Genomic DNA, 285906 nt, shown 5'->3' on the forward strand with positions numbered 1-285906 from the left:
TGGAGTTTACATTCTCTACAGATAAAATTTAATGTCTCAGAAGAGTCAGGAAACACACACAGGGCTCAAAAAAGTACAAAACAACTACTAGTTAATAAAGATCATAAAAACTGACAAATTTCAAATGTACTTTAAATAGTTCAAACTATCTCAAATTTCAGTTAAGAGTATAGGAGAGTGAAAAACTTCTGGTTGGCAGCAAGCCAAAGAACGATGAACCAATTGAGAATTCAGAAGCATCTTGGGATCCTGCAGTATTTCATCCATGTAAATCTCACCTGCAGTTTACACATTACTTGAAGTCAGGCACCTACCTAATAATCAGGAAATACTTCATTTCGTATTATATTAGCTCGAAGTATTATTCCTGAAGTAAAAATAGATTTTCTCATCACAGGAGTTTCCTTCAGAACTTACTTTCCGTCATACCTCATAAATGAACTAACTGGATCATCACCCAGAGCAAGGCAGCATCTGACCATGGTGGCAACCTTATTTTACAGCCTCAAGCCATCCCACCACAGACAATATAGTCTTCACTAAGTCACAGAAGTATTTCAGTCTGTTTGGCTAAATCTAACATTAATAAAACAAAAAACAGAGGTTTCTTCTCATATGAGCAAGCTGCCTTCCCTATGATCCATGTCAGAATGCCTCTAGTATCAGTAAGTCACCACAGAAACGTGTCACTGACCATCAGACAAACTAAGAAACCATTAATAGGTCTCTATAAATCCTTCCCGCCTACTTGCAAGAACAAAACAAACCTCAAACCATAATCTTCAGAGTTAAAAGCCATTACAATTCAAGAGTATCACTCTGTAAACTATAAACTAGTCTTACCCCTTCGTTTTAGAGAAGGGGAAACTGATGCCCAAAGTAGTTATGTGACTAGTCCAAGATAACACATTAAAATGGAAAAGCCAGGGCTTCCCTGGTGGCGCAGTGGTTGAGAGTCCGCCTGCCAATGCAGGGGACACGTGTTCGTGCCCCGGTCCGGGAAGATCCCACATGCCACGCAGCGGCTGGGCCCATGAGCCATGGCCGTTGAGCTCGCACGTCCCGAGCCTGTGCTCCACAACGGGAAAGGCCACAACAGTGAGAGGCCCACGTACCGCAAAAAAAAAAAAAAATGGAAAAGCCAAACTTGAATCCAGATTTTTTTTTTTACTCCAAATCAGGTGGACTTCTCAATATACCAAGTAAAATCTATATTTTAAGGCCAGCAGGTACTGCTTCCCAGCCAAAGTCTAATACCAGAAGGGCAGGGGGGTATTATGGGATGAGTGTGAAGCAGACCAGGAAAGAACCAACCACAGAGATCAGATCTGTTACATATCTTCTCATACTCTAATTCCTCATATTATGATGCAGAAGATATTTTGAATCTACAGCAATAGTGTTTTGATTACCATGTTCTCTGGTACCTCCTTCTAGCTTCTCTGCTCCTGCTAAAAACCTGAAACATGCCTGGAATCCATTTAGTACTAAAATTCTATGCAGCAGCAACAGCAAAGGAATTGTGAAAAGTCAGCAGGCAGAAGGTGAAAGCTCTGGGGAAACCTTGGGTAATTCCTACTCATCCTTCTAATTTAGCTCAGATTTCTTCTAGGAAGCCCTAATTCCTCCTTCCCCCAGGCTAGGCTCTTATAGCAGAGTTACTGTACTTGCCTCATGGTATTCTGTCCGTTTACCTGTCTGGACCAAGCTCTTTGAGGGCAAAGATTTCAACCCCAGACCTAGCACTGAGTATGGCACACAGTAGGTGCTGGATAAATGAACAATTTTAAAACTTGCCACTTAGATTAAAGCTCCAATACAAATAGCAACGCTATTATGATTTAAAACATGGGTTTCAAACATTTTTTAGCAGACGTTTTGTAAAAATCTTATCAGAAACCCCAATGTGGAAAAGCACCATATCAGTCCTTAGGTAATTTAAATTCTCAATTTGACAGAAAATACCCATAAGCCTAGGACAGGGAGTAGCAGCAGGATGTGACTGATGTGAGCTGATATGCCTCAGGCATCTAACTTTCTTCCTTCTTTATCTCCATCTTGCATTGGTCTCCCTCTCTCCCTTGCTAGAAGAGGATGATGAGGATCTGCTCTCCCAAAGCACAGATCCATCTTTGTTGATGGTGGGGCTTAGGAGTAAACAGACTGCTGGCCACTGCGTAAGCTACCGAGTTCTAGTTGCTAGTTATAAAGGTATTTTGCTGGAGGCCTTGCTAACATCTGAACAAGCAGAAACATGCACTGAATCAAATGTGGCAGGCCTATTCCTATGCTTTAAGACTCAATGAGGTAAAGATAACCTACTTGTCTAGCAGTGTGTGGCTATGAGCTAATTAAAACAAGGTGCAGCATCAGTGCATTCTAGATTACTCCAAAGAGCTCCTTTACTTTATACAGACTTCCCCTAGCTATCAAATATGGGAGGGTATCCTTCCTTCCACTTCCACATGCAGACTTGGTAAGAAGTAGCACAGCATACTACAAAGGACATTCATAAGCTTTGGAGCCATGGTCTGAACTGCAGTCCATTACTTACTAGACTGTGGGAATGTTACTTAACTTCTCTGAACTTTAGTTTCCTCATCTGTAAAATACAGATAGTATTTTACAGATGAGGAATATATACAGACTCATTACAGTCCTTGTGAGAATTAAATAAAATCATGTATGTATGGCTCCTAGAATAGTAGGCACTCAGTAAATGAACACTATTGTTATTATTCAGATTTAGCTTTGGTAGAGGCAAAAAAGAAGAAAGCAAATATTAGCTTCAGCCTACAAAACTGAAAATCAACACAGAGCTCAAAAAAAAGGAAAACTGTAATACCAAAAAAAAAAAGGGAATATTTGCTTTTAATATATGTCATATCTAAGACAAAATAGCTGAGGACACAAGTCATTTTTGGGTCACCACAGGCCTTTACCAAATTTAGTTCCTTTAAAGAACCCACTGCTCTGATTTCTTAACCAAACCAACTCCCCCCAAACAGTAACTAGACTCCCCAGAAGTGTCAGCAGCCCTGAGAGAAATTACACCCTGAAGTCTTTCCATATAAATAGAACACTGTGTATTCATAACAGACTGCAAAATTGTTCTGTTTAAGTCAGAACTACTTGGGGACCTAAATTCAAACTCATTTATCTTTAATTATCTCAAGGGTGAGCAATTTCCATCTGAAGAATTAGGCTTTTAATGGGGACCCAAGAACTCCCTGAAAATGTAAGCAAGATTTTCTATGCATGTACAATTTTCTGTGGAGAGGATCTACAAGCTTTCATCAAAATGTCAAAGTTGTTTGTTACCCAGAAAAGGTTAAGAATCACTATTGAGATTCTTGGAACCTCATACTGGGAAGCTGAGGTGAGCAAATCTCAAGGCAAGTATCCTAAAGTGCCAATTTCATAAACTATTCATACTGGATTATGTTATAAAACTCTAAGCATATTTCTCCCTTGCCATTAGCACTTTTTATATCAGGGTTTATCTTCTTCTTTCATCCCCACCATTCCTGCCCACCCTCTGCCATGCCCCATCCCTTGCCTCTCAGCAGTCAAAGGCGTCTTTCCATGAAATGGCCTTATGAGCCTGCCACGCCATACCAATGTTTACTTAAGCAGGTTCCGTTTAAATTCAAATTCACTATCACTTCTGATTTGTCACTTGAACCCTAAGTACAAATGAAGGACATCTTGTTACATGAATCTCTAATATTTTTACAAATTTAAAATACGATCTGAACTTATTAATTTAATTCAAACACAACTGCACCCGTATATTTTGAGGAAATGGAGAGTTAATCAAGCCACAGAAAGAGCAACTCCAAATCTGCACTCCAGTCTCAATGCTTCAATGTGTATCAACTTATATACAATGGTTTGTGGTTTGGAAAGTGGTTTCATCAAACAAATACAAATTCCCACACTCAGTCACACTCAGTGTACAAAAGCAGAATTGCTCTATTTCAATCCATTTTTAACCAATTCCCCATTACCATTGATAACATTTCACCATTGGTATGTTCTAATGAAATCTGTAATCTACACTTCATTTACTATACAAGCTTTTAGATTTTAGCAGTTTGTAACCTTTCAATGTGTAAAGCAAAGAGAAGATAATAGAATTGTGAAATACATCAAGAAGAAAATTTAATCTTACTTCGATGACATGAGGCAAAGTAAAACTTAAAGCCACATAAAACCAAGTATCCTATATTACTACGTATAGGTATGAAAGTTATTTCCACTAGAAATTACATCTTAAATCCCGTTTAACAACTGTTGCAGTAGTACTAACTACTTTTATGTTGCAACCAACTCACAGCTTTTATAAGTCCTTCCTTTGTGAAATGCGCTGAGAAAAAGTACACTTGAAACACTCAAGTCACAGCTCTTTGTGTCCAAGTAACAACACCACCAAATTCACCAAGCACTGTCATATTCAGTACTCAAGTCCTTACTTAACACTCTGTAGTCAAGAACACATAACTATGGACCTCCTTTCATTTAATTTCCAAAACAGCTCCAAGATGCAGGTAAGGAATAATTTACTTGGTGGCACAGTATAGAAACTTAGAGCCCTAACCAAATATGGGCAATCAAGACCAGAAAAAAAAAAACTGAAATTAAAAAGGAATTTAAACTCACAAAGCATTAAGTCAAGATATGTTTAAGAGATCCAGCAGTGAATTCCACCTTGAAGTAGACATATCAGCCAAACTTCTTCCCCCAGAGTAAAGCAACTAGGGATACTGATCAAAACTAACCAGGTTTTCGAGGCGCAACAAACACTTAGGAATCCCTAACCATTCTCATTGGTGAACAATTCTTAATTGAACAGAATCTTGCAGTTCAACCTTATGAAATCAGTACACACATGACACTGGAATGGAATTTATCTTACTCTGCGCCACCACTGCTTGGATTGAAAAAATGTGGACTAACAATATTCAAAGAACAGAGAAAATGGCACTTGACAGAAACCAAAACGATGACCTGGAATGACTCTAGAAGGGAGATACCTTCCCCTTCTCAAAGCAATGGACACAGACAAGAATCAAACTACAGACTGTGAAATAATCTGTGGACCTCACAGCAGTTAGCTTCTCACTTGCTCAAATACCCTACTCTCTCTAAAAGTCAAACACACGATGACACAAGTACAAAAACACATCTAACATCCAATGATTATTTATTGATTTACACAAATACAACGGATTGGGGGGAGGGATGGATGATGAAATGTTATTCTAAGGTAGCTAATAACGCCTAAGTCTCCGTGAAATTCATGAACTCAATGTTTTACCTTCACCGGCTGGTTTTTAACTAAAATAACTCGTCACCAAGTCTTTTTAATCAAAGCTGTCCAAAAATTCTACAATCAAGCAAATAACATGAAATTAGACACATTCAATACTAGACTTTCCTCCAGGGTCCCTGGTACCCTCTAGACATCAGGCCTATGAAGAGTAACTGAAAGCCCTTTAAAAATATTCAGCATAACACAAGCCTTCCAAGAAGTGAGACTTTTGGGGGTGATGGGTAATGTCTGTTAATTTCCTCTTCCTTTAAAAAGGTCAAACGCAGGGAAGCGTCCGGTTTAACATTTCCTCCCTAGATCGCGTTCCACCACAAACCACAACTCCCCCAATCGCTAAAAAACACTAACCAGAGGGAGTGCTTTCTGCAAAATTTCACCGTAGATTTAAAATCCAACTTACCTCAGGAACGAGCTGAGTTTAGTTTCACACAGGAAATTTACCAATAGAGTTTATTATGTATTAATAATAATAATTAGAGAAGCCCACCATGCCCCGCTGCAGGGGGAGCTGAAGGGAGATGAGGAGGGTGTAGTCCTCACAACAATCAGAGAAAAGCCTTCCCTGCGGGGCTGGTCACAGGCACCAGCAAATTCGGCCTAATAAGGGGGGGGAGGTAGGGTTTAGGGGAGGAGAGGCGAGCGGGGGAAGGGTCCCCCAGCTCCAAAAGGGAAGGGCTGCAGAAGCAAGGCCGATGGAGCTACTTTTCGCAGTAGTGCAGAGGGTCCCGGGGTGCCCCGTAGTGCTGCTGCCGGGGCACCCCAAAAGCTCCGGCCAAGCCGGGTGCGTGGCCTGGAGGAGCAGCCCCTTCCCTGTGGGCAGTAGCTGCCGGCAGGAGAGTCCCCGGAGGGGCCACAGCCCCCCTGGTCTGCAGCGAAGAGAGCCGAAGGGCCGGCAGGAAGGTGAAAAGGATACTGTTGGGGCGCCTGGGTCTGGAGGGCCCTGATGTTCGGGTGAGGAGGGGCCGCTGCCGCCGCTGCCGCTGCCGCCGCCGCCGCCGCCGCCGCCGGGTGAGGAGGCGGTACCGCTGCTGCTGCCGCCGCCGCCGCCGCCGCCGCCGCCGCCGCTCCGGTGCCGGGTCCGGTTCCTGCTGCAGCCGCTGAGCCTGATTTCAGAGCCGGTTTCTGCGGTAAACTCATGGCAAAGCGAAGCCACCAACCCCCCCAGAGCGGGACCGGGCGCGCCGGGGTGCAGGGGCCGGGGGCAGCGGGGAGGCGGGATGGGGGCAGACCCGGGGAGGCGGCGGGAGCGGGGGGCCGGGGGGAGGCTGGGAGGAGGAGGAGGAGGGAGCCGGGGCCGGTCACACACGCCCGCCGCCGCCGCCGCCGCCGCCGCCGCCGCCGCCGCCGCCGCCGGCAGCAGCAGCCGCCCCGCGGGCCAGCACCACCGGCTGCCGGTCTCCGTGACAACGCGACCCCAGGGGGGGGGCCGGACCCGGCGGGGGCAGGAGGCGGAGAGACCGGACCTTTCACGGCAATATCCTCATGGGCCGGCGGCAGGGGGTCTTTATCCCCCTCCCCGGGGGAAGCGGCGCCCTTCTCGGTAGCGGGGCTCAGGCGATGCCGGCGGATTTTCTTCACTCAACAAGCAGAGCATCCAACATGGCGCTGCGGCCGCCTCCAGCAGTCCGGCAGGACGGCCGCTCGGAAAACTTCGGGCCTTTTCGGAGTAGTTCGGGAGGCCGAGGGTGAGAAGCTCCTTCGGCTCTTTCCGGAGACTGCGAGAGGTCGGGGTTCTTCGGAAACACTCGGGGGCGCCTTCGGCCGCCGTTCGGCAGTTCTCCGGGGAGGACTCGCTTGCTCGGGAAAGATCGGCTAGAGGGGCTTCCAGGCTCGCTGCGGCTGGGGTGCGGGGCGGAAGGAGAGACCAAAGGCGAGGTCTGGTCTGCGAGATCCCTCCTCTGCCGCCCAGCCTCGAAGAACAATGGTAACGGCCCTGGAGCCTGCGGTCCGCAGAGCCCTGTCCGTAGGGGCGGGAGGCAGTGAGGCGAGAAACCTCGGTTACGGTGGGAGGAACTGCTTAACCGGAGTGAAACCGCTGGATAGGAGCCCACCGGGTGGACCTATTAGCATAACAAATAGCACTCGCCGACCCTTAACGCAGTTCCCGTCCATTGTGTCTACATTTCGCCCTTGTCCACCCAGAGGTGAGCGGGATGAGGAGCTCCATTTCCAGAGCACGCTGAGTCTGAGAGAGGGAAAGTGACCGGCCCAAGGTCATCCAGCCAGGAAAGGACAGGGACAAACCTGCATCTGAAATCCAGGTTCATTCGTCCGAATAAACCTTGCCGCTTCCCAAGTTGCCTGGGGACCTGATCCGACCCTCCTTATCTAATCAGCAGCCTTAACTTGGGGATCTGTGGACGGATTCTTCCAAGGCCTGCCCGGAGACTGGAGCGCCTTTTGACCAGCAGCCAGTGGTCGGCTTCCCGGTGTCCTATGCGGGCGTAACACTTGGTGATAAGCTCCTTTTCTCCCCAGCAGGACCAGCCAACACCCCCCCACCCCCTGCCCACACACTCCACCCCCAGTTGGGGTCTTGTCCAAGCACAGGATCATTGAGGGGAAAAGAATTGCAGAGATCAGGGAGCAAGCCAGGTAATAACTGTAACCAGGCACTGAGCAGTTCATTATCTCACACAGTCCTGTGAAAGAGGTGGTAATCATTTCACAGTTGTAGAGACTGAGGCACAGGGAGGCTCAATACCATCACACACAGAAGAAGCTGAAAAAATTGAGGCTCGAAACGGGCAAGAGACTTTGCCAAGGTCACATGGAGAGTGTAGTTGGCAGAGACAAAATTAGAGCTGGGTTCTGCCTCCTGCTATACTGCCTCACACTGCCTTTTTTTTTTTTCAATTCACATAAAGCTCTACACATCGTGGTTGCTTAATTCTTGACAGTCCCTGGGACCTCCAAAAGCTCCCTCTGGGAAGAAGCATCTGGAGGGTGATACCACAACTGCATCTTTCCGGAGAGGGTTTCACAGCTCCTGGTGTAGAAAAGGAAGCATAATCCCCCATCTCCAGACTGGAAGGCAGGAGCCACTTCATACTCTGGAATCCTAAGCCATTTGGATTTGTAACACCTGTTTACCTGGGATTGGATTTTTCTGCTCTTCTCTAGACGTGACTGGCTCCAGGAAAAATTCCCAAGTGGTCCTGCAGTTCCCCAGATTCTCCTTCTATGTTCCATATCTCAGACTTCCTTATCCCAAGGGAAACCTGCTCCCAGGAAAGAATTTGGCTTCCCATGTATACTAGGGTGATAACAGACTGATCATTGCTTAACTGTTATTCTTTTCTGAGCTAGTTTCATTTCCTAACTTAATAGCTACAAGCATCGGGTGATTACTGTGTGTCTGGTCTTTGCTAAGCACTTTATGAGCATTATCTCTCTTGAAACAGATAGACCTTGGGCAAAATAATGTAAAAGTCCCTGATAAGATTCTGGCCCCAGGCAATCAATGCGGAAGGCTTATAGGGAGCAAAGTCAGAAAGGTAGAGCGCTCTCCTTTCATCCCAATCATAGCCCTGCTCAACACCTCCCGTCTGGCACAGAGAAGCTAATATTTATTGAACACCCCCTGGGTGCCAGGGTACAGCTCTGCTAAACATTCTGCTTAGATTCACTCTTACTCACCTCAACAACTCTGCAAGGTATTATTATATCCCATTCACAAATAAACTGAGGCTTAAAGATATGAAGAAGCAACTTGTATAACTTTCAAGTGGAAATGCTGGCATTCAAACCCAGGCATCTGACTCCAGTTCTGATTTGCCACCATTGCCTTCCACAGACGAACCTCCCCACGCTGGCCAGAGGCACTGTCAACAAGCGAAGCTGATTTTGTGAACTTGCCTGCTGAGAGCCTCCATGGCTCCCCCATTGCCTTCAGGATCCAGTCTAAATTCAAGGCCCTTCAGGATCTGGACTCCGCTTCCATCCTGCCACTCTCCACCTCAGATCCAGAACTGCAGCCACTTTGCTCCACTGCAGACAAAGCCATTCTCTTCCTCTCCCTGGTGTCTGTATGTGGACTACGACCCCAAACCATCCTCTCCCTTCTCAGCCCGTTGGCTTATGCCTGCTCCTGCCTCAAGGCTTGGCTTAGGCCTCGCCTCCTCTGGGCACCCTTTCCTCGCTCCCCAGGCTGAGCTAGGCTCCCCTTCTCTAGGCTCCCAAGTAGATGCTTAAAGCTCAGTGTTGAGCAATAAAGAGTACAGCTGTTGGAATCAGATTACCTGAATTTGATTCTCAGCCCTGCCATTGATTAATTGTATGACCTTGGAGAAATCACATAACCTCTCAAGCCTCAGTTTTCTCATCTGTAAAATGGAGACTCCACCTCTTATCATGAGAAATAAGACAACAAAGTCCAGTCCCTTGCTCATTGTCATAGTTGGATACATTTTAGCTACTATTATTCATTTACATAGGAACATTACCTAGTCATTTAAAATATCGTTGATATCTAGCACTCAATAAAAAGGATGTGAGCTTGCTAAAGGACAGAATAATTGTGAACGGCCAGAGGATTTTCAGGTTACCCTGGAGAAGCCCTGGCTACTGCAGAGCCTAGGCTGGGCCTCACTGCACAGGGAGCGAAAAGGGTGAGAACTTCCTGGAGCAGGCAGTGCTGGCTCACAGGAGGAGTCTTGAATTTTTGACCAGCCAGCCACTGTTCCCAGAGCCCACCACGCTACCCCCAACAGAGACCTGCATTTCCTCCCGGAATCAAAATACCTCTCCATCCTCATTCAGAGAGCCAGCAGACAGGTGAAGACTTGGTTTACGCATCTCCTCGTGGCTGGGTGACGGAGCTTTGCTTATTTGTTATCATGTGGGGTCACTGTGCTGTTTCTCTGAGTGAACTGAAGATTGGGCTCAGGGGGACCCCTTAATTTCTTAATTGAAAACTTTTGAAAATACTGTCGCAAGCTGGAGTTCTCTGGCCCTTTCATTTTTTTTTTTCTCCTGGAGGGGACTGGCCTTTTAGCACAACAGAAGCCATCTTCAGTAGCCACAGAAGGTTTGTATGTTATTAGGTGCTCCGCTCTGAGACATGCAAACCTCCACCAAGGCCTGACAAGATAGAGCTGGGCATGGAACTTGCTGACCCAAGATCTAGACCCTAGGCAGTTAAGACATAGAGATGGGAGGCCAAGAACTTTTAAAAAAGAAGAAGGAGGAGGAGGAGGAAGAAAGACCAAAGAAAGAGCAACTACCTGGCACCCATTTGAAATGGACATGAATGGAAGGAGGGAAAGCCCAATGGGAACAGTAAAGAAATATTTTCTCCCATTCCTTATACTGCAGGCCCGTTCATAATTGGCCACATATGTTCTTCAGTAAAGAGCTGTGCCAGCAGGCCCTGCCCAGCGTCCCAGGGCCCAGTGGTAGGATGCCGTGTAAGGGTGGTAGTTTCTTTCAAAGGTTGTAAACTTTCAGATAGATCTGGACTCTAACCTTACAGACTAGCCAATCAACCCTAAGCAAGTTTCCTAACTTCTCTGGGCCATTTGCAAAATAAAAACAGGAGGTCTGCCTCTAAAGGATTAAAGCAAGACCTAAAGGAGCTGGTCTGTAGAGAGCATCGCCAGGGCCTAGGGCATGGTAGGTACCTCAACAAAGCTTCATGCCTTCCCCTCTTGCCTCCAAGGCAAAGTTTGCTGCCACTCCCACTCCCACTTCTGGGGCCAAGTCGTCCTACCTCTTTGCCCACGGTGTGTGTAACGGTCTTCATTTCTCAGCTGTTCCTGGAGGGGACCACAGCCCCCGCCAGCACTGCGGCAGCAGATGCTTCAGCTTCACCAGGATGCAAGAGGGAACAAAGAATATTATCATAGAATGGTGAAGACAGTAAATTTTATGTTATTTGTATTTACCACATTTTTTTTGAAGTGTTGTAATAGAGTCTAGTCAGGACTGAAGGTGCCTTAGGGGATCACCTTACCCAGTGTCCTGGTTTTAGGGGTAGAGCCCAGATATAAGAAAGGCTTTTTCTCAAGGTCAAACAGCAAGTAAGCAGCACAACCTGGACTGAAACTCATGACCTCTTTTCACTGCTGGACCAAGGTGTTTCTCAAATCTGATACCATCCTCTCATTTAGAAGTTGGATCCCCCTATCCCCCCACCCCCAGTCTTTTCCCACTTCAAGTGTCGGTCATTCCTCCCCATGTGCCTCTGGAATCACAACCAGTCTTCAGGACTTATTAAACAAGCATTTACTGAGTGACAGCTATGTACCAGGCACTCTTCTGGGCCCCTAGCAAGGACTGGAAGAGAGATAGGTAACTGGGCCTACAAGTTAAATAATCCCCATAATTATTTACATGAAAAAATTAAGGACTTCCCTGGTTGTGCAGTGGTTAAGGATCCGCCTGCCAATGCAGGGGACACAGGTTCGATCCCTGGCCCGGGAATATCCCACATGCCACGGAGTAACTAAGCCCATGCGCCACAACTGCTGAGCCTGCGCTCTAGAGCCCTCAAGCCACAACTACTCAGCCCGTGTGCCACAACTACTGAAGCCTGCGCGCCTAGAGCCTGTGCTCCGCACCAAAAGAAGCCACCGCAATGAGAAGCCCACACACCGCAACGAAGAGTAGCCCCTGCTCGCCGCAACTAGAGAAAGCCCGCGTGCAACAGTGAAGATACAACGCAGCCAAAAATAAATTAAATCTTAAAAAGAAAAGAAAAGAAAAGTTGAGGTCATGTCACGTTCTCTGCTCAGAGCCCTCCACTGTCCTCACTTCTGAGTTGGAATAAAAACCAAAATCTGTTCAATGACCTACGAGGCCCTACGTGATCTCCATCTCCCACCCCCACCTTTACATCTCAGAGCTTCTCTGCTACTCTCCTCTTCTAGTGCACTGGCCTTTACAATGTTCCTTTTTATATACTCCCTGCCTCAGGGCCTTTGCACTTTCTGTTTCCTGTCCTTGAGATATCTGCACTGCTCATTCCCTCACTTCCTTCACGTCCCTGCTCAAATGTCACCTTATCAGAGAGGCCTTCCCTGATCATCCCTTATAAGTTAGCAACCCACCCCCAGCCCCAGGCTACCCTAACCTACTTTAATTTCCTTCATTACACTCATCACCATCTAACCAGTGACATATTTACATATTCATGAGTTTACTATCTATCCCTCCCCATTAGAATGTTAGCCCTACCGGAGTAGGGATTCTGTCTGTTTTGTTCATTGCTGTATCTCCAGGCCCTAGAATGGTGCCTGACATGTATTGTGTGCTTGTGATATTGTGATTTATAATAAGAAATATATATTTGATCTTCATCCCAATCCTGGTGTAGAGCTCCTAAAACCCTTAGAATTGCCTAAGCAAAGAAAGCAATCAGGTGTCACTTGTTATGTTAATGAAGTGACTTTTGGAAAGCCCTAGGTCACCTAAGTAGGAGGGGCTGGTTGCCAGGGGAAACAACATTGTGATTCGAGGGTTGGAAATCTCAATCCCACCCCCTGACCTCTGGGAAGGGGAGAGGGCTGGAGACTGAGTTCAATCACCAGTGGCCAATGATTTAATCAGTTAAGCCTCTGTGGTGAGGCCTCCGTAAAGACGCAAAAGGACAAGGTTCCGAGGGCTTCCACGTTGATGAACGCATGGAGGTGCTGAGAGAGGCCATGGAAGCTTCACACTCCTTTCCCCATTCTTTGCCCTATGCTGTTCCTGAGTTATATCCTTTTATAATAAACCGGTGATCCAGTAAGTAAAATGTTTGTCTTAGTTCTGTGCTCTGCCCTAGCAAATTAATTGAACCCAAGGAGGGGGGTCATGGGAACCTCCAATCTCTAGCCAGTGGATCAGAAGCACAGGTAACAGCCTGGGCTTGCGACTGTCATGTGAAGCAGGGGGGTGGGGTGGGGCACCCCTGTAGGACTGAGCCCTTAACCTCACCTTATCAGAGAGGCCTTCCCAGACCATCCCTTATAAATGAGCCGTGGGATTTGAAGCTCTCTCCAGGTAGATGGTGTCAGAGTTGAGTTAAATTGTAGGACACTCAGCTCGTGGCTGAGAGCTGTCTCGTGGTGTACTGGAGGGCCCAGTAGATATCTGTGGACTGACTGACACAAAATGACGGCCGCTGTGCGGGCGCGGGTGGTGGAGGTGGGAGGAGAACGAGAGGACGGCGCACGGGTACCACCTCTGACTCTTCAGCCTTCTGCTCTCTGACCTGGCTCGTACAGAATTCAGAATTAGCCGGTCCTTCAAGTTGAACATCACTTGCAAATGCCTTGAACTAATTCCGATTGGGTGTGCCCATCATCCTCAAGACACTGCTTTTCTCTCTACCAGTCAGTTTTGAACAAAACTGGAGTGCATTTTCCTAGAAAGGAGAAAGTGGGCCCAGGGAACCATCCCAAGGAGCCTGGGGGACAAAGAGACCTGGTCCTGATCCCAATTCTGCCACTTATCTTTCTTTCAACTCTTTATTATTATTATTATTATTATTATTATTGTAAGATACAACATAAAATTCTTTTTAAGTGTACAATTCAGGGCAATCACACTGTTGTGCAGTCATTACATTGTGCATCTCCAGAACTTTTTTGACATCCCAAACTAAAACTCTGTACCCATTGAACAATAACTCCCCATTCTCCCCTCCCTCCAGCCCCTAGCAACCACCATTCTACTTTTTGTCTCTATGAATTTGACTACTCTCGGTACCACATATAAATGGAATCATACAATACTTATGTGTCTAGCTACTTAATATTTTTAAGGTTCACCTTGTGTAGCATGTGTCAAAAATGTAATTCCTTTTCAAGGCTGAATAATAACCCATTGAATGGATATACCACATTTTGTTTATCCATTCATGTATCAGTGGACATTTGAGTTGTTTCCACCTTTTGGCTATTGTGACTAATGGTGCTGTGAACAGCGGTGTACAAGTATCTGTTCACAAGTACCAGCTTTCAATTCTTTGGAGTACATGCTTAGAAGTGGAATTGCTGGATCATATGGTAATTCTATGTTTAATTTTTTGCAGAACCATCATACTGTTTATCCACAATGGCTGCACCACTTTATATCCCACCAGCAATGCACAAGGGTTCCAATTTCCCCACATTCTCACCAACAATTGTTTTCTTTTTTCTTTCTTTTTTTTATAATAACCCACCTAATAGGTGTGACGTGGAATTGCATTGTGGTTTTGATTTGTATTTCCCTAGTGAGCATCTTTTCAGGTGCTTACTGACCATTTGATACCTTCTTCAGAGAAATGTCTATTCAAGTCCTTTGCCCATGTTTGAATTGGGCGGGGGGGTTATTGTTGTTGAGTTGTAGAGGTTCCCTCCAGCTCTGCCACTTTTCACTATGTGTCCTTGAGTGAGTTACATAACCCCCCATTGTACCTCAGTTTTCTCAACTGTAAAAAGCAAACTTTTTTTTAACCTATTAATTCCTACTTCCTAGAGCTGTTTTGAGGATTAAGTAAGGTAGCAAGTGGAAAAAAACCATTAGTGTGTCTAGAAGATAAAAACAGTAACAGCTAACATTTACTGAACACTCACTATGTGTCAGGCATTGGGCAAAGCTCTTTACATGTATTAACTCATTTAATTCTCATTACACCCCAGTGGAGATCTGGGTACCAATACTACCCGCACATAGGAAGTGAATCATAACAGGGCCTTCTCTCCTCCCTTGTCTGGCTGTCACCCAACATGGTCAGGAGGTGGCTGCTCGGCCGGGGGCAAGGCAGCGCATGATCTTACTGCTTCCACATCTTATTAGCAGAACCCCCTACATACCAGATCTGCTGAGCTGCCCTGTTCCTGAGATCAACCTGCATGGCCACTGGGTCTGGCCCAGGGAAAGGTCTCTAATACCTGCCCAGCAGGCCTCCAGCACTCTCTAAACCAAGGGACTTCGCACAGTCACCCACATATCCCATCTTGAATCTGGAAACCACATCCTTCTGGCCACCTGGGTGGTCCACCTGGGTGGTCCAGCCTTGCCCTGGCCCTTGTCAAGCCTAATGCCATTTAATCATCCTGCCAAGTTTACTGCCTTGGGAAAATCCTGGATTCCAATTTCCCCCCATCTAATGACTAGAAGAGGAAGCTGGATTTCCAGATGCCCACAGCTGGCTCCCAGCATCAGGCTGGCTCCAGTGATCTCCGTGGGAGCCGGCCTGCCAGCCTGGCCTGGCCTGGCCTGCCAGCACTCCAGACACCTGGAAAAAGGCTGAGGCGCGTTGCTATGCTCTGCCTTTCCCACCAGCATGAGTATGAAAATAGCAGCGATTTAGAATTAATTCTGCAGATGAACATTTTTCAGCTTCCCAAATTTGGCAATCATGCTTTTTCCCCTCCACCCTTGTCACACGCCTTTTCTTCCACTTGAACAGAGAAGTTGAAGAAGGTTTTTGGATTTCACCCTCATGCAGGGAAAGTGGGGATTAGATAGAGGCCAGGTTCCTCAGCCAGGTGCCTAAGGCCCTTTTGCATCTGGCTCTTAGCAATCTCTGCACCCTCAGTTCCCACCACATGCCCCCTGAATGGCCATACACTTTCATGTCTCCCAATCTTTCCAGATGCTGTTTCCTCCACCTGAAGTGTCTCCTGCTCCTGGATTGCCTAGCGAGCTCCTATTTATCCTTCAAAACCCAGCTCAAGTATCATCTTATGGGACAAATTTTCCTTGATTCTCCCTCCTTCCCAGACAAATTTAATCCATCCCCACCTTCTGCTACTTTTGTGCTGGGATATTTTCTTGTGATTCTATCACACTGTGTGCATAAGGGACTTCAATGTAGCCTAGTACCTGGCACATTATAAATACTCAACAGACGTTAGCTTATTTATCTTTTCTATGAAGCTGGAAATGGCCTGAGGATAAGTATCACAACCTGATTTCTGAACATGAAGAAAATAGAAGCCTCTTTCATTTCATGCTGCAGTGTGGCCGGCTTTTGGCTTTGGCCAAAAGCACTAAGTGATATCTTTTTTTTTTTTTTTTGCGGTATGCGGGCCTCTCACTGATGTGGCCTCTCCCGTTGCGGAGGACAGGCTCCGGACGCGCAGGCTCAGCGGCCATGGCTCACGGGCCTAGCCGCTCCGCAGCATGTGGGATCTTCCCGGACCGGGGCACGAACCCATGTCCCCTGCATCGGCAGGAGGACTCTCAACCACTGCACCACCAGGGAAGCCCTAAGTGATATCTTTGACCTTCTCAAGCCAAAGTGTTGGGAAGGTACCCCTTAAATAAACATAAAACACCCACATCAGTTATCAACCCAGGTCCAGTAGTCTCTTATTCACACCCACAGCTCCCTGCACTTCTCACACAGGTACTTAACTTGTATCATGGCTGTTCCCTGCTAGAAAGTAAGCTCCCAATGGCAGGGACTATGACGCGCTTTCATTGCTACATGCCCAGAGCCTGGCACTAGACGGCGCTCCGTAAGTAGTTGTGGGATGTATGCTGGTTGAGTTACTGAGTGTAACCCTACTCTGGCAGATTTGGGGGAGCACCTCGATTTGGGCAGGTCAGGGTCCTCTGCCGTACAAGGGTTTCTAGAGGGGCCTTCCCTGCTCTCAGGAGAACACCTGAACACCTCTTTGGCACCATAGCTGAGAAACGTGGGAGAAAGGCCCAGGGCAGTGCTGTTTGACTTCTGCAGCGTAGGGCTTGGGTTTTGGAAAATGCAGGTCTTCGCTCGAATCCCAGTTCTAAAACCTTAGCCCATCACTTCACCTTGCTGGACCTTTATTCCTCTCATCTGTATGAAGGGGATTATAGTAGTTCTAATGTTCCAGCAAAGTTGTGAGGTAGAAAGGCCTAGCTCAGTACTGGACACATAGGAGATCATCAATAAAAGAGTATCCTCTTCCCTCTCCCTTTAACGCTTCTTTTTTTTTTTTTTTTTTTTTGCGGTACGCGGGCCTTTCATTGTTGTGGCCTCTCCCGTTGCAGAGCACAGGCTCCGCGGCCATGGCTCACGGGCCCAGCCGCTCCGCGGCATGTGGGATCTTCCCAGACCAGGGCACGAACCCGCATCCCCTGCATCGGCAGGCGGATTGTCAACCAGTGCGCCACCAGCGAAGCCCTTAACTCTTATCTCTCAAATAGCGGAAGCTCTTTGGGGAGGGGAGCGTCCACATGGCTCCGTTAGAACTGCACACACACAGAACTCTAACTCATGGACCAGAAAGGCACAGCAGTTAAGAGCTCAGGCGCGGGAACCAGGTTGCCTGGGATCAAATCTCAGCTCATTAGCTGTGTGATCTTGGGCAAGACATTTAACCTCTCTGTACCTCACTCTCTTTATCTGTAATAGAGTAATGACGAGATAGCATCGGTCTCAGACTAATAATAAAGACGTGAAACAATGCCTGGTACACGGGAAGCTCTCACGACACCAAAACACAAGCCAGCTCCTGTATTTAGAGTGAAGGTAATACGTGCATAAGATTTGATTCGTTCATCTCATGGCGGCCCATGATTGGATCTGCTGCTGTGACTTGGCGTTTGTGAGGATTTGAATCTCTGGGCTGCCATTTCTGGCTGCCCCTCCCCCCAGTTCCTGGCCCGGAAGTGAGGGGAACCTGGCTGCAGAGTGGTCCAGCGGCCCAAGTAGTGGGTAGAACCCTGGCACTGGAGTTAGCCTGCAGCCTGAGTTTGAATCTCGCACCTTTGCCACTTCCTGGCTAGGCCCCTTTTCCTCTCCATCCCAGTTTCCTGCTAAGAACCACCGTGTCTATCTCACAGGCTGGATTCGAGGATTACAGGAGATAACGTATGCCAAGCACCCAGGATGGGGCCAGGCTGCGTGGTGAATAGTGAGTCCCTTCTCTCCCTCTTGCTGGCACTCCGCCCCTCCCGGCTCTGGCACTGCCTACCAAGTTCAAAAGCGGCTGCTGCAGCTGTCGTTTCTGAAAATACATTCCCTGGCTGCTTTTGCCTTTTCATCCGAGTCTTCCCCGAAGCCTTAAACATTCCCAAATCAAGGGTTTAAAAAGACAAAAAGCCCAAGCTGACCTATCCACGCCACTCATTGTCAGATGTCCGGGGAGGATCTTGCTCTGCCAGTCACTGAACTTGACATTCAACTCCCCCAGTCAATTTCACTCACATCCGACAAGATCAATGAGAAAAGTAGGCAGCAATGATCAAAAGGGCCGGCAAAGGCTCTTGGGGAACTCTCCCAGCAGGAATTCTCGCCACACAAAAGTGCATGCAGGGGGTGCTCCATAAAAGCTCCTCCACTCACAGGCAGCCCTCATGCCCAGAGACACCAAAAAACGGTTACCATGACAACGCTGCTGCAAATGTTATATATAAATGTGTGTGTGTACACAGCCACACAGGGATGCACAGAAATAAACTCTTGGCACAATTTTTTCCTGTTCTAAACATGAAATAACCTGCAAGATTGATTGCTGGAAGAGAGGACAAAGAAGGTTTAGAACAAACATGCTTCCAACAGACTAGCTCTCAGTGATGGACACCTGCTTTGATGTCGGTCTGTTTTGTTTCCTGCATCTGGAATATAGTAGATACTCAATAAATAATTGTTGAATGAATGAATAAATGATGGATAGATGGAAGAAAGGAAGGAAGCAGGGAGAGGTAGGAGGGAGAGAAAGAGAAACAGCCTGGAGTGTCAGGGCTGGAATGGCTCCTACTGAGAATCCACTCTGATCTAACCCTCTGTTTTTCTGTTGGAGAAACTGAGGCTCAGAAAAAGGAAGGAATCTTGCCAAAAGCCACAAAAAGAATTACTAGTAAAACCCCAGTCCTGGATACTAACTAAGCACTTAATGAATGTGAGTCACATTTCCATCTGAATAATAAACATATATTGAGCAATTATTATGTGCCAGCCACTGCGCTAAGTACTTACAGACATTATCTCATAATTTGCAACAGTGCAAGGGATGTGTCAGGATTCCCACTTAACAGAGATGGAAACTGGGGCTTTGACAGGTGAAGTCACTTGACCAAGGTTATTTAGCTAGTTTGTGGTTGGAATGGGGATTAAACCCAGGTGGCTCAAACACCAGGCTCTGAACCCCTACATTTCTCTCTGAAATGAGGGCCGGGGACCTGGGCCAAATGAGGGGGCAGAAGGGAAAACAGGGGCAAGTTGCCCAAGTCGGGGAGCTGTAGGGAAGGACTGAACTCACATTTTCAGGCTCCCAGTCCAGGATTCCTTCAGTTTGTTCACTGCTTTCTAACAAAGGAACTGGAGGCTGGCTCCTGTGGGCCCTAGAGTCAGCCATCTAACTGGGCGAGGGGAGGGCACGCCCTCAGGCTGCCTTTGAATCCCAGGACTCAGCCTGGGGAGGTGGATCAGGGCCGATCCCGAGTCTCTTTAGTGTTTTTGCGCCCTCTGGTGGTCATATCTTAAAACTAGCAAGAATCAGCTCGCTTGCACTTCTAGCAAACTCCCTCTCTAGAACCAGGTTTTTGTCTTGGTGCTCTGGAAGGAAAAGGAAATGGTACACAAGGTCCAAGTGCAGACTCCCTGCTGCCTTAGATGTGTCATGCCCCCCTTTTTCTCTGCTTCCTGACTGGTCTCCTTGCTTCGACTCCAACTCTCCTCCAATCTATTCTCGGCACAGCTGGCAGAACCGCTTTTAAAAACTCAAAGCTGGCCTTCCCTGGTGGCACAGTGGTTGAGAGTCCGCCTGCCGATGCAGGGGACATGGGTTCGTGCCCCGGTCTGGGAAGATCCCACATGCCGCGGAGCGGCTAGGTCCGTGAGCCATGGCCGCTGAGCCTGCGCGTCCGGAGCCTGTGCTCCGCAACGGAAGAGGCCACAACAGTGAGAGGCCCGCGTACCGCAAAAAACAAAACAAAACAAAACAAAACCCCAAAGCTGGTCGTGTCACTCCCCTGCTTATACTCTCCAATAGCTTCCCATTGATCTTAAGATAAAGCCCAATCCTGAGGACGAGGCCAATGGGCATTCCCTCCCCCCGCCCCCTCCGAGCTCCAGCCTCACTGGCTTTCTTCCAGGTGCTTGAGTCTTCCTAATTCAGTCTTTACACCTGCTGTTTGCTTTGCCTGTCACACTCTTCCCTGCCCCCCCCCCCTTTTTTCTGACCATACCATACGGCTTTCGGGATCTTAGTTCCCCGACCAGGGATCAAACCTGGGCCCCAGCAGTGAAAGCCAGGTGTCCTAACCACCACCAGGGAATTCCCACTCTTCCCTGCCCTTTATCTAGCAAATTCCTGCTTGTTCTTCAAGCCTCAGCTCAAAGGTTACCTCCTTGGAGATACACTTTTATATTTACCAGCGCTTTCTTTTTTTTTTAAATTTTCTTTATTTTATTATTATTATATTTTTGGCTGCGTCAGGTCTTAGTCGCGGCAGGCGGGGTCTTCGTTGAGGCACGCAGGATCTTTCGTTGCAGTGCGGGCTCTTCGTTTTGGCACGCAGGCTTCTCTCTAGTTGTGGCGTGCAGGTTTTTCTCTCTCTAGTTGTGTCGCCGGGGTTCCAGAGCGCGTGGGCTCTGTAGTTTGCAGCACGCGGGCTCTCTAGTTGAGGCGCGTGAGCTCAGTAGTAGTGGCACGTGGGCTTAGTTGCCCTGCGGCATGTGGGATCTTAGTTCCCCAACCAGGGATCGAACCCCCATCCCCTGCATTGGAAGGAGGATTCTTTACCACCGGACCACCAGGGAAGTCCCTCCCCAGCACTTTCAAGTTTAGAAAGCTCTTTGCAATGGAGATTTCTTGTCCGGTGACTGCTTTTCTTGATAGCTAACAACAAGAACCCTATCTCATTCAATGCTGTATTTTCAGCACCTAGCACAATGCCTAGCACATAGTAGGTTCTAAGTATTTGTTGAATGGATGAGTGAATTAATAAAACAAAACAAAAACCCTTGATATTTATTAAGTACTTTATGCCAGGCACTATTCTAAACTCCTGACAAGTATTAATTAATTGAATTACCACAAAAAAATCTCAAAACCCGTATAACAGATGAGGCAGCTGAGCCCCAAAGTGGTTATTCAACTTGCCCCAGGTGACACAGGGATTTACTGTGGGAGCCAGAATTTAAATCACACAGTCTGAACTGGAGCTTACCTTTTAGTTTGCATCCTCTTTTCCCACAAGTATCCTTACCACACCCACCACCCACACCCTCCTCACGTTCCGTCCAGGTCTCACAGCACTTCTCAGCCTTCACTGCCTCCAAGCCTTTACACAGCTAAGCAAGCAGAGACCCCAGGATCAATCATCCTGTCTATGTGCTTGCTACTCTCCGCTTAAAAGCCCTTTCATAACCATTACCTCATATGAACTCTATGTGAGGTGGGCCTTCTCAGTCCCATTTTTTTTTTTGTATCAGCCCCATTTTATAAGTGCAGAAACAGACTCAGAAAAGTTCAATGATTTCCTCTGAATATACAATAAGTATGCATTGTGCATTTACTAAGTGCCAAGCATGTAAAGGATTCAGGAAAATGCGTAACAAGTTGCTACAGGCCATCTATGGACCCCCAGAAATCTCAGACACAACATGAGTTTGTACCCTCTTGCAGGTTTCTCTCCACAGACCTCCATCAGGTCTGGAGGAGGGAAGTGGCTGCAGCTGCAGGGAAGGTGGGAAGTCTCAACCTCATCAGGACCCTTCCCCTTTGTAGAATGAAGCTGCTGGGGACAGGCAGCAAACCCTCCCATGCAGGGCACAAACGACAACCTATTATAGCTGAGGAAAGTGGGAGGGGCAGGAAACCATCCTGTAGCAGGATCCTATGCCAATACCATTACAAGGCTCCTATCACTGGGGAGGGGCAGGAAACTCTCCCATATGGATCTGCCAAAGATAACAAGGCAGAGTTTTGCTGCCGTGGGGAGGAGGAGCAGGATCACTGAGGAAGCCCCGTCCCCAAGCCCAGGGATACAGTTTGCCAAAGACTGAGGCTGGACCAGGATAAGATACACACCACACCCCCCTCCACCAGGCTAGCAAGCACCAAGTAACAAGCAACAGCAGCCCAACCAAGGGATGGAAAGTTGAGGGGTGGACCAGGAGCACTGATTAAAAACCCTCCAGCAGCCCAATCCCCATCTGTTTGAGATGATGCTAGACAAAGTGGAAGCCAGTAGTGCAATGAAGGTAACCATAGCAACAGCAAAGTCCAAACCAGCTCCTGACTACACTGACTTAAGCTCTTACACTAATTGTCTAGCAGAAGATACATACCCATTTCCAGGAATTAATACCATTTCATTTAGTCTCTACCATTCTACACACAATGTCAAGAATTTGGTCAAAAATTATAAAACACTAAAAGGCAAGAAAACCATTGTCAAGAGACAAAGAGTCAACCAAACCAGACTCAGAAATGATGCAGTTGTTGAAACTATTAGACAGGGACTTTTAAACAATCATGATTTATATGTTAGAAACACTAGTAGAAAAGAGGGACCACGTGCATAAACAGATGGGGAATTTCAGCAGAGGTGGAAGTTATGGGTCAAATAGAAAATCTAGAAATAAAAAAAAAAACCACGGTAGCAGAAATGAAGAATGCCTTCTATGGACTCATCACCAGACTCAACAAAACTGAGGAAAGAATTGGTAAACTTGAAGACAGTTCAATAGAAATTATCCAAACTGAAACACAAAGAGAAAAATAAGTGAAAAAACAAAGAAACAGAACAGAGCATCCAAGAGCTGTGGAACAAAATCAGATTATCGAATATATGTGTAACTGGAATCCCAGAAGGAAGAAAGAGAGAAAATGGGCAGGAGAAACACTTGAAGAGATAGTGGATGAGACTTTTCCAAAAATGATGAAAGACATCAAACCATAGATGTAAGAATCACAGAGAACACCAAGTGGGATAAATAATGCCCCCGCCAATAAGAACACAAAAGAAAAAAACACCTAGAAACATCATAGACAAATTGCTGAAAATCAAAGATAAAGAGAAAATCCTGAAGGCAGACAGAGGGAAAAAAAGATACATTAATACACGCAAAGGAACAAAGATAAGAATTACAGCAGATGTCTTATCAGAAACTACGTTGGAGGACAGAGGGAGCAAAAAGTGCTCACTGAACTGAAAAGGTATCTTGAGATTGAAAAATGAGGGAAGCAGCTTCATGTAATCAATGGATCAGTTTGTTAAAGGATAACTTACAGGGCGGGCAGCGACACATAAGCACTCACAGCTGCACTGCGTACCACCGAGGGGCCATTGGGGCAATTTTATAGTTAACCTAGGGTACGGGGCTATGTGCTTGGAAACACAGAATGCATTCCTAAGTCAAGATTTATGAATAGGTAGCTAGTCTTCTGGGTGCTGGGAATACGTCAGCAAACGTCTTCATCATTGTTTGGGAACTAACAGACCATAGAAGCCACCTGGACCTAACGATCATTAAACATTATCTATTAACTACAAAGCCCTTGATGACAGAGAGGAGAGTTACTACCCAGTACAGCCCAACGTAGGGTCAGTGGAAGGACGGGAGGAACTGAACGGGCCCAAGATGGAGTCAGTGATGCTAACAGCCATACAAGCTATACAAGCAAGACAATGAACTGACATCTTTAAAGTGCTGAAGAAACATCAACCCAGAATTCTATTTGCAGCAAGAATATCTTTCAAAGATGAAGGTGCTAGTAACATGAATCCCCACATGGCATAAAATTGCATATGGCTACACACACACACACAGATAAATGAGTGCATATAAAAACTGGTGAAATGTAAATAAGGTGTTAATAAGTCTGATTAACAGTATTGTATTAATGTCAGTTTCTTGAATTGACAATGTTAAGTTTTGATGTTGTACAATAGTTATGTAAGATGTTAACACTGAGGAAATCTAGGTGAAGGGTACACAGGACTTTCTATGCTATTGTTTGCAACTTCCTATGAGTCTATAATTATTTCAAAATAAAAAGCTTTTTTTTTCTTTTTTAATGAAAGCACAACTATTCTATATCATTTGTAGTGGTTAGAGAATCCTATACTTATCTCAAAACTCATAGAACTGTATGCAAAAAAGTCAGTTTTACGGTATATAATTTTTAAAAAATGAGGTGAGGTAAAGACTTCTTCAGATAAACAAAAGCTGAGAGATTTCATCACCAGCAGACCTATACTATAAGAAATCATAAAGGAGTTCTTCATGTGGAAGACTATGATACCAGAATAGGCATTTGGACCTACACAAAGAGATGAAGATCTCCAGAAATGGTTAAAATAAAAGTAAATATAGGGCTTCCCTGGTGGCACAGTGATTGAGAGTCCGCCTGCCGATGCAGCGGACACGGATTCGTGCCCCGGTCCGGGAGGATCCCACATGCTGCAGAGCGGCTGGACCCGTAAGCCATGGCCGCTGAGCCTGTGCGTCCGGAGCCTGTGCTCCGCAACAGGAGAGACCACAACCGTGAGAGGCCCGCGTACCGCAAAAAAAAAAAAAAAGTAAATATAAAAGGCATGTTTAGACTCTTTTAATCACCTAGAAAGATAATTGAGTATCTAAAGCAAAAATAATAGCGATGTGGATTTATAGCATATACAAAAATAAAATAGATGACAATAATATACAAAAGATGGGAGGGAGGAATTGTGAGTAGACTGTTATAAGTTTCTTTCCCTCTATGTGAAGTAGCATAATATTATTTGAAATCAGATGGAGATTAATTAAAGATGTATATTCTAAATCACCAAGGCAAGGATTGGCAAACTGTGTCTATGGGCCAAATCCACTCCTCTGCTGTTTTTGTACAACTTGCAAGCTAAGAATTTTTTTTTTTGGCCGCACTGCGTGGCACGTGGGATCTTAGTTCCCCGACCAGGGATCGAACCCGCCCAGACCCTGGCAGTGAAAGCGCTGAGTCCTAACCACTGGACCACCAGGGAATTCCCTGCTGCCAAAAGGGACCTATGGCTGTTTACCAGAGTGACCGTGCACTGGGGAAAAGGAAATAATCACATTTTCCAGGGATTACTGGATGCTAGCTCTGAACTGATCCAAAACACCACTGTGGTAGGGGCTCATGGAGGTGAGGAGATCAATGGAGTTTTAGCTCAGGTCCAACTCATAGTTTTCCCAGTGGTGGCTGAAATCCAACCTGGGGCTGTTTCTGCAGTTCTGGAATGCATAATTGGAATAGACATACTCAGCTACTGGCAGGATCCCCACATTGTTTCCTGACCTGTGGAGTGAGGGCTACTATGGTAGGAAAGGCCAAATGGAAGCCACTAGCACCATCTGTATCTGCAAAATTAGTAAACCAAGAGCAATTCCACTTTCCCAGAGGGACTGCAGGCATTACTGCCACCATGAAGGACTTGAAAAGTGCTGGAAGAGTGATTCTCGCCACATCTTCATTCAACTTGCCCGTTTGTCCTGTGCAGAAAATAGTTGGATCTTGGAGAGTGACAGTGGATTATCATAAACTTATTCAGATGCTGACTCCATTGCTGCTGCTGTTCCAGATATGGTCTCATTGCTTGAGACCTCCCCTGTGTCTTAGTCTAGTCAGGCTGCTATAACAAAAATACCGCAGCCTGGGTAGCTTAAACAACAAACACTTATTTCTCATAGTTATGGAGGCTGAAAAGTCCAAGATCAAGCAGATTCAGCATCTGGCGAGAGCCCACTTCCTTGTTCGTGGGTGGGTCATCTTCTTGCTCTGTCCTCACATGGGTCTCTCTCTCTCTCTCTCTCTTTTTTTTTTTTGGCCACGCTGCACGGCATGTGGGATCTTAGTTCCCTGACCAGGGATCGAACCTGTGCCTCCTGCAGTGGAAGTGCGGAGTCCTAACTGCTGGACCGCCAGTGAGTTCCCACATGGGTCTCTTTATTATTTTTCAAATGTTTTTTTTAATGTTTATTTATTTATTTGACTTCACCAGGTCTTAGTTGCAGTAGGTTCTAGTTCCCTGAACCTAGCAGGGATCTAGTTCCCTGACCAGGGATCAAACCCAGGCCCCCTGCATTGGGAGCACACAGTCTTAGCCACTGGACCACCAGGGAAGTCCCATGGGTCTCTTTAATAAGGGCATTAATCCCATTCATGAGGGCTCCACACTCATGACCTAAAGTACCCTCTTCCTAATACCATCACATTGGGGGTTAGAATTTCAACACATGAATTTGAGAGGGACACAAGCATTCAGCCCATAACATCCTGGAACCTAGTGTGCAACTATCAGCCAGGAAAATGCTTTTCTTTCAATACATCTTAGTAAAGACCTCAAGAAGTGGTATCCTTTCAGCTGGACAGGCAAGCAATATACCTGATCATCCCTCCTCAGGTGCGTATCAACTCTCCAGCCCTATGTCATAATTTAGTCCCCGAGATCCTTGATGGCCTTTTCCTTCCACAAGACATCATGCAGGTCCATTATGGATGTTGTACTGATTGGACTTGGTGAACAGAAAGTAACAAATACTCTAGGGACTTCCCTGGTGGTCCAGTGGTTAAGAATCTGCCTTCTAATGCAGGGGACGCGGGTTGGGTCCCTGGTCAGGGAACTAAGATCCCACATGCCATGGGGCAATTAAGCCCCCGGGCCGCAACTACTGAGCCTGCATGCCACAGCTAGAGAGCCTTCGTGCTCTGGAGCCCACACACCACAAGTAGAGAGAAGCCCACGTGCCACAACAAAGAATAAATAAATAAATAAATAAAAGAAAGTAGCGAATACTCTAGACATTGATAAGACAATTGTGTGTCAGAGGGTAGGAAATAAACCCCACAAAAATTCAGCAGTCTCCCACCTTAGTGACATCTCCAGGTGTCCAGTGGTGTGGGACATGTCAAGGCATGTCTTCTACGGTAAAGGACGAATTGTTGCTTTTGTCACCTCCTACAACCAAAAGAGAGGCACAATGTCTAGTGAGTCTTTTTGGATTTTGGAGGCAACATATTCCTCAGTTAGGTATGCTACTAGGGCCCACTTAGCAATTAACCTTCAAAGCTGCTAGTTTGAGTAGGACCAGAACAAGAGAAGGCTCTGCAACAGGTCCAGGCTGCTGCGTACGCTGCTCTGCCAGTTGGGCTACATGATGCAGCAGATCCAACGGCACTTGGAGTGTCACTGGTGGCTGGAGATGATCGGAGCCGTTGGCAGGTTCCCACAGGTGAATCATAGAACAGACCCTTAGGATTTTGTGGGTGATTACTCTTTTTGGGAAACAGCGTTTGGCTTGCTGCTGGCCACTTGACCATAGGCTACCCCATTACCATGTGATCTGAGCTGCCCTTCATGAACTAGGTACTGTCTGACCTACCAAGCCATAAGAGCGGGCAGTACCACAGTGCTCATTATGAAATGGAGGTGGTATCGTCGAGACTGTACTTGAAGAGGCCCAGTGGGCACAGGTAAATTTCATGAGGAACTGGTCCAAATGCTCATGACTCCTATTCCCGCTACATTACCTTCTCTCCCCCATCCCACACTCACGGCCTCCTGCAGAGCTCCTGGCAACCAGCTGACTGAGGAAGAGAAAACTCAGGCTTGGTTTACACATGGTTCTGGACCAAGTAAACATCCACAGCAGTACAGACTCTTTCTAGGACATCCCTGAAGGACAGTGATGAAAGGGAATCCTTCCAGTGAGCAGAATTTCAAGCAGTGCACCTGATTATTCATCTTGCTTAGAAGATGAAATGGCCAGAGGTATGAGTCTATATTGATTCACAGGCTATGCTCAGTGGTTAGCTGGGTCATAAGGGACTCAGAAAGAACACGATGGGAAAATTGATGGCGAGGAGGTCCCTGAACACAGTCCTTCTGCCAAATTTACCATCCGTGGACTTATAGTATTGCTTCTGATCAAGGAACTCACTTCACGGCAAACGAAATCTGGCAATCGGCCTATGCTCATGGAATTCACTGGTTTTATCATGTTCCCCATTATCCTGGAGCAGCTGGCTTTATAGAATGGTGTACTGGCCTTTTTTTAAAATAAATTTATTTATTTATTTTTGGCTGCGTCGGGTCTTTGTTGCTGCGCGCAGGCTTTCTCTAGTTGCAGCAAGCGGGGACTACTCTTCGTTGCGGTGCGAGGGCTTCTCACTGCGGTGGCTTCTCTTGTGGATCACGGGCTCTAGGCGCGCGGGCTTCAGTAGTTGTTGCACACGGGCTTAGCTGCTCTGCGGTATGTGGGATCTTCTCGGACCAGGGCTCGAAGCTGTGTCCCCTGCATTGGCAGGCGGATTCTTAACCACTGCGCCACCAGGGAAGTCCCTGTACTGGCCTTTTGAAGACTCAATTACAGGGCCCTCTAGGTGGCAATACCTTGCAGGGCTGTAGCAATGTCCTCCACGCTGTATATGCTCTAAATCAGCGTCCAACGGATGGTGCTGCTTTTCTCGTAGCCAGCGTTCACAGGGCCAGGAATCAAAGGGTGGAAATAAGAGTGGGTCCTCTCCCTATTATGCCTAGTGATCTACTAGCAACATTTTCGCTCCCTGTCCCCTGTGACCTTAGGCTCTGCTGATCTACAGGTCTTAGTTCTAAAGGGAGGAATGAATGATTCCACTAGGCAATGTGGCAATGAGTATATTGAATTGCCACCCAGCCACCTTGGGCTCCCCATGACTCAGAATTAACAGGCAAATAAGGAGGTTTCTCTAGTGGCTGGGGCAATTGATCCTGACTACCAAGGGCAAGTTGGATTGCTACTCTACAATGGTAACAAGGAAGAGTATGTCTGGAATACAGGAGCTGCCTTATGGCATCTCTACCATGTCCTGTGAATAAAGCCAAAGAAAAACTACAACAACTCAACATAAGCAGGACTGTTAATGGCTTAGACCTTTCAAGAATGAAGGTTTGGTTCACTCCAGAAGGCAAAGAGTCATGACCAACTAAGAGGCTTGTTGAGGGCAAAGGAAATAAGGAATGAGTAATGGAAGAAGGGAGTTTTAAAGACCAGCTCTGACCACATTGCAGAAACGAGGATTCAAATAGTTATGAGTATCTCTTCCTTATTTTGTTATGAATATGTTTGTATGTATGTTATCCAAATTGTTTTGTTTTCTTCCCTCTCCTATTCACTTATCATCTAATGGAAGACCTATCAATAAGAGCTAAGCTTATTTTCAGGATTTAGGTTACAGAATATCAAAGGAGAAAAGCAAACATCGCCCAAAGACTCAGCGTCCTCTCTTTGAGAAGGGCTGGTGTGTTTTGGTTGTAGGCAGGATAGTTGTATCATGTTTAGATGGAAGTATGATTTCATCATTGTCTTTATTTGAAAACTAAGTGTGATTTAAATGACCTAAACAGGGGGAAATTAAAACTGTTCCGTGACCTTAAAAATTTTTTTGTCAAAACATTAACAACTCCTTTTAGCCTCAGTCTAGTCTTCCAACTAGATAAGATGTATTAAGCTACCATTCATACATGGAAAACAGTCTGGAGGATCCTCACAAAACTAAAAATAGAGTTGCCATATGATCCAGCCATCCCACTCCTGGGCATATACCCAGAGAAAACTACAATTCTAAAAGTGCTTGCTTCGGCAGCACATACACTAAAACTGGAACGATACAGAGAAGATTAGCACGGCCCCTGCGTGGTGCTTTGTGACCACCTAGAGGGGTGGCATAGAGAGGGTGGGAGGGAGATGCAAGAGGGAGGAGATATGGGGATATATGTATATGTATAGCTGATTCACTTTGTTATAAAGCAGAAACTAACACACCATTGTAAAGCAATTATACTCCAGTAAAGATGTTAAGAAAAAAAAAAGATACATGCACCGCTATGTTCATAGCAGCACTATTCACAATAGCCAAGACATGGATGCAACCTAAATGTCCATTGACGGATGAATGGATAAAGAAGATGTGGTACATGTATACAATGGAATATTACTCAGCCATAAAAAAGAATGAAATAATGCCACTTGCAGCAACATGGATGGACCTAGAGATTATCATACTAAGTGAAGTTAAGTCAGAAAGAGAAAGACAAATACCATATGATATCACTTACATGTGGAATCTAAAATACAACACAAATAAACATCTACAAAACAGAAACAGACTCACAGAAATAGAGAACAGACTTGTGGTTGCCAAGGGGGAGGAGTGGTGGGGGAGGGATGGATTGGGAGTTTGGGATTAGCGGATGCAAACTATTATACATAGAATGGATAAACAACAAGGTCCTACTGTATAGCACAGAGAACTGTATTCAATATCCTGTGATAAACCATAATGGAAAAGAGTAGGAAAAAGAATATACATGTATAACTGAATCACTTTATTGTACAGCAGAAATTAATACATTGTAAATTAAATATACTTCAATAAAATTAAAAAAGATACCATTTATAGAAGTACTTTCATTTTCTGACAGCATCCAAACTAAAGCCCCACTTCATTAAACCCTCCTCAAGATCACCTACCACAAGACCAAATTCTATAATAAGTATTTTCCAACACCCACTTACTGAGATACCCTATGATTCCCATAGTGTGCGTGCTCTCTGATGCAAGAAGCAATAATCCCAATTTGTCCAACCACCAGTGTGTTCCTGGGGGTCTTTGCCTAAAGGGCACTGACACTTGTTTATTCTAAGCATCTTATTTTCTGTTGCTGCTACTGTAAATGAGTTTTCCTCATCCATCATATCTTCTAATTGGTAAGTATTTGTGTGTAAGAGTGCTATTTATTATTACATGTTAATTTTATAACCTGCTTTTTTTTTTTTGTGATACCCGGGCCTCTCACTGTTGTGGCCTCTCCCGTTGCGGAGCACAGGCTCCAGATGCGCAGGCTCAGCGGCCATGGCTCACAGGCCCAGCCGCTCCGCGGCACGTGGGATCCTCCCGGACCGGGGCACGAACCCGTGTCCCCTGCATCGGCAGGCGGACTCTCAACCACTGCGCCACCAGGGAAGCCCTAACTTGCTTCTTTGATGAATTCTTTTTTTTTTTTAACATCTTTATTGGAGTATAATTGCTTTACAATGGTGTATTGGTTTCTGCTTTACAACAAAATGAATCAGTTTTATATATATATACATATGTTCTCATATCTCTTCCCTCTTGCGTCTCCCTCCCTCCCACCCTCCCTATCCCACCCCTCCAGGTGGTCACAAAGCACCGAGCTGATCTCCCTGTGCTATGCGGCTGCTTCCCACTAGCTATCTACCTTACGTTTGGTAGTGTATATATGTCCATGCCTCTCTCTCGCTTTGTCACAGCTTACCTTTCCCCCTCCCCATATCCTCAAGTCCATTCTCTAGTAGGTCTGGGTCTTTATTCCTGTCTTACCCCTAGGCTCTTCATGACATTTTTTCCCCTTAAATTCCATATATATGTGTTAGCATACGGTATTTATCTCTCTCTTTCTGACTTACTTCACTCTGTATGACAGACTCTAGGTCTATCCACCTCATTACAAATAGCTCAATTTCGTTTCTTTTTATGGCTGAGTAATATTCCATTGTATATATGTGCCACATCTTCTTTATCCATTCATCCGATGATGGACACTTAGGTTGTTTCCATGTCTTGGCTATTGTAAATAGAGCTGCAATGAACATTTTGGTACATGACTCTTTTTGAATTATGGTTTTCTCAGGGTATATGCCCAGTAGTGGGATTGCTGGGTCATATGGTAGTTCTATTTGTAGTTTTTTAAGGAACCTCCATACTGTTCTCCACAGTGGCTGTATCAATTTATATTCCCACCAACAGTGCAAGAGGGTTCCCTTTTCTCCACACCCTCTCCAGCATTTATTGTTTCTAGATTTTTTGATGATGGCCATTCTGACTGGTGTGAGATGATATCTCATTGTAGTTTTGATTTGCATTTCTCTAATGATTAGTGATGTTGAGCATTCTTTCATGTGTTTGTTGGCAGTCCGTATATCTTCTTTAGAGAAATGTCTATTTAGGTCTTCTGCCCATTTTTGGATTGGGTTGTTTGTTTTTTTGTTATTAAGCTGCATGAGCTGCTTATAAATTTTGGAGATTAATCCTTTGTCAGTTGCTTCATTTGCAAATATTTTCTCCCATTCTGAGGGTTGTCTTTTGGTCTTGTTTATGGTTTCCTTTGCTGTGCAAAAGCTTTGAAGTTTCATTAGGTCCCATTTGTTTATTTTTGTTTTTATTTCCATTTCTCTAGGAGGTGGGTCAAAAAGGATCTTGCTGTGATTTATGTCATAGAGTGTCCTGCCTATGTTTTCCTCTAAGAGTTTGATAGTTTCTGGCCTTACATTTAGGTCTTTAATCCATTTTGAGCTTATTTTTGTGTATGGTGTTAGGGAGTGATCTAATCTCATACTTTTACATGTACCTGTCCAGTTTTCCCAGCACCACTTATTGAAGAGGCTGTCCTTTCTCCACTGTACATTCCTGCCGCCTTTATCAAAGATAAGGTGACCATATGTGTGTGGGTTTATCTCTGGGCTTTCTATCCTGTTCCATTGATCTATCTTTCTGTTTTTGTCCCAGTACCACAATGTCTTGATTACTGTAGCTTTGTAGTATAGTCTGAAGTCAGGTAGCCTGATTCCTCCAGCTCCGTTTTTCATTCTCAAGATTGCTTTGGCTATTCGGGGTCTTTTGTGTTTCCATACAAATTGTGAATTTTTTTGTTCTAGTTCTGTGAAAAATGCCATGGTAGTTTGATAGGGATTGCATTGAATCTGTAGATTACTTTGGGTAATAGAGTCATTTTCACAATGTTGATTCTTCCAATCCAAGAACATGGTACATCTCTCCATCTATTTGTATCGTCTTTAATTTCTTTCATCAGTGTCTTATAATTTTCTGCGTACAGGTCTTTTGTCTCCTTAGGTAGGTTTATTCCTAGATATTTTATTCTTTTTGTTGCAATGGTAAATGGGAGTGTTTTCTTGATTTCACTTTCAGATTTTTCATCATTAGTGTATAGGAATGCCAGAGATTTCTGTGCATTAATTTTGTATCCTGCTACTTTACCAAATTCATTGATTAGCTCTAGCAGTTTTCTGGTAGCATCTTTAGGATTCTCTATGTATAGTATCATGTCATCTGCAAACAGTGACAGCTTTACTTCTTCTTTTCCAATTTGGATTCCTTTTATTTCCTTTTCGTCTCTGATTGCTGTGGCTAAAACTTCCAAAACTATGTTGATTAAGAGTGGTGAGAGTGGGCAACCTTGTCTTCTTCCTGATCTTAGTGGAAATGCTTTCACTTTTTCACCACTGAGGACGATGTTGGCTGTGGGTTTGTCATATATGGCCTTTATTATGTTGAGGAAAGTTCCCTCTATGCCTACTTTCTACAGGGTTTTTATCATAAATGGGTGTTGAATTTTGTCGAAAGCTCTCTCTGCATCTATTGAGATGATCATATGGTTTTTCTCCTTCAGTTTGTTAATATGGTGTATCACGTTGATTGATTTGCGTATATTGAAGAATCCTTGCATTCCTGGAATAAATCCCACTTGATCATGGTGTATGATCCGTTTAATGTGCTGTTGGATTCTGTTTGCTAGTATTTTGTTGAGGATTTTTGCATCTATGTTCATCAGGGATATTGGCCTATAGTTTTCTGTCTTTGTGACATCCTTGTCTGGTTTTGGTATCATGGTGATGGTGGCCTCGTAGAATGAGTTTGGGAGTGTTCCTCCCTCTGTTATATTTTGGAAGAGTTTGAGAAGGATAGGTGTTAGCTCTTCTCTAAATGTTTGATAGAATTCGCCTGTGAAGTCATCTGGTCCTGGGCTTTTGTTTGTTGGAAGATTTTTAATTACAGTTTCAATTTCAGTGCTTGTGATTGGTCTGTTCATATTTTCTATTTCTTCCTGATTCAATCTTGCCAGGTTGTGCATTTCTAAGAATTTGTCCATTTCTTCCAGGCTGTCCATTTTATTGGCATAGAGTTGCTTGTAATAATCTCTCACGATCTTTTGTATTTCTGCAGTGTCAGTTGTTACTTCTCCTTTTTCATTTCTAATCCTATTGATTTGAGTCTTCTCCCTTTTTTTATTGATAAGTCTGGCTAATGGTTTATCAATTTTGTTTATCTTCTCAAAGAACCAGCTTTTAGTTTTATTGATCTTTGCTATCGTTTCCTTCATTTCTTTTTCATTTATTTCTGATCTGATTTTTATGATTTCTTTCCTTCTGCTAACTTTGGGGTTTTTTTGTTCTTCTTCCTCTAATTGCTTTAGGTGCAAGGTTAGATTGTTTATTCTAGATGTTTCCTGTTTCTTAAGGTAGGCTTGTATTGCTATAAACTTCCCTCTTAGAACTGCTTTTGCTGCATCCCATAGGTTTTGGGTCGTCGTGTCTCCATTGTCATTTGTTTCTAGGTATTTTTTAATTTCCTCTTTGATTTCTTCAGTGATCACTTCGTTATTAAGTAGTGTATTGTTTAGCCTCCATGTGTTTGTATTTTTTACAGATCTTTTCCTGTAATTGATATCTAGTCTCATAGCGTTGTGGTCAGAAAAGATACTTGATACAGCTTTGATTTTCTTAAATTTACCACGGCTTGATTTGTGACCCAAGATACGATCTATCCTGGAGAATGTTCCATGAGCACTAGAGAAAAATGTGTATTCTGTTGGTTTTGGATGGAATGTCCTATAAATATCAATTAAGTCCATCTTGTTTAATGTATCATTTAAACCTTGTGTTCCCTTATTTATTTTCATTTTGGATGATCTGTCCATTGGTGACAGTGGGGTGTTAAAGTCCCCTACTATGAATGTGTTACTGTCGATTACCCCTTTTATGGCTGTTAGTATTTGCCTTATGTATTGAGGTGCTCCTATGTTGGGTGCATAAATATTTACAATTGTTATATCTTCTTCTTGGATTGATTCCTTGATCATTATGTAGTGTCCTTCTTTGTTTCTTCTAATAGTCTTTATTTTAAAGTCTATTTTGTCTGATATGAGAATTGCTACTCCAGCTTTCTTTTGGTTTCCATTTGCATGAAATATCTTTTTCCATCCCCTTACTTTCAGTCTGTATGTGTCTCTAGGTCTGAAGTGGGTCTCTTGTAGACAGCAAATATATGGGTCTTGTTTTTGTATCCATTCAGCCAATCTGTGTCTTTTGGTGGGAGCATTTAGTCCATTTACATTTAAGGTAATTATCGATATGTATGTTCCTATTCCCATTTTCTTAATTGTTTTGGGTTCGTTATTGTAGGTCTTTTCCTTCTCTTGTGTTTCTTGCCTAGAGAAGTTCCTTTAGCAGTTGTTATAGAGCTCGTTTGGTGGTGCTGAACTCTCTCAGCTTTTGCTTGTCTGTAAAGGTTTTAATTTCTCCATCAAATCTGAATGAGATCCTTGCTGGGTAGAGTAATCTTGGTTGCAGATTTTTCTCCTTCATCACTTTAAATATGTCCTGCCAGTCCCTTCTGGCTTGCAGAGTTTCTGCTGAAAGATCAGCTGTTAACCTTATGGGGATTCCCTTGTGTGTTATTTGTTGTTTTTCCCTTGCTGCTTTTAATATGTTTTTGTTGTATTTAATTTTTGACAGTTTGATTAATATGTGTCTTGGTGTATTTCTCCTTGGATTTATCCTGTATGGGACTCTCTGTGCTTCCTGGACTTGATTAACTATTTCCTTTCCCATATTAGGAAAGTTTTCAACTATAATCTCTTCAAATATTTTCTCAGTCCCTTTCTTTTTCTCTTCTTCTTCTGGAACCCCTATAATTCGAATGTTGGTACGTTTAATGTTGTCCCAGAGGTCTCTGAGACTGTCCTCAGTTCTTTTCATTCTTTTTTCTTTATTCTGCTCTGCCGTAGTTATTTCCACTATTTTATCTTCCAGGTCACTTATCCGTTCTTCTGCCTCAGTTATTCTGCTATTGATCACATCTAGAGTATTTTTCATTTCATTTATTGTGTTGTTCATCATTGTTTGTTTCATCTTTAGTTCTTCTAGGTTCTTGTTAAATGTTTCTTGCATTTTGTCTATTCTATTTCCAAGATTTTGGATCATCTTTACTATCATTATTCTGAATTCTTTTTCAGGTAGACTGCCTATTTCCTCTTCATTTGTTAGGTCTGGTGGGTTTTTATCTTGCTCCTTCATCTGCTGTGTGTTTTTCTCTCTTGTAGTTTTGCTTATCTTACTGTGTTTGGTGTCTCCTTTTTGCAGGCTGCAGGTTCGTAGTTCCCTTTGTTTTTGGTGTCTGTCCCCAGTGGCTAAGGTTGGTTCAGTGGGCTGTGTAGTCTTTCTGGTGGAGGGGACTAGTGACTGTGTTCTCGTGGATGAGGCTGGATCTTGTCTTTCTGGTGGGCAGGTCCACGTCTGGTGGTGTGTTTTGGGGTGTCTATGGACTTATGATTTTAGGCAGCCTCTCTGCTAATGGGTGGGGTTGTGTTCCTGTCTTGCTAGTTGTTTGGCATAGGATGTTCAGCACTGTAGCTTGCTGGTTGTTGAGTGAAGCTGGGTGATAGTGTTGAGATGGAGATCTCTGGGAGATTTTCGCTGTTTGATATTATGTGGAGCTGGGAGGTCTCTTGTAGACCAGTGTCCTGAAGTTGGCTCTCCCACCTCAGAGGCACAGCACTGACTCCTGGTTGCAGCACCAAGAGCCTTTCATCCGCACGGCTCAGAATAAAAGGGAGAAAAAGTAGAAAGAAAGAATTAGTAGAAGTAGAAAGGAAGAAAGAAAGGAGGGAGGGAAGGAGGGAGGGAGGAAGGAAGGAAGGAGGGAAGGAAGGAAAAAAAGAAAGAAAGAAGATAAAGTAAAATAAAATAAAGTAAGATAAAATATAATGAAGTTATTAAAATAAAAAAATAATTATTAAGAGAAAAAAAAAAAAAAAGGACGGATAGAGCCCTAGGACAAATGGTGGAAGCAAAACTATACAGACAAAATCTCACACAGAAGCATACACATACACACAAAAAAAGGAAAAGGGGAAAAAATCATAAATCTTGCTCTCAAAGTCCACCTCCTTAATTTGGGATGATTCGTTGTCTATTCATGTATTCCAAAGATGCAGGGTACATCAAATTGATTGTGGAGATTTAATCCGCTGTTTCTGAGGATGCTGGGAGAGATTTCCCTTCCTCTTCTTTGTTCTCACAGCTCCTGGGGCTCAGCTTTGGATTTGGCCCTGCCTCTGCGTGTAGGTCGCCAGAGGGCGTCTGTTCTTCGCTCAGACAGGATGGGGTCAAAGAAGCAGCTGATTCGGGGGCTCCGGCTCACCCAGGCCGGGGGGAGGGAGGGGCACGGGGTGCGGAGCGAGCCCGCGGCGGCACAGGCCGGCGTGACGTTGCACCAGCCTGAGGCGCGCTCTGCGTTTTCCCGGGGGAGTTGTCCCTGGTTCCCAGGACCCAGGCAGTGGCGGGGTGCACAGGCTCTCCGGAAGGGGGGTGTGGACAGTGACCTGTGCTCGCACACAGGCTTCCTGGTGGTGGCAGCAGCAGCCCTAGCATCTCATGCCCGTCTCTGGGGTCCGCGCTTTTAGCCGCGGCTCGCGCCAGTCTCTGGAGCTCCTCCAAGCAGCGTTCTTAATCCCCTCTCCTCGCGCACCAGGAAACAAAGAGGGAAGAAAAAGCCTCTTGCCTCTTCGGCAGCTCCAGACTTTTTCCCGGACTCCCTCCCGGCTAGCCGTGGCGCACTAACCCGCTGCAGGCTCTGTTCACGCCGCCAGCCCCAGTCCTCTCCCTGCGCTCCGACCGAAGCCTGAGCCTCAGCTCCCAGCCCCGCCCGCCCCGGCAGAGGAGCAGACAAGCCTCTCGGGCTGGTGAGTGCTGGTCGGCACCGATCCTCTGTGCGGGAATCTCTCTGCGTTGTCCTCTGCACCCCTGTGGCTGCGCTCTCCTCCGCGGCTCCGAAGCTTTCCCCCTCCGCCACCCGCAGTCTCCGCCCGCGAAGGGGCTTCCTAGTGTTTGGAAACCTTTCCTCCTTCACAGCTCCCTCCCACTGGTGCAAGTCCCGTCCCTATCCTTTTGTCTCTGTTTATTCTTTTTTCTTTTGCCCTACCCAGTTACGTGGGGGGTTTCTTGCCTTTTGGGAGGTCTGAGATCTTCTGCCAGTGTTCAGTAGGTGTTCTGTAGCAGTTGTGCCACGTGTAGGTGTATTTCTGGTGTACCTGTGGGGAGAAAGGTGATCTCCGCGTCTTACTCTTCCGCCATCTTCCCGGAAGCTCTGATGAATTATTTTATTAAGTTAATTTTACCATTTATTCTCTAGAGTTTTTCAGGTACACAATCATGTCATCTGCAAGTAGAGATCACTTTATTTTTGCTTTTCCGATTCCTAGCTAATTACATTGGCTAATCCATCTGGAACCAGGGTAAATAGTGGGGGAGATACTGGGAGACTGTCTTTTCCTGACCATATATTCCGTATTTGGGCTACTGTAAATAATGCCACAATGAACATTGGAGTGCATATGTCTTTTCAAATTAGAGTTTTTGTTGTCTTCTAAAAAATACCCAGAACTGGAATTACTGGATCATATGGTAGTTCAATGTTTTATTTCTTTTTTTTAAGATTTATTTATTTATTTATTTACTTGTTGTCTGTGTTGCGTCTTGTTGCTGTGCGCAGGCTTTCTCTAGTTGCGGCGAGCGGGAGCTACTCTTTGTTGCGGTGCGCAGGCTTCTCATTGCGGTGGCTTCTCTCGTTGCGGAGCATGGGCTCTAGGCTTGCGGGCTTCAGTAGCTGCAGCACGTAGGCTTCAGTAGTTGTGGCTCACGGGCTCTAGAGCACAGGCTCAGTAGTTGTGGTGCATGGGCTTAGTTCTCTGCAGCATGTGGGATCTTCCCAGACCAGGGCTCAAACCTGTGTCCCCTGCATTGTCAGGCAGATTCTTAACCTCTGCACCACCAGGAAAGCCCTCAATTTTTAATTTTTTGAGGAACCTCCATAGGGTTTTCCATAGGCTGTACCAATTTACATTCCCACCAACAGTGCACGAGGGCTCCCTTTCCTCCACATCCTTGCCAAGACTTGTTGTTTATTGTCTTTTTGATAATAGTCATTCTGACAGGTGCGAGGTGGTATCTCATTGTGGTTTTAGTTTGCATTTCCCTGATGATTAATGATGTGGAGCATCTTTTCATGTGTCTGTTAGCCTGTATATCTTTTTTTGGAAAAATGTCTATTCAGATTTTCTGCCCAATTTTTTATTTTTATTATAAAAAATTTTTTTTTGTGGTACACGGGCCTCTCACTGTTGTGGCCTCTCCCGTTGTGGAGCACAGACTCCGGACGTGCAGGCTCCGTGGCCATGGCTCACGGGCCCAGCCGCTCCGCGGCATGTGGGATCTTCCCAGACCGGGGCACAAACCCGTGTCCCCTGCATCAGCAGGCGGACTCTCAACCACTGTGCCACCGGGGAAGCCCTGCCCATTTTTTTCAATTGGGTTTTTTTTTTTGATGTTGAGTTGTATGAATTCCTTGTATATTTGGATATTAACCCCTTATCAGATATATCTTCCCCCATTTGCAAATAGCTTCCCCCATTCAATAGGCTGCCTTTTCATTTGTTGTTAGTTCCCTTCGCTGGGCAGATGTTTTTCTGTAGTTTTGCTATTTGTCGAATCCGAATGAGATCCTTGCTGGGTAGAGTAATCTTGGTTGTAGGTTTTTCCCTTTCATCACTTTAAATGTGTCCTGCCACTCCCTTCTGGCTTTCAGAGTTTCTGCTGAAAGATCAGCTGTTAACCTTATGGGGATTCCCTTGTATGTTATTTGTTGTTTTGTAGTTTTGCTATTTGAAGGACAGTTGGGTTCAATGTAACATCCTTGGATTGCTTCCATAAGTTTCTTGAGAATGCTGCTCCACTATTGCTTTGCTTTGCATCTTATTTATTTGTTATTGCGTCAAAATATATATAAATATGTATAACATTTGTCACTTTAACCATTCATAAGTGTACAATTCAGTGGCATTAAATACATTTACAATGTTGTGTAACCACCACCACTATCTATACCTAAAACTTTTTCATCATCTCCAGTAAAAACTCTGTACCTATTGAACTATAACTTCCCCTTCCCTCGTTCCCTCCAGCCTCTGGTAATCTCTATTCTATTTTCTGTCTCTATGAATTTGTCTATTCTAGGTACTTCATATAATGTATGTTATTTTTTAAAAAGTCTGCCTAAGTTATTTCATAGTTTTGCCTGGAGGCTCTGCTTTCTATCTTTAAAGTCCAATAGCTTTACAAGGATCTATCTTAGAGTTGATTGCTCCATGTCAATTTACATAGTACCCAGTGAACGCTTTTGATGTGTAGACCCAGGTATTTTATTTCTAGAAAGTCTTCCTGGATTACAGTTTTAAATGTTAACTCTTTGCCTGTCTTTCATTTCCACCATTTTCTCTCTGACCGTTTTTACTTCTTTATCTAATTTTCATTCTCTTGGTTGTCTTCCTGCTTTTCTTCAATGTCCTTTAGTAAGTTTTCATTTGAATCTATCATCCTTGGACACCTTTTAGTTTAATCTTCGTTTATGATATGATTTTGTTATTTTCTTCTCCAAGATCAATATCAATTCTCATTTCATTTCTTCCCCTTTTTTTGGCCTATTTCTGCTGTCAGATTTTGTATTTCTGATTTGAGGTATTTTTCCGTATCCCTAAATGCTTATTTGAGGATATTTAATTCAGTTTGGAGTGTCATGTTAGTTTTCTTCTGCTGAGATGCTCTGATTTGCATTTATTTTCTCTCTCTTTTTTTTTTAACAGTAGTTTTGAATGTATGTGATCTGCCTTTTTATAGTCCTAGTCATTCATGGACAGGAGTTCTTATTCAAGCTTGCCCTCTGCTGTACGTCCTGCAGCCCCTGTTCAACATCCTTTATAAACAGTGTGGAGGAGGAGGAGGTGGTGTGGTGGGGAATTGGCTTTTCTTAGGTCTCACTTTTTTAAATTCAAGTATAATTGACTTACACTATCATATTAGCTTTCTTGTTTGTTTTTTAGGATTCTTACTTTTCCCTTTTTAATCCCTTCTTTCCTTCACTATCACATCTACAAGGGGACCAGCCCTACTCTATATATCTGCTTCTCTCCAGGAAGCAATGCTTCTACAAGGCTACCCTTTCTATTCTTTCCAGATTCCTCCCGGGTGCTGGTGCTGCTGGTGTCTATTATGCCCCAACTGTGTTCAGTGTCTTGACATTTGGTGTTGGACATCCTGAGAGTGGTTTTGTCTGTGGGTCATCTAACACTGCCACGCCCCTCTACTGTTTTTCACAATGTCTCTGAAACCTTCTCTCCATCACTCTTGGCACCCACAGGCTTGCAGCTGTATGTGGTGGGATTTCTGTTGGAATTTGGATTATTTCTCTACTTCAAGTAACTCAAGGTTCCTGTGTGGTTTTATTTCCTTTCTTTGTTGATTTACCTTCCTTTGGGGGGAGGGTGAGTGGGTACACTTGAAATTAGGGTGCTACCTTTGTCCTCCAAGCCTGGAAGTCCTGGTACATGCACTTGACATTTAATAAACACTGTCAAATTGGCCCTCACAGTGGGTGGCAGTACCCAGTTCCCTACGTCCTCACCAATGCTTAATATCAAATATCATCACTTTTGTTGAACTGATGGGTGAAAAATGTTACCTCATCGTAATTTTAAATGCATTTCTCATATTATTAATGGAATTATCGTTTCAAAAATTATTTTTCTTTTTGTATTTTTTTTCTTCTCTGAATGATCTCTTTAAATCTTTTGCTCTCTTTTTCACCTGATTGGGTTTTTTAATTTTTATGAGTTGTTTATATATATTCTGGATCATTAGCTATGCATGTTGCAAATTTTTTCTTCCAATCTGTCACTTAAAAAAAAAATTATTTATTTGGCTGCATCAAGTCTTTGTTGCAGCGTGCAGGCTCTTCGTTGTGGCACGCGCGCTTCTCTCTAGTTGTGACGTGCGGGTTTTCTCTTCTCTAGTTGTGGCGCGGGTTCCAGAGCTAGTGGGCTCTGTAGTTTGCAGCACGCAGGCTCTCTAGTTGAGGCGCACGAGCTCAGCGTTTGTGGTGTGTGGGTTTATTTGTCCCGCGGCATGTGGGTTCTTAGTTCCCTGACCAAGGATCTAACCCGTGTCCCCTGCATAGGAACGCAGATTCTTTACCACTGGACCTGTCACTTGTCTTTTAATTCAAAAAATTTTAAATTGAAGTATAGTTGATTTACAATGTTGTGTTAGTTTCAGGTGTACAGCAAAGTGATGCAGTTTTTATATATATGTATGTATATATATATTTTTTCAGATTCTTTTCCATTATAGGTTATTACAAGATATTGAATATAGTTCCCTGTGCTATATAGTAGATCCGTGTTGTTTATCTAATCTTTTAATTTTATTTATTGTATCTTGTTTATAAATGAATTGTCTTCATGTTGCCAAATGTATTAGTCTTTTCCTTTTATGTTTTTTTTTCTTTATTCACTTGTACCTTTGTGTATGTGTCTTTAAAGGGCTTTTTAAAAAATTTATTTATTTTTGGCTGCGTTGGGTCTTTGTTGCTGCCTGCGGGCTTTCTCTAGTTGCGGTGAGCGGGGGCTACTCTTCATTGCAGGGCTCAGGCCTCTCATTGCGGTGGCCTCTCTTGTTGTGGAGAACAGGCGCCAGGTGTGCAGGCTTCAGTAGTTGTGGCACGTGGGCTCAGTAGTTATGGCGCACGGGCTTAGTTGCTCTGCAGCGTGTGGGATCTTTCTGGACCAGGGCTTGAGCCCGTGTCCTCTGCATTGGCAGGCGGATTCTTAACTGCGCCACCAGGGAAGTCCAAGTGTGTGTGTGTGTGTGTGTGTGTGTGTGTGTGTGTGTGTGTGTGTGTGTGTGTGTCTTTGGATGATAGGATTATGGTAGATTTTCATTTCTTTAGAGTTTTTTTTTTTTTTATATTTCACTTGCACTATAGTCTTTTTTTTTTTTAACATCTTTATTGGGGTATAATTGCTTTACAATGGTGTGTTAGTTTCTGCTTTATAACAAAGTGAATCAGTTATACCTATACATATGTTCCCATATCTCTTCCCTAGAGTTTTTTAAAAAATATTTTTAGAAATTCTACAATTACCTTCATATTCGTGAATAGTGTCTTTTCAAAGATGACTTTGCCTACCCAAAGTCATGAACATCTTCTGTAATATTTCATCTAATACTTTTATAGTTACTGCATGTTTAGGTCTCCATATGTGTAGCATTTATCACTGTGATCACTGTGTGTGAGAACTGTGTGAGACAGGCAAGATCTAGATTCATTTTTTCCCAAGTGGATATCCTAACACGATTTATTAAATGGTTCATCATTTCCCAACTGATTTAAAGGGCTTCCTTTATCCTATACTAGTTCCCACGTATACATAGAATTGTCTCCCTAATCTATCCATGTTGTTTCATTTCTCTAATCCTACACCAACACGACATCATACTACTCACTAAAGCTTTATAACATATTTTGAGAGAACCAGCTCCCTCATTATTCTTTTTCAAAATTGTCTTGGCCGTGGTGCATTTTCTATTCCATGTGAATCCGCTTATCAAATTCCATGAAAATTATCTTGGAAGTTTGGTTGAAAGTACATGGACAGTATAGATTAACGTGGGGGAGAACTGACATCTTTTATTATGTTGAACTTTTCCATTCATGATAAGGGTATTCATCTGCATTTATTCAGGTCTTCTTTTATGGTCTTCTGGAAAGTTTTAGTTTTCTTTGTAAAGGTCTCACCCATTTTTCATTGTTTTATTATTGTAGTAGATTCTTTAAAGTTTAGAATATTGTCTCATCCCTCCCTCTGCAGTTCCTCAACACTTATGGAGAGTCTCTGCTGAATCCTGTTGCTTTCACAATTAATTGTTATTATAGGTTGTATACATTTTCTAGTTGTTCTCAATCGCATCTTGCATGTGTTTCTATCTCCTTAACTGTAGGATAAACTCCTAGAGGGTCGAGCTGGGGTTTTAATTCCTGCTTGGGGAGGGGGGCATGCTTTGGAAGCGGAGGATCTGCTGCTAACAAAAAAGGGAGGCAGTTTGGGAAGGGAGAAGCAGGGGCCCCAGGGCTCAGAGTGGGGAAGAGAAAGGAGTCTGTTCACTCGGTCATTGGGAAAGGGAGAGTGTCAGTAAGATGGGCCTCTGCAGGACAAAATGTCTCCCTTCTGCACCTTCAGCCTGTGTGTGTGTGTGTGTGTGTGTGTGTGTGCGCGCGTGCGCGCGCGCGCTTCCCGAGGCGGTACTGTTTTTAGCAGCCTCTCATATTTTCATGTGAGATGCAGACAGACTGGAGTGATGCTTCTACAAGTAGGCAGCACTAGAGACTGCCAGCAAATCACCAGAAACCAGGCTTCTAGCCTAGATTCTCCCTCACATTCCTCAGCAGGAATCAACTCTGCCGACACCTCAGTCCCAGACTTCTAGCCTCCAGAACTGTGAGACAATAAATTTCGGTTGTATTAGCCACCACGTTGTCATAGTTTGTTATGGCAGCCCTGGCACTAAGACACTCTGGTAGGAGAGGGAAGCCTGTGTGAGCCACCTGATCGGGACTGGAGGTCAGCAATGGCTTCCTAGAGGTGATGCTGAGCTGGGCATTGAAGGATGGGTAGGAGTTTATCAGCCAAAAGAAGTCAGCGAAGAGTATTCCAGGCAGAGGGAAGAATACATGCAAAACCCAGGAGGAGGCATGAGTGTATGTCAGAGACTCTTCCTTGAACTTCTTCGAATGCCCCTTCTCCTGCCTGGCCCTGCCCAAGCACCTGAGGCCTGGAAACCCACTGTTGACATCCTTTGCTCCAAGATAATGGAAAAATTATTTTTACCAGGAGGTTCCTTGAGCCCATGTGGTGACATGCATCATTCTCACCAGCAGGGGGCCCTTACACGGTCATGTGGATGAAGTGTGGCCAGGTGGGCATAGGCACTGCGTAACCTTCTGGCATTTGTCAGGGTCCAAGGCCTCTGCTCTGGAGAGGAGGTGCAGTAGGCCCTGGGGGTGCTAGCAGCTCTGTGCTGGCCGGGCGCCCTCCCTCAGCTGCACAGGACACACACTTGGACCAACATGGCCCTCGGTACAAGTACTTTATTTCAGTTACAACAGTGCCACACCCCAACTACAGTAGCACAAAACATGATAATACAAAAAACAGATTCCCAGCTCCAAACCCCACGTCCATGTGCCCACGGAGAAGCCGCCCCGATGGCGCCCCAGGCCTAGGAGGAAGGGGCCTCTCAGAGCGCAGCTGCCCAAGGCTCTGCGGGGGAGGCAGTGGGAGTGCTTCCTTTGCTTCCATCCCCACTGGTCCCGAGTCCTCCTCGGCCTGCCCCCTCCCACTCCCTGAAGCAATGAGGGCAGAGGACGTTCCCTCCGGCTGGACCCTCAGCCCTAGGACCCCTGCTTCTGGCTGGCAGGTCCCAGTCCATGGTGCCGGGACTGCGACCCTCCTCGGGGAAGGCCGGAGGGCAGGAGGGTGAGGGAGGGGAGGGCGCCAGGCCCAGGAGAGCCGGTCCCTCCGTGGTGAGGTGCGCATGGCGGGCTCCCGACTCCAGCTCCTTCTCTGGCTCCTGTCCTCCCTTTCCTCTGAAGAGACAGCAGGCCTGCCTCTGGTGGGGGCCAGGGGCCTCACCTGGAGCCCACTGCCAACACCCCTGCCCCAGCTCCAGGGCCGACCTGAAGGTGGGCGAGGCAGTGGCTGAGCCTCTGCTCATCTTGGGCGAGGAGAACTCTGGCTCCCTGTGGGAGCGGGGCTGGCCCGGTGGCCTGGCTACCAGGCAGGAGGGCTGAGGCAGCTCCTGCCTTGGTCAGGGGTTGCCTGCTTCCTCAGGGCCAGCCTGGGGCTACATGAGCTCCACCAGGTGGGGGAGTCCAGAGAAAATGAGGCCACAGGGAGGGGACGACATTCCTGGTCCCCTAACACCTCAGGCCAGACCAACCAGGTTGGGGGAGCCTTCCCCTCGCAGCCTCCCGTGGCTAAGAGCATCCCCCAAGAAGAGCAGTGGATCTTGCTACAAGTATGGTCTTGATTCAGCCCAAGGGGCTGAGGGTGGGCTGGAGCCCAGGGCAAGTTCAGGGGCTCTTCAGATTCCTGACCTCAGTGCCGTAGACCTGTAGGTCAGAGCCTCTGGGTGGCTATGAGGGGCAGCTGTGTGGCACTGGAGTAGGGGGTATGGCCTTGTGTTCCAGTCAGGACACTTGGGGGGCTTCACTGAGGAGGCCAAGGGGCCCCTGGGGGCGGAGGGCTGTCTCCTTGTGGGGAGCCCAGGCGCAGCCTTGGATAAGGCACTAGAGAAGGGAGGGCGGGCCTGGCTGCGGTCCTGGGAGCCCGGCCCGGGCTAGTGGTAGAGGACGGAGCTCGAAGGGAGGATTTGGGCCCTTGGGCAATGAGAGCTGCTTTCCCTTTCCTTCTTCTCTGGGAGAAGAGGGTGTGCAAGGCAGAGACCCCAAAGTGGCTGGGATGGCAGGATGCTGCAGAGAGACAACAGGCCCCAGGACTGACAGGGGGCAGTCAGAAGGCGGCGGATGGAAAGAGGACATCTAGGGCACGGCAGAGTACACCTGATGGGGATGTCTCAGCCTCGCAGGGCTCCTGTGACCCTGATCCAGGGTGCTCGGGCACCTCCAGACAGGGTTTGAGGGCCCTGACCTGGCCTCATGCAGCCATCAGTCCTCTGCTGTGACTTCGGGGTCAGATCTTCCTTGCTGGGGTTCCCACTGTTGGACTCTGGGGACAGAGGCAGGCACACTGAGGGGGTGGTACCAACGAGCTGGCCCCTCCCTCTGCCGGGCCTGTATGCCTCTCCTCTCTGCACCAGGGGACCAAGAACCAGGGGAGGAGGCTGAAACCGCATACCCCAGGGACTGAGGCAGCTCTCCACTGGGGGACCTGCTCAGTGGCTGGGGATCCTGCTTCAGCCCAACCTTGCAGCAAGTGAGGAAGCGAGGGGGGGTAAATCAGTGGGGCTTGTCCACAGGTTATTTAGAAAAACAGAACATAATAAATATACCAATCCTTTCCTTAAAAAAAAAAAGTGTTTCAAATGCGTTATTTCCCTGAAGATTTCCAGTGTATTCCACAATGTTTAAAAAATAGTTTCCCCAAAAATACATCTTTAAAGCACTGACACAGTGGTGTTTGTGGTGTATCTGGCGCTGGATGTGGGCAGGAGGCTGTGTCCCGCTGCCCGTGTCGGCGTGGGGCCCAGGCCTGGTGAGCAACCGGCCTGACACCCAAATGCCCATCAGAGTTGACACACGTGTGCCTGGGATGACCGGGTCTTCACAGGGGAGCAAATCTCGGATTAATGTGAGAACCCACATCACAGACTTGGTTCGGGCTGAAAACCCTCCAGCGAGAGGAAGGGGGCCCGAGGTGGCCAGGCGCCGCCCTGGGCGCCGGAAGGAGCGGGCAGCCTTGTTGGCCCCGCCCCGGGGGCGGTCCTCAGCCCCTGCCCTGCTTCCTCCTTGGCTCTTGATGCTCCACCCCTCTCACCACACCTCACACTTGTGACGAGGGTTCATGGGTGAGCCGGGCGGGCAGTGGAAGTGTTCCGAGAACTCCCTGGAGTTGGAGATGGAGCCGATGACCCGGAAGCGGGACGGGCTATGAGGATCGGTGATGAGACCTTCGTGCGAGCTCTCGGGCGTGCGGACGGAGCACCAGACCTTCGGGGGAGAGACATGGGAGAGGCCGGGGTCACCACTGGCCCCATCACCACAGCAGGGAAATAAGGGCCCCGCCTGGTTCTGAGACCCCGGGGGGCCAGGAGAGCCTGTCAAGTGGGTTAGGAAGAGACAGGGGCTGGTGGGACCCCATCCCAGCTTCCTCTGCTGCAACCAGAGCAGCTCTCTGTCTGTTCCGGGCATCTTTGTGACATTTCACCTGAACGAAGGATTCTGCCCCCAAACCACATTGAGTCCAGATCAAACTGTCTAATGGCCTGGTGGCTCCGGGCACCAACAGAAGGCTACATGCTGAATGCCAGCTCAAGGAACAGCCCGGGACGTCTTGAGTTTTCAAGACATTGCTAGAACCCCAGAAGCAGAAGGGCCCTTAGCAGTCACCTCGTCCTCTCACCTACCTGATGCAGGAATTCCTCTAACAGCATTCTTGGCCCTTCCTTGAATTTCGCTAATGATGAAGCTCACCTCCTTACAGGGTAACTGCCCTGCGGACGGACCAGTGAGCTAGGGCTTCCCAATTTGAGGAAACTTGCCTTTTGATTTTCAGAGCTCCTGGAACTCAAGACGGCAGACTGTGTCTGAGTTTGGCTTTTCTCTAATGAACTCACCTGTGCAAACCCCAGGAAGAAGAGCTGGTTATTGGTGAGACCCAGGGTGGGCAACGTCTGCTCAGCCCCGTACTTCTTCACCCAGTTCTGGTAGGCCTGGGGGGAGAGAACAGAGCTCAGGGTCCCCATGACACAGGAGCGAGTGGGGTGGGGTGGGGACTACCATGGGAGATCGGGGAAGGTCTACCCAGCTGGGACAGGGACTAGCTTCTGGTGGTGGCCTCAGCTTAGCCTAGAGGAGCCGTCCTCTTTACCTGCACTCATTCTGAGGGGAGCTCATTCAACACTATGGCTTTGAATACCATCTACATCTAAATACCGACGGCTCTCAAATGCACACCCTTCTAGCTCCAGCCTCTTCTTGGGTATATTCAACTGCCCCAGCTGGATATCCAAGATGCATCCCAAACTTAACACACACACACACACACACACACACACACACACACACACACACACACACACACACACACACACACACATATCACTTTCCCATCACAGTAAGTGACATCACCAACCACCCAGTTACTCAGGCCCAAACCCCAGGACTCTCCCTTGATTCTTCTCTTTCAATCAACCGAACAACCCAAATCTAACCACTTCTCACCTTTCCCATTGCTCTATCCTGTCTCTTGCCTGGACAACCTCACAGCAGCTTTCTAACTAGTCTCCGTGACTCAAACTGGTCCAATTCCAATCCCCTCCCAACTTAGCAACTCAAGTCATCCTCGTAAAGCAGGCGTTGGCAAAATTTTCTGTAAAGGGCCGGAGAGTAAATATTTTCAGCTTTGGAAGCCAAACACTCTTTTCTACAGCAACTCAGGGGTGCCACTGTGTGAAAGCAGACACAGGCACCATGGAGACGAATGGGCATGGCTGTGTCCCCCCCCGTTTTTATTTGTTTTTATTGATTTATCCAGCCGAGGGCCGGATGTGGCCCAGGGACTGTAGGTCTGCTGACCCTGTCGTACAGGATAACTTAGATCATTTCATTCCTCTACTTAAAACCCCTGCAGCGGCTCTCATTGTCGCCAGAATAAAACCCAAGCTCCTTGCTCAGCCGGCAGAGGCCGGCAGCCTGGCCCAGCCCCTCCTCCGGCCTCCCCCCTGCCCTGGGCCCTGCCCTGCCTCCACGCTGCCCCGTCCTCCTTCCTGTCCTTGACCATGCCAGGCCTGGGTCCATCTCATGGCCTCCGTACTTACTCTCCTTTCCCAGCTTTCCCTGCCTCTTCCTCATCATTTAGGTCTCAATTCAAATGTCATCCCCTCCAGAAGGCCTCCCCTGGCCATCCTTCCCCCATTTTCCTTTATTTCTTTGGCCTAGTTTATATTCTTCTTTTCCTTATCAATACCTGAAGTTGCCTCATTTATTTGTGTAGGTATGTATTGCCTTTCTCCCCCTCGCCACCCCATTAAAATTGCGAGCTTTAGGACAGCAGGATCCCTGTCTGTTTTGTCACAGAATCTCCAGCGCCAACAACAGTACACGGTGGGTAGAAAGTTCGCGATTCCCTTTCTGACTGAGGGACGTCAGGCAAGTTGCTGAATGTTTCTGACTAAGGGGCGTCAGGCAAGTTGCTGAATGTTTCTGGGTTGGTTTCCTCACCTGCAAAACGGGCTTGTGATTCCTAACTGTAAAGCTGTCGGGGGCGCTGAGCACAGTGCCTGGCGCACAGTAAGGCCTCAATACCGGGCACCTCGCAGGATTTCTGCTCTCACTACAACGGGGAGCTGGAGGCTCTGCACTGGCCTCTGGTATCTCCCTTCCAACTCAGCTAACATCTCCGAGTGCCACTCCGGAACAGGCCCTGAGCCCAAGTAGTCACATGCTATCTTTCTAACACCCAGCGATGCAGGGACTAGGTAGCCACAGCCATGTATCCTGAGGCTCAAGGAGGCTGACTGACTTACTCCAGAACCAGGACGTGAGCCGGAAGTGCTCTAAGACCACTGACCCCTCCCTCCTTTCCCGGGCCCACTGCTGCCTGAGTCAGTGGCGGCTTCCCCTGTAAAGGGAAGAACAGGCAGGTCTTCAGGTGGGTCTAGCCCAAGCCCTTTCTGGTGACCTTCAGTCGGGCTGGACTCAGAGTAGACAGCCTTCTATGTGCCACTTCCGTGCTAGGTGCTTCATAGACCCTTTCAATCAGTCCTCACTGCCACCCATTCCACAGATGTGGCAACTGAGGCTCGCAGGGCTGCTGCGCTTGCCCCAGCTTGTCTACAGCCACCCTTAACTGAGAAGCAGCTGGACAGTCCCAACCTTGGCCTGGGGTGTGTGAGGAGGGGGCCTCTTACCCGATAGGCCGCCTTGAGGCCCCCATTATCAGCGATGTTCTCCCCGAGGGTATGCCGGCCGTTCACCGGCTCCCCGTTCACACTGTAGTTGCCGTACTGCTCCACCATGCACTCGGTCTGCTGCTTGAAAGCCTCCACGGATGAGTTTTTCCACCAGGGCCGAAGGTTCCCGTCCTTGTCATACTCCCGTCCTGCGGGGTCGACAAAAGTGTCAGGTCAGGGGGAGAAGAGGCAGAGCCGGGACCCGTGCTGCTGGTTGTGCCTCTCCTCCCAGGGAGAAATGATCCACCCATCTACCACCCAGCACCGGGGAGATGAGGCCGGTCTGGGTGCTAAAGGAGCTGCATGAATCAGCTGCTGGGGTGGGGGTGGGGGTTAGAGGAACCTGATCTCGGCAAAGGACCAGCATGTTCAAAGCTTCGGTGGAGCTGGATTCACTGTCAAGGCTGGTGAAGGGCCTCTGACCCTGAGCCAGGAGAAGGTGAATGCAGCCAGCAGTGCTAGGGTCATGGGACAGGGCCTGGCCTCCAAGGCCTTGCCTCCTCCTTCTTGGCCTTGGAGTCCCCAAGGCAGGAGGCAATGAGGAGGATTCTGGACATTAGCTGGTGAGGTGCTAACTCTTCTGACTGTGGTTGGACCAGAGAAATCTCTGGAGTGGTGGAGAAATGTTCTCTCCCCGCTGACTACTGGTACCCACCCCTGGCACTGCACACCGTCCTGAAGCAGGGTGCTCCCCTTTGAGTCTGCCCTGTCCTCACAACCACCACACAAGCATCATGCCCATTTTACAGAGCAGAAAACAGAGGCCTGCAGAACTGATGGGACTTGCTAAGGTCCACACAATTGGCAGGTGGCCAGGCCAGGATATGAACCCAGATCCTTCTGTCTCTAAGGCTAAGACCCTTAGACGTGAAGGGAGCAAAAGCAGAAGCAGTGGGGCCAGGAAGCTGGTGGGGGAATCATCTGAAGGGGACCCCAAGGAACCTGTACCTTGATCGTCAAAAGCATGAGTCAGCTCGTGGCCCACAACGACACCGATGCCACCAAAGTTTAAGGCGCTGAAGGGGAGGACACGAAGGTGAGAGTGATGCCATGTGGGGAGGGACCACTGCTTTCCCAGCCTGGAGACACGGCAGAGTCCCGCAGGGCTCCAGTCAGGCCCCCGAGCCAGTCAGAGCCTGGTGAGTCTGCTGTGCCCTGCCTGTGCCCGCTGGATGCCAAGCACTGTGCCAGGTGCTCTGTGGCACCGCACGGTCCTCTTTGGTCATCCCAAGGAGTTAGGCCTTGGTAACTAACTCTATAAATGAGCAGACAGAGGCGTGGAATGGTTCAGGCATTTTGCCCAAGGGCCACACAATCAGCAGAGAGCAGGCCTGGGATTCGGACCCAGGCCTGTGTGGATTTCATTTCTGAGACAGTGCCCTCACTCTTCCCACCTTCCCAGCTGAGACTGTTCTAGAACGCTGTTAGAGGGGAATTTCCCTATATGTGGCTCCAACCCCCAAGTTCCCACCGTGCAGAGGCTTCCCCGGTCCCTGCGACCCCGGAGGGAGGCACAGGGAGTAAGGCTGTTGTTTCCATGGCAACATCTCCTGGCCGGTGGGACGAGGAGCTCTCAGCGAGGTGGGTGTGCACGTGGCGTCAGCTGTGGGCCACAGGGCTGGGCTGGGCCGGGGGATCCACTGAGGGGTGGGGGGAGGAGACGGGGCGGGAGCAACAGAAGCATCGCGTACTTGGGTGAAGAGCGGGTGTAGAATGGTGCCTGCAGGATTCCAGCCGGAAACACTATCTCATTCTTGGTGGGCGAGTAGTAAGCGTTCACCATGGGTGGCGTCATGCTCCACCTGCAAGCGAGACACAGGGGCAAGCTCAGAGCCTGCTGGGGGAGCACAGGTGGGGACGGCCCATCTGGAGAGTGTCCAGAGCCCTAAGAGTGTGGATTCCCCTTGACCCCAGGCCCCAGGCCACACAAGCACACAACAGTCCCAGAAACTATTAACTTTAGCCACGTTAGCAAGCGTACCGTGAAATCTTGCTTTATGTTTAATTTCATTTCACTGACTATTAAAAATGCTGAGCATCTCAGGACTTCCCTGGTGGTCCAGTGGTTAAGACTGCGCTCCCACCGCAGGGGGCACGGGTTCAATCCCTGGTCGGGGTACTAAGATCCCCCATGCCATGCTGCGTGGTCAAATACAAAATTAAAAAAATGTTGAGCATAAAAAAAAAAAAAAGAACAAAACAGATCATTACATACTAAAAAGTCGTTACAATCCAGGCTCAAAATGTATTGGTCAGCAGTTTTCAAAGTGTGCTCTGTGGACACCTGGCGGGATGGGAATCCCTCAGTTCCCTTTCAGGGGTTCTGTGAGGTCAAACTATTTTCATAATAATGTTAAGATGTTATTCGCCTTTCCCATCGTGTTGACGTTACACTGATGGTGTAAAAGCAACGCTGGGTAAAACTGCTGGAGTCCTAGAGCTGAGTCAAGCTGGTGGTACCGGCTGTTCAATTGGTCACCGTGTTCTTCACCAGAAAAAAAAAAGTCATTTTCACTTAAGAACATCCTTGATGACGCAGCATAACTATTAACTTCATTAAATCTAGACCCTTGAGTACAAGTCTCTGAATATTATGCGTGACCAGATGGGAACCACTCATAAGCATTTCTGTTTTTTTCATGGAACACCATTTGTACTTGAGAGGATGACGGGTGTTTGACAGACATATCCTTGAAAATGAATAGCGTGAACTCATCACCTCAAGGAAAACAACCGACACCATTTGTTGCCAATGATAAAAATGCAAGGTTTCCAAAAACCTGAAGTTTCAAGCAAAATTTTGAAAAACTGGTATCGGCCACCACAAACTTGATAGCTGCCCAACATTTAAAGACTTCTCTCTGGAGGTCAGCAGTGATATTAACAAAGGTGGATTTTTTTTTGATATTCTAAAATGAAGAAGTTACTGTTTGGAAGATATGTGAAGTTCAGTGAAGCACTGTTTTCCCAATGACCAATGCACGGTGTTACAAAATCATATCGCGGTAAAAGATTCATTCAAAGCGCAAGACAGACCGACGGATTTTAGTGTAACAGAATATGAAAAGTTTATGAATATGGTTTCGGAGGGCGGTGCAACTAACCTTTAAGAAAGTTACACCTGTCGCGTTTTGGTATAGTATCAACGAAGGATGTGCACATGTATCAAAAAGCCTGTTCAAAGGTTCCTCCCTTTTCTAACTACATGTCTGTGTGAGGCTAGAATTTCTTTATTCCTATCTTTTCTTTTTTTTTTTCGGCCACACCACATGTGGAACATCCCCAACCAGGAACTGAACCTGTGTCCCCTGTACTGGAAGTGTGGAGTCTTAACCACTGGACCACTGGGGAAGTCCTAGGGTTTCTTTATATATTTCAAAAACAATATATTGTAACAGAATGAAGGCAGAAGCAGATGTGAGAATCTGGCTGTCTTCTATTAAGCCAAACATTAAAGAAATTTGCAAAAAGTAAAACAATACCTCTCTTCTCAATAAATTTAAAAAAAATTGTTCTTTTTCATAAAATTTTCAGAGAAATCAATATAACTCCCATAGGGCTTCCCTGGTGGCACAGTGGTTAAGAATCTGTCTGCCAATGCAGGGGACACAGGTTCGAGCCCTGGTCTGGGAAGATCCCACATGCCACAGAGCAACTAAGCTCGTGCGCCACAACTACTGAGCCTGTGCTCTAGAGCCCGCAAGCCACAACTACTGAGCCCATGTGCCACAACAACTGAAGCCTGCGTGCCTAGAGCCCGTGCTCTGCAACAAGAGAAGCCACTGCAATGAGAAGCCTGCATACTGCAACGAAGAGTAGCCCCCGTTCGTCACAGCTAGAGAAAGCCCGCGTGCAGCAACGAAGACCCAACGCAGCCAAAAATAAATAAATAAAATAAATTTGTTAAAAAAAAAATATATATATATATAACTCCCATAAACAAAAAAGCTTTTGGGGGTTCAATAATTTTAAGAGTGTAGAAGGGGCCCTGATGGTAGATAGTAATGAAACACTTGGCTTCCAAATGGTTTTTCTGGTGGGAAGGGCCAGTGGGGAGTGGAGTGAGACAGAAAGGATATTTTCTCCAAGAGCCTCGACAGTCACTATGTCTCCTCCAGTAAGCCCCACAGAGATGTATTAAGGGGTGGGTATATTAATGAGTAGGAGACTAACTTTAGATGGAAAATTTTAAGCTCAATTAAAAGACTTCAAATAAATTCACAGCACTGGGGCAGTGCCTGTGCCTTATTCTGGAGATCAAAAACCACCTTCTTGTACGTTTATGGGGAGCCCTGGTTGAAGACAACTCAAACCCCTGTTGTCCACAAGAGGGAGCCAGAGGCAAAGAAGTTGCCTTCTCTTTTCTCTAAGATTTACCCTGCAAAATGTTTTAGGCATGGAGGGAGTTTAGTCTGAGAACTAGTACTAGGCTGATTACATCTGAGTTTTCTAGGAGGCTATTAAGCTCCCCCCATCCTATCTACAGATAATGAAGGAAAGGCTCCGAACGCTGAAGTGGTGGAGCTGGGCGGTGATGCCAGGCCCGCTCAACTCCAGGGACGAAGCTCCGTCTGGCAACAGGCTGGGCTCTAAGGGCACACAGACTCGGGCTGATCTCAGCTCCCGGCTTCTGAGCGGGGTAACAGCCGCCCGCGCTCCTCAGAGGGCCCTCGTGACAGTCACATCCCGCACCCTACTCGTGCTGAAGGAGAGCTGGGCCCCCATACCTGCCTGCAGGAGCCCGTGCCCTCCCAGCGAGGCCCGAGGACTCACTGATCTCTGTTGGGCGCTTTCCGGAGCTGGTCGGCAGTGACCCTCCATGAGAAGTTGAAAAACCGCATGGCGTTCTCGAAGTAGAGGTCTGGAACCGCGGTGTACTGGACAGGCGGGAGCAAGCCACAGGGTCAGAGCCCACTTAGGTCCCTGAACGCAAACCGTGTCTTCTAAAACCGAGGAAACTGAGACCCCATGCAGTCAGGGGGCTGGTCCGCAGGGCAGAGACTAGAACGGAGGGCTCAGAGCTGCAGGCTTGGGCTCTTCCCTTGGCCCTCACCCTGCTGGGGCCTGCCCCCCCCCACACTCCAAGGACACACCAAGAGCTTCACCCAGGGCCGCCCAGCACCCAACAGTGTCTCAAGGCACCAGGAAGCCCCTGCAGCCGTGCCAGGGCCTTAGGTGGGAAATATGTCCAGTGGGGTCCAGAACTTTCTGCGATGATGGACATGTTCTACGCCTATGTTGTCGGATACGGTCGACAGCAGCCACATGTGGCTTCTGAGCATTTCAAATGTGGCTAGTGCAACCTTTTAACTTAATTATTTAATTCATTTTGATTTTAATTAATTAGCCATCTGTGGCTAGTAGCTACCACGCTGGCCAGCACAGACCTCATAAATCCAGCTGGGATCTGTGAAGCCTCAGGGGACAGGCGTTACTGCACACCTTCCTCACCACTCAGCCCGGCCTTTCAGCTCTTGCCAGGGGCAAGGTTCTCCCTTAGATCTGCTCTAGGACTTTTTGGCTTTACATCAGGGCTCTGGTAAAATGCTAGGCCCTTGGGGTCATGACTCCAATCCTGTGGGGTCTGCCTGGGCTGTCTCTAGGAGCCCCTCGTCTTATATCATGATACCCTGGAGTGTCTAAAATTACTCTCAAGGAAAAAGGCTGCAGAATGAGTCCCATATTCTCAGAAGTAGTTTTAATATTCTTTGGTTTTAAATATAACCATGATGAGCGGTTATTACAATTTCTAAAATGCCTGAATTCACAAATTTCAATTATAAGGTATAAAACTTTATCTTTCGGGGCAGAAGCACAATCCGTTTAAAGGAGTGATTTGCCCAAAGGTCTAACCACCAGGGATGTGTCAACTATGCTTGTTGCCTAAATTAAGCTTAAATGTGCACTTGGGATTTATTCTTCCTCTTTCCCATTAGCATTTCCAAGTCCGAATGAGAGGTCCAGGTTTCTCTGGGGAGGTTGGGGAGAAGCCTGGGGATAGGAGGCAACTCGGGGGTCTGGGAAGTGTATGAGGGGTTCCACTCTGTACTCCGCCCCCTGATGCTTTAGGGACACCGATTCTCTCTACACCTTCTAGGATCTGTTTTCCCCCGTTATTTCCCACTCATTCAGTAGAGCTGACTGTGCTGTGCTGGTCATTGACTGCTAGCGGCTCTGGGGAGGTGGGGGTCACCGGCTGGCCCAGGAGAGGAAGGAGCAGATAACGGCTCCTTAGTTCGCGGTCCATGCCCAAACCCCACAGCACATCAACTCCAGATGTCTTGACAGTCATGGTGCCTCCAGTGGCCCACCCAGACCCAGCCTCTGCCCTTTCCCAAGCGGGGTCCCCATGGGTATTCAGGAATGCAAGGGGGCAGGGTGGGAGCCACTCACATCACTGAACACTTTGTCCAGCTCCTTGGGGTCCATGATAAAGTTGGGGTAGCCTATCATGTTGTAGATCGCATCCGCCTGGGCAGGAGAGACACAGAGGACAGTGAACGCCCAGCAGTGCTCTGTGGGTGCCGGGCTCAGGGTCTGGGCCAAGGGGAAACGGCCCAGCTCCTCCCATCTCAGAGCTTTCACGTCCCTTCCTCTTGTCTAACTTCCACTTATCCTTGGGGTCTCTGCCTAAATGTCATGTCCCGAGGGAAGCCTTCCCTGGTCACCACCCCCTGCTGGGCCGCATCTCACCCATGGTCACACCTCCCTTGCGCACGTAGCACAGTTTGTTTTCATACAGTCGTTAATCCGATCATGTGTTCAAGGCTGTCCCTCCATCGTGCTGGACTTTCCACCTCCTGAACGCAGGACAGCAACCGTGCTGCGCTCATTGGATAAAACTAGTCCCTCCTTCATCCACCCTCGTCTCTCTGAGGCTGCTGCCCTCTGTGCGGGACCCCTCCCAGCACCCGTCCAGCCTCACCTTTTCCTTGGCTGATTTCCGAGTGTCTTCATCCATCCACTTCAGGGTGCTCAGGCTCTCTTCAAACGCCTTCTTGATCTCCAGGATTATCTCGCTGGCCTGAGGAGACAGCAGCTGAACCAGTCAGGTCTGGGCACTGGACTTGCCTAAAGGCAGTGGGCATCCCAGGGAGAAGGATGACGCCAGGCCAGAGACTCAACTCAGATCCTGGCTCGAGGCCTTGTCCTCCAAGGTGCTGGGCTAAGGAGGGGGGCCACAGCCATGTTCCCCCAAACTCGTTCCTCTGAACACTAACATCCTGTGAGATGAGACTGGACTTCTGTAAACAGGGCTCCCTGGTCAAATACACTCAGGGCAAGCTTTGGAAAAGTCTCTTTGCTGTGGGACTTTTCAGAGCCTTTACTGGGTACCAGGCGCTGCAACTCTTTTTAGAGATGCCGGAATATGTAGCTGGTCTCAGATGTACTGGACCACAGAATTCCTTTCTGATGGACTGGGCTTTAAAATCTAGAGAGGTCGAGTTCTGAGGAGCGGTTTCAGAAATGCTCTGCTTGGGCTGGAGATGAATGGCTGCTTTTGAGGGTGATAACGTCGAGAGCAGACCCGGAGACTGAAGGCTCTAGGGCAGGGGAAGGTGGAGTCGGGCAGCAGAAAGAGCAGAGGGACTGATGGCATCAGCCACTAACAGGTAGGTCATGGTCAGTCACGTAATAGATTTGAGTCTCAGTTTGCTAACCTCTGACTGCAAATAATATCTATGCAGTTAAACTTAGAAATAAAAGTGGTACCAAGGACGTAACAGCTACCATTTATTGAGCCCTTCTTCTGTGCCAGGTGCCCTCTTGTGTGCACTATGTCATTTAGTCTCCACTGGCAGGATGGACACTCCCACTTCCATGTTCACGGAGTGAGATTATCCCAAGTCACTCAGCCAGGAAGAGGTAAAGCCAGGATCTGAGCTGGGGCCTGGCTGTCTCCTGGTGCTCAGCCATGAGGTTCCTCTGTCCGTCACCCCTCGAGGTCAGGGTGCTCTGTCAACATTACCTCTCTGGGTCCTGCCTGCCCCTTGGAGGTGGAGATGGCTGGAATAACCTGGCCGGGCTGCGGTGAGGGTTACATGAGCTACTACAGATAAAGTGCCTGGTACCCGATCATAGCAGCTATTGTGCATAACTCAGATTATTCAAGGCTTTAGAAAACAGGACCTTGGAGTTAAAGCTGGAGCCCTGGCCTGGGGCAGGGAAGGTCCAGAGCAGACCAGCGCGTGGGCTGTCAGGCTCGTGAGGGGCCATCGCAGGAGTGATGTCACAGCCTGTGTGCACAGGGAGACACTTACTATGTTCTTGCTGTCCTCGGCGAAGGTCGCTTTGACGAACATGGGGCCCAGGGCGAAGCCCAAGGTGTTCTCTGTGTCACTCACGCAAAACTTCCAGCGAGGAAGACAGGTCTGGAAAACACAAGTCAGAGGGGTTACTTGGCCCCCATCCTTCTTCCCAACCCCTGTCTGTCGGGGAGGTAGCACCAGCTAGGCCCGTGCTCCTGTCCAGAACTTGAGGGAGACCTTTTCTGACCCAGTGGAAGTTATTTTAGGCACTGGACCAAGAGGCCACGGGATAGCCCTAATCACCGGCATCTACTACTTCCTGCAGAGCACTTCACAGATGCTGATGGTATCCTCTGGAGCCATCAAAATGAACCTGGGAGCCTGATGAGGAAACAGATACTCAGCCAGGGGAAACCGCTGGTCCAGAGGCCCCCAGCCACCGGAACTCTCACGTGCCTGATTCCACATCCCACGCCCCTCCTGGAAGAGGATGAGGATCCTGGTGGCAGAGAGCCTTGGGCAGTTAACTTTCTACCCCCCAGTGAGGCGCTAGCTTCAGCCCCACTTGCTCCCCTGCCCTGGCAGCCTTTGTGGACAGTCCGTATGACCACAAGTGGTGGCCCTGCTCACATAAACCCCTGTGCTGCAGAGGAAGCCCAGTCTTCTTAACCCTGAAGAGCAGGTGGTAAAAACCACCCAGGCTCAGGGTAGCCTGCTTCATAACAGCCATCAACTGGAAACAACACAAATGCCCATCGACAGGCAGATGGATAAACAAAACGTGGTATTTTTATACAACAGCACACGACTTGGAAACAAAAGGGAAGGAACAACTGATGTACACAACATGGATGAATTTCACAGCTGTTTTGCTGAGCAAAAGAAGCCCGCACAGCTGTGTGATCCCATCTACGCCCACCTCTGGGGATGCTGGGTCGGGGAGACTGATGGGAATGGCGGGCAAGGGACCCTCCTGTGCAGAGCACGCTGGACAAACGGCTGATGGAAATGTTCTCTGTCTTGATTGGGTTGGTGGTTACAGGAGTGATTTCATTTGTCAAAACTCACTAACCTGTATACTTAGTGTATACATTTTATTGTGTGTAAATTACACCTTCTAAAAATTTTTCTTAAAGGCAAGAAGGAAAAAAGGAAGGAAGAAAAAGGCACTCCAGCCTTCGCTAAGTTCTTTTTTTTTTTTTTTTTTTGCGGTACGTGGGCCTCTCACTGTTGTGGCCTCTCCCCTTGCGGAGCACAGGCTCGGGACGTGCAGGCTCAGCGGCCATGGCTCACGGGCCCAGCCGCCCCGCGGCACGTGGGATCTTCCCAGACCAGGGCACGAACCCGTGTCCCCTGCATCGGCAGGCGGACTCCCAACCACTGCGCCACCAGGGAAGCCCCTCTAAGTTCTTTTAAACTCTCCCAGCCGTGTGTCCACTTGGCCGCCCCTCTCCTCCCCCCAACCCACCCACTGCTCTTCCTCAGCTTCAAAGTCTACAGCTGGACACGGGCTGTACCCGGACCTGGCGGAGCCTGACCCCACAGGAGGTTGGGCCCAGGGGGATTCTAACTCCTGGGCTCTGTGGGGGCTCCAGGCTGGGACGGCTGAATCACAGACTGATTCTTATTGTCTTCTCAGGGGGTTCTTCGCGTAAACCCGTTCATTCACGCACGCGTTCATTAACTCACACAGCCAGTGTTCTCTGAGCAGTTCTGCTGTGCCCTGACTGTGCTAGGTCTTGCCCTCTGGGCTCAGCTGAAATGCCCAGAACATTCGGGGGAGAGACAGGTGCATAAAAAGCGTAACAGCATCAGCAATAGTAGTAAATGTTTAGTAAGTGTTTACTGGGTGCGGGGCCCCACCCTGCAGAATCCTCGCTGTTAACCCGACGAGGCAGGTACCCTCTGTGCTCCTTTCTGCAGATGAAGAACACGGTGTGCAGTATGGTAGCCTTCACAGCAGACTTTGCAGGGATTCCCTCATGTAACCCCAGACAACCCTCTGGTAAATAGGGCAGTGATGAGTTACCCCTTTTTACAGATGGGAAGACTGAGCTCCCTGATCCAATGAAGTGATTTGCCCAAGGCTGTATGGTTAGAGGAAGCACTGCAAACTCAGAACTTCTGACCCAGAGCTCTGTGCTATTACCTCCCTACGAGGATGGGCACCTGGATGCTCTATAAGGCTTTACAAATTAAAAGTGTTTTCCCAAATGGAGGCCATTCCCAAGGGTCCTGTGAGATGAGGTCAGGGATGATCCCAAACAACAGATGAGAAAACTGAGGCTCAGAGAGCCTGGGAGACCACGTGTTCAGGGGACAGAGTCCCTGCCTTGTCGCGTCTGTGACCCAGGCGCTCACCCAGGACTGGTCCAAGATAGCAGCAGGTGGGGCAGGAAGGAGACTACCCAAGGTCACACAGCGGGGCTGTGCTTTGAGTTGTGCAGGACGCAAGCTGGACAGATCTGGCCTGGACCCAGAAGCAGCCATGGTGGGGAGTGGGGAGGGCCAGAGAATGAGAAACAGATGAGCAGTGTCTTCCCCCCTCAGCCCCGGGGCATCTAGTGAGCCCCAGCTCAGAGCCTCCCACGTCCAGGGTCTCCCAGCTGCCCTTGCTTCTGCCAAGGCCTTCCTGTGTCCCACCAGCTCTCAGCACCTCGTTAGTCAGCGCAGCAGCTGCACGTTGAGCCTGGTCCGGGGAACTCTAAGCATACAGTCCAGTAGTGTTATATCTACTGGCTGTGCAACCAATCTCCAGAACTTTTCATCTTGCAAATCTGAAACTCTCCACCCATTCAACAACTCCCCACTCTCCTCTCCCCACCTGCTGCCCCTGGCAACCACCAGGAAGCCCAATTTTAACTTTTGGTTCCTGCAGAGTAGAGGCTGAGTGGTGCAGAGCTCAGGGGTACGGGCTGTGGAATCCGATGTGCTGGGTTTCAGAGCCACTCCACTTACAAGCTGCGTGACTGAACAAGTCCCTTCCCCTCACTGAGCCTCAGTTGCCTCATCTGTAAAATGAGATAACAGGTTCCAAGACACAGAACTGTTGTAGGAGCTTGGTGAGATAATGCCTATAAAAAGTAAACATCCAGTGATGATATAGTTTATTCATTATCACTAATAGTGAGTAGCCAAAAGTGCCAAACGTTGTAGTCATCCAGACCTGGGTGTGAATTTGAGCTTGGCTGCTTCCTTGCTGGGTGACTAGGGAAACCCCTTACCTCGCTGAGCCTCTGTCTCCTCATCTGTAACCCGGGGTGGGGATAAAGTGATGATGGAGGCGTGTGCCCCCGACACAGAGCCGTCTCTGTAACTACCATCCCAGGTCCTGGTCAGGCCCTTCCCGTATAAAGTCTCCTGGGAGACCACGTATTCAGGGGACAGAGTCCCTGCCTTGTCGTGTCTGTGACCCAGGCACTCACCCAGGGCTGGTCCAAGATAGCAGCAGGTGGGGCAGGAAGGAGGGCAGGGCAGCCAGCTCTTCCCCTGGCCCTTCTCTGCGGGCCCAGGGTGGCCTTCGTGGCTGAGCAAGCCCCTCTTGTCAGGAACAGGGATTGTTCCCAGCCTCCCTCTCCCTCTGTCCCCTTCCTGCCAGAGGTGGGTGTACAAGGGGAGGGAGAGACAGAACTTTCCCCAGGATCAACTCTGGGGCCCACATGCTGCCATTCTCTGCCAGTCCTCATCTGGCTCTGCCCACTGCCCTGGACTCTGGGAGGGGCTGCAGGAGCAGAGTCCACCTGGCGCCAGCTCTGCTCGCCCCCTGGGGTCTTGCTAGCTGTGGTCCTGGGCGTGGGCAGGGTGTGCCGGTGTAGGGGGGCTTAGCACTCCAGCCTCCACTGCTCTGTGGCTGGGGCACCTCCTAGCTGCCTGCAGGGGTCCCGGCTTGGTGTATCCCCTCAGCACGTGAGGACTGATCGGTTTCTCTCAGCCCCCTCAGCAGACGTGGGGGCCTGGGGCACAGACCCCAACTCAGTGTCTCCGTACTGGGCTCAGAGTCTGGCACATGGTGGCAGGGCGTCAGTGAACACGCACTAGCTGGCCGTGTGAACGACACAATGACCTCCACTTCCTTGGGGAGGTGGAAGTAGCTGGAGGGCAGGGGTCACAGTGGGGCAGTTAAAGCTGGTGAAGGGACTTCCCTGGTGGTCCAGTGGCTAAGACTCCGGGCTCCCAGTGCAGGGGGCCCGGGTTTGATCCCTGGTCGGGGAACTAGATCCCACATGCGTGCTGCAACTAAGGAGCCCACATGCCGCAACTAAAAAAAAGATCCCGTGTGCCTCAACTAAGATCCCGCGGGCCTCAACTAAGATCCCGCGGGCCTCAACTAAGATCCCGCGGGCCTCAACTAAGATCCCGCGGGCCTCAACTAAGATCCCGTGTGCCTCAACTAAGATCCCGCGGGCCTCAACTAAGACTTGGCACAGCCAAATAAAGATAAATAAATAAGTACTAAAAGATAAAATAAAATAAAATAAAGCTGGTGGAAACCACCTGGTCTGGGGCTTGGGAGGATAATGGTATCAGTGGACACTCGTGTCGTACTTACCGTGAGTCAGGGGCTGCTCCAGGGGTTTTAAATTTATGGTGAAGAAGTAGTATTATTGGGGGGGGTCCCTGTGTGAGAGGGGGCTGATGATCATACCCACCTTGCAGGGATGTGACAGTCACATGAGTTACACAAGGAAAGCCTCATCACCATCACCATTGAGAAGGAGTCGGAAGGGAAACCCAGAAGCCACCTTTTGCTCTAAATTAGCTAAATCACTGAGTGTCCTCTTCACACTTGAAGACGGTGTAATCACCTCTTCCTGGAAACTTCTGCCCACCCCTGGCTGGCTTAGATCCCCTCCTGTGCGCCCAGGGACACCATGGGGGATCCCTTCAGTGGCCCTCTTCATCCTCTGCCTGTCATCTACCTCCCTCGCGAGTTCTAGGGCCTGGCGCACAGCAGGTGCTCACCTTCTTAGTCCCGTACATGACTTCCATGAACTTCTCGTCGGCGTCCTGAAAGCGCTGATCGAGGAAGGAGCTTGTTTTCCGCACCAGGTTCCAGATCATGTAGTTGTTCAGCAGGCTGGGGCAAGAAGATGACAGACAGGCTCAGAAGTGCCCCAGGTTGGATGCACAGCAGCATTCCCCCCACTGGCCTCTAGGGGGCGCTCACGGAGATGCACCCTGGTTGCTGTGTGGTACTGGGCTGAAGAAGGGAAGGAGTGGCCATTTCCAATGCTTGGGGAAGACCCAGCCAGAAGGCCAAAGATGGGAAAGCGGGCCTAAGAATCGGAGGGGAAGGAAGGAGGCTCTGGCCAGCCAGGCGAAGTTCTATATGAATGAGAGCTCTCACTGCCCCCATCCCCAGGGCGCAGAGAACCATCTGTGGCTGGTGTCACCTTTGCAAATAAGTCACCTTCACACATAGATATAGTGTTCACTATGGTGAACATCCAGCCTCAAACTGGAACCAACCTGAAAGTCTGACAAGTGGGGAACAGTGAGTAAATAATCATATTTATACTTGATGGAATATTATGTAGCCATGAAAAATGAGACCTGCAGAGGGTCTGGGACGACATGGGGAAGGTGCTTATGGTAAAGGTCAAGGGAAAAGCAGACTATACACGTGGTCACGATGATGGCGAAAAAAGGAACCATGTATTAGAAAATCCACCTCTTGCTCTCTCTCTCACATACCTGCTTCTCTCTAAAAACACACATACACATCCCATAAGATCAACATGAGTGTTTTGGGTAATCTGAATTTTTTTCTGTAGTTAAAAACATTTCTGCAACAAATCTTTACAATTAAAAAATCATAGGACTTCCCTGGTGGTCCAGTGGTTAAGAATCTGCCTTCCAATGCAGGGGACGCAGGTTCAATCGCTGATCGGGGAACTGAGATTCCACATGCCGGGGGGCAACTAAGCCTGCGCGCTCTAGAGCCTGCATGCCACAACTAGAGAGCCCGTGTGCCGCAACTAAGACCTGACGCAGCCAAATAAATAAATAATTAAAAATTATTTATTATTTTTGGCTGCGTTGGGTCTTCATTGCTGTGTGTGGGCTGTCTCTAGTTGCGGCGAGCGGGGGCTACTCTTCATTGTGGGGCACGGGCTTCTCATTGTGGTGGCTTGTTTTGTTGCGGAGCACGGGCTCTAGGTGTGCGGGCTTCAAGAGTTGTGGCACACGGGCTCAGTAGTTGTGGCTCGCGGGCTCTAGAGCACAGGCTCAGTAGTTGTGGCACACAGGCCTAGTTGCTCTGCGGCATGTGGTATCTTCCCGGACCAGGGCTCAAACCCGCGTCCCCCTCCACTGGCAGGTGGACTCCTAACCACTGCACCCCCAAGGAAGCCCACTAAATAAATATTTTTTAAAAATCATAAATATTAACTAAATTATTAGTTAACATTTACTGAGTCCCATTCAGTGTCAGGCACTGTGTTAAAATACTTCACACAGATTATTTCACTCAGTTCTCTGTATTTGTATCCCCATTTTATGGATGAGGAAAATGAACCCGAAAAAGGGAAAGAAACGTGCCCAAGGCTACCAAGCTGGCGGGCGGAGGAGCCTGGGTACCCTGCAGCCTCTCACAGAAGCCAGCCCAGGGCCCATGTTCCTAGTCAGTGTGGCCCCCGTCCCGGCCGGGTGCCCTTACCATTTGTCTGTGATGTTGATGAGGGTGGAGACCTGGCTTAGGTACTCTTTGTCATAGACGACTATAGGCTCGGATTCGTTGATCTCCACGGGGTAGAAGATGGTGTTGAGGAAGGGCAGCCAGTTGATGGCGGGCGCCAAGGCCTGGAAGGGAAGCAGACAGCGTGACTCTGGCTGGGCTGCTTCTCCTCAGAGCCCAGGACTCTAGGTCATTCTTCTGAAGAAGGCGCCATTGAGCCCTCACCGCAGACAAAGCAAAGAGCTGGGCGCTGGCTGACGGTGCACTGGGCAGATGCGATGTCAAACCCAGGCTGGCTGGCTGTTGTCAGGGACGCTGTACGTATAGAACCGTAAGGCACCAAACACCAAACTGTAACTCGAAATGGAATAAGAGGAGACACAGTGACAGCAGCGGCAGCCACTGCTGGTCAAGCCCCTCCAGGGCCAGGGGCCACCATCAGTGACACACATCTTCTCTCAGTTGGACCTCACGACAAGCCTAGGCAGTAGGTACCATTATCCCCATTTTACTGATGAGGAAACTGAGCCTCAGAGGGATCTGCAATGGATGTGTGTAGAATCGGGAGCCAACTGCCTGGGTTCATACGCTTACCAGCTGTGTGACCTGGAGTAAGTGGATGAACCCCTCTGTGCCTCGGGATCTCATCTGAAAAGTGAGGCTCATCATCATCATAAAACCCACCCCACAGGGTTAGTGTGAGAATTAAACAAGGAATCCTGTCGGTTCTACTCAACATGTGGTCCTGTAACATCAACTAGGTTCTATATGATCAGTCTTCTGTATGATTGGTAACTACAAGAATAACAGCAGTGGAGTGCATAGAATTCTCTGGTCCACAGGAGGTCTTTCTCAGGCATGGGATCTGGAAAAGCAAGCATAGGATGATAACCCCAGCAAGAGAGGAAAAGCCCTCAGCTCAGCCCATGCCCACACAGGAAGCCAGTCAGCTCTATTTTAAGATAATATAAAAGGAGCACCTGCACACAACCCTCCCCACAGAGGCACATGCCACTTTGCATAACTCCCAGCTCCCAGAGGGCTGCACTTGCCCTTGGCCCGCCTAACGGCAGCCCCACTGCACAGAGCTCCCATCTGTCTATCTTCGGGGTCTCCGTGTCCACAGCCAGGAGTTCCATTTCCCACCAGGCAGCCTCCAGCCATGCGAGCTATTTCTCAAGGTTCCAATTACTGTCTTGTGAGTGTTTTGATGACCAAGTGGCACAACTTTAAAAAAAAATTGTGGTAACATAAAATTTACCACCTTAGCCATGTTTCAGTGTACAGTTCAGTGGCATTAAGTATAATATATTCATGTTCTGTAACCATCACCACCATCCATCCACAGAGTTCATCTTGCAAAACTGAAACTCTGAATCTATTAAAAATAACTCCCCCATCCCCCTCCCTCAGCCCTAGACAACCACCATTCTACTTTCTGTCTGTGAACCTGACTACTCTATGTACCTCATCTAAGTGGAACCATGCAGTCTATTTGTCCTTGGGACTGGCTTATTTAACTTAGCATAATGTCCTCAAGTTACACAACTTTTGAATGGACTGCTCTAGTCCTATTTTCCCCATATGTTCTGTTGTTTTTAGTTCTTTTCAGTCCTGTAGTTTTACAGGATGCAAGGTTTTTCAGGACTGCATATACTGTGTTACAGCAAAAATGCCTGTAACGTCCATGGTATCTGGCATTTAGCAAGCAATCAGTGTTAGCTATTATAATCATTGATGAGCTATTGTAATCACTGCTCAAAGTCTCCCAAGAGTGGTCCTGGGACTGATTCCAAATTCTGACCTTTGTTTCCTTGAAAACGGGCAAAATGTGAGACAAATAAAGGAAGCGAGAGATGCCTTATAAGTGGCCTTCACACAGGAAGATCAATTAAGAACGTAAAATCAGTGACATCGATGAATCTATAACCTGCTGGTAAATACTTATAATGTCCTCAGTGACAGAGGCAGCCATAAAAACCTCCCACTTGACAGTCTCTCTGGTTTTAAAGGGCAGCTCAGCTGCTGGGGAACAAGGACCTAAAAGGACTGAGGAGGGCAGGTCCCGTGGGCAGTGGTGTGCTGGTAAACATTTAACAACTGGCTCTCAGTGATGCCGGATAATTTGCATTCCCACCATGACCTACTGCAAACTACCCACAGAGTTGGGAAGAGCTGTGCTCAGTTGCCCCAATACATCCCCATCTGCCTGGCACCAAGGTGAGCTGGAAGAGCCCTGTTTTGGAGAAGACCTAGATTGGGGTCCCCACCATGAACCAGCTCTGGACCTCAAGTCACTTTGCAGCCTTTCTCTCAAATGGAGACAAAAATCCCTACCAAGGGGCTTCCCAGGTGGCGCAGTGGTTGAGAGTCCGCCTGCCAATGCAGGGGACACGGGTTCGAGCCCTGGTCTGGGAGGATCCCACATGCCGCGGAGCAACTGGGCCCGTGAGCCACAACTCCTGAGCCTGCGCGTCTGGAGCCTGTGCTCCGCAACAAGAGGCCACGACAGTGAGAGGCCCGCGCACCGCGATAAAGAGTGGCTCCCGCTCGCCACAACTGGAGAAAGCCTTCGCACAGAAACGAAGACCCAACGCAGCCAAAAATAATAAATAAATTAATTAATTAAAAAAAAAAAGCTGACGCAGCCACAGATAAAATAAAAATAAAAATAAATTAAAAAAAAAAATCCCTGCCAAGGGTGGGCTACTCTGTGCCTCTCGGGACAGCTTATACAATAAATCGAGCTTCTTTTTTCCCGTAGCTTGTCCATTCCTCCCTCTCTTCCTGGCAAGAGCTCCTTAAGCAGGTGACCTCTGGGGCTCCCCATCAAATTTCTGTGGCTGCAAAACTTGAAGGTGTCCAGGTGAGATGGTCAAACAGGGCTCAACACTTAGAGCTACCTGACAGTGTGACCTGCTGGCAAAGCCCCCCGGGAAAATCGCCAAGTTTACAAAATGTCGCTGTTTATACAATTAACAAGAGCTTCCTAAACTGCAGGTGATTGGAACTCTCTGATCAGGGTACAGATACAGGTGATGATAAATCCCCGTATACTTAACACAAGCCTGTTCCTTTCGGGAGAGCAGGTGTTCTGTGCAGGTAAATTCCCGCAACTCTGAAACAGAGTGCGTGTTGAATACCAGGATTTTCACATTTTCAATCTTTACTGATTTAGTGAACACTTCACTTAAACCCGAGTGCCTGGGTCCATCTCCATGGAGACGGCTGTTTTAACCAACCAGGACATTCCACTTGTGACTCAAAGCCTTTGGGGCACACAGATGAGCTCTATTTTCCACACTTGCAGCCAAAGAGCACTGCTGGTCACCAAGCACCCAGCTCAAGTAGGCTTGCAACGTGGGAGAGGAACGAGGACGCTCCCAGGCTCTATCTCAGCTGAAGAATTTAGAGCAGAGGATGGGGCTCATTCCCAATCAATTTTTGGTGTGGAAGGTCCTAGAAAGGAACAGGAAGGTCCTCAAGCCCCTAGAGAAGCAACACAAGGATGTTGGATTCATGGGTCTGAATTCAGACTCTGCTGCTGGGGGCTTGCCTGGAACCGCCGTGTGTTCCTAGAACCACACTGTGAAAGGCTGGGGCGTCTTTCCCTGAGCCTCCTGGAGTCTGGGAAGAACACCAAATTTCCAGATACCAGGGAACAAAAAGACATTCTCTGTCCAAGGGTGGAATGAATCAAACTGGTTTAGGGCTGGAGACGTGGGCTGTCATCACCGATGACACAGGAATAATACTAAGATCGATTACTGTAATATGTTCGAATTGCATGTCAGTTTACAAGATGAGATCCCATCCTTTGCCTTATCTCACCGTCATGCAACCCCATGGGCAGGGCAGGCCAATTCTCATCCAGGACACCAGGCTTCAGGGGTCCAGGACTTCTTTAAACACTAGATATAATATTTTTATACGTAACCATGTCCATTTCTCCTGAGAGACGCGCCACAGTTTTCAACCTGTCCTCAAAGAATTCTGTGACTTAAAGTTAAGAACCACTGCCCCTTATGAGGGCAGGGGCTGTCCCTCATTTGTCTCTGTGTTCTGCAATGGAGCAGGTGTAAATGAGCAAGCAAAGCCCATTTTACAAGGAAGGAAACCGAGGCTCAAAGAGGGGGTTATGTGACTTGCCCAAGGCTCACGGTGGGGCTGGGCCAGAGCAGTCTTCTGACTCCAAGCCCAGGACTCACACAACTCCAGGCTGCTGCCTCTGCTAAAATCCTCCCCACCTTGGGAGCTCTGTAGCTGGGAGGGAGGAAAAGCCTCTCCTTGCTTGCTTGGAAGAACAGAGCGAAAGCAATGGTGAAAAGACATCTAGGGGCAGAGCCTGGAAGCCACGCTGGGGCAGATGTGCCCAGGGCTGCTGTGTTTTCTCGGCCACTCTCGGGCTGTCAGTTGCCTTCGTGGCCACTGCAGGGGGGAGAGGGACTGCTGGAGCCCTTCTGGGCTGAGAACTGGGCAGCTGGAGCAAACCAAACCATGTTGCACAAACAGCATCTCCCTCGACTTCCTGGCCTCGGAGCGGAAAAACAGTGCCAGATGGTGCCCAGCACAGGCTGCTGATCTCCATAACAATCCACTCAGCACCGCTCCCCCCGATGCCAGCTTCTCTGGGGACCTAAAGGGCAGCTGGCACCCAGAAGGAGGCCAGGCTCTCTTGCCCTCATCCCCAGCCTTTGTGTGGGCTGCACCTCCGCCTGGGACACTCAGTCAGCCTGGCCCCTGCTCACTTATTCATTAGACTCACCCTCCCTGACTTAGCTCTGCCCCTGGCCCCAGTGCCCTGCTTCTTTTGTCCAAAGCACTCGGCAATGAGATTGAGCTTGTTTCCTCGCTGGTGTCCCTTACTCTCCTGGAAGCACGTCAAGAGCAAGGCCCCAAGGTAGCCCCATAGACACCTGTTGGAGGGAGGGATGGAGAGAGAAAAAGGGGTAGGGACCTAGGTGTTCTTCCCTAAAGCAGCAGAGATGAGCCAAACTCTAATGGATGGGGAGGACTCGGCTGGGCAGAGGAAGAGTGAAGCCTCAACACAGGTGGCCAGGACATCCTTCCGAGCAGGGAAGCACGGCCTAGCCGAGCATTCCTGGGCTATGGCAGGAAACAGGAAGATTGACTAAGGCCATTCTGCTGATTCCTCGGCGACCCCAGAGCCTGGGGGAAGGCTGGACACCAACATGCCACGAACTGGAAAGAAGGAACTGGCAGGCAATCAACTCACTACCTGCAAGTCCCAAGCAGCCACCAGGGGGCAGGCTTTGATAGAGGCTGACCTACAGACGAGACATCGACTTCTCAGATGGGTACACCCAGTGCAGAGGGCGACTGACCCCAACCCTGTTACAGCTCCAGGAGGTCACCAGGGTCGTGGTCAAAAGCAGAGCTCCAGTGAGCCTAGCCTGAGTCCAGGTCCCAGCTCCCCTGCCACTTAGGAGCCTAGAGGCCTTGAGCACATCACCTAACCTCCCGGCTTGGAAAAGGGAGGTGACATCAGAACCCAACCTTCACGTTTATTGTGCACCAGGCTTGATGTACTTGAGCTTGAGAGACTGGAAATGCCCAGTCAGTGTGAGCCAATATTATCACGACCACAGAGTCTCCCCAGGTAGCTGCGGTTGCAGAAAAGCAGCCTGGCGTAGGGCAAGAGACTGGCTTTGGCTGGTCTCCGGCTGTGTGGCCTTCCGCAGGCAACTCTAATTCCCTAAGCCTCAGTTCCGTCTGTGAACTGGGGACAACAACCACCCCTGCTTCACGGGGTTGTTCTGAGGGTCTGGTGAAGGGGGTGTCAACACCCCAGTTTAGTGCCCTCCATCCTGAATGCTGTGCTGCCTCCGCCTCCGCGTCAGCAGAGCTCAGCTACCTGCAGTTCGGCTGCTGTCACTTTGTGGTAGAGGAGCTCCTCGTCCCGGCGCTTCTCCTGGGGGATGGTGATGTTGGCCAGTGCTGTCTCAAAGTCCAGGATCTGCTGCATCTGGGGCCGGATGGTGTCCTCGTCCCCTCCGCCCAGCAGCTTTCCCAGCTGGACCATGTAGTTCAGGTATCCCGTCAGCACCTGTGGGACCCAGCACCCCCCATCCGTCAGTGGCTGCTACCCACTGCCCACTGGACAAGGGGGGCAGGGTGAGGCAGGCCAGCTGCAGCCCTGCGCAGGGAGCCAGGGGGCTGGGGGGTTTCATCCAGGATACCCGCCGGAAACTAGCTTCAAGAATGGTTTTGGCAGTGCACTCCTTCACTGGTTCCCCATGGCCCTCAGGATAAAGCCCACAAAGGTCCCGAAGTGGGCTGGTCCCTGCTGTCCCAGCCCACACTCCCTCCTGGACGCCCATCACATGGAAGCCACCAATTGGGCCATCGCTCAATTATTGGAACGCACTTCTGATCCACCCTGCTCTACCAGGCCCCCAGATTTGAATTAGGTCTCCAGGTTACTTTCTCAGCTCACCCTTCCCTTCTCACAATTTATCATCATGCCTCTAATCGGGTGGTTAGTTACTTAACGTCTGCCTCCCCTCCTAGACTCGAAGCCCCATGGGGCAGGGACCAAGCTGGTCTTGTTCACCACTATCTCCCTAGCATCAGGCACTTGGTAGCCACTTGCTCAATACAGTGGGTGGAATCATGAATGGACAGTCAATGAACCTCAGGCCAGGTCTCCCTGGGACATCACAGGAGGCAGCCAGGGGGAGGGAAAGGTGTGGACTTTGGAGTTAGCGGATCTGGATGAGAATCTCAGCCTCACCACTGACGACTAGCTGTGTGACCTTGATAAGGTCACTTAGCATCTCTGAGCCTTATTTCCTCCTCTGTAACAGGCCAGGTAAAAATAATGTCCATGTGACACATAAGGCGAATGAAGTTCAGAGATGTTCAGTACCTGCAGGGTGACTGGGAAGGCCAGAGGTGATGTGTATATAAGGTGGGCATTATCACTGCCTCGCTCTAGAACGGGGACAAATGACACCTGTCCCCTGTGCCCATGGTGCCTGAATATGGAAGAGCCTTACTCTAGAATGGGGACAAATGATACCCCTCCCCTGCCAGGGACTGCCAGGTAAGGGACACCTCTATGCTCCTCTAGCTTCAAAGACCTGCAGAGGTGTGTACACTGAGGGAACACCGAGGGGGACGAACCATGGAGAGAGGTGGTCTGGGCGGGAGCCACTCTCTGAAGAGGCACACCTACCTTCTCATTCTCGGTTTTGTTCAGGTAATAATCCCTCGAGGGTAAGCCCAGGCCAGACTGGTCCACCTGAAGAGAAAGGTGGGGGTGAGAGGGGATCTCCCGTTGCGCTCGCACACCTGCGCACGCACACCTGCGCACGCACACCTGCACGCAGTCTCTGTTCGCTCCAGGGACGGCAGGCACGTGGCAACGGAGGAGCAGCTCAGACCCCAGCAGGAGCACAAGCTGGTAGCCGAGGCCACCCCTGGGATGGGCCCCCCAGCGAGGGGACAGACACATGTCGGGCTACATTCCTTCCCACACATGTGGTCAGCCGTGGGGATTTGGGGCCCTTCTGAAGGTCAGACGGAACCACCCTCCTCTTTAAACTCCTTCTAGGCTCGGCAGAGCACTTCTGCTTCATTGAACACTTCCCAAGGTGGTGAGCAGTCCAGAGCCACTCACAGCTGTGTCACCTTGGTCAAGTTGCCGAACCTTTCTGATCCTCAGGTTCTTGACCTGGAAAATAGGGGAACTATCTGACCCGCAGAGCTGGAATGAGGATTCAAGGAAAGAGTGCCAGTGAGGGCCTTGTTGGGTGCTGGGCAGGTAGGGAGGGCCAATCCCTGATAGCTCCTATCAGAGCCTTGGGCCGCACCTTGACATACCTAGAGTAGGTATTGCTGTAGTTCATTTGACTGACAAGGAAATTGCATCTCAGAGAGGCCGAGGCACTTGCCCATGGTCACGCAGTGAGTGAGTGGCAGAGGTGGGTGGGAACTTAGCCTTCAGGAGGCCCAACCCGGTTTCTCGCTTCTGCCTCTGAGGGTGGGCAGAGCAGGGCTGGGGTCCCCTGGGTGTGCTGGTACTCAGTCTGGGGCAGGCTCTGGCAGGAAGAGGTGGACTCAAAGCTATTCCGAGCAGAGCCACAAAGGCCAGAGACTGAGCTGGGGTGACTGGGAGGTGACTCCAGCTGTGCCCAGGACTTGACATCACTCCTGGGACCCACAGTAACCAGTCAGAACCCCAAAGATTCACCTGTGCTGCAGTGACCCCCACCTACCCAAGGAAGGCAAGCCTGCCCTTTCACAACTTTCCTGCAAAAATCTCACAGTTGGGAGCCTCCAGAGATAACCAAGCTCAGAAACCAGAAGCCTGTCGCCCAAGGGCAGGTCTGCCCTCACGGGCTGCTTGGTAAACTCAAAACAGGCCCTGGGGTCAGGCCGGGCCCCTCACCTGGATCACGTTGCTGCTGGAGTTCTTAGAGTCTGCGCTGACGTAGACAGAGAAGAAGGGCGAGGTGCGGTAGTGGGACGTCACCACCTGCAGCGTGCCCTGGAAGTTGTCCTTGTCCCAGGGCCCCGTGATGTTCCAGCCCCCGAGCTGTGGGGAGGGAGGGGGGCCGGGGAGGGGATGAGGCGGGGTCGGGGGAGACCGGGTGTGGATTCTGACTCTGCTGCTGACTTGCTCTGTGACCCTCTGCAGTCCTCTGACCTCTCTGAGCCTCAGGAGTAAATGAAAGGGCTGGTCTGTCTTCCTTCTTTTTTTCTTTCTCTCTCTCTTCCTCCCTCCCCCTCCCTTCCTTCCTTCCTCCCTCTCTGTCTCTCTCTCTCTCTTCCTCCCTCCCTGTCTCCCCCTCCCTCCCTTCCTCCTTCCCTCCCTCCCTTCCTCCTTCCCTCCCCCCGCCCCCTCCCCTCCCCCTCCCTCCCTTCCCTCCCCCTCCCCCTCCCTTCCTTCCTTCCTCCCTCTCTCTCTGTCTGTCTCTCTCTCTTCCTCCCTCCCTCCCTCCCCCTCCCTCCCTTCCTCCTTCCCTCCCCCCTCCCCCTCCCCTCCCCTCCCTCCCTTCCCCCTCCCTTCCTTCCTTCCTCCCTCTCTCTGTCTCTCTCTCTCTTCCTCCCTCCCTCCCTCCTTTCCCTCCTTCCTCCCTCTCTCTTTTTCTCCTGGCCGTGCCATGTTGCGCAGCTTGTGGGATCTTAGTTCTCCGACCAGGGATTGAACCCACGCCCCCTGCAGTGGAAGCGCAGAGTCCTAACCACTGGACCGCCAGGGAAGCCCCTGGTGTGTCTTCATTAGGGGTTTCTGACCAGTCATGAAAACATATGGCGGCTACTCCCTAGGCAGCTGGGGATGGGGATGGGAAGGAGAATTTTCCTGTGCTCTGTTCACTTTTGCGTACTCCATCACATGAATGTAATTCCTATTAAAGCAGAAATTCAGTTGTGCCTATAAAAAAAGGGTCCTTATTCTTTAACAGGTTGGTGAGTTAAGGTCTATCAGAGTTTCTCTCCGAGTTGGGATGCTTTTCATCTCCTCAGTCTTCCCTGGTTGGGCACGTGCTGGCACGTGAGGCCTGTGCCAGCGGGGAGGGGCTGTCCCGTCCCCGATGCCCACAGCTCCCCACCCGGCTGCAGTGCCTCCCCTGAGCCCACCTAGGAGGCGGGCCTCCGGGGAGCAGCAGTTCCCCCGAAAACACCCACGGCCACCCTTCTGTGTGCACTGGGCAGTGCGGCCAGCCTTGGGCGCCCCCCCGACCCCCAAGTCCATCCAAGGCTGACTGGAAGGTGCCCAGGAAGAAGAAGACTCATTCTGCTCAGGGTGACGGGGGGCCCGGGTCAGCGTGGCCCTCCTCACAGGGAGGGCTCTGCTTCTGATCCCAGACTTTCTGTTGGTCCTTCCAGAACACACCCCTCCTCACACACAAACATGCCCCCTGAGGAAATGGAAGTAGCAACGTAGAGAAACATCTTCCCTGTAAATAGGGCCCTTGTCCCACTCACAGACGCCCAGAGACATATACATGTGACAGACAGCCCCACATAAATACATAGACATTCCCACCTACACAGAGATGCGCACGCACACACACACACACACACTCACTCAGACAATCTGACACATGTCAGCAGACAGACAGACTCCATGATCCAGCTGGTCAAGGTGGCTGGAGGTGTGAGGTGGCTGGGCCCTGGTGGCAGCTGAGAGCTGGGGCAGAAGCCAGGGGCATAGGCTAGTGGCAGGGGCGGGAGGAGATGGGGGGTACGGGGCAGGGACAGGAGGAGATGGGGGCAGGTGGCAGGGGCAGGAGGAGATGGGGGTAGGGGGCAGGGGCAGGAGGAGATGGGGACAGGGGACAGGGGCAGGAGGAGATGAGGGCAGGGGGCAGGGGCAGGAGGAGATGGGGGGCAGGGGGCATGGGCAGGAGGAGATGGGGGCAGGGGCAGGAGGAGATGGGGGCAGGGGACAGGGGTAGGAGATGGGGGTAGGGGACAGGGGTAGGAGATGGGGGGCAGGGGGCAGGGGTAGGAGATGGAAGGCGGGGGCAGGGGTAGGAGATGGGGGGCAGGGGGCAGGGGTAGGAGATGGGGGCAGGGGCAAGAGACGGGGGGCAGGGGCAGGAGGAGATGGGGGAAGGGGGCAGGGGCAGGAGGAGATGGGGCGTAGGGGCTCACCTTCTCGATCAGCTCCATCAGGGGTTTGGCCTTGAGCTCCTCAATCCTGCTTTCGTTCATACATGCACGGTAGTATACCTGGGCCTTCCTTTCTGCCTCACTTACACTGGCCGTGGAGTTTTCTGGAACGACAAGGGAGAGCAGTTTGCACACTGGGTGGCCCTGGGCGAGTCCCTCTTGGAGTCTCGGTGTTCTCAGCTGTGACAAGAGCTGGGACTTGGGCCTGTCAGTGCAGGTGAGGAACCGCCACGGTGGGCATCTGACTGCCGTGGGCAGACTGGAGGGCTCTTCATTCACTGAGCATAGGTAAGGAGAGGAGACTGTGCTTCTCCCTGTCTGTTGGATGGGTTCTCAGACGTGTCCCTGGCCTGGCAGCACGGGCCACCCAACGGGAGGACAGTCTGCTTTCCCTGCCGGCTAGCGTGTGACCCAGATACCCCCACCCGGTGTGTGGGACAGAGACCTGTCTATTTTTTTTTTCAGATCCCAGAGAACCTTTCTTGTGGTAAAGACAGGGCTTGGACGGAAGCTTTAAGGCCTCGTTCATTACAAACTGACTCTCCGCTTCTTCCTCAGAGGGGCCGGGCATGTTCATCAGACCGAGAGCTGACTCAGAGGCCCTTTGCCATGTCCCTTCCCGTCCCCCACAAGCAGCAACTCAGTTCCTGACACCAGGACACCCGGGAGCCTCTGTCCCTTCTCCTTGTCCTTGGTGCCCTGGCTGGGATGCCACCCGCTGAGGCCACGCTCCTGCACGGGCACAAGTGGGGGCAGTGTCCCATCTGCAGCCAGGGCACAGAGGATCCGCCTTTCTCGCAGAGCCCTGCTCCAGACCCCCACCCCGCCGGGCCCCCGGTTCCCTCCGCTCCCGCCCCGCCTTGGGGAACTCCTCACTGCTCTGGCCGCTTTTCCTCATTTCATTCTCATCCCTCCTGGACCCCGAAACCCCTTCCTTTGCTTTCCTTTTCCGGCAGAGCTTTATCCATTCATTCACTAAGTGGGTACTAGCTGCTCACTCTGTGTTAGGCTCTGTGCCAGCTTTGGGGACACAAAAGACAACGTCCCTGTCTCCATGGAGCTTCCTTTCCAGTGTGAGGACACAAGTAACAAACAAGTAAACACATGAAGAAAGAGCTCCCCTTGGCCTTCTGCATAGGATACTGTCAAACCCTACTCCGCCTTCAAGGCCTCTCAGAGGCCATCTTGCCTATGAAGCTTCTCCTGAGAGGTTCATTCACGAAGGGCCTCAACACTGAGCACTTATGGGTGCCAGGCACTGGGCTGGCCACTAGGTTTTATGGACACAAGTAAGACCCGCTCTTGCCTCCAGGGAGCGCATGGTCAAATGGTGACACATACATGCAAAGACATGACCCCAAGACAAGACAGTGCTTTGACTAACGCAAATGGTTCTGGAACCCAGAGAAAAGTCACACCCTTTGGTGGAGTGGGGAGGGCAGGGGGCGGCGTTTCTCCAGAGGATGTTCTACGATTTGAGCTGGTTCTGAAAGATGAAAAGTTACCCACCAGGTAGAAATGAGGGGAAAGGGTACTGGGTTTGGGGGGAGTGGACAGTATGAGGAAAAGCAAGGAAGCATAAAAGGGCATGGGAGAAAAGAAATGTTTGGTGTAGCCTGTTTCAAAAGGGCTGGAGTCATTTCCTGACGAGCCTAATTAGCTTTCCCAGCCCCTCTCCCGAGAGTTCCTCTGCCCCCCAGTTCTTACCACGAACAGCATCACTGGTGTCAATGGTCAGAGAGCATCAGCCCCCCGTCTTGCTGCAGTCAGGGTGACAGCCCTCAACAGGGCATGGGACAAGCCTGGGGCTAGTTGAAGGGAGATACAGAGACAGAGGTCCAGGGGCCTGCGTGCTGAGGGTCTGTGGAGGGCACACACAGCCCTGGAGCCCACAGGCAACCACTGCTGCGCCCCGGAAACACCCGAGTGTGCCCCAGGCCCTACTGGAGCATGAGAAGAGCCTTCCGGAGGGGGAGCGCAGACGTGGGGAGAGTTGAACTTCGCCCTGCTTCTCAGACTAACGGAGCACAACATGAGGGAAGCAAAACCCCTCCCAGGGGCCTTGTTTCTGTGACAACACCCGCCCCCAGCAGCTAGGCTTCATTTATTTATTTGTTTATTTTCCACATCTTTATTGGAGTATAATCGCTTTACGATGGTGTGTTAGTTTCTGCTGTATAACAAAGTGAATCAGCTATATCACCTAGGCTTTTGAAGAATCATCACTGCTCACCAGACTCCAGAAGCAGCATCTGACTCTGGCCATAACCCTGAAATGCCAGGCCAGTGTCGGGGGAGGCGCGTCCTGTGTGCTCTGGCCCACGAAAGGGCCTGGCATCTCCCTCCTCCATGGCCCCAAGGCCACCAAGATAAGAGGCCCAAAGAAAGACTCCCAAGGAACAGCCCGGCTGTGTTGATTACAGCGAGTTCCAGGCGGAACCCCTGTTCCCCGACACCTGAACACGAGCCCCATATGATCGCTGAGAGGAGGGGGAATGCATCGCCTCCCTCTCTCCTTCACTGTCAAGGTCAAACTTCCTTCCTCTCAGCTCCACACCCTGGCTGTTACCTCCGCTTGTTTTCCCACAAATGTTTAGTAAGTTCTGAAGGTTTGGAGGCTGCCGGGCTGGGTGTGGGGAGGCAGCAGGCAACACGGCCACGGGCACGGGGCCAGCCTGGCGGGTCAGGCGGACAGCAGTACGAGCATCGCAAGGCATCTGATTATACGTGGGGCGACTGCTATAAGGAGAAAGTCCAGGGGGGCTGGAGAGGATGGCAGGGGGAGGCCTGGGAACTCCCTGCCGGAGCCCTGGGGATGAAGGATGAGTTGCCTGTGGAGCGGCAGCGGGGGCTGTGCTGGGGCTGCCTCGCCCACTAGTCCATATCCTAGTCGCCCCTGTTCCCCCAGCACCGGCGGGCACACGGTGGCCCTCAGCGACGCTTGATGAAAGAACAGAGCTCAGGATCTGCTTCTGATGAGGACGGATGCCCTATCTGGGGGATGAGAGGGTGATGAGCCCGGTACCGCTGGAGGCTTGCACGGGGAGGAAATGAGGCAGGTGGGGCAGGAAGGGACAGGAGTGTGAGCCCCACCAGGGGTTAGCACATGTCCTCCCCCTCCCTCCCCCTGGCTTCCCACGCTGATGCTGGCTGGGGCAGGAGCCCCAGGAGCAGGTGAAGCTCCTCCACTGCCCCACAGCCGCCCCCTGGCTCCTGTGCCCATCAGGACAACCCATGGCACATTCTCCACCTCCTCTCCTTCCTCCTCACTCACAGGGCACCTACTACCTGGCAGGCTCCTTGGGGGACAGGAATCGAAGCGAGATGGCCAGGTAAGAGGCCGCTGCAACAGACCAGGTGAGCGATGGAGTGATGGTGGGGGCTTGGGCCAGGGTGACAGCACAGAAGGGGTGAGAAGCAGGGGGAACGCGAGAGAAACAGGAGTCAAGATGCTGCCAGGCTTCCTTGGCCTGAGCAAGGGGGTGCTAAGATGCAGAAACTGGGGATGGAGGGTAGGCTCGGGGACTGGAATAAGCAATTCGGTTTTAGATGTTTTAAGTTTGAGATGTCTATTAAACATCCAAGTGGAACCCTGGGGGAAGTTTATAGAGCTGTTGTCTTGAATACTTTCAGTTCAAATAGGCACCGGAGTATACACATTCCTTACAATGGCCTAGAAGGCCCTACAGCATGCATTCTCAACTGGGACAAAATTGCTCCTAAAGGCGGGGAGAGAATTAGTTCTTGGATGACAGAAACATCTTACTCTGTTTTTTTTTTGTTTTTTTTTTTTGCCACACCGCACCGCATGCAGGATCTTAGTTCCCCAACCAGGGATTGAACCCATGCCCTCTGCAGTGGAAGTGTGGGGTCTTAACCACTGGACCGCCAGGGAAGTCCCCCAGAAACATCTTATTCTTTTTATGCATACATACAGTACAGAAACAAGCATACAGTATATCCGTGGTATTAAAATTTTAGGCAGGAAGCAGTCATTAAAAAAGGTTGAGAGACACAGTCCTGGATGATTTGGGCCCTGCCACCTCCTGGCTGCCAGCTCTAGCCTGTCTTCTGTTCCTCCCCTCTCGATTCCATGCTCCTACCCCAGGGCCACCGTGCTCACTGTTCCTCCTGCCGGCCACACTCTGCCCCTCACATCCTTGTGGTCTCTTCTCTGCCTCAATTCAAGCTTCTGCTCAAATGTCCCCTTCTCTGCAGGCCCATCCTTCCTGATCACCGTGGCTACCATGACCTCTCCCTTCTCTGGCCCTGCATCCTACTTGATTTTCTTCAAGGCCCTAACTGTTCACAACCATGTTATCTATTAACTCATTTATTTGTTTATTGTCTGTCTCCCCTGTGAGAATGTAAGTTCCACACACAGAAAAGACTGTTGTTCCTCACAGGATCCTAGGCACCTAGGGATGCCGGCACACAGTTAGTGGACAGTATGCAACTGTTGAGAGAGTGAATGAAGGCGTGTCTGGGAGCGCCACAGAGAAAGGCATCCATCACTTCAGCCTGAGGGAGGAGGCTGGGTTTCAGAGTGAAGTCAGGCCCAGTTAATTTTCTCCTGAGGAAAAGCTTGGTTTCCTTTAAGACACCCCCCGGCCTGTTTACTTCTCAGAAGTAGGGAGCCGCCTGGAGGGATGGACAGGGCAGCGCCCAGGGCCCAGCAGGGGCCACGTGTTTGAGATGGTAGCGCTCCCAGGGCCCCAGTGGTCTGGAAACAATCTGGCAGCCCAGGACCAGATAATAGGACTCCCAACTGCCTGGGTACTTCCTTTTAGGGACCCCAAATTCCAGAAACTTCCTCAGTCACTTCCCCAAAGTCCCAGAGAGGAAAGACAGCATACCATTTAATCGGCCCGCTTCTTCCTCTGGGAGTTTTTATTGGAACTCCAGTTCCCACATCACCCCTGGGGAGGAAACAAATGCTCCAGCAGCCGGGAGGCTACAGAGATGGGGGTTCCTGGGATTCTGTGGCACTGCCACCGCCCCCCCCTCTGTGCTGCGGCCAGACCGGCTGGCCAGGAGCCTGTGGGGCCCCGACTCCACATCAGGGCAGGACCAGCGTTTGTTTTAGATAAAACCACAGACACAATTCAGACAGTCACAGGCCTCAGGAGCCCCATCCGGTGAGGGTAAGAGGGGGAGCTGATAAGGCAGTGCCTTTTTCTGTAGAAGAACAAAAATCATGATAAGACCATTCCCGTTTACTGGTGACTACCGCTCGTTAGGCCGTGTGCTGGGATCTTTTCATCACCACACTGACACCCTGAGGTGGACACGGCCACCCCGTTTCATACAGAAGGAAAATGAGGTCCAGGGAGACGAAGGAACTCGCCTATGGAGGCAGAGCTAATGGGCGGCAGGCCGGAATTTGAACCCACGCACTTCTAAGCCTCCCGGAGAAAACGAGCTACTTCCTCTGTGTGTGGGCATGGCTGCATGTGTGTATCTTGTCACAGCCGTTTCCACCAGCGTGTGCCAATTTATAGGCAAGAAGCTGGGTAACTGGTCCAATGTCACACCAGCGAGCAGAGGCCTAAGCTCTCTCTGCTTCCCTTTCCTCTTCTGCAGGTTGGCTTGGAAAACCGGAGGTAGATCTGAAGCAGTCCAGCCACCCCTAAGAAGCCCTGGATACCCACTCCCATCCTTGGATCAATTTATCCATCAGTCCATCTCACCACTCCCCAAGCATGAAAGAAAAAGCAAGGCCTGCTGCTGCAGGCGTGATATTGGATAGAAAGCATTTCAGATGCAGAGCTTGTCTGTAGAATTTCCCATGTGTACAGGAAGATGAAACTACATTAGACAGTAAATATTGGAAAAAGATCAAAATGAAAATAGAAGAGATGTCACAGCGTGACATGATTAACTGCCAAGTCACTGACAGTCACATGGACAAATTTAATGCTACTGGAATGATTCTGTGTGTATTTCTCAGGGAGACTGGTGTCAGGAGTAGAAGAAAGGGAAACCACTAACTTTTTCTTTACGGAATCTGTGTTACTTGAATTGTTACAACAAGCAGGCATCGATTTTTTTTTTCGTGATTAATCTTAGAATATAAAATGTAGTAAATATGACAAGTACACAAAATATAACTGTAGCTCAAGCCGGAGAGGCCCTTGGGTATCCACAGAAGGCATAACGGGAGAAGCAGGTTTGACCAAAGTCTTGAAGGACTGGGAGGTGTTCCAGATGGCAGAAGAGTCTGTGCTAAAAGCCCTAAGGCAAGGCCCAGCCTAAGGGGTGATGGGTCCAGCTGTACCTTTCCTGTGATGAAGTGAGGACACTCTTGTCTCCCCAGAGCCTACGAGGACAGCCCAAGCTGGCAGCTTGGGTGGATGGCAGAGTGTCTTTTGGGAGAGGCGTCTGTGTCTCGTGCAGCTGAGGTCACCCCCCTCCAGCCAGCAGGCAGCCAGAACATGCCACGGTGGCACCTGGCCCAGTTCAACCCACGTGCTACAGGTCTGCCTGGATTTCCTCTGAGGGCGCCGGAGTCAACTCACCGTTCACAGAAAGAAGTGGCTTGCCCAAGGTCACACAGCAAGTTGATGGTAATAGCTGTCCTGCCTGGCCAGCTGACACAATCCTTACGCCTCTGAATTGTCCTTCTTCTCCTAGAGAAGCTGCTCCCCAAGCCAGCCTGGACAGCAGGGCACCCCTGTGTGCTCCAATCCCCACCAGCTCCAGCTCCCTCCTGAGGCCTGCTGGCTGACCCCTTTGTCTTGGGGGAGCTGAAACCAGCCTGGCCTTAAGCCCAAGAATGCACTGGCCCACACTCCTGCATATTTTGGTCACCCACTCACCTACTTCCTGCCTCTTCGGGAGTCTCCAGGTATCAAAGTCCCAGGTATCAAGGCCCATAAGTGAGGCGCCGTATCCAGACTGGTTTCCAGGAGTGAGCCCGGGGAGAGGGGATGCCAGGATATGCCTTGTGGGGAAGCTCTCGGTCACTACGACATGAGGTGACCCCAACTACTGTGTTCATCAGGCCTCGGCCAGGTCTCCCCTGGCCTGGAGAACAATATCAAGCGGCCTTGGGGGAAAGGAGGTTGGCAAACCATACTTGTGGGCTGCCCTGTGACCGCTATGTGCACAGCAGAATCAGTAAAGAAAGAATACAGGCCTGAGGCCTCACAGGTCTGGGGCTGAATTCCAGCTCCACCATTTCCTAGGTGTGAGTCTCATCTGTAAAATGGGCGTATACTCCATGGCGTGAATAAAACAATACAAGTAAACAACCCAGCATAGTCATGGATACACCCTATCCCTCCTTTCCTGATGAGAAGCTCTATCAGTGCTTCTATAAGAAATAAAATAAGCAATAATTACTCTTTCTTCAACCACCCAATTAATCCTTAGAACACACCTGCCAATGCTCGGAGTTAGTTCCCACTGCATAGGTGAAGGGCTGAGGCGGGCTGAGCAGGCTCTCTGTAGTCACATAGTTTGTAGGGAGATGTCTGGGCTGGAGCTCATCCACCACCGAGAAGGGCAGTCCTACTCTGCCGAGCACTACTAGGTGCTGGACTCTGTGCTAAGCACTCTGACCCATCACCGTGAGACAATACCCAGAGTAACCCTGAGTGCTAGGTGGCACCGTTATTCCCATTTCACAGAGAGTGAATCTAAGTTGTAGAGAAGCCGGGTCACTCGTCCAAGGCCACACGTGATAAGCTAGCATGCTAGGGCTCACTCCTGATACCACTGGGCCCCGGCCCCGGGGTCAGGGTTCTGGCTGCTCCGTGCCCGGCTCAGTGCACTCCCCCACCCCTACCTTGACCCTCAGGGACAGCGGGGATGTAAGGCCAGAGCCCAGGACTGCTGCCTGCGGGGTAGGGGAGGGGGATGAGCTCGGTCCTGGCCTAGACCCAAGGTCTTCCTGATAGGACCCAAGATCCTCCTAGAACCAGCAGGATCAGGACCCATGGGGGTCCTACACAAGGGGCAGTTCTGGACCTGACTGGGGAGTTAGAGGGCCCGTCCGCCTTTCTCCCCCATCCCCTCTGGGTGCTAACTGCTTCCCCTGGCTGGAGACCCTCTTCATCCTGGACTGGCAGGGTGTCCTTGGCAAGCTTAACTTTTCTCAGGTTCCTCACCCATAAAATGGGAACCACAGTTCCTAAGTCCCAGGGTAGCTGTGAGGATTAAGGAGGCAGTGGATATGATGAGCCTGGTACAGAGCACGGCACATAGCAGACACTCAGCAAATGCCAGCCTCTTTCCTTCTTTCCTTCAGACTCTCAGAGCTCCGTGCTTCCTGCAGGCTCTCCCCAGCAAGATGGGCAGGGAGCCGTACTGCCCCTGGCACCTGCTGGAGGTGGTGTGGGACACGGAAAGGACACGTGACCAGGAGTCAGGCAGTCCCAGCTCTGCCACCTGCTAGCCTGTCTTGAGGAGCTTTCTGGACTTCAGTTTCCTCATCTACCAAGCGGGGTGAGCAACAGTTTCCTAGCTCCTACCCTACAGGGTCACATAGGGTGATATCTACAAAAGAGCTCTGTAAACTGAAAAGTACTGGGCAAAGGTCAAGGGTAAATAATAATGGTAAAACCAGCACAGACAGCAGCCACCACAATACACCTGGCCCAGGTAAAGCGCTTTAAAGACATCTTCCCATTTAATTTTCCAAACCTGGAGGAGGCATGGTTCCCATTGTACTGATGAGACAAGAGCCCAGAGAGGTTATGTAACTGACCCAAGATCACACAGTAAGTGGCAGAACCAGGACTTGAACCCAGGTCCCGGTGACTGAAGCAGAGGCACTAGCCCATCTCGTTATCCTATCTGGACTGTTCCCCTGCTTTGGTTGATGGTCCCTGCACAGTCCCTGGCTGTGTCTTTAGGTGCTGGGGAAGGGACATCCCTGAGTTCCAGTCTGGCTACCACAGACATATTTGCCTTTAGTTCTGAAATAAAAGGCTGGGTCCCCTTGCAAAGGCACTCGGGTAGCACAAAGCGCACAGGGGGCTTTGCTGCTCCTGACATATGGGGTTCCCTCAGCCCCGCCTTCACACACCACCCGGCTCTGTCCCTCAGGGAGACAAGCAGGGGGCTGCCAGGGGGCCCTGCCCAGCAGCTGCTGGGGGCCAAGAAGTGGTGGGTGGGTTTCACCCGCAGCAGCCACGCCCCCTGGGGCTGAGGTGGGGGAAAACAAGCAAAGGTCTCCTTAACCTAGTTTGCTTATTTCCACTTTTGTCTTAAAGACACAGTTGCCTGAAATTCATAATCATCAAATTAGACTCTTTTCCTATCTCATGAGAAGGTTTCTGTCCCTTTGGGAAGATCTGCCCCCTTTTAGGTATCTTCTTCAATTTACCTACTTTTGAGTATCAAGATGCTTTTTTTTTTTTTAAACTGAGTAAGTATTTGTCAAATCTAAGTTCTGTCATTGATGGATTAATTGACTGGCTTTTCATGACCTAGCCTCTCCCAGCATTTAGGGTCCCAGGATGGGGCAGGGGTCAGCAGGAGACAGGTATGGTGAAGGTCTCAGCCCTGAAGTGTTTAAGTCAGGACCTCTATAAGTTACAGCATAGGGTGTTTTGATTCCACATGGAGGAGCACCCAACAGGCAGATGTTAATTCAACAGACATTAACTAAAGATACAACTTCAAACAAGACCAACATGGGATTCTAACCTGAGGATGAAACAACCAACTACAAGGTCAACTAGAGGTGCTGAAGGCCTAACAAGGTATAAAGAGAAGAACTTCGGTTAGATGGCTTATCACGCAAGCTCGATTACCATGAGGCCAAGGAAGACTTCTGCCTACAATGAATAACTCTCAGATAAAACCGCTGTTAGAACTCTGATCAGCTCACAACCTTAAAATCTGATCTAGTGTGCTCAGCGTTCATTCCTTTTGCTCGTAACTTGCAAAACTCACGGTCAGTACTAGTCAAAACCTAAGGGAGAGCTTAAAGCCAGAAGAGCAATGACCACAGCTACCAGTTCTTGTGCACCTACTACATGCCACACATGCCACGTCAATGCTTCACACATGTGCTCACTCGTTCTCGAACCTCTGCAGTTTGGGTATTATTAATCCTGTTCTCATAGATGAAGAAAGTAAGGCTCAGAGATAAGTGGCTTGCTCGGGATCACGCAATGAATGATGGGGCACATTTAACTCAGTCTCACCTACTCCACAGCCCTCCGTCTCCCCATCCTGCCAAGCTCTTCCTTCAACCGGGCCTGGCCAGGTAGGTCTAGCGGACAGCCGTCCTCTGCAGCCCGTCCACTGGCCCCGCTGCCGGGTGCTTACCGAGGAGGTGCTTGATGATGGCTTGGTTGTGTTCCCAGAGGTTGCTGAAGGTCCCCCAGCGTGAGTGGCCGTCAGGCACGGGGTTGGCTTTGATCCAGCCGCCACAGGCATAGGTGAAGAAGTCCTGGCAGGGGTCCACCGTAGGGTCCATGGAGCTCAAGATGGAGCTGGTCACCGAGATGCAGGCGTCACTCAGGCACACCGAGGGGGTTCCTGGCAGGGGTCAAGGACAAGAGGCCAGTGAAGGGAAGGCAGGGAAGAGGCTACGGCAACATAGCGCAGGTGGCCTGGGGCTCTGGGTGCCATGCCCCACCCCAGCCCTGACCAAACAGATTTGGAACTGGACAGTCACTAGACCACTACGGAGGAAAGATTTCAGGAGATTTACGATCTCCTGATGTGTAAAATTAGACTTCTGTCTAGCTGCCTAAAATCCTTTCTATGGCTTTAAAAATTATCCTGAACCAAGGTGCTTCTTTTAATCAGTCCTTCCTTCCACAAATATTCATTGATTTTTTTATTATTCCCTGATGGTCAACAAATTTATTTGCTCATTCATGCATTCATTTATTCAACAAAATAATTACTGAGTGTCTTCCAGGTTCTTTACAGAATGTGTGTCTGTGTGTGTGTGTGGTATGTATGGTGTGTGGTGTGTGTGTGTGGTGTGTGTGTGGTGTGTGTGCATGGTGTGTGTGGTGTGTGTGTGTGTGGTGTGTGTGTGGTGTGTGTGTGGTATGTGTGGTGTGTGTGTGTGGTGTGTGTGTGGCGTGTGTGTGTGTGGTGTGTGTGTGGTATGTGTGGTGTGTGTGTATGGTGTGTGTGTGGTGTGTGTGTATGGTGTGTGTGTCTGGTATATGTGGTGTGTGTGTATGGTGTGTGTGTGGTGTGTGTGTGTGTGTATGTGGTGTGTGTGTGTGTGGTATGTGTGGTGTGTGTGTGGTGTGTGTGGCGTGTGTGTGTGTATGGTGTGTGTGTCGTGTGTGGTATGTGTGGTGTGTGTGTGTATGGTGTGTGTGTGGTGTGTGGGGGGTGTGTGTGTGTATATGTGGTGTGTGTGTGTGTGGTATGTGTGGTGTGTGTGTGGTGTGTGTGTGGTGTGTGTGTATGGTGTGTGTGTCATGTGTGTGTGTGTGTGTGGTATGTGTGGTGTGTGTGTGTATGGTGTGTGTGTGGTATGTGTGGTGTGTGTGTGTGGTATGTGTGGTGTGTGTGTGGTGTGTGTGGCGTGTGTGTGTGTGGTGTGTGTGTATGGTGTGTGTGTGTGGTGTGTGTGTGGTGTGTGTGTATGGTGTGTGTGTCGTGTGTGGTATGTGTGGTGTGTGTGTGTGTGGTGTGTGTGGGGTGTGTGTGGGGTGTGTGTGGTGTGTGTGTGGGGTGTGTGTGTGTATATGTGGTGTGTGTGTGTGTGTGGTATGTGTGGTGTGTGTGTGGTGTGTGTGTGGTGTGTGTGTATGGTGTGTGTGTGTGGTGTGTGTGTGGTGTGTGTGTATGGTGTGTGTGTCGTGTGTGGTATGTGTGCTGTGTGTGTGTGGGGTGTGTGTGGGGTGTGTGTGGGGTGTGTGTGGGGTGTGTCTGTGTATATGTGGTGTGTGTGTGTGTGTGGTATGTGTGGTGTGTGTGTGGTGTGTGTGTGGTGTGTGTGTATGGTGTGTGTGTCATGTGTGTGTGTGTGTGTGGTGGGGATATAAAAGGCATAGTCCTTTCCTCCAAGAGTTAATAATTTAGCTGGGGATACACACATTATACAAGAAAAGTAAAAAGACGACAGTAGGAGAAATGTCTGTCATTTATTCTACCAACATAGACCGAGGATATTTAGTCCATGCCAAATGGGTGATGCAGACAATACGGTGCCAGGACTCAGGAAGAAAGAGAGAGTCTTAGGAATAGAAGGAACTATGAAACATCATTCCCCCTGAGTACAAGGCAGCAGAGTTATCTCATTGAATCTTCTAAAAAACAAAAATGAAACAACCCTAAGAGATCACTTTAAGGCCATCTTTACATATAAGGAAACTGGGGCACAGAGAGACTAAGTACCCTGCTCAGTGGCCACTGGGGTTTGAACCCCAGCCTCTCTCTGCTATGCCTGCTATGGGCCTGGAAGGGAGCCCTCCCGGTGATGACTGGCCCAGGAGGCAGGGCAGCCCCATCTGTCAGGTGCTGCCACGAGGAGGGATGGGAGCTGGCGCAGGTGGGCAGCGTGGAGGGCTGCCGAATCCTCCAAGTGCCCCCAAAACCCAGGGCACAGAGGAACCAGCTTCCTTTGAGCCGGTTCTCACAGGACATGGGGCAGAGGCAAGAGGAGGGGGCCGGACTCCCGAGGCGAGGTTGGTCGGTGGGCTCAAGCAAAGGAAGCACACGGCGGGCAGCCTTAGCCGTGGCCCAGCCCCAGGTGACGAGATGAAGCTGACTGCAGGAGATGGAGGCTGTGACTAAGCACACAGGCCCAGCCGCACCGCCTGTTGACCCAAGCTGACTGGCAACAAGAGGGACCGTTTCCTGATACGGGGGCGACACCCCCGTTGGAGGATGAGGACGCCAAGGCTCTGAGCAAGTGAACGGAACAAGGTCGCTCTGTGGTGTGGGAGCGCCCAGGCTGACCCCACTCCAGGCTGCTTCGGCAATGCCAAGGCCGGGGTTTTCCCTCACCACCCCTTGACCAGTCGTGCCAGGGGCTGCTGCAGCCCTTCTGGCGCGTTCAGTTCCCCACTGCACAGGGAGGAAGGCAGCAGGGCAGGCGTCAGGGGCTGTTTCTTAGACCTGGGTTCAAATCCCAGCTTTCTGCTTCTGGCCTCGCGCAAGTGGCCTCGTCTCTCTGAGGGTCGGTTTCTCCATCTGGAGATGAGGAAGGACGGTAGAACCAGTTTCACGGTGATGATGATCTCATGGCTGGGCGGGGGGCTCAGCTCCCTGGAGTCTTAGGGTCCATTGTTCCCAGGCCAATCCTCAGAGAGCAGAAGAGAATGCATGGGCTGGCAGGGTGGTCTTCCTCTCACTCGGAGACACAATGCCAGCTGGGGCTGGGCAGCCTGTGTGCTTATTAACATCTGATGACAAACCCAAAGTCCTGAAGGCTGACAAAGGGCTCAGAACAGTCGCACAACAGCACAAAAATCAGGGCGACTCTATGTCGAGGTAATTCCTTGTTTTGAGATGACCGTACAACAATTAAAGATTATTGAGCCCTTAGGCATGAAAATAGAGAAAGGAAATGGTAGGGGACACGGCACCATTTAAAATATCTCTAAATGAGAACTTGGAGTCGCATGCCCCACTTCCCGACTAAGGGAACGTACCAGAATCTTTATGGGGGCAGGGGATGGGGGGAAAGAATTTCTGTGTAGTTTGAAAAAGCCTATTCACTATTATGATAAAACTTCATATCTGGAAAAGGAAAAGAATACCTATTGTTTTTATACAACAAACTGCAGGAAGTAAAGCTTGACAAATACTTGGCTGGGGGGAAAACCCAGAAGCCAGCTGTTAAGAGGGTGATTCTCAGGGAGCAAGACACCTCAGAATGTGTGTGTGTGTGTGTGTGTGTGTGTGTGCGCGCGCGCGCGCGGTGTGTGTGTGTGTGGTGTGTGTGGGCGTGTGCGTGTATGTGTGTGTATGTGCGTGTGTGTGAGAGACAGTCAGAGAGAGAGGTATTTGTAGTTATCATAGGGGGACTTGGTTTTAAACCAAAATAAGAAGCCAGCCCCCAGGAATCAGTCTGAGAGGCTTGAGTTCTCCGCTAAGCACCTAATCTGCTAGGCACACTGCAAGGTACCCAGGTGGTACTTAAGCAACAGTCACTTGATTATTTAACTATTACTGGTTTGTAGATGCTTTACCAACTATCCTTGGCCTAACAGGTGCTTAATGTACATGTGATTAATTAATACACGGTTTCCAGGCCCCCTAATCTCCTGTCAACACGTTCAAAACTCAGCTCAGGCTCCCTCTGCTCAGGGAAAACTTCCCAGACCCTCATCCTTCTCTGTGCCCCTTGGCTGCCTGGGTGTCCGCTATCTGAGCACAGACCATGCTATGTCATGGCCGTCTCCTTGTCTACATCCCCCATTAGAATGTGAGCCTGAGGGTAGAGCCAGCATCTTACTTGCATTTATAGTTCCTTTGCCCAGCATTGAACTTGGCACCTAGCAGCTATCCAATACATGGGTTTTTTTGTTTTGTTTTGTTTTTTGCAGTACGCGGGCCTCTCACTGTTGTGGCCTCTTCCACTGCGGAGCACAGGCTCCGGATGCACAGGCTCAGCAGCCATGGCTCACGGGCCCAGCTGCTCCGCGGCATGTGGGATCTTCCCGGATCGGGGCACGAACCCATGTCCCCTGCATCCACAGGCGGACTCCCAACCACTGCATCACTAGGGAAGCCCCCCAGTACATGTTTGTTGAATGAATGAATGGCTGAGTGCATAAAAGAGCTTTGTCCAGGCCTTGGTCACCACCGGTGGATGCAGAAGATATTTCTTCCCTTTAGGACGTGAATGATCCGTCGAGCAGGTCCCAGATCCAGCTCACAGACTCGTCCGGATGGTGCCTGGCCTCGACACTAAGTAAGACACTTCAGAGTATTTTCCAGAGAATTTATCGTTTGTTTTGCTGTCACTGCTTGCAAAGCATCTGTAAGTTTCTGGAAAGGATGGTGCAGCAGGAAGGTGGATAAATATGTATTTAAGTGCCCAGACATAACTTAAAGGTGAGTCTTTCAGAATCACCAGAATTTGCGTTGACTGATGTTTGCACAGATGTGGCTGATGCCAGCCAGCACCTGCTGCTGGGTAATGAGGTTATTGTCAGTATCTGGGGAGGCCTCTGCTTTCCCAGGCCCAGGCAGCTGATGAAGACACATGAATTGGCTCAAAGGTCACCGGATCCCCGGCCCAGCTCCACCCTGGGGGAAGAATTCCCCTCACCCAGGTCCAGCCTGGGGAAAACCCTTCTGCAGCCCCGAGGTGGAAGGGACAGACAGAAGCAGGATTCCTCCCTGCGGGCCCCACCTGGCAATGAAAGAAGTGTTTGGGGCCCAACCACTAGAAGCCAGGCCTTGGGGGCTCCCTTCTGGTTTCTGATGGAGAAACAGCCTGGGAACTCCTAGGGGCAATCTCAGGGCAATACTGCCTGCTGGAGTCTAGCCTGCTCCCCATTCACAGGGCCAAGAGCTGGGCAGACGAGGCTGGCTAGGGCCTATACTTCCAGGCAGGGTGTTCTGAACTAAACCTGATTTAGCATGAAGCAAGATGGCGGCTGCAGCAGGACTTCCCTGGTGGTCCAGTGGTTAAGGCTCCGCGCTTCCAATGCAGTGGGCGCGTGTTCGATCCCTCGTAGGGGAACTAAGATCCCACATGCCTTGTGGTGTGGCAAAAAAAAAAAAGAAAGGCTGTTCCCACTTAATCCTCCTTCTTGCTCTTCGTTCATTCAATTGTTTACTTATTCATTTTGCAAAGTATTTGCACATCTATGGCATGCAGGCACTATGCTAAGCACATATGGCTAAGAAACCATTAATTAATTAATCAGATATGCATTAATCACCTGCTGTGCTAGGCGCATTTGGTAAAAATCTACAAATCATTAAATAGTCAGTTAAACAATTAAGCGATTATTTCTTAGGTACCACTTAGGCACCTGACATAGATTAAGTTCTCATTAAATGTTTGTGGAAGGAAGAATGAATGAATGAATGAGTGCTTGATCCAGGAGCGATGTAAGGATGACTCAGATGAAGTCTTGCCCTCCCTCCAGGCCCCCAAATTCCTTCCTCATTTCAGTGCAGCATGGCCACCCACACAGGCCAGGAAATTCACAGTGGAGAAGGCTCAACAAAACCTGCAGTTGACGTTCCCCAATCCTGTGAAGGTTCACGATGGCTCTGATGGGATGAGTACCAGGTGACCAAGTTGTTGGGGTTAAACTCTTGGCAGAGGCCCAGAGGCTACTCAACCAGGTGGCCTACTGTCATGAGAAAGCTGGATCTTGGGGCCCAGGGGAGAGATCCTGGAACTGACTGAACTCCCATCCTTATTTTTAACTTGGATCTGCCCTTTCCAGGTCCATAAGAGTTCACGAATCATTGATTCTGTGTAAGACACTTGCTACATACACTCAGCCAGACACAGAGAACCAGCCTCGGGCCGCGGACAGTGGGATTGAAGTGGGGTCTGATCATATACAAGGCAGGACAGAGAAATGAGATGACAGAGGTACACAAAGGTCCCTGGCTCACAGAAGGACAGATTTTCTGGGAGTACTAACCCACGCTGGAGTGCACCACGAATTACAAAGCCTGAGCTCTGGGGTCCGCCAGCCCATGGTTGAACTCCAGCTGCCCCACTCCTTCTCGCACTAGCCACGTGATCTTGGGCAAGTTACTTAGTGCCACTGCCTCAGTTTCCTTGTGCGGAAAACAGGGCCAGAAGCAACCACACCTCACAGGGCTGCTGTGAGGAGGCAATGAGATTACATCCGTAAAGGAGAGGGCTGGTATTTGGTACATGGAAAGTATTCAGCAAACGGAAGCCATTATTGCTATTTTGTTGGAACTAAGGATGGAGGACAGGGCCAGCCCGTGTGTTGTGTCGAACCAGCCCACATCCTAACAATAATAGTACCTGGAGCTAAGGCTAGAGAAGGCCTATTGGGCACCAGGTATGTGATAGACATCATCTCGAATCCTCAGAGACAACCCCAAACTGAGCACTATTTTCTCCATTTAAAGTAGAGAAGACAGAGGCTCTGAGAGATCGAGTGACTTGTCCAAGGTCACATGGACAATAAGTTGCCCGGCCAGGATTTGAACTCATGTCCTTCTGACCCCAAAACCTTAACATCACCCATCTGCCCAGCTCCCAGGTCTTGGTCTGTTGCAGCAACCCCAGCCTCCAGACCCAGCTCTCTCCTTGGCCTCAGAGGCCAGTCCTGGCTTGAGCAGGGAAGCCCCCTTCTACAAGTGGACACAGCCTGGGGCGGGAGTGAGTGAAGCCCATCATGCAACACGGGTGCACCTACTTGTCCGGTACTGGATGCCTAGCGCTGCCAAGCAGGCCACCATTCCTGCCGCCAGAAGTGCTACCAGCATCACCAGCCGCTTCTCCAGCTGGGTCCGTGCGGCCCAGCACCTCCGGCCACTCCGGGGGCTTCGGAAGTTCACCTGTAGGGAAGGAGACAGGCGGGGCGAGGAGAACGTGAGCCCAGGGCCCCCAGTACCCAGGAGGAGGGGGCTCCACGGCAGAACCCAGCCCTGGGGAGACACCAGGGCTGCCTGATGTCCCCTCCTGCCTCAGGGGTGGTCTGGTTCCCATGGAATCGGTCCTAATCCAGGAAAGGAACCAGCACCCTGCTCGGCAGCTCAGATTCGCTGCTAAACATCCGAGTTAAGCAGTCAACCCAGCTGGGCTTGTGTTTTTTGTGTCACCTGATACGGGTAGAAGAAAAAAAAAAAGATCAGCTTTTCCCTGTTTCTCCAGTAAGGAGTTCAAAAAAAAACCAGGATGTTTGGACTCGCAGGCATCCAGCAGACATCCAGCTGGGCTCTCTCCAGAGCCCCAGCTTCAACAGGCCGTGGGTGACACAACCCCCATGATAACACAACCACAGTGCATACTTCCCGGGGCACAGACAGCCTTAGCGGTCGAAACCGGCATCATCCCACGAGGGCTGTGTTCTTAGTTTCTTTTTACAAATGAGGAAACCGAAGTCCGGAGAGGTGAGACCCTTGCCTCTCATCACACAGCTAAGTGGGTAGAGCTCGGATTTGAGCCCAAGTGTATTGATTCTAGAGCCCGCCTGTGGGTCAGAGATTAGAGTCTTGGGAGATGTCAGGGGAGATGCAATGGAGAAATAGCTCCATTGGAGCAGGTCCTCAAAGGGAGGAAAAAATGTCCTCAGCCTAACAGCAGCTAAACAGGAAAGGAGGCACAATGGGAGGAAGTGGAGGGCGTGACAGGGCCTTCCAGGCTGAGGAGGAACCCACCAGTCTATAGCACTCAGAGTCCTCGGCCCGGCCCTCAGACCCAAGGCCAGCTGGGGGCTCCCCTCTGTACTACGAGGCGCTTCCTGCAAAAGCCAGGGCCGCGGGACAGGAAGGGTCCCCTGAAGGTGGGGTTCAGTTTAGTGACATTGTGGCCAACAGTCGAGCACCAACCTAGGGCCACGTTGGAAAGACCGAGGGGGAAGATAGACTCCCTTGCTTTCAGCTGCTCACTGCCCAGCAGAGAGGCAGATAAAGAAACAGACTGGGGTGGGCAGAGGTTCAGTCTGGGAAGGCTTCCTAGAGGTGGGGATGCCTGGGCTGGGTCTTAAAGAATAACTAGAAGCTGGCCAGGTGAATGGGGAGGGGAAGGGAAAAGGGGGGCCTGGATCCTAAGGGGTGCTGTAAGCCAGGTGAAAGACTGGGGACTTCCTCCTGAGGGCTGGAGTGATACGATTAGATTTACCCTTTGGAAAAGCCAAGGTGGAAGGAGCAAGGCTTGGAGGGGAGCAGGCATGCAGGCAGGGAGACCCACAGCCTGCCAGGAGGTGAAGGGGGTGATGTCAGGGGAGATGAGGAGACCCAGTGCCCTCTGACCTGCGAGTGCCCCCCAACAGCTGAGGGGATGGCGGCCCCTAGGAGCAGGTCACAGCCTTCAGGGAGCCTCACACTGGCGCCTGGGGAATCTGAGGCTGGTCACCTTAGGGAAGGGCATTGAACAGCCTCACGGTCATCACTGGCTATTTTGTGAACAGAAAATGACTGGGGGGGCTTCCCTGGTGGCGCAGTGGTTGAGAGTCCGCCTGCCGATGCAGGGGACGCGGGTTTGTGCCCCGGTCCGGGAGGATCCCACACACGGCGGAGCGGCTGGGCCCGTGAGCCATGGCCGCTGAGCCTGCGTGTCCGGAGCCTGTGCTCCGCAACGGAGAGGCCATAGCAGTGAGAGGCCCGCGTACCGCAAAAAAAAAAAGAAAAGAAAGAAAATGACTGGGGGTTACTGCTCTAGAGAAAGAGGAAGACAAGAACTTTTTGTGGAAAAAAAAAAAGGTGGGTCCTACAAGCGAGAAAAGGAACTTGAGGCTTGGTGACAATGCTGTGGAGGTCCGGGAGGCTCCGACACAGAAGCAGCTGTGTCAGGCGGGGGTCGGGGCAGGTCGCCTCCTGGAATCCCATAAGAACCTTTTTAAAAGCGTGAGACATGCAGATTCTGACCACGCTACTGGTGCAGACACAGCCTGGGACGAGCTGACACGCTCACAGCAATCGACGTCTATAAAGTGCTTTTTCAGAGGCATCAATTCTCTCACGCAGTTTACCCTGGGCACCGGCATCTCAGAGGGCCCCCAAAGGACTTGCCCTGTCTGGGGATGCTGACATTTACTTTTCCTGGGCCCCTGAGCTGGTCTCACCTTCTGCCTCCCACTCTGGGCCTCTCAGTGCCCCCATTACCAAGGCTCAGCTCGTGGGGGGAGAGGGGTGAAAAGCTAAGAGATGGAGCGATCTTGGTGTAACAGGTATCCCGTCCCCTCGGAGGCCAAGGATCACAGCCGTCAGGGCTGGGGAAGCAGAAAACCCTCTCTTATGTGGACAGAGCAATACCGAGGTGCAGGGAAGCTGAGGAGGTGAAAGGGAGAGAAAGAAGAAATAAAAGGGAGAGGATGAAAGACAAAGGGAGGGAAGGAAAAAAAAGAGTAATCATGGCAGGTATTGTTTGAGGGCTTTCTGTGCTTCTGGCATCACGTTCATTCTGTTTTGTTGCTAGATGATGCTATTCTCTCTTCACAACATCCCTAAGAGTAGGTATGAGTACTAGCTCCAGAAGAAACACAGGAAGTGGGGCGAGGAGACAGCGTGAGAAAACCCACGTCCCTCCCGAACCCACAGCCTCGGCCGAGTGGCCACGCTGCCCCCCAGGAGCCGCGAGCCGAGCTGAGCCTCATTGTTTAATGTCAAACAAACAGATGGCGTTCCCTGCAAAACTTAAACAGAATTAAGTCAGAATTAAATTAAAAATTCCTATTTCTAGGCAGAACTGGCAAACGGAATTTGAAAATCGGGTTTTTAGCCTCTGTGCTGTTCTCTGCTCGACTTGAACGACCAGGTTGACGGGCCTCGTGGTTTCTGCACAAGCCTCACGTCTGAGGGCAGAAATCCAGAGGCATCCTCCCGTGGCAGGAGAAGTCACCGGGAGACTGCGCCGGGATCAAGGGGCCTCTCCAGGAGAGCCTGTCCGGCTCCTGGGTGCAACGGACGGGGCTGGGGCTGTGGGTCTGAGCTGCTGTCTGGCTCCGTGCTGTCTCCTCCCTGAGCCCCTCTTGTCCCCACCTTGCCTCCTTCAGAGCCGGCCTTTTGGAAATGAGGGCGTGCTGATCATGAGAGAAGGGTCTGCAGGGACGTGGAGGGTCGGGAGGTTAGTGACAGGCAGCCCTCTTGGTCTCTGGAGAGGTAACAGGGAAGGGGCATCAGCTAAGGCGCAGAGCTGACGTCTGGAAGATGGGGTAAGGATGACCGTGAACGCTCAGCTCACTGGCAGGCTTAACATCCTAGCGACTGTCGTGTGAGGCAGAGAGAGAATGAAACAGAGAGGAAAGGATGCGCTGGCAAGACAGGTGGAGAGGGAGACCGAGAAGGAAACAGAGCTGGAGAACGAGAAAGAGGGAGGAACTGTCTAGCTGTCCAGCCCAGGAGTTCCCAGGGTTTTCAGAGCCAAGGGAACAAAGCCCTGATGAGGGACAGATATTCGGTTACAGAAGTGAGGGCCTGGTGCGGCAAGGTTCTGCAAGAACGAGTTCTGCAGGCGAGGATGGGACACCACGCCCGGGGCCCAGGAGACAAGCCAGCAGAAGGCGCGGGGAGCCTGGCTTTCAGAGGAAACGGGGGCTCCAGAGGGAAGGCAGAGTCTTTTCCTGAGTCACCGCCTGGCCCCCCAGCGACCTGGCTGAGTGGAGCAGCGCACAGGAGTCAGTCTGGCCAAAGGATTGGCAGGGAGCGCACCCGCTGCAGCCCGAAGGCCAGACCACTCCGTGGGGGCTGGCAGGGAGGTCTGGCTGCCTGCCTTGAAGTCAGCCTTTCGGAGCAGACAGACCAGGACAGCCTGGCCCTGCGTGATATCCTGCCTCCGTCAGGGTGTCAGGTTGGGGAAGTTTCTTCTAGCACAGTTTCTATATGGTGAGCTTCTGGCTGAGGCCACTGGGGCCAGGCCAGAGTGAAACTAGAATGCCCTCCCGTCCTCCCCATTTCCCTCCTGAGCCCTACCTGCCCCTCTGCCCCTGTGCCTGACTCTCTTCCAATGACTGAGAACAGCTTATAGTATAGTACCTGTTGGGAGGGAGGGGACTCCTTATATATAAACAGGATCAAAGTCTAGTATTTAAAAGAAGCACTTTCCAGCTCTCTTTGCTTCCCAGAGAAACACCCAGCTGCTGATGACACGACGGCACTGGAGAAAGGGCACCAATCCGAGAAGTCAAAGGTCACCCTTGACTTTTTCAAGATCCCTCATGCGTCCCTGGGTGGCCTCTGGACCTCAGTCACCTATTTTTAAAATGAGGAAGTTGGATGAGGTGCCAGGTCTGACCAGCTCAGATCCCAGAACAACTCGAAGGCCAGAAGCATAAAGATCTAACAGGCAGGTAGAGCTGAAAGGGTCTCCTGGTAAGCAAAGAGGTCTCTGTAACTCTGTAAAGCACTCAGTGGGCCTGTCTCTGAAATCACCTGCTAAAGACAGCTCCGTGCATGGCGGGGGGCGGGGGTAGAAAAATGAGAAAACCACCACTAAGAATTCAATATCTCAGCTTTCCTTTTTCTTGAAAAAATTGATTTTTAGGATTAACTGGATGAGTTTCAAAGGTTTTGGTAAACAGTTGGGGCCCTCTGCTCCCCAGTTTAGGCTGCAAGTGTATCTTTAGCTATTTCTCTTTGGGCCACTGGGGTGTGGGGAGACCAGGCAGCCAGTTTGAGCAGAGCAGAGGCAAAGGTATTATATTTAGGGCATCCCTGAGATACCATGCCTGGTGAGTTTTGATAATGATCCCGGTAACAACCAAATGCATTTTCTGTTGCATTACACATGGTGCTTTCACTTATATTGTCTCATTTCAATCTTTGCAACAGCTCTGAGAGGTGGATTAATATTAACCCCATCTTGCCAAAAAAAGCGGTTTAAGTGAGTAGTTTTCAGGTCTCAGAGCCCACGAGAGGCGAAGCTGGGGCTCCGTGTTAGAGATGGGGCTTTCAATTCTGTACTCAGTCCACAGTGACTAATTTTAGTTGACTGTAATTAACTTGTACCTCAAATATGAGATCAAGGGAAAGAAAAATCCTTTCTTTCAGGTGAGGTACAGGTAGAAATTTGCTCCAGCTAAATACAGCACTTTGTCAGCATGTTCAGGCAAAAAGGTGGCAAGTTTGGCTGAAAGATGCAAGTTTTCATTTACTAGTGTTGGTATCGATGACTTTGAAGTTCCGAGAACCAATGGGCTTCCAAACCTTAAAAAATCAAGCAGCTGATTTTTATAGCTGCCCGTCAAGAGAGGGAGATTTGGGGGGACTGGGTCCATTTTAAAAAGCCTAAAATTGAGGGAGCAGTTGCGTTTCTAGCAATCACTCACAGGAAATTATTCGGAAGTCTAGAAAATGGTCACCCACAGTGTTAGAGATATTGGGCCTACTGTCCAACTGTAGCAGATTGAGTAAATATACTTTTATACATTGGTACCGTAAAGTATTATGATTTTTATTGGTAGCATGTTTTGGAAGTATTTTTTTATTGTATTTTATTTTTTTGGTCCCACCACATGGCTTGCGGGATGTTAGCTCCCCAACCAGGGATCAAACTTGGGCACTCGGCAGTGAAAGCACCGAGTCCTAACCACTGGACCGCCAGGGAATTCCCTGGAAGTACTTTTAAAATTGAGGTACAGTTGATGTTTTCGAAGTTCTTAACAACATAGAAAAATGCTTATGAAGTGGCACTAAATGAAAAAAGCAGGACAAAATACTGTGTACTTAGAGTGAGCTCAACTATATTCTAAAATATATATAAGCAAATGTGAAAAACTAGAAGCGGTTATCTCTGAGTGGTGGGGTTACTGTTTCTTTGTAAATCTTTTTTTATACTTGACTCTTTTTTTTTTTCCCACAAATGAGCATGCAAAGTTTTTATATTGGGAAAAAAATCCCTATGATTAAAAACATAAAATTAATAGAAAACTCTGCTTTGTAAGATGAGATAAATAGGTTCTTGACTCTTAGAAGAACGATTGTTAGCTAGTTCATGTTTGCTTTAGGGAAGTCGGGGAGTCTCAAGGAAAGCCAGGCTGGGTACCCACAGAAATGCCTCCAAATCCTTGAGGCAAGCTTTTTGGCTTTTCCTGTAGTAAAAATGGGCGATTTACCCAGTTTGGCAGTTTGGTGTACTGCCAACCAGTGGCAGTTTGCACTCCAACCACATGATAGCTGTGTGACCACAGGAATGTCCCCAACCTCTCTGAGAGTCAGCTTTGTCATGTGTAGCATAGCCACAGGGGCCCTTACCTCATGACCAGAAGGAAAAACAAGAATCCTAGCAGGCCCAGAAATATGTATTACATCCATTTTCTCTAACTCCATTTTAAAGATGAGGGAATTGCAACTTAAAGAGATTAAGCTGCTCACCCAAGATCACAAGTGGTGTCAAATTCAAAGGTGGGCCCCCGGCTTCAGAGACTGGGCTGCCTCCACTCTGCCAGGCAGCCTCAGGCGGATGAATGTACTTTGTGACCTGAAAAAAGGCTATACCCACGTGGGCTGCTGTTGTGATGATGACAACACAGCATATTATTTTGTTGTGAATTCCAAAATGCTTCTGTGCTGATATATTTAGAACCTTCTGTGAAAGATGAGACTGAAAAAGATTGCTGATTAGACTCTGTTTTGATTTGGGAAGGGAAAAGCGCTGCCACAGAAATCTAATTTCCTGCTGGATTTAGCCTCTTAAGAAGGGTCTACGGGGAAGAGGGTCTAGACAGACTGCGTTTGATTTCTCACTCCCAGATTTCTAGCTCTGTGACCTAAGGCAAATTGTCTCCCCTGCTGGAGCCTCAGTTTCCTCATCTGTAAGTGGGAACAGTAATCCCTATAGCTCATGGGGGTGGTCCTGAAATTAAGTGGGATGATGTAGGTAGAGGTGCTCTGTTCCAGTGGGCAGACCACGTGGGATCATGAGTTTGGATCTCCCTGGGCCTATTTAACCAGTCTGGAGGAGGGACTCAATCAACACTGTTTCCCTTTACTAATATTATGATCCCAGCTTCTAAGAGCCTGAGTAGGGCTGGGCCTGGCAGCCTAAGTTTCCACACACCCTAAGTTTGCCCTTCAGAGGAGTTGTGATTTGTTGTCAGTTCACTGGGCAGCCCCAATACTCTCCTCAATGCCCCCCTTGGTCAACCTGGCAGAAGTCCTCCTGGACTGAGCTGCTCTAGCCTCTCTTTAAGCCGGTTTTTCGGAAGTCAGGTCACAGGGCCCCCTTGGGCATCCTTCGTATTTCCAACTCGCTCCCATCCACCTGCCTGAGTCCAAACCCAACCAGGGCTGAGGTCCTGGTCAGGACTGTCCCAACTCAGCCCCACAGGGGAAGAAGAGCAAAAGAAGCGACACTCACTGGTCTGCTACCAGGCAGGGAGGCAGTGGGCATATTGGAATCCCACAGGGGCAGACCCTGGGTGGGGGAGGAATTGGGCTTCCTGAGTAGGCTGAAAGGGGCAGGGAAAGGGGGAGCAGAGGATGGGCTCCAACCCCCAGCAAACTCAGGGACTGGGGGAAAAGAGGAAGAATGGGGTAATGCCCACCAGACAGGGTGACCAACCACCCCAGCTGGCCGAGGACTGACGGGATTCCAGGGCTTTCCATGCTACAACTGGGACAGTTTTAGACTCTGCCAGTAACGGGCTGTGTGACCCTGGGCAGGTCTCTCAGTACTCAGGGACGGCCTCTTCTGTGAAAAGAGAACTGGACCAGCTCACCTCTACAGGATGCTTCAACTCTGCCACCTGGCCTGTAGCCCCAGTAGCAGGTGGTCGTCAGGAGGGTTTGGGGAGGTGCAGGGCTGGGGAGGGGAGGCCGGTGGGGGGAGTCCAGAGCCTCAGGGGCACTCCTAATCCAGAAAGACTTTTTCGACAAGGAGCCCAGAGCTGCCGGTCTGGCACTGGCCCCCTGCCTCCCCACTGGCAGGATTGGGGCGGGGGCGGCAACAGCGCGACTGCCTGGTGGGCCTGGGCTGGGGGCTCACAGAGGGCCCGGGTTCCTACCTGCAGGTGGTTTGGGTACACGTCACCCTCGGAGAGCGAGTCCACCAGGTCCTCCTCGTCCAGCGTAGCCCGCTTGTAGGTTGACATCTGCAAGGCCAAGTGCAGCACGGACTCTCTTAGCGCCTCCATGGCTCTCACGCCCGAATGGGGAAGCGGCAACCCGCCGTCTCCGCTGCCGCGCCCCGCCCCGGCCGGGACACCGAGACCGGCCCACGGACCGGCCCGCGGCGGGGGAGGGGGGTTCCCGCCTCCCTCCGCCACCCCCTTCCCCGCTTATGCAACACCGCGCCTCACCCCCAGCGCCGACAGCGCGGCTGCCACCGGCCACGGCGGCCACAGGCTCCGCATGGTGCCCCCCGCGACGCCCGGATCCCCGCCGCCGCCGCCGCCGCCGCCGCCGCCGCCGCCGCCGAGCGCCCTCGGGTCTGGCCCGGGCGGGCCCGTATGTGAGGCTGGGCCGGGCTTCGCACCACCTTCGCGGGCGGGGCCTGATCGGCGCGGCTCCGGTTCCCTCCCTGGCCGCGCGGGGGAGACCACCCCAGGGCCGGAGTCCCCGGGGAGATGGAGGCTGCTCCCTTTCCCAGAGATGGGGTGGAGGGGCCTTACCCCAGCAGGCAGGAAGGGGGCTCGCAGCAGCCCCTCCTTCGAAGAAACATTAAATTCCCCTTCAAATAAACCTCTATGGCAGATACCAAAAGTCAGGTATTAGGAAAGTGCCCCTAATTTGGCCTACAACAGTCAAGAAAGAGGTTCCTCACCACTGTCCCTTAGGGGCCCCAAGAGCGGTCTTGCCCATTGGAGCTAGAAAGATTAGGGGGGAAAAAGAGGTGGTATAAAAAAAGGCATGTGTCTCCCCTCTCATTTCCGCCATCCTCTAGCTCAGGGGTCTTTAAGTCAGAGTTCATGATGATCTCAGAAAATTCCAGAGAACTCTCCTGACCTAGAATGAAAAATGTTACGTGTGTGCGCTTGGGTGGCTGGAGGGGAATCCCATGCTTGTCTCCAGGCTCACAGGTGTGACCTTACCCTCAAAACATTAACAGCTTGGGGCCTAGTTGAAAATCAGGAAGGTGACCCTTCCCTCAGATGTGGGGTGCTCAGGCACTCTCCCTCCCACCCGAGACCCCAGACAACCCTACCCAGCAGTTTCCCAAAGGACCCTCCGTATCCAGTGAGACCTGGGATCCCCCGCATTTATACATTTTTTTCAGCTTTCCAAAGTGCGCCTCTGTTCATTCCCATATTTGACTCTCACAGTCACACGTGTGTGAAGGAACAGGCACAGAGGGCTGAGGTGACATCCAGGGCCACAGACACAGTAACAGCTCCTGAGGTCTCCTGGCTTCGCCTTCTGCCTTCTTATAGCCCTCTCTGCAGCCGGAGCGAGCCTTTAAGAGGAAATTCTGACCTTGTTACCCTTGCTTCAAACTCTGCAGGGACAGTCCCTTTACCAGTCCCCCATGGCCCCTGCTCACCCTGACCCTCATCTTGTGCTGCTCCCACCTCACTCACTCAGGCCCCAAATTCTCCGGCCCTTCCTCTGTTCCTCAGATTCTTTAAGTTTCTCCTTCTCTCAAGACCTTTATAGCGCTGTTGCCTCTATCTGGAACATTCTTTCCTCATCTCTACTCCTCCCACGGCCGGCTCCTGCTTCAGATGTCAGTTTAAATGTCGCCTCCTCAAATATCCCAACCATCCCAAGTAGACACCCAAATTCTCGATCATGGCACCCCATTTTCCCCTTCATAGTATTTACTGCACTCTGTTATTTATTTATTTATGTTGGTTTTTAGGTCTATCTCCTTTCCCCTCCCCAGAACTGTGAGTTTTATCAGGGCTGGGACCTTGTCTGGCACAGAGAATCCCGATCACCTGGCATACCACAGGTGCTCAATAAACTTAAAATGAATGGTAGAACAATTAGAGGGGAAGTGAACATTACTCTGGGGAAGTGCCTTTGAATCCCTGTGCATCTAGTTTTGCACTGCCCAAAGACAAAGGACACATGTCTAAGCACCCTGGGAGAGGCAGGGTGCGTGGGAAGAATTTGAATTCTGGGGTCTTCTGCTCCACTCCCACTGGGTGCAGGACTTCCCATTACCCACCCGAGAGAGAGAAAGGGCTCCCAGGCTGCTTCATTTCATGCTGGGCTACAGCTGGGCTTTTTCCGAAATCAGGACTCTCCGCTACACTAAGCCACAGGTGTTACCTGCCCCAGGAAAAGACCCTTGAAAAAGAAATTCAAGTCACCAAACATCTCTACTGCCTGGTACAGCAGCTACTATTTCCTAGGCACCTAGGGGTATGAGGTGTTTGTCAGTTCTTCTACATCCGTCATCTCATTTAAGCTCTTGGCTCTGAAGCAGGTATTCCTGGCCCCTTTTACAGAACCTGAAACTGAGGCTCAGGGAAGTAACTTGCCCAGGGGTAGTGAAGCAACGGCTCCTCCTTCCATCTCAGCTCAGAGGTCAGCCCTTCCGGAAAGCTCTCCTGACCGTTCTTCTCTGATCCCAAGCAGCATCTGGCCTCCTGTTCTGTATCCTCCGCCTCCCCAAGCCCCCCATCCCATGCTTCCTTCTGCTGAAAGCGCACAGCACCTTAAGTAGGAGAACCTTGAAGGCAGGGGTTGGGTCTCGTCAGGCCTTACATCCCCAAAGGCCTAGTCGGGGGCTGGAGCCTCCACAGGCATCTGAGCGAAGGTGAGAAGCAAAGGAGGAGGCTGGCAGCCCATCCCAGGGGCCGAGGCCAGCCTGTCCGTGCAGGGGTGACGAGGGAAGCTCACATACCTCCCGAGCAGAAATCCAGAAATCCGCGGAGATGAAGAGCTGTTTATTTTTCAGCGCACAAACGATGAGGGGCCCTTCCTGAAATGCTGCCGGCCCGGGGCTGGGGAGTGAAACCGAACCCACCTCAGACGTGGGAATGGCTTAGCTGGCTCTGCCCCATGGGGAGCACAGTGGGCCCCAGTCAGCAAGTGACATTCCAACGACAGGGCAGCCCTATCTCTTACCTGCCAGGTTCTGGGCGGGGCCTTCCACACAATGTCTTGCTGGATCCCCACACCCACCAAGAGCCCCAACCTCAGCAGGTATCACTTCCCTTTTAGAAGGGGGAGGGGACTAGGCAGGGAGAGGGGCTGGGCAGACCAGACACCTAGAATGAGCCACTGGGCCCAGTGTCTCTCTCCCGACCCCGTGAAGCCCTGTGAGGTGGCGATCACCACCTCCACTTTACAGAGGAGAAGACTGAGGACTGGGGAGGTGGCGGCACACACCGTCCCCCGCCCCTACTGCCCCCCGCCCCTGCCCCAAGTCACCTGGCTAGAGAGTGAGATGCCGGGATGTGACCTCACCACGCTGCCTCCAGAGAACCCCAGGAACTCAGCTAGTGAGGGGCAGCGCTGGGCCTGAAACCTGGGTCCTGGCCCCCTGGTCCCGTGCTCTTTGTGGAGGGGGAGCTGCTCCTTCAGGTGGGACCTCGTGGAGTCCAGAGGCGCTGAGTGGCAGGGCAGCCAGCGCCGTTCTCCCTAATTCCCTCATTTGCGGTTGTGGGGATGCCCGCAGCCAGGGAGCTTCAGGGAAGGGGAAGAACCTCTGCTGCTCTGGGGGGAGTCTCTGCCTTGATCTGCTCGCTCCTCTCCCAGCTCCGCTGAGCCCCTGGATGTGAAATGTGGGCCTGGTGTTCGCGTGAGAAGGGCTTGGCAGAGACCAAGAATGGAGGAGTGGGAACCATGGTCCCCAGTCCTCCCGCTACACAGAGAAGGTGAGGAAAGCCCAGCTCTGGAAACCCCACCCTGTGCAAATCAAAGGCCTGGGGTGAACAGAAATGAGAAGTATTATAAATGCTCGTGTGTTTCTGACGACAAAGGCCTCTGGCCCAGGGGCAGGGCACTGGGTGTGATCCCACCGGGGATTTGCCCCGACTATGTTAGTCACTCAGATGGCTCTTGGGGTTGGTTTGCTCAAGGGCGGGGCTATCTTCCAAGAAATCTAGGAGCCCGTCAGAGGCAGCTGTAAGTGAAATTCAGAGGCTTGCGACTCCGTGGCCACATCCTCTGAGCCATTTTCACATTCTGTTTCTAAGTTTCAGCTCCTTAGGGGTGCTGCCCTTTGTGGCCAAAGGCCCCATCAGTTCTTGCCTCTCGTGCCGGTAATTAGCTGAGATCTGTTGAATCTTTACATGTCATCTAATACACACTCAGGTTACATGTTCGTTAAATACTTACACTTAACAAGCACAATGATAGAGTGAGCAATAGCTCTAGTTCCAAACCTCAGTTCAGATCCCCACTATGCCACTTCCCAGCTGCGTGAGCCCGGGCAAGTGACTCAGGCTCTCTGTGCCTCAGCTGTCCCATCTGTAAAATGGGGATGAAAATAATAGCACCTCCCTCGTAGGACTGTTGTGATACTTAAATGGTTAATATAAAGTGCTTAGAACAGTGCTGGGCACACAGCATGTGCCCACCAAGTGTTACCTGTTGTTATTTGTACCATCAATTCTTATCAAACACGAGGCTCAAAAGCCTGCAATAGATCCCCACCACCTAAAGAACAAAACCCAAACTCCTTAGCTTGGCATTCAAGGCCGCCTGGCAATTGGCCCAAACCTACCTCTCCAGACTCACCCTTTCCACGTACCTCTCAGGTGTGTGGCCGTCACCCTGACCCCTGATCTATCCCTCACTCAAAAGGAGTTTTCTGAGACCTTGATGTTTGTCAGGCCCTGTGCGGCAAGCTGAGGGGGCAGCCCTGAGCAGGACTTGGTCCCTACCCTCAAGGGACCTATGTTTCCCAAGACTGTGCCCCCTCCACCCCAACTACTGCTCTCCATGACTGGCTTACCTCCTCCTCCATGAAGTCCCCCGCCTCAGTCAGAGGGAATTATGCCCTTCCCTCTGGTGTACCCCCGGCATAGCACCTGCATTTTGTTCAGGCCTTTCTGTCTCGCTGTCTTTATCTCAGGGATGGACCTCGGGGGGATGGGCAGCAATCATTTTATTTCCCTCCATCCCTGGTGTCCAGCACAGAACCTGGTATATAGATAACTGGCTAATTTGTAGCCAAGATTTTCACCAAGGCAAAGGCATCTGTGAGTTCAGCAAAGAAGAAACAGTGGAGTTTAGTTACTTGATGACCATGTAAAATTCAAATAGGACAACTGTGGGCAAGGGGCATATAGTAAAAATATAGTCATCACTCCTGAAGATGACACCATGTAACATCTATTACGACCATTACATTATCTGTGACATTGCTCAGTGTCTTTTGCATGAGAAATTTCCATGTGATTAATTTCTTTTTAAATTTACCACCAAGTTCTTGGAGGAGTGAACTGCTTCTTAGCTCTTTGATTACAGGAATCACAGGAATTGGCTGAGGAAGCTCACAGCCAGATCAGAAGCTCACCTATGGGCACTTTTCTGGTCTTTATGTTCAGCTTTGTCCTTGTCCACATTTTCCACTCTATTTTCTCTGCTCCTGATTTTTCTTTTCTATTGCATATCATTATATTGGATGTGTTTCAGTTATAACCCATCAGGAATCCTCTGTGGAATAAAGTGAATTAGAAAAAACCTGTATCAGGAACATACCTTCCCTACTCTACTCTCCTGGGAATGCAGCTTCAAAATATTTATTCAACAGTGGGAGTGAGGCAATAAAGACAGACCTGGGCCCAACTCCAGGTTCCCTGGCTCATGTGACCATGTCATTTCCCTTCTAAGGCCTCAGTTTCCTCATTTATGAAAAGGTTCAGTGTAAAGATTAAATGAGCTGAAACAAATTGCCTGGCATAGAGTGTCCCACTCCCAAGTGACCCGGCACCTGGGGGACACACTACAGCACCCACCTCATAAATTGCTTTTCTTTATTTTCCTTCGTCACCTTTCCCATTTGCTTCCGCTCTCATCCAGGTTTTCTGATCTTGGCCTTAGTTCAGCTGACATTTGGCGAGAATTTAGCTCTGTTGCTGTACTCCAGGCAAAACCAACTGACTTCCTGGGTGTTGAGGCTAACGTCAGCAATAAGTCTAATTACCAAAAGATAGTATGTACTCTTTTTTTTTTTTTTTTTTTTTTTTGCGGTATGCGGGCCTCTCACTGTTGTGGCCTCTCCCGTGTGGAGCACAGGCTCCGGACACGCAGGCTCAGCGTCCATGTCTCACGGGCCCAGCCGCTCAGCGGCATGTGGGATCTTCCCAGACCGGGGCACGAACCCACGTCCCCTGCATCGGCAGGCGGAATCTCAACCACTGCGCCACCAGGGAAGCCCAGTATGTACTCTTGATACGATGTGATAAGAATGGTACTTTACCTCTGTGGCTTTCCTCCCCAAAGCACATTACCCCAGTCTAACCCTAAGAAAATATCAGACAAATCCCAATTGAGGGACAACCTATAGAATATCTACTGAGGACTCCTCAAAACTGTCAAGGTCATCAAAACGAGAAAAGTCTGAGAAACGGCCACAGGCAAGAGGAGCTTAAGGAGACATGACAGCTAAATGTAATGGGGTATCCTCAGTGGGATCCTAGAACAGAAAAAGGACATTAGGCAGAAACTTAAAGAAAAGTGAATCAAGTATAGACTTTAGTTAGTAATAATGTATCAATGTCAGTTCATTAATTGTGACAAATGTACCATATATTAATAATAGGGGAACTGGGTGTGGGGCGTAAAGGAACTCTCTGTTCTATCTTCCCAATAATGCTATAAATCTAAAACTATTCCAAAATAAAACATTTGTTAAAAAAAATAACTGGCTGCCCCCTAAAACAGAAAACAAAGTTGTCGGCACTGACACAAGCCCAGCACTGCCCAGTTCTCAAGGTTCTTTTATACCCTCATCTTATTTGTGTCTCATGATCAGTCACCCTGTGAAATAAGCCCAGGGATCCCCATTTTACAGATGAGGAGACTGAGGCCAGAGAAAGGAAGCAGCTTGCCTGTTAGTGGCAGACCTGAGACTCAAACCCAGATCTTCCTGACCCTCTCAGGGCCTCTTCCTCTTTTTCAGGTTGACCTCTTCTGGAGACTGTAGGCTGCCCATTCGGGATGTGGGAAATAGGGAGGGATATAACGGCGGGGGTGGGGGGCTGGGAAGGGAGATTCCACTCTGTGCCAGATGGAGCTGGAGGCCTGAGCATGGAAAGCAGGAAGGTGGGCAGGAGCTAGGGTGCAGTTAGGAGAGGTTTGTTAGGAGTTAAGGGAGGCCTAAAGGTGAGAAAGACTGGAAGGCCAAGGGCACAGAGCATACATGGGAGGTCAAGGCTGCTAACCACCTCCTCCTGGGAGGCAGCAACCCTGCCGGCCAATGAGTCGATCACCCTAGTCTGGACCAGAGTCCCAGGCTGGGCTCCCCTTAACGTGCCGGCAGTGGGAGACTTGCCTACACATGCCGGGAACTGAAAAACATTCACCTACTTGGCCTGGTGTTGACTCACCTGCCTGGGGGCCCCGGAGGCACTGAGAGCCTTACCTAGTGCTGCCGACGGACCGTGCCTCAGCGCCTGCCGAGGAGGCCCGCCCACACCCAAGCCCCAAACCTGGCTAGCAACCTCTTCCTTCTTCCCCGCGTAGGCCCTCCGACCACACCACCGACCGTTCAGGCCCCCTGCAAGGCTCCTACCATGCCTCTCTCCACCCCACCGTCCTGATGGTCTCCATCTGTCACCTCTGCCCCTCTGTCCAGGCCCACTTGGCTCTGCCCCGCCTCTGCCTGGAAGCCTTCCCTGATTAGACCCCCAGTCCGCCATCTCCCAGCTGGCTCCAGCAGAACCTTCTAAACTAATTGATACGATCCAGTCACTCTCCTTCTCACGCAGGCTTCCTGGAACTGGCAGAAGAAAGCATGAGCCTTGGCTGGGCTTCCAGCACTGCCCCCCCACCCACCCCAGGCCCTGATCGGCTCCTGGCGCCTCTCCAGCCTCTCTCACCCTCCCTCGCATGCTCGAACCTCAGTAAAACATGGTCAGCCCCCTAAACACACCATGCTTCCTCTTCCAGGCCTTTGCATGTCCACCGGCCTCTGCCTGGCCTTTGCTCTCCTCCCTCCCCTGGCTAACCCCTCAGCTCCCAGGCATCTTCCTACAGGCAGCCTTCTTGGACTTTACTGTGACCCTTGCTCTATGCTACCCAAAGGCAGCTACACAGCCTTCTAGCATCTCATCCCACCAGAGTGACCAGCAGCCAAGTGCAGCTGTGTGACCTTGACAAAGCTTCCTGCGCTTTGGTTTCCTCATCTATCAAATGATTATGGCATCCACTCCATAGGGTCTTTAAACATATTCAACAAGATGCATAAAGTCCTCAGTCCAGTGCCTCACAGAGAAGCAGTGCTCAGTAGATGTTAGTGTGTGTGGCGGTGGGTTCAGAAAGGGCTGGCTCTTCAGGTCACACTGAAGATGATGGAAGATGGGAAGAGGAGGAACTGGGAGGACCTATGACACGCCAGGCACCGCACCTGGTCTCCTTGACTCTTCCCGGTTACACAGCGTAAAACTACTGTAATACAAGGAAGGTCTAAAACTTCCCTGAAGTCACACTTCTGGTAACTAACAAAGCCTGGGCTGGAGCCCAGGTGCATCTATTCCCAAAACTTGTGGTTTTGCCATTATGACAAATACGATGGCAGCCCCAACCTGCTCCATCCCTACCACTTCAGGCACCACCTCTTGGCCGGGTTAAAGGGGCTGGGTTGTCCACTCTTACAGCCAAGCACCAAGTTCAAGGCAGACCAGGAACCTGCAGCGGGCACTAAGCTGTGCAGGATGACCAGGCTGGGTAAGTCCCAGGCCGGGAAGACCAAGCATGCCCAAGCATTTGTCGATATAATCACATAAACTTCGGACAAAGCTCATCTGTCTCCCTTAGTGATATTTATAATGGTGATGACTGAGCTGCCCAGTAATTAGGCTCAGCCAGGAAGCAGTTCATGGAACTGGTTATAATTAGTATTTGTGTTACACGGGTGGGATGCTGACGACTGGGATGAGGGGGAGGAAGCAGGCGGGGCAGGAAGCCTTGGGGACTCCTTGGATCCCTAAACAGAGGTGGCCAGGGCCCTCGCACTTTGTCCAGGCCCTGTGCCAACCGACTCATGTGGATAATCCTGTTTAGCTTTCATGATAACTCCATGATGTGGGCCCCATTATCCCTTTTCTAGGGCGAGGGAACAGGTTCAGAGAGGTCCTTTCACTTGTGCAAAGTCACACAGCCAGTGAAGAACAGAGCCAGGGTCCATACAGGCCTGCCCATCTTCCCCTCCAGCCCAGTGATGTCCTAGACATAAGGAAGTAATCAGGACTTGGGCTGGGAGGCAGGAGATCTGTATTCTGGACTGAGTTCCAACACTGCCTTACCCTGGGCCTCAGCTAGTGACTTCCCCTCTGCAGGACAAAAAGAGAAAGTGTGCCTGTCAGGCTGGGAGTGGCTGAGAGTGTGAACTTGGGAGCTAGGCTCCTGGGATTCTAAGCTCTGGGCAAGCCACTTAACCAACTAAGCCTCAGTGTCCTCATCTGTAAAATGGAGACCAGTATTGTCCTCATAGGGTTGTGAGGGTTAAGTTAAAAAACTCAGAACAATGCCTGAATATTATCATCATTTATGGGAAAGGCACATGCTTTGGAGTCAGTTTTTCCATCTGTAAAATGGGGAGGTAGTTACTGGATTCAAACAGTGGTTTGAAAGCATATGCTTTTTAACCCCATAGAGCCCTCTATTTATTATTTTTAGTTAACACATCCAGTTTTTATTGTTTTAATTTTATTTATTTTTGAAGTATAACTGACCTAAACACTATGTTAGTTCCAGGTGTACAATATAGTGATTTGATATTTCTATACATTACAAAAGGATCACCACAGTAAGTCCAGCTAGCATCAGTCACCATACAAAATTATTTCAATATTATTGACTATATTCCTCATGTTGTACATTTCATTCCTGTGACTCTTTTATTTTGCCACTAGAAGTCTGTACCTCTTAATCTCCCTCACTTATTTCACTCATCCCGCTACTTGCCTTCCCTCAGTCAACCACCTGTTCGCTCTCTGCATCTATGACTCTGTTTCTGTTTTGTTACATTTGTTCATTTGTTTTGTTTTTTAGATTCCACATGTAAGTAAAATCACACTGTATTTGTCTTTCTCTGTCTGACTTATTTTACTTAGCATAATACCCTCTAGATCTATCCATGTTGTTGCAAATGGCAAGATTTCATTCTTTTTTATGGCTTAGTAATATTCCATTTTATATACACACATATGCACGCACACGCACACACACACACCACATCTTTATCCATTCAACTATCAATGGGCACTTAGGTTGCTTCCATATCTTGACTATTTTACATAATGCTGCAATGAGCGCTGGAGTGCATATATCTTTTCAAATTAGTGTTTTTGTTTTCTTCAGAAAAATACCCAGAAGTGGAATTGCTGGATAATATGGTAGTTCTATTTTTGAATTTTTGAGGAACCTTCATATTATTTTCCATAGTGGCTATACCAGTTTATATTCCTACTAATGGTGCATGAAGGTTCTCTTTTCTTCACATCCTTGCCAACACTTGTTCTTTTTTTTGATTACTGTAGCTTTGTATGATAGTTTGAAATCAGGGAGCATATCTTTAGTTTTGTGCTTTTTCAAGATTGTTTTGGCTATCTGGGGGTCTTTTTTGTTTCCATACAAATTTTAGAATTATTTGTTCCGGTTCTGTGAAAAATGTCATTGGTATTTTGATATGGATTTCATTGAACCTGTATATTGCCTTGAGCAGTATGGTCATTTTAACAACAGTAACTCTTCCAATCCATAAGCATGGTATATCTTTACATTTTTTGTGTGTCTTCTTCAATTTATTTCATCAGTGTCTTACAGTTTTTAGTGTGTAGGTCTTTTACCTCCCTGGTTAAACTTATTCCTAGGTATTTTACTCTTTTGGATGCAATTGTAAACAGGACTGTCTTCTTAATTTCTTCTTCTGATAAATCATTGTTGGTGCATATAAACACAATAGTTTATTGAATATTAATTTTTTTTTTTTTTTTTTTTTTTTTTTTTTTGCGGTACACGGGCCTCTCACTGTTGTGGCCTCTCCCGTTGCGGAGCACAGGCTCCGGATGTGCAGGCTCGGCGGCCATGGCTCACAGGCCCAGCCGCTCTGCGGCATGTGGGATCTTCCCGGACCGGGACACGAACCCATGTCCCCTGCATCAGCAGGCGGACTCTCAACCACTGCGCCACCAGGGAAGCCCCTGAATATTAATTTTGTATCATGCAACTTTACTAAATTCATTTATTAGTTCTAATAGTTTTTTATAAGATCTTTAGGACTTTCTATATATGGTGTCATGTCATCTGCAAACAATGACAGCTTTACTTCTTCCTTTCCAGTTTGGATTCCCTTTATTTCTTTTTCTTGCCTGATTTCTGCAGCTAGGACTCCCAATACTATGTTGAATAAAGGTGGTGAGAGTGGGCATTCTGCCTTGTTCCTGATCTTAGAGGAAATGCTTTCAGCTTTTCAACATTGAGTATGATGTTAGCTGTGGGCTTGTCATATATGGCTTTTATTATGTTGAGATATGTTCCCTCTACACCCACTTTATTGAGAGTTTTTATCATAAATGGATGTTGAATTTTGTCAAAAGCTTTTTCTGCATCTATTGAGATTATCATATGATTTTTATTCTTCAATTTGTTAATTCGATGTATCACATTGATTGATTTGCAAATATTGAAACATCCTTGCATCCCTGGGATAAATCCCACTTGATCATTGTGTATGATCCTTTTGATGTATTGTTGAATTTGGTTTGCTAATACTTTGCTGAGGATCTTTGCTTCTATGTTCATCAGTGATATTCGTCTATAATTTTTTTCTTTTCTTTCTTTCCTTCCTCCCTTCCTCCCCCCCACTCCCTCCCTCCCTCCCTCCCTCCCTCCCTCCCTCCCTTCCTTTGTGCGGTGTCTTTGTCTGCTTTTGGTAACAAGGTGATACTTGCCTCTAAAATGAGTTTGGAAGCATTCCTTCCTCTTCAAGGGTTTTTGGAACAGTTTGAGAAGAATAAGTGTTCACTCTTCTTTAAATGTTTTGTAGAATTCACCTGTGAAGCCATCTGGTCCTGGAGTTTTGTTTGTTGGGAGGTTTTTTTTTTTTTTTAATTATTACTACTGATTCAATTTCATTACTGGTAATTGGTCTTCATATTTTCTATTTCTTCCTGATTCAGTCTTCGGAGATTGTAGGAATCTATTCATTTCTTCTAGGTTGTCCATCTTATTGACAAATAATTGTTCATAGTAATCTCTTAAGATCCTTTCATTTCTGTGCTGTTGGTTGTAACTTTTCCTCTTTCATTCCCGACTTTATGTATGTGGGCTCTCTTCTCTTTTGGGGGGATGAGTCTGGCTAAATGTTTATCAGTTTCATTTATGTTTTCAAAACCATCTTGTATTCATTGATCTTTTCTATTGTTTTTTAGTCTCTCTTTATTTCTGCTCTGATCTTTGTGATTTATCTCCTTCTATTAACTTTGGGTCCTGTTTGTCTTTTTTCTAGTTCCCTTAGGTGTAAGGTTAGGTTAAGATTTTTCCTTGTTTCCTGATGTAGGCTTGTATCACTATAAACTTCTCTCTTAGAACTGCTTTTGCTGCATCCCATAGATTTTGCATCATTGTGTTTCCATTTTAATTTGTCTCCATGTATTTTTTAATTTCTTTTTTGATTTCTTCAGTGACTCATTCGTTGTTTAGTAGCATATTGTTTACCTCCATTGTTTGTGTTTTTTGCAGTTTTTTTCCCTTGTAATTGATTTCTAGTCTCATAGCATTGTGATCAGAAAAGATGCTTGATATGATTTCAGTGTTTCTAAATTTATTGAGACTGGGGGCTTCCTTGGTGGCGCAGTGGTTGAGAGTCCACCTGCCGATGCAGGGGACATGGGTTCGTGGCCCGGTCCGGGGAGATCCCACATACTGCGGAGCAGCTGGGCCCGTGAGCCATGGCTGCTGAGCCTGTGCGTCTGGAGCCTGTGCTCCACAACGGGAGAGGCCACAACAGTGAGAGGCCCGCGTACCGCAAAAAAAAAAAATTTATTAAGACTGGTTTTGTGGCCTAGTATGTGATCTGTTCTAGAGAATGTTCCATGAGCACTTGAAAGAAATGTATACTCTGCTGCTTTTGCATAGAATGTTCTATATATATATCTATTAAGTCCATCTGCCCTAATGTGTCATTTAAGGCCAGTGTTTCCCTATTGATTTTCTGTCTGGATAATCTGTCCACTGATGTAAGTGGAGTGTTAAAGTCCCTGCTATTATTGTGTTACTGTCAATTTCTCCTTTTATGTCTGTTAATATTTGCCTTATATATTTAGGTACTCCTATGTTGGGTGCATATATATTTACAATTGTTATATCTTCTTGATGAATTGATCCCTTTATCATTATGTAATGTCCTTCTGTGTCTCTTTAATTTTTACAGTCTCTGTTTAAAGTCTATTTTGTTTGATATTAGTATTGCCACCTCAGCTTTCTTGTTTGTTTGTTTGTTTTTGGCCACCCCGCATGGTTTGTGGGATTTTAGTTCCCTGACCAGGGATTGAACCTAGGCCCTTAGCAGTGAAAGCACAGAATCCTAACCGCTGGACCACCACGGAATTCCCCACCCCAGCTTTCTTTCCATTTCCATTTGCATGGATATCTTTTCTATCCCCTCACCTTCAGTCTGTGTGTCTTTAGATCTGAAGTGAGTCTCTTGTAGGAAGCATATATATGGGTCTTTTTTTAAAAAAAAAAACCATTCAGCCACTCTATGTCTTTTTTTTTTTTTTGCTGTACGCAGGCCTCTCACTGTTGTGGCCTCTCCCGTTGCAGAGCACAGGCTCCGGACGCGCAGGCCCAGTGGCCACGGCCCACGGGCCCAGCCACTCCGTGGCACGCGGGATCCTCCTGGACTGGGGCACGAACCCATGTCCCCTGCATCAGCAGGCGGACTCTCGACCACTGACCCACCAGGGAAGCCCCACTCTATGTCTTTTGATTGGAGCATTTAGTCATTTACATTTAAAGTAATTATTGACAGGTGTGTACTTATTCCCATTTTTTTTGTTGTGTCCTGGTTGTTTTTGTAGTTCTTTTTTGTTTCTTTCTTCTTCTTTTGCTCTCTTCCCTTATGATTTGATGACTATCTTTAGAGTTAATGTTTAGATTCCTTTATCTTCTTTTGTGTCTACCTATTCCAGATTTTTGGTTTGTGGTTATCATGAGGTTTATATATAACAACATATATATACACACACACACACACATATATGAATATGATATTTATATGAGTATTTTAAATCGATGATCTCTTAAGTTCAAATGCATTCTAAAAACCTTGCATTTTTACTTCCCCTCCCCACACGTAATGTTCTTGACTTCATATTTTACATCTGTTTGCTTTGTGTATCCCTCACTGTGGATATAGATGATTTATACTACTTTTGTCTGTTAACCTCCCTACTGGCTTTATACGTGGTTGATCTACTACCTTTATGTATATTTGCTTTTACCAGTGAGATTTTTCCCCTTGGAATTTTCATATTTCTGGTTGTGGTCTTTTACCAATTAGAGAAGTTCCTTTCACATTTCTTGTAAAGCTAGTTTAGTAGTGCTGAACTCCTTTAGCGTTTGCTTATCTGTAAAACCCTGTATCTCTCCTTCAAATCTGAATGATTGCCTTGCCAGGTAGAGTATTCTTGGTTGTATGTTTTTCTTTTCATTACTTTAAATATATCATGCCACTCCCTTCTGGCCTGCAAAGTTTCTGCTGAAAAGTCAGCTGATCATCTTATAGGAGTTCCCTTAAATAGTTGCTTTTCTCTTGCTGCTTTTAAGATTCTCTCTTTATCTTTTGCCATTTTAATTACTATGTCTTTGTGTGGACCTCTTTGGGTTCATCTTGTTTGGGACTCTGTACTCCTGGACCTGGATATCTGTTTCCTTTCCCAGGTTAGGGAAGTTTTCAGCTACTATCTTTTCAAATAGGTTCTCTGCCCCTTTCTTTCTCTCTTCTCCTTCTGGGACCCCTATAATGTGAATCTTAGTGTGCTTGATGTTGTTCCAGAGGTTCCTTAAACTATCCTCATTTTTTAAAAATTCTTCTTTTTTTTTCTCTTCAGCTTGGGTGATTTCCACTATTCTGTCTTCCACTTCACTGATCCATTCCTCTGAATCATCTAATCTATTGCTGATTCCTTCTAGTGCATTTTTAATTTCAGTTCTTATATTCTTCAGCTGTTTGGTTCCTCTTTCTATTTTCTAACTCTTCCTTAAACTCCTCACTGTGTACGTCCATTCTTCTTCCAAATTCATTGAGCATCTTTATGATCATTCCCTTGAATTTTTTTATTGGGTAGACTGCTTACCTCCATTTCACTTAGTTCTTCCTCTTGGGTTTTATCTTGTTCTTTTGTTTGGAACATATTCCTCTGTTGCCTCATTTTGCATAATTCTGTTTTTATTTCCATGTATAAGGTAGGTTTATTACATTTCCCAATCTTGGAGAAGTGGCCTTTTGTAGGAGATGTCTTATGAAGCCAGCAGAACACTCCCACTGGTCACCAGAGCTGTATACTCTAGGGGTGCCCCCTATGTGGGCTGTGTGAGCCCTTCTGTTGTGGTAGGGCCAACTACTGTGGGTGGGGTAGGTGGGGGACCAGTTGGCTACCAGGCCCTGCCTTGTGCAGGGCCTGCTGGCCTGCTGGTGGGTGGGTCTGGGTCCTGTAGAGCCCTTTGTTTTTTGTTTTGTTTTGTTTTTGTTTTTGTTTTTTTGGGCTGCACCATACGGCTTGCAGGATCTTAGCTCCCCGACCAGGGATCAAACCCGGTCCCCTGCAGTGGAAGTGTGCAGTCCTAACTACTGGACCACCAGGGAATTCCCAGAGCCCTTTGTTTTTAAAAACTTAACACTGCAACCCAAAACACCAAAGAGATATAAGTGGAGTTGTCACTTACGCATTCAATGACCCCATATCCTGACCCTGAGCCTGGTTTCCTCAGAGGTTCCAAGAAAGAGAGTTTGAAAAATCCCTCATCTATGTTTCTCTCTGAGAATTAATGGTTCTAAAGCTCTGATATCAAAGTGAGGTGGATGCAGGCAATGGTGGTCTGGGGCTGGGATGGTGTCACCCAGTGTGGGTGGGACAGACTGGGCCACACCTATGGCAGAGTTCACTGGGGCCTGTTGGCTGTCACCATTCAAGCTAGATAGCTGTTTCCCCAAGAGGTGACTGAGAAGCAGGGGAAAGAGCACTGGACTTGGAATCAGGTGGATGGACCCACATTCCAGCCCAGCCACATGGCCTCGGTCAAGTCGCATCACCTCTCTGGGCCTCACTGTCCTCAACTATAAGATGGGCATGATAACATCATTCTCATCTAGCGACATCAGGACCAAACTGAACCACATGCATGTAAAGGCTTTGCAACTGTGAAAGACTGGCCCAAATCAATATTTTCACTTATTTCTGGTAGATTATTTTCCCTTCCTAAGAGCACAGAGTCTGCAGCCAGACTATGTAGGTTCAAATCTCGATGCCACCATGAGGGCCCAGGGTCCAATTATCGAGCCTGTTTCCTCCTGTGTAAAATGACGACATAAAGGAAGGGCTTAGCATAGTGCCTGGCACACAGTAAGTGCTCAATAGGTGTCTGCTGCTCTTGGTGCGGGGAACAATAACTAATGGCAAACTTGCTCCCTAGTGCCCTCATCCAGTGTAGACATAGTTGAAGAGAGGTGAGTGGCTCCTTTTGACCCTGTAAAGCATGCAAGTTCAAAAGCTGTAGTTGAGATTTTTTGGTTCTGCACTGAAGTGTGGAGCAAGCTTTCCCGGGCTACACTGGGGATATGCCTGTCCTCTGTCCTTAAAGTCCAATTCAATTCAATAGCTGTTTCCTAGAGGTTCTGTGATGCCTGGATATTGAGCACCTATCATATGCCAGGCCCTCACCATAACCCTGCATGGTAGGTAGCACTGTACCCATTTGACAGATGAGGAAACTGAGGTTCAGAGAGGTGACATGAGCACCTCAAGGCCAGGCTGCCCCTTCATGATGCACAGGATCTGGAGCCAGGCCCAGGGGGCTCCCCTGGTGTGGAGGCTGCTGGAAGGCTTGTGAGGGCCCTGGGGTACCAGCCCATGTTACTTGGTGTTTTGGTGGGTAGTGGTGTTCTGGCCTCACCCTGTCATGTCCCTCAGGCTTCCGAAACACTTCCCTGCCAGTGAACACAGCCCAGCCCTGCCATGTCATCCCTCCTACAGCCCACGGCCGACGACCCTTTGCTGTGCACCAGAACGGTTGTGAGCACTCTGCATTCATCACTCATTCAATCCCACCAACGACTGGAAGTGATCTCTACCTCTCTGAGCCTCGGCTTTCTCATTGGTAATATGGGTAATAATAAGAGTACATCTCTCAAAAGTGGGTGTGAAGACCTAATTGGAAAAAAAAAATAACGGCAAACACTTATTTAACACTTACTTCAGGACAGGTCCTGGCTCAGTGACACAGGCAAGGGCCAGAGGGGAGGGTCTGGCCTCTCCCTGTCATGTCCCTCAGGCTTCTGGAACACTTCCCTGCAGTGACCACAGACCTTTCCCCACAACTCCGGGTCCTGAGGAATGCGGCCAAATGGAGCAGCAAAAGCACGTGAGTGGGAGCTAGAAGTCTGGGTCTGGTCCTGGCTGTGCCCTCTCTGGGCCTCAGTTTCCTCTCCCGCGGATGTGCTAGAGGTCAGTGGAAATGCAGCACTGTTTGGCCTGGTGATCCTATCTTCCCCTTTCCAACCTCCCCAGGGGACAGGCTTGTCTGAACGAAGCGCCTGTGGGTGGAGATGCCCCAGCCACCAGCTCTCCGCAGCGGCAGCCTGGCCTGGCCCTGGGCTGGCTGGCTGATTCTTCTGCTGTCACCTCCTCCTCTCCCCTGCCACCCTCTGGGCCTGGGCCCTCTCCCTGCCAGGTTCCTGCTGCTTCTGTCCTCACTTGCCCAGTGCTCCCTGACACCCTCATCAAGCATCAGCCATGCTTCCATCCTTCCAACCCCACCCCTGGCTGCTTTCCCAGCACATCCTAAAATTGGGGCTCCATCAACTGACAGCCAAGGTGCCTGGACCTGAAAACGACCTGTGCCAGGGCAGTCCCAGCGGGTGGGGCCGAGCCTCTCTCATCGCTCGTTCAGGGTGGTAGCACCCTTGGCTGGCAAAGCTGCACCCCAAATGGTATAGCCATCCCAGGCAGCTTCGCCCTCCATCCCCGCTTCTGTAGTGGTTAAGAGCGGGGACTCAGGAAGCAGACAGTCGGGGTTCAAATGCCAGCCAAGTACTCTGTAACCTTGGCCAAGTCACTTAATTCCTCTCTACGTCTCAGCTTACTCATCTGTAAAATGGATGCATTAATAAACTGTTAGGAAGATTAGATGACTTAACAGCATCGAGTACTTAGAACAGGACCTGAAGCAAAGGAACCAGTCCACAAATACCAGCTACTATTGTAAGTAACATTCTGATCAGCCCAAGGCCCAGCACACACCCCGGCAGTCCACAGGTCAAGTCTGGCCCACACGTGTGAAGTATCTGGCCTGTAGTGTTGTAACAGGTTTCGAAATACCAACATTAAGGAGATTTTACATGAAAATCAGTATTTTCAGCTTTCCTTTAAAAAAGACTTGGCAGAAGAAAAAAAAAAGAGAAAAAAAGACTTGGCAGTGCTGGGCCCACATTCTCAAGTGGCAACAGCCAGCTGGAGCTGAGGGGCGGCTGTGCCCTTTGGACCGACCACGAATCCCCAGGGTCCTACAGCCCCCCACCCCTCCCCATTTCTTGTCTCCTCCTCACGGTAGCCCAGGCTCAGCTGCCACTTTTCATCATGCTGGTACTCTACTTCTTCAACAAAGAGAAAAGAGATATTTCTTATAATCTTGCCTCAGTCAAAAGTGGGAAAATGATTTCTGTGCGGCTTAAAAATGGGCAAGACTAATCCATGGTGACAGACATTAGAGCAGCAGCTGCCTCTGAGGACAGGACTGACTGGAAAGGGGCATGAGGGCACTTTCTGGGGGAATGCAAATGTTCTGGAAATGTCCTATACCTCGATTCCACTGTGGTTACACGGGTGTCTACAGTTGTCAAAATTCGTCAAACTGTTTGCTTCTGGCCCGTGCATTTTACTCTGTACAAGTTACACCTCAGTAAGAAAAAAAGAAAAGTGGAAGACTTAAAATGGGTTAGGAGGGTCTCGTGTTTCAAAGAAAACATTGTCTGACTCCTTTGTGGGTGTGAAGCAAACACCTGTGAGTTTAATATACTGACAGCTGGGAAAGAAGACAGAACCTAAGGTGCGCCCCCGGGAAATCAACGCAGTGCCCCTGCTCACATCTGAGCTTGAGACCTACCGTCCAAGGCCACGAATGACTGATCTCAAAGGACTCTCAGACCCATAGTGTCCAACCCAGTAGCCATTAGCTGCATGTGGCTACTGAAATTAAAATAAAATTAAAATGAAGAATGCAATTCTGCATTTGCACTAGCCACAGTTCAAGTGCCCGATAGTCAGACATGGTTAATAGCACAGATACGGAACATTTCCGTGTCACAGAGAGTTCTATTGGACAGCGCTGGTGTACACGCTGGCTATGTAGCTGGGCTAACTTCTGGGCCCTAGGCCAGGGCAGGCACTGTGATCACTGCTGCACAGCGCCTGACACACAGTAGCTGTTCAGTAACTGAGCTGAATGAATGAATGAGAATAGAAGCAGCAAATGGCGAGACCTGAGTTTGAACCCTGACCCTGGCCCTCGCCAACTGCAGGGCCTCCAGCAAACCTGCCCTCTGAGCCTCGGTGCTGTCTGTACAGAGGGCAGTAGCGAGCTCTCCCTCGCTCTCAGGACTGGGCACTTAACCCGATGTTCTCGGGGTGCTCAGAGGACCGGAAGCCAAGAAAGGCCTGCAGGGGAACTGATGTACCAGCAGTCCCCCTCTGAACATTCTAGAACAAGTAGGAGGCATGGGAGTGGCGGGAGGGGCGGCTGGGGGCATTTCTGTTTGTTAGGGTTGTTTCTGAAAATGCTCTGGGGTGGGATGGGTGGGCACGGGCAGCGGTAAAGATAAGGGAAGCTGGGCCCAGCTCTGTGGGTCTGAGAGGGAGGGCTGCTGAGCACAGGGCAACATCTGCATTAGCCCCCATGCCCGGCTGCCGGAATCTGAGCTGGGAACCAGCATCGGACACCCACAGACGTGGCTGTGGTCAGGGTGTCTGGTACAGGGAGCCACCGCCATTCCCAGAGACCCCTCTGTCCCCTCAGGAGGTGGACTCCCAGCCGGGCAGGCCGGGATGGGGCCCACCATGCAGGCCGCTGGGAGCAGAGAGGGCTGGGCCCTGAGCCGGGGCTGGCCCAGGGTCGTCTTCCCTGCATCCATCCTTCTCTATATCCAGCCATACAGAGCCTCTTAAGAGCTGGGAATGTCAGCACTCATCTGTCCATTCATTCATTCAACAAATATTTATTAGGCACCTACTGTGTGCTAGGAAATGGCTCCACGCTTGATGTATATCACTGAATAAGACAAAGTCCTTGCTCTCACGAGCTTGAAGTTTAATAGGAGGGACCCTAAACAATGTTGCTAAGAGTTATTATAATAATAGCATCTAACATGTAATGAGTGCTTACTGTGTGCTGAGCACTGTAAGTGCTTTTTAATGCATTTCTTATTTAATCCTTACAAAAATAATAATATATATTATTATTGACCCTGTTTTATAGGTGAGGAAATTGAGGCACAGAGAGGTTACAGCCAAGATCACCCAGCTCTAAGTGGTGAACTTTGAGATTTGAACCCAGGCAGTCTGACTCTGGAGTCCCTAACCCTAACCAGTACCTCGACTGCCTCATTTCAGAGAGTGACTTGTGTTACAGAGAAAGGACAGCAGGGCGGTGCAGTGGGGAACTCTGCGGACGAGTGGAGAAGACCTCTGTGAGCAGGTGACACGTCACGTGAAACCAGAATGATGGGGTGTCAGCGGTGAGGGGGCTGCTTCAGGCAGAGGCAACAGCCAGAGCAAAGGCCCGGAGGTAGGACCTAGCAGAGATCAAGGAGCAGGAAGAAGGGCAGTGTGGCCGGAGGGGTGAGCCTTGTCCGACCCCCACGCCCATGCCATCCCATTCTACAGATGAACTCGCTGAGGTCCAGAGGAAGTCCCCCGAGTTAGCTGCACCAGGGGCACAGCCAGGACCAGAAGACAGGCCTCTGGACACTCCTTCCAAAGCCCCGCATGCCTGTGCCATGGCTGCTAAGAGCTCGGTGGTGGTGAAGGAGCCAACTTGGGCTTAGGATGACTGAGGGCCGCTGATGGGCCCTTGTCTCCCTGCACCCAGATCCCCGCCTTCCTTCTAGGTCCAGTGTGTCAGCTCCTGGACTCGCTGCTCAGGACACCTGTCCCCGTTTGTCCAGCCCAGGCTGCATAACACTGGACTCCCTGCTTTATCACTCCTCTATGTCTGCTTCTGCCGTGCGCAGCAACCCCGAGGGCTCGGAGTTAGCATCGCCACGTCATGGACGGGAAAACAGACTGACGTCAGACGCACTTGGCTTAGCTGTTCAGTGACGGTGATGTTGAGCAAGTGATGTCTCCTCTCAGAGCTGCAGTTTCCCCCACCCCACAAGGAGGAGAGCAGTGGCTTCCTGGCAGGGTTGTCCTGAGTGTCCAATGAGACCCTGGGTGCAAAGTGCCAAACGCAGGGACAGGCACTGAGTAGGGCTTTCAGAAAGGGCATTGCTCATCGTCACAGTCGCTGATAGGAGGAGGTCAGGGGCACGAGGACAGCCAGGAGAGCTTTCCTTGCACCCCAGGAGCCTTTCTGGTTACCTGTCCCCACCCGGTCTACAACTCTGGTTCTAGAGCAAAGAGTTTAGGGTTCTTTGCACCGCTGAGGAAAACGAGCGAGGGCCAGAGGTGGAAGCTCTCTCTGCCTTGCCGGCCGGGACCGGACCTGCTGCGATGGCCAGGCTGTGCCCACAAGGGGGCTGCTGCTCTGGGGCTCCGGGCTCGACAGGAAACGGGAAGGAACAGATAAGCCTTTGGGAAAGGCAGCCAGGCCCAGGGGAGAGGCCCCTGTCCACTTGGGGGTCTGAGCCCACCTTAAGCATCCTTGTGGGGCAGAGATCTGGGCCAGGACAGGAGAGGAGCCTGTTTTCCTAAGACCCCAGTGGGTCACATACCTTCTGGATCCTTCTAGAAACGTGCCTGCCCCGCTCTTGCCTGGTGCCACAATCCAGCCCCTCCACCCACGTGGGAACTGCCAGCCTCCCCCTAGAGCACACCTACTTCTCCACCTCTGGACCTTTGTTTGCACCGTTTCCTCCACCTGGAGAGCCTCGCTCCTTGCTCTGCTCTCTAAGGACTAACCTGAGGCTCAGCCTAAGGGGCCTTTCCTTTGTCCCCAGCTGAAGTCATCCTTCCTCAGAGCTTCAGTCTAACAAGCAAGATTGGCTCCCTTTCACATATCCTGCCAGGGCCCGGACACGGGGGCACAGCTGGAAGCCTTAGTCCCCAGCCTCTGCCCCAGAGGCCACCTGTGTAGGAATCCCAGGGGCTGCTGGGCTCCTCCCTTGGAGGAATGGGAAAGTACTGTCTCATGGGGGAAAAAAATCCCTTCTGTGGAATTGGTGGTAAGAAGGAAGGTGTCCTGCGGTAAGAAGAAAAAAGGTGTCTTGTGGGAAGGGCCAGGAGACCTGAGGGAGCTCTGGCATGTGTTCCAGAAATCCTTGAGTTCAGGGATGAGGCCAAAGAGGCAGGAGTGAGGCTGTCCAGGAAATCTGGACATAGACCAGACCTGGGAACTCTGGCTGTGTGATCCTGGGCAGGTCGCTTAGCCTTGCTGAGCCTCAACCTCCTCACCTGTAAAATGGGGCTGATGCTCCTTAACTCTGTAGGTATAAGGTAAAAGCTGTTGACACATGGGAGATGCCTGACCCTGAGGCAACCTGGAGCTGTGGACTGACGCTGACGCTTCCCAGGGCTCCATTCTCAAAGGCCGCAGCTCGGAGTACTTCTTCCCTCCCTGCCCGCCCAGGGCCTCCCCTGCTGGGAGTGGTTTGAAAACTCTCCAGCACCTTGGCTAGAAGCCAGAGCTTCTTAAAGTTACTGACCTCCTGCTGAGGGCTTAGCTGGACGCAGCCAGAGCCCATCATTCACTGTTTCTGGAGATTATCATCACAGCTCACAGAAACGGCAGGGCGCCTGGCAGGAACCTAGCCCCAGCTCCTTGCTAGCCTGGGATGCAACTGGGCCAGAAGAGCACCCACGTCCTCTGAAAGAATCCACAGGGCCTTCCCCCCCATCTCTTCCCCATTGCCCAGGCCACACTGGGGCTCTGGAGTCCTGGAGCCACATCCCAAGCATGGGCACTGCAGTTCCATCCCCAATGGGCCATGAGACGCGGAGTTCCACGAAAAGAACTCTGCAGTCAGGGCGTTGTAGTCACGGGGTGGTCACTTCCACACTGTGATTAAGAAAATAACTCTGGAGCCAGACCGCCTGGGTTCAAATGCAAGCTCTGTCATTTACCAGCTATGTGACCTTAAACAAGTTACTTAACCTCTCTGTGCCTTCATTTCCCCATCTGTAAAGTGGTAAAATAATAGTGCGTACCTCACTGGGTTGTTAGGAGGATGTAACTGGGCACTGCCCAGACCTCACCCTCTGCCATCACCCAGGCAAGTCACGACTGGGCCCTTCCCACCAGCTTCCATTGCCTGGCACAACCTCACTATTGCTGTTTATCCCAAGAACTCCTTTGACACGTGGCTCAAATGCCATCTCCTCTGTGAAGCCTCCTCAGTCAGGCCCCTCAGGGTTGTAAGTGACAGAAACCCAGCTTGAACTGAGTTTTGTAACTCAGTTCAAGCGAACGCCTGGGCTTGCAATGCCTGGGACGGAGGGAGGATCAGGCATCAGGCAGGAGGAGATCCAGTTCAGATGCTGCTGCTGGGGTCTCTCCCTCTGTCTGACCCCATCCCTCAAGTTCCCTCTGTGTGTTACCCTCCTTCTTATCTCCTGAGTTTAGACATCCTTCAGGCCCAGAGAACTGGGCCAGGCTTACTTACTGGCAGCTAAGAGCCCTAGAGAAAAGAACCCTTCTCTCTCCCTGTGTTGAATTATAAAGTCTCAGGGAAGAACTCTGATTGGCCAGGCCTGATTCGTGTGCCCTCCCTGGGGCAAGATCCTGTGATTGGCACCCAATTGATAGCACAAGGAGCAGGGGAGGAGCAGTTTCCAAAGGAAGGGGCTGCTGTTAGCAGACGGAGTGGGTAGGGAAGCTGACAGATACAACCTGTGTCCACGCCATCACCCCTGACACCCTGGCCCTGCAAGTTTTCCTTGCTCTGTGCTCCCCTGGCACTCTGCACACCCCTCCACCAGATCCCACCTGCTACCGGATGACAGGACGCCATGGGGACTGGGTATGTGGCTGTGCTGCCCACTGAGCCATGAAATCTTAAAGGGCCACGGCTCTGGTCATCTGGGCCCTCCAGCACTCAACTCTGCCCTCTAATTGTAAGCAACTTTCAACAAACGAGGGAAAAGAGGCTCAAGAAGTAAAAGGGGTCACCCGAGGGGCCAACCTGGATGTGAATCGTCGTCTAGGCTCTTCTGACCCTACCCTGCAGCCTCCTCCCTCCACCCACAATCATCAAAAATCATCTTCAGAAAAACCCTCCTTGACAAGGAGACTGGAACCCATCCCTCAGAAAGCAGGAGATGGACCCCAGACTGGTGCCCTGTAGGGGAAGGGCTCTGGCTTTGCAGTCAGCTGGACTTATGTTCAAAACCAGCTTCTTCCGAAGACACACGTTACGATCTTGGGCAAGATGACAGACAAAGAGAACGCGGACAAAGTATGTGGAGTGAAGCCGGGGCCTGAGGGATGGGGGCTGTTGCTTCCAGAGTTGGGTTCCCTGTTCCTCTCAGGGTAACCAGTGGGTCTAACTGGCTGCCCAGACCGCAGGGTACTGAGAGTCACAGCCCTAGTGCCTCCCCTCGCCCAACGTGCAGGGATGTTCCCAGCGTCCACCCACTCCTCTGTTCACCCACTTATGAGCTCAGCAGGCCTGTCCCACAGGCCACCGAAGGCACTGGCTTCTGGGGCAAGCAGGAAAAAGACCATGTGGCATCGCCCGCCGAAACGGCACTTTTCTCTTGTGTCATCACACACATCACCGAGAGGCAGGACAGTGGAGCAGCAGAGCGTGGTGGACCTGGGACCCAGGGAGCCTGGATTCAGATACCAGCTCTGCCTCCTATTACCAGTCTGACTTGGGCAAGTGGCATGACCTCCTGTGCCTCGGTTTATCAGTAAAACAGAGATCATCACAGCACCACTCTCACGGGTGGCTGTGAGAATGAAAGGAATTAAAATATACAAAGCATTCTGACCCTGGTGCTTTTTATTTGAGTCCCTCATGCATCCATGGGGTAAGTACTACCACTGTCTCCCATTTTGCAGAAGATAAAACTGCAGCCCAGAGACAGGCAGTGACTTGCTTGGGTTACAGTGACAGAAAGTGACAGAGCCAGGACTGGGCGCCAGGTCTGACTCTGAACTCCTTGTTGTTCTATCTCTGCCCCTCTGCTCCCTGTTATTCCCTCCTGGACTCTGAAATCCTGTCTCAGCAGGAAGTGCTCGTCCCCACCTGCCACCACACCAAGGCCTCATGGGAGGGCAACTCCCCAAGTCCAGCCCCAGCCAATCGGGGTGGCCCCTCGGCCAAACCAGATGCTACTGAGCTGGCGTTGCCTCAGTGATCAGGAATGTCCGCCTAACAAAGCCCACCCCAGGCTCAGCCTCCCATCTGGTCCCCATTACCCCCCCTCACCACACATGTGTCACGCTTCCCGGGGAGCCCGGGAGGAAATGCCTGGTGAGGAGAGGAGGCCTGGCTCCTGCTGACAGTGGGGGAGCGATGGCTGTATTGGCTCCAGGAGACACAAGCTGCCCCATCTGCAGTCTTGGCCCAGAGTGGTGCCCAGGCGCAGAGCAGAGCCAAGGGGGTGGAGAAGCAGGGACGGGGGGGACATGACAAAAAAGGGAGTGGAGGGTGACCGCGGGAAGGGAGAGTGCCAGGCTCATTTTCTATGGGAACAAGCCACTCCCCCATCCTGGAGTGGGAAGAGCAAAGGTTTGAGAGCAGAGAGACCTGGGTTTGAATCCTGTACTATACTGCTGTGTGATCCTGGGCAAGTCACCTCACCTCTCTGAGCATGTTTCTTCATCTATAAAATGCGGTCATCTGGACCTACTTCACAGGGTGAGAAATAAGGAGGTAATCCATGAAAAGGCACACAGGAACTCAAATTCCACCTCCTCCTCAGAGGGGCACTGCCAAGGGCACGGGCTGTGATGCTGGACGCTAATAAGACGGCACAGGAACGTCCCGGCTCATGAGGAGATGGCAGGGCAGCTGGGATGACCCCGGGCTTCACCCTGAGCAACAGCCTGGCCTGGGCCACGGAGGCGTGATGGCGGGTATTGGCCACAAGGGTGCTGCTGTTACTGCTGCTGAATCACAACAACTATGACAGCAGCAGCAACAAAACCAATTCCTTGAGCAATGACTTCATCCACGCCCTGTGCTACTAAGCACTTTACATGTGTTTTCTGGTTTAACCATCACAGCAACCGCAGGTGAGAGATTTGAAAGTAGAGGCACAGAGAGGTTAAGTAACTGGTTCAAGGTCACATAGCTGGGGTGAGGATATAATTCAAACCCAGGTCTACCCAACTCTTGGGCACCACAGGATCCTGCAGAATGGAGGGAGTTCTGGGCAGGGAGGCCTGACTAGGCCAGGCGCGTGTCCCTGCCTGGGACACTCACACAGCAGCATTCCCAAACCCCCTCCTGGGCCCCTAAACTCCTGGCTCTGTGGCCGTCCAGCTTGGGCTCTTCCTCCTTCCCTCTGGGTCTTGGCTTCTGCTCAGCCTGGCTCAGGAGCCAATTCGCAATTGCACAATTAACAATTAGGAACAACTTTTCTTCTCTTCCAAAGGAGAAAACAGTACAAGCCTTGGTGAGACGGACACAGCAGAGCTTCTGCCGGAACCCATGAGATCGGTCCCTAGTCCCCTGCCAGGCTGGGAAGGCCCCTTTCCTGACCCAGCCCAGCCAGGAAACCAAGAATCAGGCAGCCCCTCTCCCTCTTGTCTTCCTTTCTCATTCAAGCCCTACCCCTCACCCCCAGGACTTCCTGACTGCCCTAGCCCACAGTTTTCACATGTTCCTCTGATCCCAATACCACTGATTCCTGATTCTTTGTCTATGTAGTCAGCACTTGGTCTATATCACTGTCACAGGATCATGTATCTCTGTCAAATTGTAAGCAATTCGCATTTGTTTTGTTTTGTTTTTTTTCCCAAGCAACACTATGATGTTCCTCTCAACACCAAGTCTAGTCAGGACACATAGAAGTTGCTTGACTCACAGTATACTCCTGGGCTTGGAGAACTCCTATTCACCCTTCAGAACCCAGATCAAATATCATCTCCTCCATGAAGTCCTCCTCTGTGTCCTAAACCATCCCATCTCTGTGCACCTGTAGTGATTTGTATGTATTGCTAACAGAATGTCCTTCCCTCCTGCACTGTAGTTTCTATGCAAGATTGTTACACTCAATTCTAAATGTACCAATAATTCTGCAAGAGAAAGTTAATATCCCCATTTAACAGATGGAGATGATAAGGCTCAGAGAGACTGAGAGACTTACCTAAAGTCACACAGCTAATAAGTGGCAGTCCTGGGATTTGAATCTGGGTCTGCTCAAGCCCCACGCAAATGATTCTTTGGTGGGGTCAGACTGCCTCCCCCATGATGGGTCCTTCCCACTGACTGCACTGGAATTCTGAGCCTAGCATGGTCCCAACCTTTGTAGTTCCCCCATGGATCAGCCCCAGAGGTGAGATGTTACTCACCCCGACCCCACTGTGGCATTCCAGGACAAAGGGGACCAACCAGCTGGGCCCACCTCACTCTGCCAGTCTCCGGACCACCTTAAAAGCATGTCTATCCAGGCAGCTAGGCTTTAGAAGCAGCTCCCGGCCTCTGAAGCCACTCCCTGGCTACACAGATAATTTCAGGGGATGCGTAGGCTTAGGAAAGAGAGCAGGCTCTGGAGCTGACTGACTTGGCTACTGGCTGTGGGACACTGGAACCATGACTCAACCTCTGAAGCCTTAGTCAGCTCATCTGTGAAGTGAGAACCCTTCCTCACAGCAGACTGATTAAGATCAAGGGCCTCACACAGGGCCTGGAACACGCACTTACTCAGTCAACATATATTTACTGTGCACCTACTATGTGCCAGACACTCTTCTTCGTGCTGTTCACAGCAGCAGACAAAATAGGAACACTCCTGTCATTAAGCGGGTTTTTGTTTTTTTGGTTTTTTTGTGGTACGCGGGCCTCTCACTGTGTGGCCTCTCCCGTTGCGGAGCACAGGCTCCGGACGCGCAGGCTCAGCGGCCATGGCTCTCGGGCCCAGCCGCTCCGCGGCATGTGGGATCCTCCCGGATCGGGGCATGAACCCGTGTCCCCTGCATCGGCAGGCGGACTCTCAACCACTGCGCCACCAGGGAAGCCCCATTAAGCGGTTTTTAAACTCTTAGAGCAACCCTCCTCAAATTATCGATCAGTTCTCTCAGCAAAGAGTCCTATGATACAGTGGACTTATTGGATCCCCCTCCGTAACATAAATAACATATATACACCTTGGACACTCTCCCGTGGTCACCAGGGGACATGGACAAGGAAGCTCCACAGCATCATCTAAATAGTGAATGAGAGAACTTCCCTGGTGGCGCAGTGGTTAAGAATCCGCCTGCCAATGCAGGGGACACGGGTTCGAGCCCTGGTCCGGGAAGATCCCATATGCCATGGAACAACTAAGCCCATGAGCCACAACTACTGAGCCTGCGACCTAGAGCCCGCGAGCCACAACTACTGAAGCCCGTGAGCCACAACTATTGAGCCCAAGTGCCACAACTACTGAAGCCCGCATGCCTAGAGCCCATGCTCCACAACAAGAGAAGCCACCGCAGTGAGAAGCCCGCGCACCGCAACAGAGTAGCCCCCGCTCACCACAATTACAGAAAGCCTGTGCACAGCAACAAAGACCCAATGCAGCCAAAAATAAATACGATAAAATAAATAAGTTTAAAATAAAAAACAGTGAATGAGAAACACCTAAACGGCCACCTCTCACAGCCTGCATAACTGTGTAGATTCATGTGACACAACACATGACACGGCACTGCAATGACATGGACACAAAGTCAAACACGACATGCAGAGAGAAAAGCTGCAGAGGGAAATACAGAGCCTTGTACCAATTAAAGTTTTAAAACACATGAGCAATGCTATGCATCATTTGGGGGGGACAGAAACATCTAGTAAAAGAATGCAGGCAGTCATTTAAGAAAACAGTTTCTTCTGGAAGAGGGGTGGGTAGGGAATGGGATCAGGGAGGGACCCATGTGGGACACTCAGCTGCATTTGGAATGTTTTAGTTCTTAAGTTGGATGGTGGGTTCACCAGTATTTGTTTTTGCTGAACTCTATGCTTTTTATATGTCTGAAATATTTTGTCCCACACCAAAAAAGGCATGGGCTTCGGAGGCAGACACACTTGGATGGAGAGCCGGAATCGGGCTTTGCTGCTGTGTGAGCTGTTTTTTCCTCTGTGAAGTGGGGAATCATAAGACCCCTCTGCTAGCTCCCACAACGACTCAGACTGAGACTCAAACAAGGTTGTGTTTGTAAAGGGCCTGGCACACAGTGCGGGGGCAGGTGGGCTGGCGCACAGTGCGGGATAGGATGGCTCACAGCAGGGCCTGGCACACGGTGGCATGGCGCATCGCAGGGCTTGGCGCACTGTTGGGGGGCTTGGCGCACTGTTGGGGGGCTTGGTGCACAGCAACTGTTATTGTTCTTACTGCTCTCAGGAGAGTCTCCCAAAATGAATGGACGGAGGCGAAGGGCCAGTCCACAGGCCTCAGATCAAGGGGAGAAAAGGGTTTACTCCTCCCAAGGCCAGGCTGGCCTTCAGTGATTCTTAACTGGTGACGCATATGGGGCTCTGGGGATTGGGTAATCTCGGTCCCTTGGCCAGGACACAAAAAGAAAGTCATGGGCCTGGGCCGGCTGGACTCCCTCTAGGGCCCCACCCCTACTCAGACTCTCTGTCTCTGGCCTTCTAGGTGCCTGTCCCTGCTGTGAGTTGGGCAGGAATGCTGGGCTCCCTCCCTGCCCAATTCTCCTCGGCCTCTCCCAAGACCCTACTCCTCATTCTCCAGGTGGAGTCTTAGCCACGTTGTACCCAAACAAACCCTCTGGAGCGACTTCCACAGGTCCCAGGCTCCAACAGGTGTGGCCAAGGGAGTTGAGCCCGGGCGTCCATCTCCTGGTTCAAATCCAGGCGCAGGGTGTGGCCTCAATGGTCCCAACCTTCACAGTGGGGGCGGGGAACACCTGCGCCTCCCCGCTGCACCCCACAGGTGTTAGATGGATCACTCCGGCTGCCCAGGCTCAGGCTGCTGCCACATTTAAATGATTCCTCTGGCTTTGGCACAACCCAAGTGGCAGTTCTGCTGGACGCCAAGATGAGCCCGGGCAGGGGAACGTGTGAATATACAGCAGGACAAGACCCGGGGCAGAGCGTGGCAGGAGGCGGGGAGCAGGGGGCCCGGCATGGGCTTCCAGCCACTGGAACCAAGTGAAACCACCCTGCTGGCACAAGCACAGGAATTTATCAGAGTTTCCGAGAGCCCAAGGGCATTTCTGGGGCACAGCTTGGAGAGGGCCGAAGAAGGGAGGGGGGCGGCTGTGAAACCATGAAGCATCTGGGGAACGTGTTTGCTTCATCCCTGCCTTTTCCTAACCCTGTCCCACCCCCATTAACAGAGGACTGGGGGCATCCTCCCTGGAGACCCGGGCGTCAGTTCTGCCTCGGCCACTCCGTGTGAATCTTTGGGACAAACATTTCTCCTCTCTGGGCTTCCTGCTTCTCCATCTATAAAATGGGTGGTCTTATTGATCTGTCAGACTCACTCCACAAGGCTGCATAACCAGAGTCAGCAAAATCCCCTTTCCTGGGTGAGAAAGGGGCAAAACCCCTGAGCTGGCCTTCCTCAGCCCGGCCAGTCCCACACACGGTGATGCGCTAAAAAGTACTAAACCAGAGGAGGTGATTTACAGCAAGAACTACAGCTCCCAGGTGGGCACAACCCAGCGGGAGAGAAAGTGAATTAGGGTCTCAACAGAGTTTGTATGGGAAGAGTGGTATCTGCAGAGGCAGACGCAAAGGAACACTGTTACGCTTTCACAAACTCACCCTCTCAGCAAACCGAATTTTGTGGGCTTTTGACAGCTGGGGCTGTGCCATTCCCGGGGCTCTGTTTCCTCATCAGTAAGGTAAACATAATAAGAGACCAAAAAGGGATAAGATGCGCGTAAATGACATGACACATACGAGGTGCTCAGGCAGTGCTGTCCCATCGGGCACCAGGAGGCCCTGGACGCTGGTTCCCCGGCGGCCTCAGCTCCCTCAGCAGGCCCACAAGCAGTCCGGATGTTTACACTGGCCAGCCAGGGCCCCCTGCCTGGAACAGGCTGAATAAACACACGTGCTCACAGGCTCCTGTCTCCAGCCCCCGACAGGCTGCTTGCCTCCCAGGCTGGTCGTCACTCTCACAGGAGCCTCCAGCCCACTCCAGATCCTCTGTTTACAGGTTCTCTCCACGGATTATGTTTGGGGTTTGCTGCATCCAGCTGATACCTGGCAAGACACCCTAACCCAGGCCATGATGGTCTCCAGAACAGGGGCAAAGTGAGAGGGCCAAGCTCTGGGAGTCAAGGGCTGTGTGGGTTTGGACAGGAGGCCCAGCTTCTCAGAGGCTCAGTTTCCTCATCTGCAAAATGGGGATAACAGGTGACAGTGAAGGTTACATGGGGTGACATGATGACGGCACAGAGTACAGTGCCTGGCTCCTGAAAGGTACTAGAAAAATAAGCTCTTAAAATTAAAAAAAAAATGTTATGGGTAATTAATTGAGGAGTCTGGCTAAGCAGTTGGTGGGCCCTTGAGAGCACTTCTTAAAAATAAATAATAGGAAAATTTTGGCCAGACTGTGCCAAGCGCTTTCCATGCAGCATCTCATCACCTCCACAGCAGCCCCAGGAGATGGGGTGCGTCATTATTCCCCGTTTCACAGGTGGAATGCTGAGGTCAGAAAGGTCGAGTCACTTATATGGGGTCACACAGCCCTTGGTAGGTGGAGGAAGTGTGTGCTTGATCCAGAAACTGTGCTCTTAACCTCTACCCTTGCCCACATCCCTGCAGGGGCCTCATCTGTGTCTTCCCTCCCACCCTTCCTTCATTCTGAGGAAGCTTCCTGAGGTCCCAGTCTCCTCTAGGCCATGGGGGTACTGGGAACTTCCAGCAGCCGCAGGCTCAGCTGTGCAGCTACCCCTGCCCATTGCCTGGGTGGTGACTTGATCATCTGTGATCACTCTTCCCTGGCTCTGGGTCAGAGCCTGTAGGATCCCGCGGCTGCTGGGCCCCTGGTTTGGAAAAGAGGGGGATGGGCTATCACTGACTCATCATCTACCCCGTGCGATGCGCCAAATGACATCTTCTCATGTAATCTTCATGACCACCCTGTGCTGGAGGGAGTATCATCCCCATTTTACGGAAGAGAAAACTGAGGTTCCAAGAGGTGAAGGCACTTGCCCAGCATCTCCCAGTTAATCAGTGGCAGAGCTGGGGACTCAAACTCAGGTCACTCTGACTCAGCAGGCTGCCCCTGTCTCCTGGGGGAGATAAGACAGGACACGAACAACCTAACACAAACCAGAAAGCAATAAAGGCCTTCAGGGAAAGCCAGATAAGGGGCTGGGGACATTTACAGAGAGGGGCTCGGGCCTTCCTGGGGAAGTCTGTATGAATAACACAAGAGGAATTCCCCATGGGAAGAGCACATCCTGGGGGCGCCCAGCAGTGTGCCCAGGAAGGGGGTCTGTTGAAGACCCAGGTCTGTGCAGACAGGGCTGACCACAGGAATACCCTGCCCTGAGGGGCTGTGACTGGCCAGTGCCTTCACAGGTAATCAACACTTAATGAGCACCTACTATATACTGGGCTATTTCCCCAGCAATCCTGTCATACAGGAAGAATTATTTTCATTTTAGAGAAAGAGAAACTGAGGCTTGGAGAAGGAAGGGTGCTTCCTCAAGACCATACTGCTTGGAAAGGGCAGATCTGTCTGATTCTCAAGTCCTAATGAAACAGAGTTGTGTCCCTTTGGTCTGGTCCTGCCTCCCTCCTGCTCTGTCTGAGGCTCCCAGGACAGCTTCTCCAGGCTCACTGACCACAGTCCCCATCTGGCTCATGTGGGCAGCTGGAAAGACTTCTGAGATCAGCATTATATCCCCATTTTACAGATGAGGAAACCGAGGCTGAGAGAAGTCACAGGCAGCTTCCCAGTGAGATGGACTGGGGACGGGGTGTGTGTGGATGAAACCAGAAGACCCCACAACCCGCCTGAACTGAGTACTGCTTCCCTCTCCAAGAATTGGGGGCAGGTCAGTCAGTGCTGCCCACTTCTGGCCTCCTAACAGATGCTTCCGTTCCAGGACCATGGGCACGTGTGGGGAATTTGGTGGCCCTTTGTCCAGCAAGAGCCAAGGGATCCTGGCTGCATGGCTGCCATGGAAACACCAGAGGATGCTCTAAGGGCAGGAGACCAGTCAGCCTTTCTCACCTGGCCAGTGCAAAGGGCAGGCCGAAGGCACAAGCTGGGACTGCCAGGGCCCCTCCTCCCACGCACTCCACCCCAAGGCCCCAGGCCCTGTGACAAAAATGACAGTGCCAACCGTTGGCATAGGAGACAGGGAGGTGGTGCCGTTTTGGCACTAGGAGTTGGAAACTGGCCTAAATACCTAGCCAGGTGAGGACAGAAAAACTCAGAGATGAAGAGGAGAGGAAGAAGGACAGACGGAGGCACAGTCAGAGAATGGAGTCGAGAAGGACAACGGGGTTCAGAGCTAGAAAGCATTGCCTGAGCCTGTGGGACATGCCTGGCATCAAACTAGCATCTTCTTCACATTAGTTTTGTCACCCGATCCTCTAAACTGTCCCACTCTACGAAAAATGAGGATAAATTCCAAGAATGAGGAGAGCAAGTGAGGCTGGAGGAGGGCCTTGATGGGCCCAGCCCAAGGGTACAAGGTCAGGGGTGATGGAGGGAGAAAAAGGGGATGCAGGCAAACACAGCAAAGCCGTCTGGGTGAAGGGGACAGTGGTGGACCCAAGGCATCGAGCTACAGAGGTGGACACCCTCCCCTGACCATAGGCCAGTGGCTTCTCCTGCCAGCTGCCAGCCAGTGGGGCTCATCTTGTCCTTCTAAGCATCAGGTGGAATGAAAAGAGCACTGCTCTGAAGTCCTGAGTTCAAACCCATCCCTGATGCTCACTTACTGTGTGACACTGAGCAAATCATTTGCCTTCTCTTTAAAGCAGAAGCGTAAATTCAAATCCTGGCTCTACCATCAACGAGCTGAGTGATCTTGGGCAAATCACTTAACCTTTCCGACCTTCAATTTCCTCATCTGTAAAATGGGTCTATTAATGGTACCTGTATCTGATAAGATTAAATGAAAATATGTAGGTTAAGCATTTAGCCCATCCTAGGCTCTCAATAATATTAGCTGCTATCAGTATTACCATACTTTTTATTGAATTATCAGCAGGTCTCAGTTTGGGGCAGTTCTGCCCCTCTAAGGGGTTTTTGTATATATGTGGGAGCATTTTTGGTTGTCAAATGACTGGGGAGTAGTCGCATTTAGTCCTGGGGGCCACAGCTGTTAACTTCCTGCTATATGTGGAACAATCCTGCAAAATAATAAAAAACTGTCTCCCTCAAAATGCCAAGAGTGCCTGCATTCAGAGGCAATGGCTGCTAACCTCAAAGGACCCTCCCAGTGCCCTTGACCTCCAAATCTAACAAGAGGCAGTGCACAGTACCGGGTCTCTGAGTCAGGTATACCTGCTTTCAATCCATCTCTGCCACCAATAATCTATGAGACCCTGGGGATATCATGTCACCTCCCTGGGCCTCAGTTTCCTCATCTGTGAAAAGGGGACGCTGATTCGTCCCCTGCATGAATGCCTGTGGCTTAAACAGGGTAATGACTCCAGAGCATCTCCAGCAGGGGACTTGAGAAATGGTGGCCACAGAGCAGGACAGGTGGCGCTCTGAGGGCAAGCGGGCAGGAGGAAGGGGCTGGGCAGGTTCCCGAGTTATCAGAACAGGAACAGCCCTTCCACACCCAGACCCCTTAACCCCAGAGTGAGCCGAACGGATCAGCTGGCTTTCCTGTAGCTCACTGGTCCCTGCAGGACTCAGGGAGAGGCAAGCAATAGGGATCCTAGCATCTTACTGGTCAGAGCAGGAGGTGGGTCTGGGTTGGGAGGGACAGTCAGGCATTGCCTTCCTCCCTTCAGGGCAGAGGCTGGAGGTGGCCTGAGATGGGAGGGAAAAGGGGAAGGACCATGAGCAAAGGATGGCAGGGCTGTGAACAGGGCTTGTTAATGTCTCTTTCACAGCTTGCAGCTGGCGGGGGTGGGGGTGGGGTGGGGGGTGGCGGGGGAGGAGGGGGGTGCGGTGCGTGACAGAGGGAGGTAAGAAACGGGACATTTATCAGGTCCCCAAATATGCACCATAATGCGGTAAAGTGCTTTATATCATTTTATGCACCCAATGACCCTGCAAAGTAGGTGGTTCTGTCCCCATTTTATAGACAAGGAGGCTGACACTCAGGCAGACGAAATGATTTGTCCAAGGTCACACAGCCTAGACATAATCATGATTCTTTCTCTCTCCCTGTCTTCTCCCTCTACTTTTCTCTCTCTCTCTTTCATATCCCATTCAAAAGCCTCATACTGCTCTGAGGATAAAGATAAAACTACAAGCACCCCAGGCTCTGGCACCACCACCCTGTTTACCCTCATTTCACAATATGCCCTCCCCCTCCCTACCCCAGGCCCCAGTGACTCTGCTTTCCTTGTAGTCCTTCATTCCCTTAAACCACTGGGCCTTTGCACACACCCTGTACCTGGAACGCTCTTCCCTTCCTTCCTAGTTACACCACCTCTCCTTCGGATTGCAGTTAGAGCGTCACATCTGCAGAGAGGCCCTCTCTAACCTTTACTGTCAAATCCCCCTATTACAGGTACGTGCAGCATCAGGACCCTTGTCTTCATGGTATTTGTCACTGCTGCAATTTCATGCTTATCTGAGATTATTTGATAAAGAATTTTCTTACCTCCATGCTCTTCTTATATTGATTAATAGATATTTATCAAGTACCTACTATGTGGCAGGTGCTGTCCACGGTACTGCAGGAAGGTGGAGAACAAGCCAGATAAGATCTCTATACTCATGAAATTCACATTCTAATGGCAGGAAACAGACAAAGATGGCACAGTCTATGCAAAGGGGCAGAGGTGGGAGTGCAGAGTAAGCTGCACTGGGGGGTGGGAGGGGAGACTGTATTTCTGTTTGGCTGAAGCAGGGAGGACAGGGTAGGGAAAGGCCAGAGATGATGCTGGAGAAACGGGCAAGGACTAGGTCACAAAAAACTCCTCCTACGGAGGAGTCTGACTTCCTCCAGGACAATGGGGGGCATTGGAAGGGGTTTAAGCAGGATGGGAACAGGGCTTGATATGTGTTTCAGAAAGCTGTCTAAGGCTGCAGTGAGGAGGCAAGGTTGGAGGGGCAAGGCTGGAGGCAGGGAGGGCAAGCAAGAGGCTTTGCCTTAATCCAGGCAAGAGGGAGGCTGACAGAGGGCGAGGGTGGAAAGAAGTGGAGGGGAGGCAGAATACTGATTGAACTACGGCAGGAAGGCATCTGGTTGGTACCTGGAACTTCATGCAGGCAACTGTGAACAGAGGCGCCGCTGACCGAGAAAGCAGGGCAGGCAAAGCCGGGTTCGGGAGGCAGGAGGGTGGGTGCAGAGGTGGCCTTCACCATGGAAGGACAGCATCAGTGAAAGAGAGGATGGGCGGAGTCCAGGGCAGAGGAAAAGGCCATGGCTTTGGGGACCACTCCAGTGTGCAGCAGACAGAGAGGAAGGCCACAGTACATTCTACAAAATACCTGCCCAGTATCCTCAATACTGTCAAGGTCATGAAAAACAAGGAAAGCCTGAGAAACGGTCACAGACCAGAGGAGGCTAAGGAGACATGATGACAAACTGCCATGTGGTGTTCTGGATGGGATCCTGGAACAGAAAAGTATAAAAGCTGGTGAAATCGGAACAGAGCGTGGATTTAATTAACTGTAATGAACCGATAATGGCTTCTTGGTTTTGACAAACCTACCACGGTCATATGAGATGTTACCATTAGGGGGAGCTGGGTGAGGGGTAAACAGGGACTGTGTATCATCTTTGCAACTTTTCTGTAAACCTAAAATTATTCCAAAATAAAATGCTTATTTAAAGAAAGGGGGGGGACTTCTCTAGTGGCGCAGTGGTTAAGAATCCACCTGCCAATGCAGGGGACACGGGTTCAAGCCCTGGTCCGGGAAGATCTCACATGCCGCGGAGCAACTAAGCCCGTGCGCCACAAGTACTGAGCCTGCGCTCTAGAGCCCACGAGCCACAACTACTGAAACCCGCGCGCCTAGAGCCTGTGCAACAAGAGAAGCCACCGCAATGAGAAGCCCGCGCACCACAACGAAGAGTAGCCCCCTCTCGCCGCGACTAGAGAAAGCCTGTGTGCAGCAACAAAGACCCAATCAGCCCCCCCAAATTAATTAATTAATTAATAATAAATAAATAAAATAAAATAAAGAAAGGGGGTTTCAGCGGGACTTCCCTGGTGGTGCAGTGGTTAAGAACCCGCCTGCCAATGCAAGGGACACAGGTTCGAGCTCTGGTCCGGGAAGGTCCCACATGCTGCGGAACAACTAAGCCTCTGTGCACCACAACTACTGAGGCTGCGCTTCTAGAGCCCGCAAGCCACAACTACTGAAGCCCACGTGCCTAGAGCTCGTGCTCTGCAACAAAGAGAAGCCACTGCAATGAGAAGCCCGGGCGCTGCAACAAAGAGTAGCCACCGCTCGCCGCAGCTAGAGAAAGCCCACATGCAGCAACGAAGACCCAACGCAGCCACAAATAAATAAATAAATAAATTTATTTAAAACAAAAAATAAAGTCATTCCCAGGGAATGACTAGATGCGCTGGAATCTGCACCCTGTAGAAATCGTGCACGTTTGCTGAAATCCCTGACACGGGCTCAGGAGGGATGGCTTCATGGGGCTTCGAGGCTGGGGTCACTTCCAAAACCAAGTCTCCTCACACCTTCCCAAAGGTTCCCAGAGACTGACCCTGTAGCCAGGGAGGTCTGAGGACACAATAAAAAGTCTTTGTTGAAGCTTCATTTAAACAAAAATCTTAAAAATTCATGCCAATTCTGCATTCTACTCCAAAATAGTACCTTTTAATTTCACTATAAATGTCCCCCACTGTACTTCCCAGGGCAATCTCGTGCACTGGTATGAAACGCTCAAATACAAAGTATGAAACCTCAAAAGTGGACAACTGACCTGGGGAGAGTGGGGGAGAAAGGACTCTGTTGTCTAGAATAACGCAGCTGGAGAAGGAGGAAGAGGTACCCGAGCCCTACGACTGGCTACAGACTGTGGCCCAGGCTCAGGTGCCTTCATTCATTTTTTCATTCATTTTTTTCACATACTCATTCTTTTTACCAATATTTATGTGCCTCCCATGTAGCAGCACTGTTCTAGGTGGCTAAACCAGGGAACAAGACACACAGAAACCCTTATAGGTTAGTGGGAAGAGACAGAGGAAATAAAATGAATAAATAGGGAGGGGCTTCCCTGGTGGCGCAGTGGTTAAGAATCCGCCCGCCAATGCAGGGGACATGGGTTCGAGCCCTGGTCTGGGAAGATCTCACATGCTGCAGAGCAACAAAGCCCGTGCGCCACAACTACTGAGCCTGCACTCTAGAGCCCACGAGCCACAACTACTGAGCCCACGTGCCACAACTACTGAAACTCGTGCGCCTGGAGCCCGTGATCCGCAACAAGAGAAGCCACGGCAATGAGAAGCCCATGCACTGCAATGAAGAGTAGCCCCCTCTCACCCCCGCGTGCAGCAATGAAGACCCAACACAGCCAAAAATAAATAAATAAAATAAATTTAAAAAAATAAAATAAAATACGGAGTATCTTGGATTGTAGTGAGTGCTAAAGAGAAAAATCAAGCAGGGAAGGGACAGAAAATGGGGGGAGGGACGATTTTCAGTAGTGTGGCCAGGAAGGTCTCTCTGAGAAAGTGACATCTGGGTAACGACACAAAGGAAATGAGGTTGCTTTGTAGATGCTTTCTCATTTATTTTTCACAACTGTGGGTGGTATTATTTGCCCTGTTTTACAGATGAGAAGAGTGTCTCAAAGAGGTAAAACGACTTACTTAAGGTCACCTAGGAAATAACAGGGAAACTGGGCGAGAGCAGTGAACCCAGGCCCATCAGTTCCTCTCCAGGAAAGGTGATCAGGAACACCTGTCTCCACCCTGCACCCCTGTCCCCAGGCCCTGGCAGACATCACCAACTGATGGAATCCATCACACCTCTCTCCCTTGCTGAAGTCAGATTTCCAAATCCTCAGAATAGTCACTGCTAACTAACACCCCCCACCCCCATATACCTCCTTAATCTGACCAGGTTAAAGACCGGTTAAGGGGTAGAAAGGACTGGCATGCCCCCCGCCCCGAGGGCACTGGGTGGGCAGAGGAAGGGGTGAGGGATCAGCCTCACTCAAGGGGAGGGATGTTCTATTTGCTCAGCTCAGCACAGTTCCTTCCAGGGTGACCCTGGTCGCTGTCAAAGCTGCAGTTTATTGACTTCACTGGGTCTGGCTGCCCCATCCAACAAGTCGCCCTGGAATCCCTCCCTCCACGGCCAGAGAAACAAGTCTGGAGGGAACCAAGAGGGGCTCTCCCCATCCCCACTCCTTTCCACATAAAGAGAAACATGTCAGGGTTGAAGAAGTGACTCATTTTCCCCCAGAGAGGGCCAGGGCTGTACCGAGTCAGGCTGGAAGAGCCCTTGGGTCACTGACCTGCCTGCCTGATCCAGCTGAGATGGCTCTGGGCCCCAGGAAGGGAAGACAAATGGAGGTGGAGGTGGCAGAGACAAGTGGCTGGTGGAGTGTGCCCGGCTTTCCTCACCCAGCCTCGAGTGTGTCACTGGGTGTCCCGGCACTGCCCAAATGGAACCTGATGGAGAAGGAAAATTCCTCTGGACTTTCCTGAATGAGCTTTACGGCTGAATCACTGGCACTTGGGGACAGCAAGAAAACTCACAAATCACCAAAGAAGGAAAAAATCCCTCTTCAATGGAGGGATCCGAGATCACCGGCAGAAATGCTCCCTGACATTTTGTTCCAGCTTTTGTTCCTTAAAGAAACACATTACACAATAGATGGGGGTCAGAATTGCTTGCAAAGTGCAATTACATATATTGAGTTCTATTTCTCCGTTAGCTGGCATTAACGCTTAGAGACATGTCTCTAATAACACTATGAACCATGCACTGGCTCCAGGACTGTCGCCCTGGCACAGGAAGGCTGTTCCCCATCCCGCCCCCTCCCCTGTTCCAGCCCTGTGGGGTGGCACCCTCCCTCCACTCAGTCTTTCACGTGTGTCTGCTGAGAGCAGGTGGGCCAAGACAGCCAGGGTCTCTGCCCTCCAGGGCTTCCCCTCTGGGGCAGAGAAGTAACAGGCACAATTAAAGGGCGAGAGTGCCCGGAGGACAGAACAGTGCCAGTTCCTCACGCAGCTCGAAACTTGCTTCCAGCTGCCTGGCCCCTCCCCGAAGGGGACCACCTGCTTCCCTCCAGAGAGATCCCGAGGAGGAGTTCCAGAGCAACCTTCCTCTAGTCCTCCTCGGCTGGCCCCTCTCTCTTCACTGCCTGAAGCCTTTCTGAGCCACAAGCCCACCCAGTCCCTGCCCTGAAGTTAGACGCTCCAGAGGAGCCTGCAAAAAACTCCTAGCTCTGGAGTTACAGCTCTAAGCTGTGTGGCCTTGGCCAAGTCACCTCGCCTCACCAAGCCTCAGCTTCCTCATCTGTTAAATGGGGACATAAGAGGACTATCTCTTTAGATCTGACTCTGAAGAAATGAGTCAGCACACATATCGTTTGCCACAGAGCCTGGCTCAAAGTTAACGCTCACCAAACTACGGCTCCTCCCTCCTGCTCTGCGGAGCAGACAGGAAAGAGGACAGAGAGAAGAGGCGCCACAAAGAGCTGCACCAAACCAGGGGTCAGGGTACTGTCCTCCTGACGGCGGCCAGAGGCTCGAGGAGATCCTGGCTTCTTTCTCCAGGAAGCCGCCGGCGACTGTTAGGCCACCCCCCCCACCTCACTTCCAAACCTGCTGCCCATGTCCTGCCAGCGCAATGATCCCAGTACAATGAGCTCCCGGCCGTGGGAAGGGGACTTCCTCCGACTTGTCCCAAACTTGCCTCATCCCGATCCAACAGGACATCAGGACCAGGGGGCTGAGCCGGTACCATTGAGCTCTTTCCCTGTCCCTTCTCAGCCCTCATTTTTCTTCCACCCGACGTTCTGAGTTAACAGTAGCTGCTTCCCAGGCCCGGCTGCCACACCGCATGCAGCTCCCGGAGCAAAACTACCCATGTGGGGGGGGGGGGGCCTGGAAAACGCGGCGGCAGGAGGAAGAGAACACATTTCTTGAACACCTACTGTGTGCCAGTTCTTGGGGTGTGGGTGTGTGAGCGCACGCGTGCGCATGTGTGTGTGTGTAGGTGTCTCATCTCTAGGAGAGCAGGGGACCCAGTCCCCAGAGGGAGATCAGGCCTGGGTCCAAGTCCAGGGGCAATTCCCAGGGAAAAGGATCCTGAAGGGAAAATGGGCTCTGGAACCTGGAGAGAAAAAGGGGGAGCCTGAGCCCCAAAGAGGAAAATGGGGGCTCCGATACAGAGGGAATGAGGTCCACGACAGGGGAGCTATGGCTATCTTGGATCCCGAGAGGGGATACTTTAGACCAGGATGGGGAGGTGGGGAGAGGCCTGCAGAGCTAGAAATTCATTTAACTGAACATCTCAGAGACTTTACTTGCCAGAGAGTTAATGTGAGGAGGGGGCAGGAGGGGGACAGAAATCTTAAAGGGCCAGCTTCTAGTACAAGAGGTTTGGATGAGGGGGCATCTCCTACTTCTGGGGAAATCTCACCGGCTGAGGCCCAGGCTTCAGCCCTTGTGTTTCCTTTCTCTCCACGGCAGGGAGCCTCCTCAGGTCCTTGGAAGGCCCCCACCCCTGCCCAGTGAGGGGCCGTGTGGGCACAGCGACTCCAGTCCCCACCCCAGCCCCACTTCTGTGGACTCCTTCAAAGTCTGGGGAGGGCAGCGGGGTGCAGAGGTCACGGAGAAAGAATCCGGAGGGCAGAGAGCTGCTCCTCCCCCGTTAGATGCTTCAAAGACAGAATCTGTGCCCATAAAGCCTCCCCCTTCTCTCAAGCCAGCGGACTCCACAGTGGGGGAGCTGGGGGGCACAGGGAGCGGGTGTAGCCACCAGAAGGCCTGGAAGAAGAGCTGCAAAAGCAGCTAGCAGGAAGCTGGGCTTTGAGTCAGAGTTTAGCTGGAAGGCCCACTACCAAGCTGTGTGACCCTGACCCAGGGCAGCTCATGCATCCTCCTGGGCTCAGTTCTCACCTGTCAAAGCAATGGGCTGGATGCCCTGTCCTGCCCCAATCAATCACCAAGACTGTCAACTCTACCCCTCAGTGTCTCTGTCTGCCTCTCCCTCACCACTACCACAGGCTTGGGCTGGACCACCATCTCCCACCTCCATTGCTGCCCTCTCACCCAAGGCCATTTCCACTCGGCCGCCAGAGAGGATTTAAAAAAAGGCAATTCAGGTCCTGCCATCTCCCTGCTGGCACCCTTTGCAGGGCCAGGTGGACCCTCCACCCTTCCAGTTATAGATGTTTGCCTTTTCTTCCTTTGCAGGCTTAAGTGGGGTCTTTCGGTGTAGAAGAAAATTAAGCCTAAACTTTATTGATTTGAAATACACACACACACACACACACACACACACACACACACACACACTCACCTGGTCCACATAACCCCATGGGGCCCAGGCCCTGGTGACCCCTCAGCCTCACCTTGGGTCACTTTCACTTTCTACTCCAGCTGCACTGAACATGCTATAGGTCATCCACCTCAGGACCTTTGCACATGCCATTCTCTCAGCCTAGAATCCTTGTCTATCTTTTTGCCTGGTTAATACTTAACCCACCCTTCAGACTTCTTCTCAAATGTTTCTTCCTGAGAGATGTCTTCCCTGCCACTGCTCTCCCGCCAGCCCCTGCCTGGGACGGGCTCTTCAGACATAAGGTCACACAGTATCCTGCTCAAAATCAGAAATCTATGCAATTACCTAAGACCATTTCTGTGTGCTCACCATTCTATACCCAATTAATCTAAAGATTAAATTAACACTTACAGTACGTTGATTACAAATGTCTTTATTATGACTGGTAGAGGTCTCTTTCAAGACTCTCCACCTCCTTTTGCATCAATCCCCCACCAAGCAATGTTCTGATGGCTGAAGTGACAAAACAAAAGGCCCAGGACAGGGCTGGGCCCAGAGCATATGTGTAATAAGTCAGGATTTCCAAAGTGTGATCATTCGCCCACCAGCGTCAGAATCAGGAAGTTCGCTGGAAATGTAGGTTCCTGTACCCCACTCCAAATATACTGAATCAGAATGTCTGTGACAAGGGCAATGAAATATGCATTTGTCACCGGAATTCCTGGTGATTCTCACGTACACTTGGGCTTGAGAAGCACTGCAGTCAATGCAGTCTTACTGTTACCACTAACCTGCAATTCCCGGGGCCCTGATTAGGAGCCCATAGGTTATGTGGAATGGGAGTGAGAGCATCTGTCACCAGAAAGGCACAGGCCTATCATGAACTGTTCTGCTTCCTCATGGCTTAAAAACATGAGCACAGGCCTTGGAGTTAGACAAGCTGAGGAACAAATTCTGGACTCTCTACTTGCCTAGCTGTGTGACCCTGGACATGCAGCTCAACCTCTCTGTTGCCTTCTGCAGATGTAAAATGGTAACAACCAACCTCTACCTGCCGGGGTTGCTGGAAATGATCTGAGGAAGTGCCTTATGCAAAGTTCATTTCAGGTGCTGGGGGGCGGGGAGATGCGGAGAGTTGCAAAACAAAACAGGAAATCCTTCACCGACTCCTCATGCCTCTTTTGATGCCGCAGGTGCACCGGAGGTGGAATCTGTGTGTCCTTCTCAGGACACAAGTCCTGGCCATCTAGAGAGGGCAGAGACTCTCCATGCAAGGCTGGTCAACCACCCACCACCCTTGCAGAAGGGGTGCGTAGCAGGGTTTGCGAGGACAGAAGCAGGGGTTGGATGGGAAATGGCTGGACAGTTGCCCAGGGCCCGCACTGAGTGGCCCAGGACCAGAAGAATCACTCCCAAGGCCAGGCCTCGCAGGGCAGTGGAGCCAAGCATGCCACGGTGGGTGACAACACAGACTCTGGAGACAGACTCTTCAGGTTTAAATTTTGGCTCTGCCACTACTGGCTCTGCCTGGCTGGTGAACTCCTAATCATCCTTCAAGACCCAACTCAAAATATCACCTCCCTGGGCCAAGTTAGTCATCCATTCCTCCAGCCTTTAAAGGCTGTTGCCTTTCACTTGTGGCCAGTTGACTTGTCTATCTCTCCCACAGGGCTAGGAGTTCCTTGGAGGCAGAGATACCCCCATACCTGGCACAGAAGATGCATTTGGCAAATATTGGTTCAGTCTGAATTCCAACTTTTTCAGCCTTCTGAGTTCCCTTCCTCACCCCACTAAATGCCTCTATTCTAATCCCTATTCCTCTCTCAGATACAAGCCCTTTGTTTTCCAGGGTTTCAACTTCCAGATCCCTTTCTCCTGAAAGGACATCAGCTCAAGCCAGAGCTGATGCTTAAGGGAGGATATACAGAAAGACCTCATATTAACTTCTTAATCTTTGCTGGCTGCAAAGGACTCCCATGGAAGGGGAAGCAGTCAGGATCTGCGAGACTGCCTAGTCATAGGACTGTGGGGGACAGTCAGTTACAGACAAAGCACTCTAGTGTAGTGGTTAAGAACTTGGGCTCTGGGCTTCCCTGCTGGTGCTGTGGTTGGGAATCCGCCTGCCAATGCAGGGGACATGAGTTCGAGCCCTGGTCCGGGAGGATCCCACGTGCCGCGAAGCAACTAAGCCCATGTGCCACAGCTGCTGGGCCTGCACTCTGGAGCCCGTGAGCCACAACTACTGAAGTCCGCGTGCCTGGAGCCCGTGCTCCGCAACAGGGATGCCACCACAATGAGAAGCCCGTCCACAACTAGAGAAAGCCTGTGCGCATCAACGAAGACCCAACGCAGCCAAAAATAATACATAAATAAATTTTTAAAAAAAGAATACCTAAAACACCTAAAAAAAAAAAGAACTTGGGCTCTGGCCAAACTGTCTGGGGTTCAAATCTTGCTCTACCACTTATTGGCTCAGAGAGATACATTACCTCTCTGTGATTCAGTTTCCCCACCTCTAAAATGGGGATAATAAAAATACTTCATAGGGCTGATGTTATCAGTTAAGAGAACTGATAACATAAAACACTTAGCACTGTGCCTAGCACACAGTAAATACTCAAGAAACATGATTATCTTTTTTTTTTAACTTTTCTATTGGAGTATAGCCAATTAACAATGTTGTGAGAGTTTCAGATGCACAGCAAAGTGACTCAACCATACATATACATGTATCCATTCTCCCCCAGACTCCCCTCCCATCCAGGCTGCCACTTAACATTGAGCATGGTTCCCTGTGCTATACAGTAGGTCCTTGTTGGTTATCCTTTTTAAATATAGCAGTGTGTACATGTCAATCCCAAACTCCCTAACTATCCCTTCCCCCCACCCTTCCCCCGCTCCCCTCACCCTGCCCCGTAACCATAAGTTCATTCTCTAGTCTGTGAGTCCGTTTCTGTTTTGTAAACAGGTTCATTTGTATTATTTCTTTTTAGATTCCATATATAAGTGATATCATACAGTATTTCTCTTTCTCTGCCTGACTTACTTCACTCAGTATGATGACCCCTAGGTCCATCCATGTTGGTGTAAATGGCATTATTTCATTCTTTTTCATGGCTGAGTAATATTCCATCGTATATACGTACCACATCTTCTTTATCCATTCCTCTGTCAATGGACATTTAGGTTGCTTCCATGTCTTGGCTATTGTAAACAGTGCTACAAGGAACACTGGGGTGCATGTATCCTTTCAGACCATGTTTTTCTCCAGATATATGCACAGGAGTGGGATTGCAGGGTCATATGGTAGCTCTATTTTTAGTTTTTTAAGGAACCTCCATACTGTTCTCCATAGTGGCTGTACCAATTTACATTCCCACCAACAGTGCAGGAGGGTTCCCTTCTCTCCACACCCTCTCCAGCATTTATTGTTTGTGGATTTTTTGATGATAGCCTGATTATCTTTATGTAATAGCTGAGACCAGTAAACGCTATGGCAGGAAAGAACAAAAGGATTATGGAAGAAAAATCAAAGGTAGGCAGAAGTTAACACATCATTTCTCCCAAGGAATCATCAAGTGTCACCAACCCCAGAAGTTTTCTCTGAAGTCGCCTGCCTGGCCAGTGCTGACCATGCTCGAATTGGATCAGAACCATGGTGCCTAGCTTCCCCTGTGGACTGTGAGCTCACTAAGGCAGCCCTGCGTCTGCACCTTCTCCCACACCGTCTAGAGCATGGGGTGATGCGGAGTAGGCTTGTGGGAAATGTCTGCCCACAACATGGGCATAAACAAGCTCACAATATGACCCGAGTCCCTGACAAAGGTCTTTTCAGGGAGGCCCAATTCACTGGTAAGGCAATACAACTCTCTGCTGCCCATGGTGCAAATCCCTGCAGAACCCAAATCCCTTCCAAGCCCATCCTTGCCAGGTGCTGGGAATACAGATGTAAAGAGGTAGGGGCTCTGCTCCTTCAGAACTCCATCCGATAATAAAATCAGTTAACATTTACTAGGCACTTATGGTGTGGATCCCAGATTATGATAGGCACAGACTCTGGCTCTTTACAAGAATTATACTGCTTGTTTAAACAGCTGTATGAGTTCAGTACTATTATTCTTCCCATTTCAGTTAGGCAGAAAGAGAGGCTAAGAACTAAAGGGATTTGCCTAAAGTTGCTCAAGTAAATGCAGAGCTGGGATTCAAACCCAGGCAGACCGGCTCCTGATCTGCATTGGTGCAGGAGACAAGAAAGAGCAGGAAATTCCGTCCAAGGTGACTTGTAGCCTGATAGAAGGCAGTCGGGGGTGGGGAATGAAGGGGGCTGAGGGACAGTCTCCTTCGTCCCTCAAAGGGGATGGGTGGGCCGGGGACTGTCAGGAAAGTTTCTGAGAACAGCTGTGGAAAGAGGAACAGGCTAACGGGTTTGGGACATACATAGGTGTGTTGTAATTAGTACCGCCCATCTCGCAGAGTCAAGTGCTGAATATGCCACACGTGCTCTGAGCACAGCTTCCCCCGTTTAATGTCTGCAAACGCCCCGGAGCAGGTTGTTTACCCACACCACAGATGGGAGACCCAAGGCTCAGAGAGGAAAACTTACCTGCTCAAAGGTCCTTTACAGCAAATAAGTGGTGAAGCCAGGGTTCAAGTTCAAATTGATACCTCAACCCCTGCTCTTGGCCCCAAGGCCATGCTGCACAAACAAGAATCAGTGAGTGTGTAGTAGGGACCTGGCGCAAAAAGTGGGAGCTGCCTAGGGTTCCATCCCGGGCCTGCATTTAATGCCTGTCTGCTCCCTATTCAGGCTGCAGGCAGACAGAATCGTTCCAGCCCACCTAATCCTTTCAGGCATGCACGTGTGTGTGTGTGTGTGTGTGTGTGTGTGCGTGTGTGTGTGTGTGTGTGTGCGCGTGTGTGCGTGTGTGTTTGTGTGTGTGTGTGTGTGTGTGTGTGTGTGTGTGTGTGTGTGTTGGGGTGGTGGTGATAATTAAGGGCCTTGTTAAAGGGTCTCCCAACTATATGGGGAAGTAAAATAAACCAGCAGTGAGATAGGCTGATGATGGGAATCTCCTCACCTCCCCAGCCTAACTGCATTCACCAGAACTAGAAAACAGCACAAGCGAAGCCTAGCACGCAGCAGGTCTCTCCAGCTCTTCGCGAGGCTCAGAATTACAGAACTGCAATAGCCATGTTATTCAATCCTACTAACATTACGTTATTGACAGCTCCTGTTACCGAGGACCCACTATGTGCACATCCTATGAGCTCTACAAGAATCATTTCAACCACTCTTTAAAACACCATGAGAAAGGAATTACTATCATCCCATTCCACAGGGGAGAAAACTGAGGCTCAGAAACAGTCCCTGGCCCAAGATCACCCAGCTAGGATTAAGTGGCAGAGCTGGGACTAGAACCCAGGTCTATCTGGCTCTGAGACCCACATCTTAACAGAAAGAGCACCGAATTAGGAGTCCCGGAAGTCAGGGTCTAAGTCCTGCTTCTAACTCGTGTGGCCTCAGGCAAAGCCTCTTTCCCTTTCTGAGGCTTTGTCTCCCCGCGAAGAGGTTGTTCTGGATGATGTCTACGTCCCACTTCCATGTAGATCTTCTGAGACTCTGTGAACTCCCATGCCCTCCCTCTTCCTTCTCTCCACCCGCGGAAGCCCAGCAGGATACCGAGTAACCACCCACTCAGGGGCAGAGAAAAATGAAGTACTGCTTTCTCGTGGCCGCCTCCTGCCTCAGACCAGCCCGGGACACCCAGGAACCACCAAGCCACAGGATTTCCTCGAGCCGGGCCGTGGGAGCGGCAGCCCGAGGGCAGAGGGGCTAGGCGTGCCTTTGAGGCCATCACTTCCTCCGCCTCACTTCTCGGCAGGGTGTGCGGAAGCGGGGGAGGCAGGCCCTGGCTCTGTGCCCTTCTGGCTCCATGTCCCTGGGTCCTCAGGGCCTGGGGTGGTGGGAAAGGGGTCACTTTGGGAGAATCCCAAGCTCCCCCTGGAAGGCTGAGTTCAAATGGAGGTTTTAAGACAGGTCTCTCTGGCTCCAAAGGCAAATTTTGCCCCCCATGCTCTGCTGCCAGGAACATCCTGCAGCACCTGGGATGCCCCCACTACTGCTCGCCCGTCCTCTGAAGTAGCTGCTAAAATCCCACATCCTAGAGTAACACAAGCCTCCTTGCCCTCAGGACAGGAGAAAGTACTGAGGCCCACTCTCACCAGACACTGGCCTCCCCGCCTCACTCCTGCCCCCTACAGGCCATTCCCCCACACAGCAGCCAGGGCTTTTCTAAAACATAAACCAAAACGCGAGTCATCCCCTACTTGGAGCCCTGCAGTGGCTTCCCGTCACTCTAAAAATGAAATGCCAGCTTCCCCCCGTGCTTGACAAGGCCCTGCAGGACCTGGCCCCTCCACGCCACCTCTTCCTACCCACTTCCCCCTTGCTTCCTCTGCCCAGCCACATCGGCCTTCCTGCCACTCACAACGTGCCAAATCCCTCGTCCCTGCCTCAGGCTCTTTGCACCTGCTGTTCCTTCTGTTTGGAACTCTCCTCTCCCGCATCTTTGCCTGGCTGCCCCCTCCTCATCCTTCCCGGCCGTCTAGAGTATCCCACCCCCCACCTCACAGCCACATTGTTTTCTTTCCTTTCCTTTCTCTGAAGTGATCTTTCTGGTTGGTTGGTTTGTCTGTTTAGTCTCTGGCTCCCTCCGCTAGAATGTAGCTCCTTAAGGGCAGGGACTTTGCTGCCCCATCCACCTCTGTCCCCACAATGATGCAAGACCTCATTTCGTCCTTATAACCCTGCAGATGAGGATTCAGGAGCTCAGAGAGGTGGAGAGACTTGCCCAAGGTCACAAAGCCCAAAGTGGCAGGATACAGACCCAGGTTTGCTCCATCGCCTTTGCAAAGCCTCCATGGGTGGGGCTCCCACGGCCAGAGGCCTGCTCTGGGGGGCTTTCACCCAGGGAGGACTGATTCACAGTGAGGTGCGTAGGGAGGGTACCAAGATGAAGAGCCTACCCACACTTTCCCAAATGGTCCTTTCTCAGAGATACAGGACAGCTGGGGTTCACAGGTGGCACAGGGGCAACCCTGGAGGTGGAAAAGCACAGAGCAATTGGGAGCAAATGGCTCCCAAATGAGGGGAGCCTACCAGAAACTGGGGAGCTGCGGAAACCTCAATCCACACAGTGTTTTGCAGAAGGGGAAACTGAGGACCAGGAAGGGGAAGGGACTTGCCTAAGGTCACACAGACAATCAGTGGTAGAGCCTCATGGCCTGGGGTCTCCAGGGCCAGGACCCCCTCCCTGCCCTGAGAAATGACAGACGCCTAGAGAAAGCTCAGGCAGGGTCTAGGCAGAGCCCCAGCCTGGCTGCCAGGCCCTGACAGCAGAGGCAGGGCCGACAGTGTGGATCTGAAGCATTAAGACAAAGAAAGGACTCAAATTCCATCCTGCTTCTAAAAACATTCATCACGAAAGTACTCTAGGTTAGGCCATGGGGCCCTGGGCAAAGAGGTGAACAGTACCCTCCTTGGAGAACTGTGTGGCAGTTTCTAGGAAAGTTAAATACGCACTGACCCTACGGCCCGGCAGTTCAACTCCTAAGACCCACCCAAGAGACACGCACAGGAATGTCACAGCTGCCCAAACTGGAATCAATTCAAATTCTCATCCACGGACATTTACATGCACATCTACCCAGTGGGATGCAATAGAGCCTAAAAAGGCCCAGATACTGGCAACAGCACGAAAGAACTACAAACGGTCAGTATTGACTGAAGCTGAAGGAAACCAGACCCAAGTGTACATACATATGAATTCATGCAGATAAGGTTAAAAATCAGGCAAAACAGAGAATAGAAAGTAGGTCAGCAGCCCCCTGTAGCAGGGGGTTGACAGAAGGGGGCACGTGGGAACTTTCTGGGGCAGTGGAAAGCTTCTATATTTTGATCTAGGGGGTGATGATGTAGGTGTGTACATTTGTAAAAACTGAGCTGTACAAGATGTGTGCATCTTATGCAAATTATACCACAATTTTAAAAAAACGTACAATCTTGTCCTCAAGAAGCACCCACACAAGCAGCACCAGGACTGGCGTGTGGTTCTCGTGAGGCTGATACCGGCTGAGCGCCCTGTATGTGCCAGGACTGAGCTGGGTTCTTCTGAAACAGCACCTGACGAAACTGTTCCAACTACTGTACAAACTAGGCCCCAGCATCTCCATATTAGCGACGAGGAAAACACAGCTCAGAGAGGCGACATGCTGTCCAAAGTGACAGAGCAAAAAGCGTGGGAGCCAGGCTTGAACCTGGGCCCACTGGTCTGTAGGTCCACTTCTGCTGACCGGCAGCTGCCTCATCCCATGCCTCCTCCTCTCCAGGGCTGGAGGGAACAGTCCTGTGTGTACTGGACTCGGAGCTTCTGTGAAATAGCTGCTTTGGAAATGCATCCTTCCTCCCCGCTCTGCCTCCCCCACCTTTCCTTGCTGCTCTCACTGCCACAAGTCTCGGAGGTCAGTCCTGGACCTCCATCCAAAAAAAGAAGCCTCAGCTGTGTGTGTGTGTGTGTGTGTGTGTGTGTGTGTGTGTGTGTGTGTGTGTGTGTGTGTGTGTGTGTGTGTGTGTGTGTGGTGTTAACCAAGGGGCTTTTCCAACCCTTGGGTCCCCCCAGCCCAGCCAGTGGCCCCAGAGTACTAGGAGGGCTTGAGGTTACAGTCCCCACCCTTGGCTCCAGTCCCCAAGTGACGCAACCCAGCGTCTGGATTCAGAGAATCATAAAATGTTTCTCTGGAGTAACGGCCACCACCGCCATCACTCAGTTCTTACCCTGAGCCAAAAGCCATGCGTATTAATGCATCATCTCGTTAACCCTCACCAACGACCCTCCAAAACAGGTATGTTAGGATCTCATTTTACAGATGGAGAAACGAAGCTCAAAGGGGTTAACTGACTTGCCCACAATCTCACAGTGAGGCAACGGCAGAGCTGGGATGCAACCCTCGTCTGGCCAACTTCACGCCTGTGCTCTGAACCAGAGTATTATGCTTGTGATCCTACAGGTCACAGCTGAAAAGGCCCCTTGAATCGGTCTATCCCAGCCATGTCATTTTACAGATGGGAAAACTAAGGCTCAGGAAGGGAGAGTGTCTTGCTCAGGGCCACACGGAAAGATAGAGGCAGAGCTGGGCTGGAAGCTACACGTATCTCCACCCTTGGCCTTGCCTTCAGTGACCAGAGCGGCCTGGAGCAGGCCATGTGCACCCAGAGGGGCAGCGTGTGGGAGGCAGAGGCTCTGGTTCCAGGCAGAGGTAAATATTGACATGACGGTGTTTACACTTGTAACCCTACTCCTCCTGGCTGCCACCCGCCCCGCTCCTGCCTACAGCCAAGGAGGCAAAGGAGCTTGTGGGGAGGAGCCCAGGGAAGGCGAGGCTTATGTGTCAGGCTCACACTCACGGGGGCATGTGGTCAGGAAGCTTGGGACATCTCCAGTCAGGGGCCACTGGAGACGTGGGCCAGGGCCCCTGGGGCAATGCCGGGAGCTGGGGAGCTGGGGGTCTGGGCGGGGAAGCACAGGCCTGGGTTGAAGTCCTAGCTCTGCCACTGACCGGCAGTGGGACTCAAGGACAGTTGGTGAGTGGGGAGGAGAGGACTTCACTGTCAAGTGCTGTGCAAAGGTGAAAGATAATCAGTATTTCAGCCTGGCCCCAATCAGCTCCCAATGCCTCTGGCCACTGCCCAGGAGTCCCATCCAGGTCCTCAGGGGGCTTTCCCAGGAAGGAAGTTTCTGCTAAATTGAGTGGTAGTTTGGGACTGAAGCCAGAATCTTGAGGAATCAGGAGGCCGCTGCCCAGTTCCAGCTCCTAATTCCCTAAGTGGCCGTTGGGCACCAGCTTTCACAGCTCTGTAATGGGGATGAACCTACTTCCTGTGGTTGGTGTGACAGTCAAAAGGGTTACATTTAAGTGCTAGGCACATGGTAGAGGCTCATTGTACCCCTCAGTCTTCCCTCCTGTAAAACGGGGACGTTGAATTAGACGGTTACAAATCCCCTTTTAACACAAGCATTCGAGGTTTTAAGAAGATCTAGCAGCCAGGCCTACCTCCCTATCTCTGGGCCCTGACATTGGGTCCTCCCTCAGCTAATTTCCTGAATGTTCTCCAGAAACTTGTTCCTCTGTTTCCATCTCCCCTGTCGGTAAACCGCCCCCCACCGCCCACCTCTCCAGGAGCCTGTGGGGAGGAGGGAGCCATTCTGAGGCTTGTCAGCGAGCTGAGACAGGCCAGCGGATATCCCAGGCACCCCATCCTCAGGGCCGCTGGGGAAAGGGCAGAACCCTCAGGGCCTAGACCCCCAGCACCTCTCACTGGCAGTGGGGTTCAGTCAGTGTTGCTTGCTCATTAAACTTTGCCCCCCAGACTATAACTCTTTAAGGACAGAAGAGTATCTCCTTGTTGTCATGTCTCCAAAGCTTGGCTCCTAGGAAGCATTCCATTCCACTAACTGTTGCCATATGAAGCAGCTCAGATGCCGCCTCCTCCGGGAAGACTTCCCTGATACACCTCCATGGCCAGGGTGACTCTGGAGCTGCATCCCTGTTTTCTACCTTGTTTCAGAGCCATTCTGAAGCTTCACCTTTCTCTCTTTTAGGTCAAAGTTCTTGGAGGCCAGGAGCTCCGCTAGTTATCTGCATGAAAGCATGAGAAGAGAAAGGTCAATGTCCACAGGGCTGTGGGACCTCTGTGGCCACAGCTCCCTCCTCTCCTCACTGCCCATTCTGGGCAGCATGATGGGGATGTGGGGTGGGGTGGATGGGGCAGTGACTGGTGTCCAGACTACTGTCATCTCTCCTAGGGCCACTCTGGCAGCCTCCTAAATGGTCTCCCAGCCTCCAGCCTCACCCCTCCTACCCATTCTCCAGAAAGCAGCCTGTACCATCATCTCAAAACGCAGACCTGACCACATCACTCCTCTCACTGCCCTTAGGATCGAGCCCCGAATTCTTAACCTGGCCCTCCCTGCGTGCGCCTGCCCCGGGGCCACCTCCCAGCCTGCAACTGAATTAACTCCCGAGTGCACCATGTTTTGTCCCATCTCCCACTTACTGCTCCCTCTGCCTAGAATGTTCATTCTTTAGGCTACAACCTTAATGTCACGTCCTCAGGGAGCCTCTTCTGATCCCCAGGCCAGGTTGCCCTATCTGTTCCTCGGCACCCTGCGAGTCTCCTTGGTAACAGAAATCACACTGGTAATTTCCTGCTCCATATCTGCCTGCCCACCAGACTGTGGAAGACAGACCTACCCGTCTCGTTCACACCACCCACAGCCCCAGCTCCTGGCATTATGCCACGCATACTTGTTTGGTGAACGAATGAATGAACGAATGAATGAATGAATGCAGCACTCTGACGGGGGCGAGGTGCTTAGCTAGTCAACCAAAAAGAAAAAATTGAGGGGAACGAAAAGTCGTAAACATTTGCTGATGGTTCCTCCCTCGCTGTCATCGAAGTGTGGACTTTAGCCAACCTGCTTATGTCTTGGCTGACGCCTGAAACTTTCTGCTGAATCCACCCTGTAGCCCTCTTACTCCTCAAATCCTGCTGCTCTCCTGGTCTCTCCAGTTCTGTCTGGGAAACAATGTACTTATTCTTTAACAAAAGTTAACAACATGCCTATTTACTAAAATGTTAGCAATAACCCAGTTATGAGCACAGGCTCTGGCCACACCGGGAAAGGTACTTCTGTGTTCCGGGAACCCCCTACAGACTGGTTCAGGGGGGATGTGGCTGGCCTCCCACCTTTAATTAATAATACTTTTTCCCTCAAGTGCTTAATAGGCAATGAAGCATTTCTACATTGTATCTTACAGAAGGAGCAGATCTGCCCCATTTGGTAGGAAAGGAGGTGTAGAAAGAGGGAATAACTGATGCAAAGTCACGCAGCAAGTTGGTGGTATAACCAGTATTCAAACCTAGGAGCTGGACCTGTCCTCAACTCAGCCACTTACGGTAAAGATGATTCCCAACCCTTAGCTGTGGCTTTGTGCTCGGCCCCTAGTTTGGAATGTAAAGGAACATTCTCAAGGCGCCACAAGAGTGGACTGGCAATGCCGGGTTGGGCCTCCTTCCCCCAACCTGTCCATCTGGTAACCCTCCAAACATCTAGGAGGTCTGTGCCTGCTCTGGCGCTATCTTGCTGTGTGATCCTGGGCAATCTCCTTCACCCCTCTGTGCCTGCTGCTGTGCCTCCTGAGAACCCTCATGTCAAGCCTGCACTGGGGGGGGGTCTACCTGAGGTCTCTGAGAACAGCGCTGACTCCCCGCCAAGGGGTTAGAGACCTGGGTGGGGAGCTTGGAACCATCAGGGAGCTTGAGCCAGGACAACAGGAAACAGCCCACACACTCTCCAAAGGAGCCCCACTAGGAACCCAGGGGCCAGGGGAAACTTGGCAACGATGGAGGGAACGCTGAATTGTTTAAAACCCATGGAGCAGGAGATCCAAGGAATAAACACTCTAGCGGCCCTGAATCACCCCCACCTCAGGAATGAGCACAGGGACTAGGGTTTAGGGGAAACCAAAATGACGGGGGCCAAGGAGGCCTGACATCAGCCTCCTCTGCACCCACATGCAGTGGACCAACAGTCCACAGTGGAGTTCTGGCTCCTCGGTCTGCCTAAGCCTCCAGCCATCCAGCCCCATCAGCATCCCTTGCCCACTCTCTCTCCTCTCTCCTGCCTCTCCGATGCCCAGGTGTCAGGCAAGCCCCATTCAGGCCTCTCCCGTACTCCCACACCTCTGGTCCCCTGCTCACACAGGTTCCCCTAGCTGGGATGTTCTTTCCAACTCAGATGCCACCTGCTGGGTGAAGCTTTCTCTCACCTCTCCATACAGAAGGGAGCCCTCACCTGGCAGGATCTCTCTACCTCTCCTAAAGATATGCCACCTAGCCTGAGGATTGCGTGGACATTTATGAACTGGTGGAAGCTCTCCTGACACAGTGTTTACGACTGTTTTTCCCTCCCTAGACAGCGCTTGGCATATAGTAAGTGTTCAATAAATCTTTGTTAAAAGATGAGCCAATGACCCGTTCTCTAAGTATCACTCTTCCCTTCTCCCCACAACATGATGAATTTTAATCCTTCTTCCAGACTTAGCAAATAGGTTAGATGTCAGGCAGAACTTCCCACCTTGAGCTTACGGTTGTACAAGAAAGGAAAGTTAGCTGTATTTGAGCAAAGCACTCTCACTGGGTTATCTCACTGAATCTGTACACCATCCCTGTGAGATAAGACCCATCATCTCGCTTCACAGATGAGGAAACTGATACTGGGAGGTGATGACGTAATTTGTCCCTCTGGGGAAGTAGAGGAACTAGAATTCAAATCCAAATCTGTTTGATGCCAAAGCCAGGGGCCCCTCTGACAGGCTGGGAGGCTTCTTAGGTTGTAAGGCTCTGAAAAGTGTCACCAACGCAAGGTGACCTCTCTTTCTTTACTGATATTTAAGGAGAAAACAGTTCTCTTTCTGAGTAACTTAGGTCAGGGTGGGCTTGGAGGCAAAGTGGATGATATGACCTCAACCTCAACGACACCCCTTTTATTTCCCATATACTGAGACCTTAAATCAAGTGCCGTCCGCGGGGAGTCCAAGCAGAGCAATCCAGGGGCAGGTTCCTGATCTATGAGGTGGGCTGGATCCAAGATGGTCTCTAAGCACCTTTGGGTGCAGAGTCAAGCCATACCTGCATTACTACTGACTCCGGAGAGGCAGGTGGTACAGGGGAGGCGGACACTCGTGGAGCGAGAAAAGAGGGGACTGGCTTGGAGGGAAGATGAAAAGGATGTTGCAAGGGCACTCCAGCCCTGGGCAGAGTAGGGACTGGTCCTGGGGAGCCCCTGGGGGGACTCGTCAGTCTACAGGGGATCCCATCCTGCCCCCACCCGGGCCCCCACAGGCTTGGCAGCATTGCCACGGAGAAGTGGAGGTGGCTGCTTCCCCAGGACTGGCAGCCACCATCACTGGCACGTGCCCTCCTCAGGCCCTACGTGGTGACCTGTATCCACTCCGCAGGGTACAGAACTGGACTAGAGAGAGAATCAGAGGGGCCTGTCCTTGGGGAAAGAAGCCACAGAGAAGTAGGTGGCCTTGGCCCCCAAGATGGAGAGGTGATCACTGGGCCCCAGAGAGATATTGAAAGGTCTTAGCTTTCCTTCCAGAGACAACCCTCCTCTCTAACACAGCCTCAACAACTCTGGCCCGACCAAATGGGTTTCTCTCCTAAGGCTTCAGAAACCCCCCTGAAATCCCCATGCCCAGCTCCCTTCTCCCCGGTACCAATGCCCATCCAAGTCAGTGCTTGGTCTCAGCAACCCCCTCCTCTGAAGACCCATTACTGGGAGATGCTGGGGAGACCAGATCGCTGGGCCTAGGGTCCCCAAGTGGCCCCTGGACTCTGACAGCCGCAACCTGGCTGCCCAGCCTCCACTCTCAAGCCCCTAGGGGAATACTGGATTCACAGTCCCAGGGCGCCCAACCTAGTCTTATGAATGCGCTCGGCGCCGCCACCCACGATGCCCCAAGTCGAGCCCCGGAACCACCTCAGAGGCCCGGGACACTCAGGTCCTACCGAATACAGCCTCTTCAGATTGCCCCTGACCCCCTTACGGAACCAGCCGAGGGTCTCCAAGCCCAGCCGGGTCCAGGGATTTCCGGACGCCCCAGCCCAGAACCGCACCAAGGGACTCCGAACCGAATCGGCCACCCCAAGACCTCCAAACCCGGCCGGGTCCAGCCGCCCAGAACCAAGCTCAGCGCGGCCGCCCCCGACGGGACCGAGCGCGGCGCCGCCAGGCGAGCCGAGCCCTGCCCGCGCGCCCCCCGACTCCACGCCCTCCCAGGGCTGCTGCCTGCGCCCAGCCCCCGCGAGCCGGGCGGGCCCCGAGTCCCACTCCGGCGCCGCCGCGGGGGACCGTCAAGGCGGGCCGGGCGCAGCACTCACCATAGCTCGCGCGCTTCGCTCCGGCCCCGCGCTGCTCCCCGGGCCCCACTACCAGTTCCCGGCCGCACACCTCGGACGCCGCGGCTGCCTGCCGCGGCGGCGCGCTGGGGCCCCGAGGCTAAGCGCGGCACCGGCGCCGAGTCCCAGGAGGCGGGCCCGCCGAGGGGCCAATGGCGGGGCGCGGGGCCCGGGCAGCTCAGCCAATCACGCCCGGGGACCGCCTGCCCCGCCCGCGCCCGCGTCTTAACCCTCTGCGCGCTGGGACTGGGGCCGGGGCCGGGGTGGTGTGCTGACCCCCGAGGGCAGAAACGGGCTGGGTCTCCGGCTTCAGGGTACGGGGTCCAGACCTCGCCGAGACCGGCTCGGGGCTGGTGGAGCCCGGGGAGCGGCTCAGCTGTGTCAGGTGCGCGGCGCCGGGAGCCTCGGCGACCTTTGTCTCCTGCCTGGCGCCAGCAAGGAGTGTGACCCAGCGTGCTGCAGCTGCGTGTGTGTGTTTATGTGGTGTGTGTGTGTGTGTGTGTGTGTGTAAGAGGGGAGGAGGAGACAGAAAAAGCGGAGGGGGGATGGATCCCGCGTGCCTGTGTGTTTATGTGTGACGGAAAGGCAGAGACTGACTATTTTGGGAGTTTGTTACTGCCTGCTTCCGTGTGTGTGTGTGTGTGTGTGTGTGTGTGTGTGTGTGTGTGTGTGTGTGTGTGTGTGTGTGTGTGTGTGTGTGTGTGTGTGTGTGTGTGTGTGTGTGTGTGAGGGTTGAGAGGAGAAGGTAGAAGGGAAGCAGAGAGAAGGATGGATGTTTCTCTATGCCTTTACGTTTGTATGTCAGAGGAGAAACTGTCTCTACATGTGGTTGTGTAACTGCCTGAGTGAAAGAGGTGTGTGTCTGTGTATTTGTATGAATGTGTGATCTGTGCTTTTGGGGCCTGTTTTGCATGCATGTTGGTGTGGTAGAAAGAGACTTTGTGTCCCTGCTGTAAACAAGTGGAGCCCAAACCCCTCTGGTGTTGTGGTGTAGCATGTGCACATGAGAGGGGCAAGGCTGTTATTTGGTACAACTGTGTGTGTAGCCCAGTTTGCAAAAAAGAGAGAGAGAAATATTGTGGGTGAAGTGAAAATGTGTGTTTTGTTTATGTGACTTTGTGATTATCTCTATGTTGTGTTGAGAAAGAGAAACTAATATGCAGGGACCATGGTAAGTGGATGTTTAGGAGAGACAAAGACATTCCAGAGGAGATGGTGTTTGGGCTTTGAAGGATGTATAGGAGTTCATGAGGCCAGAAGGAAAGACCTGGGGAATCTTGCCTACCAGTCACGGGTGACAGAGGTGGATTCTGGAAGACAAGGCATCTACTGCCAGCCACCCTGGTCAGGAGCTGGCCCAGAGTGATTCTGAGCATGCAGAGGAGGGGTCTGGGCACACAGTGCAAGGTTACAAAGGGACCATCTGCTCCTGGGCAGTGTGTGTGGCCACCTGGAGGGCAGGGAGGGAGCTGTGGAAATAACTCTCCCTGTTTCCATTCAACAGCCCTCTGAATTCTCCAGTGTGGAGGGAGGGAGACAGGGAGGAAGCCACTTGTCAGCATTCACAAAGCTTGTTGAGTGCCACAGACTAGAAAGGAGGGGTGGGCCCTGCCCAAAAGGTGACCAAAACTTCTCTGGACTTTGATGCCCAGACCCTCTTTCCATCCTGGAGGACTGGTAGCTTATACCATCAGCTGTCCAGGCCTGGACTGGTTTCAGATTCCTGACTATTCCTGGTTTCAGATTCGTGACCATTCCTGATGCCTGGAGGGACATTCTGAAATCCAGGGAGACACGAAAATGGAACCAGTTACCCTAGCTTTCCACTTGCCAGCGGTGTGATTCTGGGGGATTCCCTTCTCCTCTCTGAGCCTCAGTTTTCTCCTCTGTAAAATAGGATTTGTAATTCCTGCCTACCCCCCAGTACTGATGTGAAGATTTAATGAGTTAATGTACACGTGGGTCCTCTGTAAGCTATGAACCACTGGAAAATGTTAAGCGTTTCTCCCTTTATATTAAGTTCAAAGCACTTCAATACTGTCAGAAGTCTGGCCAGTGTTGCCTTTGGGGAGGGAATGACTGGAAAGGGGGCAACAGGGGGACTTCCGGCTGCTGGTAAGGTGGTTTTGGGATGGAAGGACTGGGGACAGGGCTGTGTTCAGTTTGTGAAGACGCCTTAGGATCTGTGCATTTTTTTCTGTATATGTTATACTACAACAACATGTTCCAAAAAAAAAGAAAAGAAAGGTCAGGCATCCTGACCACATTTTATTCACTCACACGATGGGCATTCTGGAATACTCTATCAACGAGGCAGGAACCGGGCTGAGTATTGGGGATACAACAGTGAACATGATGTGATCCTGACTCTATGAAGAAAAGAGGAGAAAGGGCGTGGCTTTCTCACCTCTGAAGGGGGCACATTGGCAGGGGAGGGGCTTGCCCAGAGCCACTCCCTGGGCTGGCAGCAGAACCAGGACTAGAATGAAGGACTCCTAGTGCTATGGCTCGGTCTCTTCCATTCCACCAGGCTGCCTGGGAGAGACAGGCCCTGGTCTTATGCTGCTCAGGGGAGAACAGTGAGAAGGTTTGCTGCTAACTCTGACCCTAACCTCCAGCTCCTTGAGGATCCTCAGAGCTCACCTCCACCAAACAGCCTTCTAGGAACAATTCTATTCTATAGATGCTATGATTCCCACCCCAGCCCCATGTTACAGGTGAGGAAAATTAATGTTCAGAGAGGGAAAGTGACTTCCCCAAGGTGGCACAGCCAGTCTAAGAGGATTTGGTCCTTTGCTGGCATCATGCTGCTTCTGTTGACATTTGTGGACTTGCTGTGCTCTCTGACAGAAACCTGGGTGGTTGTGTGGAAGGAAACATGTTTCCCTTGTCAGGCTCCTATAGACTGGATGGTGAGGGTGCTTCCTCCAAATACTCAGGTTTCTGGGCTCAAACTGGCAGAAAAACTCCCTTAAACTGAAAAGTACAGGGGTAGAGCTAGCTTTAGTCATGGCTGCATTGAGGAGCTCAGATGATTGTCAGGATTCAGTGTCATTCTCTTGGTCTGTCAAGACTGTTTCCCTCTCTGCTGGCCTTGTCCTCTGGCAGACTCTCTCCTCATGATCACAGGGTGGCTGCCAGCAGCACCAGCCAGGCATCCTAGTCTCTCAGCAGCTGCAACAGAAACAGGGACTCTTGCCTCAACAGTTCCAACAACATTCCTCAAACCAAGTCTCATTGGCTCTTACTGAGACATGTATCCATTCCTTGGCCAGTCACTGTGACCGAGGGTTCTGACTGGCCAGGCCATGGAGAGTGAGGGCCTCAGAGGTACCTGGCATTTGAGTCTAGTTGTGATTTCTAGCCATCCCAGCCTCAGGACTCACCAAGGTCCAAGAAGAATCCTCCCGAATTTGTGGAGAATCTTACATTTCATAGGCCTTCAATAAATGGCAACCGTTATTATTGGTATTCTTCTTCCTCTGCTTTGCCTCTGTCATCATCTTGTACAGAGTAGACATTCAGTAATGTCTAGCATACAGTAGGTACCCAAAGAATCCTTAGTGGTTGACTGATTTTTGGGGGGAGTGGGGGGTTGCTGATGCCATGTACCAAGTCAGAGAGAGTCTGGACAAATTGGACAGCCCATGGCCTGCAGACAGGATGAGACTCATTATGAGAACTATTTAATTTTTTATTTTGTTTTGTCTTCCATAACTGAACTGAAGCTATAGTCTAGAGCTCCTGGGGGCATCACCAGACTCTCCAGGAACAGACTCCCCCATCACACACATCCACCCGCCAGCCTAGGAGGATATAATCAGGTAAGCATCAGAAAGAGCCCGTTAGGAGGCTGGTCCGGGAGGAGCAAGCAGAACTTGTCAGACCCAATCAGACTATTTCTGCAACCCTGCAGAGAGTTTGCCTGGGGTGGGGCTGGGGACCGGCATGTCGCAGCCTGATCCCTTTCTCCTTGGGCCACCAGCTACTCTGATTCAATTGGGCAGTTTGAGTTTCCATGAGGGGCTGGAGGTCCATTAGGTCTTGACTAACAATAGCTGCTATTTATCAAGTGTGTGCTGGGCCCCATAGTTGGCGCTTTGCATGATTTAAATACAGGACCAGTGGAATATATTTTGGATACTCACATTATCCCTGCTTTTGCTTTACTCTTTCTGCTATTTTCCCTGATTTCAAGTGCAATTAATATGTGCTCACTGTAAAATAGTGTAAACAATATGGAAATGAATACAATAGGGAAAAAGTCCCCCATAATCTTACTCCTCAAACATCAACCACTGATAACTCCTTGATGAGATTCTGCATTTAGCTGTATTAACAGATGTGTGTCTGTTTTGTGAGAGGAAGAACATTACATTATTCACCTGTTCATAGCCTCCTTTCCTCCCTGCCTTTGAGGAAGAAAACTCTGTAGTTCAGGTAGCTTCAGCCTGGTTTTATTCTGTGGATCTGAGTAACAGGAGGAGGGAAGGGAAGGAAACAAGCTAAGAGGGAAAGGGCAGAGGTTGCTGGGTGGGAAAAGATGGGAGAGGCTGAAGCAGGGGGCAAGGAGGTAAGAGCAGTGCAGCCTGAGCTTTGAGAGAGCATTTCAAGGACTCAGGATACAGATTTGGAGGCTGTCTGCAGAGGGTGGGAGGGAAGACAAGAAAAAGAAACAGAAAGAGGAAAAGGAATGTTAAGAAGTTTTTTTGAGATTATGAATAAAATCACCTTTAACATTTTCAAAAGAATTGAATAAATATTTAAATTGCCTTTTAGACTTCCCTGATGGCGCAGTGGTTAAGAATCCACCTGCCAATGAAGGGGACACGGGTTCGAGCCCTGGGCTGGGAAGACCCCCACATGCCATGGAGCAACTAAGCCAGTGTGCCACAGCTACTGAGCCCATGCGCCACAACTACTGAGCCCGTGTGCCACAACTACTGAACCCGTGCGCCACAACTACTGAGCCCGTGTGCCACAACTACTGAAGCCTGCTCTCCTAGAGTCCGTGCTCCGCAACAAGAGAAGCCACCGCAACGAGAAGCCCACGCACCACAATGAAAAGTAGCCCCCGCTTGCCGCAACTAGAGAAAGCCTGCGCACAGCATCAAAGACCCAATGCAGACAAAAATAAATTAAAAAAAAAAAAATCCCTTTAAATTGCCTTTCAATTTTTTTGTTGTTGTGGGGGGAGGGGAGGAACTGGTGTTTCTTTCTAATTCAATAGTGATTTGAGGCTGTCCTCAAAGTGGCTCAGCTGTACCCTGGTTACTTTTTTATAAACAAAAAAGTGAGATTACATAATATTAATAATTGCTAAAATGTATTGACTATTTACTATATGCCAAGCATTGTGCTAAATATTCTTCCATATTACTTTATTTAATTCTATAATATCCCAATGGGGGCAGGTACTACTATTATCTCATTTTACAAATGCGGAAGCTGAGGCTCAGAGAGGTGAAACAACTTGCCCAAGGTCACACAGCCAGCAAGTAGGGGAGCTGGGATGAGATAGTTTTTCCATTATTTTAATCGTCTGGTATGTAGTTGCTCAGTTTTTGTTGTCGTTGTTATTTGTGTGTTTATTTGTTAAGGAGCTTCAAACCCCTTTCTGCTTGTGATTGGGCAGGAATATACATAAATAAAAGTTAGGCATGCGCTGTCGTTGACCCCACAATTCCCTGTGGTCAGTATTACCCCTGTTTTCTATGTTAAGAACCTGAAGCTGAGTGGGACATGATCACTAATCTAGAGTAAGGCAGCTTTTAAGTTGTGTCATGGGATTTGAACTCAACTGTGTTTTCTCTGAAGGACCATACAGGAGCCGGAGCTGGGGTGGGGATCTGGGCTACATCTCGGTCACCCAGGCACAGAGTCACAGACCCTGTGGGCTGGACCTGAAAGAGATGTGAAAAGTCATCTATTCTAGTCCCTCTTTCCATTTATAAATCTCCTCTGCTGCTTCCCCCACAGAGGTCACATGGCCCAAGTCTGAACACCTCTGCTGATGGAAAACCCACTACTTTTGCGGAGCCCAGAGCCAGGGAAAGTAGGCCAGGCTGGAGCGGTGAAGCAGATGAAATGCTTGAGAATTAGCTGGGATAAGCACGGAGACTGCCAGCAGGGACAGGAGTGCAGAGAGAATGGAAAACCACTCCCTCCAAGTAACAGGAGGAGGGAGGGGAAACAAACAAGCTAGGAGAGAAAGGGCAGAGATTGCTGGATGGGAAAAGATGGGAGAGGCTAGAGCAGGGACCAAGGAGGTAAGAACAGTGCAGGCTGAGCTTTGAAAGAGCATTTGAGTGACATAGGCTCAAAGGCCTTCCCTGCCAATAGCAGCTCTTCTATATACAGCCCCTCTCAGTGGGGGGAGTAAGGATGTGTTTTTTCAAGAGACCAAGTCACCCCAGAGCCAGACTACTCTAACCCAGTATATTTCCCCTTTTGCTTTGGCTGCTAGGAAGCTCTTAGGTAAGTTATATATTGAACCTCAGTTACTAATTTGGTACAGAAGCCTGATAGATTTCTCCCTATCTCTTTCTAGTAGCTTTCAATCTCTCTTTTATTTATTTATTTATTTATTTATTTATTTATTTATTTATTTATTTATTTATTTTTGCGGTACGCAGGCCTCTCACTGTTGCGGCCTCTCCCGTTGCAGAGCACAGGCTCTGGATGCGCAGGCTCAGTGGCCATGGCTCACGGGCCCAGCCACTCTGCGGCATGTGGGATCTTCCCGGACTGGGGCACGAACCCGTGTCCCCTGCATCAGCAGGCGGACTCTCAACCACTGTGCCACCAGGGAAGCCCTCAATCTCTTTTAAATCCATGTTTTATAATGTTTGCTTTACCACCGAGCAGCTGCTCCACTGAATTTTTGTAAATGGAGGAGATTTTGATCATAAACAAAAACATTCTGTAATGTGAATTTGTTGGTTGACAACTGGAGAGAGTCGGGTCCTAGAGAAATAGGATAGGGCATAGGACTGGACTGGGCCAAGGTGGGGGAAGGTGGATCAGGCAGGAGGGAGAGGATGTCAAGACCATCTTAGCAAATATCTTTTTTTTTTAAATTAATTAATTAATTTATTTATTTTTGGCTCTGTTGGGTCTTTGTTGCTGCACACGGGCTTTCTCTAGTTATGGCAAGCGGGGACTACTCTTCGTTGCAGTGTGTGGGCTTCTCATTGTCGTGGCTTCTCTTGTTGTGGAGCATGGGCTCTAGGTGCACGGGCTTCAGTAATTGTGGCACGCGGGCTCAGTAGCTGTGGCTCACGGGCTCTGGAGCACAGGCTCAGTAGTTGTGGCGCACAGGCTTACTTGCTCTGTGGCATGTGGGATCTTCCCAGGCCAGGGCTCGAACCCATGTCCCCTGCACTGGCAGGCAGATTCTGAACCACTGCGCCACCATGGAAGTCCCTTAGCAAATATCTTTGGTCACATGGGGAATAGGTGCTTGGTGCTGGAGATATTCCACGTGGTGGGGAGGTCAGGGGCACTAGAGAGGGAGTAGCTGAGTGTGAAGGATGGAGTCACACACCCAGAGAGAAGGGAAGAGGGCTCAGGCAGTGGGAGCAACCTGTGCAAAGACCCGGAAGTGGGAAGGGTGCTGGAGGACAGGAAGAAGGCTCCAGTGGCTGGAGTGCTTAGAGAAGTGAGGACAGTGGTGAGCTGGGGCTGGGAGTGGTAGAGCCACACACCCAGAGAGAAGGGAAGAGGGCTCAGGCAGTGGGAGCAACCTGTTCAAAGACCCGGAAGTGGGAAGGGTGCTGGAGGACAGGAAGAAGGCTCCAGTGGCTGGAGTGCTTAGAGAAGTGAGGACAGTGGTGAGCTGGGGCTGGGAGTGGTAGAGCCAGGCCAGGGCTTGCCACTCAGGGAGGTGTCTTTTATCCTAAGGGCTGAATATTTGTGTTCTCAGGAGGTTTCCCAGGGAGCTGCTGATTCCCACTCCTGGGTGTTTTTGACTTTGGTCTGGGGGAGCAGGTGCAGGTAGGAGAAAAACATCAAGCCAGGTGCCCTTGAAGCAGACCAGCTGCTCAGCCCCACTGACTCAGGGGACAACTCCCCAGGGGCTGCCCAGCCAGTCAGAACCAAGGATGGTGGACTAAGACCCCCCCAAAAACCCCACGTGACTAGGGCTGGGGACCATGGGATGAGCTTCCACTCTGGAGTCAGACTCCTTGAGTGGATTCTGACCTCAGCTGAGGGACCTTGGCCAAGGTTCCGTACTTCTCTGAACCTCATCTCTAAAATGCAAGTAATGTTACCTATCCTGAAGGGGTGTTTTGAAGATTAGGTGAGTAGACAAAAGCAAAAGATTTAACATAAAGTAGTTATTTCAACGAACATTCACTTCCCCAAACCCAGGGTACTAGGAAAGAGGCCTTTGATGGAACCATCCCCATACCCTACACCCCTGCCCCATCTCAAGTGTGATTAGGGCTCCCACGCCTGTGCTCCCACAGCCTATGTTACTGCTAACATCGCCCCTCCACTCTGTGTAGCCCAGTCTGTTTCCTGTGTTCCCTCTGTCGGTCTCCCCTGTCTGATCCCAGCTCTATAGCCCCAGAAACAGGCACCAGCCTATAGCTGGTGCTCAATAAATGTCTATCGAACTGTGCTGACGGTCTCTCTAGCGGATGCCACCTGGTTAACGAGCACCTCCTCTCTGCATACACTATCTGCTTTAGACTTCACATAACCCCTATTTTCACAGATGAAGTTCCTGAGGGTCAGAGAGGTGAAGTGACTTGCCCCAGGTCACACAGTGTGTAGGTAAGTGACAGCTTGGAAATGAACCCACCTCTATCTGATTACAAAGGTCCCGCTCTGGACTGAGGCTTTGTATGTCCTCACTATAGTTCTTTCACACATAGGGGAGAATTCAAAAGACTCCAGCTCAGCTTCAAATGGCTGGAGGACCTTGGGGATGGGGCCAGCCACTCAGAATCTCTGGGCATCAGTCAACCCATCTCTAAAATGAAGGGGTTTAAACAAGGAAAGAAAATGAAGGGGTTGGATCAGTGATTCTCAACCCTGGCAGCCTATTTATTTGAATTATTTGGAGAGCTTTTAAAATGTACTGGCGCCTGGGCCCCACCTCAGGTCAATTAAACCTGATCCCTGAGGGTGGATCCCAAAGTCCATCAAACTCCCCAGTGATCTGATTGCACGGTCAGGGCTGAGAACATCCAAATAGCCCCTCAGTGAGGCCCATTGCAAGAAGCCATTCCATCTGGCATGGCGGAGAAACCAGGGCTTCAGAACCAAGCGAATGTGGGTTCTAATCCTAGATCTGCTCTTTCCCATACCCCAACGTCCTCATCCTGCAAAGGAGGAGAGCAAGGCTCAGTGAAGTCCGAGGTCACACAGCTCAGAAGTGCCGCTGTGGCAGTTTGAATCCAGGTCGGCCCTCAGGGGCATTAGGTCTAGATATGGAGAGGAGGTGCAGGCAGGCAGGTCCACTTGAGGCCTATAGCTCCCCTGGCCCTCTGGACTGCCTGAGCCCGGGCGGAGTCTGTCAAGGGGGACCCTGCAGTCATCTCTGCCCCGTGACTTACAGTTTGGGAAGCAGGTGCTGGGGCAGCATCAGGTCACACATACCTTGGCCGTCTCCTTGCCTAGCATGTGGCCAGGCACCTCCACTACCCACTGTGTCCCAAGCCCTGGGCAGCGGCAGGCCAGTGTGGACATGCTGGGCAGCCTTTGTGTAACTGGGGCAGTCGCATCGGCTGCAGGAACAAAGAGGCAGGAAAACTGATGCCAACTTAAGGCACAGGCAGACCTTCTTTTAAACACCTGCCCCATCGCTCATGCGCCATGTGGTTAGTAGGTCGGGGCACCTCTTTGAAGCACTACAAAATATGCATAAAAGTATAGCTCATGGGCTTCCAACCCTGACTTTGACCATGCCGTTCCCTCTCCTGGAGTGCCCTTCCCATCTGTCCTCCTTGTAGGTCTCTATCCAAATGACACCCCTTCAGATAGGCCTTCCCTGGCCGCCTCTCCAAGGAGCTTCCCCTTTTTATTCTCTGTCACTGCACCCACTGTATTTCCTTCCTTCTCTTTGACAGACTTTATTATTCTATACTTAGGTGCTTGGTTACTCTCTCCCTAATTAGATGATAAAACCCATAAATGTAGAGCCTGTGTCTTTTTTGTTTTGTCATGTCTCTTTACAAGACATGCCAGAAAACTCACCCATTTTAAGTGTATAATTCCATGATTCTTAGTAAATTCGCAGAATTGCATGACCATCACCACAATCCAGTTTTAGAACTTTCATCACCCCCAGAAGATCCCTCAGACCTGTTTGCAGTTAATCCCTGCTTTTACCCTCATCGCCAGGCAATCACCCATCTGCTTTCTGTCTCTCCAGTTTTGCCTTTTCTGGGAATGTCCCATAAATGGAATCAGTATAATATGAGACCTTCTGCGTCTGGCTTCTTTCACTGACCATGAAGTCTGAGCTTCATCCGTATTGCGAGTATTGGAAGTTTGTTTCTTTTTATTGCTGAGTAGTATTCCCTAACATGGTTGTGCTACATTTTGTTTACCCATTCGCCTTTTCAATTTTGGATTGCTTCCGGCTTTCTCTATAGAATAATGCTGATATGAACATTTGCCTACAAGTCTTCGTGTGGACACACATTTTCATTTTGCTGGAGTAAATACCTGGATACCTATGAATGGAATTGCTGGGTTTTATGGTCAGTGTATGTTCAACTTCCTCAGAGACTGTCAAACTCTTTTCCAAAGTGGCCATATCATTTTACATTCCCACCAGCAGTGTATGAGGTGGCAACATGTCTTTTATCTACCAAAATGTCCCCAGGATTTAGCCTGAATGCCTGGCACGGAGTAAGCAGTCAGTTAAATAAGTGAGTAAACAAATGCTGGCTGAACTGGAGTGTGGTTAGACCCCTACTAGGCGTCTAACACTGTGCTAATCACCCAGTGGCTGTCCTCCTCTGCGGTTGACATTAAGCCAGCAGACATTAAGCCACTTTATACCGAGGCTACATTGGTGGAACCCCGACCCCAACCCCCAGAAGAACCTTTACCGAATGATGTCTATTTTTTAAAATATTTATTTATTTATTTTTGGCTGCGTTGGATCTTCGTTGCTGCACGCGGGCATTCTCTAGTTGCGGGGAGCCGGGGCTACTCTTCGTTGCAGTGCGCGGGCTTCTCATTGCGGTGGCTTCTCTTGTTGCGGAGCACAGGCTCTAGGCGCGTAGACTTCAGTGGTTGTTGCACGCAGGCTCTAGAGCGCAGGCTCAGTAGTTGTGGCACACGGGCTTAGTTGCTCCGCAGCATGTGGGATCTTCCTGGACCAGGGCTCGAACCCGTGTCCCCTGCATCGGCAGGCAGATTCTTAACCAGTGCGCCACCAGGAAAGCGCCTGAATGATGTCTTGATAGTATGTCCTTGCCTCTCTGACGTATGATGGAGGAATTAAATCCACATGGAGCGGAGCATCTCTGCATTGTCTCTAAAAGACTGCTAAAGAGATTGTTCAAAACATAGGTTCTTATAGCAGCACTTACGTGAAAAATCCTTCTTGTACTTTAACACCAGGGTAAAGGGTCTTTCACAGCTGAAATAGCCTTCGTTCTTTAATCGTGAGTTGGAGATAATACATCATGTTTCCCTTTTTGCCTTGCATGAGAGGATGCTCAGGGCAACATTTAATTGACTGTGAACTCCTGGAGGACAGGGAACAGGGCCTATTTGCCTCTGGTTCCCTGGGGCCTGGCACAGCTCCTATCCCGGAGAGCTTTCTCAACAAATGTTGTTTGGGTGGAATGGAATGGAAATGCAGTAACTTCACTGACTTAGAACATTTTAATCAAATATTTTCCAGAAGTCCATGTATTTTTTAACAGTCTGCATGTGTAGTTTACTATAGATGTTGTATATGTTACTTGGAAGTGTATAAATTATGAAAGAATAACATTGAAGAAAATAGAATTCCTGATACTAAAATATTTATATCTGGAGCAAAGATAGATCACACACCAAAATAGCTGTGGAGGAAATGAGAAAGTGATGAATGTTAAACAGGAGTTATTAAGGGCTTTGAAAGTCCGCAAGCCAGATTTTGGCCGAGGGAAGAGGAGAAGCGGCAGGAGAGGTGAAGGTGTAAGGACAGTATTTCCAGAGACAAAAGCTTTAAGGGTGAGACTGGGCCAGATTTAGGGGAAACAGGCCCTCGTACCCTTGTAGGAGGTGGGAGCTGGTGGAAGGAGCAGTTGGTTCAAGAATTCTCAGGGAAGTTGGTCTTGAAAATACATATCCCTTTTGACCCAGAAGTTCTACCTTTATGCATTCCTCCTACAGAAATAAAGATATGCTATAAAAATATAGCTGCAAAGATACTCCCTCACAGAGTAGATTTTAATAGAAACTAATTATGCCTATCTTGATTATGTTGAGAAATTTTGGGCAGAACTTCTATAGCTGTTAAAAATATATTAGGACTTCCCTGGTGGCGCAGTGGTTAAGAATCCTCCTGCCAGTGCAGGGAACACAGGTTCGAGCCCTGGTCTGGGAAGATCCCACATGCTGTGGAGCAACTAAGCCCGTGCGCCACAACTACTGAGCCTGCGGTCTAGAGCCTGCGAGCCACAACTACTGAGCCCACATGCCACAACTACTGAAGCCTGTGAGCCTAGAGCCCGTGCTCCACAACAAGAGAAGCCACCACAATGAGAAGCCCACGCACCGCAATGAAGAGTAGCCCCTGCTCACTGCAACTAGAGGAAGCTCGCGCACAGCAAGGCAGACCCAAAGCAGCCAAAAATAAATAAATAAATTTATAAAAAACAAAACAAACAAACAAACAAAATATATTGATGTGGGATAGGTATTGAAATGGAAAACTGTTCATGAATTGTGAGTGAAGTAAGAAAAAGGAAGGTTATGATATTGCATGTGCCCTACAACTCAGCAATTCTGTCTTGGGTATTGATCCCAGAGAAATTCATGTTCCCAACACAAGAAGACTGTACGTACCAAGGTGTTCTGTAGCACAGTCTGCACAATCAATTATCAGTGGAATTGGTAAAGAAACTGTGGTCCATTCATTCCATGGAATTGTGAATGGCAGTGTGAATGAACAAACTAGGTGACATGAGTCAACACGAACGTACCTATAGAACATAGTGTCAGACCCAAAGGCAGATTGCAGAAGGGTATATGCACAACAATGCAATTCATTTGAAGTTTAACAATATCTAGAGCGTGGATGGGAAAGCTAAACCCCAAATTTGTAAGAGAGATCGACTCTGGTACGGGGATGCAGGGGAGGGATTGCCAAAGAGCACTAGGTCAGGGGTAGAGGGTGCTTCAGCCACATCTGTCAGGTTTTTTTTTTTTTTTTAAGGAGCTGAAGCAAATATGCTAAAAGTGTTAAGGTTTGTCAAAACTCGGTTGTGAGGAGTACATGTTATAGTACTCTCTGTTTTTATTTACTTATGATACTTCATTTGAAAAATCACACTCATTATATTTTGTTAATATAAATATATGCATGTGGAAAACTGAAGTTTAAAGAGTATATATAGCAAATAATCAGTTCATCATGATTATTTCTCTGAGATGAGATCACTGATTATTTTTATTTTTTTATTTTCCTATACCTGTATTTTCTGATTTTCCTAGAGTTAACATGTATAACCCGCACAATGTTTTAAAACCTTAAAAAAATAAAATAGTCTGAAAACTGTAAGGGGGTCATTTTGAGCAGAGACAACAGTAGGACCAAAGGCTGGCTGTGGAGAAGCTCCTGTATCTGGTATCGGGTAGGGGAGTGATGAGGACAAAGCCTCTGGAAAGGAGAACTAGCCGTACAATGTGCAGCACTTGGTCCCAGGCCAAGGTGCTGCGACTTGACCTTGAAGGCCCAGGGGCCTCAAACTGGGGTCTCTGACCTCTGGGGAACCTCAGGCATGTTCCCAGTAATCTGGCTTCACTAGGGTTTTCATAATTTAGGGCTTTCATTTCACTGATAATCTAAAAACAACGAGTACAAGCATAATTCTGACTCCTCTGAATGACCCAGGTCTCGTAACCCAGAGCAGCCAACCCCATTTTCATGCCCGTGTTGGTCTGTGCTTGGGAGCAGGTTGGTGCCAACTGCCCCACTTTAATAGTCTTGGGCTGATGAGGAGAGAAAGAAGCAGGCCTCGGCTTGGCTGGTTTATCTTCCAGCACTGTGAGCTCAGCCCTTGGGCCTGGGAGAATTCCAAGGGCCCAGACAGTGTTTCACATCTGAGAAAAGAATGTTAATGACTCTGAAGTAACAAACAACAACAACTAAAATAACAGACACACCCGCAAACATTGTTCCTTGAAATAATTTCAACTGCAGAATTATAAAAATAAATCCCTTTTAATAGCCAAAAGAAAAAGTATAGTTGATGTGAAGTGTGGGTACATGTTCATATGTTTGACAGGGGGTGAGGTGGAGCCTCCAAAGGTAAGAATTCTGGGGGCCCATGAAGGTCCTTGTAACAGTCCCGGGCTTAAAACACAGAGGAATGGACATGGCCACAGCAAGGGAGCCAAAAGATGGGCTATGTGCTCACCCTTTGAGAGGGTTCCCCTCACCCACATGAGAAAAGAAGTGAGCAAATCAATTCAGCCCACACAGTTGTGTAGGAGCTCCAAAGTAAAAACAAACAAAAAAACAAAGACAAAACAGAACACCACACTGGCACAGCCAATAAAATGCTCAAAATTGCAAGGGGGTGATTTTGATTCTGCAAAACCACATCATCCAGCCCATTAAATGAACAACATTCGTCTGAGTGTTACCAGGTTTGTAGTGTGTTTGTATTGAATTTATAACTCGGTTTTATGGTTGTATAGGAGCCCTTGGAGTTTGGACCTAGCTTTATATCTTAAGGAACAGTATAAAAAAAGCATTTTAAATCAACAGTATCTGGCATGGGAGGATCAGCTTCTTTTTGGAGAGCCTGCCTATACATTACTCAAGTTGGGAAACACAGCTAGGGGCACGGCGACCTACTGAAGGGCTCCGAGTCGGGGATGAGCTGGTGGGAGCACGGCGCCAGGGAGATGAATTGGGCAGCGTGTTCTGGATGACCAGAAGCAGTTAGCGTAGGGTTGGCCTGAGGCTTGAACTCCTAAGGGCAAAAATAAGGGTCTTCTTTTGAGCCCTCACAGTGCCAAGGGTAGGACCCAGGATGCCACAGAAGCTTGATGAAGACTGGCCGCCAGCCTGCAATTTTCTGGTGGGGGAGAGTCCTGGCTCTCCGGGCTGAAGGCAGAAGATGTACCTCTTCTGGTCCCGGTGGGTCCACTGGATCGAATCAGTACAGAGGCCTCACTGCACGTTTGTCAAATGCGAGGGGCCAGAAAGAACATGCTTCTCCTCTCTTCATCCTTCACATGCAATCCTCCAGTAAATTGTTCAGTTCTACCTCCAAAGCATATCCAGACCAGGCCTAACCCTCCCAGCCTCCGCCATCCTTCTCCTGCACTGTGCAAATGGTGCCCTCATCAGTCTCCCTGCTCTGCCCTTGTCTCCCGAGAGCCACTTCCCCACACGCAGAAAGAGGGAGATGCTGAGAATGTAGATACTCTGCTCTCAAAACTTTAGTGGCTTCTCACCAAGCTCAGAATTAAATTCAGGCTCTTCATGGCAGCCTCCAAAGGCATGAGCGATCTTCCTGCACAGCCCCTGTCACCTCCTCTCCTCTCCTTTGCTCACTTAGCTCCCACCACACTGTTCTCCTGCTGTCCCTAGAAGACACCACACTCATCAGGTTTCAGGGCCTTTGCCCCTGCTGTTCCCTGTACTCGGGACCTTGTCCTCCAGCGCTGAGCAGGATGGCCCCTTCTTACCTGTTACGTCTCATCACAAATGTCACCTTCCCAGCGGCACCGTTTCCCCTGATCCCCTGGATGAGGCAGCTCCGCCACCACTGCCCTTGCCCTGCCACCCATACTCTGCTTCAAGTCATCGTTGCACTTCCTGAACTTGTCTGGTTAATGTATTCATTACTCCTTGAATATCTAAATCGATAGTAGGTCTTGGGCCCCCATGAGGGCAGGGCCACCTCTGTCCTGTTCACTGCTCATCTCTAGCACCTAGAACAGGCTTGACACATAGTTCGGTGCTCCGTAAAAGCGTATTGAGTAAATGAGATAACATTTCATACCCACGAGAATGGCTAGAATCAAAAGGGCGAGGATGCGGAGAAATTAGAATATCCCTACATTGCTGGTAGGAATGGAAAACGGTGCGGCTGTTTTGTGTGCCATATGACGCTGCAATTCCAATCCAAGGTATATACACAAGCGAATGAAAACACATGCCTACACGAAACCTTGTTCATGAATGCTCATAGCAGCACTATTCATAATTGCCAAAAACTGGAAACAACCCAAATGTCTACCAGCTGACAAATACATAAATAAAATGTAGTATATCATTACAATGCAATATTATTCAACAACAAAAAGAATAAAGTAATGATACACGTTACAACATGGACAAACCTCAAAAACATATACTGGGCTTCCCTGGTGGCGCAGTGGTTGAGAGTCCACCTGCCGATGCAGGGGACACGGGTTCGTGCTCCGGTCCGGGAAGGTCCCACATGCCATGGAGCGGCTGGGCCCGTGAGCCATGGCCGCTGAGCCTGTGCGTCCGGAGCCTGTGCTCCGCAACGGGAGAGGCCACAACAGTGAGAGGCTTGCGTACCGCAAAAAAAAAAAAAAAAAAAAAAACTAAGTAAAAAAGGCAGACACAAAAGGCCACATATTGTATGATTTCATTTACATGAAACGTCCAGAATAGACAAATACACAGAGACAGAAAGTAGATTCGTGGTTTCCAGGGTCTAGAGGGAAGGGGAAATAGGGAATGACTGCTAATGAGTATGGGGTCTTTTGTAGGATAATGAAATGTTCTGGAATTAGGTAGTGGCGACGGTTGCACAACTTTGTGAATATACTAAGAACCACTGAATTGTAGTCTTTAAAAGGATGAAGTTTATAGTATGTGAATTATACCTCAATTAAAAAAACTGGAATGCTAATGTTCATAGCAGTGTTATTCATGATAGCCCAAAAGTAGAAAAAAACCCAAATGTCCATCAACTGATTAATGGATAAAGTGTGGTCTATCCATGCAATGGAATATTTTTCAGCCATAAAAAGGAAGTAAGTACTGATACAGGCTACAACATGGTTGAACATTGACGACATTACACTAAGTGAAGGAAGCCAGTCGCAAAAGGCTGCATATTCTATGATTCCATTTATAGGAGACACATCCAGAATAGGTGAATCTATAGAGACAGAAAGTAGATTAGTGGTTGCCTAGGGCAGGGAGGGAGAGGAACAGGGGATGGAAAGCTGGGAAGTGATTGCTGATGGGTACAAGGCTTCTTTGGGGGATGAAAATGTCCTGAAATTGGATTATGGTAACAGTTGCCCAACTCTGTAAATGTACTAGAAATCATTGTCTTGTCCACTTTAGGCGGGTGAACTTTTATGGGATAGAAATTATCTCAATAAACCTATTTTAAAAGTTTATTAAATGAATGAATGAGGAGACATAAAAGTAGGAGGGAGACAAGGGAGGAAAAACAATTGAGAAACTCTTCTCTAGATCTGGGCAGAACCGATTCCCTAAGACACCCAATAGCTGGGGAGTCTGGCAGCCTTTTAACTCCCTTCTGTCCCCTAGGTATCTGCTTCTCTCCCCTTCTCTCCCCATCCCAAGCTGTGCTGGTGGAGGAACCATCTGAGATGGAGCACAACTGCCCCCTGGTGGTAGTCCGATGTGGAAATGTGATGGTGGGGACAGACCTGGGTAAGAGGCCAGCTTTTTTTTTTAATATAAGTTTCAGGTGTACAATATCATCATTTGACATCTGTATACACTACAAAGTGATCACCACCACAAGTCTAGTCACCATCCATCACCATACAGCTGATCCCCCTTCACTCATTTCGTCCACCTCCCAATCCCCTTCTTTGCTAACTACTTCTCTGATCTCTGTATCTGTGAGCTTGTTTTTGTTTGTTTATTGTTGCTGTTGTTGCCTGGATTCCATACATGAGTGAGATCATATGGTATTTGTCTTTCCCCATCTGACTTATTTCACTTGGCGTAATACCTTCAGGTTCCATCCATGTTGTTGCAAATGGCAGGATTTCACTCTTTTTTATGGCTGAGTAGTATTTCATTTTATATATACCACATCTTCTTTACCTATTCATCCATCTATGGACACTTAAGTTGTTTCCATATCTTGGCTATTGTAAATAATGCTGCAATGAACATAGGGGTGCATATGTCTTTTTGAATTAGTGTTTTCCTGTTCTTGGGATAAATACCCAGAAGTGGAACAGCTGGGTCATATGGTAGATCTATTCTTTTTTTGAGGAATCTCCATACCTTTTCCCATAGTGGCTGCACCAATTTACAGTCTTGCCAACAGCGTGAGAGGGTTTCTAGCCTCTCCAACATTTGTTATTTCTTGTCATTTCAATAATAGCTATTCTATTAGGTGTGAGGTGATATCTCATTGTGGTTTTGATTTGATTTTCCCTAGAAGTTAGTGATGTTGAACAACTTTTCATGTGCCTGTTGGCCATCTCTCTGTCTTTTTTGGAAAAAACTGTCTATTTCAGATCCTCATTTCTTAACAGGGTTGTTTGTTCTTCTATTGTTAAGTCTGTGAGTTCTTTATATATTTTGGGTGTTAATCCCTTATTGGATATATAATTTGCAAATATCTTCTCCCATTCAGTAGGTTGCCTTTTTGATTTGATTATGGCTTCCTTTGCTGTGCAAAATTTTTAGTTTGATGTAGTCAAATGGCTTGTTTGGGGGTGAGATGCAGAAGTCCAGCAAGTGATGAAGACAAAATTTTTAGTTTGATGTAGTCCCATTTGCTTACTTTTTCTTTTGTTTCCCTTGCTTTTGGAGTCAGAGCCACTAAAACATCACTAAGACCAATGTCATTGAGGTTACTGCCTATGTTTTATTCTAGGAATTTTATGGTTTCAGGTCTTACATTCAGGTCTGTAATCCATTTTGAGTTAGTTTTTGTGTATGGTATAAAATAATGGTCCCATTTCATTCTTTTGCATGTGGCTGTTTAGTTTTACCAACACCTTTTTTTTTGTTTTTATTTTTGCGGTACGTGGGCCTCTCACTGCTGTGGCCTCTCCCGTTGCGGAGCACAAGGCTCCGGACGCGCAGGCTCAGCGGCCATGGCTCACGGGTCCAGCCGCTCTGCGGCATGTGGGATCTTCCCAGACCGGGGCACGAACCCGTGTCCCCTGCATCGGCAGGCGGACTCTCAACCAGTGCGCCACCAGGGAAGCCCCAACACCATTTATTGAAGAGACTATCCTTTCTCTATTGTATATTCTTTGCTCTTTTGTTGTAAATTAGTTGTCCATATATGTTTGAGTTTATTTCTGGACTCTCAATTCTGTTTCATTCATCTGTGTGTCTGTTTCTGTGCCAGTGCCATACTGTTTTGATTACTATAGCTTTGTAGTATAGTTTGAAATCAGAGATTGTGGTACCTCCAGCTTTGCTCTTCTTTCTCAAGATTGTTTTTGCTATTCAGGGTCTTTTGTGGTTCCTACAAATTTTAGAATTATTTGTCTAGTTCATGAAATGTGCCATTGGAATTTTGATACAGATTGCATTGAATCTGTGAATTGCTTTGTGTAGTATGGACATTTTAAACAATATTAATTTTTCCAATGCATGAGCATGGACTATCTCTCCATTTTTTGTGTGTGTCTTCTTCAAATTATTTCATCAGTATCTAGCAGTTTTCAGTTTACAGGTCTTTTACCTCCTTGGTTAAATCTATTCCCAGGCATTTTATTCTTTTTCATGTACTGTAAATGGGATTGTTTTCTTAATTTCTAATATTTCATTATTAGTGTATAGAAATGTCATGTATTTCTGTATATTGATTTTTTATTCTGCAACTTTACTGAATTCATTTACTAGCTCTAAATATTTTTTGGTGATCATTAGGGTTTTCTGTACATAGAGTCCTGTCATCTGCAAATTGTGAGCTTTACTTCTTCCTTTCCAATTTGGATGCCTTTTATTTCTTTTTCTTGCCTAATTGCTGTGGCTAGGACTGCCAATACTATGTTGAATACAAATGGCAAGAGTGAATATCCTTGTCTTGTTCCTGATCTTAGAGGGAAAGTCTCAGCTTTTCACCACTGAGTATGATGTTAACTATGGGTTTGTTACATGTGCCTTTTATTATGGTGAGGTACATTCCTCCACAGTCACTTTGTTGAGAGTTTTATCATAAATGGATGTTGAATATTGTCAAATGCTCTTTCTGTATCTATTGAGATGATCATAATTTTTTCCTTCATTTTGTGAATGTGATGTATCAAATTAATTGATTTGTGGATACTGAACCATCATTGCACCCCTAGAATAAATCCCACTTGATCATAGTGTATGATCCTTTTAATGTATTGTTGAATTCAGTTTGCTAATATTTTCTTGGGGATTTTTGCATCTATGTTCAACAAGGATATTGGCCTGTAGTTTTCTTTTTTTGTAGTATCTTTGTCTGCTTTGGGTATCAGGATAATGCTGACCTCATAAAATGTGTTTGGAAGAATTCCCCCCTCTTCTACTTTGGAAGAGTTTGAAAAGGATTGGTATTAATTTTTCTTTGAGTGTTTGGTAGAATTCACCAGTGAAACCATATGGTCCGGGGTTTTGTTGTTGTTGCTGTTGGGAGAGTTTTGATTACTGTTTCAATCCCCTTACTAGTAATCAGTCTATTCAGATTTTCTCTTTCTTCACGTTTCAGTCTTGAAAGATTGTATGTTTCTAGGAAAATATCCGTTTCTTCTAGTTTGTCCAATTTATTGGTGTATAATTGTTCATAGTAGTCTCTTATGATTCTTTGTATTTCTGAGTTATCAGCTGTACCTTCTCCTCTTTCAGTTCTTATCCTATTTATTTGAGTCCTCTTTTGTCTTGGTTAGTCTGGCTAAAGTTTTGTTGATTTTGTTTTTACCTTTTCAAAGAACCAGCTCTCTTCATTGATCTTTTCTAAATTTTTTTTAGTTGCTATTTCATTTATTTCTACTCTGACCTTTATTATTTCTGGCAAGGGGTCAGCTTTGGCAAGCTAGGGAGGCCCTGAGGAAGGGCTGGGAGCAGAAGAACTTCCAGATGTCCAGAGACAGAGGTGGTGGCAGGGATGATGCCTAAATCACTTGGCTGGGTTTCTAAGCCTGATATCACAACTCATAATTATTAGTGGGCTTTTCTCTGCGGTGCTATCCTGCCTCCTTCCACAGTGATGTGAGTGCCAGGGGAGCAGGGATGTGTCTTCTGGTTCACTCCACTTCCCCAGCTCCCAGCGCAGTGCCAGACACTTAGTAGGTTCTCAGTAAAAATGTGTGGACTGTAGTTTGTTGTAGGAGAAAGAACAGAGAGAGAACAGACTGGGTGTGAGTACAGTGTCCACTCTCTTAACCCGGTGACCTTCGGTAAGTCACATGACCTCAGTGGGCCTGAATTTGCACAGTTACCTGTGACATGAGGAGACCATCCCTTTTCTCTCAGAGTTATGGTGAGTTTAAATGATGGGCAGCCTAAAATGGTAGGGGAGCACTGCATCCAGGGCCTACAGGGTGAGTTCCCTGAGCTCCACTGACTTGCTGTATGACATCAGGTAAGTCCCTTTACATTTCAGGCCCGTATTGTCTCCCCTTTAAAACAGGAAGAATGATACTCTTACCCCTTGTCCTTCAACGTCTTTAATGAACAGGTACTTAGAACTTACATGTGTCAGGTACTGCGCTATTGCTGGATTCACTGTGAATAAACAGCCACGTCTCTACTCTCTCAGGGAGCTTACATTCCAGTAAGTGAAGCCAACAATAGCCAATTATCAGACACCTAAACATATCATTGCAATGGAGGCTGAGGGTTATGGAGAAGCACAAGCAGCTAGAAAGAAGGTGGAGGGGGACTCTACCCTAGATCAGGTCAGAGAAACCCCTGGAGAAGGGCCCTCAAGTTGAGAGCCAGGGGAAGGTGAGGCTTGGTGAGAAGAATGTTCCAGAGATGTATGAAGACATTCAGGTGGGAAGGAGCTTCACCTCCTGTCAGGAGGAGTCACTGGAGGCCAGGGCTGTTGCAGCCGAGAGAGAAGTAAAGTAAGAAGAGGTGGGCAAGGGCCAGACCACATGGGGCTGGTAGGCCACCTTCAAGACTTGGATTTCATCCTAAGTACAACAGGAAGTTATCAGAAAATCCTGAGTCAGGTTGTCTTGATATAACTTAGGTTTTGAAAGACCACTCTGGTTACCACGGGTAAAATGCCTTGTTTGGGGGTGAGATGCAGAAGTCCAGCAAGTGATGAAGACAGCTTAGACCAAGATGATGGTGGTGGGGATGGAGAGAACTGGACCAGTGTGAGATGGGATCTGTAGACAGAATCCCCAGGGCTTGGGAAGGATGGATATTGGGGGTGAGGGAGAGGGTGCTGAGGGCTCCCTGCTTCTGTCCAAGCAGCTAGGTGAGCGGAGGTACCATTTGCTGTGGCGAAGCAGGTCTGAGAGGGGAGAATGAGTTTGGCTCTGTTAATTTTCACATGTGTGTCAATTTTGAGATGTCTGTTCGACAACTGAGGGTCACGAGGAAGCATCTGGAGAGCAAGGTCAGAGCTCAGCAAAAGAAATCTATCCAGGCTGGAAGCTCATTTGACATTTCAGAAAATCCTATTTGTTTTTTTTTTTTAATCGCAAAAAGAATACATGCCGGGCTTCCCTGGTGGCGCAGTGGTTAAGAACCCGCCTGCCAATGTAGGGGACACGGGTTCGAGCCCTGGTCTGGGAAGATCCCACATGCCACGGAGCAACTAAGCCCGTGCGCCACAACTGCTGAGCCTGTGCTCTACAGCCCGCGAGCCACAACTACCGAGCCTGCGCTCTAGAGCCCGTGTGCCACAACTACTGAAGCCTGTGTGCCTAGAGCCCACGCTCTGCAACAGGAGAAGCCACCGCAATGAGAAGCCCATGCACCGCAACAAAGAGCAGCCCCCCGCTCACCACAACTAGAAGAAAGTCCACGGGCAGCAACGAAAACCCAACGTAGCCAAAAATAAATAAATAAAATAAAATAAATAAAACATTTAAAATTAAATAAAGTAAATCCCAAGTCTTAGTGTAAAAGTAATTTAAAAAATACATGCCAGTCATCACAAAATCAAACTATTCAGAAGGGCATAAAGTAAAGAAATGAAAATCATGCTTCTCCCACCACTGCTTTACCCTTCCCAGATCAAGTCAGTCTTGACTTGACGTTGGAGAAGAGACCTGATCAAGAGAAAGGGGATTGAAAACTCAAAGTGGTTTGGCGGCATGGCCCAGCCAGGCTTACCACTGTGCAAGGCCACCCCGAGAACCAGCTTTCTGAAAGAACTGAGGTCATTTGCTAGTGCAGACATAAGGATTCTCATTGCTGCACAACTAGGAATAACAAAATGTTGGGTGCTCCCTTTGTGGCCCCAAATATAGGATTCGTTCAATTAGTGGTTCCCAACCCTGGCAAGCCCAGTAGAATCTCCAGGGGAAATTTTAAAGTAGAAATACCTGGGACCCCCCCAAGTCCTCCCAAATCAGTCTCCTGGGCGTGGAGCTTGAAATCTGTATTTTAAAGAGCTTCCTGGTATTCTAATGCAGCGGGTCCATTGAGAAAGAATCTATACACTGTACATAATGGGATATTATACAGGAAAAACAATAGTAAAGAAATGTAACTCCTGACACACCTCTATACCTATTGTTCATGCTTTATTGCTCAGGTTAAAAAGTAGTTTGCAAAATAGTACGTGCAGCAGGATTATATTTTCTTCCTTTTGTTTATTTGTATTTCTGATTTTACCATCACAAGCATGGATTGCTTTTGTGATAAGGAAGGAATAGAAGCAATGCCTTTCAGGGGAAAAGAAAAGGTGATGACTCAGATGCTTCTTCTTGGTGTGATTCACTGTGTTGCCAGAAGGAAAGATCAGATTTCACTCACTCTATCCTTCAGAGATTGTACTGACCCCCTCTAAGTGCTCGGCCTATGCTAGGGGCTGGTGAACAAGCACAGATGTGGTCCCACCTGGTGGGCACAGAATCAACTCAGAGAGACAGACATTAACCAGGTCATTGCATGGATAAGCAGGGAAATTACGTGCTGAACTAAGTTTTGTGAGGAAAGAAACATGGCTCTTTGATAGGGTTTACCATAGAACTTGACCTAGATGCTGGGGTCATGTAACATCTCCCTGAAGTGGTGACCTCTGAAGTTATTGATATATCTAAAGGATGAGTAGGAGTGAACTAGGTGAAGGGAATGGAAGCAGAAGAAGAGTCCAGGCAGAGGAACAGCATATGCAAAGGCCCTGGGGTGGGAGGGAGCTCAGTGGATTTGAAGAACTGAAAAATAGAGCAATGGTGACTAGAGTGCCGAGAGGGGGGTGGGCAAGGGCTTTACGAGAGGCTGGAGAATTGCCAGGGTCTGGAACATGTGGCCTTGCAGGCTGTGTTAAGGTTTTGGGTCTTAATCCAAAGAGCAATGGGAAGCCTTCAGTGTTTCAAACAAGGAGGTGTCACAATCAGATCCGCAGTTTGATGTGGACCACTCTGGCTGCTGTGTGGTGAAAAGATTGGAGGGAATCCCCTGAGATATTGCCAGGAGACCAGACAGGATGCTTTTATAAAAGCCTAGGCAGGAGATGATGGTATCTGGAGTAGGGTGTTGGAGAGATGGTAAGAGAACATGGGCAGTAGCTGGTAATGGACTGGATACTGAGGCGAGGGAGAGGGAGGTTTCCAGGATGACATTCCCAGGTTTGTCGCTCACATAACAGGGTGCAACTGAGGTGGGGAAGATTGTTAGAGAATCAGGTTGGGGTAGATCATGAGTTCAACTTGCACAAGTTGAGTTTGAGGTATGTTTGAGACATCCAAGTGGAGATGTGGTACAAGTGGTTGGATGTACAAACCTGGGGTTCAGAGGAAGGGCTAGGCTAGAATGGGGTCCTCAGCCTGGGTATTGCTGACATTGGCGGCTTAGACAGTTCTTTGCTGTGGGGACCGTCCTGTGCATTGTAGGAGGTATAGCAGCATCCCTGGCCTCTGCCCACTAGATGTCAGTAGCATCCCTCCATAGTTGTGACAACCACAAATGTCTTCAGACATTGCTGAAGGTCCCTTGGAGGGCCAAACTGCTCCCAGTTGGGACCCTGGGCTAGAGGTATACACTTGGGAGTCATCAGCATCTATATGGGTGCGGATGAGATTACCCAGGGTGAGAGAATGGGATGAAAAGAGGAGAGGGTCCAGGACCGAGTGTAGAGGAGCGCCAGCATCTAATGGCCAGATAATTATAACAGGCCATCAGAGGAGGCTGGGGCGGAGAGGCTTGAGAGGTGGGAGGAGAACCAGAAGCCAGAAACACAGGTGAGGGACTCTTGCCAGAGGAGGGTGTGGCCAACAGCGTTAAGCGCAGCTGAGAGAGAAATCAAGTGCCCAGAGCCTGAACAATGTCCCCTGAGTGGTGACCTTAGGATGCTTTGCTGAAGCTGTGGGCCAAAAGCCAAAATGGCCTGGGCTGAAAAATGAGGAGGAAATGATGAAATGAGCACAGTGAGTGTAGACAGCCCTTCCAGAGAAGTAGGAGGGTAGCTAGAGTTCAAGAGCAGGGGGCGGAGGGGTTGTTTGCTTTTTTTTTTTTTTTTGCGATATGCGGGCCTCTCACTGTTGTGGCCTCTCGCATTGCAGAGCACAGGCTCCGGACGCGCAGGCTCAGCAGCCATGGTCCACGGGCCCAGCCGCTCCGCGGCATGTGGGATCCTCCCGGACCGGGGCGTGAACCCGTGTCCCCTGCATCGGCAGGCGGACTCTCAACCACTGTGCCACCAGGGATGTTTGCTTATATTTTTAAGAGGAGAAAGACTTCAGCATTTTAAATGTCTCCGGGAAAGTTTTGGTTGAGATGGGGGGTGGAAGGAGCTGGAGAAAGAGGAATAATTAATTGGCAACAGGAAGGAATAGGACCCAGAGGACCGAGGCAGACTGGCCTGCGGTGGGTAGTGGGAAGGAAGTTGAGGAGGGATGCAGGTGTGGGGAGTTTCGCACGTGTTGTGGGCAGTTTGAGGGTCCCTAGCTGAGAGCAGGGGAGACCATGCAGGCTGTGTTTGTGGACAGGGTGGCTGCCATGTGGGGCCCATGGAGAACCTTTGATACCAGGTTGTGGAAAGTGGGAGAGAAGTTTTAAGGAGACAACACGTTGGAAAGGCCTGATGCAGTTCTGAATCCTAAGGAAGAGTTGCTCTCGTTCTTATTCCTAGTTGTACTGGGTTCAAAACCAGCTCCATTCATCCCAATGTGTAAAATAGGGGTAATAACGGAACCTTCCTCATGAAGCTGCTGTGAAGATTCAATTAGATAAAGCATATTAAGTGCTTACAACTTGTGGTAAGAGCGCAGCAGGGCAGCTCTGCAAGCCTCCCTGGGCCTGGAAAACCGTTCATGTTTTATAACCAACTGACCAGCAGGGGGCAGCATGTCCATGGAGGGAAGGACTTGGTGCAAACCTTCAGGTTGTAGTACTCAAGGGGGCAATGACGCAGGCTGGAGGGGGCCCAGGCCAGCATGGAGCCCCAGTCTGGTAGGTAATAAGGTTAGGAGTGGCAGAGGAGGGGGAGCCCCAGCTCAGGTGGGGTGGGAGCCAGCGGGTAGACTCATGGAGTGTCCCTGGGAATAGCTAGGACAGCTTCATGGGCAGCCTGGATGAGCCAAGAGGGAAATAGATCAACACTAGATATTTCCCTGGGCCCAAAGCAGACCTGTGTGGGTGACCAAGGACACCCTGGGGAGAATGAGATGAAGAACTCAGTTAAGAATGAGCCTTGTTTAGGTGAGTCTGGGGGAAGGAATCGTACTGGGATTGAAAGGGCAGAGTTTAGGCTGGGATTTGGGGGTTGGGGCTTGGGGTGTGAAATGGGCTTTGCAGTTGGGAGTTGGAAAGCTGAGCTGGCATCCAGGAGCTAGGGCAGGGAGTCATGGTGGAGGTGCCAAAGGAGGAGGGCCAGGGAGAACCAATCAGGCCTCCAGGAGAGTCAGGCCCCAGAGGCAGCTTTCTGCTGGAGTCCCAGACCCAGCAGCCGGAGCCCCACTGAGCTGGCCTCCCCTGGCCTCAAGCACTCCTCTACACAGAGGAGGCCTCTGAAGGGTTAGGGAGGTCCTGGGGCGGGGCCGGTGCTCCAGCAGGCTTGACTCTGCTGCTAGTCAGTAGTAAGGCAGTCTGTTCTTCTTCCTGCTGCTTCTCCCAGGTTCCTTCACTCCCCTGCCCATGGCCTCAGCGGACACATCACCCAGAGCCCATTCTCTCAGATGTGGAGATCCACACACGGCTGCCATCAAGGCCAAGACTGGAATCACAAACAAGGCCCTGGCTGCCCATGGAGATGATGCTCCCATCAAGCACTTCCCTTTTCACCAGATTCTTTTCGTGCCCTGAAGCTTGGCCTAAAACCCCAGGAGGGTGTCTGAGAATGACAAAGGCCTCAACTGTCAGGGATAGAACAGGCTCAGGGTTGCCTGATCCCGTGTCCCCATTTTAAGGAGGAGGAAACCAACACACAAGGTCATAGAGGCAAAGTCCTGCGGCAAAGCAAGCACTTGAACCTGAGGCCCCAGTGTTCTACCTGATTGGTCACACAGAGTATAGATAATCACGCAGTGGTTGGAGCACTTCTGCCTGACAAAGGAGCCCAGGTGGGTGACATGTCCAAGAGGGATTTTTTTCAGGGTAGAAAACGTCACAGACTCTCTCCTCTTTCTGTGATCTTTGTTAAATCCATCCCTCTTTCTGGGTATCAAAGTTTCAATTCTCAAGCAGAGGGATCAGAGAAAAGGGGGGGAAGAAATTGTTTAAGACATTCGATGAGGTGGTATAATCTTACTTTCAAAATTGGAAAAATAAACAAGAGAAGAATTATAGGTTCTTTCACCTCTGAACATGAAGATGAAAATCCTAAACAAAATATTGGCTAACTGGATCCTATGTTGTTGATGTCATAAAATCACAGCCAAGTGGGGTTTATCACATATAAGAAATGAGAATTGGGCTTCCCTGGTGGCGCAGTGGTTGAGAGTCCGCCTGCCGATGCAGGGGACATGGGTTTGTGCCCCGGTCCGGGAAGATCCCACATACCGCGGAGCGGCTGGGCCCGTAAGCCATGGCCGCTGAGCCTGCGCGTCTGAAGCCTGTGCTCCGCAACGGGAGAGGCCACAACAGTGAGAGGCCCGCATACCACACATACACAAAAAAAAGAAACGAGAATTAACCATCAGAAAATTATTTCTTTAAATTTTCCATGTTAATTAATAGACTGAAGGAGAAAAATCGTATTTGTTTCATTATAGGCACATATACACAAAAAAAGGTTTTGATAAATTTAGCAATAATTTATGATTTAAAAAATTCTTCTTTACAAACTAGAAATAGAAAATAACCTGCAAATTTTGATAAAAATTATATGCCAGGGGCTTCCCTGGTGGTGCAGTGGTTGAGAGTCCGGCCGATGCAGGTGATACGGGTTTGTGCCCCGGTTCGGGAAGATCCCACATGCCACGGAGCGGCTGGGCCCGTGAGCCATGGCCGCTGAGCCTGCGCGTCCAGAGCCTGTGCTCCGCAACGGGAGAGGCCACAGCAGTGAGAGGCCCGCGCACCACAGAAACAAAACAAAACAAACAAACAAACAAAAAATTATATGCCAAAAATTTAGAACAAATATATTCTTTCTTTTTTTAAAAATAAACTTATTTATTTATTTTTGGCTGCATTGGGTCTTTGTTGCTGCATGTGGGCTCTCTCTAGTTGCCGCGAGCGGGGGCTACTCTTCGTTGTAGTGTGCGGGCTTCTCACTGTGGTGGCTTCTCTTGTTGCGGAGCACGGGCTCTAGGAGCACGGGATTCAGTAGTTGTGGCTCATGGGCTCTCTTAGAGCACAGGCTCAGTAGTTGTGGCGCACGAGCTTAGTTGCTCCACGGCATGTGGGATCTTCCCAGACCGGGGCTCGAACCCGTGTCCCCAGCATTGGCAGGCGGATTCTTAATCACTGCGCCACCAGGGAAGTCCAAGAAATATATTCTTAATGGACAAACTTTAGATGCCTCTAAGACCAGAAACAACTCAAAGGTGCCTGCTATCACAGCTACTATATAACTTAGCCCTGAGATTCTAGCCCACATTACAAAGAAAAGCAAAAGAAATGTAAGGATTAGAAGATAACAGGTAAACCTGTCATTACGTGCAGACTATTTACTAATCACCTACACAGAAAAACCAATGCAATAATCACCACATAAAAGACCTGCCTATAAAAAGTGAAAGCATTTTTCCATATCAGCAATAGCCAACTGAAAAATATAAAGGAAAATAAAATACTAAAGTAACAGGGAAATTAGCTTCCTCTCCCTTTTTATTCGTTTTCCTGCGCTTCCCCCAGAAATTCAGTCCTAAAGCCATTAGGCGGCACACAGAAAAGTGACATCTGTGCAGAGGGGCAGCCTGTGTGGGGTGTTGGGGCCCAAGTGGGGTGAGGAGGGCATCCAGCATGGGGCAAGCCTGGCATGAGAAGCTGGGGCCTGAGACAGGTGAAGAGAGCAACATATATTCTCTAGCTTTGAGAGGGCCTGGGAGCAGTGATACTCCAGCAACAATAAGCACACCTGTTCTCAGCTCTTAGTTTCTAAATACTATTCTCCGCTAAAAGGAACCAGGTGTCTTCAGATGAATCGCTGATTCCAGGTTTCGGGCAGAGAAAGTAGAAAAGGAGCCTAGATCATCTTGTTATAAGAGAAAGCAAGGAAGGGCTCAAAGAATGATGAGGACATGCCAAAAGGATATGTCCAACTTGGAAGGGCTTCCACTAGACAAAAATAGGACAAACTGAGAGCAAAATAAATAATGATAATAAAGGCCTGAATAAAATGAAAACCATGAATAAATTGAAAGTTTCATGAAAATAGATTGTTTACATAATTTTAAAGTACCACTCCACAAAATACTTTTAATTACAAAGGGAAAAAGAGTAACTTTACAATGGCAAAACCTGGCAGATGCCACCTTAATCAAGCAATCAAAGTAAACACCATTAGCAACAGGACAAACTGAAACTGTGTGCCATCTGGTAGGATGCCACAGGAAGAATGCAGCATCACTTCTGTGATGTTCCTGCCGAAGATGCATAATCTGGATCTAATCATGAGGAAATATTAGACAAATCTAAACTGAGGAACATTCTGTAAAATAACTTGCCTGTGATCTTCAAACGTATCAAGGTCATGTGAGTCAAAGAAAGACAGAGGAACAGTTCCAAACCAAAGGAGATTAAAGAGACATGAAAAGCAAATGCAAGACGTGTTCCGAACATGTGATTCCTTTTGCCATTAAGAACATTATTGGGGGGCTTCCCTGGTGGTGCAGTGGTTGAGAATCCGCCTGCCAACGCGGGGGACACGGGTTCGATCCCTGCTCCGGTAAGATCCCACATGCCTTGGAGCAGCTAAGACAGTGCGCCACAACTACTGAGCCTGCGCTCTAGAGCCCGCGAGCCACAACTACTGAGCCCGCGTGCCACAACTACTGAAGCCCGTGTGCCTAGAGCCCCTGCTCCACAACGAGAGAAGCCACTGCAATGAGAAGCCCGCGCACCACAAAGAAGAGTAGGCCCCACTCACTGCAACTAGAGAAAGCCCTGCGTGCAGCAGCAAAGACCCAACACAGCCAAAACTAAATAAATAAATTTTTTTTTTTTAAAAAAGAACATTATTGGGACAATTGTTGAAACTTGAATGAGGTCTGGGGATGAGATGATAGTAATGCATCAGTATTAACTTCCCAACGTTGATGGTTACAGGGTGGCTATGTATAAGAGTGTCCTTGTTTGTATGGAATACCCAATAAAGTATGTGAGGATGATGGGGCATCAGGTTGGCAACAAAAACTCAAATGGTTCAGGAAAAAAACTCTTTGTATTGTTCTTACAACTCTCCTGTATGTCTAAGATTATTTTAAAAAATTTTGAAATCCTAAGATTTACATTAAAAGTCTCTAGGACTTCCCTGGTGGCACAGTGGTTGAGAGTCCGCCTGCCGATGCAGGGGACACGGGTTCGTGCCCCGGTCTGGGAAGATCCCACATGCCGTGGAGCGGCTGGGCCTGTGAGCCATAGCCGCTGAGCCTGCGCGTCCGGAGCCTGTGCCCCGCAACGGGAGAGGCCACAAGAGTGAGAGGCCCGCGTACCTCAAAAAAAAAAAAAAAAGTCTCTAGAAATTAACTTAAGGAATGCAAAAGATCCCTAAGGTGAAATTTTTAAAATTCTATTAAAGAATATAAAAAAAGATATAAATGGATACCTACTCCATACTCATGGTTAGAGTAACTTAACATCATAAATTTGCTGGTTCTTCTCAAATTGAGCTACAGAATCAGTACAATCCCAAGCAAAATTCTAGATGGATTTCATTTTGGAGAAACTCATCAAGCTTGTTCTAAATTCTATATGCAAGAATAAGGTCCACAAAGAGTTAAGTCAACTTTGTAAAAGAAAAACTAAATGGGAGAACTTGTCTTATCATATACACAGATAGATAGACATAGATACAGATGATGACAATGATGATGGTGATGATAGATAGATAAAAATAAATGATAGACAGATCTGATATATAACAAAGATGGCACCATGAATCAAAGAAGGAAGGAACAGACTTTTTAGAACAAAACTGACTCCTTGCCCTTGGCCACCACAAACGTGGATTCCAGCTGTATGAAAGATCTAGACGTGAAAGAAAAAAAATGTAGAATATCTTGTGATCTAGAAAGGGGGAAAGCACCTCCTAAACTAGACCCAAAAAGCAAAAGCCATGAGAAGAAATGTTGAACTTGATTATATCAAAGATTTTTGTTCCATGAAGGACCCTGTAAACAAAATTAACAGATGGAAAACTGATTTGTAAAAGATGTTTTCAATGTCAAAAGCTGACAAGGGATTCGTATCTAGACTATACATGGAACTCCTGCAAATCAATAAGAAAAGGAACCAAAACGTGAGGGCAAATGAGTGAAGGATGTGATTAGGCGACTCACAGAAAGGGAATCCAAATGACTAACAAGGTGCAGAGATACTTAGATGCATCTATAATCAGAGAAACACAAAGTAAACCATCAGTGAGATGCCATTTCACATCCATCAGGCTGGCAAAAAATGAGAGAAGTGGATAATGCTGAGCATTGGTGAGGATTCAGGGAGACACCCTTGTGAATTGCTGGTGGGAATGTAGACTGGTGCAGCCATTCTGGAGAACAGTCAGGCAGTTTGTAAGTGAAATTAAGCATGCACGTACCCTATGACTCAGAAAGCCCAATGCTGAGTTAGAATCTATGTAGACTGAATAGTGCTCCTAATTATTTATTTTATATCCTTGCCACAACCTCAGGATGGGCAGAGAGAATTTCCCAAGCCCTAGACCTTGGGGTTAGTCATGTGACTTGCTTTGACCAATAGTGTATTGGCAAATGAGTCACACGTAGCTGCCTGAAATATGCTTGTGCCCTTGTTCTCTTGCACTTCTGCCATCACCATGAAAACACCCAAGTAGCTCACTGCCCTTCCAGCCTAGGCTGGAGAGTCTGCCTGAGAACTAAATGAATACAGAAAGATGAGGATAAAAAGTACAAAGAGCCACTCCTGCAGCAGCACTTAAACACCTAGAGCCAACTGTGCGTAGAGCCAGACTTCCCCCTGGACTTTTCAATTATGCAAACAAATAAAGTCTCTTATTTGCTTAAGTCAATTTGATATGGGCTTCTGTCACCTACAACAGAATCCAGTCTAATTCGTCTCCCTCACAGCATTTCAACTCCAACTTAACTGAATTACTCACCATCCCTTAAATATTGTGTCTCTCTGCTCTTGTTCAAATTCAGTTTAACTAATACTGTTGTAAGCATATACCATATAAAAGGTAGAGGGTTCCAAGGATAGGTACTTTCTGGCACATGTTCTGTCATTACCTCAATACCCTGTCTATGATAGATACGACTTACTCAATTTTTTGTTAATATTGATACTTTCAAAGAACCAACTATTAGCATTGTTGATTTATGCTTTTATCTTTGTTGTTTCCTTCTTTCCTTTTTTCTTCTTTTTTCCCTTTGCTGTTACTTTTCAGCTTCTTGAGATGGATGCTTTAATCACTAATTTCCAAATCTTTCTCCTTTTCTAATATACCCATTTTGAGGCTACAAATTTTCCTTTAAGAACTGCATTAGCTACATCCTTCAAGTTTTAATATGAGGTATCTTTATTATCATTCAGTCCAAAAAGTTTTCTGATTTCTCCTTTGATGAGTTTAATGTTTAATTTCCAGGCACTTGGGGTTTTTAATTTTTCTTTTTTGTTATTGATTTATAGTTTAGTTCCTTTGTGGTTAGAGAATATAGTCTGAATAATTTCAATCTTTTGAAATATGTTGAGTCTTTTTTTATGGGCCAGTATATGGTCAATTTTGATAAATATTGCATGTTCACTTGAAAACGTGAATTTTGAGTTCTCAGGTCAAATTTGTTAAGAAAATATCACTAATTGATCACAGCCCTTCTTACATTATATATCAGAGGCAACCTCAGAATCCTTCTCAACATAGGGCTCCAGGCAGCCACTATCAATTGATAGGAGTATGACCTCAATAGGGAACCTTTTTCCTGTAGAGTGTAGGGATTATAGGCCAGGTGTCAGATTGCCTGCATTCAGATCTCAGCTCTGCCACCTTCTAGCTGTATGATCTTGGGCAAGTTGACCTAACAACTTTGACCCTCAGGTTCTTTGAAAAATGTTGCTAATAATAGTTCCCCTGCTGCCTACATTTGTGAGAATTACGTATGAATAAAGAGCTGAGCTCAGTGACTGTCATCTAGTAAGCACTCTCCAGCCAGACACATAAGCCCCTGCCCTGGTCTGAACCCCTCCACCCTTCATACCCCTTCCAGACTAAGTCTGATCACTCTTCAAGGCGCTGGTAGAATCAATGCCTCCTCTGAGAAACTGTTGCTTGAGCCTTTGCCTGTTCTTGTTTGTTTTGACTGCCTGACATCTGAACCCTCTTTCCTATTCTAGAGGAGTCTCTTCCTTAGGAGTCGTGGGAGGAGGCAGAACTACCTCCCATTTTAAAAGCAAAAATTTCTAGATGTTTGTTTTCCCAGCTTCCCTTGCAGTCTGGGCATGGTCACGTCACCTGGTTCTGTCAATCAGATGTTCCCACTCTAAACTTTGAATTCAAAGCAGGGACAGAGAGACTGTGCCCAGTGGGGCAGCCGCAGCTAGGCTGGAAGTGGCTGCCCTCATCTGGTACCAGTTGTGGGTCAGGATTGGCACCGCAGGCTGTGGCTCTGGGGCTCGGCTGTTATCCACCTGGCCAGTTCTGTGGGTGATTTCGGTAGTTTCTTGGCCTTGAGGGCTCTGAGCCTGGTTCTCCCTCCTACCAATACCCTGGAATGAATCCGATACTCTTCCAACAAGTCTCCTTGCTCCTTAAATTAGCCAGAGTCATTTTCTGTTGTAACCAAGACCCCCCTCTGCTAGGTCCTTCTTGGTTGTCCTTCTCTCTCACTTCTAAGGCTCCTGCAGCACCAAGGATCTCCCCCTCCCTGCAGCCAGCAAGTCCTGGCTATAACCAGTCATTATTTTGTGTCTCTATCATATCTCCCTTACGATAAGCTCAATGTCCTCTATCTAAACTCTAGGGGCCTGAGGTGATTCAGAATTCAAAATTTTTCAGACTGTAAAAAGGTGATTTGGTGCCTATTCTGGGACCACACCTGGTAATCCACCACATTAACATACAATCAGTGGGTTATTCCATTAAGACTATAAATAGCTTGGCATCAATTCAGATCAGGTTCTGCCATCAAATGAGTTTTGGTGGCCAAGTTACAAAAACACTTGCGTTTTCAGAGCTTTATGAATTTCAAATTGCAGATAAGGGATTGTAGATCTGTAGTAAAAGCTAATGGCCAGCATTAGCAAGCATTTCCTGAGCACTTACTATGTGCCAGGAACTGTGCTAACGTGTTAATCCTCACCTCCGTGCTATAAGGTGGGTAAGATTTTTATGCCCATTTTACAGCTGAGGAAATTGAGCCTTAAAATTGAGCATACAAGCAGAAACTGTCCAACACTGGGAAGAGATGTTATTTTAATGGATGAGAAAATGGAGGCCCAGAGAGGTGAAGTGAGTTCCCTGGATCACAAAGCAGGAGAGTGGCAGGATACGATTCTGACACCTTGGGGTCCAGCTCAGCCTTCTCTCCTGACCTTGCCTCTTTCCTGCTCTGCAGAGCCTCACCTCACCCTTGCCCTTCTCTGTCCCAAATCTGGGTAACAGGGAGCAGGCAGACACAGGAAGGAAATGCCAGCCCCAGAGAAACAATTGCTCAAGCAAAAGATAATAGAAAAAAAACCTTCCTAGGAACTCGTTCCCACAGGCAAATGTCTACTACTTCACTGACTGGTTATAAACATGCAAATACTTGAGTGAATTCAATTTATTGACTCGGAAGTTTGGCTCTCCCTGTCCACTGAGCCCCCTTCAGGTGTCCTTTGAGTAAGTGGTTCCCAGACTTGGGATTTCACAAGACTGTACAGTGTCAAAAGACACAGGGACTGGGCTTCCCTGGTGGCACAGTGGTTGAGAGTCCGCCTGCCGATGCAGGGGACGCGGGTTCGTGCCCCGGTCTGGGAAGATCCCATATGCCGCGGAGCGGCTGGGCCCGTGAGCCTTGGCCGCTGAGCCTGTGCATCCGGAGCCTGTGCTCCGCAAGGGGAGAGGCTGCAATGGTGAGAGGCTCGCGTACAGAAAAAAAAAAAAAAAAAAAAAGACACAGGGACTGATGTAGAATTGCCATATAAGGTCATTAAAAACCACAACTCCTGGCAACCTAGCTCCATCTGTCCAGAAATTAAGGTCCTTTTAATGCAAGCATAGGGGCATACTTAATTTTATTGAACAGTCATAACACTTGTTCTTTTATTGATGACAAAATTATGTGCTCAATTGTCAGCACAGCTACCCTGGTCCCCCGGCAGATGGCTAACCTCTGTTTTAGACTAGAAACTCCTTGAGGTAAGAAGCCATGGCAAATGGATTAAAGACCTAAATGTAAGACCAGATACTATAAAACTCTTAGAGGAAAACAGGCAGGACACTCTCTGACATAAATCGAAGCAAGATCTTTTTTGACCCACCTCCTAGAGTAATGAAAATAAAAATGGAAATAAACAAATGGGACCTAATTAAACTTAAAAGCTTTTGCACAGCAAAGGAAACCATAAACAAGATGAAAAGACAACCCTCAGAATAGGAGAAAACATTTGCAAATGAAGCAACTGACAAAGGATTAATCTCCAAAATATACAAAGAGCTTATGCAGCTCAATATCAAAAAAAACCACAAACAACCCAATCCAAAAATGGGCAAAAGACCTAAATAGACATTTCTCCAAAGAAGACATACAGATGGCCAAAATGCTCATGAAAAGATGCGCAACATCACTAATCATTAGAAAAATGCAAATCAAAACTACAATGAGGTATCACCTCACACTGGTTAGAATGGGCATCATCAGAAAATCTACAAACAATAAATGCTGGAGAGGGTGTGGAGAAAGTGAACCCTCTTGCACTGTTGGTGGGAATGTAAATTGATACAGCCACTATGGAGAACAGTATGGAGGTTCCTTAAAAATCTAAAAATAGAACTATCATATGACCCAGCAATCCCACTACTGGGCATATACCCCAAGAAAACCATAATTCAAAAAGATACATGTACCACCGTGTTCATTGCAGCACTATTTACAATAACCAGGACAAGGAAACAACTTAAATGTCCATCGACAGATGAATGGATAAAGAAGATGCGGCACATACATACAATGGAATATTACTCAGCCATAAAAAGGAATGAAAGTGAGTTATTTGTGTTGATGTGGATGGACCTACAGTCTGTCATACAGAGTAAAGTAAGTCAGATAGAGAAAAACAAATACCGTATGCTAATGCACATATATGGAATCTAAAAGAACAGTACTGATGAACCTAGTGGCTGGGCAGGAATAAAGATGCAGACATAGAGAATGGACTTGAGGACACAGAGGGGGAAGGGGAAGCTGGGATGAAGTGAGATAGTAGCATTGACATATATACACTACCAAATGTAAAATGGATGGCTAGTGGGAAGCTGCTGCATAGCACAGGGAGATCCGCTCGACGCTTTGTGATGACCTAGAGGGATGGGATAGGGAGGGTGGGAGGGAGGCTCAAGAAGGAGGGGATATGGGGATATAGGTATACATATAGCTGATTCGTTTTGTTGTACAGCAGAAATGAATACAACATTGTAAAGCAATTATACTCCAATAAAGATATAAAAAATAAAAAAAATAAATGCTGGAGAGGGTGTGGAGAAAAGGGAACCCTTCTACATTGTTGGTGGGAATGTAAATTGGTACAGCCACTATGGAGAACAGTACAGAAATTCCTTAAAAAACTAAAATTAGAGCTACCATATGATCCAGCAATCCCATTCCTGGGCATATACCCAGAGAAAACCATAATTTGAAAAGATACATGTACCCCAATGTTCACTGCAGCACTCGTTACAATAGCCAGGACATGGAAGCAACCTAAATGCCCATTGACAGAAGAATGGGTAAAGAAGATGTGGTGCATATATACAGTGGAATGTTATTCAGCCGTTAAAAGAGAATGAAATAATGCTACTTGTAGCAACCTGGATGGACCTAGAGTTTCTCATACTGAGTAAAGTAAGTCAGAGAAGGACAGATATTGTATGATATGGCTTATATGTGGGATCTAAAAAAAAAGGTACAAATGAACTTATCTACAAAACAAAAATAGAGTCACAGATGTAGAAAACAATCTCATGGTTACCCGGGCGGGAAGGGAGGGAGGGATAAATTGGAAGGTTGGGACTGACATATACACACTACTATACATAAAATAGATAACTAATATGGACCTACTGTATAGCACAGGGAACTCTACTCAATACTCTGTAATGACGTATATGGGAAAAGAATCTAAGAAAGAGTGGATATATATTGGTATAACTGATTCACTTTGCTACACAGCAGAAACTAACACAACATTGTAAATCAACCATACTCCAATAAAAATTTAAAAAAGAAATGCCAAAAAAAACCCCAACAAAATGCCCAAACAACAACAAAACAAACAAAAAACCAAAGAAGCCATGGCAGTTCAACCCGCAGCCTCAGCCGATCCATCTCTCCATCACCCTAGAGCAAGCCTAGCTGCTTGTAATAAACACTTGCTTTGTGCGAGGACCAAAGCTAAGTGTCCTCCATAATGCAAGAGTCAATCTCTATCCTCAGCCTCTTTTTACAGGTGAGAGACCTATGACTAAGAGGTTAAGCAATGTGACCAAGGTCACACAGTTAATTAAGTGACAGAGCAGAAATTTAAACCTGAGTCTGACTAGCTCCCAAACCACTACCCTGTAATTCCTCTCTAAGGAAGTAGATGAACAGGGGCACAAAGAGCCTTGTGTACTATGCACATACCTCACTTTAGGGAGAGGCTCCTGGGAACAACGCGTTACTAAGCAAAACAGACTGTTGGGACAAGGATCTCGGAATTTCCAAAGAACTTGGATTCACATGGTGCTTGGGCCCATGGAATGAACTTTGGAAATTCTTTGCCATTTTATTATCCTCTGTTGACAGAAATATAAGAAACACCTATATATGCTTCACCGAGATTTCCCATTTGCTAACATTTTACCACACTTGCTTTATCTCTATGTATATCAACGCTGGCCAATAAGAATTTCTGTGATGATAGAAATGTTTTACGCCTGAACCATCCTAGTGGGTGTGAAGTGGCATCTCGTGGTTTTTAATTGCATTTCCCTAATGACTAATGATGCCGAGTATCATTTCATGTGGTATTGGCCATTTGTCTATCTTCTTTGGAGAAATGTCAATTCAAGTCCTTTGTCCATCTTGTAATTGGGTTGTCTTTTTGTTGTTGCGCTGTAAGAATTCTTTACATATTCTGGATACTAGACCTTTATCAGACATGATTTGCAAATATTTTCTCCCATTCTGTGGATTGTCTTTTCACTTTCCTTTTTTATTGAAATATAGTTGATTTACAATGTTGTGTTGTCTTTTCACTTTCTTGATGGTGCCCTTTGATGCACAAATTTTTTTAATGTTGATGAAATCCAATTTACCTAGTTTTTCTTTTGTTGCTTGTATTTTTAGTGTCATATGTAAGAATCCATTTCCAAACCCACGGTCATGAAGATTTAACTCTATGCTTTCTTCTAGGAATTTATCCTTACAGCTCTTATGTGTAGGTCTTTGATCAATTTTTACTTAATTTTTGCATATGGTGTGAGGTAAGGGTTCTACTTCATTTTCATTCTTTTGCATGTGGATATCCAGTTGTCCCAGCACCATTTATTGATAAGATCATTTTTCCCTATTGAAGGTCTTGGCACTCTTGTAGAAAATCAATTGACCATAGATTTATGGGTTTATTTCTGGTCTCTAAGATCTGTTCCATTATGCCAGTTCGACACTGTCTTGAATATTGTAGCTTTGTAGTAAGTTTTGAAATCAGGAATTGTGAATTCTCCAATTTTGTTCTTTTTTTCTTTTGAGATTGTTTTGGCTATTCTGGGTCCCTTGAGTTTCCACATGAATTTTATGATTATCTTGTCCATTTCTACAAAAATATCAGGTGGAATTTTCATAGGAAATGCATTGAATCTGTAGATCAATCTGGTATTGCCATCATATAAATATTGTCTTCCAATCCATGAACATGAGATATTTTTCTATTTACTTAAGGGTTATTAAATTTCTATTAATAATGTTTTGTAACTTTTAGCGTACATATATTATATCTCCTTTGTTAAGTTTATTCCTAAATATTTTATTTTTCAATGAAATGTAAATGGAATTTTCTTATTCATTTTTGGATTGTTTATTGCTTAGTACATAGAAATACAATTTATTTTTGTATATTGATTTTGTATTCTCCAACCTTGCTGAACTTGTTTGTTGGTTCTAATAGTTTTTTTAATGGATTCCTTAAGATTTTCCATATATAACATCATGTCATTTGAGAATAGAGATAATTCTACTTCTTTCTTTCCGATCTGTATGCTTTTTATTTCTTTTTCTTGCCTATTTGCTCTGGCTAGGACCCCCAGTACAATGTTGAATAGAAGTGGTGAGAGCAGACATCCTTGTCTTGTTCTTTATCTTAGGCAGAAAGCATCACCAGTCTGATGTTAGCTGTGGGTTTTTCACAGATGCCTTTTATCAGGTTGAGGAAAATTTCTTTCCCTTCCTAGTTTGTTGAGTGTTTTTATCATGAAAGGATGTTGGAGCTTTTCAAATGCTTTTTTTTGGCATCAGTTGGGATGATCATGTGGTTTTCTCCCTTTATTGTATTAATATGGTATATTACATAGATCGATTTTTTTTTTTTCGGTACGCGGGCCTCTCACTGTTGTGGCCTCTCCGGCCGCGGAGCACAGGCTCCGGACGCGCAGGCTCAGCGGCCATGGCTCACGGGCCCAGCCGCTCCGCGGCATGTGGGATCCTCCTGGACCGGGGCACGAACCTGTGTCCCCTGCATTGGCAGGCGGACTCTCAACCACTGCGCCACCAGGAAAGCCCTACATCGATTGATTTTTGCGTATTAAACCAATCTTGCATTCCTGGGAAAAGTCCCACTTGGTCACGGTATATTTGGTTTGTATTTGGTTTACTAGTATTTTGTTGAGAATTTCTGCATGTATATTCATAAGGGATATTGGTCTGTAGTTTTCTTTTCTTGTAATGGCTTTGGTATCAGAGTAATACTGGGCTTGTAGAATGAGCTGGGAAGTGTTCCCTCCTCCTCTATTTTTTTGGAAGAGTTTTGGAAGGATTTTGGCTAATTCTTCCTTGAAATGTTGATATAATTTAACAGTAAAACCATCTAGTCCTGAACTTTTCTTTGCCGGAAATTTTTTGACTACTGACTCAATCTCCTTACTTACTATGTATCTATTCAGATTTTTTTAAAATTTACAATATTATTGATATATTAGTTTCAGGCATGTAACATAGGAATACAATATTTCTATAGATTATACTCCATTTAAAATTATAAAATAATGGCTATATTTCCCTGTGCTGTACAATATATTCTTGTAACTTATTTTATACATAGCAGTTTGTACCTCTTGATCTACCACCCCTATAATTGCTCCTCCCCCTCCTCCTCCTCTCTCCCCACTGGTAACCACTAGTTTTTTCTCTGCATCTGTGAGTCTGTTTCTGTTTTGTTATATTCATTTGTTTGTTTTATTTTTTAGATTCCACAAACCAGTGGCAACATACAGTATTTGTCTTTTTCTGTCTGACTTATTTCACTAAGCATAATACTCTCTAGGTCCATCGATATTGCAAAGAGCAGAATTTCATTCTTTTTTATGGCTGAGTCATATTCCATTGTATATATATATACCACATCTTCTTTATCTATTAATTTGTTGATGGACACTTAGGTTGCTTCCTATCTTGGCTATTGTAAGTAATGTTGCTATGAATATTGGGGTGCATCTATCTTTTCAAATTAGTGTTTTCATTTTCTTCGGATACATAACCAGGAGTGGAGTTGCTGGGTCATATAGTGGTGCTATCTTTAGTTTTTTTGACAGTTTGTGTCTTTCTAGGATTTTTCCATTTCATTTACATTATCTAATTTATTGTCACACATTTGTTGATAGTATTCTCCTATAATCCTTTTTATTTCTATAAGTTTGGTAGTAATGTCCCCAGTTTCATTTCTGATTTTTAGTCATTTGAGTCTTCTCTCTTTTTTTTTCTTGGTCAGTCTAGCTAAAGCTTTGCCAACCTCTTGACAAAAAATTTGATCTTTTCAAAGAACCAACTTCTGGTTTCATTGACCCTCTCTATAGTTATTCTCTTTTTAATTTCATTTATCTCCACTGTGATCTTTTTTATTTCCTTCCTTATGCTTGCTTTGGGGTTAGTTTGCTCCTTTGTTTCTAGTTCTTTAAGGTGGAAGGTTAGGTCATTGATTTGAGATCTTTCTTCTTTTATAGTGTAGGGATATATAGGTATAAATTTCCCTCTGAGCACTGCTTTCACTACATCTCTTTGTTTCTTTTTATTCCCAATTAATATTCCACTAGACAGATATACCACATTTTTTTAACATCTTTATTGGAGTACAATTGCTTTACGATGTTGTGTTAGTTTCTGCTGTATAACAAAGTGAATCAGCTATACATATACATATGTCCCCATACCCCTCCCTCTTGCGTCTCCCTCCCATCCTCCCTAACCCACCCCTCTAGGTGGTCACAAAGCACCAAGGTGATCTCCCTGTGCTATGCAGCTGCTTCCCACTAGCTATCTATTTTACATTTGGTAGTGTATATATGTCAATGCTACACTCTCACTTCATCCCAGCTTACCCTTCCCCCTCCCCACGTCCTCAAGTCCATTCTCTACGTCTGTGCCTTTATTCCTGTCCTGCCCCTAGGTTCATTAGAACCATTTTTTATTATTTTAGATTCCATATACATGTGTTAGCATATGGTATTTGTTTTTCTCTCCTATGAAAAACTTCTCCTTTTTCATTTCTAATTTCATTGATTTGAGCCCTTTCCCTCTTTTTCTTGATGAGTCCGGCTAATGGTTTATCAATTTTGTTTATCTTCTCAAAGAACCAGCTTTTAGTTTTATTGATCTTTGCTCTTGTTTTCTTTGTTTCTATTTCATTAATTTCTGCTCTGATCTTTATGATTTCTTCCCTTCTGCTAACTTTGGGCTTTGCTTGTTTTTCTTTCTCTAGTCCCTTTAGGTGTAAGGTTAGATTGTTTATTTGAGATTTTCCTTGTTTCTTGGGGAGGCTTGTATTGCTATAAACTTCCCTCTTAGAACTGCTTTTGCTGCATCCCATAGGTTTTGGATCGTCGTGTGTTCATTGTCATTTGTCTCTAGGTATTTTTTGATTTCCTCTTTGATTTCTTCAGGGATCTCTTGGTTATTTAGTAACGTATTGTTTAGCCTCCATATGTTTGTGTTTTTTACGTTTTTTTCCCCGTAATTGATTTCTAATCTCATAGCATTGTGGTCAGAAAAGATGCTTGATATGATTTCAATTTTCTTAAATTTACTGAGGCTTGATTTGTGACCCAAGATGTGATCTATCCTGGAGAATGTTCCATGTGCACTTGAGAAGAAAGTGTAATCTGCTGTTTTTGGATGGAATGTCCTATAAATATCAATTAAATCTATCTGGTCTATTGTGTCATTTAAAGCTTGTGTTTCTTTATTAATTTTCTGTTTGGATGATTTGTCCATTGGTGTAAGTGAGGTGTTAAAGTCCCCCACTATTATTGTCTTACTGTCGATTTCCTCTTTTATAGCTGTTAGCAGTTGCCTTATGTATTGAGGTGCTCCTATGTTGGGTGCATAAATATTTACAGTAGTTGTATCTTCTTCTTGGACTGATCCCTTGATCATTATCTAGTGTCCTTCCTTGTCTCTTGTAACATTCTTTATTTTAAAATCTATTTTATCTGATATGTGTATTGCTACCCCAGCTTTCTTTTGATTTCCATTTGCATGGAATATCTTTTTCCATCCCCTCACTTTCAGTCTGTATGTGTCCCTAGGTCTGAGGTGGGTCTCTTGTAGACAGCCTATATAGAGATGGGTCTTGTTTTTGTATCCATTCAGCTAGCCTGCGTCTTTTGGTTGGAGCATTTAATCCATTCACGTTTAAGGTAATTATCGATGTGTATGTTCCTATCACCATTTTCTTGTTATGGGTTTGTTTTTGTAGATCCTTTTCTTATCTTGTGTTTCCAACTTAGAGAAGTTCCTTTAGCATTTGTGTAGAGCTGGTTTGGTGGTGCTGAATTCTCTTAGCTTTTGCTTGTCTGTAAAGCTTTTGATTTCTCCAGCGAATCTGAATGAGATCCTTGCCGGGTAGAGTAATCTGGGTTGTAGGTTCTTCCCTTTCATCACTTTAAATATGTCATGCCACTCCCTTCTGGCTTGTAGCGTTTCTGCTGAGAAATCAGCTGTTAACCTTATGGGAGTTCCCTTGTATGTTATTTGTCTTTTTTTCCCTTGCTGCTTTCAATAATTTTTCTTTGTCTTTAATTTTTGCCAATTTGATACTCTGTGTCTCAGCATGTTTCTCCTTGAGTTTATCCTGCCTGGGACCCTGTGCACTTCCTGGACTTGGGTGGCTATTTCCTTTCCCATGTTAGGGAAATTTTCCACTATAATCTCTTCAAATATTTTCTCAGGTCTTTTCTCTCTCTCTTCTCCTTCTTAGACCCCTAAAATGTGAATGTTGTTGTGTCTAATGTTGTCCCAGAGGTCTCTTAGGCTGTCTTCATTTCTTTTCATACTTTTTTCTTTGTTCTGTTCTGCAGCAGTGAATTCCACCATGCTGTCTTCAAGGTCACTTATCTGTTCTTCTGCCTCAGGTATTCTGCTATTTATTCCTTCTAGTGTATTTTTCACTTCAGTTATTGTATTGTTCATCTCTGTTTGTTTGTTCTTTAATTCTTCAAGGTCTTTGTTAAATATTTCTTGCATCTTCTCCATCTTTGCCTCCATTCTTTTTCCGAGGTCCTGGATCATCTTCACTATCATTATTCTGAAATCTTTTTCTGGAAGGTTGCCTATCTCCACTTCATTGAGTTGTTTTTCTGGGGTTTTATCTTGTTCCTTCATCTGGTACATAGCCCTCTGCCTTTTCATCTTGTCTCTCTTTCTGTGAATGTGGTTTTTGTTCCACAGGCTGTAGGATTGTAGTTCTTCTTGCTTCTCTGTGCCACATCTTCTTTATCCATTCATCTGTCAGTGGACACTTAGGTTGCTTGCATGTCCGGGCTATTGTAAATAGTGCTTCAATGAACATGGTGGTACATGACTCTTTTTGAATTATGGTTTTCTCTGGGTATATGCCCAGTAGGGGGATGGCTGGGGCATATGGTAGTTCTATTTTTTGTTTTTTAAGGAACCTCCATACTGTTCTCCATAGTGGCTGTATCAATTTACATTCCCACCAACAGTGCAAGAGGGTTCAGTTTTCTCCACACCCTCTCCAGCCTTTACTGTTTGTAGATTTTCTGATGATGGCCATTCTGACCAGTGTGAGGTGATACCTCATTGTAGTTTTGATTTGCATTTCTCTAATGATTAGTGATGCTGAGCAGATTTTCATGTGCATCTTGGCCATCTGTATGTCTTCTTTGAAGAAATATCTATTTAGGTCTTCTGCCCATTTTTGGATTGGGTTGTTTGTTTTTCTGATATTGAGCTGCATGAGCTGTTTGTATATTTTGGAGATTAATCCTTTGTCAGTTGCTTCATTTGCAAATACTTTCTCCGAGGGTTGTCTTTTCATCTCGTTTATGGTTTCCTTTGCTGTGCAAATTAAGTTTCATTAGGTTCCATTTGTTTATTTTTGTTTTTATTTCCATTTTTCTAGGTGGTGGGTCAAAAAGGATCTTGCTATGATTTATGTCAAAGAGTGTTCTTCCTACCTTTTCCTCTAAGAGTTTTATAGTGTCTGGCCTTACGTTTAGGTTTTTAATCCATTTTGAGTTTATTTTTGTGTATGGTGTTAGGAAGTGTTCTAATTTCATTCTTTTATATGTAGCTGACATTTTGTTTTACTTTTATTTTTTTCAGGTTGAGATTTTTTCTTTGAAAATTATTTGTTCATGTTCTTTCTACTTTAAAAAAAACATATTTTATTCATCTATTCGTCAGCTGATGGACATTTGTGTTATCTCCACCTTGGGGCTATTCTGAATATGCTGCTATGAACATTTATGTACAATTTTTGTGTGTGGGTGTATACGTGTTTTCAATTCTCTTAGGTACTAGGAGTGAATTGCTGGGTTACATGGTAACTCTGTGGTTAAACTTTGACAGAATTTAGCATTGATACAATAATATTAGCTAATAGAGACATAGTCAAATTTCCTCAGTAGTACCAACTATTCATAGCTGTGGCATGGAGGTAAAATTCATATACGGTAAAATTTACAGCTCTAAGGTGCACATTTCAATGAATTACAATAAATATATACATACCTGTGCTACCACCACTCCAAACAGAATACAGACCTTTCCATTACCCCGAGTGTTTTTCTTTCCAACAACTCCCCCTCCTCCCTCCACATCTATTATGAATATGGTAATGATAGCTCTGGGGATGGTCATAAAAGACTAATATTTATCTCAAGAATTTGCAAAACACATTCTTTCACGTTTTTAACTTGGAGGCAGACTGGGGAACAGGGGAGATCATGAGCATTGGAGTTAAATAGAATATGCTCTTATCCTAACTCTACCATTTATTGGCTGTGTACTATGGGTGGGTTACCTAATATCTTTAAGTCTCAGTTTTCTCAGATGTAAAATTGGTGGTTTGTGAAAATTAGTTAGAACAATGTATCTGAAACACCTAGCACCATGTGGGTACCTTCCAAACATTAATTCCCTCTCCATTTCCCACTCCCTCTTCTTTATTTGATTCTCAGAACAGCCTTCATACGATCGTTTATTCACTCAACTACTGTGTGTCAGGTGCTAAGCTCTGGGACAACAATGTGACTTTAAATAGCCACTGTCCCTCCCTTCATGAAGGTTACAGTCAAGAAGATGGTTAATCAAATAACCACATGAGAGTAAGGTGAAGAAGTACCCAGTGCTCTGAGAGGGTATAATGAGGCCCTGACTCTCTCAGGGCTGCTGATCAGAGAGGGCATCAAGGAGGAGGTGACCCTTTAGCTAAGAACTTAGTAAATAGGACAGAATGAAGCAAGGCTTTGGGGGAGTAAAGGATGGCTTTCCAGGAAGAAGAAACAGGATGTGCAAATGCCCTGTGGCAGGCAAGAGCATGGTGCATTCAAGGAACCAAAGGAAGGCCCAGGTAGCTACAGCAAGGACCAGATGTGGCTGAAGGTGGTGAGGGCCAGACCTCACAAGGCTCAGGCAGCCGTAGTTAGAAATCAGGTCTTTAGCACAGGAACATGATATGATCAGATCTGCCCTGAGAAGAGAGAGCAGTGTCACATCCTGAGACCATGGGGAGGACCTGCACTCATCTTGGTGAGGAACTGGTTTCCTGGAGCAGGATGGTGGTGGTGGGCATGAAGGGGAGTGGTCAGAAATATTTAGGGATTTATCAGGTAAAACAAACAGGATTTGGAGATGGTCTGGACATAAGGAGGGAGAGCCAGGGAGGACACTGGTGTGAGCCATGGATAAAAGGCAACGCCAGTGAGGTAGGAACTCCTAGTGGGGACCAGACCTGAGGGGTCGGGAGACCATTCTGAGCTGAACAAGCCAAGGTTCTGCGAGGTGAAGGGACTGGTTATGGCCAGATGGCAGGATGAGGTGGGGATGGGTGGTAATGCTATTCTGAACACCTGCTGCGCCTGAGGAAATTTCCAGCTGGCGTGTAGGGGTGGGGTGGGGAGTGGAGGTGGTGGTTAGAAATGCTCCATTGCTTAAGATCTGGGAGCATTCTTGTCTGGGCATTCTGGAATCAACTTCACACCTCAGATGGATGACAGAGCCAGCGAGAACGAAGCCAAGAAACTGTTTCCTAAGAGCACAAGAATATCCTGGCAGTAGCCACCCGGCTGACAGTGCCCAGTGCCTGGTACACAGTAGGTGTTCAGTAAGCAACGGCCCTCTGCTGAGGGGGGCCCAGAGCCTCCAGGCTGGGGGCCTCGGGGCTGATACTCTACCCAAGGCAGGAACTAGGTATCAGAACAAAGAGGTCAAGGTTGGTTCTGAAGCCCCCAGGGCTCGGAAATTTGAAAAGATGAAATATAATTGCCAAAGTTGAATTTCAAGTTCCAAAACACCTCCCCCGCTCCTGGGTGGTGGGGGAAGAGATAAAATTCCCAAGCTGGGAACGTAACTCCATCCTATTCAAACACTTGGCAATTTGCCTCAAATTAGCAGCGAAAGCTGAAAATAGGCAGAAAGCAAACATTGGCTGGAGGCCACAGGAAAAGTGGCAACAAATTATTGTTCTTTTAAGAATTACAAATACCAAAAGGCCAATTCATGGATTGTGTTGGGCGTTGTTCTCCCAGAAAAGAGGTCGGCCTCACCCAGCTCTCCAGACCCTTTTGGGTCACACCAGGGTGAGGCAAGTGGGGAACTTTCACCCCAGCCCTGCCCTGCTTGTAAGACCCTGGGACCTACTGGCAGTTCAAGATCGTGAAGCTCCATCCCCCACTCCTACCCATAGGCTCTTCCACCTCTCACCAAGTTAGAAGTCTGAGGGAGGACCTGGCCCCTGGGCTGTCACAGCCCTGGCAGGCTGCCCTCGTGCTCAGGGCACCCAACACGTAGACATATTTACCGTGCACTCAATATACGTAAGACATTCTGCTAACAAGGACATCAACCCACCTCTCTCTCCCAGGGAGCTCACAGCCTCATAAAAATGACCCAGGGAGGGAGGGAGATGCAAGAGGGAAGAGCTATGGGGACATATGTATATGTATAACTGATTCACTTTGTTATATAGCAGAAACTAACACACCGTTGTAAAGCAATTATACTCCAATAAAGATGTTAAAAAAAAAGGACCCATAATCACATCTGGGGTGGTATCCAGATGTGATCTTGAATAACCTCAAATCACAAATTGAGAAAGCTTTCCTTTTTCAATTTTATTTCACTCTCCCTGGGCCAATACATCATCACCACCTCCCCACCACTTGTTAAAAGCCTTTGGCAGGCAACAGATTCAAGCTAGAATTCATTGAATCTATGGTCATGGTTAGCTTCTAATTATGGCAAATGAAATTGGTTTCCCATTTGAAATAGTGATTTAATTCTAAAATGAATCTATTGGAATTTAGAAAAATGTAAGCGTGCACCCACTTGAAGAAGCGTATCAACCAGTAATAGCACAGGTGGTGACCCACACAGGCCAACAGCCACCTGGAGGTAAGCAAAAGGAAACAAGCTGTCTCCGCCCAGCCCCACAGACTCTTGGCTATCCCGTGGAATCCCTGTCCCACCTATTTCCAAAATACTCCAGAGAATGGAGGATTTTCCTTTCGGTCTGGGATCAACTCAACCTGCTTGGGATAAAGAGCAATTAACAACCTTGGTATTCATTTCTGCAGGGACTGTTTTCCTCCCTCCAACCCCTCCTCCTGGGAAAAAAAGTTAATATAAACAAAGCCACTTGGATTCAACTAGTTAAGTGTTGTTTGGGTGAGTTGAGCGTTGTTTTGCAACTACGGTCTTAAGATATTTTAAGAGATGGTGATAAGAAAACAGACAGGGCCGTCCACCCAGAGAAAGAGAAAAGCGATGATTTGGGGCCACCAGTTCCAAGATTGCGGACCCGAATTCCAGCACCAGGGCCCGCTTTAGACGTTTAGTTGTCTGACCACTGTGGTGCCCCTTACTACCTTCTTCCCGTGTAATTTGAAATATAAATAACATTAAACCACAAACACCTAACACATAGGCCAAAGTTAAAATTAGCTTATATTTCCATATTTTACACTTACTGATGGCAGAATTTGAATAGGATTGTTGAAATGAACTTCTGTTCTTGGGTATTGTTTGGACTGGGGGTGTTTCTTTCACTTTTCTGGCACCCTGGCCACATTTTTTTCACCTAACCACTAGCTGCTAAGGGAGGGTGGGTGTGGAGCAAGATGAGGTGGGAGGGTGACCCGGCCCAGCCCAGGGACTGCCGCTGCACCTAGGCTCAGGATGTTGCCATGTCACCTGTCAGGATCACTCTGTGCTGTCAGTCTGACATCAGGCTTTTAACCAGCCAAACAGGAACCTGTCTCATCTCACAGGCACTAGCTGGATTCTCAGCAAGCAATCATCAGTTTACTCCACACAGACTCTCTGTGTTGGGGACACCAAGAGGTCAGGAAACAGGTGTAGAAGATGGCCCAAGAATAAAGAATAAAACAGTCTACTATCCACTGTCATAACACACGGTAGCAATGAGATACCTCATTTCTGGACCATCAGAGCAAGTCGGGGCCTGAGACCATACCTTGTCCAACCTTGTCATTTTATAAATAAGGAAATAAGATTTCGGTGTTAACAGTGTCTCCTGCCAAGGAGGAATTAGCATGTGTGTAATTTAATCATGAGCAGGTCCTAGCACACCATGGGCTCAAAAAAAAAAAAATCATCACTGAATTCAAATAAATCTTCTGATTTGCTGCAGGAGAGAGGAAGTTGGAACCAGGTCTTGGTTGAGCTACTTACCCGTGGTGGGAACGTGGTGGGGAGAGAGGTGGCCTCTAGGGACTTCCAGTATTGCAGTGGTTAAGAATCCGCCTGCCACGGGCGGATTCTTAACCACGGGTTCGATCCCTGGTCCGGCAGGATCCCACATGCCGCAGAGCAACTAAGCCCGTGGGCCACAACTACTGAGCCTGTGCTCTAGAGCCCGCGAGCCACAACTACTGAGCCCGTGTGCCACAACTGCTGAAGCCCGCCTGCCTAGACCCCGTGTTCCACAACAAGAGAAGCCACTGCAATGAGAAGCCTACGCACCGCAACGAAGAGTAGCCCCTGCTCGCCGCACCTAAAGTCCACGCGCAGCAACGAAGACCCAATGCAGCCAAAAATAAATAAATAAATAAAATATATATTAAAAAGAGAGAGAGAGAGGTGGCATCCGTGGCAGATTCTAACCCACCTCCCTCCCAGTGAATGGTTGCTCAGTGTACAAACAACTTCTGCATCTAATTAAGTGCAGAAGCACTGAGAGTGGTGCTTCGGAGGAGATATTTTCCTCAAAGTCCTACTCTGGCCCCACTTTGACGTGCCATGACCAGCCCAGCTCTGGGGCCGTGCACACTGGGGATCTTCCCCTTCTGCCCTCAGGGATGCCATGCCCACAATCTGGAGTTGGCAGTCCTAACGATTGTTTCTACTGGCCATTTTGGCAAAGTTGCTTTCTGTCCCCTCTCTACTGGGGGAGGTCAGGTGGTGTCGGGACAAGGAGAGTATTGTGGCACCAACCATTGTTCTAAGTGTCCTTAAATGGGTGTTTCTGGTACACGCTCTATGCACACATGTCCATGGGGCTTTAAGTAGGAGAAATAAGGGGGTGGGTTGGTTGTGGCGTCTTCTCTCCTCGGAGAAATAAGGAAGTTGGATTATTTGTTTTAGGGAGAAATAAGAAAGTGAATTTTTTCTGGGCAGGGCACGTTTGGTGACATGAAACAAAACCTTGGGTGGAGGGCATTGTGAGGCCATATGGGAATTTCCAGGGAGCTCCATGGGCCCAGAAAAGCTAAACGCAGCCAGGTCCCTCTGGTGCTGGACATGCGAACTGGAGAGTTGGAGACTGAAGCTACCCGCCCAGTGCCTTGGGCTGCAGGTCTCTCTTACCTCAGTTTCTTTCTGAGCAACTGCTCCCTTCTCCTCTCATCCAGCGGACACACTCCACTTGCTCAGATTCCACATAGCTCCACATGGCCCCTGGCACCCAGGAGAACCTGGCCTTCCCTTTCTCGTGGTCAACAACTGCCCTCCCATTAGTGCTTCTTGGTTCAGATTCTGATTGATTGTGGAGTCAGGGACAAGTCTAGGGATTGGCTGAACCTGAGCTGATCAGCTACGTCCAGAGGGGTGTGTGTGTGTGTGTGTGTGTGTGTGTGTGTGTGTGTGTGTGAAAGGGTGTGTTGTGGTGGCTACCTAGAGTAACAGATGCTGTGGTAGGGTTTCCCCTGGGATGAGGGATGCTGCAAGCAGGCCCTCTAAGTAAGTGTGGTCGAGTGGGAATGAGAGTTTGTTCTCTCAATTTGAGAACCAAGGAGCAAATGTGGTTTGTAACAGAAGGAAGTGGGATGGTAGCCTCTCATCATCTGAGTGTACAGACCCCTTCACAGGCCAGTCCCCAATTCTTTAAGAGCTGCCATGTTGGCACTGCATGACCCCGACCCCATCCATAGTTGACTGGACCAGGAGTACATGTGACCCAGACGGGACTATCCAATTTTCTCTCCTGGGCGCTGGCACTGCAATGACTCAGTGTACTTGCCAGATAGCCCTGGGGGGCCAGGTCCTGCCGCAACGACTGGCAAGAAGAGAAAGTGGGTCTGCAGGGAGGGCAGAGTGAAGCAGGTACAGAGAGAAGAAACTAAGTTTGAAAATGGTCTGAATTGGTGACTGATCAAATCCCTGCTTCTAGTCACTGTGGAAAACGTATGGAGGTTTCTCAAAAAACTAAAAACAGAACGACCATATGACCCAGCAATTCCACTCCTGAGTGTATAGCTGAAAAATAATGAAAACACTAATTCAAAAAGATACATGCACCCAATGTTTATAGCAGCACTATTTATGATAGCCAAGATATGGAAGCAACCTAAGTGTCCATCGACAGACGAATGGATAAAGATGTGGTACATATATATACAATGGAATTCTACTCAGCCATAAAAAAGAATGAAAATTTGCCATTTGCAACAACATGGATGGACTTGGAAGGTATTATGCCAGGTGAAACAAGTCAGACAGAGAAGACAAATACTGTTTGATATCTCTTACATGTGGAATCTAAAAGATAAAACAAACTAATGCATATAACAAAAAAAGAAGCAGACTCACACACATAAAGAACAAGCTAGTGGTTACCAGTGGGGAGAGGAAAACAGGGAGGGGTAAGATAGGGGTAGTGGATTAAAAGGTACAAACTACTATGTATAAAATAAATAAGCTACAAGGTTATATTGTACAGCACACAGAATTTAGCCAATATTTTACAATAATATAAATGCAGTAAAACATCAAAAATTGTGAACCACTATGCTGTACACCTAAAATTTATGTAATATTGTACATCATCTATATCTCAATTAAAAAAAGAATTGAATACAAAGCCTTTTGAATGTTTCCCCCAGCCAAAAAAAAAAAAAAAAAAAAAAAATCCCTGCTTCCAGTCGCTTCTGGAACCCTGGCTGCCTACCTTCATGACAATCTTCCCTTTAATAAATTCCTCTTTGGGGCTTCCCTGGTGGCACAGTGGTTGAGAGTCCGCCTGCCGATGCAGGTGACATGGGTTCGTGCCCCGGTCCGGGAAGATCCCACATGCCGCGGAGCTGGGCTGGGCCCATGAGCCATGGTCGCTGAGCCTGCGCGTCCGGAGCCTGTGCTCCGCAAAGGGAGAGGCCACAACAGTGAGAGGCCCGCGTACCGCAAAATAAATAAATAAATAAATAAATAAATAAATTCCTCTTTTCTGTTAGTCCAGCAGGAGTGGTTTTCTATTGCCTGCAACTAGAATACTCATTAACACATATATTTAATAAAATAATAATAGCTGATATTTATTGAATGCTTATTATATGCCATATACTCTCCCAAGGGGTTTAATATAGATTATCTTACTTAAACCCCTCAACAACTCTGTAGGGATATGTATTATTATTCCCATTTCACAGCTGAAGAAACTGAGCACAGATAGGTTCACTTGCTCAAGATCACACAGCTAGTGGAGCCAGATCTGACCGCAGGTCATCTGGCTTCAGAGTCTGGGCCACTGTCCATTATGACAGCCTTTTCATTTGAGACTGCTGGGAGGTGGGGACTCAGGCCTTCTGAGCTGCCCCCGCATCACATGCTCATTCCACCCCTGCACCCACACAGAAAACTCAAGCTGGAGGAGTTGGCCTCTGAGGGGGAGTGCTTGCCCTCTGCCCCCTGCCCTGCCTACCCCACCCCCAGAAGTAGAGGGAGAGTCCAGAGTCCCTGGGTTTCCATGACACTGCACTTTGGGGTGGTAAACATTAAACCCATTGGTCTTCCTTCCTCTGAGTGCCCAGAGACCTCTGGAACCACCTCGAAGGAGGATGGAAAGGGGACAAGACTGTTCGGGAGGTGCAGCACGTGGTCACTCTCACCTTCCAGAATTGCTTCTGGGCACTTCCCGAATGACCAGCAGCGCATCCTCTCTCCCACTTGAAGCCACCATGGTGAGGGGCCTGGGCTGGGAATTGCACCCTGGCTGCCTGCTCCTAACTTGATCTCCAAGCCTTGGATTTGTTATCTGTAAAATGGGGGTTATAATAACCCCTACCCAGAGGAGAAAATAGGTTAATGGGAAAATGTTTATGTATTAAGTGAGAAAAGTGGGGGCCTTTGTGCTTTCCTCAATAAGTGAGAGAAACCATGTCCTGATTACATCACTGAGCCACTGGGAAAAGCCTCACCTAAATGTAGACTTTTTTGTTTCCTATGTATCCTACGATCGCATTCTTAGAGTTTTTGTTCTGTTTTGCTTTTAAATTGGGAAAGATAAATACCAAGGTGTTAAATTGGATATCCCTGTGTGATGAGACTACAGGGTATTTCAATTTACTTTTTATTTTTTGGATTCAAACTTTCTGACATGAACATAGATGATTTATGTATTTAAAAATATATCTTACGGGCTTCCCTGGTGGCGCAGTGGTTGAGAGTCCGCCTGCCAATGCAGGGGGCACGGGTTCGTGCCCTGGTCCGGGAAGATCCCACGTGCCGCGGAGCGGCTGGGCCTGTGAGCCATGGCCGCTGAGCCTGCGCGTCTGAGCCTGTGCTCCGCAGCGGGAGAGGCCACAACAGTGAGAGGCCCGTGTACCGCTAAAAATATATATATATATATATATATATATATATATATATATATATATCTTACTTTACACATATAAAATATTTTTATTATTATTTACTTCAAAGTGCTTTGGCAAGTACAGAGCCCATAAATGTAGAGTGTGAGTACTTGTCCAGGTCCTAGAGTCATGTGGGGGGGACATTTGTGAGTTGCCTCTCCCACACTCACTTCCCTCTTCTCCTTTTGGAGCAGACTGGGTAGGTGGAAACCTTATCCCATCTCCACAGGTGGGCCTGGATCTGCTTAAATCAATCACTGTGGTGACTGGATTAGGGAATCCGTGACGGAGGTTTGGTGCACGAGACTTAATTCCAAGGCTTGTGTTTGTCTGGGGAAACAGATTTCCACGTTTTTGATATATTATAGGTGACACACATCCATATGTCACCTGGGAACCTCCACCTGGGTGAAATTGGGGCCAAAAGAGGAAAAGGAGCTGAGAAATGGAAAGAGAGGGAAACCAGGTCCTGATTACATCACTGAACCGCTGGGGAAAAAAGCCTCTCCTGAATGTAGACTTTTCTGTTTCACAAGCCAGTAAATTTCCTTTATTTTCAAAACCGGTTTGCGAAGTTAGATTTTGCTATTTACAACTTCCTAACTATGAGGAAACAGGGACCTGAAGTGGGATAGGGCAAATAATAGACCCTGTGGTGCAGAACTTGTGGGGCTGAGGAGGGAGGTATGGTGTAGGCGGAGCCAGGGCTTCTGCCTGGGAGGTTGGCAATTCTCAAAGAGCTGGTGGTGAAGAAGTCAGTTAGGCTGTAGTCGGAATCTTGGAATTCAAACCAAGGTACCTCCAAGGCTGCTCTTTTGTGAGACTTGTGGGAAAATTTCAGGATTTTGGAGGTTGCTCATGTCTTGTAGTCTTTAGTAAATTCCTACAAGAGACGTGCGTGGTTCCTTTGAAACTGGCCTGTTTGAAAGAAGATAAAGAAGAACTAGACACTTTAGACCTGAGGTCTGTGATCCAAGTTAACAGTGAGTCCAGGATCACAGCCAAAGAGCTGAATTCTCCATGCCCAGCTATATTTAGTGTAAGCAGAGGCAGGAGGCGGGGGACTTGGCAGGAGATAAAGCTGAAGACCCCTCAGGTCCTTCCCAAACTCATCCCGTTAAGCATTCTTTGTCTGAGATGATTTTTTTTTTTTTTTTTTGGCTGCACCAAGCGACTTGCGGGATCTTCGTTCCCCAGCCAGGGATTGAACTTGGGGCGCAGCAGTGAAAGTGCTGAGTCCTAGCCACTGGACCACCAGGGAATTCCCAAGCATTCCTTGTTTGACAAGGAGACCCAACTTCTCCTCTCACGCTTCTGCTGGGATGCAGACTCTGGACAAGAGGTCAAGTAGCAATATCTCTCCACACCTGCTATGGCTTTGACATGTCAAGGAAGAAGCCATCCATTAAACCAAGGGCAGGGGCGTGCACTGAGCCCAAGGTTAGTCGTCAGGAGACGAATATCCCCAGGTCATGTCCTAGACACAGATAAGTGGCAAAGTCTCCATGTATTTGGCTAAAAGCAAATAGGTCAGACACCTACTGAGCCTTTTAGAACATTGCTAAAGTAATCCCCAATCTGCCCATTATCAGCCTGCCATTGCCCAAGGCCTAAAGTATTCTTGGGTCCCCAAATTTGCATCTAACAGGAAGTGGGATGCTAAAGTGGTACAGCCCCCAGGGAGAGCATCTCCAAGGCCCATCTCAGGAGTGTCCACCGAAGACAGGGAAATGGACGGACAGACTGATGCACAGCCAGCAGGATGGGTGAATCTTCAGGAAGGTTTTATCAGTGATGATAAAAGCCATTATATGCATGGGGGAGAGGGGGGCGAGGGTGGAGGAGATCTCTCCGCCGTCCTGCGTACAGCCAAACTCTCTTTCTGCTTATTCAGAATGGCTTCCTTCCTGCCTTCATTCTGGAAATGCCATGGAACTGCTATGGCTGGGCCTGCCTGAATCTGCCCTGACCTCTGGAATCCAGCCCCCAGCAGACAGCCTTGACCCTTCCTTTTGGCCTGCAGCCTTCTCCAGGGCTGAGAAGAGGAAGCAACATGCTCCCTCTTGGAGCTTGGAGGCTGCTCACAAGTCCCTTTAGAAATAAAGGGCAAAATGGGGACACTGTTCCTCGGACAATGGGGTTTTCTCACAGGGTGGGCTGCCCAGGCCTTTGTGAGGAAGACTTCCTTTAAGTGCAGCTGGGGCTGGAGGACACCCTCCGGTCTCGGCCTGAGCACTGAGCTGACTGCGGGGGGGTGGAGGGTGGGGCCTGGGACTACAGATGGGGCTGGAAGTGTGCTTGAGTTAATACTGCCTGAGAGATTGGCCTAAGAGAGAGAAGACGATGGCTGAGCGAGGGCAAGCCTCAAGATGGGACAGCACAGGGACCAGGGCAGGACTGGGGCGGGTGGGTAAGTCTAGGCCTGGGGCTGCAGCCAGGGCTGGGAAGCTGGGAAGAGGCTTGGGGGTTAGAGCTGGTCCTGGGAGAGCATGTTGTATACTGCTCAAAGCACAGGCTTTAGCCATGGGCGGCCTGGGTTCTTCCCTGACTGTCTGGGTGGTCTCAGGCAGGCCCTCTCTCGGCTTCCATCTTCGCTCTGATCCCATCTTCTCTCCCCTGAACACTCTATTTAATGCCACCATCTGGCCCCCTTGGCACTCCTCCTCCCCCTGTATCTGTGCTCGTTCTTTACTCATTCCCTTAACATCTTCTCATTTACTATATAATTTACTTAATTATAATGTTTATTGTTTATCTGTCTTTCTTAACTAGAATGTCAGTTTCATGAGGACAGAAATCTTTATCTTGTTCACTTGTGTCCCCGGATCCTAGCACGGTGCCTACCACTGAGCAGGCATCCAATAGATATTTGTTGAGTGAATAAAGTTGTTAAGTCTCTCTGAGCCGAGAGTTTTCTCATTTGAAAAGCGAGGATGAGGGCTTCCCCGGTGGCACAGTGGTTAAGGATCCACCTGCCAATGCAGGGGACAGGGGTTCGAGCCCTGGTCCAGGAAGATCCCACATGCCGAGAAGCAACTAAGCCCGTGCGCCACAACTACTGAGCGTGCGCTCTAGAGCCCGTGAGCCACAACTATTGAGCCCTCGTGCCACAACTATGGAAGCCTGCGTGCCTAGAGCCCGTGCTCCGTAAGAAGAGAAACCACTGCAATGAGAAGCCCGTGCACCACAAGAAGAGTAGCCCCTGCTCGCCACAACTAGAGAAAGCCTGCATACAGCAACAAAGACCCAACGCAGCCAAAAATGAAATAAATAAATTAATAAAAAAAAGAAAAGAAAAGCGAGGATGACATTAATGATGCTGCCTCGGTGTTGCAGGGAGGAGCCAATGAGATCTCGCCTGTGAAGAGCTTTGCACCAGGCTGGCGGGCACTTCTGCAAATGACAGCTCGCATATGCCTCAGTTTCCTCATCTGTAAAGTGGGAATAAAAGTTGTTGTGAGGGTTAGCTGGATTAATATGTACAAAGCCTCATATTAGGTCAGAGCCTCACATGAGGTCAGCGTTCAGTAACGCTGGGCAGTACCACCCTTAGTTCCTTCCATCTCAGGCTTTTGGGTCCTTGTTTTATTGAGTTGAAGGAGAGGCTGGAGGTGACTCTGGGAGTCAAATCGTTGAACCTTTGGTTATGCTTAAGCTTAAGATAAAATGATCCCTCAAATCCAAGGCTAAAAACAGACAAAGGGTTTCCAGACTCCCTCCTCTTTAAATATCTCCCTAGATTTCAGGCGTTCCAACCTCCAGCGCTGGGCCACAGCTGACTCCTCGATGCCACCCATAAATAGGCCTTGGAGTTTTGTTCTTCTCTCTCCATCCTTTCTCCTTCATCCTTCACCCTGAGGATCTGACATCCCTGTGATCTCCATCTCAGCCTTTATCCCTGTAGGAACCTCCCCAGGATTAGTGGAAATGAGAAAACTCTGAGCTCCTGGGTCTTTTCACCTCTAACTCAGTTTCTGATGCCTGGTGAGCTTCAGACCTTGCTCAAGGCAGGGGGCTCATGGCATGCATTTAATAAACATGGAGTGAATGAATGAGTAGGAAAAGCCCCAGCTCTGACCCTGACCATTAGGTAACTAACATCTCTGGCCTTCGGTTTCCTCATCTCTAATGAGGGTTATAAATGCCTTCCCTGTCCACCTTAAAAAACTGTTGTAAGAATCAAATGAGATCATCAGCTCTTAGAATAAAGGGAGCTTGGAGGTCACGCAGTCCAATTTGCTTATTTTTTCAAGAAGGAAACAAATCCCCAGAGACACGGTATGTGTAGATGCAGAGAAACCTAATATAATGAACTGTGTTCTCACAGCTGAGTGGTCCAGGAATCCTGGAATTCTAGAGATTGTCCAGTCCAGCCAGCCAGAGGAAATCGAGGCCTGGATAGGGAAAGAGATCGCTCAGCTCACCCAGGAAGCAGAGCTGGAAGATGGGGCTCCTGGTGTCCAGTTCGGGCCTCCTTCCTGCTGTGTTGACAGCACCAGGAGGGGTGGCATCCAGGGAACAGGGGAGGCAATGGCTGCTGGGTGACTCCACCTCAGTTGAATTCTTGGGGCACAGAGCCCAGGAGCAGGGTAGGGAGAGTGAGGGAGGAAGGTAGCAGGACTGGCAAGGTAGTGGTCCGTCTTGCTCATAACCAATCCCTGGACTCCCAAGGTGGTACCTGGGGAAAAACCATCGACACACAGGAGGCCCAATGCTGGCCACGTGGTGCAACCAGAAGTGTCCATCCCCCCCAGCCTTGGGGAGCTCAGAAGTCAGGGGCAGGCATGGGGGCCCAAGATTGGTGAAATGGGATCCTTCCAACTCCCTGTTGCCTCAGCCCCCCAGCCTCTGTTCAGGCTGGGACAGGCAGACCTCCCATACCTGGGGATTTACCCCTGGCTCACTGAGGATGACACCATCTCAAGCCTCTTCGTATCCCTGAATCCTTCCTTGGAGTTTGTGAGCAATTACAGAACCCCTCCCACGTCCTGGATGCTTTCACCCACAATTTCTTATGCAAAAGTGTTGTTTCCCAAACTTGAGTCATTTACCACCTCCATGATTTTTGCCATAATAATCTAACCCACTGAATACATAAATAAATAATATTTAATGAATATTTTGCTTCACTTTCTAAAAACATAAATTTATGTCAAAAAAGAAACTTCATATCACTCCTGTAAATAAAGAAGCAGTATCAGTTGCTAAAAATACAAGAAAAAAGAAAAATAAATACATTCTTGGTTTCTGGTGCCAGGCCCCAGCTCTTGTTCCAATTATACTGACAAGCCGCCTGCATGTTCTCTCTGGACCTCTGTTTTCTCCTCCCTAAAATGGGGTTGTTGGGAGATAAAGTATGCAAGATGCCTTGCTCTGAGCTGGCATGGAGTAGGTAAGAGAGAGAATTCTGGGCTGGTATTGGTTCTGCTGGTGCTGACACCTTCTCTGCTCTGCTCTGGCCTCAATCCCCTCCAGTCCCAGCTCCAACCCCCTTTATCTAGAACTTTAGAGTTTCCTGTGCACTTTTCAACCCTGTCTCATATTAATCTGCCTCTCAGCATGTGATAAGGGAAGCCAGGGGAGATCATGTCTGCCTATTAAGGGGCCGGCCATGCCACAGGGCTCAAATGATTTGCCCAAGGTCACCAGGGTGGAGTCTTGAACCCGGGCTGTCTGTTTCTACTGCATGGGGTGTGTTGGTTTCCTCCTCTGGTCACCCAGGAGACAGGTTCTCAGGATCTGGCTGGGATGCAGTCTGCAGGAACCCTAGCTGGCTCTAAGGAGAAAGAGGGAACAGTCCCTGTCTAGGAGAGTTGGCCCTGTCTAGGGGAGGCTCCCCTCCCCGAAGCCACCCCCTTCTAGGTCTCCCTCTGCTTCCTCAGCCCCTAGCAAAAGACTCAGCCCAAGGGCAGGGGAGAGAGAGACAGGCTAGTGGTCTGGTTGGAGTGGGAAGGCGAGAGGGGACAGTGAGGAGAGTCAGAGACACAGGTGCACAGAGATGGAGAGACAGACTCGTGGACAGAGATGGGTAGAGACAGAGACCCAAATAGAGACAGGTTGTCAGACACAGAGGCAGACACACAGAAAGGGCCAGACAAGACAGAGGGCACGAGAAAGACAGCCACAAAGAGACACAGAAGGAAGTTGGATCCAAAGCTAAAGACAACCCCAAAGAGTCGTGCACAGAGACGGAATCAGAGCTGGAGCTCGTGGAGAGAAAGTAGAGAGAGAGAGAGACAGAGAGAGACAGAGAGACAGAGAGACAGAGAGAGACAGAGAGACAGAGACAGACAGAGAGACAGGGAGAGAGAGACAGAGAGAGAGAGAGAGACACAGAGAGAGAGAGACAGAGAGAGAGACAGAGAGAGAAGCGCGGAGGCGGAAAGAGCAGGAGAACACGGAGACAGTGGCACCCCAGCCCTCCCCAACCCCACGCGGGACCCGAGCCGAGCCAGGGCGCGGGAAGGGGGAGGGTGCCCCACTCCCCGGCAGGGGGCGCCCTGGCCACGCTGCGGACCGGCGGGCATCGCTCCAGCCGGGGCCGGGGGCGGGGCGGGGGCGGAGAGGGCCGGGGCCCCGGCCGGGGGCGGGGTCGGGAGCAGGGGAGGGCTGCCCCGGCCGCGCTCGGGCCCCGTGGTCGCCTTTATAAGCCCGCGGGGGAGTTGGCCCCGGTAGCGTCGCGCTCCCGCCACTCCGCGCCTTCCGTCCCAGCGCACCGACCTCTCGTCACTTGTGCCAGGACAGACCTTCGCCCACGAACTCTGCGCAGGTAAAGACTCGACGCTGGCTCCAGGCTCCCCGCGGCCCCAGGGATGTGGTCGATTCCCCGGCCCCTCCCACATCCTCCCCTCGCCTGGGGACGGTGGCGAGGTCGGATATCAGTGGCGGGGCAGGGACCTCTGCGCCCCGACACCTCCCAAGGCAGCCCATTCGGAACCCCCCAGCCACCTGTCCCGCTCCCGTGCTCGCGTGCATCCGAGGCTCCCGGCGGGCGCGCTGGGCCGGGCTGGAAATCAGACTTGGCGCTCGCGGAGCCAGCGAGTCAAGGGGACTGCTCTCGCGACCGCTGCTGCAGCCCTGGGGTCTCCTACCTCCGAGGCCGCTGCCCGAGACCCCCACCTTCAGTCTAGGCACCTCCTCCCGGTGCTCCGTGACTGAGCGGCTTCTACGGAACCCCCTGTGTCCGAGATCAAGCGAGTCAGGTTGCCCACCCAGAACTGCCAACCACCTAGTAATCTCTAGATCTTGCCACAGTAGTCGGGGAGGGGGCTGGTCTGCCTGGGTGGGCTCCAAAGTACTTTGGGCCAGAGCTGGGAACAGTAGAGGGAGGGAGGCACTTGGGTCCGGGAGCCGCAGGGGGGTGGGAGTGGGGGAACGGACATCCGGCGTGTTGGAGTCTGTTTGGGAGTCCGGGGTGGCCACAGCAGCCTTAGGGCAAAGCTCCGGAACCCGGGAAGCTGAGGGAGTTTGCGATCCATCTCTGGGCATGTGCAGGTGAGCAGATAGCTCAGGGTTGGTTCCCAAGCCTAGTCTTGATAAGAAAGTGTTAAATGCATGGTAACAATGGTGGGGCAGGAAGCTAAGGAAAGTCCCATCCTTCCCATACATTGTCCCTTCTGACCCTTTTTCCAAGCGTAATGGGATTGGGGGAGGGGGGGCTTTACAAAGGCCTGAGGGTGGAGGGGGAAAACCCTGGAGATCAAAAGGGGGCAATTCTCAGGCCAGAAAGGGCCTCTGGGCCCTGGGAAAGAAAGGCTCCTCCGGTGGGCCGGGCTTCCCTGGTGAGCAAGGGGTTGGCTCCCACACCAGCAAAGATGACAGCAACTGTTTATTGAATGCCTACTGTGTGCCAGACTCCAACACTTCACGTGCATCATCTTGTTTACAAATAGGAAGACTGAGGCCTGGAGAAGTTATGTAAATATGAGACCAGGATGTGAACCCAGACTCTAAACCCTACAACCTTAGCTCCCTGCTTCCTTTTTTTTTGTTTTTTGTTTTTGTTTTGCGGTAAGCGGGCCTCTCACTGTTGTGGCCTCTTCCGTTGCGGAGCACAGGCTCCAGACGTACAGGCTCAGCGGCCATGGCTCACGGGCCCAGCCGCTCCACGGCATGTGGGATCTTCCCGGACCGGGGCATGAACCCGTGTCCCCTGCATCGGCAGGCGGACTCTCAACCACTGTGCCACCAGGGAAGCCCTCCCTGCTTCCTTTATGTGACCCAAGAGATGAGGGGCTGACCTTTCCTCTTCTGGCCCTGCTGGTGCTCAGGCTTACCTCCGCCCATGCTCTAGACCTGCCTTCTTCAAATCTTTAGTCCTCCCCACTGTGTTGTTCCCCCCCACCACCACCTACTCCACTCCCTGCCCCTGCTCTTCTTGTCCCTTTGCCTCCTTTTTTCTTCCTGAACTTCATGCCTCTGAACTCCCTAAGCAGAAGAGGCTCCTGGACATGGCTTCCTAACTTCCCGTCCCCTGGAGTAAGACAGACTTGAGTGATGGCCCCTGTCTGTATTGGTGGCCCCACCTGGAAAATAGGGAGTATGCCTCTCTCACGAGACTATTGTGAGGAATAAAACTGAACTGAGGCCAGAAACAAAATGCTATCTTCATTTAACAAATACTTATGAATGCACCAAGCCCTGTTCTAGGTGCTGAGAATGCAGCGGGTAAATTAAACAGCCATCTGGACGCTTGTGTAACAAAATGTTTTCAGGCTCTGAAATTGACACTTTAGAATTGGAATTAAGCAGTTCACAAGGAAGGAGATTAAAATGCAATAACACGGGTAAAACTGATCAGCCAGCCTTTGGTTTTCACTAATAGAAAAGGCAACCTAGCTGTGTGACCTGGGACAAATTCTGTTCTCTGTCATGCCCCAGTCTCCTCCTTTAAGTTGAGGAGATCAATAAATAGTATGATTAATGTATGCAAAGTGTTTAGCTGGTGTCTGTGCCTAAGAAAATATTGTCTATAATCAGCTCTAATCTCAGCAGAAAATGCAACCCTGAGACTGGGCATAGGGTTATGTCGCTGCCTCTGAACCCTGGAAACCTGTCACCCCCCTGCCTAGGCCCTGTCCTTTCCCTCATGGGTTGTGCTGTGGAGTGGCATGGCGTCTTCCTTGCCCACACTCAGGTGCCACCTCCTGTCATCCTAAACTCAGCCTTGGCCAGGAGCCTGGAGGTCCTTGCTGGGAACAGGCCTGGGGCTGTTACCTCCACAGTGCCTTCTGCCTCTGTGTGTCCCAGCTTTGAAATGAGGTGAAACCAAACTCAAGCCCTGCCTGTCCCATGGCTTACATACCCAACATTCCCTGCAAACTAGGAATCAGTCCTGGAGAAGGGAAGTGACTTGTTCAAGGACACACAGATGCTACCTGGGGAGCTGGGGCTGGAGCCCTGGTGATGACTCTAGCGACCTTCACGAGTACCCATCTTTGGGGATGAGGCCTCTTAATCGAGGGGTAGGATCCCGTGACATAGCTCAGAGTTCTCACCTTGAGTTATCAATACAAAACTCAGGGCTTGAAGAGAACATTACGGGGAGAGTGAGCAAGCTGAGCTGAGAACCGGCACCCAGCAATCTCCGCGTGGCCACAGGAATGCACACGCAGCTTTCCAGTGCTACGTCGTCGTCCTCATCCTCAGCAGGCTGGAGCTGAGCTGCGCGGTGTGTTTTTTTGTTTTGTTTTTAGAGATGGCCTCACTTTTAGAGGGCAGTTGTGGGCAGTAGATTGGAGGTTCATTCCCAGCACTGCTGTGTGACCCTAGACAAGTTTATTTCCCTCTCTGAGCCTCAGGTAAGGAAATCATCTGTAATATGGGTTAATAATATGTACTTTGCAGAGTTGATGTGTGGGGCCAGCAAAATCATAAATGGCTTTTCACCACGGAATGGCTCAGCTGGGGCTGACCCACTGCTGGAGATTGTTGTTGAGAAGTTAATATTTCCTATGGGACAGTTTCTTTGCCACTACCAGGTGATCCATAAGGGCCAGAGGGAAAGCCCTACATAGGTTACAAAGGCCTAGACAGGAGGGAAAGTGCTGGCTTTGGGATCTGCATCTTGGGTTCCAATCCCTAGCTGTGTGACCTGAGGCAAGTCACTTGGCCTCTCTGAGTGCTGGGTTCATAGTAGGCCCCCAGGAACTCTTCTCTGATGCTCAGTGTCCAAAGAACATTCAAGAATAGTCTCCATATTTTTCCACCCCCCTCATACCACCCCCCAACATTTACTAATTACTCCCAGAAAAACTTCATGCTTAAAGTTTTCCATGCTGAAATTCTCAACCTCACTGTGGCATGAAATCAATTGTTTGCATTTAATTTGACTTCTCAAATTAAGAGGTAAAATTTGAGATGAGGATAGGGGGTGGGGGGGGAGGAGATGAGGAAAATGAAGTTAAACCAGATGTGTTTTTGTTTAACTGTCGGATGGTGGTTAAACTGCCTGGGTATTAAGATCATTCTTTCTGAATTCCAGTAACCAGGAGTCAAGTTTCACTTAAAATTGTAGTGTTCCTTCCTGGCTACCGTGGACTAGCCCTCCCCATTATTATTATTATTACTATTTTATATTCATCTGAGGCCACAAAGTACTGACCAGAGAAGAGACCTCATAGATTCCTCAGAGCTGGAAGGCATTTAAAGGCTGCCTCTGTCAACCGGCTGCTTTGCAGACCAGGGAGTCTGAGGTCCAGAGAGGGGAACGGCTTGCTCAGGGTCACCCATGACTGTCCTAAAAGTAACCACTATCTTGATTTTGGTGTGTATCATTTCCATAGCATATCCTTAATATATCTTTTTTTTTTTTTTTTCTTTTTTTTGCGGTACGCGGGCCTCTCACTGTTGTGGCCTCTCCCGTTGCGGAGCACAGGCTCCGGACGCGCAGGCTCAGCGGCCATGGCTCACGGGCCCAGCCGCTCCGCGGCATGCGGGACCCTCCCGGACCGGGGCACGAACCTGTGTCCCCTGCATCAGCAGGCGGGCTCTCAACCACTGCGCCACCAGGGAAGCCCAATATATCTATTTTTTAAAAAGAAAGAATTGTTGAAGGGAGAATACAGATGGTGTGAGTTGGTAGAAAAAGATCCGCAACTCAGAGCAGAGTTTAAGCCCTTGAACTGTTGATATACTACCTGTGTGACCTTGGGCAAGTCCCTTCCCCTTTCTGAGCCTCAGTGTCCTCATCTGTAAACCAAGTTGCCTGAAGAGCAGGAGTTGGGGGGGTTGGGACATCCCTAAGACTTGGAATGGGTCTGATTTACTTTGAGTTGGTCCTCAAACATTTGTGACTTAGGTTATGGCAGGTCAGTCACAAACTGCCCTCCTGAGGCAGAAAAGGGTGGGGGTGGGGGCATTGTTGACTCCCGCAGTGATTTTTTGAAAATTTTATTGAAATATAGTTGATTTACAATGTTGTGTTAGTTTCAGGTGTACAGCAAAATGATTCAGTTATACATATACATATATTCATTCTTTTTTAGATTCTTTTCTCATATAGGTTATCACAGAATATCGGGTAGAGTTCTCTATGCTATGCAGTAGGTCCCCGTCGGTCATCTGTCTTATATATAGTAGTGTGCATTTGTTAATCCCAAGCTCCTGGTTTATCCCTCCCCGCCACGTTTCCCCTTTGATAACCATAAGCTTGTTTTCGATGTCTATAAGTCTCCTGCAGTGATTTTAAAACGTTGATTTCATTGCTGGTGATTGCATTTTACATAAAAATAAGGGTTTCTGGCTTCTCTCAAAAGATCAAAAGATGTGGCCACTCTGGGCTGCATCCCTGCCTGGCCACCATGACTGGAGCTGATTAGCAGCTGCTCCACCCACTTGACCGCAGTCCCCACTGTGCCCTGCTCTCGCACCCAGCCCATTTGCTTCATTGCCATTCCCTGCCTGCCTTCTGAGTTTGCAGTTTCTGGGCTAGGTGCATGAGGCTTGGGCCAGCCCTCAGGAGGCTCAGGTTAGGAATGTGGGACACATAGACACCAACCCCTCTTCCGGGGCCTGGCAGCATCTCTGAAACATGTCAGCCAGGAGGAGGGAGCTTCCTTTCTGCTTTTCTGGTCCCAGGAAGAGGCTAAGGGCTCTAGAGTTTGGGGGCTAACAGAGCATCAGCCTGTCAGTGCTTAGGAAGCTGGGCCTGGGGCCCACCCCCTAGGGGACAGGCAACCTGGGGTGCTTCAGACTAGAGATTATGCAGCCCCCTGAGGGGAGGGACCCCCTTGACATCTGCCACCTCACCTAATGCTCCCAGTAGCCCTGTGCATTGGTGTCACTTCGCAGACAGGAAACACCGTCTTGCACTCTGAACCCACAGCTCTCTGTTCTGCCCCCTTTGCTGGGGGCCAAGGCCTGGTGATTGATGGCAGGCCATAGCCCCGCTGTAGCACAGATCTCCAGATCGCCGTGTCTGAGCTCAAGGGCAGTGTAGGAGGCCATGAAACCTCATGGTTAAAGCTCACGGTGAAGGCTCTGGAGGCAGCTGCCCAGCATGAGATCCTAGAAGGTCTCCACAAGCCAGCTGTTCTGCGGGGTACAAGATGAACAAGGGGGAGCCCTGATTCCTGACAGAGCCACAGGGCCCCTGGTCCCTGCAGCTGCAGAGGAGTGCTAGGAACGACCTTGTGTGGGAAGTAGCATTTTGTGAGCACCCGCTGGGTACCAGGCACTTTCCACATCATCTTTGAACCTCACCTACCCCTCACCCCCTGCCATTTTGCAGTTGAGACTCAAGGGATGGACACCTTGGGTCCAAACCCCTTCCCGAGGTGCCTCAGTCACCCTGCCCTGACCCAGGGAAGGGAGAGAGGGGAATGGCGGCTGGGAGGCTATTTCCTCTGAGACCCTGTAGTGAGGCACTGACCCAGGGCTTGTTTGAGAGAAGCGTCTTCATCTTCCCAGATCTCAGTTTGTGATTCAGGTGGGTGAACTTCCGCTGGCCAGGTCTGCAAGCTGCCGGCCAGGCCCAGCTAACATTTTATGTTCTTTAAAAAAGTGTTTAGGTGGATTTTACTTGAAAAACCATAAATCCCACTTAAAAAAATTTTTTTTTAATTTTTGAAATTTTTATTTTTTGGCTGCGTTGGGTCTTCGTTGTTGCACGCGGGCTTTCTCTAGTTGTGAGCGGGGGCTACTCTTCGCTGCACGCACGGGCCTCTCATTGTGGTGGCTTCTCTTGTTGCGGAGCGTGGGCTCTAGGCGCACGGGCTCGGTAGTTGTGGCTCACGGGCTCTAGAGCGCAGGCTGAGTAGTTGTGGCGCACGGGCTTAGTTGCTCTGCGGCATGTGGGATCTTCCCAGACCAGGGCTTGAACCCATGTCACCTCCATTGGCAGGTGGTTTCTTAACCACTGCGCCACCAGGGGAGTCCCCGTAAATCTCACTTTTAAAAGGATCTGCCATGTGACTTTTTGTGAAGTCAAGCTCTTGCCTTCTCTGATCCACCTTTTACTTTGTCTACAGAACAGCAGGGTGGGCACTCTCCCAGACCTCAGGTTGAGGTTGTCAGTTCCATGTCCTATAATCCTCTAAGCTGGCTGTGTCAGGCTTGGCCTCTCTGAGTATCATTTGTCTCTTTCTACTCCACCTGTTCCCACTTTGACTTACTGGCCTCTTAACATACAGGAGTTAATAACGTACTCATCTGCCACCATTCTGGGTGGAAAGTGTGTCAGCTGACTCTGAGACCCCCTCCCCTCCTTCACTCCTTCTTAGCACCTGTATAGCTGCTCTGTTTCCTCTGCCTCATTAAGCGAGCACCCCCCTCCCACCTCCACACACCACCGCTAACGTTGCCATGCCACATGCCATGTGGTACTCAGTGCTTGTCCTGGAACTGTTCAGTTGGTCTAACGGCTGCCCTATGTGGCAAGTGCAATTATCCCATTACAGATGAGGAGACTGAGGCACAAAATCACTCAGCCTGAAAGTCGGAAATATACACACTCATCCCCTACCATTGCCAATCCACCCACTCAAGGTTGCTTCCTTCTTTGTGACATGGATGACACACCCTATTTCCCAAGAAGAGTGTGGTTGCTTATTTTGAAATGATCAAATATAGTAATTCATATTTCAGCTTCAGTTAGCCTATCAGGATATCAAAGATAAACAAGTTCCTCTCAAAAGCTCATTTGAGCCTTGCCTTAATCACCTGAGTAGTTTTTGTGAAAATGCTGTGAGTTTTCATTTTTCCCCTTGACCTCATCCTTCCAACTAACATTTAAGGTCTTACTCTGTGTCAGGAACTGAGCAAATCACTTTTAAGGACCTTATTCTATTTAACTTGTTGTCCTCTCCATTTTATAGAGATGAAAACTAAAGCTCAGAGAAACTGAGTAACTTTCTCAAGGTCACACAGCCAGAAAGAGGCGGTGAGACCCAAATTTAGGTCTCATGCCTTCCTGCCCAATCAGATTAGCATCTGGATTCAATTTTTTTGTCTGGATACAAGCCCTCAGGGGACCTTGCTGTATATATTTGTTTTCAGTGGAACCATCTGTCTCTAGGGTTTGCAAAGTCATGTGGGAGGTCTCAGAGGGAGGGGACCAAGCACAGGCACACTCCTGGTTGGATAGACGCTTCTGTTCTCCCAGACAATGGGTTTTGGCCTGGACACCTCCTCTTCTGGTCAAGAGGAAGGAAATGACAATCCTAGCAGGAAGCATCCTCAGAAAGCCAGAGGAGCCTGGGTTTGAATCCCAGCCCTGCCGTTTCAAGCTGTGTGACCTTGGACACATCCCTTTCCCTCTTGGCTTTCAGTTACCCTGCCTGACAACTATGGCTTGTTTGAGGGAGGCAAGGTTAGGACTTTTCTAGTTCACGTGTGGCAAATAGTTGGCATGCATGCTGTCACCCTCTTGTCCTGTACGTGTCAGACATGACTAATCAACCACTGCTCTCTTTCCTTCTAAACCTTAAGTTCCTTCTAAATGCAGTCCTACAAGCAGCCATTATCCACTCATTAGAATTGGCACACAAGATGGAAAGACATCCCGGAACCAAATTAGACTTAGGCATTGTGTGAACAGGGGCAGAGAAGGGACAGGCCCAGGGTGGTGCCCAGGTCAGTGTCACTGTGCTCCTCAGTCTTCTTTTCCTGGTCTGGGAAAGCAGGAGGACTCCTGAGCTAGGCTGTGCCAGAACTCACCTCTGGTGTAGGGTGCAGACCTTCCATGGAGCTGTGTCCCTGGTTCACTCCTCAAGGAAGGGTGGGGAATGGTTTCTGGGGCTGTCACAACTCAGGCTTAAAGTAAAAAGGAGAAGGAAGAGGCTGGTTTCAGATCGTCCCGGAAAGAGTTCCGCTAACCCCTTCCCCCACCCTCCATGATAATATCCATAGTAGTAGTAATAGTAGTAATAAGAGTTATTAACAGCTACTGAATATTTGTTATGCACCAAGCCACTCTACTAAGTGCTTTATATGCATTCATGCTTTTAATCCTTATAACAGCCCATTTTTCAAGTGATGGAAATGACTCGAAGGTGAAATAATTTGCCCAAGTGTCCTCAGCTGGTGAACCAGCGGAGTTGCTGAGATTGGAATTTTCACATCCGTCCAGCCCTGAAGCTGGCTCCCCTCCCTGGCTCAGTTTCCACACTGGCTCTTCCTCACTCACCATCATCACCTCTCATTTGCGACCCTGACATTCCTTCACCTGTGGGAAGCGCTCTTCCACAAGCAGAGCCTTCCATGTACACATGGCAGTAGCACAGCAAATGGCATCTCCATGTTACAGGTTAGAAAATTGGGCCTGGGATCACACGGTGAGGAAATGGTTATCCCTGGGCCCTGGATTGGCCAGGGGAGCCTGGGGTGGGGGATGGGAACATGGGAGTGTTGCAGCTGAGGTGGGGTTGAGTTGCTGACGCCTCATCCTGGATGAACCAAAACTAGATCCTGTTTTAATCAGCCATGGGACCATAGATGAGTCATGTTAACACTCATTTAATAGTCACTTTAATACTGGATACTGCCAGCCTCAGTATCCAGACTCTTATACTTCTCCATTTTTAAAGCTCTTTCTTACTCATGAACTCGCTGAATCCTTGAAACAGCCCAATAAAGTATTATCTTCATTTTGCAGAATGGAAACAGGCTCAGGTCAAGTGGATGGCAGAGCCAGCCCTCAAACTCAGGTCAGGATCACAGGCTAAAGATCTTTCCCCAAATGTGTCCCCCAACCTGTCCCATCTTTGCCTTTGCACCTGCTGTCCCCTCCCCTGCAGTGTCCTCCCTGCCTGTGTTGCCAGTTGGCATCATGGCTACTTTTCTAGATCTTGCTTGGAAATCTTCAGCCCTTTGTAATCTGATCATCCAGGTAGTGTCTGGCTCTGTGTGAGTTGAGTTTCTGGAGGGCAGGAACCCCAGCTGAGCCATTCGTGAATCCCAGTGTCTAGCAAGGTACCCTCATTCAGCAAGCGTCCGATGACGTTAACGTAATGAAAGGCTGCCCCGCCTGGCAGGGGTTTCCGCAGCCCAGCTGGGCTTGGTTCCCATGGGGAAATCTGAAAAGGCTGTCCCGCTGGGTTTAACACCTGAGCCACTCCAGGCTGAGCCTGGCTGCCCTTCCCGCATCTGCATTGGTGTCTTCTTCTCTCCATCAGTGACGTCAGCTCATGAATGATTGGTTAATGATTGGCAGCAGGACAATCCAGTCTCCCTATTGGTGGCTCAGACCCTTAGTCAGGTATGAGTTTCCCCAGCGTCATACCTCTGACCAATCCTCTTGTTCACAGATGGACCCTCAGTGCCCAATAACCTTAATTTCTTTAAAAATAGGAACAGCCATCATTTGCCGAATCTATATAACATGCATCCTGGTACATAGCATGCACTCAATACATATATGGTGAATGGGTGAGTGAATACTTGCAGGAAATAACACCTCTTAGGATCTAAGACCTTGTATGACCTCCATGCCTGTTTCCTCCTCTGTCCCTGAGAGGAGTGTCCCACACTCCTCTCAGGGACAGTGTCCACTGTCCCACTCGGAGGAGTGATTGATACATATATATCAATAGATATTTGTTTTAAATATGTCATGGACCAGGCTCTGTTTTAAGTGTTTCACTTATATTTATTCATTTTTCCTCACAACTGAGCCCCAGAGAGTCTAAGTAATGTCTCCTAAGTCACACAGTCGGTACCAAGTGCAAATATTTTCATACCTTCCAGGGCACATGTATTCCAAGTAATATAATGTGGTGACCATTTTCCCCCAACCTCTTTCCATAGCACAGAAGCCCCTGCCCCAGAGCCTGTGGTCATAAGTAGTAGGTGAGTCCAGTGGTGGTTTTGCCCCCTGACTAGGAAACATCTCCATGGATATAAAATATGCTAAAATGTGTTAAGACACAGTGCCGAGCACATAGTAGATCTTGTGGTCCTCATCCGTGTAACAGGCGTGGATCCCGCCCTGTATAGAAGCCCACAGGAGGGAGACCTGAGTCTGCTGGAGAAAGCCGGGAGATCCTTCACAGAAGAAATTAAAGCAGTCCTGAATGACTATAATAGCATCAGCTCATACCTCCTAGGAGCAGACACTGCCCCGAGTGTGTTACATGTAGGAACTCTTCAGCCGTGGGAGGCAGCACCATAATTAATCATCCCCACCCCATGGATGAGGAAACAGAGAAACGAACTCACTTGCTCGGGGAAATGGTTAGCAGCTGGCAGGCCGGCGTGTAAATCCCAGCCATCAGGCTATGGAGTCTGGCCGTACTGCCTCCTTTTGTAAGGAAAGGCGCATCTAAGTTTCCTGCTTGTCAGTTCCTCTCGCCTCTGCTCAGGGCTGGCTGTTGGCAGGCAGGCCTGGGTGAGTGTACACGCTGATATTACGTGATCCTTGCAGTGGAGGAGAGTTTCCCCACCTCCTGGGGAGCCTTCCCCACATCACACCCTGAGGCTGGGCCCAGACGGAGGTTTTCAGGAAAGGAAACCAGCCCATCACCTTACCCCTGCCTGGGGCAGCCCCTGCACGTGTCAGCTCCCTAATTCCCTGGCACTGCTCAGAGCCGACAGCAACAGGGACTAACATCCCCCCCCCAATGGGGAAGATTCGTGACAGTTCTGAGGGAGGTACTACTGTGGTCTGTAATACACAGAGGCAGAAATAAGACTCAGTGTGGTTAAGTAACTTGCCCAGGGTTGCAGAGCTGATGGGTGGAGGAGCTGGGATTTGAACCCAGAGTCTGGGGGCTTTCCCCTCTGCTTTTCAGTCTGCTCTGAGCTGACTGGTTTTGCCTCTGGTGAGGGAAAAATTGTGTGTCTTGGGGATGCCTGGTCCAGAGACTTAGGCTTGCCTCCAAATAATCTTAATTTGTTTAATAATACTAAGAGTTGTCATTTGCTGAATCCCCATGTATGGCCTGCTAAGTAAGTGTTTTACACACCCTTTTTCATTTGGTCCTCTTAAACTTCCCACCGAGTAGGTACTCCAATCCCAGCTTTTACAGGTGAAAAGGAGAAGCACGGAAAAGGGAAGGGACTTGCCCAAGGTCATGCAGCTCAGAATTGGAACCTGGGCAGCCTGGCTCCAGAGTGTGGGCCCTGAGTCACTTAATAAGTATTAGATAAATCTCTGCAGGTCGGATGTATAAACTCTTCTTGCACCTGATGGTTCTTCCAGAGCCTGACTCAGAGAGGGGGTGCAAGGCAGGAGTTGAGCAAGTGGCAGGAATAGACTGCGGGACACTCCCTGGCCCCCTGAGCCGAGGATGCAGAGTTTATCTACCCCTCGTGTGATCCTGGTCAAAGGGAGGAACGGACAGGGGTGGGGAGCACAGGGGGGCAGTCCCGGTGTCTCCAGAGCCAGGGTCAGAAGGAGGCCAGAGTAATTAGCCTGGCTGGAGCTACTGCTAACTGAGAATCCTCAGTGGGGGACTGGCCCCAGCTTCAGTCCAGGGCTCTGGCCTTGGACCTGACCCTCCTGGAGTTCCATCTCAGGCTTCCAGAGTCTTCCTGGGGTGGCAAATCTCAGAGCACTGGTTTGTGTGAGAACTGTGCTCTGCAGTTTCCCCCTTCGACACCCAAGTCCCTGGACTGGCCTGCCTGCCCCACTTCGTCCTTTTGGAGGAAGCAGATCCTTTCCTCTTGCGTGGCGACTTGATTGGAATAATCGAGTATTTCCCCACTGGCCCCTGGCCAGGCTGAGCTCACTTGGCACGGCCTCTCCCTGGGGCTCTGAGGCAGGCCTGCCAGCCTCCCCATCCTGTAGCACGCTCTAATCAGCGAGGCTGAGATGCACAGAAAAGCCTGTCCCATTGGCTTTGCTGGGCAGGCCCCAGATGGTTCCTGTGGCAGAGGCAGGGCTGACCTTGGGCTTTGTTCCCTCACTGTCTGGAGTGACTACTGGTTGGTGGAAGGAGGGGCTGTCCCCACTTCAGAAAATTCACGCTGGAGTGGCCTTTCTTGTCAGCTCACCTGGGTGTCACCTCTTGGCGCCTGTCAGGCTGGAAAAAGGAGGGAGCAGAGTCAGGAAGGGGGAAAGATGGGTGCAGAACATTCATTCATTCATTCATTCAACAAACATTTCCTTCGCCCAGCTGCCTTCTAGGCCCCAGGCTGGCTGCTGGAATTCGCAGACGGATCTGGTCTAGCTTTTCCTTCAAAGATCAACCAGTGTGTGCAGGAGATGGTCATGTAAACAGACACATTCAGACACACTCACCAGGTGGTGTAGGGTGAAGGAGAAAGTTCAAGAGCTGTGGGACCAGAGGAGCCACCTAACCAAGCCTCAGGCAGAACAACCACAAAGCATTTCTGCGGGAGGCAGCATCCTTTTTATTTTCCTCTCTCTTTCCAACAAATACTGAGCATCTTCTGCAGGCAGGTGTGGCTCTGGGCGCTGGGGATACAGGAGCTCCTCTGTAATGCAAAAGACAGACCACACAATAAAATTGGGTTAATTTCAGCCAGCGATGAGCAGGGTTGTGAAATAGTGAGAGACTGGGGTGCGGTAGGAGCTCAGAGGAGGTGGCCTTTGACCTGAAGAATGAGGAGTGATCCAAGCAGAGACCTTGGGGATGAGTGTTCCAGGCAGGGGAACAGGCCGTGCAAAAACCCTGAGGGAAGAGAACAGGGCACAGAAGGTCTGAGTGGTGAGCGGAGGGGGCCAGGAGGTGATGTCAGAAGGTGGGCTGGACCCAAAGCTTGCAGACCTCAGACCGACTCTGGGAGAATCAGCAGGGCCTGCCAGGAGAAGTAAGGTAAGGGTGACCTGTTTGTTGGGTGGCCCCTTAAATGGTTGTTTAAGCAGGAATGGACTTTGGGGTTTGCCACTCCAGCCCTCTCCAGGCACAGAGAGGGAAAGTGACCCTCCCAGGTCGTGAAGGGCGGTGGTAGGACTGTTTCTGGGTCCCCTAGCCACCAACCAGTTTCTCTCCAATATGCCCACACAGCCCCTCTGAATTAAGGCAAACACTTATTAAGCACTTACTGTTTGCCAAGAAAGTTACATATCTTGCCTACTTTGACAGGAGGAGGTGACCTGGGTTCCAGATGATTGACCCTGGCCGAGTGACTGAACCTCAGTTTACTCATAAAATGGGGACAGTAATGGTTTCCAGCTCGTAAAACTGTTGAGGATTCAATGAGATATGAAGCGTGTTGAACAGTTTCTATAGCGCTTGACAAAATGTGAATATTTACTGAGCATTTTTATTTTCATTTAAGTTGTTTTATGGACCCTGGGATCTTCCAGTGGATTAATCATGATCCTTGTTCAAGCACATTTATCACTGGTTCATAATGGCCCTCTTGTATATTTTATTATTTTTATTTTTTGGCCGTACCGCGTGGCATGTGGGATCTTAGTTCCTCTACCAGGGATCGAACCCATGTCCCCTGCAGTGGGAGCGTGGAGTCTTAACCACTGGACTGCCAGGGAAGTCCCTATTTTATTATTAAAAATAAATTTTAAATGCCTATGAGCCATCATCCAATACCTTACATCTTCCTCTGGGTTCCTCCATCTGTCTCCTACCCACCTTTCTTCATGTGGGGAAACCACTCTCCTGAGTCTGGGCTTTCTCATTCCCTTGCCTTTTAAAATTATTATTTTAAAATTTTGATTAATACTTTATTAGTATTATTATCACACACAGATATACGTGTTACACATATGAAGTTTCTCATTCGCTTTACCTTTTTTTGATTAGTATTTAAAATCATATATATGTGTGTGTTATACCCATTATGTAAAATATGTAATTTTTTACTTTATGAAAGTGTATCATGCTTTACATAATCTCCTGAGACTTGCTTTTTTCACTCAATCTTACATTGCCGAGATTGATCCAATGGTTGCATGTAGCTGTAATTCCTTTTTTTTAACTACAGTATAATATTCCACTGAGTATTCCATAATTTTTTTTTTTTTTTTTGGGGCCGTGCTGCCCTGTTTGTGGGATCTTAGTTCCCCGACTGGGGATTGAACCTGGGGCCTTGGCAGTGAAAGCGCCAAGTCCTAACCACTGGACCTTGAGGGAATTCCCACCACAGTTTTTATTTAGTCAACTTCTTGTTGATGGCATTTGGGTTGTTTTCAGGTTTTTGCTAGTGTAGAAAAAGCACTATGAGTGTTCATGTATATGCTTTCTAATGCATATATATAGAAATTTTCTCTTGCTATATAACTAGGAGTGGAATTGTGGGGTCATAGGGTATATGAATATTTGTTCAGTATCACAAGATAAGAGCAAACTGTTTTCCAAAGTGATTGTATCAGTTTATACTCCCACCAGTAACATATAAGAGATCCTGTTGTTCTACATCTTCCATAAGTGTTGTCAGACTTCTTATTTTTTCCAACCCAACAAGCATAACGATTTCTCACTGTAGATTTGATTTACATATCTCTGATTGCCAATGAGGTTGAAGAAGTGTGTATGAATGTGTGTGTGTGAGATGTCTTTTGCCCATTTTTTTCTTTCTTTTTTTAAAAATATTTATTTATTTATTTTTGGCTGTGTCGGGTCCCAGCTGCGGTGCCCCAGCTCCTCCTTGAGGCTTGCAGACTCCTCTATAGTTGAGGCATGCAGGCTTAGTTGCTCCGAGGCATGTGGGATCTTAGTTCCCTGACCAGGGATCGAACCCGCGTCCCCTGCACTGGAAGGTGGATTCCCAACCACTGGACCACCAGGGAAGTCCCTTGCCCATTTTTCTATTTGTCCTTTTTTTGTTCTTTTCTTATTGATCTGTAATAGTCCTTCCTTCCTCCCTCCCTCCCTCCTTCTCCTCCTTCCCTCCCTTCCTTCCTTCCTTCCCCCACTGTGTGGTTTGCAGGATCTCAGTTCCCTGACCGAGGATTGGACCCAGACCACGGCTGTGAAAGCCCGGAATCCTAACCACGAGGCCACCAGGGAACTCCCTTGTAATAGTTCTTTATATTTCTGAGTCTACTGATGTTTTGGAAACGGAAATTCTAAAATTTAATAGAGTCGAATCTAGCACTGTTTTATTTAATATTTAGTGCTTTTTGGATCTTATTTAAGGAAGTGTGCCTTAACTCCAAGATCAGAAAGCTGTCACCTACAGTTTCTACTAAATGTTTCAAAGTTTTGTTTTTCACATTTAAGACCTTGATCCATGTTCAGTTGATTTTGTGTATAGTGTAGGATCCAATTCAACTTTTTTCCCATCTGGGTACCCATTTTTTCTTATGTTTTCCAGTTCTCTTTGTAGCTGATGTATGAAAATGCAATAGGCTTTTTTGCATTTGATCTTATCAAGCTAATTTGCTAAACTCTATTTCCAATTATTTGTCTGTAGATCCTATGCAGACAATCAGTTACAAGTAATGATAGTTTTCTTTTGTATTTTTAGATCTTTATGCTTTTAACTTTTTTTCTCATCTTATTACACTGTCTAGGACTACCAGTACAATCTTAAAAATTTAAAAGGTGGTATTAGGTATCTTTGTCTTGTTTTTTATTTTAGAGATAATGCTCTAATGTTTCCCCATTTAATATATATGTATTGCAGATTTTTTATAAATTGCTTTTTTTAGGTTAAGGAAGCTTTGTTCTATTCATAACTTACCGAGAGCTTTTTAAAAATAATAATTAGTGTTGAATTAATTTGCATTAAATGCTTTCAAAAAGTATCTTGAGATGATTATATGGTTTTTCTCCTTTAATCTGTGCATGTAGTTAATTACTTATTTGATCTTCTAATATTAAACCATCCTTGCAGTCCTAAGATAAGTCTAACTTGTATATTGGTTATTCTCTTATATCTTGTTTAGAATTATTTTATCAGTTTTCATGAATAAAATGGGTCTGTAATTTTCATTTTTTATGTTGTGCTTTTCTGGCTTTGGTATTGCAATAATAATGGCCTCACAGAAGTAGATGGTAATATTTTCTCTTTTACTGTTTTCTGGAAAAGTCTGGGTAAAATTGAGATAATTTGCTCTTGAAGTCTGATAGAACTCACCTGTAAAATCACCTTGGCCTGTTTTCTTTGTGGAAAGATTTTAACTACTGTTTCAATTTTTAAATTTAGTTTCCTTATTTCTTCTTGAGTCAGTTTTGGTATGTTATATATGTATTTTTAGAAATGTATGCATTTAATCTGCATTTTCATATTTATCAGTGTAAGGTTGCTTATAGCATTTTCTTATTGTATTCCTCTTTTCCGTAATAATTGTGTATTATCTCTTTCTCCCTCTGTTTATTTTTTAAAATTAATCTTGCCTCAAGTTTATTGACTTTTTTAAAGGACCAACTTGTGGCTTTGATCTTCTCAGTTTAATCTTTGTTTTCTGTTTTGTTGATTTCTGCTCTTTGTAATCTCCTTTTATTTTCTTCGAGTTTCTGTTTTTTCTAATTTCCTAAATTGGAAACTTAGCTCATTAATTTTTAGACTTCCTTTGCTGCGTTGCAGTTTTTGATATATAGTGTTTTATTATCGTTCTGTTCTAAGTGGTGTTCAATTTCTACTATGACATTTCTTTGATCTATGAGTTATTTAGGGATTTTTAAATCTCTAAGTGTATGGAAAATTGTTTGTCCTTTTAAAAACTAACTTCAAATTTAATGGTCAGAGAATGTGGACTATGTGAAGACCTGTTATTTAAAATGTGAGACTTGTTTTGTGGTCTGGTATGTGATTAATTTTTAAAATGTTTGAGTGTTCCTGAAAAGTATGTGTGTATCCTACTTTTTAATTTCAATTTATCTTGCTTTTTCTGTTTCATTTTAATATTTTATTACTTTAAAAGAATTGTTAGCTGTAGCTCTTCCCTGCAAAGACAAGATTAGCACTTTCTTATACCCTTTGGTCTCTCTCTTCCCTTTCAACCCTTATACTCTTCAGTGACATGCCTTTGAGCCCCCATGACAGCACATTAAAACTGTCTAGGTTTTACAGTTCTCAGTTGTTTAGATATTATATATTTGTCTTGTTCTTCTCTTTGATCTGGGGATTTTTTTTAAACACTAAACTTTACTAAGTTATTTGCTCAGCTTTCACATATCTTTAGTATCATATGTGGAATTTGTTTCTATTACTGAAGTAGTTACTTCAAAATTTTTTTTCGGGGGGTGTCTTTTTGTATAAACCTGAGCCATTGAATATTTTTTTTTAGCCTTTAACATTTGAATGGCAGTTTAGCTGGATATAAAATTCTCAGTTCAAATTCTTTTCCTTTGGTACTTCGGTCAATTCAATTTGTTACTTATTCCTTTGTAAGTGATCTGTTTTTCTCTAGACTTTGAGAATGTGTCTTCTGATATTCACTCTAATATTTCTGAGTGTGGGTTTTTCATTATCTATCCTGTCTGATGTATTTGGGATTCTTTCAAACTGAAATCTATCATTTTTCTTCAGTTCCAAGGTTGTCTTCATTATTTCCTCAAATATCTCTTCTTTTGATTTATTTTCCTCTTGTGGGACTCCTAATATCTAGATGTTGGTGCTTATATTTCCATCTCTCTCTTTTTTTTGGTTGATGTATAATTTCATTCAATAAAATGCACAGATCTTAAGTGTTCAATTCAATGTGGTATTTTGACCAATTACATTACCTTGTAACCATAACCCCAAAATAAGATTAAAATAAGATTATTATTTTAATAATAATAATTATAAGATTAAAAAATAAGACTAAAAAATTTTTAAAATAAGATTTAAAAAATTTTTTTAATTTTTAAAATAAGATTAAAAAAATTTTTCTCTCTCTCTAGCAAGTTCCCTCACAACCGTTTCCAGTTTATTTTCCTCCCAAATTGCAATCATTATTCTGATTTCTTTTACCATATATTAGATTGGTCTTTTCTAGAGTTTCGTGTAAGTGGAATCATACAGCAGATACTCTTCTATGTCTAGCTTCTTTCACTTAGCATAATGTTTTTGAGATTCATCTATGTTTGTTGCCTCAGTAGTTCTCTCCTTTTTCAGTCAAGTGGTTTTCCGTTGAATTAATATACCACCATTGTTTATTCATTGATCTCTTAGTGAATATTTAAACTGTTTCCCGGGACTTCCCTGGTGGTCCAGTGGTTAAGACTGCGCGCTTCCAATGCAGGGGGCGTGGCTTCAAGCCCTGGTCGGGGAACTAAGATCCCACATGCCATGCTGCCAAAAATTAAATAAATAGCGTGTTTCCAGTTTGGGGGTATTATAAATAAAGTTCCTATGAACACTTAATGTATGACTCTTTGGGTGTATTTTCTTTCTTTTTTTAATAAATTTATTTATTTTTGGCTGCGTTGAGTCTTCATTGCCGCGCAGGGGCTTTTTCTAGTTTCAGCGAGCGGGGCTACTCTTTGTTGTGGTGTGCGGGCTTCTCATTGTGGTGGCTTCTCTTGTTGCAGAGCGCGGGCTCTAGGTGCCCGAGCTTCAGTAGTTGTGGCGCACCGGCTCAGCAGTTGTGGTGCATGGGCTTAGTTGCTTCACGGCACATGGGATCTTCCCGGATGAGGGCTCGAAACCGTGTCCCCTGCATTGGCAGGCGGATTCTCAACCGCTGCGCCAACAGGGAAGCCCTTTGGGTGTATTTTCATTTCTTTTGAGCAAATACTTAGGAGTGGAATTGCTGGATAATGTGATAAGTGTATGTTGGTTTAACTGCCAAACTCTTTTCCAAAGTCAGTGTACTTTATTACGTAACCATGAGTTTTTCTACATTCTTGCCAATGTTTGATTTTGCAAGTCATTTTGATTTGGTTTTAGTCATTCTGGTGGGTGTGAAACGGGTTTAGTTTTCATTTACCTGATGATAATTATGTGGAGCACCATGAACTATTGGTCATTTGTGTGTTTTCATTTTGAAGTGATACATCTCTTGCCCATTGTGTGTGTGGGGGTTGTTAATCATTTTATTGGCAACTTTAGGAATTCTTTTTTTTTTTCCGTTTTTTTTTTGTTTGTTTGTTTTTTTGCGGTACGCGGGCCTCTCACCGCCGTGGCCTCTCCCGCCGCAGAGCAACAGGCTCCGGACGCGCAGGCTCAGCGGCCACGGCCCACGGGCGCAGCCGCTCCGCGGCATGTGGGATCCTCCCGGACAGGGGCACAAACCCGCGTCCCCCGCATCGGCAGGCGGACTCTCAACCACTGCGCCACCAGGGAAGCCCAGGAATTCTTTATTTACTGGATACAAGTCCTTTGGGAGCTATGTGTAGTGTGCGTATTCTTTCCCATTACGTGTCTTGTGTATTCAGTTTCTTAATGGTATCTTTTGATGAGCAGAAATGTAAAATTTTGATGAAGTCCAAATTATCATTTTTTTTTTTAATGAAGTTAGGACTCCTTGCCTTACCCCAAAGTCACAAAGATATCTGCTTATGTTATCTTCTAGAGGCTTTATGGTTCTGGCTTTTATAGTTAGGATTATGGGGACTTCCGTGGTTGTCCAGGGGTTAAGCCGCGGCGTTTCCACTGCTGGGGAACTAAGATCCCACATGCTGTGTGTTGTGGCCAAAAAAACAAACAAACAAGAAGATTTGTACAATTAGGTTTATGATCCATTTCAAATTAATGGAGTAAGATTGGGGCTGCTGTTTTAACTTTTAACAGATCTTTTACCATTTCTTTCATATTTCCGATTTCTTAATCCTTCCTGGCTTCTTCCTGGAAATATTCCTCCGTCTGATATCCCAGTTCCCTATTTCATTCCTCAGCTGCAGTATCCATTCTGCAGTTAATTCTACCTATTATGTTTGTTATTTCAACTGTTTTTTCATATAGAATATTTCCACTTGGGTCCTTTAACACTCTCTTATTCTGTTTTGTTTCACTAATATCTTTCCTTATTTCTTTGGCGTGTTTCTAATGCTTATTTTAAAATTCTCAGTCCATCTGTTGAACACAGCCAATTCCAGTGGTATCTCTAATTGGTTTGTTTTTCTTTTGAAGCCAGTGTACTCCTCGGATTCCCTGTTCTGTAACCCGTGAGCTCATTCCTCGGGGTGGGAGGGTTTCATCTATTCTGTCTGGTGCTGCATGTTGGGGTAAGAATCCAAGCCTGACCCTGGTCTCTGTCAGCACTGATGAGCCCAAGGAGATGACAGTCCCAGAGTGGAGGCCCCCAGGTGTCAGAACTGCATAGTTCCTCCCTGGGTTTGTCATCACGACCCTCACCCCCAGCCCCCCCCACCAAGTAACTAACTCTACAGGATTGAGCCTCACTTTCTGGATGCCAGGAAGAAGCAGCAAGGGAGAGGGCTGTCTGCCTAGGTCAGAATCCACCAGCCTCCAGGTCCAGAAGAGAAGGGGTGGTGGAGTGACCGTGGAGGCCTGTCAGCTCATTAGTTCCCTCTTGATTTCTGCAATTCCACGGTGCCTGCTGCACGGCCCTGATTTTACTCCGGCATATACTTGGACCGTCTGCCTGGGCCCCGCGTGTGCAAGTGAGAATGCTGGCCTCGACTGCTCCAGGGCAAGTGGGCATGTTTTGGGGCAGGGGGTGTGGGGAGGTGTGCTGGGGAAGGCTTGATGCAAAGAGGCAAGAGCAGAGCTCAAATCCGATTGTCTTTTCTACAATATTCTCCACCTGCTAAAGACTAGGCCCTGCCCCTTCTCCTGGCTGCTGCGTTCCCACCCTCCAGCGCTGCACACACCAAGTTAAAACCCCCTTCCGTCTCCCCAAGAGATTCCGTTTCTCTCCAGGATTTCCTAGGCTTAGTGACGTTTTTGCTCTGTTGTTACTCTGCTGTTGATTTGAGGATGAGGGGCCGGGAGCCGTATGTCTTCCCTCACTGTTTCTAGGGATGGTGTGTGCAGCACCCTCAACCCCACTGTATCAGCAGCTGGAGCACAGAGGCTTCAAAAGAAAAACAGCAAACTGACTTGAGATAGCGCTGGAGTCAGCGACATTAGAACAGATAGACCAAGAATTTTTAATTAACATTAGAAACATACGAAAGAAATAAGGAACTATATTAGCAACATAAGACAGAATGAGAAAGTGTTAAACAATAAAAGAACCATGTGGAAATATGAAATATGGTTTAATATGAAAACCAGCCTTATCATCTGTTCCAGCCCCAACCTTTGCATGCACCTCACAGCTCACTCTCCTCCAAAAAAAGACTTTCATGGCCGCCAGACCTTTGCATGGGCTCTTCCCTCTGATTAGTCTGCCTTCCCTACACTTCTGCTGGAAAAATTCTGACATCCTCGAGACTCCTTCCCTGAAGGCCTCTCACGGTCATTGTGATACTCAGTGATGGCATGGGGTTCAAGAGTTAGGAAACCAGGGTGCTTGTCCTATTCTTCAACTAACTGACTGTGTGACTTTGGGAAAGTCACACTACCTCTCTGGACCTTCGGCTCCTGCTGGGAAAAAAATGAGAGTGCTGGGTTAGATTAGTCCTAGAACCCCTTTCAGCTCTGACAAGCTGGTACAGTGGTTAAGAATGAAGGTTCTGGGCTTCCCTGGTGGCGCAGTGGTTGAGAGGCCACCTGCCGGTGCAGGGGACACGGGTTTGTGCCCCGGTCCGGGAGGATCCCACATGCCGCAGAGCGGCTGGGCCCGTGAGCCATGGCCGCTGAGCCTGCGCATCCGGAGCCTGTGCTCCGCGGCGGGAGAGGCCACAGCGGTGAAAGGCCCACGTATGGCAAAAAAAAAAAAAAGAAGAAAGTTCTGGACTTAATCGCTGTGTTTCAAGCTCATTTACTAACCTAGCATAATGGTTAACAGCTTATACTTTGGGGTTGGACAATTTGGGTTCATAATCCCATCTCTGTCACTTGCCTGCTGTGTGACCATAGGCAAGTTACTGAGCCTCCCTGTGCTTTTTTTTCCCCCTCTTCTGTAAAATAATGTTGATATTAAGGGTGCCTACCTCCAAGTGTAGGAGCACAATAAATGCAGCTGTTGTTGTGCTGTTGGTGGTTGTTCACCATTATACAGACTTCTCCATTCCATTCAACAAAATCTTGATGTTTGTCTGCCAGGCTCTATCTAAATGCTTTTTTAAATTCTACCAAATTTTATTCCTTAACAGATACTCTCTTTTGCCTTTTATCTTTTTTTTTTTTTTTGGCTGTGTTGGGTCTCTGTTGCTGCGCGCAGGCTTTCTCTAGTTGTGGCGAGCTGGGGCTACTCTTCGTTGCAGTGAGGGTTTCTCATTGCGGTGGCTTCTCGTTGTTGTGGAGCACAGGCTCTAGGCGTGCGGGCTTCAGTAGTTGTGGCACTCAGGCTCAGTAGTTGTGGCTCGTGAGCTCTAGAGCACAGGCTAAGTAGTTGTGGCGCATGGGCTTAGTTGCTCCGCGGCATGTGGGATCTTCCCGGAACCGGGATCAAACCCGTGTCCCCTGCATTGGCAGGCGGATTCTTAACCACTGCGCCACCAGGGAAGTCCCTGCATTTTATCTTTAAAACAACCTTGCAGAGTGAGGATCTGTAACCCTGTTTTATGGATAAGGATCCTGCGGCCCCAAACATAAAGTCACTTTCAAAGCTACACAGCCAGGACTTAACCCGATATCCAGCTCCTCCATGGTCAAGGCCTTTCCACTATGCCACAGTGTTCAGAAAGATTAGTCTGGGGTTTTGGGAGATTACTGAACAAATCCAGATGGAAAAGCTTGGTGAGAAACTCCCCCTCCCCGTTACACATGTACGCCAGCTGTCTGCGCGCCTAGGCCGTCCACAAGATGTATTTTGTAGGTTTCATGCAAATGCAGATTTAATGATGGGCCAGAAGTTAATTGAGGAGGCAGAACAAGGGTGGGTTGGACGATTAGCATTTCATGTGACCTGGGATAGAGAGCCAAAGGGGCTCTGGGAAAGAGAGCAGTGGTCTTGGAGGACACGGAGTCAGCAAAGAGGAGGACTGAGATTCAGCAAGCCCAGAGCTGAAGCTGAAGAGCGAGGCCTGTGGAAGCAGATGTAGGTCTTGCTAAGAGGCAGTTCCAGAGGGTGGCACTAGGGCTGACTCCAGCCCCGCCCTGTACTCTTGCTGGTCCGGATACGTGGCTTTACCTCTCAGAGCCTGCAAAAGGGCTGCTAGTACCATTTGGTAGGGGAGAGGGTACGTGGGGGAGCAGCAGTAGCCCTGCACCAGAACCTCAGCTCCACAGCTGATTAGATTGGCATGTGTAGGCTTGATTTAATCCTGAAGCCTCAGTTTCCGTATCTGCAGTTTGGGAATCACATTCTTGCCTGCGTGGGATTATTGCAAGCCTCCAGTGAGATGACTTCGTGGTGAGACCTTCTCTGATCTGTCTATTTAAAACTGCAAATACCACCTCTCCTCCCCAACTTCTTTTCCTCCATCTCACTTACCACTACCTGGCATCCTATTGATTTTACTTACTTTCTTATTGTCTGCTCACCCCACCAGCAGGGATTTGAGCACCTAGAACAGCCCCTGGCATATAGTAGGTGCCCAATAAACAGAGGTCATATGAGTGTTGGTTGAATAACATATAGGGAAGACCCTAGGGGATAGGGGATGTTGAGGCCGTGTCAGTTGGATCTTAGAGATGCAGGACAGAGGCACGAGAGAAGCCAGGACAGCTCACTTGGGGTGCCAAGGGCTGCCCATGAAAGCAACTGGGGCCTGGATTTTAAGGTTGTGGCTGGGCCGTCTCTGGCCACAGCCTGTAGGAGGTGAGTCCTTTAGGAGAGTAAAGCTGGATGGGCCTGAGTACTGGGGCTTCTCATGGAGCCAAGACTCTTGGGGCAAACAGGAAGCCCATGATACTTGGCTTCCCTGCTTTCTTTAGCTTTTTAAACCATTCTGATGGCACCTAAGTGGAACAGACTACCTCAAAGAAATGTCAGTCCCAGTGCCATCCCTGCCACCACAAAGGCTAGAAGAAAAAGCACTGGGTTTGGAGGCAGGCAGATCCGGGGTTATGGCCTAGCCCTGCCCCTCTTTACCAGAGGGATGTTCGGCAAATCACTGCACCTCTCTGAGTCTCTGTTTCCTCCTCTTGTGAAATGGGTGTAGCAGTTTCCCCCCTGTATGCCAGCCTCCTAGGGCTTTGTGTAAAATACACTAAAAATGTGTATTGTGACCAATCATCACTAGACTGAAGGGCCTACAAGGCAGAAGTTGTACCTGCGGCCCTTAGTGCAGGGCCAGCCACACAGTAGACACTTGGAACCTAGTGGTCAAAGAGTTGTTAAACTCAACTGACAACGACCTTGGAAGGGGAGGGTCCGAGTCCTGCACACAGCAGGGCTTTTAGGCAAATCCTGCCCAAGGACCTCCTACAACTCTACAAGTTTATAGATTCCAAGAAGAAAACCAAGCTTGTATTGGTTGGCCTCATTTTACCATGCACTCGAAACTTATTGACCCATCTTTAGCTTGTTTGCAAGATTTTTCCTTTGGTAGAAACAACTAGATGAGTGACATGATGTGGTTGCTTACAATGTAAGGGGCTGAGAAAAACAGGCTGAACTGGAGTTCTGAGGTCAGACTCTGTGTTCCAAGTAACAGAAAATCCAAGGTAAGCAATATGGGGAATTAATTAGCTCCTGTAACTTGAATGTTCAGAATCAGGCTTCAGGCGTGGCTGCATCCAGGGGCTCAAGCAGCATCATCAAAGACTCAGATTCTCTGCATCTCTCTACTCCACCTTCTGAGAGCTTGCCTTATCTTCAGGCTGCACACAGTGCCCCTCCCATCGCCCCACTCCCTCACAACACACCATCCAGGTGGAGAGAGCCTTGAGCTTAAGTCAGTCAGTCAGGACCCACCTGGAGCCGCTGGAGGTAGGATCAGCCCTACCCAAACCAGCTGGCTGGAAAAGGGAGAGCCACTTCCCAAGGAAACTTTGTGGTGTTGTTAGGAAAGGGGAATGGATTCTGGGTGGCCAAAAATTATAGCACGTATCTACTACAGTCATCAGAAGGGGAAACAACAGAAAGCCACAGAAACATCTGCATAGCACTTTACAGTTTGCAAAGTTCCTTCCCTCCTAAGAAGCCAATATTGGAAGCAGAATGGCACTTATTATCACTGCTTTGCAGATGAGAAAACAGCCCTTGAGCAACTGGCCAGGACTCTGACTTGTAACCCCGAGCTGCCCCCAGCCACCTCAGCCTCTTTGTGTAAAATTATAAACCCAGAGGGGCTGACCTGGGCGGGAGGGAGCCAGTGTGACTGAAGGCCCTCCCTTTACAGAGGGAGCGCCCGTTCCAGATATGAGAGGTCCCCAGGAAGCTGCAATCATGTGAAAGCCCAGGAGGAGCTGGTCTGTGGGCAGAGGGAACAGCCTGATGTGAGGACTGGTCCCGGGGCTGGGCACACACACAATGGGAGCCCTGCCTCGCTCACTGCCAGGACCCCGGCATGCGCGCGCATACACGTGCACACAAACTCACACACGCACGCTGCCACACAGGCAGAGGGGGGTCACGTGACACGCTGACGTGGGGCTCCCTGTACCGGGGGTGGCCAAGGCATTGGGGTCTGCTGCCCATAATGGTGACCATGATGGAAGCTGTTCTGGCGTGTGACTGAGACGGGGGAGCCAGCACACTGAATACGGAGCCAGTCAGGCCTGGCCTGCATCCCAGCTCTCCCACATGGTTGCTGTGTGACCCCGCACTTCCCTCTCCCTTCTGAGCCTCAGTTTTCTCTTCTGACCCAGGCTGCTAATTCCCACATGACTGGTTTCTTAGAAGGCTGAACAAAAAGCTCCCAGTACATAGTAGGGGCTTCATTCATTTTGAGTTTCTCCTTTTCCCCTTTCATAGTGTCCTGTTAATAGCTGTGTGACCCTGGCCAAGTTACTTAACTTCTCTGTGCAGTGGGAGCAATGATAGCACCTACCACATGGTGTTGTGAGGAGTAGATGAAGGAATGCCTGGAAAGCACTTAGAACAGTGCCTGGCACACTCGTTATCACCTTTACTACTAGCTAACATTTATTTTGAGTGTTTAATATGGGCCAAGCCCTGGGCCTTGATCTCATTGTTTATTGTGCAATTATCCTTCTTATAATAGCACAGTGATATAGGCACTCTCTGTGATTATCCCCATTGGACCAGTGAGGAAACTGAGGCCCAGAAAGGGGAAGTGATGTGCCCAAGGTCATAAAGCCAGTAAGCAATCTGGGGGCTCTGCTCAGCTGTGCGCCCTTGGGTGAGACCCTCACCTCTTTGGGTCCATGTTTCCTGCCTGGAGGTTGGGGTGCATCCCTGCCCTGTACCTCCCAGGGTCACCATGGATATCAAATGTAATAGTGCCAGGAGCCTCTACCAGCTGGAAGGTTCTCTGGGAATACGAGGAGCGCTGTTACCATGCGCCCAGGGCAGTGAGACCTGTCTCTGGGAACATCTGTGTACTCCCTGTTCTGACGCAAGCTGGGCATTCGAGAAACCGGGCACTTGCCACCCAGGGATACTGCTTGTGTTGGCCGCCACTCAGAAGGTTACAAGTTCATGGCCTATTTCCCTGAAGTCCAGAGCCGCCTCAGCCTCTTCTTACAGGGCCTGTGTGGGGCTGTCTATGGAATGGAGGTTTCATCTCCTAGGGGAAGGCGGCCAGAGCACATGGGGCATCGGGGGCAGGGAGGGGGGAAGAGCCACGGTGGTCCAGGGTCCTGCATGGGGACCAGCTGAAGTAGGAGATTGTGGGGGAGGAGGGGTGTGTCCAGGGTCACTGGCCTGTCCAGGGGTGGAGCCAGGTCTCCAGCCGAGGTCTTCCCCACGCCGCCCCCCGTCTCTGCTGCACACCGCAGGGCAGACCACCTGTGATCAAGGATTTGGACTCAGTCAGTCCTTGGCCACTCTCATGCTATGTGACCTGGGGCAAGTCACCTCACCTGTCTTCCATAAAGTGGGGATAAGAAGCCCTCCCTCAGGGGGCTGTGATGCACATGCAATAAAATGACATCAGGGAAGAGTGTATAAGTCAAATGGTAGGTGTGTGTATTCCGTTCATCTACAAACATATAATGTACATATTGCAGATGGAACAAGTGTGGTTTGTCTTCAGTCTTACTGACTGCTTCAGGAGTTTATACTTGGCCCTGGGAGACAGAAACATCTACAGGTGACGCTGAATTCTGGCTTGGTCACTTACTGGCTGTGTGATCTTGAGCGAGCACGATCTCTCTGAGCTTCTGTTACCTGTACAATGGGTATAATAATAGTGCCTACCTAGTAGGTTGTTGTGGAGATTGAATGAGTTAATGTAGGTAAAGTGTTTAGAACAATGTCTGGCACATGATGAAAGGTATGCTATTATTATTACAAATACAGCGACAAAGTATATAAAGTAAGGGTTTCTCTAGAGTAGCCTCAGTTTGAAATGTTCTTTTCAGTTGACAGAAATCACTGATTCCCGGAGTTCCAAGACGTTGGTATCCATGCTATGCCTCACAGACTGCCTTGTGCTTCTGGTAATAGCCTCCCAAATCTTAGCTGGTTAGTGGGGAGACTTATCCCTGCTGATGATTGCTGTGTGACCCTGGGCAGGTTGTATACCCTCTCTGTGCCTTCCTTTTCCACTGTGATGGCGACGTCTCCTGATACCAGAGGGGCTCCCACTGCAGGAGTGCTGGGTGAGGTACCAGAGTGCAGGGGATGACAAACACAGCACATGCTCCTTCCCCCGATCCCACCACTCAGCTCCCAGGCTTGGCTCAGAGCAAGGTGGCCTGGGACAGAACATGTCCTCTGCGTGGGATGGTGGGAGCCTGTGTGCCCGTGGAACAGCCATCCCTGACACCCCTCTGCCCGGGCGCTCCAGCCACCCCAGGCACGGTGCCTCTGGGCCCTGCCATCTCCCTCCCCCGCCTCCCTGCTGCCAGCTCTCCTCCCACCAGATGAACCTTGACTGGCTCCAGTCCTCTGCCCACAGAGCCAGTCTGTGGCATCCAGACCGGCCAGGCACCCCAGGAAGCCACAGAAAGATCTTTAGCTCTGGAACCCAGACGCTGAGGCTTCCGATTCCAGCTCTGCCGTGTGGCCTTGGGCGAGGGGCAGACCATCTGAGCTGCAAAGTCCTCACCTGTGAAATGGGCTGGCAAGAGACGTGTAAGTCAGGCGGGGACGCCAAGCGCCCGCTCTTGACCAGGCTGAGCTCAGGGAGCGAAGCCCTTTGTGGTTGGTCCCGGCTGCCTCTCTGTCCTCTGTCACCAGCTGTCGGCTCCTGCCTTTCTCCCCGACCTCTAAGTACTTCATTCCTACCTCCTTGCCTTTGCACGTTCAGGTTCTCCTGTAGAGAGCACTGTTTCTCTCTCTGTTCATCTCAACCCTACCATCCTTCCCGCCTGGCTCTCCTCCCACCCACTCCATGGAAGCTTCCCGGCTGACCCTAGGTGGTCTCTTTCTCTTTCTCCTTCAAGAGGAAGAGAAGGCATCTGGCCTCCTGGTGGGATGTTTGTGTGTGAGAGAGAGACAGGCAGACAGAAAATCTGGTCCTCTCAGGAAACATAGCGCCCCTTGAGTATAGGAACTGGAACCTCCACCCCCTAATTAACTCCTCCCCCAAGTGGAGGTGCATAGCAGCCAGGTAAGCTTTTTGGTTTCTAGAGCCTTGGAGCTGGAAAGACCTTGTGGGCCTTCCAGGTGGGCAGGCCTGTGATGAGCACAAGGGTAAATGGCTGCTGGCCGAGTGGGCAGAGAAAGGTCTGTCCCTTCTCAGCTCCAGCCCCTCACCTGCCCACTTACCCCTCACCCCATCCTCCCCTGCCCGGTGATCATGGCTGCTGGGTGACAGTCATTGCCCACTTACTGTGTCCCAGGCCCTGTTTTAAGCCTTTCTGTGCATTAACTCATATAATCCTTACAAGGACCCTATGGATTTTATTCGTCTCCCACTTTGCAGATGAGAAACCTGAGGCCCCGGGGTGGGGTCACTGGCCCTGAGCTACTCAGCTCACGAGGGGCAGAGGCAGGATCTGAGCCTGGAGCCCTGGCTCCAGAGCGTGCTTCCTGCTGCCGAGCTGCCTCTTTGGTCACTCACCACTGACCCGCCACCCTTCCACCCACCTACCCACATTCCTGCCCGGCCAGCCGGCTGTGCACCCGGCTCTGCCAGCCGTGGGGCTGCCAGCATCCACAGAGCAAGATCCCTGCTCTCCAGGAGCTCACCCCATGGTTCTCTGGCTCTGATAAACGTGACCAAGGTCTTGAGCGGCTGGGTTTTGGGAGATTGGGGAGGAACTGTAACTACCGCCTGGGCTGGGGCTGGGCTGCAGGACAGCCCAGCAGAGCTGAGGTCAAGGGGGAAGGGTGATGGGAGGACTTTATCGGGTGGACAGCAGGGAACATTCCAGACCAGGGAACGCAGTGTGCAGAGGTGCTGAGGCTGGAGGTGCTCAGAGGGACAGCTGGCTTGTCATCACAGCCCTAAAGATGCAGTGGCTTGGCAGCAGGCAGGGCTGACGCCAAGCCTCCCCAGGCACTCCCGCCTCTGTTTTTTTGTCGAGATGGGGTGCTGTCTGCAGCGGCTGGAGGTCTGAGCCTTGCTCTATGCCAGCACCTGGCCTACCGCCCTCTGGGGAAGTCCCTTCTTGGGTCTGACCTGCAGCCTACTCTGACAGCACACACTCCTTCCAGAGCCCTTCACCCAGAGGCTGCTTTATGGCAGCCATAAATGACTTCCATCAGTGAATGGATAGAGTCCCGACCAGCAAGGCTTGCCGGAGGCGCTGGGCGGTTCTATGTTCCCTCTCTCTGACCCTGCAGGTGAGATGTTCCTGGGCTGACCTTTAGTGGCACTCCCTCCCCGAGCAGCTGCTGCAGCCCGTTTGATGTTGCAGGACCCCCTCCAACTCCCCTCCCATTCCCCACTGAGGGAGACTGTGTCTGTCCTCCTCCGCACTGAGTCCTTAGTACCTAGAACAGAGCCAGGTACATAGCAAGTATTCAGTAAATGTTTGGGAATAAAGAATAAATGGACAAAGAGGAATGAACAAGCTTCAGGTGGGGAAGGACTGGGCTGGGGGAGGGGAGCCCCATGGACTGTCCTCCCTCCCATTTCACCCCTCCTGGGCTAAGCCCCAAAGATTAACCCCAGGGAACAAAGCCAGGTCACCGCCACTGACCCAGAGCTTTGGAGCAGACATCCAAGGCTACTGTGACTAGGTGTTACAGGTTGTGCTGGCTGCTCCGTGGGGCTCTCTTCACCCAAGATGGCCCTCCCCGCCCCCACCATGGACGTGGTCCTCACAGCGGTCCTCAGCCTTCTCCTCCTGGCGCTGACCTTGAGCCTGGTCTGCTTCTTCACCTGCCGCCTGGCCAGGCCGCTCAGGTAGAACTCACCCCGGCCCGACTCCTTCCTCTGCCAGATCTCCCGCCCTAAGTTCATTTGGCTTCTGTTTGCTCTTGAGGGATAGTGGAAAGGTGGGCGCCGGTCTCTCTCCCTCTCCGTGGTGGGGAAACTGAGGCCCAGAGAGGTTGAGTCAGCTTGGGATCGAATTGCACTTGGCCATGGACGAGCTGAGATCCTTTGCTCAGTTTCCTAAACGGTAAAACAGGAGTTAATAACACTTGTGAGGATCAAGTGAGATGCCCAAGAAGTGGTAGTGATTCTTATCAGTCCTATGGTTCTGTCATTTGTCCTGGACCTTTTGAGACCCAGCCCAGGGCTGGCTTTCTGCCCAGCTCCAAAGGGCTCCAGTGCCCTCTGTCCCAGGATGCTGAGTCAGTCCCCAGGGGCAAGGCCCAGCCTCTGCTCCCTCCCCTGACCTGCCAAGTGGCTGTTTCTCCTCCAAGGCCAGAGCGCAGCCAGGGCTTCTGCACACTTGTCATGAATAGTCAGGGCACGTAGCTGGGAGCCTGGCAGAGATGGTTCGGCTGGGAGGTGGGGAGCGATGGGGCTGGCACACACCTGGAGGCTCCATTATGAACTGGTGGAGCATTGGCAGAGGGTGGTGGGCAGCTGGGGCCCCTCAGCCCCAGGCTGGGCCCCACAGAGCCCAGCATCTAGGGCTGCCAGAGAGCGGACCTGGAGCCTCTGAGTAGGGACGGGGGCCGTGAAGAGGAGCCAGCAGGGGAGACTCTGGCTCCTGAAGGGTTTCCTAGATTCTCCTTTCCAGGCAGAGGCAATGGGAGAAGGCACCTGAGTGTCTCCAGAACAGGCCCTTCTCAATGCCACATCTCTGGGGTCAAAATTCAAAGCATTCCAGCCTGAATCATGGAGCTTTTCATTAAGTTAGCATTTTCAGAGCTGATTCTATGTGTACGGGGTTGGGAGTCAGAGATGGAGAAGAGATGGTCTTTACTCGCACAGAGTGTCGGGCTAGCAGAGAAGAGAGACAAATGAGAATAACCGTGCAGGGCTGCATGAGCCCTTTAGAGCTCCTGGAGCCACGCTTCACTTTTATTTTTCCTTATTTATGTGTTTGCTTTGGACCTTATTTATGTGTTTGTTTTGGACCTGCGGTGCAGAGGGTTGAACAAGTCATATTCCTCAGTACGTGGGGTACTATCATGAGCTCAGTTTTTGTTTTATTTGTTCATTTTCCCCTTCATCCCTGCTCCCCAGTACCAATCCCACCACCCTCCAAAGGTCTTCATGCTAATATGCTTTATTTAATATGTTGTTGAATTTATAAGTGTCCTTGCAAGTAACGCTGTGTTGTGTATATGAGTGTGGTTTACACTGACATACAAACTACTGAAATCCTGTGTTTTTAAACTCCACCGATCCTACTGTTTTACTTCTAGTTTTAATACTACTGCCACATAGTTATTGCCCCACCACTCTTTGTAACTTCCTTCCCCTAGTTATGGACCTAGAGGTTGCCCCCAAATCTTCCAATCATAAGCCAGTGTTAAAGGGAACATGCCCAAAGTTTCTTCAATAAATATGATCGTTCTGTAGGGTTTTTTTGATATATAAAGTCTTTATCAATTTAAAAAAATTATTTCAATTCCTGGTTTTCTGAGGGCTTTTATCATATAGTTCTGTACACCCCCATTCCCTCTTCTTAAATGATCTTGTAAGTTTGATTAAGGCTTTAAATGCCACCTTTATGCCCAGGGTTCCCAAGTGTATACCTCTAGCCAAGAACTCTTTCCCGGTTGCCAGATGCCTATATGCAACGGTCCGCTTAACATCTCCACTTCATCTTAAACTCAACATGTCCAAAACCACGTTCCTGATTTTCCCCACCAAATTTACTCCACCTCACACCTCAAAACACCGCCCCAAATGCTGAAAGGCTGAATGCTTTTCCTCTAAGATTAGGAACAAGGTGAGGATGTCCACTCTTCCCTCTCCTATTCAGCCTGGTGCTGGAAGTCCTAGCCAGCACAATAAAGCAAGGAAAAGAAATAAAAGGCATAAAGATTGGATAGGAAGAACTAAAACTGTCCCTATTTGTCAATGACATGATTGACTACACAGAAGATGGCAAGGACCCAGGTTCAGTTCCTAGTCAGGGAACTAAGATCCTGCAAGCTACGCAGCACGGCCAAAAAGAAAACAAAACAGAAAAGGGGCTTCCCTGGGGGTCCAGTGGTTGAGACTCTGCACTTCCACTGTAGGGGGCAGGGGTTTGATCCCTGGTCGGGGAACTAAGATCCCACATGCTGCACGGCGTGGCCAAAAGAGAAAAAAAAAGCAATGCTATTTTAATAGCTTTCCCCAAAGTGCAATACAACAGTATAAATCTAACAGGATCTGTATGATGAAGACTATAAGATTTAAACGCACAGAGAGACATACTGTGTTCACGATTGGAAGACTGAATATTGTCAAAATGCAAATCTTCCCCATATTGATCCACAGATTTAATACAATATCAATCAAAACTATACTGATGGGGCTTCCCTGGTGGCACAGTGGTTAAGAATCCTCCTGCCCATTCAGGGGACATGGGTTCGAGCCCTGGTCCGGGAAGATCCCACATGCAGTGGAACAACTAAGCCCGTGTGCCACAACGACTGAGCCTGCATGCCACAACTACTGAAGCCTGTGCACCTAGAGCCTGTGCTCCGTAACAAGAAGCCACTGCAACGAGAAGCCCGCGCACCGCAACAAAGAATAGCCCCCACTCACTGCAACTAGAGAAAGCCCACTCATAGCAACGAACCCAACGCAGCCAAAAATAAATAAATAAAATAAATTAATTAGTTAAAAAAAAAAGCTATAGTGATGGAGAATAGACCTGTGGCTGCCAGGTACAGGCATGGGCAGCTTCTGACTACAAAGCGAAAGCACAAGAGAGTTTTTTGGGCTGGCAGAACTGTTCTCTATCCTGATTGTGGTGGATATCCATATCCACGAATCTATCCATGTGTTAAACTTCAGAACCTTCATCCTGTAGTTGGTGAACCAGAATCCCCACCCTTGGAGGGTCACCGTGGTAACCTCGTTGCTAATTCTGTAAGTGGCAGCTTAGTGGTTAGAGTTCAGCTCTGCTACCTGCTTGTTCGTAACCTTGGGCGAGTCACTTTTCCTTTCAGAGCCTTGTTTTTCCTATCTACAAAGGAGCTCATACAGCTCTGTCTCTACCACATAAGTTATTATGGTGAACATTTTATCAGTGTCCTTTAGGGATTGTTCATATAATCTCTGAGAGAGTAGTGTTTTCATTTTATTGAAGTATAACATACATACAGCAAAATGTCTATATCCTCAATTGACAGCATGTTGGATTTTCAGATTGAACCCACCCATATAAGGCAGAGTGCCTTTTTTTTTTTTTTAATGTTCAATATTCACTTTCTTGTCGCTGCCGTAACAAATGACCGCAAACACAGTGACTTAAAACAATACAAAGTTATCCTCAGTTCTGGAAGTCAGGAGCTCCAAGAGCGTCTTTGGGGCTGAGAATCAACACACTGGTGGGGCCGCTCCCTTCTGGGGAGGCTCCAGAGGGAATCCACTTCCTTGCCTTTCTAGCTTCTGGAGGCTTCTGTATTTTTTGGCTTGTGGCCTTTTTCTTCAAAGCCAGTCGCTTAGCATCTTCCTTCTATGAATCTTCTGTCCTCACTCAGCCTTCTCCCTCTGCCTTTATCCTGTCTTGTAATACCCTTAGTTGGTTTTTATACTTTTTAAAAAATTCTTTTAAATTGAAGTATATAGTTGATGTACAATATTATGTAAGTTACAGGTGTACTGTATAGTGATTCACAATTTTTAAAGGTTATTTTCCATTTATAATTATAAAATACAGGCAATATTCCCGATGTTGTACAATATATCCTTGTAACTTTTTTTTTTTTTTTTTTTTTTGCGGTACGCGGGCCTCTCACTGCTGTGGCCTCTCCCGCCGCGGAGCACAGGCTCCGGACGCGCAGGCTCAGTGGCCATGGCTCACGGGCCCAGCCGCTCCGCGGCATGTGGGATCCTCCCGGACCGGGGCACGAACCCGTGTCCCCTGCATCGGCAGGCGGACTCCCAACCACGGCACCACCAGGGAAGCCCTGTAGCTTATTTTACACATAGTAGTTTGTACCTCTTGATCGCCTACCCCTATATTGCCCCTCCCCCCCCTTGGGTTTTATACTTTATATCAACGATCCCCAACCTTTTTGGCACCAGGGACCCATTTTGTGGAAGACAGTTTTTTCACGGGGCGGGGGGGAAATGGTTCAGGTGGGAATGCGAGCGATGGGGAGCAGTAGGTGAAGCTTCACTCGCTCGCACGCCGCTCACCTCCTGCTGTGTGGCCTGGTTCCTAACAGGCTGAGGACCAGTACCGGTCCGAGGCCCGGGGTTGGCGACCCCTGCTTTATATCATGAGAATCACACTATATATACTCTCGAGTCAGCTTCCTTCACTCAGCCTCACCTTTGCAGGATTCATCCATGTTGGTGTATAGAGTTCTCAATTATTCATTCTCATTGTTGTGTGTGGATTACCTTCTTGTGAACCCATACAATGGATTTATCCATCCTGCTGAAGTTGGACAGAGTTTTGAAGCCATTATGAACAGGGCTGATATGAACATTCTTATATATTCTTTTGGTGAACACATGTACATTTCTGTTGAAGTTAAATGGGTCAGAGGGCATGTGTATGGTGTCACCTTGGTAGTACTGTCAGTTTTCCAAAGTGGTTGTACCAATCTACACTCTACCAGCAGTGAACAGATACTCTGGTAGTCCCAATTCCTTGCCAACACTTGGACTTTTCTTCACACACAAAGGGAGGATTTGGGGGTGATTCCTCCCTACCTCCACTTCTTAGAGCACTGACTTTCAACTGATGATGTAAATACTTCCTATGCCAAGCACTGGAGTGGAAACGAACAAGGCAAAGTCTCTGCTCTTAGAAGCTCCCAGTGTGGTAGGTGAGATGGACCAGGAAGGAATTACTTTCAAAACAGAGAGGTACATGCAGTGATTGTACTGATATTGTATATCAATTTAATAACTTTTTTTCTGATGTTAGAATTTACTCTAGTAATGTTTGGAAACTAAAGTAGACTTAAAGAATTAGAAGTCGTCTGAAATCCCACCACTCAGAGTTAAATGCTGTTAGACGTTAGATGAAAGGTATTTCCTTTCAATTCCTGTGCTTTCCTTCCCGCCACCTGTCCCTGCCCCAAGCCAGGTTTTTAAGGAGCCAGGTGGACAAGGAACGCAGTAGAAAAGCACCGGAGTGCACTTAAAAAAATTTTTTTTTGGCCGTACCTCGTGGCATGTGGGATCTTAGTTCCCCAACCAGGGATCGAACCCGTGCCCCCCCTGCAGTAGAAGTGCAGAGTCTTAACCACTGGACCATCAGGGAATTCCCTCCATGCACATTTTTAAGGTTGAATCAAAAGCCCTTTTTCCAGTTAGAGTGGTTTCTTACCTAACAACCCACTCTGTCTAATGGTAGAATGTTTTGTATCACTGCCATTTCCCACAACAAATGAAATGATCATTTTTATCTTGATTTTGGTGGAAATAATAACATTATTTCCCAGTGAAACTCTTACCATTTAAAATTCCTCATCTTCCAGTAACATTTATACACAACATGGTTAGTATTTACATTTCGCAGCTGCCAATGGGATTATCCCATGTGATCCTAACGGGATGACCACAGTTTAAAAACATTCTTAGGCCATTAATACATGCTCATTTTAGGCAATTTGGAAAATTCAAAAAAAAAATTAAAGAAGAAATAATCATTCACAGTCCTACTGCCCAGAGAAAACCAGTTAACATTTTGGTGTATTTCCTTCCAGTTTTTTTTTTTTAATAACATTTTTAAAAAAAATTATAAAGGTAACATCTCAACACAGAAGGAAAATTTGGAAAATGCAAAAAAGACAATGAAAAAATAATGAGTCATCTAAAATGTCACTGCCCAGAAATGGCCACACTTATAAGACAATCTTTTCCTGTATGTCCCTCCTATAGCTTTTCTATCTCTCGCCATATCTACAGGCTGTAGAACATAGCAAATACAGTTGTCCTGTAAGAGCAAATGTAGGTGTCCCTGTAGGAAAAGGTGGACTCTTGGTTTTGTCTCTGATGTGCTTGGGACATGGGTAATTCAAGGCTAAAGGCTGATGTTCTAGAACAGTGCTTCTCAAAGTGGGGTCCACGAACCAGCAGCAGCAGTAGCTGCAGCACCTGGGAGCTTGTTAGAAATGCAGCTGGAGTCTCTGGGCGAGGGGTGGAGGGTACTGGAATCTGTTTCAGCAATCCTTCTAGAAGATTCTGATGCATGCTGCAGTTTGAGAAGCACTACACAGAAAGTGAACTCTGGTGGGTTCTGGGCTTCAGGTGGATTGAAAGTGGGAATTCACTTGGGAAAGGAGAAGGATCCGCTCTGCAGCATGGAACTCATTTATGCCTATACAACTGTTTATGTGATGAAGCTTCTTGAGGGAGGGACCACCTAGGTTTTGCATCGAAATGCCTAGTCTCTTGTAATAGGTGAATAATGAATGAATCAACGAATAAATAAGTGAATGAACAAATGAACTCTGGAGCTGTGACCTTCATGTCTTTTTTTTTTTTTTTTCTAGGATTGGAACATCAATTAACTGCTGACCACTGGCAGCCCACCCTTCCCTCCCATATCCATCATACCTCTGGGCTCCAGAGCAAAAGCAGGTCTTGGAGTGCACCATGATTTCACCATTCTTAGTGCTGGCCATTGGCACCTGCCTTACCAACTCCTTAGTGCCAGGTAGGATTGGGGGCAAGGGTGGAGGGAGCGGGAGACATGGTGCAGGTAGGATAGGATGAGGGCAGTGTCTGTGTTCAGGGTCATAGAATCATCCAAAGTATTTAAGAGCTGGAAACAAATGTTCAGAGCAGGAAATCCCAGCCTCTACACGTGCTAGTGTTGGAAAGGTCACTCTTTTCCCCTTTTTATTATTCTTTAATTGGGGTTTCTATTCTCTCTTAACTCAAAGAATCTGAAATAGAACTTTATTCTATAAACTCTTCCAAGTCGCGGTATGTTAAGTCTCCTGTTGGCTTCGCCTGCTTAACTCTCCCTCATGATAGTACATTTCCTTATATTTTGTAATTCTTGCTTGTAAACTCACCTTCAACGGTTCTTTTGTTGTTCTGTTTTTGTTTCCTGTTGTAAACTCGTACAAAAGTGTTTCTACAGTGCAGTATTGTGTTTGATTCTTCAGCTAATTCTATGAGAGTACTTATGTTAATTTCTCAGTTTTTGGTTCTTACACTATAAATTCAGGCTCAGATTTGGAGTTGAGTTCACATTTTGATAACTGGCTTTCTGTCCCCATCCCTTCCATAGCTCCCAGGCAAAACATGTACCTGAAAAGTTTCAGCCTAGACTTGTGTTTGGTCTGACACTGCAAGGGTCCTTCAGCCTCAGCTCCTGTTCACCTTTCTGGTTTTGAATACCCTCTGAATTTCTGCCTCCTGGGGGTTTCCCTTCCCCCTTTTCTTCCTTTTTCAAGTAATATACTGTTCTTGATTTTTTTTTTTTCAACATTTTAGTGTCTGTTGTAGGAGGGGAGCCCTCCTTGGCTCAGTCCATCATGTGGCTGGAAGTCCCCACTTGCCCTCCCTGAACCTTAATTTCTCCATCTGTCCAGTGGAGATAATAATCTCTCCTCCTTAGGGCTGTTGTGGGAATTATAAGGGACAGTCACAGTGCAGGCAGGGAGTGGGTGCTTGTAGGAAGAATATATTTCAACAGATGAGGGAATTGGGATTCAGAGAAGGGACTGGCCCTCCCAGGTCACACAGCAAGTCAGTAGCAGCCCTGGGGACTGAACCTGAGCTGCTAGATTCCCAGGCCACTGCTCCCTCTGCGATCCCATGATGCCTTTCGGCTTGTGTCCTTGGGGGCCCAAGGTCACTCTGGGACCGAGTCCCTGCTTTCTCAGCACTCACAACCCACCTGAGCAAAAGGTGAGCAGATGGATGAAATGTGAGAAGATGAAAAAGCGACAAAATGAAAAATCTTCAAATATTCAGCACTTCAGTTTTTTGCATGTTTCATTTTAGTCATTCTGATGGGTGTGTAGTGGTGTTACATCATGGTCTTTAACTTTTTTTAAAAAATTAGGTGTAACTTACAGCAAAGTGCACAGATCTTAAATGTATAGCTTGATGAGTTTTGACATATTTTTGTACCCATGTAACCATCACCCGGATCAAGAAAGAATATTGATCATGGGACGCCAAGGGCTTTCCTGTGCCCCTCCCAACCACTGCCCCCGCCCTGCCCTGCCCCAAGCCAGAGGAAGTGACTAGGCTAACTCCTGTCACCTTAGTCAAGTTTTGCCTGTTTTGAGCTTCGCATAAATGGAGTCATACAGTACGTACTGACAAGCACTCTTCACGTAGCATTCTTTACAGCACGAGCATTTCTGAGTGTCATTTAATGGTCTCCAAACACAATGGCCTCCTGATACTCAGTTGTCCAAAGCCACCATTGCTTAAACCAGTCCTCTGACAATAAAGTCAGTTTGACACCCACTGAACCCTTCTCGGACCCTGGGATGGTGCTGGTGAAAAAGACAAGGGCTCTGCCCGAGTCCCAGTCCTTCGGGGAGCAGGCACAGCAGGGAACTGGCAAACGGGTAACAGGGCTCACCTGGAGAAGTAGCAACGGGAATGGGGAGGCTGATGGCAGCCCAGCCCCGGGGGTGCTGTGCCAGGTGCTGGGGGAGGGCAAGGTGGGTAGAAGTTCATCACCACCCAGATGGCACCCAAATGGCCAAAGAAGCTCCTTGACCAAAGCCCTGGCACCGTGGTATGTGGGAGGAAGACAGGAGGGAGATTGAAACCCGCCCAGAGCTAGTGGGATCCCTGATGAAAACCACTAGCCCAGGGAGTTTGCAGTTAGCAGATGCAGACTGTTACATGTAAAATGGAGAAACAACAAGGTCCTACTGTATAGCACAGGGAACTATATTCAATATCCTGGGATAAACCATAATGGAAAAGAGTAGGAAAAAGAACGTATCTATGTGTATAACTGAGTCACTTTGCTGTACAGCAGAGATTAACACAACACTGTAAGTCAACTATACTTCAATTAAAAAATAAATTTATAGGACTTCCCTGGTGGCACAGTGGTTAAGAATCCGCCTGCCAATGCAGGGGACATGGGTTCGAGCCCTGGTCCGGGAAGATCCCACGTGCTGCGGAGCAACTAAGCCCGTGTGCCACAACTACTGAGCCTGCACTCTAGAGCCCGTGAGCCACAACTTCCGAGCCCATGTGCCACAACTATTGAAGCCCGCACACCTAGAGCCCGTGCTCTGCAACAAAGAGAAGCCACCACAATGAGAAGCCCGCACACTGCAACGAAGAGTAGCCCCCGCTCGCCGCAACTAGAGAAAGCCCGCATGCAACAACGAAGACCCAATGCAGCCCAAAAATAAGTAAATAAAATAAATAATTAAAAATAGATAAATAAATTTATAAGAAAAGCTTATATTTGGAAATAAAACAAACCCAAGTTTAAAAAAAAAAAACACTGGCTCAGGGCACTTGCCCAGGCTTTACCTCACTTGATCCTAGAACTGCCTGCGAGTAGCTATGTCCTCCTATTTTTCTGGGGCAGAAACTTGAGTGGCAGGAACTTGCCTAAAGGTGCACAGCTGGATGGAAGGGCCAGGGCTCTCCGGGCTCCAGCCAGGGGCCTCCGCCCATGAGGTCTGAAATTGGGGAGCTTCAGAAGAGAGATGTGGCGCTGGGGGGCTGCCAGCGTGAAGGTGGGGGACTAAGGGATCAGGGTGGGGATGGGACCTCTAGGGGGAGGAGTGGGGCGTGGTAGGTCCCAGGCTTAAGGTGGAGAACTGCTTCCTTCCATCTCCTTGCCTGCGCTACCTGCCCCAGGCAGGAGCACAGCCATGGAGATGTGTGGGTTCCCCTGCGGCTCAGTCTCAGAATCCTGTTTCCTCATTCCGCAACGTGGAGGAAGTAATGGTAGCCACCCTGTAAGGCTGGGGGGAGGGGAAAGCACTGTTGCCGTGTACGGGGCACTTGGCACGAGCCTGGGTACCATAAGTGTGTAAGAAAGGAGAGGTGTGCTCTTCACCCGCACAGCATGGGCCTGAGCTGGGCCAAGGGATGAGGCCTGTGTCTTCAGCCTATGAATGTGTAACATGGCCTTGGACAGGACCCTCCCACCTCTGCTGGCCTCAGCCTTCCTTCCATGCAATGGAGGCCACTGAAAGAGAGAATCCCCAAGGAGCTCCCCTCTCTAGGCTTCTGTATTTTGATGGGCAGGTTTGATGGGGCCCGAGTACAGAAGACAAACCAGCAGATGGTGGCAGGGACCCCCACCCCCGTGGAAAGGGATCCTGGGCCTCTGCTTGTATGAAAAGGGGATTCCAGGACTTACTGAGGTGGGGGGGCATCGATCCTCTCCTGTGGGTCAGGTGTGTCGCTTTCCTTATCTAAATCCCGTCCTCGTGAAGACCCCGAGAGGAAGGTACAAACACCTGCATCTGACGGGGAGGAGACTGAGGTCCAGGGAACTCACTTGTCCACACAGCTGCTGCTTGGCACAGATGCGGTTCTAACTGAGGACTGTTGGGCACTAGAGTGTTCTTTCCACTGGAGAATTGACGACTAGACCCATGGACATGAGAGAGAGAGAGGAGAGGGCATTCCTGGTTCCCAATTTTTCTCAAGATTAGGGACACAGAACGTCTTTGCTAACTTATCCTTACAGGAGTGAGGCTGTTCTTGGCTACTTTAAGTTTGATACGTTAAACAACAGGCAAGTCTTGCTTTCCAGCACAGCTAAATAGCTGTTGCTAAGTCAGGTTCCTGCGGAGCCTACTTTAATGAATAAGCCAAGCAGGGTTTATAATTGATGGCTGGATACATCTAGGGGCTCCTGCAGTTGGAAGTAGTTTGTTCTCTTGAGTAAGTTAAACATCACCCTCCTAATTGTGCTATAGCACAATTCATTTGCTGCCTTAGCTCAATGTCTCCCTGCTGGGTGGAAGGAAAGAGCGTGGGCTTTGGAGTGAAGCCCAGCTCTGCCAGTGTCTGCCAGAGCGGTGTGGCCTTCTTGGGCAAGTCGCTTGGTGTCTCTGAGCCTTGGTTTTTCCAGTCTCAGTTGTAGGTAGAAGACCCAGGGTCCACAGGCTCGTTTGGAGGATGGGACTGGCACAGGATTTGCAGATCTCACGATGGCTGTCTGAGATGGACAACTACTGCTTCCTCTGCCGAGTCCAGGCAGCCTTCTGCAATGAGAAGTCGGTGTCTGTAGTGGCTGGGGATGGGAAGCTGCCCCACCCCCTCCCAAATAACTCTGCCTCTCTGTCGGTACAGAGAAAGAGAAAGACCCCAAGTACTGGAGAGACCAAGCTCAGCAGACCCTGAAAAATGCCCTGAGGCTTCAGACTCTCAACACCAACGTGGCTAAGAATGTCATCATGTTCCTTGGAGATGGTGAGGCCTGGGGGCCAAAGGGAGGGGCTGGATGGGGGCCCAGGGAGCCAGGCAGAGGTGAAGGTGGCTGTGTTGTAGAGGCTGGGGCCCTGGGGGCATGTTGAAGAGGATGGGAGAGCCGGGCTGTGAACCCCAAGGGTCTCGGGAGGGAAGGAGGAAAGGGACCACCCAGTCATGCTCTGGTGCCCACTGCTCAGCCTGCCTTGGCACCTAACTCTAGGGAGCTCTGGGTGCCCAAGAGAGCTGATTGGAGAGGCTGGGAGCCCGAGAGACTGAGCCCCCCTGACCCCCGTTCCCCACCCCCCGCCACAGGGATGGGCGTCTCCACGGTGACGGCGGCCCGCATCCTCAAGGGTCAGCTCCACCACAGCCCAGGGGAGGAGACCAGGCTGGAGATGGACAAGTTTCCCTTCGTGGCCCTCTCCAAGGTGAGCTCCAGCCCCAAGCCTCCCACCTCTCAGGAGGAAAGGGCAGGGGAATGGCATTCGCTGGAGCCCTCAAACCTGCTGGCAATGCAGTCAGCCCTCCCGGGGGCTCTGTGGCCCCTCTGTGAATTGAGGACAGTAGCGGCTGCTTCCTAAGACTCTGGGGATTTCCGCTCATTGATTTCAAAATCTATTGACACATGACATACATAGAGAGAAGTGCACCGGTGTACAGAGTGAATTTTCACAAACTTGGCACGTGTCTGTATGACCAATATCCAGGTTGAGAAACTGAACATGACAGCAGCCAGGGGTCCCCCCGCACCCCGCTCCAGTCCTTGCTCCTTGACTTCTAACACCATAGCTTAGCTGTTCCTGCCTTTGTCCTTGACGTAAATGGGTTCGCGCAGTGTGTACTCTTTGCATGGGGTTCTGTTACATTCGTTCTCTCCCAAGGCGGCTCAGATAGAAAGTGGTAGCTTTGTTTCTGGTGTTGTAATTGCTGGTGGCCGTGGTGTCACATAATAAAGGTCCTTTAGACACTCTGGGCCAGGCCCTGGGCTCCCTTCTGGGGGAAAGCAGGGACCGTAATGTTTTCTGGTCTTCAAGGAGCTCTCAGGCTGGTGGGGCAGGGAGACGGGCAGATAGTTTCAGACCAGAGGTCTGAATAGTGGGGGGGGTCCCCATTTCCCCATCCTAGATCCTGCCTCCCCCTAACTTTCCCTCCCCTTCCCCAGCCTCCCTCACTCCCTCAAGAACCCCCTCCGTCTCCCTTCTCCACGGCTCACCTGCCTCCCCCTCCCCCTTACTGGCTTCTGCAGCCCCAGACCCAGAGAGAGCTGACCCAGCCCCCATTTCTCTGCCAACCGAGTCTCCACATATTGGAACATTGCGTTCCCGCCCCTTCCTGCAACCCTGGCTGCCAGGGCACCGGGCGTGGGCAGGAAGCAGGCAGCTAGGTGATCCTGTGGCTCTGGGGGGACCTCAGTGGGTAGCAGGGCTCGGCCAAGGCCGCGGGAGGCCTGTGTCTCCCTCATGCCCAGGCCCCATGGTGTGAGTGGGGGTCGGAGGGCAGCAGAGCGGGCCAAGGCCGGGCCACCTCCCGACCCTCCTTTCCCACCTGCAGACATACAACACCAACGCTCAGGTCCCTGACAGCGCGGGCACCGCCACCGCCTATTTGTGTGGGGTGAAGGCCAACGAGGGCACCGTGGGGGTGAGCGCAGCGACCCAGCGCACCGAGTGCAACACCACTCAGGGCAACGAGGTCACCTCCATCCTGCGCTGGGCCAAGGACGCAGGTGAGTGGGGTGAGTGGTGGGGAACGGGCCTGGCTCTGTGGCCTGTCTGAGCCTCTTTCCAACCGTACAATGGGGAGAGGGTAGAAGAAGATGCTCTCCAGGGCCCTTCCAGCTCTGAGGTTCTGGGCCTCTGTGAAATAGTCATGGATTCCTTTCCATGACAGCGAAAGCTAGTGGTTTAGGGGGTCACTCAGGTGTGCGTTTGCTCCCAGCTCATTTCCTTGAGTCTATTCCTTTGACTATGAAATGGGCATGAAAATGTAGCCCCCTCCCAGGTTTAGTGTGAGGGAGGTCAGGAACGAGCCCAGCGCTGTTCCCGTGGAAGTCCAGTAAGTGTCTACCCCTTCTCCCTTCCTCCTGGGAATTGGGAGGCCCTGGCACGTGCCCCCAGGGACTTTGGAGTCAGGCTATGAGGCTGGCTGACATAGGTGACGGAACCACACTCCCCCTGAGAGCCCTTCGGAGGGGCCCTTGTGTTCCTGCAGGGCAGCGGGGGGGGCTTCCTGCAGGCTGGGGCTCTGCAGGGTCCTTGGTGGAGGGGAGGGCTCCAGCCCGGGTGCTCACAGCTCAAGGGCCCTCAGGACAGGGGAGGGTCACAGAGGCAGAGTATCTGAGCTGCCGGGATATTTGGAAGCCACCAACCCCACCTTTAGTACGGATGCGGAGACTGGGGCCCAGTCAGGCAGCAGAACTAACCTGTCTTTAGCTAGGAGAGGGAGGGGGAAGACAGCTTGGACACGCCCATTTCCAGGCGAAACCAACCCCTCCTCTCCCACACCCCAGGGAAATCCGTGGGCATCGTGACCACTACGCGAGTGAACCACGCCACCCCCAGCGCCGCCTACGCCCACTCTGCTGACCGGGACTGGTACTCGGACAACGAGATGCCCCCGGAGGCCCTTAGCCAGGGCTGCAAGGACATCGCCTACCAGCTCATGCACAACGTCAGGGACATCGAGGCGAGTGCGGGAGTGCAGCCAGAGTAGGGGCTTGTGGGTCCGAGGCCTCAGGCCTAGACTGGCCCGGGAAAAGCAGTTTGGCCTGGCTCCCCACACACCTGGGAGGGCTCCCAGCCCATTAGGGGATTTGCGGTTGGGGCAGGGAGGCACTGTAGGATTTCTCCGCAGTGGGGCTGAGGGATGAATCCTGATGTGGCCGCCACCACACCTCAAGAACCAGACGCCCAGGGATTATCCTGTAAATTGGAAACTGGCACTGCACTGGAGCATGGGGGTGACACAGTGCCATCTCAGGGGAGTACCTGCCCTGTACATTCCCACATGCACAGACAGGCACGCGTCCCGTGCACTCAGGCAACATGCCCAGAGAAAAGGTGGTGTGGGCCGTGGTTAGCCCGAGCTCTTACTTTTAAAACTTGGGTTCCAATCCTTGCCCTGCTGTTTGCTAGCTGTGTGACCTTGGGTCAGTTACTTAACCTCTCTGAGCCTTCCCTTCTACAGCCCTTTTGTGAAATGTACCTACCTTATCAGCCCATTGCAAGATCTAAATAAAATAATCCCTGTAGAGTTTAGCCCTGGGCCCAGTGCCGAGTGAGTGCTCAGAAAGTGGCAGCATTTATGCACGAGCAGCCTCATGTCCCTGCCCTGAAACACCAGCTGTGACATACGGAGCAGGCTCAGCACATGTGCACCCCAGCATTGTCCACCTGATGTTCAGATGTGTCCCTACTCTCTGTTCTTAAATGAGAACCTCAGGCTTGTTCCCTTTTCAGACTCTTGTTACCTACTGCCAGGGGCTGGTGAGGGAGTGAGGGGACTTCGGCCCCCAAGCCTAGAATGGGGGTTCAGTGAGGCTCAGAGAGCCCCCAGGTCCCTCCTACCCCTTACCTCTGTTTCTACCCCCACCAGACAAATTTCCTGGCTCCCAGACCCACCCTCTGCCCCCCCATGCCATCCCCCCAATTTCTAAGTGCCACCTGGCCCCTCTTCCAACCCCTCGTTTTTCTGAGCAGTGGACTGAGTTGCCCCTCTCGGGACACGTAGTCCCGTTGATCGCTCCTAGCAAGTGACCGTGTCAGGCAAAGCCGCCGTTCTGACTTTGCCTGTACCCGACTCAGGTCCTGGGACAAGTCGCTTCCCCTCTCCAAGCCTCAGTGTCCCCACCTGTGCGACAGGGGCCGAGAGCCCCACCTGCCCCTCCCAGGGCCGCTGGAGGCTGAGATGAGGTCATGGACGTGAGAACATTTGTTGTACAAGCACAGGGTGTAATTACGGGGCTGCTCTTGAGAGAGATTTGGCAGCGACAGCCTGAGAAGGGGACAGGAGCTTAAATGAAGGCTTGGGGGGGGCGCGGTGGGGGGAGGGGTGTTAACTGGGTTTAGGGGGGTGGTAAGCCACAGAGGCCACTGGGGGATGAGCTAGGGCGTGAGTGTGGAGGTGGGGCAGCTGTGAGGATTGCCCCTCCTCCCTTTCCTCTCTCAGCCTCCTCGTCCTTCCCTCTCCCCTCTGCCCCTGCACCAGCACCACCCCAAAGCCCCCCAGCCCCCAGGCTGTACATGAAACAAAAATCCTAGTGTCCGCCCTGAAAATAAATATCTTTTGCTAAAAAAAAAAAAAAAAAAGAAAAAGAAAAATGAAAGACACAAACCCAAACCCCAAAGCCAAACAGCAAGTCTGTTATTTGGGAGTTTAATGAGTGTGTGAAGTGCGTGCTGGGGCTGGAAATGATGAGGCTCCAGGCAACAAGATTGGGGGCTTCATTTTCCATTCTGGAAATGCCAAGGGGTCAGGTTCTGTGGGAACAATTGGGGGGGGGGCGGGGGGCCAGTGACCCGGGGTCCCCTTCTCCTTTTTTAACAGCCTGCCCTGCCCCCAGAGCTCCTGGCTGGAGCTGGCAGTGAGGAACTTGGAACTACTTGGATCTCTACTGCTTCTGGCCGTTGAGAATACCTTCCACGGGAGGCCAGCCCCAGGTGCCGGGACTGCACTGCGTCACTGCATTTCCTCCTGGGACAGTCCAGTGGCTGGGACGGTCCTGTGCGTGGGCATTACTGCCATGTTATAGTTGAGGAAACTGAGGTACAGAGAGCTTAAGTGACAAGCCCTTGGTCAAGATGCAGGAGAGTCAAGATTCAAACCCAAGTCTGACTTCAGAGCTCTTTCTGGTTCCCCAGGATCCAGGCTGGTCCTGGGGGCCAGCGTGTACCCCTCACCTGTACTACCTGTACCACCGGCCTGGACTCCTGGCTCCCCCTCCACCCTGTGGAACCTGGGTTCTGAGGAGGGAGCTGGAATGGAAGGTTGAGAAGGGTGCCCATGAAATGCCAGTGGATCTGAGGCCAGCCGTCACTGGGTCTGCTCTCCCAAGGTGTCAGCCAGGGGCAGCGGCCTGGGCTGACGCCCATGGTGACAGGAGGACACCGGTGCGGTGGTCACTGCGGGCGGCGGCTAGTATGCTCTTGGCCTCCGTTCTAAAAATAGCCAGGACTTCAAACACGGACTCCCCAGGAAAACAAACAGTCCCGCGTCCGTCTGCCCAAGCGGGTCAGCACAGTGGGTAAAATTAGCCTGGCGGTGACTACACAGACGTGAGTACTGGTCCTCTGTTTGCCAGGCTCCCAGCTGGGCTGCCCCAAGACCTCCCTGGCTTTGGGGGAGGAGGCTCTCAGAGTCCCCATCCTCAGCTCCATGGACGCTGCCGGGCCCTGGTGCCGGGGCTGGAGGAGGCTCGGGTTTGAATCCTGGCTCTGCCCCTCACTGGCCGTGTGGCCTTATGGGAAAGAAATCACATTTCTACACCCATTTCTTTATTTGGAAAACAGGTGACACGGGTTCCCTTACAGCCTTGGTATGACGTTGAATAAGATCATGTATCTCAAGTCCTTAGTGCCTGACACACACTCTGTACACGGTATTATTCTCACAGAAGCCCAAGTTATGCGTCGGGCTTCTGGAAAGCCGAATAAGGGAGGTTAGCTCCAATATTTCACCCAGAAGCCCAAATCACAGTCCCAATAGCCTCGTGATTTCATCCCTGCCCCCGAGCTGGAGACGTGGAGGCTCGGGGAGGGCAGCGTGGACTGAAGCCAGGACTCGCCATGCTGGAGAAGCTTCCACTCCACCCGCCGGGCCTCCAGGAGCCCAGCTCTCCAGGCGGGGCCTCTGGAGCCTCTGGATGTCATGGCGCCCTGGGCTCCTCATGGCTGTGTCCCCTTTAGGTGATCATGGGGGGCGGCCGGAAGTACATGTTCCCCAAGAATAGAACCGATGTGGAGTATGAGATGGACGAGAAGGCCAGGGGCACGAGGCTGGACGGCCTGAACCTCATCGACATCTGGAAGAGCTTCAAACCGAAACACAAGGTAGCCTGTCCGGGGGCCTGATGGCTGCAGGGTACGCCTGCAGTGGGCAGGGCTGCGGGAGTCCTCTCTGAATCCGTGTTCATTTCTGTAGAATGGGGTCATAATTCTTACCTCAGCGGGCTCAGAGGGCCTTACAGATATATGAACGGCACATAGTAGGTGCCCATCAATTCCTTCCTTCAAGACCACAGTGAAATACCTTCAGGCGGTAAGGAGGAAGGCGGGCCAAGGATAACCTGCAGAGACATTCAGTCCACCTGCACCCCTACTGTGTGCAGGGCCCCTGGCTAGGCATGAGGTCCAAAGGATGAGTCAGATGGTTAAGGAAACGTGGAATGCTGTGTGCTTGGATGGCGAGACGCCCAGGAGCTACGGGAACCCAGAGGGGACAGAACACAAGGGTGGGGCTGAGAAGCCCTGACAAGGGGGAGGAGGGGGAGGAGGCAATATTGGGAGGGTCTTGCAGGCAGAGGTGGCAGGGAGGGGCCGGGCCGGGCACGTGCTGGCCCGCCGGAGCGTGGGAAGACCTGGGCGCTGGCTCCCTGGAGCAGCCCTGACCCTTAAAATCCGTCTGCCGGCCGCTGGGCCTGGGGCAGCTGGGGTCTGGAAATGACTGCGGTCAGGGCTGAAGACAGTGGGAAGCAGCCTGGCAGCCACTTTGATGTCACTCTGGGGTTGGGTTTCTGAGGGTTCCAGGACTGGCCCCCGGGGAGGCCTTGTGGGATAGGGCTGGGCCAAGAGCGAGGTGGGGGGTAGGGGCTGGGAAACGGCCCCCCGGGGCTGGTAGGGGTGGGACTGAGCTGCTTTGAACCTTTCCCACTCCTGAGTCAGCTCAGGCTGGACCAGAGCCCCATCCCAGCCCGAGTCAGAGAGACACCGCCACTCCCAGCCTCAGTTTCTCTACCTGGAACATGGGACCGGAGCTTATAATTCTTCTTGCCCAGGCAGGGGGCTTACCCTGGAACTCAGTCTAGACACCAAGAGGGAGAGAGGCACCCACATCACTGGAGCGAACAGGGTATCACTTTGAGGTTTCAGATAAGCCACACATTCTTTGCAAATCGTGCCTTAGTATGGGCTAATCTGTGTGTCTCAGTGTCCCCATCCGTAAAATGAGAATACAGTACCTACCTTGGGTGGGTGATGTGAGGGACAAATGACATAACGTAGGAGAATCATCTCAGTGAAGGAGGGGAGCTCCACTTTCTTAGCCTTCCCACCCTCCTTCCCAAAGCAGCCCCTGAGGTTCAGAAACCTCTGATCCCAATGCCATTGGCCAGAGAAGGCAAGGGGCTCTCTAATGGACACACAGCTGATTCCCGGTAGTTCAGGTCTAGGCCTGAATGGTACCATCACCAGGCAAGCTGGCCAGCCCTTCCCATGGCCTCTATGACCTGGGGAAACAGCACTTCCTTTATCTCTCCCTTGGATGGGGTCCCCAGGGCAGAGCTAGGGCTTTGCTTCCTCCCTGGCTCTCCACAGCTCTCAGAATACACAGAGCCCATACCTCTCAGTGGGCACTCAGGGCCGCCTGTGATCTGCGCCTCCCTCTTTGCTCCCTGATCCCTCCCCATGCTTGGAACTCTGCTCCCTGACCCCAGGCTGATCAATTCCTGCTTGTCCTTCAAGGCCCCATTAGGACATCAGGAAGCTCTCTCTGATCCTGCCTCAAGGCTCACAGTGGTCTCTGGTCTCCAAATTCTCATCTCCCTGCATTACAATTTCCCGTTTATTTGCCATTTCTTGAAGGCAGGGATGGTGGGTCTTCGGGGAGGGATTTTAAATGACTGAAGAGAACCAGTACATGCCGCAGACTCTGAGACCAGCTGGGGTTAGTCCTTCCGACTTCCCCAGCCCCGCATGGCTGACACCGCCCTCCTTCCTAGCACTCTCACTATATCTGGAACCGCACCGAACTCCTGGCCCTCGACCCCTACACCGTGGACTACCTCTTGGGTAAGTGGAGGGGGGTGGAGTGGATGTCCAGCTGGGTGCCCCGGGGACGAGGTCCCAGGCTGCCCCGCTACTTAGGGACCTTCGCCCTCAGGCTCCAGGACCTGGGAGGGGTGAGGGAGGGGTTCTGGTTCATAGAATTAGACCTGAAATCTGCTGGCTGTGCAGGGTGAATAGCTCCATTGAGCACAAAGGGAAACAAAGCTCAGAGAAAGGAAGCGACCTCTGGCATAGCACACAGCCAGTTAGAATTAGGGCGCAGGTGAGTTTGAACCCTGGCTGGAGCTGGGACTTAAACAGATCCTAGACTGAGGAGCAAGGGGCCCCAGAGCCAGCCCTGCTGCGTTGCCAGGGCAGAAGCCAGCTAGATTGTCGCCAGTGGTCTCGACTGGGGTGGGGGGGGGTACCCCCATTTCCCCAGGGAGTGGGAAACAGGTGTGGGGCCTGGGGGCGGCTCCAGGCCAGGTGGAATGAGACCCTGAGTGCCACCATGCAGACATCTGGGTCCTCTTTCCCTTCTGGCTATTGGGCCAAGCAAGTGGTGGCAAGACCTCCTGCAAATCTTTCTCAAGGAGCACAGCCCCTGGGTCCTGGGTGTGTCACTGGAAGTTATGGGCTTAGAGCTGGGCACCTGGAGGATCCCTCAGATACACACACAGCTCTCTACTTGCCTGGCTCACACAGCACACACCCCATACCCCACACTGGCTGTGGAGAGTTATGCATGTACCCATGGAGCAAGAAAGTTCTGTTCATGGATCTTAGAGCCAGAGTGCTGGGTTCAAATCCAGCTCCTACCACCCATGAGCTGTGCAACCTTGGGCAAGTGATTTCTCCTCTCTGTGCCACAGTTTTCTCTTCTATAAAATAAGGATAATGAATCCTCCGTAAAATGGGGATAACAATAGGGCCTACCTCAGGGTTGTCATGAGGATTAAGTGAGCTAATATATAAGTTACCTGTTGCTGCATAACAAATTATCCCAAAACTTTACAGTTTAAAACAACTGTAAAGTTGTTTTATTTATAATGATTGTTGAACAATTTATTCCTTCACAGTTTCTCTGGGTCGAGAGTTTGCAAGTGATTTAGCTGGGTCTCTCATGAGATTGCAGTCATCTGAAGACTTGTCTGGGGCTGGGGCTTCCGAGGTGGGCCACTCACATGGCTCATAACTTGGTGCAGACTGTTGGCAGGAGGCCTCAGCTCCTTGCCACATGAATCTCTCCATTGAGTTGCTTGAGTGTCCTTACAACATGGCGGCTGGCTTCCCCCAGAAATGTAAGAGTATGCAGGGCCGAGGCCACAATGTGTTATGCCCTGGCCTGGAAGTCACACGCCATCATTTCTACAGTGTTCTGTTGGATACACCGGCCAGCCCCAGTCCGTGAGGGAGGGGCACACACGGGCATGAATTCCAGGAGGGAGGGTTATTGGGCACCATCTCGGAGGCTGGCGCCTGAGTGCTTCCAAAGCGCATAGGACAGCGTGTGGCACAGAGTAAGCACTCTGTTCTTCGGAGCCCTTGCTTGGCTGCGTGCAATTATGGAAGGGCAAGGTGTTCTGGAAGGACATCCAGGACTGGAAGCACCAACCCAGTACTTGTGGAATCTTGTGACATGGGTAAGAAATGGATCACTCTCCTTACTTCACAAGGGAAAAAACCGAGCTCGGTGAACAGAAGGGACAGTGACCCCAACCCTTCTTCTGTTTCACTGCACAGGGCACTGAGCCCTTCAAGGCTGACCTGTAAATGACATGTAAATACACGCCCAGGCTGCCTTGTGGAGGCCAGGACACAATCCTCTGCCATGTCCAGGGTTCTATGGGCTCAGGGTGGGCTGACGGATTGGAATCCCAGGTCTCCCACTTAGCAGCTGAAAATAGCAAGGTACTAAACACCTGAGGCTCAGTCTCCTCCTCCGTGAAATGGACACGGTGGTCCCTCTCACCATGGCGTGGCTAAGAAGATGAAAGGAGGAAGCGCGCCCAAAGCGCCTGGCACAAGCCAGGCCCGCAAGCACCACCCAGATGAGCTTCCATCCCCCCACTTTACCCCCAAGCTGTGTGTGGGGAGCCTGTGCTCCCTGAGACACCCACATCCTCCCGGGTCCTCCTCAGGTCTCTTTGAGCCAGGGGACATGCAGTATGAGCTCAACAGGAACAACGTGACTGACCCTTCACTCTCCGAGATGGTGGAGATGGCCATCAAGATCCTGAGCAAGAACCCCAAAGGCTTCTTCTTGCTGGTGGAAGGTAGGGGTCCAGGACCTGACTGCAGGGCCACTTCCCTGGCAGCTTCCAGATGGGTTCAGGGGTAGGGCGGTCCAGCTCTCAGAACTGTCCAGTTTGGGGATGAGCAGGGAGATTCCTTTAGGGAGATGGGTTGTGGAGGGAGGGGGGGGAAAGGGGGCGGTGCTGAAGTTCCCAGCCCAACAAGCAGCTCTCCTCTGGGCGTGGAGATGGCACATCTGGCTTACTAGTCCAGGAAGGCTTCCTGAGAGAGGAGGCAAGTTTCTTCCTTTTGGAAATACCTCCCCAAGGCCTGGCTCTGGAGGGGTGTGCAGGCCCCTCAGCTTCACTCCTCCCAAAAGACAAGTCAGCAGGCCCCAGTAGACAAATGTGCTCTTAGCAGCTGCCTGGCTGGGCCCAAGGACGCCGGCCCAGGGTCCTCCTCTGTAGGTGCCCATCGGTCTGCAGGAACCCTCGCAGCTGGACAGCAGACCTCTGATGTTACTGGGCCCGTGTAGGAACAAGGTCAGAGAGGAGAAGGCCCAGGGCGGGCCCTGGGATATCCCGGGGTCCCCTGGGTTGGGGGAGCCAGACCCTTCAGGAGGCAGCGGTGCTGTATGCCGACATTCCTGGGGTTTCCCAGCACTGTTGTGAGGCCCTGGAGTCATTGTCCTGATGCTGCCACCCACTGGCTCTGTGACCTCTACCTGTACATTTCTGTAAAACGAGGCCAAAAATAGTCCCCCTCTCCAAGAAGGGTTATTAGCATCCATTGAGTTCAGAGACATAATGTACTTGGAGCAGGGCCCAAAAGAGAATAAATCCTTTATGCTTCTGTTATTATCATTATTATGATTACACAGTAGCTAAGTCAATCACAATAGGAAGTGAGAGGAAATGATAAAGTTTCCAGAATCTTCCAAGGTTCTAACAACTATTGTCTTTCATGTTCTAAATGGACACACGCACACGGACGTATTTGCACACATCCTGTCACCACACATACGCACACGCTCAGGCCCCTCCGCCCTCCGGAGGCCAGCGGCCGCCAGCCCAACTCGGCGGCTTTCTTGCCAAGCCCCGGGGTTCCCACTGAAGCACGGCGGTCTCGGCCTGGCCCTGAACGGGCCTCTGATGCCTAAGAACCAACCAGGAACCAGTGGTGAGCACGGGCTCCCCCGGGAGCGGTCTTCTTTGTGAGCGCGGCCAAGACTGGGCCCGCCAGACCAGCTGCTCCCAGAGCCACAACAAAGGAGGGACCCACCCTGCTAGCCTGCCGGGCCAGAGTGGTGAGGCCCAGGCTAGCAGGAAGGAGGGCGGCCAGGCCCCCAGGCTCAGGAGCCTCAGAGATGGGAGTGTCCACCAGGCATCGTCTTCCTGTTAGAGATGGAAGGTGTTCTCCGAAGTCACACAGCCTTAGCCGTGACCTTTAAGCCAGGCTTAACGCCAGGCCTCCTGTGCTCGTCTGGGGAGGTGGCATGAGGTGCAGGCTTCCCCGGGCCTTTATGGAAGGCTGCCGTAGGCACTGCCCAGGCATGGAGGGTTTTTCCCCTTTAGGAGCGTGCTTAACCCTCGGAGGGGATGTATTCAAAGCGGAGATGGAAAAACAGGGCTTTACAGCGAGTCACGCCTGAAATCAAATCCTAGCAGATCCCACCTTGGACACATCACTTCCCACTCCCGGCCTCAGCTGCTCCATCTGTAAACGGGGCTAATCATACCCATCTCTGCCCACGGTTGTTGTGAAAGGGAAACAAGACATCAGCTTATGATGCCTGGCACCTAGTAGCCATTCAGGCATGTTGGGTCCCTTCCCTCCCTCTCCGAGGTCTTCAGGGACCCCGAGAAGCTGAAGAAGCAGTGCTGGGAGCCGAGTGGGGTGCTGGGGCTGCTTTAAACCCTGGCTTTGCAGTCTCCATGCACGGGCCTGTGGTCCAACAACTCGCCTTCGGAGGTGCTGTGAAGGTCGAATGGCTGTGTCAAGTGCCTCGTGTGGTGCCTGGCCCAGGGGAGTCCCCTGGCCATCATGGGATGGGAATTGGAGGTCAGATCTCCTTCCCCGCCCCCTCACGGGAGGCCTTTGCCTTGGTGTCCCAAGGGGGAAGGATTGACCACGGGCACCATGAGGGCAAAGCCAAGCAGGCACTGCACGAGGCGGTGGAGATGGACCGGGCAATCGGGCAGGCAGGCGCCATGACCTCCGTGGAAGACACGCTGACCGTTGTCACCGCCGACCACTCCCACGTCTTTACCTTTGGCGGGTACACCCCCCGTGGCAACTCTATTTTTGGTAGGTGGGCCTCCATTGGGGTGAGCACTGGGCACTCCCAGGGTCTGCCCTCTGGGAGCAGGAGTGGGGTGGGAGACCTGGCAAGCCCAGGGCCTGGCACGTGTGAGACTCAGAATTGGGCAGGGAGGAGAAGTCACTGACAGGTGGGGGAACACAGGATGGGGGATGGAGTGAAGTGATGCCTGGGTGGGTGTATGGTGGCCACCTGGATGATGGATGGGTAGAAAAATGAGAGGGAGGATGGATTAATGGACAGGGGAGAGGAGAGGATGGATGGATGGATGGAAGGATGGAAGGACAGACCAACAGATGGGAGGATGTGGGCACAGTGAGAACTGAAGGGTGGCTGGTTGGAAATAAATTGGGTTTGGAAGGCGACTTCCTTGAAAGGGGACCCAGAGGTTGCCAAGCTGGGGGCTGGGGACTGTACTCCAACATGACCCCTGGACCAGTGCCTCCCTGTGCAGGTCTGGCCCCCATGGTGAGTGACACAGACAAGAAGCCTTTCACTGCCATCCTGTACGGCAACGGGCCTGGCTACAAGGTGGTAGGCGGTGAGCGAGAGAATGTCTCCATGGTGGACTACGGTAAGACTGCAAGGCCCAGAGTTGGGAGGGGACAGGGCACCCCCTTAGGGATGAGCTTGGAAACAGTGTAGTCCTGTGGTTAAGGCTCGGGGGGGTGTCTCAGAATAGCCAGGACTTGAGTCAGAACAACCTTAATTTGAATCCCTCCTAAAATCTAGCAGCTCTGTGACCTTGGGCAAATAACTTCACCTTCCTCAGCTTCTGTTTCCTCCATATCTACCTCCTAAGTTTGTCTGAAGGACTAGATAGATCTGATGAGCTTAGCGTGGTGCCTGGCATGTGTAGGTACTTGCTATGTTACACTGTCATTTTTACTGGCTGTATAATATTCCAGTGTGTGAGTCTTCCCAGTCTGCTTATCCAACTCCATATTGTTGGATGTTTGTTCATGATGTCCCCAGGGGTCCCTGGGGGCCTAATGGCACAGCCAATGGTAAGAGGCTTTCCTGGGTTGACTCTTCCCTTCTAATCCAGACGGCCCGGATGAGGTCTGGGGGTTGAGAGTGCAGGCTTCTGTGTCAGAACAGACTCAGGCCCAAATCCTGTGGCCTGGTGTGAAATGACTTCCCTCCAGAGAGCCTCAGTTTCCTCTTCTATAAAATGGGGGCATTCAAGCCAACCTGGAAGGGGCACGGGGAAGCTACTGCATAGTGCCAGGCCCCTGGTAGGCTCTCAGCAAGTGTTTCTTCTGGCCCGCAGCTCACAACAACTACCAGGCACAGTCCGCCGTGCCCCTGCGCCACGAGACCCATGGCGGGGAGGACGTAGCCATCTTCGCCAAGGGCCCCATGGCACACCTGCTGCACGGCGTCCACGAGCAGAACTACATCCCCCACGTGATGGCTTACGCAGCCTGCATCGGTGCCAACCGCGACCACTGTGCCTCCGCCAGCTTGTCAGGCAGCCCCTCCCCAGGCCCTCTGCTGTTCCTGCTGGCCCTGCTCCCCCTGGCCATCCTGTTCTGAGGGCCCAGGGCCTGGGCATCTACCAGCCCACGACAGATGGCTGGCCTCCCTCTCCAAGTGCTGCCCACCCCCGGCAGCCCACACCTCAAGGGGCGGGAGGCAGAGGCCTCCACAGCCTCTGCAGCTGCCAGAAAGGGGACCCGGGAAACCAAAGTCTGCCTGCTGCCCACCTCGCTCCCCGCTGGAAATCTCCACCAGTTGCTGGCCTCCAGCCTCTGCCCCCACCCGCTGCCCCTTTGGCCAACAGGGTAGGTTTCTCTTGGGCAGGCAGAGAGCATAGACTGCAGAACTTCTCAAAGCATCTTATTTTTCTAGCAGACGTATTTCTCCAGACCCAGAGGCCTTAGAGCTTCTACAGAACATTCCGGATCTGACCCTCCCACTCCCCTCTCCTTCCCTCTGGAACCCACCAGGCCCCACCAGGCTCATGTCCCTGTCCCCAAGCCCAGTCCTAACTGCAGGGGAGACCAAGTCCTTCTCCTCAGGATGGGGGTTTGCTCACTCACTCATTCCAAGGCCGCCTGGGGCTCCCAGGAAGTCAGCTCCTGGGACTGGCCATCCAGCCCAGGGTGGCCCAGGCTGGGAAGGGCAGCCTGGCAGAGCAGACACTTCCCAGCTCTGAACACACATGCCAGCTCCTCTCTGAAGTGACTCTCCTGTTTGGAGCAGCCAAAATTTTTTCTCTTTTTGATGTTGGTTAAAAGGGAACACAAAACATTTAAATAAAACTTTCCAAATATTTCTGAGGACAGGACTGAGTCTTTGTGGTCAGTGAGGAAGAGACTGAAATAAGATCATTTCTCTGGGAAGAACTGGACTCAGGGCCCAGGAGCACAGGTGGGGTTGGACGGGGAGAAAGGGGTCTCCTGCTGACCTGGGGACTTCACCGCTCATTACCTGGGCGACTTTGGACAAAGTCCTTTGTGTCTCTGCCTCTCCATTTCCTTATCTGTAAGATGGGAGACAGTCCACTCTGGGGCTGCCATGAGGATTAAAGAAGACTGCCTCTGTGCCCTGAAACCCACGGCAGGAAGGCCTTCAAGGGCCCTGGGACACCCTTGCTGCATGGCGCTCACAAACAACTGCCCACCTTGGCCCATTGTAGCTGTTCCTCCATTCATTCACTCAATAAGCATTGAGTATGAGCCAGGCACTGTACTAGGTCCTAAGAATTTAGTGGTTGCCCTCACAGAGCTTCAGCCTAGATGATTGTGATTTTTCCATTCCTGATTGTCAAGCCCGGGTACCAGACTCAAGATTACACCCGATATTGGGGTTATACAGAGTTGCCCAAGTTTGCTCCTCTTTCCTCAATTAGAATCAGAGTCCCAATAATGATACTAATCCTAACAATTAATATTGATCATTTGCCATCTGCCGATCTCTGTGCTTGATGCTTGTATGCGTTCAGTTCATTTAATCCTCACTAGGAAGTAGGCCTCCATCATCCACATTTCTAGATGATGAAGCCAAGGGTGCAGGAGGGGATGTGAGTGCCCAAGGTCCCTCAAGTTGTGGAGCTGGAATTTGATTACAAAGTTCCCATACGTAATGACATGCTTTATTTCTTTATAATGCATTTCCGACCTCCTGCCAACCAGGCTCTGAGGCAGCCAGTACTAATGACTCATAACAGGGGCCAGTTAAATATGAACTTGGAAAGATGAGAAATTGTATGTCAGAAGCAGACATCCTTCAAGAATGAAAATGCAGCTGAGCAGATTTCTCTTTGAGCTTCCAAGCAGTCCTGGCAAAAAGGGAAGCGCAGCCGAGCTGATGCTGGGATAACAAATTAAACTACATGCCTACATTCTCGCCAGGACGGAGGCCTCATCTTCAGCTGTACATTACAGCATTTTCATTTGTTATTCTCATACCATCCTCACAATTTTTGTCATATCTCTGTACTATCATTTCCTAAACACTTCTTTTTTCTTTTTTTAAATTTATTTTGGCTGCACCGGGTCTTAGTTGGCGGCATGCAGGATCCTTAGTTGCGGCATGCGGACTTCTTAGTTGGGGCATGCAAAGTCTTAGTAGCGGCATACATGCAGGATCTAGTTCCCTGACCAGGGACCAATCCCACATCCCCTGCACTGGGAGCATGGAGTGTTTACCCCCTGGACCACCAGGGGAGTCCCCCTAAACACTTCTTTAAATTCACATTTAAGCAGTCTGTTTTTAAAAGTTTGCCAGGGACTTCCCTGGTGGCACAGTGGCTAAGAATCTGCCTGTCAATGCAGGGGACACAGGTTCGAGCCCTGGTCCGGGAAGATCCCACATGTCGTGGAGCAACTAAGCCTGTGCGCCACAACTACTGAAGTCCGCATGCCTAGAGCCTGTGCTCCGCAACAAGAGAAGCCACTGCAATGAGAAGCCTTCGCACTGCAACAAAGAGTAGCCCCTGCTCGCCACAACTAGAGAAAGCCCATGTGCAGCAAAAAAGACCCAACGCAGCCAAAAATAAATTTTAAAAAATTTCGCCAGTACCACCCAAAATCAATTTACACGTCTCTGGGGTATGCAAACCATCCTTTGTGTCTTCTTAGGTTGGGTTTATCCAGAGGCAGACTCTGAGACAAGGATCTGAGTACAACTGGTTTATAAAAGGAACCCAGAAAGCACCAGGCAGAGTGAGGGAGTCAGCATGGAAAGGGAAGGATATGTTATTAAGCAGGTTACCATTCTGGACAACTAGGGCTCAGTCCCACTGTGGGCCTCCAGGAGACTGTGTAGAAGATGTATCTCAGAGTTATACCACTGTGGGGCGAGGGAGCTGGGGTATTTATTCTCCAGCTCTAATCCCTCGTTGGCTGAGGGCTGCTTCCAGGAAAATGAACACCCTGGCCCTTCCAACCGGCCCCTGGAAGGGCTGAGACAAAGCTCCCAAGCATGTGCTAGAACAGTAAATGCTCAAAGGATACAAACAAAGCACCATCACAGCTGTTAGACTTTGGGATGGGTTCAAAAGCATGGGCTGTGAGTCAGAGAGATAGGGGTTCCTGTCTCTGCTCCATCACTTTCTCGTTGCCATGAGCTCAGGAGAGTTCTTTAACTTCGCTGACGTTCCATTCCTGCATCTGAATGTACAGTCCCAGCACCATGCTGAACACATACTGAGCCTTTAGGATCCCATGAGAAACAAGGAGCTCCTCCTGCTGTGAGTCCAGGCTGTGGGCTGATGTCTGCTTCAAGGGTAATCAAGGATGCTCCGGCGCCACTGCTCCAGAGTCTTCCCCATGCCTCCCTCACCCAGGCTGCACCCCACACCTTCACGTCACTCATCACCCCTTTAGTCTAACTGTTGGTGGCTCTGAGTCCTAATCCAGGCCAGGGGTCCAGACAGAGGTCCCAGCTCCACCCATCCACCCGCGGAACTAGAAGCTAAGGGTGACAGTAAGATGCTTTCTCAGGGAGGAAGACTGAAGCTAAGCTGACAAGTCCTCTTCTAGTCCTCCAGATAACCCTGTCTTCTGTTAAAGAGAAATCTAGAACTTAACACAATAAGAGTTTATTTCTATCTCAAACATCTGGTGGTGCCTCTGGTCAGGTGCCTGGGGCCCAGGTTCTTTCCACTATGTGGCTCTGCTGTCCTCTAAATTCCAGATGTTCTATCTAACCAGAACGTCTATCTGACCAGCTCACCAATGGGGGGGGGGGGCGGGGAGGGACCCACTTTTTAACCACTTCTTCCTGGAAGTAACATATGTCGCTTCTACTCACGGTGCATTGGTGAGAACTAGTCACATGATCCCATCAAATGCAAAGGAGGCTGGGAAATGTAGTCTTCAGTTGAGTGGCTGTTTCCCACCAACAACTCTAGCAGGTTCTCTACTGCGGCACTACCGGCACTTGGGGCTGGGTGCTTCTCTGTTGTGAGGACTGTCCTGTGCATTATAGGATGGTTAGCAACATGCCCAGCCCCTCCTCACTAGATTTCTAGGGGATGCAACCACTGCCCCCCACCCCACTCAACAGTGAGCATCTTTGCTCCACAGAAAGGAAGGGGTGTAGGAAGCTTGGGTTGTCTTGTCTTAGCTTCACTTACGCTCAGGCCACCTTCCAACTCACAGTGTTTCAGAATATTGGGAACTTGCACAAAAGATTTGAATTTCTGGCTTTTTTTGAAAAATTGGAAGGTGTACTGGCACTGCCCCACATTTCTGCAAGGCAGTAGTCAGCTGGAGCCGAGAGACGGCTGCCCATCTTGGGGGTACCTCTCCTGTTTGCCTCAGTCCCCAGGGTTCCCTGGACCCTTATGCAAAGCCCCTCTGGACTGGTGTTACTTGTCTGGTCGTTGTGGAAACTGAGCTTGTGGCCCCTGCCTTATTCTGGGCCATAGCCTGGGCCACGCCTGGGAGACAACTGCGAACAGGCCCAAGACTCTGTCCTCAGCAAGTTCATGTCTCATGGTAGAGACCACCAGGGGGAATTCCAGGGCAGTGGGGAGGCAAGGAACTGTGGGGGCATGGAGGGGGCACCTAACCAGCTGGGGGCACAAGTGGGGTGGGCACAGAGACAGAAGGCAAAGAATGAACTGGAGCTTGACAAGGCGAGGAGGACTGAGGCAGGCATGAGGCTACAGAGGGGAATTCAGAGGAAATGTTGTGGGAAAGATGGGCAGGAGGGCCTCAAATGCCATTCCAAGAAGCCGGGGGTTGACCTTGAAGACCCTGGGGAGCCATGGAAGATTCTGGAGCTGGGGCGTGAGCATCATTTTTGAAAGAGCATCTTGGCTGCCAGCTTTGAGAAGAATTAGAGGCTGGGAAACCAACAAGGAAGTCTGCTGCAAGAGGCCAGGCAAGGGAAGCTGGGGTCATGGAGGTGGGGAGGAGGAAGCAGTCCCCAAACCTGTGCCTGAGAGTCTCAGTCCTGTTTGTGAAGAAGGAAACTGGACCAGCATGTAAGTGGATAGATTGTCAGCAAACTTACTGCTCTGAGATTGAAGGCAGGAGGGAGCAGGGGACCTACAATGCATCGCACACCCTACTAAGCACCCCAGACATGGCAGTGAAGTTGTAGGACGGTTAGTAGCATCCCCAGATGCTAGACACATCCACATACCCCACCACCATCCTGTGAGCTGGACAATATCATCCCCATTTTACAGATTAGAAAGTTGAGGCTTGGCAGGGCACAGGGACCTGTCCCATGGCTTGTTAGTGACAGCTGCAAGTTGAACCCAGGTCTGCCTGACCCCCAGTCCACCTCCTCCAAGGCCCTCCGAGGCGCTAATCTCTCCAAGGAAAACAACCCCAGCCCCATCAGCCACAGAAGCCCTTCGATCAGGTAGTGAGATCCCCAACGCAGCAGCGTTTATAATTAGCCCTGGTGGCTAACCCTGAGACCTCCCACCAAGATCTAGTACCAGCCGATCTGGGGGTGGGGCGGGGGATTAAGTTCTCAGAACAGGCTTTGGGCTTCCGAGTTCCTGTGCGGCTTCCTGGGGCCTCCTTGTGATGCTGCCTTGATCATGGCTCCAGGCTCTTTTCCGGCTCCTCAGCCATCTGCCCGCAACCTCAGGCTGGGGGGCACGCACATGACCCACCCGCCCAGCAGGGGCAGGCGGGGCATGGGGCCGCCACCGGCCAGTGCTGGCTCTCCCTCCTGCCCACTGGAACCGAGGCTTAGAGTCGCTGAGGTGTTGGAAACACTGGCTACAGGCACAGCCGTGGACATTTCCACGGTGCTCCCTGAGCGCCAGCATCCTTCCTAGTGCTTCACAGCGCACTTAACTCATTTATCCGCCCAACCACTCTCCGAGGGCAGGGACTGTTACTGTCTCTGGTTTACAGATGAGGAAAAGGAAGCAGAGAGAAATCTGATAACTTCTGTGAAGTCCCACAACTAACAGGAGATGAGAAGGATGTGAAGGCAGGCAGTGCGACCGTGCACCGGGCCGGATGAGCGGCAGAAAGCAGGAGTTGGGATTGTAACTCTGCAAAGGTTCGAGGGAGCAGGGCTGCCGGCGTCAGTCAGGAGATCCTGACCTCTTGGGCCTGTGCCCTCGTCCCGGTGGGGAGTGCCCAGCAGCCTCAGGCAGAGCCCCTGCCTCCCCCTGCCTCCCCCTGCCTCCCCTCCCTCCCCCTCCCTCCCCCTCCCTCCCCCTCCCTCCCCCTCCCTCCTCCTCCCTCCCCCTCCCTCCCCCTCCCTCCTCCTCCCTCCCCCTCCCTCCTCCTCCCTCCTGCTGCCCAGGCCAGGGCGGGTGGCCCCAGGGTCTCTGAGGTCAGCCTGGGCTTGAACACTCTGGCTGAGGGCCCTGTAATCAGCCTCCTGCCCACTCAGGTGACCTGGTTGGGGAACAGTGGTGGCTAAGAGGCTGTGCCCTGAGGATGGGGGCTGGGTCAGGATGAGAAGAGGGCTCTGGGGCAGAATATGGACAGGCTCAAGGTGTGACCATTCCCTCTTCTCCCAGAGCCCTTCCAGGGCTAAGGCCTGAGCAGCTGCTGCCTATTCTCAGGGTATGAACAGGTGCTGTCCTGACATCCAAACTCAAGGCAAGATTCAGTGCTGGATGGGCCTTCTGCCCTGATCCCTCCACTCCTGAGGGATCTCCTGGGGACAGGCCTCTTTCCATTGTCACCCAGACAAAGCTCAGGGCTGGAGTTGGCTTCTGCAGGCCAGGGAGGAAGGTAGCCGAGAGAGGGTCAGAGACCGAGTTGAAGTCACACAGTAAAACGGGCAGAGAAGCCCAGCTTCCACCTCTGGCAAAGGGTTCTCCCTGTCTCCTGACCCTGGGTCCAGCCAGCTCAGGGTCAGCCATGCCTTGGGACTGTGGGTGCCAGTGAGAGAGGAGGACACAGGAGCCCAGTGCCTGCCTCACGCTGGCATCTCAGCACCCCCTCCCTGCCAGCCATCTCTCTCCACCCTCTTAGGTAGGGCACTGGCCCCATTTTACAAATAAGAAAACCAAGGTCCAGAGAGTGCCTGGGGGCCCTGCTGTAGCTGGTGGGCAGGGAGGACTTGTCTGAGGAGGTGACACTTGGTTTGAGACCCAGTCGGTAAGAAGGCGGCCTTTCAAAGAGCTGGAGGAAAGATTAGTCCAAGTAGGATAAAGCAAGTGCAAAGACCCTGGGGCAGGAATACTCTTAATATGTTTGAGGGACAGAAATAACCAATGTGGCTGGAGCCCAGAGAAAGGGGAGACGGTGGATGGGATGAGGTGGGAGTGGCGGACAGGAGCTGTGTCGCGTGGGGCACGATAGGCACCTGCATCTTCTTCTGTCACACGGGAAGGTTAGACGCAGGGAGCGACACAATCCAGCTTATGGAAAGATTGCTCTGGCTGCCATGCAGGGATCAGCAACGCCAGGGGCAGATGCCGGAGGGCAGTCTGGAGGCCTTTCTGTTCCTGGGGGTGGAGGTGGTGATGGCTTGGACCAGCTAAGTGTGGTGGGAAGGGGCTTCATCCCAGACACGTTTGGGAATTAAAGCCAGCCGGGCTTGCTGACGGGCTGA

The 285906-nt window shown here is 49.3% G+C and overlaps 3 protein-coding genes and 3 long non-coding RNA genes across 19 annotated transcripts in view; 4 read left to right on the forward strand and 2 right to left on the reverse strand.

Moving 5' to 3' along the window:
- Positions 1-6910, reverse strand: part of EIF4G3 (eukaryotic translation initiation factor 4 gamma 3) — a 367346-nt gene extending 360436 nt beyond the window's left edge. For 6 of the 9 annotated variants that reach the window (XM_079928399.1, XM_079928396.1, XM_079928398.1 and 3 more), the window contains exon 1: positions 6249-6599. In XM_079928399.1, coding sequence (XP_079784525.1) covers positions 6249-6472 — 224 coding nt within the window. In that variant the 5' untranslated portion in view covers positions 6473-6599. Of the gene's footprint in view, positions 1-5735; positions 6222-6248 lie in introns of those variants that run through there. The other 3 variants (XM_079928402.1, XM_079928400.1, XM_079928401.1) reach the window with 3 other exon arrangements.
- A 38396-nt stretch (positions 6911-45306) lies between these two features.
- Positions 45307-160343, reverse strand: ECE1 (endothelin converting enzyme 1). Of its 3 annotated transcripts, none has more exons than XM_079916810.1 (19): positions 160233-160343; positions 101984-102070; positions 93737-93878; positions 86718-86930; positions 76419-76540; positions 74206-74352; positions 72991-73056; positions 71668-71859; positions 65775-65917; positions 64079-64193; positions 59129-59239; positions 57793-57891; positions 57261-57338; positions 55641-55744; positions 52559-52669; positions 51816-51946; positions 50826-51016; positions 48531-48626; positions 45307-47904 (listed from the first exon to the last, which is right to left on the reverse strand). In XM_079916810.1, the coding sequence occupies exons 1-19, from the start codon at positions 160233-160235 to the stop codon at positions 47728-47730; spliced, it is 2328 nt and encodes a 775-aa protein (XP_079772936.1). In that variant the 5' UTR covers positions 160236-160343; the 3' UTR covers positions 45307-47727. The 3 variants fall into 3 exon arrangements, with proteins under 3 accessions (XP_079772936.1, XP_079772935.1, XP_079772937.1); XM_079916809.1 differs by lacking the exon at positions 160233-160343 and adding an exon at positions 102278-102365; XM_079916811.1 differs by lacking the exon at positions 160233-160343 and adding an exon at positions 102278-102361 and having other exon boundaries at positions 51816-51883.
- On the forward strand, positions 79046-86673 carry LOC307183776. Of its 3 annotated transcripts, none has more exons than XR_013827603.1 (4): positions 79046-79610; positions 79713-79793; positions 82020-83298; positions 84688-86673. It is a non-coding gene; the product is annotated as an uncharacterized lncRNA (long non-coding RNA). The 3 variants fall into 3 exon arrangements; XR_013827604.1 differs by having other exon boundaries at positions 82020-83283; XR_013827605.1 differs by lacking the exon at positions 84688-86673 and having other exon boundaries at positions 82020-83780.
- Positions 160344-160515: 172 nt separating the features above from the next.
- LOC307196320 lies at positions 160516-165603 on the forward strand. The gene is made up of 3 exons (XR_013831110.1): positions 160516-160635; positions 163979-164074; positions 165048-165603. It is a non-coding gene; the product is annotated as an uncharacterized lncRNA (long non-coding RNA).
- Positions 165604-221750: 56147 nt separating this feature from the next.
- Positions 221751-279151, forward strand: ALPL (alkaline phosphatase, biomineralization associated). Of its 2 annotated transcripts, XM_079941136.1 has the most exons (12): positions 221751-221924; positions 259500-259663; positions 264256-264375; positions 264688-264803; positions 265927-266101; positions 266885-267060; positions 270279-270422; positions 272309-272378; positions 274496-274630; positions 276705-276896; positions 277364-277483; positions 278183-279151. In XM_079941136.1, the coding sequence occupies exons 2-12, from the start codon at positions 259603-259605 to the stop codon at positions 278446-278448; spliced, it is 1575 nt and encodes a 524-aa protein (XP_079797262.1). In that variant the 5' UTR covers positions 221751-221924; positions 259500-259602; the 3' UTR covers positions 278449-279151. The 2 variants fall into 2 exon arrangements, with proteins under 2 accessions (XP_079797262.1, XP_079797261.1); XM_079941135.1 differs by lacking the exon at positions 221751-221924 and having other exon boundaries at positions 259064-259663.
- LOC307194902 lies at positions 231267-237481 on the forward strand. Its single transcript, XR_013830660.1, has 3 exons — positions 231267-231300; positions 231769-231851; positions 237449-237481. It is a non-coding gene; the product is annotated as an uncharacterized lncRNA (long non-coding RNA).
- Positions 279152-285906: the final 6755 nt, after the last annotated feature.

Source organism: Stenella coeruleoalba (assembly GCF_951394435.1).
Source record: "Stenella coeruleoalba genome assembly, chromosome: 1".
Taxonomy (NCBI): domain Eukaryota; kingdom Metazoa; phylum Chordata; class Mammalia; order Artiodactyla; family Delphinidae; genus Stenella; species Stenella coeruleoalba.

Coding starts and splice junctions, on each gene's coding strand:
- ECE1 (XM_079916809.1), bottom strand. CDS start 102,331: ATGCGGAGCCTGTGGCCGCCGTGGCCGGTGGCAGCCGCGCTGTCGGCG. Junction 52,670..55,640: donor AAAGCGCCCAACAGAGATCA/GTGAGTCCTCGG, acceptor TCTCGCTTGCAG/GTGGAGCATGACGCCACCCA. Junction 47,905..48,530: donor TCTTCCTGGGGTTTGCACAG/GTGAGTTCATTA, acceptor TCTCCCCCGAAG/GTCTGGTGCTCCGTCCGCAC.
- ALPL (XM_079941136.1), top strand. CDS start 259,603: ATGATTTCACCATTCTTAGTGCTGGCCATTGGCACCTGCCTTACCAAC. Junction 264,376..264,687: donor CATCATGTTCCTTGGAGATG/GTGAGGCCTGGG, acceptor CCCCCGCCACAG/GGATGGGCGTCTCCACGGTG. Junction 274,631..276,704: donor CTTCTTCTTGCTGGTGGAAG/GTAGGGGTCCAG, acceptor TGGTGTCCCAAG/GGGGAAGGATTGACCACGGG.